Here is a 243793-nt window from a genome sequence, read left to right on the forward strand (position 1 = left end):
CCCAACATAGAAAAAGACCACATGCTTGGTAAGTTTAAAACAGTTTGTAAGTAAAAACAGTTTACTTACCAACTCTCCAATGGTCAGATTTATGTGCTTTTCCATATAGCATTCAGGAAAAGGTGCAGAGGCAGTAAAACTTGGTTTAGTTACAGTGGTGAAAGTTCCTAAATAATTATCAGTATAGGAATTGAGGAGTGGTTTGTAAGAGCCATGAGGTCTGAGCTTGGAGCAAGCCGCTCAGATCTCTTTACATGCTGAGCGTCTCAGGTAGACTGAGGGTGAACAATAGGCTTGATTACCTTTTCCCCAAGGTGAGGGGGAGTGACCTAGCTAAGCCTGGCAAGACAGCTTACTCTATGGCATTAACCCCTTCATGCATTAATTAGGATAAGCATGTTTGTTATATGAAGCTGGTTATCCTACATTAAAGGTAAAGGTACCCCTGCCTGTACGGGCCAGTCGTGTCCGACTCTAGGGTTGTGCGCCCATCTCATTTAAGAGGCCGGGGGCCAGCGCTGTCCGGAGACACTTCCGGGTCACGTGGCCAGCGTGACGAAGCTGCTCTGGCGAGCCAGCACCAGCGCAGCACACGGAAACGCCATTTACCTTCCCGCTATAAAGTGGTACCTATTTATCTACTTGCACTTAAGAGTGCTTTCGAACTGCTAGGTGGGCAGAAGCTGGGACCGAATGACAGGAGCTCACCCCGCCGTGGGGATTCGAACCGCCGACCATACGATCGGCAAGTCCTAGGCACTGAGGTTTTACCCACAGCGCCACCCGCGTCCGTATCCTACATTACTAGTGTTCAAATGAGCTTTGGGTGGCGTATTTCCCTAAGGAGAGGAATCTGCCTCTGTTGCTCCCACAAAGTGGGATTTTTCCTCCCTCTCTCATCATGCTAGGACTTTGGGATCAGCCAGTGAAATTGATGGGCAGGAGATTTGGGCAAGACCATGGAAATCCTTCCCACACAACATTAATTTTTGGAACTGCAAGATAAGAGGGATTGTCAATAGCTGAAGTAGCTATATAATGGGGACTTGGGAAAAGAGAAGGGGGAGTCCTTAGGTCAGTTAGTCTTAGTCATCATGATGGTGAGATGGAGCCTCCATGTGCAGAGGCAGTTCCTGGGTACAAGCAGGGGAGAGCCTTGGCTTCTGGGCTTCCCTGGGGCATCTGGCTGGCAGTTGCAGGAAGCAGGATGTTGCCTTTTGGCCTGATTCTCTTGCAGGGCTTTCCTTGTGGGTAAAACAGCAGCACTAGCATCCCCACCACCACACAAATAGGCAGCACAAAACTAAGAAGTGGATCCTCCCAAATGCATGTTTGGGCTGAAGGTGGTTCTCTGTTTTGAAAAGTCTGAATCACAGAATCATAGAATGGTAGAGTTGGAAGGGACCCCAGGGTCCTCTAGTCCAACCCCCTGCAAGGCAGGAATCTCATCTAAAGCATCCATGACAGACGACCATCCAACCTCTGATTAAAAACTCCCAAGGAAGGAGAGTCCACAGCCTTCCAAAGCTCTCTGTTCTGCAGTCGGACAGTTCTTACCCTCAGAAAGTTCTTCCTGAAGACCGCAGCCTCCCATAACTGCACTGGATCCCTATGATCCGTGTTGCTTTGGGATGATTTTTTAACCACTGGCTTTTATGAAAGCCAGGCCGCCCTACCTTGGCTGCCCTGTGGCTTTGGCTTTGGGCAGCTGAGCCCTGGGCGAGAGATAGCTGGGCACCTTCTCCTCCCTGTGTTTACTGATGCCAGCCTTCTCTTTGTTCCCCCCACAGCTGGGTGGGCTACCAGTACCCTGGCTATCGGGGTTACCAGTATCTCTTTGAGAGAGGAGACTTTGCACACTGGAATGAGTGGGCCGCCTCCCAGCCGCAGATCCAGTCCATCCGGCGCATCCGTGACATGCTGTGGGCCCCCCAAGGCTGCTTCCTTCCAGCCAGGAGCCCCTCAAACTGAGTGAGCCCCTCGGGCAGCCGGCAGAGAACCTGAGAAGTTTGGTGGAGCAGGTGGAGGAGAAGCCGCTGCCTCCCCCCGAGGGACCTGCTACAAGCAAGAGCAGCGCTCCCCTTTTGTGTTCACCGAACCTTCCCCTTGTACATTGCACTTTGGTGGACAAAATTTGTGTAGTTATCCAAACTAAAATATAGTCAAGAAGAGGATTAAAAATTGTGTGTGTGTGTTTCTACCATGTCCCATTCGGATTTAGCTCTGGGATTGTGATGGTTCCCCACAGGGGCGAATCTTCTATGAAACGAATGAAGCTTCAGCTTCAGAGCCCCCATCCTGGAGGGGACCCAAAAGACTGGAGTTCACTTTGCTTTAAAAATTGCTTTAAAAAGTGCATCACGCATGTACAATGGTACCTCAGGTTACATATGCTTCAGGTTATATACGCTTCAGGTTACAGACTCCGCTAACCCAGAAATAGTACCTCGGGTTAAGAACTTTGCTTCAGAACAGAAATCACGCGGTGGCGGCACGGCAGCAGCAGGAGGCCCCATTAGCTAAAGTGGTGCTTCAGGTTAAGAACAGTTTCAGGTTAAGAACGGACCTCCGGAACAAATTAAGTACGTAACCAGAGGCACCACTGTATATAACATTTCCCTGATTTTCACCCCCTATATTATTTATTTAATTTATTTATTTATTTATATATCATACCATTTTAATCAAAATCTGTAATGCAGTAGTAGTTTTGTGTGTGTGTGTGTGTGTGTGTGTGTGTGTGTGTGTAATGTCAGGAGCCCAGGTTGCCATCTTGGTAACACAGCACACAAGTCATAATTAGCTTGAATATTTATTGCAAAACAAACAATCAGCCTCAGATGCTGTATCGGAGCTTCCGTACCCTACAATTCAGTTGACTCTTCTGAGGAGTTCTTCCTGCTTCTACAGAATATCCTGAACCTATGGCTCTTACGTTTCTGGGTTTGTTTCCTGTCAAATACCTTTCCCATATGTCTGCTCCTTGGGCTCATAGGATTAATCGCCTCCTCTTCCGGTGAGGAAATGCTCCCCCGCCTTTCTGAGCCTGCCTGTGCTTCTTCAGCGAGTTGGCTTCTCGCCATCCCGCCCTCTGCTAGCCTCTTATCTGCATTCCTTTCAGTGTCAGGGAGAGTAGACAGCTGACTGCTCCCCGGTGTCTGAGAGGAAGGCAAGCTTTCCTGCTGCTGGCTGCTTCCTAACTCAAGCTGTGCCTCTCTACTTGGGGCAGATGTGTTCATGACAATATATACCGTATTAAAAAGTGCTGATCTGTCGTAGAACAACCCCCTTGAAGATGATGACAGGGGTTACCCAGACCTTGCTGGTTGTGAAGGGGCTCCCATGACAATTCAAGCTTCAGGGCCTCCACCATGTAGGTCCACCACTGGTTCCATGAGATTCCTGTGGGTGGGTGTTTATGGGGGTGCGTGGAGACGGGTAGGTTTTTTTGATGGAGAAATACCATAACTTTATCTGTGCACTTACTTTGTGTGCGTGTGTGGCTTGCAATAAAAATACAATAGCAATTAAAATTGCAAACAAATTCAATAACCAATACCATAGAATCATAGAATCATAGAGTTGGAAGAGACCACAAGGGCCATCGAGTCCAACCCCCTGCCAAGCAGGAAACACCATCAGAGCACTCCTGACATATGGTTGTCAAGCCTCTGCTTAAAGACCTCCAAAGAAGGAGAATCCACCACACTCCTTGGCAGCAAATTCCACTGTCGAACAGCTCTTACTGTCAGGAAGTTCTTCCTAATGTTTAGGTGGAATCTTCTTTCTTGTAGTTTGGATCCATTGCTCCGTGTCCGCTTCTCTGGAGCAGCAGAAAACAACCTTTCTCCCTCCTCTATGTGACATCCTTTTATATATTTGAACATGGCTATCATATCGCCCCTTAACCTCCTCTTCTCCAGGCTAAACATGCCCAGCTCCCTTAGCCGTTCCTCATAAGGCATCGTTTCCAGGCCTTTGACCATTTTGATTGCCCTCCTCTGGACACGTTCCAGTTTGTCAGTGTCCTTCTTGAACTGTGGTGCCCAGAACTGGACACAGTACTCCAGGTGAGGTCTGACCAGAGCAGAATACAGTGGCACTATTACTTCCCTTGATCTAGATGCTATACTCCTATTGATGCAGCTCCTATTGATGCATACCTAACAAATGAGTTACAAGAAGATAAAAACACAACTGTATATCACAAATGAAACCAAGTAGTCTACAGAATTAAAATTAAAAATCAAAGTGTCGTGAATCTAGGAGCACATAAGTTCTTAAGAGCCGTGTCTGTCTCCTCCTTGTGAATGGCCAGAGGGAGGAGGGCATCCCAGTGGGGGGGTGTGCTGTCTTGGAGAAGGCCTGCTTTCGTCACAATTGTGGAAGCCCCAGCTAAGTCTCCCGGGTCTCTTTGGAAGATCTAGTGGGGTCTCTGCACCAGGGGAGGTGGTCTGCTGGGCATTACCCTGCTCTCACCTGCAGGCACTGGAGTCCAAGCAAAGGGCCAGGTGAGAGGCAGGATTAGAGGAGTCCCTGGTCAGGCATGGCTGAGAGAGGCCATCCAAGGCATGCAGAGTGCAGAGCTGCAACAGAGACCTTGTTCCAGCAGCTTTTCTTTTTTTCTCTCCTTCCCCCCCCTTTTTTTTTAAAAAGCCAGACAGCGCCCGCAGAGTATCAAACTGCTGTTAAGCAATTAGTGATTCTGCAAATGTAAAGTCGAAGTAACCGCTAGGCTAGGCTGGCCCATTCCAGCAGCTTTTCCAGGCCAGAACTGCAGGTGCCTGAGCTGGAGCCCAAGAAGACCTTGATTCCTGAGGAGTCCTTGCTTGAGGAGTCAAGCATTTCTCTATGTGGGCCAGGTTTGCATCAGGTGTTTAAGGTGCTGCCTGTCCAACCTCAGTGTCAGAAACCCTGGGAACTTTTAGCAGGGGAGTGCAGTGATCGTAAAGCCTTGACTAAAGACTCTCCTTCTGTCTGGAATGGTTGTCCTCTTCCATCGAACAACACACAGCTTCAGGAGGGATGCACATGGAGCAGGGAGGGGACACCCGCCTAGCCAACCAGCCCAGCCCAATCAACCCTGGCAATCTATGGGGTGACAGATGTCACAGCCAGATCGCTCTCACCTCCCAATTCACCCTGGGTGCAAAGTGGCTCCTCCTTGGGTTCATCGCAAGGTGCTGGCTCTACGCGTCAGAGGGATGAGCCTCTGATGATGATTCCGCGGCTGAGCCATGGCAGAGATCTGGGTCTCCAGTTGTTTAGGGATTTAAATGTCCACAAACAAAGCTTGAATTTGGCTCAGGAGCTAAAAGGAAGTTTATTTATTATTTCTTCTTCTTCTTCTTCTTCTTCTTCTTCTTCTTCTTCTTCTTCTTCTTCTTCTTCTTCCCATGCAATTTCTCAATTTAAAACAATACAGAAAAGCACAGAGTGGAAAGCTGCCTACAACTTGTTTGCTTTATCCCTGCCCCTTTGTTTGTGTGCGAAGGAAAGCAAGAGGGAGCACAGGAAAACGTGGAAAACAGAGTGAAACCCTGGCAAACCTCACCCAGGAGACTGGGAAGAAGACAAGGAGAACAGGCTCTGGCATGTTTTGGGGTGAAAAAGCCTCCATCTCTAGGAGCTTGAAAGATTAGTAGTATGCCCTCAGTTATTCTTTGCAGATGTTCCACATAGATGTGGAGAAATATTTCTTCGTTGTTGTTGTTGCTCTGCTGCTTTTTCAAGCTGTTTCTTTACCTGGAATGAGGCCTTTTTGACTTTTAAGCACTCTCAAGAGTTCTTGCATCTGTGGGTGTCGCCAGCGCCTGCTCTCCTCTGGCTCTTGTTCATTGCAGGGGCCTCTTGAAAAGCCCGGGGACCATAACTGATAGGGCTGAGTGTGGAAGCAGATGCAACTTTACTAGTAAATCACTGAAATAAGTTGAAAATATATAAATGGAAGTTTATTTAAGATTTTTTAATTACATCTACTACTTCCTTACATTTTAAGGCCCTCCACCACTGCGGCGAAGTATGGTGGCACCCTCTGCCGCCATGGGGAGGCGTGACAAGGTCCTCCTCCGCTGCAGATATATATCGGGATATTTAGCGGTGATATATCGCAATGTTGAAAACCAGGTATCGCCCCGCCCTAATCCCGCTGAGCTCCTGGGAGGAAGGCGGGTTGCCATCTTTCCAAGAGCGAAAAAGAGGAGCCCTTTGCCGACTCCTCCTTTCGGCAAGAAGAGGCCCGGGGGCCCCACGCGGCAGGCTTCCTGCTCCCGGTTGCGCGTGACGTGGTCTCGGGGCGGGCAGCGGGAGGAGCGAAGGAGGCGCCGCCGAAGCCGCCGGTCGCCGCCGCCCGCGCTCCTCTCTCTGCTGCCCGGCGGCGCCCCATCCAGGCGGTGAGTGCTCGGGGGTCCCGCAGAAGGGAGATGGGGAGGGGTCGCCCCCCCGCCCCGCGGCTTCGGGCTCCGCAGGATCGGAACATGGCGGGGGGGGTGGCGGTGAAACAGGACTCCCCCGTCCCGCGAGCTCCGTCTGTTTCGCCAGGCACATGGCGGCCCTGATGGGGGAACTGTCCAGCCTTGTGCGCGGAGAGATGCGCTGCCCTTTGGAAAAAGCTGCGGGAGAAGTTGAGTCGAGAGCAGAGGCCTTTTGCTGCTCAGGCCGGCCAAAGCGGCGCCCCCCCCCTTAGGCCGTTTGGCATCTCCGACCTGGGGCGCAGGGGGGGGGGCAGACACGACTGGGCTGCGCTTGAGCTGCTCTTACCCTCCAGGCTGTTGGTTTCTGCACTGGTGGGGATGCGGGCGGGGGGGGGGGGGAGAACCCTGGTACCTGGTACTCAGCCACCCACAGGTGTGGCTCCAGGCCCCCCTCCCCACCCCACGGGTGCCCCCAGCCTGGACACCTTCCCTCTCTCCTGTCTGGCCTTTGGCTTCCTGCTGAGCCCGCCAGCCTTGAGGAGAGTGGCTTGTGGGGCCAGGGGGGTGGCTTGGGCAGCTTTCAGGCCCTGCTCTCATCCTGGGGAGCCTTTTCTGGGCCTTGTCAATAAAGGATTGTCCAGCTTGAAGAAAAGGGTTTTTCTCGGGCTACACAAGTTGTGGGCTAGGAACTTGTGTGGCCTTATGTAGGCGACTTCCTCTCTCTTCCCCTGCAGTTGGGCAGGAACAGGGTGTGCTGCTGTGCAGCCTGAATGGGACATCCGCCTTCCTGTGTGAGAGCAAGAGGCTCAAGTCCCTTGTGGTGTGACAGCTGAAGGTGGTCACCAGTGCGCCGAGGGAGCGAAGGTTGCTTGTGGGCATGACCCCGAGGCCACTGCATGCTCCTGTCTCCCCGCTAACTGATCAGCAGAGGGTGAGGAAAGTCACAGGACAATGGCCTGGGGCTAAAGGAGGAGCTGTGGCTGGAGCAAAGGTTCCTGTAACCCACCATGGCCAGCCAGGTGCCCCAGAGAGAAGCCCACCAAGAGGGCTGCCCCACCTGCTGGTCCCCCAGCACCTGCTCTTCCCAGGTAGGCTGCTTCTGACCCCTGAGGTTCCATGCAACCATTGTGGGTGGCAGGTGTGGATAGACCTCTCCTTTTCAGAAGCCACCCAAGGCAAGAGCCACCAACACATCAAGTGACAGGGAGGCTCTGTTAGGTAATTCTGTGTAGGGGCGCATGTTTCAAGGGCTAGGATACATTTTTAAGCAGGGTGCTGAGAGTTGTGAGGAGACCCCCATTCCCCTCCCAGAGCTACAATTTGCAGAGTACTGTATTTTTTTGCTCTATAAGACTCACTTTTTCCCTCCTAAAAAGTAAGGGGAAATGTGTGTGTGTCTTATGGAACGAATGCAGGCTGCACAGCTATCCCTGAAGCCAGAACAGCAAGAGGGGTTGCTGCTTTCACTGCACAGCGATCCCTCTTGCTGTTCTGGCTTCTGAGATTCAGAATATTTTTTTTCTTGTTTTCCTCCTCCAAAAACTAGGTGCGTCTTGTGGTCTGGTGCGTCTTATAGAGCGAAAAATACGGTAGTTTAACAGCCTCTCCCTCTTCATAGGGAATTTTAGATGGCAACATAGTGCTTTAAGTAGCGTTTTTGTAGTGGTATCCTAGTGCTTCAAATGAATGGCATGAAAGTGGCTCTCCTCTGTCTTGAATTTGCCATTCGTTTCTTAGGATGACTCCTCTCTCTCTCTCTCCATAGCTGCACTACAGGCAACACCATCTTTTTCTTTGCTAAGAAGCCACAAATTCTTTTGCTTTCCCTTGAAGGCAAGGAACTCTTTCAATGTTTCTTCCACCTTTGCAACATCCTCTGTTAGACTCTGGGATTCTCTCTCTCTCTCTCCCCCCCCCCTCTGTTTCTTAAAACTATTTTCCATAACATACTGTATATGGGAGGATCTGATTTCATAGCCAGTATGCTTACAATTAACAATGTGCACTATGAGAATTTGAAGGAGAAAAACATTTTCCTTTTTATTCCGTATCTCCAAATGATTTTCATTGTTTGGGACAATCCCATTAAACAAGAGCAGGTTGAATCTTACTTCCCTCCAATGATTATTATTTTTTCAACTTAAGAGTCATGATCCTAGTCCTCATGGGTTCAGGGCTACCCAAGTGGCTGTGGTGGTGAAAATAAGTGCCTGACAGGCTGCTGTTGGTGAGGTGAGGGTGCTGGTGGGAGAAAATGGGGTACAGTATAGATAAGTGGAGAGGAAGCAAATCCTGTGCCAGGATTGTACTTTCCTGATGAAAGATGCCTGGGACCTTCTCCTCTCCTCCTGTCTTCACATCACGTGCTCCCCCTCCCACTTTGCCGTGATGCTGCTCCCCAATTCTGTGGCTGCCTTGTTCCAGGCCATGCTCTTGGCCTAGCCAGCCAATACAACTTACAGGGTCTCGGGTATCAGCCATTTCTGATGGAAACACTGTTTGCCCTGGTAGCTCCCAAAGCCTTCTGCTCCTTTTGTCTTTCAAAGAAGATGAGACTGTGACCTCAGCCCTACAGCGTGCAGGACACCCATCACTTTCGTTTTAATTGCTGCTCTGAAACTTGCATCCTTTGGGAACAGCCCTGTGCAACCCAGAAGCTTCCTCGCAGGATTTTGACTGCTTGCCGTGCAAAAAGGGGTAGTGATGGGGGAGGAGCTGACGCTTTAGCTTCATGATGCTGCACTTCCTCTGCCTTGCGGATATGCTGTTTGGGCTTGGCTGGCCTCCAGAGGAAGCCTCTCTGAAGCTGAGTGTGCAGCGGCTGCCTTGCTGCTCTTCTGCAGGAGGCCATTTAGCAAAAGCGGTGTCTTGGATGGAGTGAGCTCCATGAAGCCAGGGGGCTTGTGGAGAGTGAGTGAGCAGCTGGCTGCCAGGGGGCTGTGGTGGGGCAAGCCACTTACACAGCAGACGTGCCCGGGGCCTCCCTGGCATCATCTCAAGCTGTTCCACCTTGTCACTTGTGTGCCCAGGTGAGCAGTCAGGTGATGCATTGCTGGGCTGGCACACTTGATAACAGCAGTTCAGCTTGCAACATTTCTCTTGCTCTTTTGTGAGGCCAGGCGTCATGGAAATTCCAATAGCAAACTCAACACAACCATTTCCAACTGATGTAGATTTATATTGCCCCAACTCTCTTGATAATGGGGGATTTAAATTCAATTGAGCCTCTGTTTGCATTTCTGCAATTTGCTCTAGTGATTTCAAAGCCTGATTTTTGTTTGTTTACCCCAGTCATAGATGGATACGGGCCTGAGGAGGTGGGGTGTCTTTGTATGCTCTGCTGCATTTTCCCAAACCTTCATAATCAGCAGTTGCACCAAATCCGAACTGCACCATCAATGAAACACTGTGAGCTTTGGAAAGCAACTCTTAGTTCACAAGGGATTTGGAATAACCACTGTACTGTGGGTGGATTAAATGCTGCTGCATCAGCAGGTTATCTCCTGAGCTTGTGTGATTTTTGGTCATTTTGCAGTGGAAGAGACACGGGTTCCAGCGGAGACTCTTGGCTGCTGGACAGGAAGACTTCTTTGCCAAACAATAAGAAAACAGGGAATGATCTGCACACAGCAAGCAGGACTTTCAGATTGTGTATTTATTTTTTAAATAATGTAGCTTATTTGCAGGTGGATATTTTGAAACATGGGCACACACTCATGAACACTTTCTGATGTCTCTGATGGGAAGTCACTGATAGCCATGCGCCAGTGTTTTAATTGCCTGGGATAGTGATGGCCAATCTTGGTATTGTTCACCTGACCTGTTTTGTTGGGGGTTGGGACGCCTCCATAATGAAATCAGAGCAATCCATCAGTGAATGCTTCGTAAATATGGAGCATGTGTATTTGAGTTTGGATTTGATATCCCGCCTTTCACTCCCCTTCAGGAGTCTCAAAGCGGCTAACATTCTCCTTTCCCTTCCTCCCCCACAACAAACACTCTGTGAGGTGAGTGGGGCTGAGAGACTTCACAGAAGTGTGACTGGCCCAAGGTCACCCAGCAGCTGCATGTGGAGGAGCGGAGACGCGAACCCGGTTCACCAGATTACGAGACTACCGCTCTTAACCACTACATCACACTGGCTTGCAGATGTGCATCAACTTATGGCAAACCCAGACCAAGAGAGAGCTGCAATACTTGCAAGCGTGGACTCTCTCACACAGACTTAGAAACAAAACCTGAAAATATTTTTGAGGAGGCCAGCAGGTGCCACATAAAATTGCTCTGGGGGCCAAACCCAGCCCCTTTCCTGGTCCACGTCTCCTGTTTGTATGTCAGATTGGGTTCATGCCCATCCTCTGGCCAACTCCATCACTAGCAAAGTGCCACGATAGCTGGTTGTCCCAGTTCCACTGCAGCTGTGTTGGCATCCCTTCGCCCTCATGCTTCCTCCTGGTGTTCCCTAATTTAAAGTCAAGGAGGGAAGCAGCAGGTATTGCTGCACTCTCTGTCTCTGTCTGGCAGTAGCAGGGATGGAGGCATCAAATAAAGGGCTGCTCAACAGGTCACGGCGTAGCCTGCCCCATCCAAGGGTTGCAGCCCTGAAAATTAGCAGATACTGAGGGCTTCTCCACACTTACCTTTCCTCCACACTTTCCAGGCACAGCCCACGCTTTGAGGCTCCAGGTCTGAGTGTTCTTTTTTTGCCCCAGAGCTTTCCACATGAAAAACACAGAAATGGAGGAAATGGCAATCTTTGGAAAACTTGAATTGCTCTTTGTTGTGCTTCAGCTTCAGACAGTAGGTTTTTGAGGGGAAGGCTCCAAGGCAAAAGCGAGAGAGCACTGGGACACAAAACTTCAAAGTGCGGACCATGCAGGAAATGGTGAACTGAATGAGGAGCTCACCAGGTAGCCCAGAGATGGAGAAGACGTTGGCCCTCCATATGCTGTGAGACTTTTAACTCCCATCAGCCCCAGTCCACAGGGCCAGGGTAGAGGATGATGAGTGTTGTAGCCCCTCAAGATCTGGAGAGCCACAATTGCTCAGCCCATCTGTAGGCCAATTCCCATGGGGGTGTCCACAATGGGAGTTCATTGCCACCTGTTTTTTCCCTACCCTCTTTGGGGGTAGGTAACTCTCACTGTTTGGTTTCTGCTCTGTGAAGGAGGACACTTGGAATATGCGGGGGGGGGGCTCTGGTGGGCTTGGATTAGACTCTTTAACTGTCCTCTCACTTTGTAAGCCTTGCCTGCATCGTGGATGGTTCTCCTGTGAACAGAGAGCAATTTCTCATCAGCAGATGATCTGGGTTGCTGCCCACCTTCTACTGCTGTCAGTAGTTTGGACTTCCTTGCATGTTGTTGGATGGAGGGTGCTGCCTTGAAGCAGAAGGTTACAAAGGCAGGGCAGCCTGGAACTCGGAGGGAAAGCTGTGCCCACAAAAAGTTCCAATCTTGATCTCCAGGCAGGGCTGGAAACGTCTCCCGTCTGAAACACTGGAGCCCCGGCCTCTGTCCTTGTAGACAATATGGAGCTAGGCAACTCCAGGGCACAATTGGTTATAAGGCAGTGGGGGCCTTTGGCCCTTTCCTGCTTGTGGGATCTCTGCCTTCCCTCAGCAATCCCAGAGTGCCTGGCCTCGTCTCATGGGTGGCAGAGCAAGTGGCATATTCCACCTTGGCAGGCTTGGTGGTGTGCAGAACACCTGCAATCGAAGACAAGCTTCCTGCTGTCGTTTCCCTCCCCACCATCTCACTCGCTCCTTCTGGAACAGGAGACTTTTTATTAAAGGGAAAAAGCCTTGCACCAATTTATTACTTCCAAAATGCCCTGGAGTTTAAGCTGGATAATGAAATGCCCTTCCGATCACAAAAACTCCCCAAGGCAGTCCACAACTGAGTGCATGTGCACTCAGCAGCATCTGTTGAATCATTGCTGATTTTATTTAAACCTTGCTGAAGAAGAAGCTGGCGTTTGTTCTGCCATCCCTGGTGAGGCGCTTTGTAGGAGTGCATGGAGAACGTCCAAAGGGTCCTCTCCTATGAATATCTCTCTTGGCAGTGAGCTGCACGGCTCAGAATTTCCTTAGCAACAAGCACATGTGATGGTTCTAGAGTATCTCCATCCATTTGAACTACTTTTTGAAAAGTCTGTAAGGCCACAAGAACACGTGGCCACAAGAACATAACCCTTTACTACCTTGTTTGCAAGTAGGACACCAGGGTTTAAGCAGATAGATTTGGAGACTTGCTGGACTGCACAGTCAGCCCTTCTCCTCCTCCAGCTCTTGGTAAAGGAGCCTAGTTTACAAGTTGGGACGGATCTTGCGTTAATGTTCTCTCTTTCTGGGGGGGGGGGTGCGATTGCAGGAGAGATTCAGCAAGAGCGAGCTTATGCTTTTCCGCTTTCCCTAGTCTGCATCTTCTCCCAAGGAACATGCCCACCTGCCATTCTCCCCAGCCAAGCTCCGTGATCAGAACCAAGGCCTGCTTGCAGGGCATGAGGGACTCAGAAACAGCAATTATGGGGGAGAATTGGTGGCAGGATGTAAGGTGACACACCTCTCCCTTTCTACCCTCTGAGTCTCCGCTGAGTTGGGAACATAGCTCAGGGGCAAAAGTTCCCAGGTTCATTTGGTTAGTAGCTTTAAGACTGCAGCCTCAGTTTATTTTTGTTTCTCTCTGTGTGTAACCAAGAAAGTGAAGTTGAATCACTCATGAGTGTGCATCAACTAAACACGTGAACTATCCCCTTAGAAAAGCATTGTGATCTGAGTTTCTGGGAGGAAATGAAATGCATAGTAAATAAATTGACATGTCTTCTGCTTTTTAACTTTTCTTAAGTTTCTTCCGGTGGTGGTGCAGTGCTGAACACTGCTCCCTGTGTAGCATTTGATCAGTGATGGCTGTTGCAAATACACAAGTCCTGTTTGATATTGCGGCCATATATGTATATGTGTGTTTAGGTGTAAGTGAGTGCATGAACTCACCCCAAATAATGCCTTAGGTCCAAACTAGGTTCCGTGTCAAATGTTTCTTTGCAGAATGTAGGTTTAAATCGCTCCCCTGACACTGCTGTTTGTATTGGGAAGAAAGCTCCCATGGGCACCAATTTTGTGTTTTTATATTTTAAACCACCCTGTGATCCTCGGATGAAGGGCAGTATAGAAATACAACAACAACAACAACAACAACAACAACAACAACAACAACAACAACAACACCCCAGTCGCATCTCCAGTTAAAGGGAGGAGCAAGGAAGCAGCAAGTGATGGGGAACTGGGAGTAGGGGATAGAGGGGGACACGACAGAAGGTGTGCAAAGATGTGTTTATGAAACCTTTGGGCAACTCCCCCCCCCCCGATCTTCCGGGTGGCTCCCACCACTTTCCACCTGTGCCCTTTGTGCTGTTCTATGCGTTGTGGTTCTTGCCATCTTTGTCTGCGGAGCCTGTGCAGGTACCTTGTGAGCGAGGCTGTTAGCCAAAGCTTCCCTCCTTCTGAGCTAAACACATGCTCAGTTGCTGTAACATTGGGACGACCTCCTGTGCTTCAGAGAGAGTTTGTTATCATCAAGATGCTGATGCTGCCTTGATGACTGCCAGACAGGCCATCAGGGTGCGAGTCTGGCCTTCGCCAAAATGGTGCCCTCCAGACACTTACTAGTTGGTTCAATGTACCTTTAGGAAATTAATATTAAACCTCTGTTGAGCATTCCGCTTTTGATTATTTTATTTTTATTTATTAAATTTGTGTACACCCCATACCCTTAGATCTCAGGGTGATTCACAACATAAAATGACAATAAAAAACCCACTTTTGATGATATTCCACATGTATTCCCAACATTTAGCAAAACAAACAACACCGAATGTAGCTGCTTTGTGCTATTCTAAACACAATGGCTAAGTGGATGAGAGCAGATTTCTCTGAGATTGCAAAGAGGAAGTTTCTTCTTTGAACTGCTGACAGGCCTTTCCTCCCTTAAGTCATATTATACATATTTGTGCGTGTGCGAATCTATAAATAAGAGGAGGGAAGGCTGCTCATGGCTGAAGCCCTTTAAGGGATGTTTATGTCCCCTGCTTTGCTTCACTTTGTATAACATGGCTGCCCCAGGTTGCCATGGTGACAGGCTTATTCTGTGGGCTGCGCATTTGAAGGGTCCCTTTTTTAAGATGGGGACAAGTCAGTGCCTGCCGACACCACACTTTAACCTGGGGTAGCTTCCACCAAAAACATTTAGATTGCCTTGGGCCATTTGGAGTGAATCTGTAGTTGTAAAGAAGCCCCAATGATGAGCCATTTAGACAATAGTTATTTGCCTCCCATTCTAACTCAAGTGCAAATTTTATGTGTTTTTTAAAAAATTGCCTCTTGTAGGATAAATACACTTTTTGCTACATTTTCCACACATTGCTTTTTTTTATAAGATATTTATTAAGATTTTTTAGAGTATTACAAAGAAGTAAAAAAGAAGAAAAAACAGATAAATAACAAAAATACGAAATAAAAATAATTAAAAACACATAAATTTTCAATTGCTTATTTTCCTTTAACTTATTTCCCGGACCTCCTCGTACCTTCCTTTTTTGTATTCCACCACAAATTGTTGGTTCAGCAAATCCTTACCATTATATTATTACCTATTTATAATCCTTTTTTTTCATATTCTCTTAAAGCATTACAGCTGGAAACCACTTAATTTCAATCCAACATCATTCTAACATTCATTGATTTTACAATATTTCTGTAGATAGTCTTTAAACTTCTTCCAATCTTCTTCCACCGACTCTTCTCCCTGGTCTCGGATTCTGCCAGTCATTTCTGCCAATCCCATATAGTCCATCACCTTCATCTGCCATTCTTCCAAAGTGGGTAGATCTTGTGTCTTCCAATACTTTGCAATAAGTATTCTTGCTGCTGTTGTAGCGTACATAAAAAAAGTTCTGTCCTTCTTTGGCACCAATTGGCCGACAATGCCCAGAAGAAAGGCCTCTGGTTTCTTCAGGAAGGTATATTTAAATACCTTTTTCATTTCATTATAGATCATCTCCCAGAAAGCCTTAATTCTTGGGCACGTCCACCAAAGGTGAAAGAATGTACCTTCGGTTTCTTTGCATTTCCAACATTTATTATCGGGCAAATGATATATTTTTGCAAGCTTGACTGGGGTCATGTACCACCTGTATATCATTTTCATAATATTCTCTCTTAAGGCATTGCATGCCGTAAATTTCATACCTGTGGTCCACAACTGTTCCCAGTCAGCAAACATAATGTTATATCCAACGTCTTGTGCCCATTTAATCATAGCAGATTTCACCGTTTCATCCTGAGTATTCCATTTCAACAGCAAGTTATACATCTTTGACAAAATCTTAGTTTTGGGTTCTAACAGTTCTGTTTCTGATTTTGATTTTTCCACCTGGAAGCCAATTTTCTTGTCCAAATTATATGCCTCCATTATCTGATAATAATGAAGCCAATCTCGCACTTTATTTTTTAGTTTCTCAAAGCTCTGCAGTTTTAGTCTATCTCCCTCTTGTTCCAAAATTTCCCAATATTTCGGCCATTTGGCCTCCATATTGAGCTTTTTCTGGGCTTTTGCTTCCATTGGTGACAGCCACCTTGGGGTTTTATTTTCCAATAAATCCTTATATCTTATCCAAACATTGAACAAAGCTTTCCTGACAATATGGTTCTTAAATGCTTTATGTGCTTTAACCTTGTCGTACCACACACATTGCTACTCCTTGGCTGGCTGTCTAGCATGTGGTAACATTGCTAAGCGACCGAGGGCATCATGGAAAATCTGGCCTTCAGAATGACCTCTAGCGAGATGAGGGCTCTTATCATGTGTCCTTCTTCCAGCTTGGGATGGAAATGATCACATAAACAGCAGCAGGGTATTTATGTCTGTTCAACTGGATGCATAATTTTGTGGAACTGGGATGTGGAACCTCTGTAGTTGGGAGCTGCAGTCCTGCAGTCCTCCATCCCTGAATTACAGTGTTAAGCTATGTATAAATGGTTCAACAACACGGCTGCTTGTTTGCACACCCAGCGCTCGGTTTCGTGTTGCAGATGCAACCCGCTTTTGTGTGGGCTTGTGTCATAACTGCGTGTCTTGGGGTGGGTGGAGGAGGAGCCCAGCTGACCGCTGCTGAGAAACAGCACCCATGCTGCCGAGAAGGGGAATCTCTTGCTCCTTGTGGCTCCAAGGCCCCCCCCCCGCCTCCCTGCTCAGCATCTGACTGACCTTGTCCTTCTTTCCTCCCTCCCTCTCCACCACAGAGAATCTCTCTCCCGCCTGGGTGTTTTTGGAGAGCAAGGAGCAGCTAGCAAGCCAGCCAGCCAGCCAGCCACAAAATGAACTTCTCAGACCGAGGTGAGCACCTGGCTGCCGTAATGGATGTGCTGCCATGTGCTGGCAGTGGGCGCATGAATCTTTGATGGCTCTGCCGGCGTGTTCCCCCTGTTCTACCCCCCCATTTTGTGCGATTAATATTTGATCACGCTCAAAAGCTACCAGAAGCCATTTGGAGCCGGCTTGGTTTTTGGCACGGAGGCCCAGCGGAGCATTGAGAGGGAGGCTGCTGTGCCGGGGGGCGGGGGACTGTGAGCCATAGGGTCTGGCTGGGCAGAGGTATTTGAGTGGGGGTCCCACTTTCTCACGGAGGAGGCTCTAGTCTTGGCTCAGACGGGGGCTCCAGGAGTGGTTCCCTCCAAGAGTTCAAGGGGTCTATCGGCAGTCAGTCTTGGGGGAGTGTTAGAACTGGATGAAGAGAGGGTCCAGAAGGTTCAAAGTGGTTGAGCACCTGCTTTGCATGCAAAACGTCCCAGGTTCAATTCTGGCATCTTCTGGTAGTACTGGAGGAAAATGCTCTTCTGAAAATTTGGATGGCCATTGCCAGTCAGTGTAGACAAAACTAAAGTAGATGGACCGCTACTAAGCAGTTTGGCTCCCTTGTTCTCCCCATAAAGGAATAGAATGCAATGAAAATATTAAGCTAAATGCCCAAAGAACAAGTATCCATCCCTGTCTTGAATGGTTGGCTTCTGTCCTTTCCAGGGAGTCTGTGGCTTGGTCTTCCATCCTCCGAATGCTGAAAGTGGGGAGAGCACCTCCGGATCCTGGGCCCATGTGGATGGGGAGAGGATGCGGGTGACCATGAGGCGGGTTCTTATGGGGGTGGGCTTTGCCATTGCCCTGATGGTCTCTGCCCACCTGGGCCAACAGATGCTGCAATGCCAGCACATACTGGGCCAAGGCGCCAACCGGGGACTGATGCGCCCGGAGAACGAGGAGCTGGTGATGTTGGACTCCAACCGGGTGGAATACCGTTACAGCAAGGAGATGCCTCTGATCTTCATCGGTGGCGTCCCCCGGAGCGGGACTACACTGATGCGTGCCATGCTAGATGCTCACCCGGAAGTACGCTGTGGGGAGGAGACGCGCATCATCCCACGTGTGCTAGCCATGCGCCAAGCATGGTCCAAATCTGGCCGGGAGAAGATGCGCTTGGACGAGGCTGGGGTGACTGACCAAGTCTTGGATGCCGCCATGCAGGCCTTCATCCTGGAGGTGATTGCCAAGCACGGAGAGCCAGCCAGGTACCTCTGCAACAAAGACCCCTTCACGCTCAAGTCCTCCCTGTACCTCTCCCGCATCTTCCCAAACTCCAAGTTTCTCCTGATGGTGCGTGACGGCCGGGCTTCCGTCCACTCCATGATCACCAGGAAAGTCACCATTGCCGGCTTTGACCTCCGCAGCTACCGGGACTGCTTGATCAAGTGGAACAAAGCCATTGAGGTGATGCACTCCCAGTGCTTGGAGATTGGGCTCTCGCGATGCCTCCCCATCTACTATGAGCAGCTTGTCCTGCACCCCCAAAAAACGATGCAGGCCATCATGGAATTCCTGGACATCGCCTGGAGCGATGCCGTCCTGCACCATGAGGAGCTGATTGGGAAGCCAGGCGGAGTCTCCCTTTCCAAGTGAGTGTCTGTGCTGCAGCCTCGCTGCAGTGCTTGAGATGTGTGCATTCCTAGCACACTGGCCGTCATCTCTGGAATTGTCACGCCTTAGTTCACACACAATATGGGATAGGGTGCAGCTGAGTCTTAAGAGCATCTCCTTGGGTGCAGAAGATCCTAGGTTCTGTCTCTGCTGATGGCATCTCCAGAGAGGGCAGAGAAAGTCCCCCATGTGGAACCCTGGAGAGCCACCGCCAGCCAGCAGAGACAGCACTGAGTTAGATTTTGCAAGGGATCACTAAAACGTGATTGGAGGGGTCTCCTGTCCATTGAGAATCTGGCATGGGAGGGACGAAGAGCTCCATCTGTCTTCCAGGTAGGGCCCAGGGAAGCTGCTTTGCTACAGCTGCAGGAGGGGGCTGCAAATTTAGCTCTGGAGACTAGCAAGGAAAGTCATAGGGGAAACTCATTTCTTAAAACTCGCACACAAGGAGCTGTGGGAGGCAAAGTCCCCCTCAAAGCCTCCCTGTATTGACTTGCTTAATTTATATCCTACTTTTCCTCCAGCCCTGCTGCTTTTCTAGCTTCATAGCTGTTTCCCCTCCCTCCAGGCTCAGTGTGGAGTTTCTGATCTGACCTCCTCGTCTGTTGCTAAACTCACACAAGTGCTTAATTCACCTGGCCATTGTTAGTGTTTTCCTGGGTGCTTCCCTGCCTGGGTTTGTAGAGCTCTTGCTTTGTAGGGTTAGGGTTTGTAGAGCTGGGCTTCCTTGCAAACTACCTTTAAACTTATATAGCCGTGGGGATTGAGAGCCTTGTTGCAACAAGGGCACGTGGTTCAGCTGTGGACCAGAGACAGTGGTGATGACAGGAGGGTTCGGATAGTTAAGCACCTCCTATGAATGCAAGCTTGTTAAAATTAGGTAAAGGTAAAGGGACCCCTGACCGTTAGGTCCAATCGCGTACGACTCTGGGGTTGCGGCGCTCATTTCGCTTTATTGGCCGAGGGAGCTGGCGTACAGCTTCCGGGTCATGTGGCCAGCATGACTAAGCCGCTTCTGGTGAACCAGAGCAGTGCACGGAAACGCCGTTTACCTTCCCGCCGGAGCGGTACCTATTTATCTACTTGCACTTTGACGTGCTTTCGAACTGCTAGGTTGGCAGGAGCTGGGACAGAGCAACGGGAGCTCACCCTGTCGCGGGGATTCGAACCACCAACCTTCTGATCGGCAAGCCCTAGGCTCTGTCCCACAGTGCCACCCTCGTCCTGGTTTGTTAAAATTAGCTCTTGCCTAAACCTATGCTAAAAACTTTTAAATTGAAGCGATGAACTGCATTTAAAGCTTGAACTGAGCACTAGGCTTATACTTCTGTTTGTACACTGAATTTTGTCCTGGCTCAATTGCTGTGGCCTTCTACGGTCATTTAGCAATGGCTACAGTAAAGAGATGCCAATTAAGGGCCTCACAGCGAAAACTAGGGACTGTGGAAGGTTGAAGAAATCAAGAGAGAACGTGAGCAGGTGCCACCCCTTGCCTCTCTGCTCTAGCCGGTTCTTACTGTTTTCTTGCTATTGTGCAGGATTGAGCGATCCACAGACCAGGTGATCAAGCCAGTGAACACAGAGGCCTTGACGAAGTGGCTGGGGCACATCCCAGCAGATGTGCTGCAGGACATGGCTCAGATTGCTCCCATGCTGGCCAGGCTGGGCTATGACCCCTATGCAAATCCACCCAACTATGGGAATCCAGACCCTCTGGTGATCAACAACACACACAGGGTGAGTGCCACTAAGCCTGTCATCCTTCAGGTGACGGTAGCTGGGTTGTGTGGTTTCCACCAGATCTATGCCATGTGATAAAAGATCCTGTAGCAGATCAACTTGTCTGGCTTTTAGCATTACTAAAGTTTGTGTTTATGGTGCAGCAGTTCAGTGACAATGCATTCTGCTCGAGAATGTGATTTTTTTTAAAAAAAATAGCACGAAGCCTTCATTGTTCAAGGAAAGGGAAACAACTAGTACAATATCAAGAAAGGCAGCAAAAGTTCTTACTCTCCTCAGGGCTGTAAGATAATGTACTGGTGAAGATTTGTGATCAGATCTCCTGTTTAAATAAATAAGTAATTATGCAGTTGCTGCGGCAGGGAATTATGCAGTTGCTACGCTGATCTGATTCATACCCCAGAAGGATCCAAAGAGCCCCTGCAGTGGTAAAAACGCATGCCAGTACTTTCAGAGACAGTCTAGATCAGGGAAAGGGTTAATCCCCATGGCTACCAAGAATGGAGCACTCCCCCCCCCCATGAAAGTACATTAAAGAGTTGTGGGGTGTGGGGTTTAAGCTCCCTGCAATACAAGCTGATCTGGTAGCCTTGATATTTTAAACATTCCAGTTGTGTTAAGTTGGGCTAGAAGATACACATATTGTTCTCTATCTGAGCTCTTCTGTGTTCCTCTGAGCAGCCAAATGTGTCTTCCTAGAGGTCAAGAAGAGCCTCTTCCCACTTTCCCCATTTCTCCAGTTCACTTCCTTTCCATTCTGTGATTTGCAGCCTTTATTGTCCTAATTGCAGTCAGTCATTGCATTGCATAATATTGACTAGAATCCAGAATGGGCCAGCATTATTGAGGATAGCCAGCTTCCCAACTGCGCAGAGATATTCTGCAGGAGTAATCACTCATGCCGTGGCCAAAGAGCAGCATTCAGAGTGGAGGTGGACTCCGTGAGAGTTGAATGTGAAATCAGAGGTGTGGAAATATTAGGCGGGCAGGGGCCTCACCTGACCTTTTGCTCTTTGCACAGGTTCTTAATGGGGATTTTAAAACGCCTGCCAATCTGAAAGGACACCTCCAGGTGAGTTCCCCTTTCCCAGTCACCTTTCTTCTTCTCTTCCGCTCTATTCTCTGTTGCCTCTATGCTTGTCCCCCCCCCCAAGACCCAGGAATGTTTTGGACCCTCCCTCCCAGGCCAGCTACTGAAGAGAAACTGCAAATGTCCTCTTTCCCCCTTGCCTTGATCTCGAGGTTCTGCACTTTGGAACTGAATTGCAGCCATGTTTAGGAGATCATCTGGGACTCTGAAATGTTCTTCCCATGGAGATTCCCCCTTCATTCTCTTCTAATTACACATATTTGTAAACAGAAAAGAAAAAAAGCTCCATCATGGTGAAATGTATAATTCTACACATTTTTAGGCAGCTTTGACTTTTTCTAATTGAGATATCAATTCTGCAGCACATGATATATAGAGGGTTGATTTAATATTTTGGCAGACTAACTTTGCTCCTCCTTGGCCAAGTTTAGAAAGGCAGAGTTCCCAGTGTAAAAAGAGCACAAATAATATGCTATTTTTTCTGTCTTGTGTCTTTTTGCAGGGTGCACAAAATACTACTGCTTTTCACTGACAAAGCTAGTGATTTCCACGTACGTATTTGAGAAGGTGAGCAGATCTTCTTGCCAGGGTTGTAGAACTTATTTCTCTCAATTCTCAGCTTCCCTAAGTTTATAAAAATTAGGAGTGGGGGGATATGTCTGAAAGCTTTGCCTCGTAATCCTAAATTTATATATTTTGGGTGGCAGCACTGGCATTAATATAATAAATATCAATAGTTTGGCATTGAGTTCCAGGAGTAACTTTTTTCTGCCTTCCTCTTTGCCTCCTTTAGATGCAAATTGCTTCCCGTTGCTCTGAGGAGGAGAAAATTTGCAACCAGCAACAGTGGAGCTCCCTTATCCAAGCATATTGCTTGCTACTGATATTGCCAAATCAAGTGCTCTCTGTGAAACACTTTTTGTGTGTGTATGTATGTGTGTGTGCATTTATTTGCCAGGTTTGGACAATTCTGACTCCCTTGTTTGAACACTCCCTGTGGTAAAAGGGTGAAATCTGTGGAAATAAAAGAGAACCACAAAGTATATTGGAGATGATTTTATAGTGGTCTACTGGGGACCTTTTAAAAGTGTCTTGTAATTTTTGTTCTCTAATAGACCTCAGATAGCTCCATTAATATAACCTCATTACAGCGCTTTTGTCTTATAGGCAACAATCCCAAATTTGCCTCCTTTTAATTATCTCATTTGTAATTTACAAAAATAAAATAGATTTATTTATTAATTCTTTAATAAATATATGAGGCTGTCTCCTTCACATGTTGCCTTCCTTTATTTCACCTGAGCTAAGAATGGTTCAGATACAGTATTCAAGTGCTGTAACCACAAAGCCACTCTTTACATAGAAGATTGTTCCTGTTGTCATCATATTGAAATTAACCCCCCCCCATGTTTGTAGAAAAGAGAAAATGTGTGACTGTCTCTGTAGGCACAAGTGCGGCACAGAACTGAATGATAGGCAGGGACATTTCCTGCTTGGCAGGGGGTTGGACTCGATGGCCCTTGTGGTCTCTTCCAACTCTATGATTCTATGATATGTCTATAAAGCTATAGCAGGATTTGGTGACTTTCCTGGTTACTTTGAACTCTTCTTACTTGTAGACACAAGGAGAGTGGGGCAGAGAGAGAGGGAGGGAGAGGGCTCCAGACTAGGGTGGTCAGGAGGGCCATTTGTTAGGGGCCCAAAGCAGCCGAGGGCCCCTTGCCCTGAGAGTGCTGCCCTTTCTACTTTTCACAGAAGAAGCTCAGGTGCTGCCAAATATAATGATCCATTTGTATGTCCTGCCTCTTCCAGGTTAAGAGGCCCACTCAAGGTGCTCTGGAGCCAGCATTGCCCAAGAATGTGTGTACACATGGGGAGCACACCCCTATTAAAAAGGGCAAAATAGTGCCACTACATGGGGGTCACCACCACCAAAGGCTGTGCCAGCATGAAAGGTACTCCAATACACTAACGCCATCCTCTCCCTGCACAGCTCTGCTTCTTTGCCACTGAACTAGCGGGGGCGGGGGGATTCCTCTGCAATGAGGGACAAACCCTACCAAGACCCCAAACAAGCTTCTGCTTGCACACCTTTCACGGCCTCTCCATCCCTTCTCATCAAGCAATCCCTCCTCATCTCCTTGCCAGCCCACCTTGCTAAGCATCTCAAAAGTCTCTTCGTGTCCCCGTGTGAGGCACCAAAGCAAGGGCTGCATCTGTTTCATCCTTTAAGGGCCTGTTGGGTCAACGCCAATATTTCCTGGCCTGCAAAGTGATGCCAGATTGAGCAGGAAATGTAGCACCAAGGCAGAGAGACAACAACTTGGTATCACATAAGCGGAGCTCTTATCTTCCATTCACCTAAAAGTCTGCAGCTTTTCTCACCTTCTGGGTGACAACCAAGTTATCAAAACTGGCAGGGGAGAGGATGAGAAAAATAAAACTGCAGCAGCAAAAAAAAGCTAATGTAATTCTAGGCTGCAGCAACAGAAGTCCAGACCCAGGGAACTAATGGTGACACCAATTCTGCCTTGGTCAGACCTGGAGTCCTGTGCTCAGTTCCGGGCAACACAGTTAAAAGAAGGCTCATGGCAAGCTGGAAGGGTGCGCAGAGGAGGGTAGCCAGGCTCCTTAGGTGGAACGGTTCAGGGAGTTGGGGATGCTTAGTCTGGAGGAGAAAAGGGCGAGAGGGGAGAGGAAAGCCACCTGCAAATATCTGAGGGGCTGCCATTTGTTTTCCATTGCTCTGGAGGATAGCACCCAAACCAATGGATCCAAAGTACAAGTAAAGAGAACTTTCTGAAGGTGCTGGACTAGATGACCCTCTGGACCCTTCCGATCCTACATTTCTATGAACTTGTCCCATTTTGGTCTGTTGCTAAACCAACAGTTGCTGCATTTGCTTTAAATCACTCTCATTTGCAGACATTTATCTAATCCTGGGACAGGTAATCTGTGACCCACCAGATAGGACAACTTCCATTACCCCTGACCAACAGCCACCCGGGGGGTGCGGATGGGATGGAGAGTGAGAGCTGCAGTCCTGCAACCTTTAACGTCCTCCATCCCTGAATTACAGTGTTAAGCTATGTATAAATGGTTCAACAACATGGCTGCTTGTTTGCACACCCAGCGCTCGGTTTGGTGTTGCAGATGCAACCCACTTTTGTGTGGGCTTGTGTCATAACTGCGTGTCTTGGGGTGGGTGGAGGAGGAGCGCAGCTGACCGCTGCTGAGAAACAGCACCCATGCTGCCGAGAAGGGGAATCTCTTGCTCCTTGTGGCTCCAAGGCCCCCCCCCGCCTCCCTGCTCAGCATCTGACTGACCTTGTCCTTCTTCCCTCCCTCCCTCCCCACCACAGAGAATCTCTCTCCCGCCTGGGTGTTTTTGGAGAGCAAGGAGCAGCTAGCAAGCCAGCCAGCCACAAAATGAACTTCCCAGACCGAGGTGGGCGCCTGGCTGCCGTAATGGATAGAATAGAATCATAGAATCATAGAATCATAGAGTTGGAAGAGACCACAAGGGCCATCGAGTCCAACCCCCTGCCTGTTATGAAAAAGGAGCAATGCAGCAGCGAGCTCCAGATGGCTGGAAAGCCAAACAGGATGTTGATGCTTGGGACTGTACCGTGGGAACAAAGGAACAGTCTATTCACTGTACTGAGCACCGGATGTTAGCTCAGAGTGTCATCTGACCTGTACTGGAAGTACAGGGGTGAGTTTTCTCTCTCTGCTGTTGGTGTTAAGAGAGTGCAGACACGTTTCTCTGTACTGCTGGAAAGACAGAAATAAAGGCATGTAAATACATTTCTGTCTGTCTCTTTCCCCTCCCTGGGGATGGCAGGAAGAGGGGAGGAGTGGTGTGTTCTTCTCACGTTAGAGGAGGATCGCCGATTGAGATCTCGCCTGATCTTGCCGGGAGTCGCAGACGGGGAGGTCAACAAGGAACTCAAGCCGGGTGCCTGGAGAGTGGCCAATTCCTCTGACTAGGCTTGACTCCTACATCTGGTAGCAGATGCCGATGGTTACTGATCCATGGGAATCAGCATGAGAGGTTGATGGATCGTTAGTCATCCTCTGCACCAAAGGAAATAAGATAACGTCTGCGTGCAGCCAGAAGCTGAACAGATGGCTGGACACCGAGAGGAGGTGTTTTCCAAGCAACGGAGCCCCAAAAGGTATGCTGAATATCGGGCTAAAAGTGTGAACGCAGATTGATTCATTTTCTGGTTCACGGGAGCTGCGTTTGGAAAAACAGCTCTGAAAGCAAAGGCTTGCATACCAGGAATTCTTGTGGTTGATAAGATTTCCTGTTCGAAGAAAGGTATGCACAGTTGCTAGGCAACAACCGTCAGTAAAGTGGAAAGTTACTGACAAAGGGGCTGGCTCAGTAAGAGCCTGGGAAGTGAAAGTTATTTTGGCTATCTTCGCTGCTATGCAAGGACTTTGAGACAGCTTGCAGTTTGCCTGCCAGAGTAGGCAGTAAAAAACCCAGAAAAGACTTTTGGATTTTACAGGCTCGAGAGTGAGAGCTGAGACTTGGATTCAAAATGGATGCCAAGAAGGGGGGAGGTTTACCTTATCCACCTCCCCTGACTAATGACAATTATTAATCTTGGTCTGTAAAGATGAAGGCCCTGGAAGTAAAGGACAGGGGGAGGGAGGAACGGAGTTCTAATTCCCCCACTGATGTTGCTACTGAAGAGAATGCTGTAGCTTTGAACGTTGTCCGATGTTACAATTGTGGACAGGCTGGGCATCTTCAGCGGAACTGTAAGAAGCCACGCCAGCCAAAAGGAGCTAAGGGCCGCTCAGCAAAGCCTGAGGCATCAGGCAAAAGTCATACCAAGTCTACGGTGAAAGCTGCAAAGGCTTTGATGTCGAAAGGAACCACGCCAGATGTTGAGAACGCGTTTGTAATCGACACGGGGTGCACGGTTCATATGTCCCCACACAAAGAACTGTTTTCAATGTTTAAGAAGCAAAGCTTTGCTGTGAAACAGGCCAACGGTCAGGAGCTGGAAGCGACCGGGATAGGGACTGTGTATCTTGAGAGTCTGAACTTGACTATAAACAATGTTTACTTGGTTCCTGAATTGAAGTTCAATCTGCTGAGTGTTTCGCAGATTGCAAAGAAAGGACTGAAACTGTCCTATGATGCTGAGAGCTGCAAGATCTTCAAAGATGGAGAGTTGTATCTTTCTGCCAGAGAGAAAGATGGACTGTATTTGTTGACTTATGAACAAAGTGATTACATGGAATGTAATTCATCTGAGTCTAACCTGATTTCTCTCGCAGGTGTGACCAAAACGGACGCCAAGAAGGTGACCAGGGTCGACAGAGCATTTCAGCGGGTGTATGCTGATGTGATTGGTCCTCTAGCACCATCTAGAGGCAATGCAAGATTTTATCTTGTGTGTGTGGATCATTTCTCTAATTTTGTCTGGATTTATGTGTTAGAGAAACCACAAGAAGCCTTAGAAAGGTTTCAGGAGTTTTGTGACAAGGTTAAAAATATGCATGATGCTAACATTGATTGTCTTTTCACAGATGAGAAGCAGATTTTTCTTTTACAGGATTTTAAGGAGTTCCTGCAGAAGAAAGGGATAAGACACAAGGTTGCTGTTTCAGCGGAAGCATGGAACAGGGGTGTCTGTGTACGGGTGAACAAAGAATTGCAAAAGGGGATGAATGCGCAATTGCTTAGTTCACATCTGCCACATGAGTACTGGGCGGAGTCGCTAATGTCGTATTATTATACGTGGTTGAGAAAGGTTTCAAAAGAGTTGGGAAGTTCTCCTTTTGAGAAACTGTTCCATAGAAAACCTTCTGTTGCCCATTTCAAGGTTTTTGGGTCTCATGTGAGAACAGAAGCTCCAGGTGGAGTAAAGAATGCCAGAGGCATTTTTGTGGGATATGAAAAGGGTCTCTACAGAGTAATTTTGTCTGAATCTGGTCAGGTGATTCTCACAAAATTTCTAGAGAGTGCTCCTGAACAGGAGAGAGTGATAGTACACACATTTCCCACAGAGGACAATTCAGATGATGATGATGATTTTACTGGTATTGAGAGTGATGACAGTGATAGCTCAAAGAGCTCAGTTGACACAGTCATTGAGAGGAAATCTTACACAATGGATAGACCTTCACAGGTGAAGGATGAACCACTGTTTACCATTGGTACTGGTTCTCAACAGAGTCCAGAGGCTAAACCAGTGAGCAGAGAAGATCAGCACCTCATACGAAGGTCTGAGAGAGTTACAAAGGGTGTACCACCCAAGAGGTACTCAAAAGAGTTTGCTAACTTAGCTGTTGCATGTGTTGCTGTTGTACACAACCGAGGACAGGTTGGAGCTGTGTCTAAGTCAGAGACAAAGACACAACAGAGAGTTGCTAGCCAAGGTAATGCAGATGCACTCATTCCTTGGAAACCAGACAACCAGAGAGGTACACTGGGGAAACCAGTGGCGAGGAGTTCCAAGGGTGGAACTGTAACAACAGGGGAGTGTTATGTGTATAACAACTGTTTGTTTTCTTCTCTGGATCACGCTTTGCTCGCCGCAACACGCATTGATTCTTTTGGGGGAGGATGTTACGAAAAAGGAGCAATGCAGCAGCGAGCTCCAGATGGCTGGAAAGCCAAACAGGATGTTGATGCTTGGGACTGTACCGTGGGAACAAAGGAACAGTCTATTCACTGTACTGAGCACCGGATGTTAGCTCAGAGTGTCATCTGACCTGTACTGGAAGTACAGGGGAGGAGTTTTCTCTCTCTGCTGTTGGTGTTAAGAGAGTGCAGACACGTTTCTCTGTACTGCTGGAAAGACAGAAATAAAGGCATGTAAATACATTTCTGTCTGTCTCTTTCCCCTCCCTGGGGATGGCAGGAAGAGGGGAGGAGTGGTGTGTTCTTCTCACGTTAGAGGAGGATCGCCGATTGAGATCTCGCCTGATCTTGCCGGGAGTCGCAGACGGGGAGGTCAACAAGGAACTCAAGCCGGGTGCCTGGAGAGTGGCAATTCCTCTGACTAGGCTTGATTCCTACACTGCCAAGCAGGAAACACCATCAGAGCACTCCTGACATATGGTTGTCAAGCCTCTGCTTAAAGACCTCCAAAGAAGGAGACTCCACCACACTCCTTGGCAGCAAATTCCACTGTCGAACAGCCCTTACTGTCAGGAAGTTCTTCCTAATGTTTAGGTGGAATCTTCTTTCTTGTAGTTTGGATCCATTGCTCCGTGTCCGCTTCTCTGGAGCAGCAGAAAACAACCTTTCTCCCTCCTCTATGTGACATCCTTTTATATATTTGAACATGGCTATCATATAACCCCTTAACCTCCTCTTCTCCAGGCTAAACATGCCCAGCTCCCTTAGCCGTTCCTCATAAGGCATCGTTTCCAGGCCTTTGACCATTTTGGTTGCCCTCCTCTGGACACGTTCCAGTTTGTCAGTGTCCTTCTTGAACTGTGGTGCCCAGAACTGGACACAGTACTCCAGGTGAGGTCTGACCAGAGGAGAATACAGTGGCACTATTACTTCCCTTGATCTAGATGCTATACTCCTATTGATGCAGCCCAGAATTGCATTGGCTTTTTTAGCTGCCGCGTCACACTGTTGGCTCATGTCAAGTTTGTGGTCAACCAAGACTCCTAGATCCTTTTCACATGTAGTGCTCTCAACCCAGGTGTCACCCATCTTGTATTTGTGCCTCTCATTTTTTTTGCCCAAGTGCAATACTTTACATTTCTCCCTGTTAAAATTCATCTTGTTTGTTTTGGCCCAGTTCTCTAATCTGTCAAGGTCGTTTTGAAGTGTGATCCTGTCCATGATGTGCTGCCATGTGCTGGCAGTGGGCGCATGAATCCTTGATGGCTCTGCCGGCGTGTTCCCCCTGTTCTCCCCCCCCTCCATTTTGTGAGATTAATATTTGATCATGCTCAAAAGCTACCAGAAGCCATTTGGAGCCGGCTTGGTTATTGGCACGGAGGCCCAGCGGAGCATTGAGAGGGAGGCTGCTGTGCAGGGGGGGGGACTGTGAGCCATAGGGTCTGGCTGGGCAGAGGTATTTGAGTGGGGGTCCCACTTTCTCACGGAGGAGGCTCTAGTCTTGGCTCAGACGGGGGCTCCAGGAGTGGTTCCCTCCAAGGGGGTCATCAGCAACTCTTCATTTTGGGTAGGGCTGGGGAAATGTTGTCCCTCTTGTTATAAGAAAATTTCTGCTCCTTTATCCCTTATGGGGTATCCAAGTGCCCATACAGAGAGAGTCCTTATGTAGGTTCTCTATTGGTACGAGAATATTGAGAAGCAAAGCAGCTAGTGAGCATGACCTTTATTAAACTGTTGCAACAGGGTCCTCCATCCCCTCCCACCCAGCGAGGAAGGAGAGGAACCCAGAACAATGGTGCACAAGCTCTTATATTGTTATTGTTTAGTCGTTTAGTCGTGTCCGACTCTTCGTGACCCCATGGACCAGAGCACGCCAGGCACTTCTGTCTTCCACTGCCTCCTGCAGTTTGGTCAAACTCATGCTGGTAGCTTCGAGAACACTGTCCAGCCATCTCGTCCTCCGTCGTCCCCTTCTCCTTGCGCCCTTCATCTTTCCCAACATCAGGGTCTTTTCCAGGGAGTCTTCTCTTCTCATGAGGTGGCCAAAGTATTGGAGCCTCAGCTTCACAATCTGTCCTTCCAGTGAGCACTCAGGGCTGATTTCCTGAAGAATGGATACGTTTGATCTTCTTGCAGTCCATGGGACTCTCAAGAGTCTCCTCCAGCACCATAATTCAAAAGCATCAATTCTTCAACGATCAGCCTTCTTTATGGTCCAGCTCTCACTTCCATACATCACTACTGGGAAAACCATAGCTTTTACTATACGGACCTTTGTTGGCAAGGTGATGTCTCTACTTTTTAAGATGCTGTCTAGGTTTGTCATTGCTTTTCTCCCCAGAAGCAGGCGTCTTTTAATTTCGTGGCTGCTGTCACCATCTGCCGTGATCATGGAGCCCAAGAAAGTAAAATCTCTCACTGCCTCCATTTCTTCCCCTTCTACCGTATTTTTCGCCCTATAGGACGCACTTTCCCCCCTCCAAAAATGAAGGGGAAATGTGTGTGCGTCCTATGGCGCGAATGCAGGCTTTCACTGAAGCCTGGAGAGCGAGAGGGGTCGGTGCGCACCAACCCCTCTCGCTCTCCAGGCTTCAGGAGAGCCGCAGCGCCAGCCCCACAAGGTCGGGGGACATCGGGAAGGCGGAACACCGCCATCCCGCTGTCTCCCAATGTGGTTTGGAGGCTGACGGGGAGACGCGTGCTTCTCCCCGCCGCCAGCCCCGCAAGCTCCGGGGACAGCGGGGAGGCGCAGCGCGTCTTCCCGCTGTCCCCGGACCTGGTCTGCAGGAGGGCGGTGGGGAGAAGAGCGCTTCTCCCCGCTGCCTGCCCCGCAATCTCCGGGGACAGCTGGGAGGCGCAGCGCATCTTCCCGCTGTCCCCGGACCTGGTCTGGAGGCGGGCGGCGGGGAGAAGAGCGCTTCTCCCCGCCGCCAGCCCTGCAAGCTCCGGGGACAGCTGGGAGGCGCAGCGTGTCTTCCCGCTGTCCCCGGACCTGGTCTGCAGGCGGGCGGCGGGGAGAAGAGCGCTTCTCCCCGCTGCCGGCCCCACATGCACCTAGGGGGGAAATAATTTTTTTTCTTTATTTCCCCCCCAAAAAAGTTGGTGTGTCCTATGGGGCTTCTCCCCGCTGCCTGCCCCGCAAGCTCTGGGGACAGCTGGGAGGCGCAGTGCGTCTTCCCGCTGTCCCCGGACCTGGTCTGCAGGCAGGCGGCGGGGAGAAGAGCGCTTCTCCCCGCTGCTGGCCCCACAAGCACCGGGGGGGGGGAATAATTTTTTTTCTTTATTTCCCCCCCAAAAAACTTGGTGCGTCCTATGGGGCGGTGCGTCCTATGGGGCGAAAAATACGGTATTTGCGAGGAGGTGATGGGCCCAGTGGCCATGACCTTCGTTTTTTGATGTTGAGCTTCAGACCATATTTTGTGCTCGCCTCTTTCACCCTCAATAAAAGGTTCTTTAATTCCTCCTCACTTTCTGCCATCAAGGTTGTGTCATCTGCATATCTGAGGTTGTTGCTATTTCTTCCGGCATATAAGTTAAATAAGCAGGGAGACAATATACAGCCTTGTTGTACTCTTTTCCCAATTTTGAACCAATCAGTTGTTCCATATCCAGTTCTAACTGTAGCTTCTTGTCCCACATAGAGATTTCTCAGGAGACAGATGAGGTGATCAGGCACTCCCATTTCTTTAAGAACTTGCCATAGTTTTCTGTGGTTGACACTGTCAAAGGCTTTTGCATAGTCAATGAAGCAGAAGTAGATGTCTTTCTGGAACTCTCTAGCTTTCTCCATAATCCAGCGCATGTTTGCAATTTGGTCTCTGGTTCCTCTGCCCCTTCGAAATCCAGCTTGCACTTCTGGGAGTTCTCAGTCCACATACTGCTTAAGCCTTCCTTGTAGAATTTTAAGCATAACCTTGCTAGCATGTGAAATGAGTGCAATTGTGCGGTAGTTGGTGCATTCTTTGGAACTGCCCTTCTTTGGGATTGGGATGTAGACTGATCTTCTCCAATCCTCTGGCCACTGCTGAGTTTTCCAAACTTGCTGGCATATTGAGTGTAGCACCTTAACAGCATCATCATTTAAAATTTTAAATAGTTCAGCTGGAATACCATCACTTCCACTGGCCTTGTTATTAGCAGTGCTTTCTAAGGCCCATTTGATTTCACTCTCCAGGATGTCTGGCTCAAGGTCAGCTCTTATATAGACTTTTGCAATTGCCTACCCTGTAGGGGTGGCGCTGTGGGTAAAACCTCAGTGCCTAGGACTTGCCGATCGTATGGTCGGCGGTTCGAATCCCCGTGGCGGGGTGCGCTCCCGTCTTTCGGTCCCAGCTCCTGCCCACCTAGCAGTTCGAAAGCACCCCTAAGTGCAAGTAGATAAATAGGGACCGCTTTATAGCGGGAAGGTAAACGGCGTTTCCGTGTGCTGCACTGGTGCTGGCTCGCCAGAGCAGCTTCGTCACGCTGGCCACGTGACCCGGAAGTGTCTTCGGACAGCGCTGGCTCCCGGCCTCTTAAGTGAGATGAGCGCACAACCCTAGAGTCGGACACGACTGGCCCGTACGGGCAGGGGTACCTTTACCATTTTACCCTGTAGCTCAAGACCCCCCCCCAACATCATACGTACATCACAGAAAGGGCGGTCTACAGCAGAAATCCTGTCTAGCAGGATACTGATAATGGTCACTTGATTGGTTTACCTGGGCAGCCTGGCCATTCCTTTTGAGATGCTAAATACTTAGTTCCTGAATCCATGCCACAGGCTCACCCTATTCATGCACAATACACCCTATTCATGCACAATACACCCTTAAGACAGGATTTGTGAGCAAAGAGACAATGGGAAGATTTTTCCCATTTCCTTCCTCACTGCAGAGAATATTTGAGGTCACTGGAAGAGTCAAAATGGCTTCAGGATTGCTCTCCTGTAGTATTTCAGAAACATGGTTTATATACTTACATATCCGTTTGCCTTGTACATTTATGAACATTTCATTTATATATATGTGAGACCTTAGAATTCCTATAACAATCCCCCTCCTGGGGGTATAATTTGTACTAAAAAAATTTGCCCCACAAATAATAACCATGTTTTGTAAATGGATGCTTTTGTGTTAACCTGAAGAAACTTGCATGTCAGACCTCCTAAGGCTATTCACAAGTGAAGCAGTGCGCATAGGTGGACATGGGATATCACATTAAAAACACAAAACACATTGCGTTCTTTTACTCAATTACTTGGGTGAAACATTTTCTCAGTAGTGTTCTTTTTCACTCAGCAGGAAGGTCCAAAAATGATTGGCAAATGCAGTTTGTTTTGTTGCTGCCTTTTTTGTGTTCTCAGATGTCAAAGTTAGCCTCCTGGCCCTTGTACGTTCAGCATACTCACAGCAACAACCCGTCATAATGCATCCCTGGTTAGGGCTTGCAGTGATGGACCTTAAGGAGTATCTCACGTAGCAAGGTGGCAACATTCCCTGGAGAGAAATGCCCCATCTGGACCATCCATGGGGTTATACTTTGGCTTTGGTCCTGGGCTCAAGTAGTGTGTTGCACAATTGCTATTAAAGGAACCAAAGAAAGCTAATTGCACTTGGGATACACTTGTCCAATTAGAACTGAGCCCAGTTAGAATTTATATAGCCCCATGGTTCTTTTTTTTTTAAATAATAATTTTTATTAAGTTTTCCATTTTAACAATCCAATCAAATCACATTAAATATTCCAAATTATGCAAATACAAATCATAAAGTCCAAATATTTTGCTAATTTATAAATTTTTGTTGGGGCTTTCCATGCTTCAAGTTCAGCGGGGTCCAATCATCTTACGTTTCTACTGCTTTGAGTGTCCAATAGTTCCTTTTTTAATGTTCCTGCTGTTATCCTTCTTTCTTTCATAGCCTCTGAGTTGTTTCCACAGGCGAGCTGAAATGAGCAATAATATGCTTCTGTGTGAACTCTGTGTGACTCTCCTTTTTTCCCCTTCAGCTGGTAAGTCTTTTATTTGCAGTATGTCCTCACATGCTGGTGTTTATGTCGAATCAATCCAAAAGTCCTTCTCTGGTGGCAGACGCCATCTTTTCTCAATTCCGATGAAATAAAATCTAGGCGTTTGCTCATTAATTTTCTCAGACAGGTTGCACCAAACATTAGTCTTTCCAGAGGAGGTTTGCCAAATCGGACTTGAAATACAGATATAATAACAAAGTAAGAGCTTGCCTCCCCCTATGACTATTAATCTCTGCAACTCAGTCTGTCTCATAATGGCGGATCCTGGTTAAAGGTGCATCACAGGAGAGTGTTTTATCTTCTTCCAAGTATTTCAAAGAACAAAGGCTTTAGTTAATATTATTATTTCCACACAGTTTATATTTTCCGATCTCACTTGCTATAAGTAAATGTAGACGGTTCTTCGGGGGGAGGGGCTTGTTAGGTATTATCATAGTAGAAAAAGAAAAAGTTTTACCCCCCCCTTTCCGTTCCGTTGCAACATACCGGTTTAGATGTTATTCTTTGATGTTATCTTTCTTCCTCCCATCATTCTTGACACCTCAGTGGCTGTAGTTGGCAGATTAACTACCTTTTCTTCGCCCAAAGCATGTCCAAAATTCTTAAATCCAATCTTTATCTTAAGAAATGAAACTTGAAGCGCTCACAGAGACAGCGTCCAGGAGATCCGAACTCCCTCGAGGGCTTTCCATCCAGTGTCCCCACCCCCTCCTTCTTTACGAGCTTGGGGGTGGTTTGTGGGCAGCTGCGGATGAGACTGCATCTTCCCTTTCACCGGGAAGAATTTGGGAGGCTGATTACTCCCATCTCAGCCTCTAAATTACCTTGTGGGAGCTGGAGAGATGGTATTGTTGGCCATCTTCCGTGGCACCCCTAGCGGAGCCCCCTAGCCCCATGGTTCTCAACCCCTCAAACCAACCTGTTAAAAACCATTCTAAAAAGGGCAGTTGTCTAAATTAGTCAATTTAACTCTATATGGGATCATTCCTGCTAAATCAAAACATATACCCTTCCTGTTATCTGGTCTTTCCTGGATCCTGAAGCTTCTCCATGGTAAAACAAATTAAAACAATTTAAAAATGGGTAGAGGAGGTTTGCACACTGAAGAGGTGGGATGAGGAAATGTGGTCATAAATTGATCTAATCTAAATTTTGAACTACACAATAGCCTGATCTATTAGAAAGCATGAAGTGCATGAGAATCCTCCATGCCATTGGGGTGTAAGCCAAACCCTTCTACTGTTCATAAAAAGGCAAAGCTAAAGGACCCCTGACCGTTAGGTCCAGTCGCGGATGACTCTGGGGTTGCGCGCTCATCTCTATAGGCCGAGGGAGCTGACGTTTGTCCACAGACAGTTTTTCCGGGTCATGTAGCCAGCATGACAAAGCCGCTTCTGGTGAACCAGAGGAACGCACAGAAACGCCATTAACCTTCCCGCCGGAGCGGTACCTATTTTCCCGCCGGAGCGGTACCGGAGGAACTGGCATGCTTTCAAACTGCTAGGTTGGCAGCAGCTGGGACAGAGCAATGGGAGCTCACTCCATCATGGGGATTCGAACCGCCGACCTTCCAATCGGCAAGCCCAAGAGGCTCGGTGGTTGAGACCACAGCGCCACCAACGTCCCACTTCTACTGTTCATAGGTATGCACTATACATTAAACATAATAACAATTATACACAAAATTGGGTCCCCCCTCTGTGGGAGTAATACATAATTAGCAGACATAGTTATTCAACATTCCTACGTAATAACACAAAATACATAGACGATACTATTTACTAGTCCTATATTAGTTGGATATCTTGAGGCAATCATGTAATTTTGAGACTATTCTTGCTGCTTTTACACATATCTTTAACCTTTAAGCACAAGGGCTGGAGGTCAAAAAGAGAGAAAATGTCCTTACAATACAACTTCCCCGTTTGTCAGCCCCCCCATTAGTCCATGTCCTTTATGGAAAGAAATGGTGGTGGCCACTCTGATGTCTTTTGGCCGGCAATGCTCTTGAAGCAATGCAGGCTGTTTGTTTTCCCCCACCAGTTTCCAGTAACACATCCACTGAGAAGTGGAAATCTATTGGAGACAATTTGTCAAATCACTGCCCTGCCTGCCTGCCTCTCTCGTTTTCCATAGTGTGGATTCCCAAAGACAATATCCCTGTGTGAAGATCGCACAATAGAAGAAAAATGTGTGTGCAACCTAGAACCTGTCTAGATCTTCAGGAAGAGCAGGTGCTCTTCCTGAGTACATAGTCAAGCTGGAAGGGGTGGACTCTCCCTCAAGGAACATTTTTAGGCAGAGGCTGGAGGGTCATCTGTCAGGGACTCTCTTAACTATGCAAGGGGATGGACTAAATGACCCTTGGGAACACTTCCAACTCTACAATTATATAATTCTATGAACACATTTGGCAGCAATTATTAGCTAGGAAACTTTCTGGTGTTTATTTCATAAAATTTATATACCTCTTGATTGTAAAAAGAAAAATCTACAAAGTGTTGTTGAAAGCAGGATTATAAACCTGGCCAAATAAACCAAAATCTACTGGCTCATTTATAAATTATTCTAAACCCACAAGCCGGGCAAGTAAGAAGCATCAAAAGCCCACAAGGGGCTCCGTGGAGGGGTCGGGGGCCGCTTGCCTGCTCCTCCAGCTGGAGCCGTGGCTGCTTTGGCAAAGGCTTCCCTCCCGGACACGCCTCTGGAACCCGCGTGTTGCCCACGCCACGTGTGAATGCGGGCTGCAAAAGTCTCGCCGCCAAGAGCCAAACAAAAGTGGGCTCCGAATTGGGGAGCGGGCGGGGCACACACAGTCTGGAAGGAAGGGCACTCTGCCCATGGTCAGGGGATCCTCTCCCCCCACCTTCCTTCCTTCCGAGAGGGCTCCGTCCTCCGGCAGGACCACCGAGTCCGAGGGAAGGAGGGGCCTTTTCCCTCCCGGCGCCCTTCCTTCCGCCTCTATGGTTCCTGGTTCCGGCGGAAGCGGCCGGTTGCGCATGCGCGTCTCCTTTGCCTCGGGCGACGGGCGGGCGAGGCGGTGAGTGAGGCGGGGGGGGGGGCCGGAGCGGGAGGGGCCCAGCAGGCGCGGCGCCTCCCGAGGAGTATCCCGGGCAGACTGCCGCTGGGCCTGGAGGCTCCGCGAGGAGCGCCGCCCCGGTGGTGCTGCGGAGGGAGGCTCAGCTGCGGCCCCGGCTCCGGGAGGCAGCCGGATGAGGCCCCTCGAGCCCGGCCAGAGCCGCTCTGCCTGGTCGCCATCCCCTTTTATTGATTTTCAGTTTTATACACTTCAATAATTTTGCAATCATTTTAACATTTCGAAACTCGACTTCCTTCCCCCTCTTGATTTTCCTTAAATTTATTTTTAATGTTTTCTGCATATTCCAAATTAATTTACTCATTTATTCATCTACTTTAAATACATACTCTCTTAAAACTGCGGGTTATTACAGTAATCCTGCCAATGTTCTTATCTGTTTAGTTTGTTTGTAAATATTTAATAAATATTCAATAAACCATTTCTATTATTTTATAAAAAGTTTGTTATTTTGATTTATTTTTCTGGTAAGTTTCTCTATTTCTGCATAACCCATAAGTTTTTGTATCCATTCTTCTTTTGCTGGGACTTTCCATTTTTGGGCAAGCGACATTCTTGCCGCTGTAGTCTCATACATGAATAAACTTCTATACAGTTTGGGTTTGGGTAGTTCAGTCCCTATAATTCCCAAAAGGAAGGCTTCTGGGATTTTTTTACAAGTTTGTCATTTTAAACATCTTTTTCAGTTCATTATATATTGTATCCCAGTAAGCTTCAACCTTACTACAAGACAGCACATATGATAAAAAGAACCTGCCTGGTCGCCATCGCTAGCCTTACCACCCTCTGTGAGTTTGCCCAGTCCCCTCCGGAGGCCCTGCGAGTTAATAGCCACCGCTGCTTCCTGCGGGAGGGAGTTCCGTCACTTAACAATGTGCTTCCTTGGGTCTGTCCTGAATCTTCCAACGCGCACCTCACTTGTCATTATTATTATATTTCTTTGTTGCATTTAGGCACCACCTTTTCTTTCAAGAGCTCAAGCTGATTCTCCCCCTCCTGGGTGCCCACAACAGCCCTGTGAGGTAAGCTGAGGCAGTTACTCCCCCAAGGTCACCTAGTGAGCTTTATGGCTAGTTGAGAAATTCAAACCCTGATCTCCCAGGCCCTCATCTGACACTCTTAACACCAATGTCATGTGCTATGAGAGGGAGAAGAGCCTCTATTCACTTACTCCTATCTTGTCATACCTCTTGCTCACCTTTTCTCTTAATTAAAAAGTCCCAAAATCGGGGAGGCACACATACCCTTAATCATTTTATATTGGGGTAATTGTAGGAATAACCAGGAGGGAGAGTGGGCAGCAGCAAAGGTTAAGATTGTAGAGGAACCTGGGGCCAGGTTTAGGAGTAGAGGCAAGGTGGCTTGTGTGTGTGCCAGAAGACAGTATTTTGGGAGATGAGGGGCAGGCAGGGGATCACATATAGACACGGAGTGGGGAAAGGAATGGTCAGAAGGAGAGAGCTAGGTCAGGGAGCAGGTTGAGGGGTTGGGGAGTGTGCACAGGGAGCTTCCTGGGTTATTTCTTCATCTTCTGCTTCCTCTCCCCATACCTATGCCAGTTTCTTACTCCAACAAGGCATCATGTCGCTGTCCCATTTGTACGGCAAAAATGACGCTGCTGCTGATGACGATGTGGAGATGGAGAAATTTGAGATCACCGACTGGGACCTTCAGAATGAGTTCAATCCCAACCGGCAGCGCCACTGGCAGACCAAGGAGGAGGCCACGTATGGCATGTGGGCTGAGCATGATTCTGATGATGAGAGGCCCAGCTTTGGGGGCAAACGGTACTGGCCCCCCGAGGAAGTGATCGGGAATGTTGTGATTTGTGAGGCTGTTCTTGAAGGTTCTGCACCCCTGTTTCCAAACCCTTGATTAACACCTCCCTTGATTGTATATGTCAGCTTCTGATTTTGCGATATTAACTTGACAAGTAGCATAGATGTCTCTCAACAGTGAATTTAATCAGGAAAAAGCTATCTCATGTCTAAATGCATATCTGTAGACTACAGAAACATCTCTGAATAAATGTATTTTTTCTTAACCCAGGTCTAAAGATTACTCGGCACCTGTTAACTTTATCAGTGCTGGGCTGAAGAAGCCAGCAGCTGATGAGATAACAGATGAAGATTCTGATGAGGATGAGAAGCCTCTGAAGCAGGAAGAAATCCCCAAAGAGTTTGTGCCAAAGAAGTTAAAGACAGTGAGTTCTTAGTTAATTGGGCCATAAATCACTGCATTTTAATTGTGGTTCTGGAGTGTCTTAAAGAACCTCAGGAAGCACTAACCGCAACAGGAAGAACCACACAATCTGGATTTTGTTGGTGTGGAATGTGCACAGTCTCAACTATAAACACCCCAAATAAATGTCTGGACTGAGACACACCAGTGCTTTAGTAATAGAGCTGTCAGTAGAGCCAGGCACTGAATGAACTAGGACAGGGGTCAGCAAACCTTTTCAGCAGGGGGCCGGTCCACTGTCCCTCAGACCTTGTGGGGGGGGCAGATTTTTTTTTTTTGGGGGGGAATATGAATGAATTCCTATGCCCCACAAATAACCCAGAGATGCATTTTAAATAAAAACACACATTCTACTCATGTAAAAACACCAGGCAGGCCCTACAAATAACCCAGAGATGCATTTTAAATAAAAGGACACATTCTACTCATGTAAAAACACGCTGATTCTTGGACTGTCCGCCGGCCGGATTTAGAAGGCGATTGGGCCAGATCCAGCCCCTGGGCCTTAGTTTTCCCTACCCATGAACTATGATATTTAATTCATCTTTTTGTGTGTGTTTTAACAGGGTGGCAATTTCAAACCGAGCCAGAAGGGCTTCATAGGAGGAACCAAATCTTTTATGGACTTTGGTAGCTGGGAGAGGCATACAAAAGGAATTGGGCAGAAACTTCTTCAAAAAATGGGCTATGTGCCTGGAAGGGGCCTTGGAAAGAATGCTCAAGGTATGGCCCAGCACCCCACTTGATTTTTTGTACAGGCTTTTAAGAAGACCCCAGGAAAACAAAAACCAAGTTGGTATCTGCCTTTCTTTCTCCTTCAAGCAGAATCAGCCTATCAGTTAATTTTGATCTGTATGTAAAACTGGCACAGAAATTGTAAATCAGCCTTGGCCAACCTGACTGTCAGCTGTGCTGGCAGAGGCTGATGGGACTTGTAGTTAACACATCTGGAAGGCACCAGGTTGGGGAAGGCGTTAAACAGTGGCTACTTGCAAAGATTCTGGTTAACATGAAATGTCCAGATAGGAAAATTGCACTTCATCCAGGATGAACAGTAGGGGAAGCAGCAGCACTCCTTTCCCAGAGTGCCACAGGGCTAATTAACTGCCTGGCCCTTTAAGACCAAGAGAAGGAACCCCATCAGCTCTTTTTGATGTGGGTGGGGAAATATATGGGGGGCAGGCTTTCTGAAAATAGAAGAGCCAACCAGGGCTCAAGCGCAGGGAATAGTAGAGCTGCTGCTGGGCTATTTTGCCTCCCTTTCCAGGCAGCTCTGATCGTTCTGTGTTCTTATATTCACTTCACTAACAGCTGTGAATTTTCTTAGGTATCATCAACCCTATTGAAGCTAAGCAGAGGAAAGGCAAGGCAGCCATAGGGGCGTATGGCTCTGAGCGAACCACACAGTCCTTGCAGGACTTCCCTGTTGTTGACTCAGACGAAGAGGCAGAGGAGGTATTCCCGCCCCCCCCCTTTCCTTCTCCTCATTTCTCCCCCTCCCCCAACTCTCCTCATTGCCACATTTGGGGACCTGTGTGGAAGAAATGTAGTGATTTCTTACAATGGTGTTTACATCCTAACAAAAACTGCCTTCTGCATTTGACTGTTGTATCTGGCTCTGTGCGTGAGAGCAGCTGTGATCCCTGCACTGCAGAGGGTTGTTCTAGATGATGCTTTGGGTCCCTTCCAACTCTACAATTCTGTGATTCTTTCTTCCCTTGGCAAATGTTTAAACGGGGTACAAAGCAGTTCTTGGAACCTGGGGTGGCAGTTGATTTCTGTACACATAACAACTTATGTTGGCAGCTGGTAGGACTGAGAGAGTTAAAGCCTTGCTTTTTGCTTTCAGGCATGTCCTGTAGAAGACCATATTGTGGACCAGAGCTAGGGTTGGTTGGTGCCTGTTGGCGCAGACCTTTAAAAGAGTGAACCCCCCCCTCTGCTCCCCTGGACATAGTCCACTGGCAATATTCCCTGCTCAGCCCCAGACCAAGGAAAGGGTTTGGTGCTCTGCAGTCCCCAGTGGAGTGTTTCCTCCTCCATCTTGCACTTCTCCCACCTCTTCTTTCATCCCAGGAGTTCCAGAAGGAGCTCAGCCAGTGGCGGAAGGACCCAGGTGGGGGCAAGAAGAAGCCAAAGTACACCTACAAGACTGTGGAGGAACTGAAAGCCAAAGGCCGGGCCGGGAAGCAACTGTCGGCACCTCAGAAGGAGCTGGCACAAGTGAAGGTGAGGCTGATTGTCCAAAGCAAGATGGGGCAGGTTTCAGAAAAACTTAGAAAGAGCCTGCTGGATAAGGCCAAGGGGGCCCCATGTAGTTCATCATCTTCTGACAGTGGCCAACCAGCTGCATGTGGGAAATCCACAAGCAAGGTCCAAGCATGAGAGCCCTCGCTCCTGCGGTTTCCAGAAACTGGTCTTTGGGAGCATTGCTGCCTTCAACAGTGGAGACACAGCAGAGCCGTCCTGGCTAGTAACTACTCAGAGCGCTCTCCTCCTGGCTCGTTCTCTGACCTTTGTCCTCAGCGAGGGGGAGCTTTGACTGGCTTGTAACAGGTCCCTCTGCTGAGGGAAATACAGAAGATGATGACTACCTCCAGGATGAGCCAAGGAAGCTTTTCTCCCAGGTTCAAGAGTTAGCTGTCTTTCTTTTTCCTTAATATTCCTCCATGATTGAGGTTGTAAGCAGATGACTGGCATGACCTATTCCGACCTGTTAGCTCTTGTGCCCTTTCATGCTGGCAAGTACAAACCTGCCTCTGTATGTAATGCTTGAAAAGCAACAGAGAGCTCTGCTGCATTCTGGAACAATTGCCTGGCTTGATTTAAACTGGAAAGGGAAGTCAAGAGCCCACGTGCTCCCTAGAAGCCCAAATCCTTGACATACAGAAGTACAGCTCTTAAAAATGGCCGGTTGGCATTGGGTGTCTGTGGTTAATTTCATTATTGGCTCATGAGCCCTAGGGCTAAGTCCTGCCCTGTCCTCTGAAATAAATGGTAGTCAGCCCTTGGGTTTCCCAGGAGAAGAGGGCAGTGGTGGAGCCAAGGTCACACTGGGGTAAGTGGGAGTGGAGAGACATGCCCTGACCCTTGTGAACCATTCCCTTGGAGCCTGCAGACGGTCCCATCACTGCAAATGGCAAAAAGTGTTGGGCTGTGCTGGGCTCGTTAGAAGATGCAATGTAATTCTGCAGTGTACCAAACTTAGGTTTGCATCTGGAATACGCAAGCTTTGGAATTTGAATTGACTGGACTTTGAAAGGTCGCCTACTACTCCAGCAGCCCAAATTGGCCCTCTGAAAAGTATTGTTTTACCCTCTTTGTATAGATTCTGCTCACCAGGACACCATGAAGCAGTAACTGCTGTTGGTTGAAAGTGGTCTTGTAACTTGTTGGGGGTTTTCTGTTTGTTTGCTTGTTTGGAAGGTGATTGACATGACCGGCCGGGAGCAGAAAGTCTATTACAGCTACAGCCAGATCAGCCAGAAGCACAACATCCCTGACGACAACCCCCAGCTGCCTCCACCGCTGGGCAAGGACTCCAAGGCGCAGGCCTTCAGTCTGCCTGAACTGGAGCACAACCTGCAGCTCCTCATTGACCTGACGGAGCAGGAGATCATCCAGAATGACCGGCAGCTGCAGTACGAGAGGGACATGGTGGTCAACCTGACCCATGAGATCGACAAGATGGCGGAGGTCCTGGAGCGGGAGGAGGCAGACACGCGCAACCTCAGCGAGGTCCTGGAGCTGGTGGAGGAGTGTGAGAGGCGGATGCAGCCTAACTGCAAGGACCCCCTGACCCTGCCTGAGTGCGCCAGGATCTTTGAGACCCTCCAGGACAAATACTACGAAGAGTACCGGATGTCCGACCGCGTGGACCTTGCTGTGGCCATTGTCTTCCCTCTCGTCAAGGACTACTTCAAAAACTGGGACCCTCTGAAGGTGGGTGGGTTCAGAGACCAGGAGCAGCAAAAGGGCCATGCCAATTGGGTGGCCAAACACCCACATTTGCTGGCCAAGCTCAGCTTCCCAAACCCCAATTGTCCTTCTGCCTATAAAGGGTTTCTTAATTACTTTTTTTCTTGCTCTCCCTCCAATGAGTTTAGCAGGGGAGTGCAAACATTTTCATAGAATCATAGAATCATAGAGTTGGAAGAGACCACAAGGGCCATAGAGTCCAACCCCCTGCCAAGCAGGAAACACCATCAGAGCACTGAAGCATTTTATTCTTTTTATCCTCACAACCAGTGGCGGAGGAAGTGGTGTGTGGTGGGTGCGGGCCACCCCGGGTGTCATCACTGAGGTGGTGGTGGGGGACAAAATGACAAAAGTACGAGCTTTTATTTATATATATATATATATATAATAAATAAATTAAAATAGGGCTCACTAAAGCTTTTACTTCAGTCAACAAATGTAAAGAAATGCGGCTGACACTGGGTGCCACACTGCAGGGGCCGGCATTACCACGGGGCCTGCAGCGTGCCTGAGCCACGTGTATTTCCTGGGAGTGAGGTGGTGGCTTGAGCGCCTGTAGGCTTGGCGCTGCCTGAAATGGCCCACTGCCTCTCCCTCAGCCTCCCTACAGCTGAAGGAGAGGCTGCGGAGAGGCTCCACGTAGCATGCCCTGCTCCCATGGGTGGCTCACCCCGCCCCCAGCTGCAGGATGCACGCACCGCACCGGGCACCTATGCCGCTGCTCACAACAACCCTGTGAGGTAGGCCAGGCTGAGAGAGAGAGTGACTGGCGCATGGTCACCCTGTGAACTTTGTAGGTGCATCTCCCTAGCCAAGAGTCCTACACTCTGGCCATCGCACCCCAAAAGCGTCCAGGGTGAGGAAGAACACCTTACCAAATAGAAAGCCTTCCAAATAAACCCAATACGCCATGCCAGCCTTGGGGAAAGAGCTGTCCCCTTTCTCCAAATAGGAGCTCCCTTTTTTTCGTTTGACTCTCAGTTGCCTTGTACACCTAACACACTGCCTCTCCTCTCCTCTCCAGGATCACATGTATGGCACTGATATCCTAGCCAAGTGGAAGAGCTTGCTGGAAAACGACCAGTTGCTGTCGCACGGTGGGCAGGACCTTGCCTCGGATGCTTTTCACAGGTGAACATAGCGTCTGTGCAGGTTTGGCAGGGAAGTTTCTCTCCAAGGGAGGAGCAGCCCTGTGCTGGTCAAACAGGCCTGGCTAATCCAATTTCTTCCTTAATGCTGCGGGGAGGATTTTCTTAATAATAATTATATATTGCACTTATTAGTTGCTTCTTTATAGATACAAAAGTAACTGAAAGTGCTTTACAAAAAAAGGGAGCACATAAATTTAAGCCAACACGCATTCATAATTATAAAAAGGCATTGAAGCAGGCCACATATATCAAAACCCTCCAAATCAAAGGCTGAAGGCCTGATGGGAAAAACGTGTTTTTGCCTGGCACTTAAAAATACTGTAGATACAGGCAACTCCCACTATGTTGTCCAGTGCCAAACCTGGAAGTGACCCAAAAATGTCATAAAAGATGTCACTAACAGGGCGGGGAGAGGGCTGCGGCGGCGGAACAGGGTGTTTCAATTACAGTTTCATGCAAGCACACAATGACCCGGAACACAACCCCCATGCAACCAGGGAGAGAATTCCATAAATGGGGCGCTACCACTGAGAATGGTACCCTTCATGCCTCCCTCAGAGGGAACACATGGAGAAGGGCCTCGGATGACTAACCCAGGTTCCAGGTTGGTTCATGCAGGGGGGGAGGTGGTGCTTGAGTCACGAAAGGTTTCATAGGTCAAAGCCAGCACCTTGAATTGAGCCCAGAAGTGAATTGCAAGCCAGTTGTGCCAGAAGTGGTATTATGTTGTTCAGACTACCCCTGCATTGGTCAATAAAATTTTATTTCTCAATTTTTCAGATTTTATAAGCATCAGATAAAAAGAAAAGCAAAACAATAAACTTATCCCCTTGGACTTCCCTTCCCCCCCTTTTGTGGACCCTTATATTATAGTTTCTCCCCCTGCATCTCCTTAATAATTCCAATTTTTACTAAATCTTTACTGCGCTGGTCAATAAGCTGGCTGTTGACTTCTGCACCAGCTGCAGTTTCCAAATTGTCTTCAGAGGCAGCTCCACACATCATGCATTGCAGCAATCTAACCTGAAGGTGACCATAGCATAGGCAACAACCTGCTTCATCCCTGACGTCAGCCTTGCAGGCTGGGTCTGATGGGAGCTGGGAGTCCAGCAAAAGCTTTGGAGCAGCCCATGCACCTCCTTTCTCTGGCTATATTGTAGTAACACGTAGGCTTGAAATGCAAAAGCTGATGACGTGGAAAAGCATTTTGTTGCCTATATACCCTTGAGTCCATCAAACTTGCTCAGGCATGTGTACCTCACAAGAGAGAGATTTCAGACTTGCCCTAAGCCCAAGAGAGAAGCTGGGAAAGGAGGTTTTGAAGACACAGTAGCTGCATTTGCATTGTCCATCAGAAGGAAATCTCTTAAAGCACCCCTAGTTCCTATTGAAGAAGCAAAGCGTGGTTTGGATCTGCCCCTGGCCCCACTCAATTGAGATTTTTAATCCTTCAGGTTGATGTGGGAGACTTGGATGCCGTACGTGCGGAACGTGGTAGCACAGTGGCAGCCCCGGAACTGCATCCCGATGGTGGACTTCCTTGACAGCTGGGGGCACATCATTCCTGTTTGGATACTAGACAACATTCTGGACCAGCTGATCTGCCCCAAGTTGCAGAAAGAGGTAGATGAGGGGCTCTTGGGGCTCCTCTCAGGCACACTGGGCGTTGAAGTTTCAGCAGGGCTTGTTGCGTGGGGCAGGAGGCTTAACCAGAAAGCCCTTGTTGCGAAGGCAGCATGGTGTAGAGGTTAGAGCAGGGGTCAGCAACCTTTTTCAGCCATGGGCTGTCCCTCAGACCATGTGGTGGGCCGGACTATATTTTGGGGAAAAAAATATGAACGAATTCCTATGCCCCACAAATAACCCAGAGATGCATTTTAAATAAAAGGACACATTCTACTCATGTAAAAACACACTGATTCTTGGACCGTCCGCCGGCCGGATTTAGAAGGCGATTGGGCCACATCCGGCCCCCGGGCCTTAGGTTGCCTACCCTTGGGTTAGAGGAACAGACTAGAGCCTGGGAGACCCGGGTTCCAATCCCTATATGGCTGCAAAGCTCACTGGGTGACCTTGTACCAGTCACTGCCTCTCAGTCTGCCTACCTCACAGGATTGGTGTGAGGGATTAAATGAGGGAGGAAAGAACTACATATGCCACCTTGAGCTCCTTGGAGAAAAAGGTGGGATAGAAAAGCAGTAAGTTAATGCCTCTGGGTGTCCCATAAGGCTTACTGCTGCTCTTGCTTCAAGGTGGAAAGCTGGAATCCCCTGACGGACACGGTCCCCATCCACTCGTGGATCCACCCCTGGCTGCCCTTAATGCACACCCGGCTTGAACCACTCTACTCGCCCATCCGCAACAAGCTGTCCAACGCCCTCCAGAAATGGCACCCCAGTGACTCCTCGGCCAAGCTGATCCTGCAGCCCTGGAAGGAGGTCTTCACCCCGGGGTCCTGGGAGGCCTTCATGATCAAGAACATTGTGCCCAAGCTGGGTGAGTTGGTCCCCCCAGGGCTGCCTTTGCAGCAGACCAGGAGGCGGGTGACTGGGGTTGGAGGCCTTGCGGGAAGCAGCCTTCTTCTAAAACAGACCACAGGTCCATTTAGCTCCGCATTGCCTACACACAGTGACCGGCTCTCCGGGATTTCTGGCAAGGCACGCTCCCTGTCCTGCGTGGAGACAGTGACATGGGTTGAACCTGGACCTTCTTGCATGCAGAATGGGTGCCCTGCCTCTCAAGAAACCCTTCTGGGGTTAAGGAAGCAGGACTGTCCCACAGAAGCACATGCAAGAGGGGCAGAGACCAAAGCGTGGGCATGCAGAATTTGCATGTGCCTTAAACTCACTTTAATTCTTGCTGATCCAATGATTTGGGTTGGTTTGTTTGGTAGGTAGGTAGGGTGTCGGTTTGAGGCAGGGTGGATAGTGGGGTCAGGCAGGTAGCAGCCTCTGGAGCTGATTTTGGCTCTGGAACACTTTTCCTATTGGCTTGCTGTCTTGCTGAGTTACAAATTTAAAAAATTCCTTCCAGTAGCACCTTAGAGACCAACTAAGTTTGTTCTTGGTATGAGCTTTCGTGTGCATGCACACTTCTTCAGATACACTGAAACAGAAGTCACCAGACCCTTATATATAGTGAGAGGGTGGGGAGGGGTATTACTCAGAAGGGTGGTGGGAATGGGTGAACCCTCCCCACCCTCTCACTATATATAAGGGTCTGGTGACTTCTGTTTCAGTGTATCTGAAGAAGCGTGCATGCACACGAAAGCTCATAGCAATAACAAACTTAGTTGGTCTCTAAGGTGCTACTGGAAGGAATTTTTTTAATTTCTTTCTATTGCTGAGTTACGTGAAACTGATATGGGGTAGGAAGTACAGGGTTGATGCTTTGCAGCTGCCAGCTATACTCCATCCCATTCTCCCTATTTGGGCTGCTCTTGGGGGCAGAAAATGTTTGGGGTTGGAGTCAGCGCAATGTTTTCTCCAGTGTAGGAATCTAGGGCAGCCACCTTCAATCCAAACTTCCCATTGTCCTCAGTCACTACGATTGTACAGTAGTGGGGCAGATTGAAAGTGCTTGGCTGGGGAAGGCTGGTCCAGCTGATGATCCGTGGCAGAGCTCAAGGGGAAGTGTATCCAAGTGAGGAAGGAACAGGGAGTTCAGCAGTTGCTCTCTTACAGCTTGAAAGAGCTTTTGGGATCCTCACTAGAGAAAGTTGTTTCTGAAGTGAAGGACGAGGCAGGAGTTGATAATGCAGGTGAGCTGCGCACAGGTGAGCTGCATGCAAGCTGCTGGCCAGCTCTGTGGAGGCTCCTTTTATTGACACAAATATGCAAACCCAGGCAGATACATTTTGGGCTGTGACCTTTATACTTCTTCCAGTCCCGAGCTTGTGGTGTTATTTTGGCACCTGTTTCCACCACGTCATTTTCCCCTTGCACAGTGTATGATGGAGACAAAGGTCTCAGAGACAAAGGTCACAGACAGGACACCGCAGACTATTGAGATCACAAAAGGTTAGACAGAGGGCATGATGTTCAGACAGCTGTGGCTTTGTCTGTGAGGGGGTGTGCTCCCCAAGGTCACGTGTGCAGGCAGGCTGAGTCTGCCTGCGGGTGGGGAGTGTGCTCCGGACCCAGCGATCATCCCTACAAAGTTTATCTTGGTTGCAGCTTTGCTGGTTTCCCTGAGGGGAAAACATCAACAATTTGGGGGGGGGTGCATGTGCAAAGAAGTCCCTCTGCTCTCTAGGCTGAGCTGGTTTAAGCTTGCTGTCGTCTCCACAGGCTTGTGTCTGAACGAGCTGATGATCAACCCCCACCAGCAGCACATGGACTCCTTCTTCTGGGTGATGGACTGGGAAGGGATGATCTCTGTCTCTAGCCTTGTGGGGATCCTGGAGAAGCACTTCTTCCCCAAGTGGTTGCAGGTGTGTGACTCCAGCAGTGCCCGGCGGGGTTCAGCCACACTTTTCCTTAGGGACATCTGAGGTTGCCACAAACAGCAGTGTTGGGTTTTGTGAACTCACATTCAGTTCAGCTTTTGCTTAAGGGTGGCTCCAGGGAAGAGGCAGTAAGGAATCCCCACCCTGCCCCCGGTACCCCTGCTGAAATGGACTGGAGCCCTGCAGCTTGGCAGGCTCACCTGATTTATCTGTTTGCCACAAAACTTTTATTATGGCTGTTTTTAGAACAACAACATCAACAAAAGTGCAAAGTCCTCTCTCAAAGGCAGATCTTCACCCATGTCTCATACAGAAGGGGGTGCCCCCTCAGCTCTCACCTGGGAGCTTCCCTTTCCTCTCCCAGCCTCCCAGCCTGGGAACTCTTCCTTCCCTTGCCTCTCACACAGGGTCTTTCACCAGCCAGCCATCACCTTCATGTACATACAGTCCAGAGTAGAGGACCAGAGAGATGTGATAACCAAGATTTACAACTCAGTTATCATTAATCACCACATAATTATCTCTGTCGAGGGACAGTTGACAAGAAACGTCTTGTGTGCCATCTTTCCTCCCTTTCCCTTCCTGCTCATCTGATCTCTCTGGACCTGCTTGGTTTTCTGGCTTCTCTGCTAGCAGGGGTGGATTGGTGTTGCTGGAACTTGTTTTTTTCCTTTTGACCAGTGCCCCCCTTTACAGTTCCATGTGAGCTGCCAGACTTCAGCAGGGGCTTTGCTGGCCCTCTCCTTTGGAAGTTGGGTGGCTTCTGGTTTTCCCTTGAAATACTTGTCCCTGGATCAGAAATGCATCAGACGCTGCTTCCTCGTGAGCCTGTCCCGTCCGCAGCCCAAGTAAAGCCTTGAGTCCCTGATCTGTGAGCTCTGCCTTGGGGGGTGGGGTGGGTTGCTTGTGGTCTCCCTGCTGCTGACCCTCCTCCTCCTGCAGGTGTTGTGCTCCTGGCTCAGCAACAACCCCAATTACGAAGAGATCACCAAGTGGTACCTGGGCTGGAAGTCGATGTTCTCCGACCAGGTGCTGGCCCATCCCTCCATCAAGGAAAAATTCAACGAGGCTCTGGACATCATGAACAGAGCGGTCTCTTCCAGTGTCGGTGCGTGAGTGATGGTTGCCAACACAAATGTTGCATTGGCTGGGCAGTGAAGTAATTCAAGGATCATCATTGGAAACAGTCGCTCAAAACAATAGTGTCCCTTTTCATAGAGGAGGAAAATGGAAGAGACTGAGGCTGCAGAGCCCTGTAGAAGGGCCACGATTTTCACCAGCCTCAAGCGGCCATTGGGGAGGGTGGTAGTCCACATTTGGAGATCACCATTTGGGCTACCCTTGCTTTGCACACTTACTCGTGAGTAAATCCCACTGAATCCAAGGGGCCGTCCTTCTGAAGAGACACACATAGAATTGCACTATGAGCTCCCATGTTTCTTATAGTCCTTTCCAGCTCTCCAGAGCAGTTGGTTCTCCTCTTCCTCTTTGCCCCAATTTCAGACGGTCTGCTATTCCATACCTCGTCAAAATCAGCACAGTGGGGACTGCACTGACAGCATATAGTTTATTAAACTATGGAATTTGCTCCCCCAGGAGGCCCCCAACTTGGATGGCTTTCAAGGAGGATTAGGCAGGTTCATGGAGGAGGAAAGGGCTATCAAAGGCTACCAGCCAGGATGTCTGTGCTCAGTTTCACCTGTCAGAATCAGTGATGCTTCTGAATACCAGTTGCTAGAAGCCACAGGAGGGAGAGGGCTCTGCTTGCGGGTTTCCCGCTGGGGCATCTGGTTGGCCACCGAGAACACAGGATGCTGGACCAGATGGGCCCACTTGGGCCTGATCCAGCTGAGGGCTCCTCTTCTGCTTTTTGTCCCCTCGCTCCACCTTTCCAGCTCATTGGGCAGCCTTGCAGGCTGTGTGACCCCCTGTGTCCTCTTCCCTTGGGCTCTGGCTGTGTGCTAGGAGGGCCTGTGCAGAGCACAGGCTGCAAAAATTTGCCAGCTGCCATCTCATCTCTCTCCCTTTGCTCCTCTGCCAGGTGGCTACATGCAGCCTGGGGCCCGCGAGAACATTGCCTACCTCACACACACAGAGCGCCGGAAGGACTTCCAGTATGAGGCGATGCAGGAGCGCCGGGAGGCTGAGAACATGGCGCAGCGTGGGATCGGCATGGCCGCAGGCTCTGTGCCCATGAATTTCAAGGACCTCATCCAGACCAAGGCGGAGGAGCACAACATCGTCTTCATGCCAGTCATTGGAAAACGGCATGAAGGGAAGCAGCTCTACACTTTTGGCCGCATCGTCATCTACATTGACCGGGGTGTGGTCTTTGTGCAGGGGGAGAAGACCTGGGTCCCCACCTCCCTGCAGAGCCTCATCGACATGGCAAAGTGAGGACAAGGCGCTGGGACTCAGGGGGCACAGCACTGCCATGCAGGCTGCCTTGCCTCATTCACTGGGGACCGGGAGGTGCAGGAAGGCAGTCCCTGAGTGGGAGCTGCCCCAGTGCGTGTGGGTTGAGGGCTGTGCTGAAACTCTCCTGCCAGGCTGCAGAAAGACCAGTGCAAACCAAGTGCATCTAATGTTGCAAGGTGTCTAGCCCCCTGTATCTAGGGCTGGGGGCCAAGTACCATAACCACTAAATCTGATTGGAAGCACCTCCACCCTTTGCTCAGCCTTAGTCCACCTGAGCTTCCAATCAGTGCATCTAGAAAATGCTGACGCCCTGAATAAAAATGTCAACTTTTTTTTTTTTGAGCTCTGTCTTGAGATGCAGCAGCTAGAGTGAGACAGTAGTTCCAAGTGTGAGATCACAGCACTGTTGGTGCAGTTTGACCTGGCAGGAGTCAGGGCTTGCTCACAATGTTGAACAGGGGAGGAGGTAACTGGCAATAAGAAATGACCACAAAAGTTCAATGTGTGTTGCTTTTAATTAAAAATTATTAGAAATACAAGGTTTGTGGAGAAATTTGGTTTTCTGAGAAGTTGCTGCCGTAATTGTGAAGCAGCAGCTGGGAGTGTGAATGGCTCTCCCCCTTAATGAGGGAGCCCAGTCCTACTGGGCAGCTTGCCTAGCACCACCAGATCTCTGCCCCTTTTTCCATCCCATGAGGGAACTCTCATAGGAGGTACCAGACCAGAGTTGAACAGAGATGGTGGTGATGCTTGGGTTTGCCCCATTGATCCTCCCAAGCTCTGCCGCTCAGTGAACAAGCGAGAGAGAGACAAGGAGAGCTTTGGCATCTTGTGCATGCTGCGCATGCCTCATTTGTCCCATAGAGATGCCATAGAGCAACACACAAATAGACAGTGTGGCTAGTCATCTGCTTTAGGGTGGGGTGTGTGTGTGACATGAACATGAACTCTTTGCAACACCAGAAGTAACTCAAGCCCCTCTCCAAAGAAGGAAACCCAAACCCAGCCCTGCACCTCCAGTCCATAGCCTCTGGAATTGAATTTCATTTCTTGTTTCTGATGATCTCTGGCTGATCCTCATCTGGGTAAACTGGCTCCTCCTGAAGCTTCCAGATCTCTGGGGGAAGGTCCCTCAGTTTCTCCAGAGGAAAGCAGTGGACAGAGGTGTCGTTAAATATGTCCAAGTATTGAGGGTGAGAAGGAAGGGCTTCTTCATCTGTTGCTATTAAAACCTAGAAATGGTCAAGCACAGCAAAGAGGCAGTTAATGGGGGCGACTTGGCTGCTGAACTGGCCCTTGAGAAAGGAGGAGAGCAACAGGCTCAGATCCACAGCTAGCCACGTGCCACATTTATGAAAGCCCCTGCAGCAGATATTTTGACTCCTCAGAATTCATCCCCTATGGCTGGGGAACCTGTGGTCCTCTGTTGTCATCACCTGACATATCCCTCCAGGATGGAAATTGGAAATCCAGTCTGAGGGGTGACAGGTCCTTAGCTTTTCCATTACCTATCTTAACCACTGATCTCAGTATTTGTGTGGCATGCTTTCAAGTTTTACAGTGCTCAATAAGACTAAAATGGATGTGCAGATTCCAAAGCCAGCTCACATCAAAGGATACCCAAGCAATCCAGCAGGTTCCGTGTCTGCTGGGTGCAGAGCAGCTCCACTCTTGTGTAAGAGCTCTGCTGCGCCCTGACCCACCAGATGCCTGTTTTCCACTGAGTGGGGCTTGATAGAAGGGCAGCCTCAGTCAGCTTGTTTTATGAGGGAGTTAGAGAGTTGCCTTTGAAGCTGGGTGCTCAGCTCTTGGAAGACTTTTATAAGCCCAGCAAAAGCAAAGCTGCTTAGAACACAGCCAAGTGGGAATAAGGGAGAAGAGTTGGTAAGCGTGGATCCCACCCCCCCGTTAGGAGCTGACGCATTAAGGGCTTCTGCTGGATGGTGAACAGTTGCTGTTATTCAAGCAACAAAGCCGTACCTTTGCAATGTAACTGTAGTCCTTTTGGAATATCCTGTTCAGCACCCTAGGAGCAAAGGGCATTAGAAATCATTGGCAGTTGCAACAAAGGCAACACCACGGCCTACTAAGCAGAGGGTGCTGCTAAGCTAAGAACATCCAAAGGGTTTGTGGGTCTGGCCAACAGCTCATCTAATCCAGCATCCTGTTCCCACAGGGACCAGCTACATGTCTGTGGGAAACTTGCAAGCCAGTTGAGCATAAGAGCGCTCTCCCTCTTGTGGGGAGAAGCAGCCCTCCCTCCAACTGCGGAGGCAGAGCAAAGCCTTCCCCATTCTGTGTGTGGTTAAATGCCTTCAGAGACTACCATACTTGCAAAAATTCTTAGGAAATCACTGCAAAAAGGAGTTGAATTTTCAAAACCCAGATTTTTGTGGGAAGACAAGTGGAAAATGCCAATTCTGTTCTTGTATAGACACTGGGCAGCAGCAGCAGCCAAGAGGCCCAGCCCTGCCTGCTCTTGGGCTGGGTGATGCAGAAGGGCTCCCTACCTGTCTTCAATGCCCTTGAAGCTGTTCCCTATGATGACTGTTTTGGAAAGTGCCTCTATAGACCAGTTGCTCCAGAGCAGGTTGTTATAGAGAGCTTTTCCGCAGTGGACCATGTAGAAGATGGTAGGATTGTGGATGCAGCGTTTTCCCTCCTGGATGCAAGGAAGAGGGGTGTTATCCTGCAAGAACTGCAACCAACCCTCACCCCAGAAGAGCTAAAGGAGTTAAACAGCTGTGAACTTTTGGTATCAATCATTTTGAGAAAGGCCACAGTCCTCAGCTGTGTGTTTTGATCCCTGGGCACGTTTCTCCCTGAGTTCGTGCTCCTCTCTTCCTGGAGCTCACCTCATTCTCCAGGAGCACCGTGAGCCCAAGATGGGCAAGGACTTTGATTTCCAGCGTGGAAAAGACAGGGTCAAATATGTAACACAGATCTTCAGGAATCTGCAAGGGGAGAGAAGGAATGTTGCCTGTGTGCTTCTGGCGAGCTTTGCTCCCAAGTCCGCCACAACTGTGACCCTCACCTTCAGCTCCTCAAGCAGCAGCAGGAGGAAGGCCAGCTGGTATCGCGCTTGAACGCAAGAGGAGAAGTTCCCAATGCCATAACACACACACTGCAAGTCCTGGGCTCTGCTGCGGCTGGGCTCCTCCTGCAGCTGGGAGCTGGGCTGAAGAACTGACTCAGCTGGTGGTGTGAGCTGCAGCTTCTCAAAGGCAGAGAGGGCTTTCTCCACGGAAGGTCTGGTTGCCCCCTTCCCTGCTGCTGAGTGTTTGGGGAGGGATTTTAAGATGGTTCCTGAGCAATGAAAGAGGGTGCAATATAGACCAATGCCACTTCAGCCATGACTGCATCTTGCCTCCCCACCACCTTCACCCCTGGATAGATTTGCTTACAAACAGGCACAAATCCAAGGCTGTAGCTACAAAATAAAAATCCAAGGTCTCTCTTGAGATGCAAGACTTACCGAGGCTTGAATCCCAGAATTCTGAGCTCTGCAGTTCTGAACTGTCACAGAAAGGCAGGGAGAAGAGGAAGAAGAAGTTATGTTACAGAAGGTGGGATTTAGGGCTGGAAGGATCTTGTGGGATCAGCAGGCTGGACTAGCTGGACCCTTGGTCTGATCCAGTAAGCCTCTTTATGATGGTTTTGAGGATACTAGCAGAGACTTATCAGGATTTAATCCCAGAACCTGATTTAAATGCAAGTGGATATGTGAAGTAATAAGGGGGCAGCATCCTTGAGCATACACAGAGTTCCCTGTTGGCCAACTGCTGCCAAATTGCCAACCCACACGTAACTTAATATATATATATATTTCTACTGCAAATTAGAACCGTTTACAGACCAGTTCTGCAGCTAGTTTGGACTACAGTTCCCATCAGCTGCAGCTATCACAGCTGCGATGCTGCGGGTGATGGAAAGACAATAATGCTGGCTGAGGATAATGTGAATTGCAGTCCAAAACATCTGAGGGAACCAGCTCCACGAAGACCGACAGACCAAGGCGTCATTTCCAACAGCAGCCAGTCAGATACTTCAAGGAGGCCCCTTCACAGCTATGAGTCTTTGGGAAGCTTAGAAGCAGAGCAGGAATGCGGCCCACTTTCCTTGGGATTTGCCCTGCAGCAGCTGGGCATTCAGAGGTAGTCTGCCCTGCCCAGGGGGAACCTCAGGCCCGCCTTGAAGCTGCATGTGGCCCTCTTGGCAAGCCGGGGCCGCCCCCTCCCCCGCGGGCGAAAATGCCCCGATTGCCCTCCTGCTGGGCTCTCCGACTCTGGCTGGAGTGCCGTCTCGGAAGTCCCAAGTCACGCCCACTGGCCCCGCCCGCTCCTGGCATGTGGCCCCCGAAAGCTCGCCCACGACGCAGCGCGCCCCCCTGCTCCCCCGAGAAGGGTTTCCCCCGGAAGCCTCCCGGCGGCCCGCGCGTGATTTGCCTCCCGCAGCTGCCCCTCGGGGTAGACTGCCCCTGCCCAAGGAGGATCCACCGCCCCTCACCACGCCTCCCGCAGCCGCCGCCTCTGCCTTTCTCCCGCGTCCTCGGGGCTCTCGGCCTCTCCGCCGCCCCGCTCCTCTCTCCGCCGCCGGCGACGACGCCTCCTGCTCCCTCCCGGGGCGTCCCAGCCTTCGCCCGCTCGGCAGCGCTCCATGCAAAGCTAGGGGCGAGCGCGATTCCACCAGGAGAGTCCCTCCGCGGCACCCGTAGAGACCATAGAGGAAAGGCGCGTGGCAGACACACCACTTCCGTCACCCTAACCCACTCGGCAGCCGCCATATGCGGGGCAGTAGCGACGCTACGGCCGTGACTCCGCAACAAACGGTGCACAATATTGGGCTGAGAGGGCTCAGAGTTGGAGCCCGGGCAGAGGCAGCCCTTGGAGTGTCTCCGAGGGCGCTTCTCTTTGGCCCGTTCATTCCCTTTCTCCTCCGATCCGGTTCGATCGCAAACCGGATGTGTTTATTGCGCATTTCGCCCTAGGCGTCACGTGCGAGTCGGGCCGGTCATGTGACCGTTGAGCGCGTGGCGGTGGAACCCGGAAGAGGCCGGGGCCCCTTGGCTGCTTCTCTCTGTCGGTCAGGTTCGGAAAGGGGGCAGGCCTGGCCTCTGAGCATGGACAGAGCGCCTCTTTCCCCGCGGGGTGGGGGGGCTTCTGCGTTCTGCCGCCTCACACGCCGCCCTCTCCTCGCCGGACTTTAGCCCGAGGGGTCGGCCCGGAGAGGGAGCCCAAGAGCAGAGGGGCCTCGCTCTCTCCCCCACGGCCTGGGGAGCCTCGTTCCTGTCCTTTTCCCCACCTCGGGTCAGGCTGCAGAGGCGCCTCGCCGAGAGAGCCCGAGCCCCGGTGGAGAGTTGGGCTCCCTGGGCTCACCAGTGGAATTGGGGCGCGGCCACTACACGCAAGCAGTTTCTTGGCTGGGTTTCTTCTCGTTTCCTTTTCAAAATCTTGCCCTTCCTTCAAGACACAGTGCCGTGTTCAAGGGGCAGGACCTCACAACAAACCTGCGAGGTAGGCTATCCTCGTCGGATCTTTAAGTCACCCTTGCCTAAGTCCTACTCTGACCCCCTTCAGCACTGCACCATCCTGGCTCTCTTGTTAAAATTGGATGCTGGGCACTTATCAGCTGCTGTGGGTCACATGACTTGGGCAGCAGACTTCATACGTTAATCCAGTTCTTAATTTTAGAGTGAAGGAAGCCACGCCTGGAGCAGGAATCACAAGACATCCCCCCCCCCACACACAGAGAGCTTCAAAGAATCTTGGTTTGGAAGCTTCAGCTAAAACGTTCTTCAGTCCCCAAACTGGCATCCAAATGGCTGCTGAGATGCTAAATAAGGTCTCTGTTGTTTCTCTTGTCCTGTCTGACTGAGCATCCATATTTGGTGAATGTGCTTGGCATGAAAATGAGGCTGAGGGGGACCTGTTGGCATCAGTATCTGTAAGAAAGCCCCCCCAGCCACCCATTGGGGGGATTTGGCCATCCCTATTCAGAACCCACTCAGGACCTAAGTATGTGATGGGTTCTTGGAGCAATCAACCACTGTCTGGAATATGAATCTAGTCCTCTTCTACCTTTTTCTGATGAGAAGCTCTTTGTGAAGATAATGAGATGTGGTGAAGAGAATCTGAGTTAAATGGCGGACTGTGTGCAGTCTGATCCAACCTCCAGGGCCTGGTAAGTACCATTACAGCATCCTAGGGGCTGCTTCCTACAATCTTTCTCTTTAAAAAACAAACAAACAAACAAACAATTGAAACTCCAACGTTGAGCAAATGAGAGTGAGAGTTTCAAGAAGGACACAATTCCTGTGTTTCTTTACACAGTGCATACTTAAACTGTGGAGTGTGCTACCACAAGATGTGATGGCCTCCAATACCAAATTCATGGAGGAGAAGGCTATTTGCAGCTACTTGCTGCAGTGATTCTTTGTTATCTCTGACAGCAGAGGGAACATACCCCTGAATACATGTCGGCAGGGAATGGCAGCAGGAGATGACTCTACTGCTCTCCTGTCCTTCTTGTGGGTTTCCCAGGGGCATTTGGCCAGCCACTGTAAGAAACAGGATGCTGGACTGCATGGCTCTTGGGTTATGTTCTTCTTATTTAAATAAGGGTGGGCTGGTTGGTTTCATTTGCTTCGTACTGGGGCAGTGCCCTTCCTTAGTTTCTGTGGCAGCTTCTTTTAGCCTTCTTCAGCCCCTGTGTGTTCCTTTGAGATGCAAGGAGCAGGGAAGTGAAGAGTCTCTGACACACTTGAAACCTTTCTCTTAAGAAGCGTCAAGGTCACCTGGAAAGTCAGTAGCTGTACTTTGAATCTCTTCCCTTCTAAACATGCCTTCAAGAATTACGGAGTACAGTGGTACCTCGGGTTACATATGCTTCTGGTTATGCTTCAGGTTACAGACTCCGCTAACCCAGAAATAGTGCTTCAGGTTAAGAACTTTGCTTCAGGATGAGAACAGAAATTGTGTTCCGGCAGCGCGGCGGCAGCAGGAGGCCCCATTAGCTAAGGTGGTGCTTCAGGTTAAGAACAGTTTCAGGTTAAGAACGGACCTCCGGAACAAATTAAGTACTTAACCCAAGGTACCACTGTATAGCTTCCCCACATCACCATATATGGATCCCCCTTGCCTGGGGAAAAACTGGGTTGCCCTCTGGAGAATATTGACTGCTCCCATGAGGTGATGCATCCTGAACGCCATGGCACTGATGTTTTCCAGGTGGAACTGCTTTTTCCTCTATGATGGCTCAAAGGTGAAGGAAGAAGGAGATCCTACGCAGGCTGGGATCTGCTATTTCAACCCCCGTCAGGTAGGGCTAGCTTATTTCCCCACAAAATCTGCATGCGGAGAATTTTATTTGTTCTCAGTTGGCCCCGTAGCCCTCTCCTCCATCCCTCTGTGCTGGCAAACATTGTACTATTTGCTCCTTGGGGCAGGGACCTAGTAATATCGGGGGTAGAGCTCTGTTCCGATGCAATCTTCTGTCACTCTGTGGTGGTTTTGGCCGTTCATGCTCCAAGCTCGGCAGATCTCCATAGCCTGGGATGTGACAAGGCTAATCCATAGCATAACCATTTTGTGGCTCTTCATTCCTCACATCTCTCAGACTCCTCTGGACCATCAAGAGCTTCTGTGTGGGCAGATAGCTGGCGTGGTTCGCTGCATGGAGGAGATTTCGGGCTCTCCACCTGGCCTCATACGGTTGAGGAAGCTAAAGCTCTCTGTGAAAGTGGATGGAAGCTACATCTGGGTGAGTCAGTGCAAGGCGACACAGGTTGTTGTTGCTCTTCTGGGCACGGGAATAAAGCCCGAGGAAGGAATAAAGCTGGTGTTGGTGAAATCTTCAAAGATGGGTGTGGGTGTGCAGGCAGGCTGCATGATGGCAACCGTTTATATGGGAAGAAGCTGCTAGCCATGCTAGCTGAATGGAACAGAGGCAGCCTACCTTGGAGTGCCAGTTGCCAGGAGCAGACATGGGAGAGGGCACTGGCCTGCCATCCCTGCTTCTGGGCTTCTTGGAGCTTCTGGGATGTAAGCAACATGTTCATCCAGGTGATTCTCCAGCTCTGTTCTTGTGCTCCTCTATATAACATTGGGAGAACTTTGCTCTGACAGCTGAATGGAAGGCCCATGTTCAGAGGCAGCCTTCCTCCTGAGGGCCACTGATTGCCCTCCCACCTTGATTGTGGGCTTCTCAGAGGGATGTTCTTGGCTGTCATGGGGGATCTGAGTGCCCTGATTAGATAGGCCTGGCTTGGCTTGGTTCCATGGGACTCACCAAGAGTCTCCCTCCCTCCTCTCTGCTGCAGGTGCTGGGCTGCACTACTGACCTCCCTGACATCAGCTGCATGCGGTTCCTGGAGCAGCTGATGGGACTCTTCTGCTTCTACAATGGGCCTGTTCGCCAGGCTTACATGGTGATTGCTGGTCCAAGGGGGGGCGGGGCCTTGCTGAGCAGATGCTGCCTTGACTCCTAGCCATTTCCCTCCTGTTTCCTGTTGTGTTCTGACCCTCACATCAGCCTTGAGCCACACCTCTTAGTCTTGCCTTGGCTGACCTTCAGGCTGGCCTGCTCTCTGCAGCCTCCTTGCCCTGCAGATGGGCTTCTGCAGCCTGCTGCACCCTTCCCTCACAGGTGGGCTTCTCTAAGCAAAGGCTTTTGTGTGACTTGAAAGTTATGTGGGTCTCTCAAGGCAATCCAGACCCACCTCTCCTTCCTACCCCCCAAATCCAAGATGCTCAGAGGCTGGCCGTGGGGGGAAAGCCCTTTGCAAGGGCCTGGGCACATTTCCACCTTGACTGCTCCTTTTATTTGTCCTCCAGAACGGAGTCCTGATGTGCAGATCTGCTTCCCGGACTGAAATCTTGAGTCCTCTGGAATCTTAGGGACCTCTTCTCTTCCGTTTTGCTGCCCTGGCTTCTGTTGGACAGTTTCCCAAGCAGCCTGTAACTCGCCCACCAGGGATAAACTCTCCGCTGACATGGCCTCTTGTGTCCTTTCCCAGGAACGTGCCCAGGAGGAGCTGGACCAGGCATGGGATCGCTACGTGGAGCACCTGCAGCAAAACACCACTGACCTACACCGGATCTTCAACTCCCTCTGGGCCTTGGACAAAACCAAAGTAACTCCCTGCAGACCTTGCTGCTTCTTTGGGGCTTCTCCCCTCCCCTCCCCTCCCCACAGGGTGTCAGGAAGCCCTGACAGCCTCCTTTGTGCTCCTCTCTCCAGGTGGAGCCTTTGCTCCTGCTGAAAGCGGCTCTCATCCTGCAGACCTGCCAGCGCACCCTCCATGTCCGGGCGGGATGCATTTCTTACCAGGGGCTGTGAGTATCATGACTTGTTGTGTGGACTCTCCTGCACTCTCCCCATTGGAGAAAGGCTGGTGTAGCTCAGTGCTGGAGCACCTGCTCTGCATGTAGAAGGTCCCCAGTTCAGTCCCTATTGGCATCTCCAAGGTGGGCTGGAAAAGACAGTGCACAGCTGAATGGACTACGGACCTGACTTGCTCCAGGTTAAATGAGCCCTTTCAGAAAGCTGAGGACTGGAAGCTTGGCTTTTAAGAGAAGGACTGTAGCTCAGTGCTGGAGCACCTGCTTTGCATCCCCAATAGCACCTGCTGGGAGAGAGACCCCCCTTGCCTAGAACCCTTGAGAGCCACTGCCAGCCAGTGTAGGCAGTACTGAGGAAGGTGAACACAAATAGTCTGACTTTGTCTAAGGCAGCCTCCTGCACTCCAGAGCAAGTGTGTTTGGTGCACATGTCGTTCAGCCCTGCTACTTGCTCTGTACTGTCCTCACATTTGTCCACAGAGGCCATAATCCACATTTTCACCCTCTATTTCCTATGTCTGCTTCTATAGACTCACCCCTTGGGCCTCCCAGATGGTGAGATTGACAGGGTGACCAAAGGACTTGCCCTGCATGCAGGGATCTGTCTTGTGGCTGGACCCGGGGAAGGATTGGGCCACACAGCGCACTCCGGGTAAATCAAGCCACGACTGTCTGAATGTTTCTGAGCAGCATTTGCAGCTCTCCCTAGGTTACCGTGCTCAGCTGAGAGCCAGGAGGGAACACAGCATCCAACCTCAGGAAACCAGTGGGACATTCGTGTTAATACTTGCCATCTCTCCTTTCCCCATCCCCGCCCAGGGTTGTCAGCACTCAGCTGCCGCCAGACCTCACTGCCCGAGTTCTGCTGCAGGAGGTGGACGTAGCCTCAGAGGTGAGCTTCAGCTCAGCCAAGGGAGGGAGAAGGGTGGTTCGGTGCTGGTGCAGCACCTGAGAAAAACATGTTGCATGGGTTCCTTACTGTACAAGGGTGGAATCTGAAAGCTAATGTTAAAAGTCAGGTTTCTGGTTCTCATGATTGCTGAAGAAAGTCTAAAAAGGCTTCACTAGATCTTTCTAACCTCTCATGGCCACTCCTTACCCACCACCTGCCTCAAATGTCCAGGTTTTCTCTCGAGGCAACCACAGCTCCAAACTCTTCCTGGAAGCAGAAGACACTTTCTAAGTAAAAATCTTACAAAAGGAATTGAGAATAAAACTGCCAGTGTAATGCCATCACCCCAATCTATGGGGCAGCCACATTTGAAGGACTGTGCGGTTTTGATCGCCTCCCCTCAAAAATGATATTGTGGAGTTGGAGGAGGTTCAGAAAAGGGTGGCGAAGGAACCCCCACTGAGGAAAGGTTGCCACGTTTGGGACTTTTTCGTTTAGAGAAAAGGCGAGGAAGAGGTGACCTGACAGAAGTTTATAAAATGATGCCTAGTATGGAGAAAGTGGATGAAGTCAACTCCTCTTTCTCTCATAGCACTAGAACTTGTGGACGTTCAGTGAAGCTGAATGTTGGAAGATACAGGACTGTGGAATTTGCTCCATCAGGAGGCAGGAATGGCCACCAACTGGGATGGCTTTAAAAGAGAATCAGACAAGTTCATGGAGGAGGAGGAAGAGGAGGAGGAAAGGGCTATCAATGGCTCCCAGCCACAGTGCTCAGCCTGCACAGTTGGAGGTGAATTCCATTTGCTGGAAGCCGCAGGAGGGTAGAGTTGCTCTTGTGCTCAGGTCCTTCTTCCTGGTTTGTGGCTTGCCACAGGCATCTGGCTGGCCACTCTGAGAACTAGACGGGCCTCCTTTGGCCTGATCCAGCAGGCTTTTCTTCTGTCCTTATCTCCAGTCTGGAACCCTTGCCGGCATCTGCCTTGGCTGTTTTATTATCAAGCTCACCCAGTGCCACTCTCTACCTTCCCTTTCAGGGCGAGGCGGGAAATGGGGCTGTGCTGCAGACTCAGGGTAAGTGTCGGGAGGGAGGGGAGAGGCGTGCTGGGCTGGCAGAGGAGGAGACTGCCTTGGTGGGTGGGTGGGTCTGCCAGGGACTGCTTGCATGAGAGATGCACGGAGCCCTCTTGCGTCTCTGGGTGCTGGGCCTTCATGCCCTTTCCTCTGCCCTGCCGCCTGTGTAGGAGTGTAGAAGCTGGAGGTACAACACAGCAAGGGGGAAATGGGCCCCACATATGCTCAGAGGCTGAGCTCTGATGCCTACAACCCATTTCTGGCCTACATCCAGAGGGTGCTGAGGTGGGGGGGTTTGGAAAGGGCTGCATCTTTAGGCAGCAGGCATTGCGCCTCCTCCCATCTTGCAGATTCCTTGGCGCTACTCAGAGAGCTTCCCTCATCCCAGTTCTTCCCAGTCCTGGAGACCTTTGCATTCTCACCCCTCCGCTTCCATGGAGCTCTTGACACATGGCTGGCTCCTAGACCTCCATGTTGCTCACCCTCCCCTCTCCCCAGAGTTTGTGGTTCACAAGGCCCTGCCTTGTTCACACAGTCTGGAGGCTGTTTAACGTAGGGTAGTGATCCCAAGAAAGGAATTTCAGGTGAGCTCAACTCCATTCCCTGGCAGGCTGTTTTGCATTATGCGGGTAAATGATCCTATGGAACAGCAAGGAAACATTGCTCTCCAGCCCCTGAGAGAACAGCTTGCTACTCTTTGTGGGATCTTCTTAAAAAAGAAAGCATCTCATCTGCAGGAGCATTGTTGATTGTTCCCCCAGTTGGCAAGGCTCACTGGATCACAACCAGAAACGGATCCTTTAGTGCCATTGGCCCAGACTCTCTGCCACTAGAATTTCAGCAGGCACCTTTGGTGCCACTTTTAAACACCTGCTGAAAACTTTTCTATTCTGGTAAGCTTATGCCAACTATTAACACATATTTCCACAATGGCTACTTGATGTCCATTTTTAACTTTTTGTATGCTTTTACAGTGTTATTTTATGAAATAGTCTATAAATATGTATATAAATAAATACTAATAAAGTGACTCAACAAGATAAAATACCATGCATAAAACAATTAAATTCATAAAATTTAAAACAATAAATGCGAAAATGCATTAAATGTGCACCCAGTAACATATTAATTGGGTTACCATCTACCCAGCTCTGCTAAAAGATGAGCAGTGCCTCACGGGGCGACTGAATTACCGAAGGCCTGCGTAAAAAAAATGGTCTCATCTTAGCCTGGCACCTAAAGCCTGATGGTGATGATGGCGCCAAGCAGGTTTCCCTGGGAAGAGCATTTCATAAATGGGGCCACCACTGAAAAGGCCCTGGTCACCCTTCACTTGCCTGGTGAGGCTTCTCTGATGAAGAGGAGTGCAGGGTCTGGGCTGGTTCATATTGGAGACAGACAAAATGATCACTTTGTAGAACAGAATAACTTTTATTGCAGTAATCTTTGGACCATAGCAGCACAGAGGAATGTGACAAAATTTAAGCCAGAAAACAAAATTTAAATAAACTTATATTGAAAAAGAAAGAAAATAGTGCTCACTACTTAAAATTAGTAATTAGTAAAATTAGTGATTAGGAGTAATAAATTTGAAACAGATTCATAGTAAAGCATAAAATGTATTAAAAACATTTGTCTCATAATACACTTTACTCTTTTAATATGCGTCTCTCATGTTTTCCGCTCTCCAGGGCAGTTTGCGGCAGTGGCGGCTACATGCCTTCCTGCTATGCAGAGCAGCCTTTCCTACCAAGGAGACAACAGTGGCCTGAGCAGGAAACCCAGCTTCCTTTTAGCACCCCAAATTTCATTTTCTTTAAAAGAGGATCAAAATAACAGCCCCTAATATTGTTGTATAACCTGCATTCAAGGATATAATTCCCTAGAACTGCTTTCCCATAAACCCGCCCTCTCTTTTGACCCGCCTTACCATAGAATCTGCCTGATTTCATCATTGAATCCATTTTTTCAGTATGTAATTGTGTGCAAGCCCTTCGATGCTCCAACGTCATGGTTATCAGAAGGTACCCTTTGCACTGGGGCTGCGCTTTATAGGTCCAAACAGTCTACCCAAGACTCGTTCTTCCTTTCCCTAAGAAGCGCTCTGACCCCTTTTGCAGAGCCCCCTTTACCTCCAGGGGTCCGGATCACTCCCGTTTACCTTTTGGATGATGAAGCAGCTGCCCTCCGGGACTTCCCTGTGGAGTGGATGATCAGGTAAGACAGGAGCAGCAGCCCCGCCAAGGGCCTCTCGCCAGCCCTGGCTTTGGTTCCCCCTTTCAGACTCTGCATATGTTCCTCCTTTGCACCCTGGATCTGCTATGTGTGATCTGTCAGACAGGGAAGCCGACAGGGAAGCATTGGTGTTTAACACACTTCCATCTTTTTTTGCAAATCCCCTGAACCCCAACAGTATCCATCACTGGGGCTGTGAGTAAAGGCAGGGTATTTTTTGCAAGTTAAGTTTTCCTTGCTAAACTAGGGCTGCCCTGCAGGTCCTAACTTATTTATTTAAGAAAATGTTTATACTGCTTGATTGTAAGTAAACCTCTAAATAGCACAAAGCAAACACACACATCCTCAGCTCCCTTGGAGGGCTTCCCTATTGAAAAGAGATTCAGAGGAGGAAGACCCTGTCTCTCTGATGAAGCCCTGAGTGGGGCTGTTCCACATCCATTCCTTTACAAAAGGAGCATGTAGGTGACTCTGGAATCACTCTGGAGTCCTTGGATCTGGTGAAGGAGCAGAGGGAGTAGAAGGGGGCTTTCCCTGTCCATAAGTGTGAAGAAGGGCTTCCTTTGGTCTGTCCCCAAATCTTCTGCAAGCCACTTTTACTGGGGGATCCTTAGTTGGAGAATTACAGGAGAGAGAGAAGTCTCCCTCTTTCTCTTTCTCTCAGGTCCCAGGGAGGCCCAGGCAGCTGCAAAGATGGCCTGATTTCTGCTGGAGCAACTGGTGGGTCAGGTGGCACCACTTCGGTAAGGATGGTCTTGTATGTCCACCATGTTCGAGGCTTGGTGCTCTCCCTCCTGGCTGAAGAGCACTTTGCACACACCAAAACCTCTGTTGAGGATGTGGTAAGAGACTCCTTTGTTCATCTTACTGCCAAAGGACCCCCGTCCCCGCCTTGAGTGGCTCGGCCTCTGGGGAGTGGCAGCCTGCACCATGGCCTTCCTGCCAGCAGGGGTCCCTTGTCTCTTGCAGGATCCCTGGGGAGGAAGAGGTGGAGAAGCCAAGGGATTGCAAGTCCCATTTTCCATGGCTCTCTGGCAGGGCTGATGGGAGGAGCCTGCACCAAACTAGTGTGGAGCTGGAGAGGGAGGAAACAGGGGACCTGCCTTGCACCTAGTCAGACCACTGGACCATCTAGCTCAGTATCAACTGCTCTGTCAGCTGCTTGCCAGGATTTCAGGCCAGGACATTCCCAGCCGTGCCCCAGAAGTGCTGCCAGGGATTGACCCTGGGAGCTTTTGCTTGCCAGGGGGATGTTCTGAGCTGCAGTCCTTAGCCAGAGTAGGAGCCTCCCTTCCCCCTGAAATGGCTTTCTTATCGCTGTGCTCAAATGGAAAGAGCATGGTCAGAAGAGGTGCTTTCACTACCCCTGCGATGCTGTAGAGTGGCCAGAAGGGATGGAGCCCAGGGACTTTCTGTCACTGAGCGTTGGCCCCCAGATGCCCAAGTGCAGTCGGGTGCGCTCTGCTCTGGGATTCCCAGGTCAGCCTTCTTAGGAGGGCTCTGCAGGGTCCTGGCAGCCACAAGCTGTGCCTTGATCCCAAGGGTGTGCAGGAGGATGTTTTGGGGAGACGAGGCCAATGGGCACGTGGCTGGGGAACCGTGTGGCCCTGCCACGGCTCAGCAAGCACTGTCCTGTGTGAGCTGGCCCTGGCCTGGTGTGGGACTGTTGTGCGCAGGGCAGGTGCCTTCTTCAGGCATAGTGAGCTAATTTTCTCCCTTGGCCTGCAGTATCACAGCAGCCTGGCCTCCCTGAACGGCCTGGAGGTCCACCTGAAGGAGACCCTCCCAAAGGACAGCCTCTCTGCAGCCAAGGTCACCTACGGCTTTGCGCACTATGACGCCGTGCAGAAGGTTCTGGCCAGTAAGTGCTGAGGGGGCAGGGGGGTCTCAGATCCTGCTCTGTGGGAGTCAACGGCCAGGAGCCGTCGAGCTGCTCTTAGGGACTCTTAGGTCCTTCTTGGCTTCCAGCTATCGTGGCAGTATGGAAGGGACAGGGGCAGCAGACCTCTGAATGCTGGAAGCTGTTATTCAGCCCATTTCTGGTCTACATTGCATCGTGGTCCACCTAGCCCTATGCGGCCTAGGACCCACGTACCTACGGGACCACCTCTCCTAGTATGCCGCGTGGAGGCCCTTAAGGTCCACAAATGACAACATTTTGGAGGTCCAAAAATGGTCTCAACTAGGGCCAGGGCCTTTTCAGTACTGGCCCCGACTTGGTGGAAGGCTCTGTCACAAGAGACTAGGGCCCTGCGGGACTTGACATCTTTCCTCAGGGCCTGCAAGACAGAGCTGTTCCGCTTGGCCTTTGGTGTCAGGGAAGAGTTAGAGTTAGAAGATTCCAGTTTCCCAGAGGGAGAAAGCATTCCCCAAGGGGGGGAGGAGAGCAGTGAATTGAAGAGAAGAGAGCAAGAGGAACAACAGGGAGGGACCGGCTGTTCCCAGGAAAGGCAAGGGTTCAGTTCTAGCTCAGATTCGGAGGAGGGGAGATACAAGCCAGCTCTAGCCAGGAGGTTAGAAAATAGAGCGGGAAAGCGAAGGGAAGGGCGCCTTCGCCATTTTGAGGGTGGCTGGTCATGGAGAAGCAGAGCTCAGAAGGTATCTGAAAGAAGTGACTCTGAGGAATAATATTTAAGAACCGTTTATAAGAAGGTTTTGTTAATACGCAATAAAAAGTTTTATAAAAGATCAAGAAGCATTTGTGTGGTGATCTGAAGAGGACAACGACCAGGCCTGACAGAATACCTTCTTTTCTGCGCCTCTTCACTGTAAGTAAAGAAGGAGAAGCCAAAATGGATGGAGCTGTGGCGCCAGTTGGGCAAGGAGAAACCCCAGCGCTCCAGCTAACATTACAGGACTTATGGCAACAGAACTTACAGTTGAAAAGTCAAGTCGACATACTATCAGCAGCATTGGGAGAACATAGAGCCATGTTGCAAGCGACGCAGGGAGATAGAGTGAGTAAAACATTTACTGTACGTCCACGTAGCTTCAAGGGAGAAACCTGAATACATGGCTTTCAAGACAGAAATTTCTTACATAATTGAGATAAAGGATAAAGAATTTCAATCTGAGCAAGAGAAGGTTGCTTATGTGATTAATTTCTTGGAAGGGAGGGCTAAGGACTGTGTTATACCCCTAATATCTAGGAGGGATGCCGCCCTAGGAAATCTACACATTTTTCTGCAGTATCTAGACACGATTTTCTTAGACCCAGCACATGAAACTACCACAGCTAGGCAGCTGTTGAGAATGAGACAAGGAAAGGACACTGTGGGAGTTTATTGGTCCAACTTTAGTTTGCTGGTGCAGAAATTAAAATGGGATCTGAATTCCCCAACAGTTGCAGCCCTTTTTAGGGAAGGACTGAATAATGAGATTTTAGACCAATTGGCCCAAATGCCAGAACCTAGTTCCTTGGACTCTCTGGTCCGAACGTGCCTGCAATTGAGCCTACGCGTGGAACGCAGGGCTAGTGAAAAGAAGGAACAATGGCGAGCACGGTGGCGGGAAAACAATATTATTGAAAGTACAGAGAGCAGAGCGGGCAACATGACAGGACGAGAGTGGCCAGAGTCCATGGAATTAGGAGCAGCCAGACCCCTCCCAGTGACTACCACTTCCATAGTAAGAGGAAATGCAGGGAGAGGAAGAGACACAAGACGTTGCTTTGTCTGTGGAAAACCAGGGCATCTAGCACGACAATGTCGCAATCGTAAAGGATGGGAGTCTCTATCTGGAGCAGACATGAGAGAAGAAAATTGCTCGAAGGAACTGCATCAGGGAAACGAATGTCCCCGGTTTGGAAATGGGAGCTTGCAGCCGGGTGGAGAAGCAATAGAAGGCTCTCACGCGGAACCACCTATCCCAGGACTAACGGTGAAGGTGCAACTACAACTACCCAATGGACGTAGGGTCCAGGTAGAGGCACTGTTAGACTCAGGAGCGTCAGCAGATTTCATAGACCAGAAATTGGTACAGGAACACAAAATCGCTTTGTTACCTTTGAATTTCCCACTGCGAGTGAAAACAATTGACGGCAGACCGCTACTGTCAGGAGAAGTGACTTACGAGACTCCACCAATGAGAATGGATATGGGTCATCACTCAGAGACCAGGGCATTTCATGTGACCAAACTAGCTGGGCACCCAATGGTGCTGGGCATGAGTTGGCTCAATCGTCACAATCCGGTGATTGCCTGGCATCAAAGGTCTTTGGTTTTTGGTTCAATCTATTGTATGACACATTGTTTGGGGGAAAAGGGAAAAATCTCAGTGGAAGTAATGGGAACAGAGGTGGAAGGGAAGTTGATGGGGAATGAAAGTGAGATTCCGTCACAATATATTGCTTATCGGGATGTTTTTTGTGAAAAAGAAGCGGATAAACTTCCGCCACATAGGCCCTATGATTGCAAGATAGATCTGGTCCCTGGGGCACAGTTGCCACCAAGCAAGATATATGCCATGTCGGAAGTAGAATCTGCAGCATTGAGGGAGTTCCTGCAAAAGAATTTGCAGAGAGGTTTTATTAGAGAGTCCACGGCCTCTGGGGGTGCTCCCGTCTTTTTTGTCAAAAAGAAAGGGGAGGAAGGGGCACCGAGATTAGTATGTGACTTCAGAATCCTTAACAGCCAAATGAAGCCTCGCGTGTGCCCACTGCCACGTATAGATGACCTCTTAGAAAGAGTAAGGTCAGCCAAAGTCTTTACCAAGCTTGATCTACAAGGAGCATATAATCTGATAAGGGTCAGAGAAGGGGATGAGTGGAAAACCAGTTTTTGTACTAAGTATGGTGCATTTGAATTCTTGGTAATGCCTTTTGGCTTACAAAATGGCTCAGGGGTATTTCAAACCTTCATCAATCACGTCTTAGCAGGTATACTGGATCAGTTCTGTGTCTCTTATTTAGATGACCTCTTAATATATGGTGAAAGTATGGAGGAACACGTAAAACATGTCACGCAGGTGTTAGAGAGATTGAGGACCAACAGGTTATATGTGAAGTTAGAGAAGTGTAAGTTCCACACACAAAAGGTAGAGTTCCTGGGATATTGCATTTCCCACAAAGGGGTGCACATGGACCCCAGTAAAGTTCAGGCAGTGGTGGAATGGGAGGCACCTAAAACTAAGAAAGATCTACAGAGGTTTTTAGGATTTGCTAATTTCTATCGTAAATTCATAGGTAATTACTCCAAAATCACAACGCCACTGACTGATTGTCTAAGAGGGAAGGGCCCATTCAGATGGTCTGAGGAAGCACAGAAGGCCTTTGATAAATTAAAGGCGGTGTTTGCTTCAGAAAAATATCTTATGCACCTAGATCCAAGTAAACGTATGAAGGTAGAAACTGATGCCTCTGATAGGGCTATTGGGGCCATTCTGCTGCAACAGGACAAGGAAGGGGACTGGAGACCCTGTGCATTCTACTCTAGAAAATTAAATCAATCAGAACAAAGCTACACCATATTTGATAAGGAACTTTTAGCTGTGCATGCTGCCTTTAAAGTGTGGAGACATTTTTTGGAAGGGGCATCACATCAGGTGGTGGTACAAACAGATCATAAGAATTTAGAGTATTGGAGAACTGCTAGACAGCTAAACCAAAGGCAAATTAGGTGGGCGGAGTTTTTTGCTGGGTTTAATTTTAGGATTGAGTACATACCTGGTCATCAAAACGTTCGTGCAGACGCGCTATCGCGCAAACCTGAGTATATGGAAGGGGAAGCACCTCCCAAGTTGCGAGAAATGCTGAGATCGGATCGGTGGGGGTGTGCAGCCGTAGTAGTGGACGGCAGGGAATTCCAGCAGTTGACAGTAACAGATGAGTTTGCACAAAAGAAAATGGAGGAACTGAGAAAAGGTAGAGGGGAAGAGGAAGGTTTCAAGGAAAAAGGTGGATTGTTGTACAGGAGAGGGATGCTGTATGTACCTGCAGGTGAATTAAGAGGTAAAGTGTTGAGGCAACATCATGATAACCCGACTGCAGGACATTTTGGTAGAGAAAAAACCCTGTATCAGATAACACGGCAGTTCTGGTGGCCAAAGTTGAGGGAGGAGGTAACGCAATATGTAAGAGGTTGTGAAGTATGTCAACGCGCTAAGGCACCTAGAGCAGCTCCCGCAGGTTTGTTGCAACCTATGCCCACGCCGGGAAGGCCTTGGGATGTGGTGTATATGGATTTTATAACAGATCTACCATCATCGCATAGGCAAACAGTGATCTTTGTGGTGGTTGACATGCTAACCAAGATGGCGCATTTCATACCATGTGCCAAAATTCCGACCGCGCAGGAAACTGCAAAGATGTTTTTAGATAATATTTTTAGGTTGCATGGTATGCCATCACAAATCATTTCAGATAGAGGGGCCCAATTTACATCACAATTTTGGAGAAGGTTAATGCAGTTACTAGATGTGGAGCTAAGCCTCACGTCGGCGAGACACCCGCAAACCAATGGGGAAGCTGAAAGAACGAATGCAACACTACAACAATATCTGAGGTGTTATGCTGGTTATCAGCAAAGCAGGTGGTTAGAGAAGTTGAGTCTAGCAGAGTTTGCGTATAATAATGTACTGCATGTGTCTACGGGCAGAGCCCCATTTGTGGCAAACTATGGCTTGCACCCAAGGGCATTCCCAGGTCAAGAGGAGCAGTTAGCAGTACCAGCAGCAGAACAAATGATAGAGGAGTTGAGGTGCATTCATGAGATATTGAAAGAGGATTTGGAAGAAGCTAAAGAGGCTTACAAGAAAGCTGCAGACAGGCACCGGCGAGTTGGGGAAGAAATCCAAGTAGGGAGCTGGGTATGGCTGTCTACCAAGGGACTACCAATACGAGGGAGGTGTAAAAAGCTAGAACCAAGGAGATTGGGACCTTTCCAAGTAAAGGCTCAAATTAACCCAGTTGCTTTCAAGCTTCATTTACCTGAAAATATGAGAATACACCCTGTATTTCATAGATCTTTATTGTCAGTGTTTGTACCAGCGCATAAGTATCAAATTTCAAGGGAACCACCTCCTTTCCTCACCATGATGGGGGAAGAGGAGGCTGAAGTGGAAGAGATATTAGACTCGAGAATAAGTAGGAGGAAATTACAGTATTTGGTTGCATGGAAAGGGTTAGATGAGTCTGAGAACTCATGGGAACCAACAGAAAAAATTAACGTTCCGGAATTGCAGAGAGAATTTCATAGAAAATATCCCCACAAGCCAAAACCCCATAACTGGCATCTTCAAGAAATTTTTGAAGAGACAGATAGCGAGGAAGAAGAGTTCATAGGGTTCGGTCCTTCAGAAACAGAGGAGAGTGAGGAGGAGGAAGGGGGGCTTAGGGGAGGGGGTGATGTCAGGGAAGAGTTAGAGTTAGAAGATTCCAGTTTCCCAGAGGGAGAAAGCATTCCCCAAGGGGGGGAGGAGAGCAGTGAATTGAAGAGAAGAGAGCAAGAGGAACAACAGGGAGGGACCGGCTGTTCCCAGGAAAGGCAAGGGTTCAGTTCTAGCTCAGATTCGGAGGAGGGGAGATACAAGCCAGCTCTAGCCAGGAGGTTAGAAAATAGAGCGGGAAAGCGAAGGGAAGGGCGCCTTCGCCATTTTGAGGGTGGCTGGTCATGGAGAAGCAGAGCTCAGAAGGTATCTGAAAGAAGTGACTCTGAGGAATAATATTTAAGAACCGTTTATAAGAAGGTTTTGTTAATACGCAATAAAAAGTTTTATAAAAGAACAAGAAGCATTTGTGTGGTGATCTGAAGAGGACAACGACCAGGCCTGACATTTGGTTTGGACTCAAGTCTGACGCTTATGTTTCCCTCCCCTTATGGTTTTTATCTATGGGCTACTTTCAAAACGCGGCTGCATTTTAAATTGCATTTTAACCTGTATTTTAAATTGATTCCCAATTATGTTTTTACTGTAATTTTACTGGTGTTAGCCGCCCTGAGCCCGGCTCTGGCCGGGGAGGGCGGGGTATAAATAAAAATTATTATTATTATTGCCGAGGGTTGAATTTCCAGCTCTGCCGTCCTGAGATTCTAACCCCTGGCTCCTCCTTCCTTCATGTTGCAGCCAACTTCCTGCCTGCTAATAGCCCCGCAGACCGTTCCTTCCTGAGGGCAGCCAGCCTGATCCATGCCAATTTCCACCAGCTGCCCACGACTTCAGAAATAATGGTCAGGTAAGGTGGGGAGGCCCCTGTGCGCGTGCAGATGACAGACAGTGCTCCCTTTGAAAAAGCTCCCACCTGGCTTTTCCTCCTGCCTGCGAGCCTCATAAGCACGCAGGGCAGGAATAAGCCCGGGGTGCAGGTGGGCATGCAGAGGGAGCCAGAATGGGATCTGGGCCTCAGAGTAAGGAGCAGCCCTTGGAAGGTTTAGAAGCAGCATCTTTCTCTGGCGGCTGCTCAGGGGCTGTGAGAGCCGCTGGTTGGCTGAGCGCCAGCAGGGCTTATAATTGGCCAGGGAGGAAGGAGGTTTTGCTGTTGGGCCCTGATCACTCAGGCGGAAGCAAGCCGTGACGCTGGCAAGCAGATGGTGGCGTTCCAGCAGGCAGAGCGAGGCAGCTTCCCTCCTGGCTCGAGGGGCCAAGGCTGCATTGGCCGCTTATTTCCATTCCTCATCACCTGCTGCTCTGCACATGTGCTCACCCCCCCTTTCCTCTCAGCTGAAGGCATGATAACAGCACACCAAAGCCACACCCTGGTCTAACTAGGACAAAGACATTTATGCTGAAAGGAAAGACTGCAAGCTTTGAAAGATTAGCCATGCCCATTAACCAGCCGAATCCCTGCTTGTTCGTCACTTGCGTTGACCAAGCAAGTTGCTCGCTTTTTTCAGTTCTCCTTGAGGCTCCAGTTCATTATGTTTGTGTATTTTCAGCAAAAAGTGGGGTTTTCATTTGCTTGTTGAAGAGGACCCCCCTGCCCCTCCTCCTCTTGCATTCAGCACAGCTGTTAATGTGGCCAAGCCATGGCCAGGCTTGCCTCTGCCACTCCCGACACCCTGCGTTGGCTTTCAAGAAGGCCAGCTGAGGCTCTCCTGGAAATCGCCAGAGAAATTCATGAGACTTAGAGGCCTTTTGCCTTCCGGCTGTTGTGGGGCTCCCCCTGACCATTGGCCATGCTGGCATCCCCTGCAGAACACCAGGTTGGGAAAGGCTGATGCCGGCTGCCTGTCCTTGGATTGAGCTTCCACCTTGCAGGGGGGATCCCTAGAAAACCGCCATTTACTGAGCAGTCTCCATATGCAGGCGCATGTCTATCTCTGCAGAGTTACTTCACACAATCTGCATAAAAGTGCTTCTATGGGGATCCCAAGTGAAGCAGACAAGGTGTAACTTCCTTGCCTGAAAGAATGCTGACCAAAAAACAGCTGTTCTCTTTTGTGTTTCCCCTGAAAATCTGCTTATAATTGAATAGTGTCCTTTAAGTGTGTTCCAGAAAATAGAGATGACCTTGTTGGCTTCCAGTTTCCTCCTTGCCTTTTCTCTACACCAGATGTGATCTCATGAACCTACATCTCCTCTCTCTTCCCACCACCTGTAAACTAGCAGATTTGGGCTTTCCTCACAGAGAAGTTTCTCTCGTGGAGGGAAGGGCAGCCTATGGCTCCTCGCCACTGTGGCTCTGCTCTGCCTCCCAGTTGGAAGGAGGAATGCTTCTGCCTCCCAGTTGCTGGGGAAGAGGGCTCTGGGCTTGAATCCTTGTTGCAAGAAAGAGGCATCTGGCTGGCTGCTATGGGGATGCTGGGCTGGGGGGGCGGGCATTGGCCTGATCCAGCAGGCTCTTCTCTAGACTTGATCCCTGTTCGCAGCAGCAGAAGCACCGGCACGGGGTCAAGCTTGCGTCTCTCCTGCCTTCTGGTCACACCTGTGAAACATGGCTTTCTCACCCCACAGGAACGCCTCTACTGCTGTGTACGCGTGTCGGAGTGCTGTCCAGGAGACCTACTTCCAGCAGGTGGCCTCCCCTCTGCGCAACTCAGGAATGCCCAACCCTCACGACAGCGCCTTTGGCCTGGCCAGCAAGGCGAAGCAGAAGCTGCTCAAGCACGGAGTGAACCTTCTCTAAGACCCAGGAGGCTCCTCCTTGCATGGGCTGCGATCCTCCGGGACTTCTTACAGTGTTACCAGAGTCTTTGTTGTTTCGGTTCCATGAAATGGGTTGAGGGCTGTCAGGACTTCAGAGCCCCACCGTATGGCTGGAAGAAGCCCCCCCTTGGCTCAGTTCCAGCTGGGAGAGCACATGGATGCCCACCCCCAGCTAACCACTCCAAGGGGCAAGATAATAGCTCCCCTGCTTCCCCGGAGAGCTCCTCTGAGGGAAGACGTCCCTCCCAAAAGCGCATCATTGGACACTCGTCTATGGACTTTTGCCTGCCTTTGGAGAGCTAGCTTCCCTAGAAAGATCTTTTGCTCCTTGCCCTGCTCATTTTTCCTGTGGAGCTTAGTGGGGTGTAGCTTCAAAACCCTTTTTATTGGAGGGCTTTTTCTAAACCAGGCCACCATCCCCTCTCCAAATTTGATGCCCTCCAGATGTTTCTGTCTTTGCTTTCTATTGAATGCTGTTTGATGCTTTAGATGAGCTCTGAAACCGTGGGGGGAGGCCTGGAGCTTCTCCCCCGGCAACTGACCAGACATTTTTGTTGCTCTGCAGCTAAGCCTCCTGCCATGTGCACCCCCCCACCTGCCGGATGCTCAGTGGCTGCCTTTCAGCCTCCTCCCTGGGGCCTGCCTGGCTCTTGCGCACGGGCACATCGACTCCTCCGCCAAAGATGGCCTGCTGCCAATGGCCGCGCACACTCCCCTCGTGATGCTGGCCCACCCTCGTCAGGCTGACAGGGCTTGAGGAGACAGGGACATGGTGCTGATGGGGACCGGCGGGCCCATGCATTCCTCTCCCCCTGCCTTCTGAGGTGGTGGCACCTTTGTACTCCTTCAGGGCAAGTGGGAACAGGTGCACAGCTCTCAGCCAGTTCCGCTTTGCATCAAGTGCCTGGATTGTGTCGCAGATGTTTGTGAAGGAAAAGCGACTGGCTGCCTTCCTTGAGGGGGCGTGTTGAGAAGGTCGGAGCTCCTACCCTCTGCTCTGTAAGTCCCCCAGCACAGCAATAAAGTTGCCGCCCAGAAAAGCCCCTCTTGTTCCTGCCCCACTGGCACCCCAGCCCCCCTCGCCTGCCAGAAGGCGAGTTGCGAGAGCGCAGGCCCTGGGAAGGCAGCAGGGCTGTGGGTGGCTTGGTCTTGCGCCAGGAAGGGGTGTTTGCAAGAGCAACAAAGGCAGGGAACCAAAACAGCTTCTGCGCTGCTGCCTGCAGAGAAGGGCCACTTGCTGCCATCTGTGAGTGCCGTATGCTGGCAGCGGGTGGGGAAGGCTGCCCACACACACCGAGAGAGAGAGACTGGAAGGAGCACTTTGCAGAGGGAGCCTTGGGTCATGCTCCACCCTGGACCCACATGTTCACCCTACGCTTGCTCAAATGCACCACTTCTGAGACTGAATTCACAGTCCTGCCCTCCCCCCTGACAGTAAGTTCTTATGGGGGTAAAGCGTTGGAAGGAATCCCAAGGGCCTGCAATGCAAGAACCCAGCTATTAGCTGCAGTCCAACACATCTGGCAAAGGCAGACCAAGGGCACAGACGAGCTTGGGGGGGGGGCTGTAAACTCCCTGCCTCCCTCTGAAGGGGCACACGTGTCCCCCCAACCGCTTTTTGGAGGTGTTTGATGCTGCTGCCATTCAGATCCCCTCCTTCCCGGGGTTCCTGCAACTACAAAAGAGAGTCGTGCCAGGCACAGCCCAGCCCCCAGGAGCAAGAGAGGTGGAGACCGTAAGGCAGCCTACCCTCTGTGCCCACTCCAGCTAGGAGGGGCTCCACAGCCTCCTCCCACAAACCAACTGCATCTTTAAGCAAAACTTCTTTTTATTGGATAGCCTTTGTGGTTTTTGCCGGCACAAATATCCCCAGCTGTAACACACTGCGCTTTAAGTCTCCCTCCAGCCACTCTGATTGGGAGGGGAGCATCAAATAAATCCTCTTCTGCCCCCACTCTGCACCTCCCAGATACATGACAGGCTGCTCAGCCTCCCCTTGGCAGCTGGGGGGGGGGGAGTTACCAGGAGGTCAACCTACCCCCCTCGACCTCTGCATCCGCCTCTTCCTTGCAGGAATGTGCAGCAAGTGCTCAAGGCCAGGACAGAAAGCAGCAGGGGCCAAAAGGAAGGAGAAGGCACAAAGCAAGCTGATGCAAAGCTTGAGAGAGAGGGGGGCTGGGGGTCCCACACCACTGCTCTATGCTAGGGGGAGGACAGAGTTTGTCCCTCCTACCTCTGCTCTCACCTGTTGCACATAGAGATGTTGGAGGGGGCCTGTTTTCTTACAGGTAGGGGGAAGAATGGACCCCAGGCCATCCAAGCCCCCATGAAAAGCTACAGCAAGAAGAGCCCCCTTTCCCCCCCACCTCTGAGTTAGACCAATGGGGGGTGCTTTTGTCTTTAAAGATGACAAGGTGACACTGACATGGCTACATTCATCAATAACATCAGGGTTGTTAGCTTCTAAAGTCAGGACACTGCAAAACACAGCAACGTTAACACACTACAGTGGCACGGTGCCCAACCACAGAGTAGAAAGGTGGGCAGGTGGGGAGTGGGAAGGAGGACTTGGGGAGCCCCTCCTCCACCCCCCCAAGCAAAGAATAGGAAAGAAAACTGCAAGGTGGAATTTTCCACGACCAAAAACCTGGTGCAAAGGAGCTACACATGGAGTTTGTTTGTGTGTGTGAGACCCTCGCACAGGCAGGCCAACTGGGGAGGGGGCTCCAGGCTCCAGGCCACCCCGCATGGCACCCTCTGCCTGCCCTCCAGCCTGCTGTGCCCAAGGAAGCTGCGTCATCGTCCAGGAGCAAAGATGAAATCAAGGGCTTGGCGCTCGGCAGCAGCGACATTTGGGTGCCAGAGGTCCACCATGAATACGGCCCGGGGTCCTTCCTCAGGGGCACCTGGAGGAAGAAAAGGAAGAGCAAGCAGTTCAGTGGGTGAGTTTGGTCTCCAGGTCTCTCTTACTACCATACCTTTAGGGTACTACGATGCCACCATAAACGGTTCTGGCAGGGCCTCTTGACAACTCTCAGCCCCTTCACAAACTACAGTTCCCAGCCGTGGCAGTTTAATGAGGTCTCCTATGGCTGTGAATGTATGATTGAATGCCCCCGCTGTATCTCAGTGGAGGGGCAGGAGCAGCAGCCCCACTAAGGCTGGCTGGAACCATGATGTGTTTTCTGGGTCTTGCAGGACAAAGCCCCTCCCCAGCTCTGGTCAGAACACTGTTAGGAGCTCTGCTGAAAAGAGTCCCCAGTATTCTGTGCACCCCATGGTTAATCAGCATGCAAGAGGGAAGAGGACTAGGGAGCGCTTCACAGGACCATGCACTCGGGCCTGGTGCTATCTTTATTCTTTTTAAAAATCTAGCTGCTAGCCCTCAAGGCGGTGGGAAGAAACACTTGAAAGTGTCTCTCCCTGCCCTCCTCCATATTTCTCCCATGCTCATGCACACAAGTACCTTTTCCAACAACCTGAAATGTCATTTAGAGCTGCGGAAGCTGACTGCAAGGGTCAGAAGTTGCATGGGACATACTGAGGCAGCTTTGCAAGGAGTCGGGCAGAGAGAGGGTTTTTCCTTCTCAGCGCTTGGGAATCACGTGGAGCTAGGGGGACACACACCCTTGTTTCCAGCAAAGCCCTCCCCTCCCCCACCAGCCCCTTGGGAAAACACCTCAGGGCACACTCCAGCCTCTGGGTGTGTCAGGGCTTCAGACTTACCACCATGGAATGCCGTGTGCAGGAAAGAGTCGTCAAAGAGCAGGCAGCGCCCTTCCGCCCAGCACTGGGGCTCCCCTCCCACAACAAGTTCACAATTGCTGGGGGTCTTCAGTCCTGCAGGAAGAAAGAAGATGCATGATGGGCAGAACCAAGGAGGAACGGCAATGGGAGCAGCCCAACACCAGCCAGCAAGGAACCTGCGTTTCCTTGTTCCCTGAAGGCAGGTGGATTTTACAATCTTGCCCTCTACCTTTTGCAGTCCTGGGCTTGCTGCAGAGGGGCTGCTTTGCCAGGCTGGATCCAGAGCCCACCAGGTCCAGCGTACTCTTTCCGCTAGGAAGAGGTCTTGAGGGGCACCAAGGAGATGATCATCCCCCTTATGCTATTATTATTATTATTATTATTATTATTATTATTATTATTAGCCACCTTTTTTCTTCCAAGGAGCTCATGTGGCCTATATGGCGCTCTCCAGCTCATTTAATCCCCACAACAAACCAGTGAGGAAGGCTAGACTGGCCTAAGGTCACCCAGTGAGTTTCGTGGCTGACGGGGGTTTCAAACCCTGGTGTCTCTCCAACCACTACACCGCTCTGCCTCTCTGGCACCTGGGATGGCATCGGGACAGGGAGGCTTTGAATAGGCTGGCACAGCAACAGCCCTAGAGCTGTCCTTCACAAACATGTCCAATCCTTTTTTCAAAAGAGCTCATGACCCAAATACTTTGCAGTCGCCAGGCCAAGCTCCCTGTGAGACTGACCCCGCTTAACGCCAGCCCTACCTGGCTGAACAAGACCAGCCGTTGTGGCACTTTTAATGGGAGGCAGGGAGGCATCCGCCAGGCTTCAGTCTCAGATTGGCCGGCTGGCAGGCTGGAAGCACGCAAGACCGCCTCAGGGGTTGCTATGGCAGCAGCCCAGCCTGGCAGCACGAGTTGCACCCAGCAAACAATGAGAGCTGCGTTTGCTATCTACTTGAAAGCAAGGCAGGAAATGCAGTCGGGTGCAGACTTTTGCATGGAAAAAAGGAAAGGAAAGCACAGAATCCTGACATTGTAGAGATGTAGTAGACTCCAAGGGGCATCTGGTCCAATGAAAGAATCGCAGCTAAAGACTCCTTGGCAGATGGCCACCCACAACATCTCTGCCACCTTCTCCAGCGCAGGAGACTCCAGCACCTTCGGAGGGAGCCCATTCCCAAGACTACTGTGGATTTTTGGCCCCCTTTGCATTCCCAGCGTTTCCTCATTTCATAATCCGCTGTTCTAACTCTTAGGGGGCTGTCCATCAATTGCTTGGGAAACAGAGGACTTGAAAAGGAACTCTGCACCCTGAACAATTTGCAGAGGGCCATGACGTCTGAAAGAAACCCACGTCAGTTTTAAAGGACCTATAGAATTTCTGCCTCCTTTAAGGAACAGATACATGGACCACACCACCCTACAAAGTATGGAGTGGGGTGGGTGTGCTCTTTGCACCTGTAAGGTGTAGGGCTCACACACCTCAAGGGAAAATTTCCCCCGGAGGAGTAGCAAAGCTTCCTTTTCAGGCCTCAACTTCTGCAAAGTCCACAGCAAGGCAGGGATGGGGTAGCTGTGGGGCCTCTCCAGATGCAGACCCCAACTCCTGCCCTCCCTGACCATTGGGCAGGCTGGCCGCTGGGAGCTGGAGTCCAGCAACAGATGGAGGGCCACAGGTCAGCCTCGCTTTCATGATGCTCCCCAGAGCTGCCCACCAGAATCTTTGCCACCCAGCAGGTAAGGGGGCTGAGCTGCCCTCCAAGCTGCTGTGCAGGACAGTTGCTCCGTCTGCCCAGAGCCCCTGACTGCTAAAGGCACAGTCAAGGGAGGCTCTCCTGAAAGGGAGGAGGCCAGAACTGAAGGTAAACCGAAGGTGCCTACCCAGGTGGCAGCGGATGCGGATGTTGGTTGGTCCGTAGTGCTCCGCGATAACGGCACCCGGCGTCAGGACAGAGATGCAGGCATTCCCAAAAACGTTGTTGCCAATGCAGGTGCGCAGGCTGCCCAGCAGGCGATAGGTCCGGGGGCACTTGCGGCAGTTCCGGGGCACGCAGGTGCCCTGGTTGACCAGGTAGAAGGTCAGCCACTCGCCACTGGGTGTGCTGTTGGCCTTCCAGCCCTGGGGCAAGCTGCAGTTGGAGAAGGCTTTGTACAGGGCCTCAAACTCGCAGGCGATGGTCTGGAAGTTGCGCTCCAGCAGCTCCACGTCGTGCTTCTGGGCATCGCGGGGGAAGTAGGGCATGGTGGGCAGGTCGGGCAGGAAGAAGACCTCTGGCTTCTGGATGGAGGGACGGCTGCTGAGGTAGCGGCCCTGCTCGCGGATGCCCTTGCGGATGCGGCCCATCCCAGACCACGAGTAGCGCTTGGCGTACTCCTGCAGGTTGTGGTAGAGTTTCTGGTTCAGGCCGTCGCTGTGGGCACAGCGGACACACTCCGGGGAGTGGCAGTGGGTGTAGCCATTCTGCAGGCCATTGGTGTCCACCCCCTGCAGGAGAGAGTTCCCCAGGGCGTACGTCCGGGGCTGCTCCCGCCCAACGTGGTAGCAGTACCACACAAACATGGCCAGCAGGAAGGCCACGGTGCCCAGGGCGGTGGTGTCGCAGTCCCGCACAGACTGGATCCCACTGGCGATCAAGTCCCTCAGCCGGTCCAGAGACCCGCTCCATCCTGCCAGCCATTCCAGAGACATCTTGGGGCTGCGGAACGGGTGCCGGGTTCTAGCGCATGCAAGGGAGAGTCAGTTCTCGAGATCTCCACAGGCACCCGCACCACGCAGGCTGACAGGGGCAAGTGGGGAGAGGCCAGTCATGGGCAAGCAGTGCCAGGGGGTCCCGGAGGGGGACAGGCTGCATCTGTGGCAGCTCGCCAGCTCCTGCGTCAGGGCCGTAGACCTGGGAAAGCTTCAGGGGCAGCCATCCTGAAAGGCAGGTTCCAGAATTCAAGCAGCCAGGGGCACAGTGGAGAAGCTGCTCAGCTCAGGCGCTGCCTTTCCACAGATGCTCCCACATCGCTTCCGAGCCAATGAGCGTCATGGAGCCCCATGAGATCCGGGATCTGTGGAACAACTTCACTCCTGCAAAGCTGCTGTCACCCGCAACAGAGTCCTCTGGTCTCTGGGGCCTCCTTCATTTGTTGCCCAGGTTAAACGGATGCATAAGGGGCGCATGCTCCCTCCACAAGCACCCGGTCCAGGTCCCAGTTTCTGTTCCCATTGAAGGATCTGCAAGAAAACAGGAAGGAGCCTTGAGAAAACGGGTCCCTCTTGCACCTGAGCCCCGTTGCCTGTCCAGCCTGTTTTCCACTTGTGTGTGGAGGTTGTAGAGGACTCCCAAAAGCAGGGAGGATGGCTGTCCGGGGCTCTGCAGACCCTGTGAGGCTCCAACTTCCAGCAGCTGGCATGGCCAGTGACTCTGGGGAAAGATGGCAGTTGGAGGGCAGGAAAGTCAGGACGGCCCCTGGAGGCTTCCCACCTTAGCCCTTGTGCATAATTGTGACCCCCCCCCCCTCAAGTGGGACGCAGGCCAGAGTCTTCAAGGGAGGCCAACTGCACTGCATGGACACACCTTTCTTCTGATCTGCCATCACCTTCTGGCACGTAGACAAAGCTGAGATGAGCTCCCATGTGGTGCCAGAAGCAGCAATACCCCTCTTCCCCATCACTCGGTTAAAATAACAACAACCCACCCTCACATCTCCCATGTCATTTTGCCACCAGGGTTGGGCTACTGCTGATTTATTTATTTTTTTTAAATTTACTGCATCCCACCTTTCTCTCCATGGAGCTCCAGGTGGTGCACAGGGTTCTACTCCTCCGCACAACTACCCTGTGGGCTGGGCTAGGCTGAGCGAGAGCGGCTCAAGGTCACCCAGTGAGCTTCATGGCCAAGTGGGGATTTGAACACTGGTCTCCCAGGCCCTAGCCTGACACTCTAACCACTAGACCACGCTGGCTCTCTAGGTGAGCAGAGTGCTCTAGCTGCACTGCTCCCAATCACTGGATGCCTCAAGCTGGTCCAGGAGCGGGGCGGGGGTGGTGGTGGAACAGGACAGGGCAGACCTGCAGGCTGGCTTTCCTCCCCCTCCCTCCCTCCCTCCCTCCCTCCCTCCCTCCCTCTGTGCAGCTCCCAGAGATGGTTCTGGCGTCCAGCAGCCCTGCCAGCTTCGCTTGCCTGCCCTGTGCTCCATCTCTCTAGATTTGAATCAGCAGCGCCAGACTCAGCCCTCCCACCCTCTCAGCAGGGGCAGGAGGCACCTTCCCCACTCCCCCCCACGCACGCACATGTCAATCACCCTTGACAATGCGTCCCACCCACTCACCACAAACGTGGCAATTGGCACCTGAGTCACCCGCCTGCCAGCTGGCAGGTAGTGCCCCTTCTGGAGTGCTGCTGCAAACAGCATCACCTCCCAGAGTGGTTCCATTTACTCTGCTCTGCGAGGAAGGCCTGCTCCCCTGGTGGAACTACCTTGCTGGGTCCGACTGAGGACCCATCCAGCCTGTACAGGTGCCAGGGAAACGTCAGCAGAAGGAGGCTGCCTTGCGCAGCAGAGCTTTCCTTACCCAAAGCCAGACTCCCCTCAAAGAGCATTCAGGCTCAGGGCCACCAGATTCGCAAGGCGGCTCCTGCTTACCTGGGATGGCAGAAAGATCCCTAGTGTTTTGTGCTGCAAACAAGCAGAGACAGACTTTGGGAGAGAACTTCTCAATTCCAAACCAGCCAGGACCAGAGGCAATGTCCAGTGGTCCCTTAGTCCCCAGAAAGGGGGTTGGGCCAGGACTCCCCCAACCCAGGACCCTGTCCTGAGCAGAGGGCACAGCTGGCAGAGACTACCTTATGGAGAGACCCGGCCCTTGTTCTGCTGCTACCCTTCCACTGCCCCATTTAAACAGGGGGCTTTCGGAGCAGCCTCAATGAGAGCAAAACGCAGGACGTGAGAGCCCACCGCCACAGCATTTCTTCAACTCAAGCCCCAAACGATGGTCCTCAGACTTGGGAGAACCCCCAAAGACTACTTGCCTGACTGTGTTCTGGACACCCAGGCTCCAGCCACTTGGTGAAGTTCCAGAATGAGCCCCACAAGCACCCCATGGGCGCTGCAAAAAGAACCCCAAGGAAATAAGGTAACTCACCCAATCCAACCAAGCAGGCAATAAAAAGCTTCCTCGTTGCTGGGAGACACCCGCCCCCCAAATTTAATTAACTTGGTCTCCATCTCCATGCTGATGCCCCAAAGGAAAGTGGGCCAGAGCTGGGCTCACCTTCTGCTCAGGCTGAGATCTCTGCAGCCTCCTGAGTGTTGGGTCCTCTGGCAAGACCCAGAGCCCTTTCCTTCCTGCCTCCGGCTGGCCCACCTTGGAACCCAGGCCTGGTACTGGTGCTGAAAGGTTCTGGGAGACGTGGACACCAACCAGGGGCCAGCACTGCCACATGGCAAATGGAAGTGGATTGGTGGGCAGGCAGCAAATACTGTGACACAGCAGCAAACCAGTTTATGATGGCATTTCTCACGCAGGAAGCAAACGCCGCTTGGATTTCCTTCCTCCGGTCTGGATGTGCCCAGGACCTGCTCAGGCTGCTTCCAGCGTGTTTGCATGAACAGCCTTGTCATTTTGGAATTGGGGGCAACAGGAAAGGGTGGGGAGAGAGGAGGGGAGAGGATCCATTTACAAACTGCACTTGTACTGCACACTCCAAAGTGGCAAGTGGAGAAACTCCTAGGCAGGAAAAGCTGTTATGTAAGGACTGAGGTGCAGAAGCAGCACAGGAGGTGTAAGGGTGTGTGTGTGTGTGTGTGTGTGTGTGTGTGCCAACACTGTTCTGAAGCAAGAATACTGGGGGCTGGGGAGAGCCCTCCCCTGCTCTCAAGGAATCTCCTGGCAGGCAAGGAGGGAAACCTCCCAGGATGATAAGCCGGGGTGAAGCAGATGGTTCCTAGAGCATTGGAGAGCAGCCAAAGCCATTGCCTGGGGGAGCACCCAAGCCAAAGCAATTGCCCGAGGATCCCAGTCAGGGGGCCTGGGCTGCCTGGAGCACTTGGGGGCAGGCGATGGGGCGCCTGGAGGTCCGTCCTCCTCCCCACTTCTCTTGTCCTGTGGAGCCTTGGAATGCCAGGAAGTACTCCTGAGCATGAGCAGAGGGGTTTGAGAGCAGCAACTCCGAGCACCTCCCCCAGTCCCTGTTCATATTCTCTGGAAGTCCAGGTTCAGTTGCAACGGCTGACCAGCCCAGAACACGTTTAAAGAGGGCCTCCAGAGCATGTGCAGAGTACTTTCCTGCCCTGCCGGTGTAGTCCTGAAGGAGAGGTGCTCCGGAGGGGCTCGGCTGTGAGTCGCACGGCCGAGCCAGACGCCCCCGCAGCCTCCCCGGCGGCGCACCCGGCGTCCCAGCTCCTTCGGGCGCCAAGGGCTCGGCCCGGGAGTCCTCCTCGCACTGGCTCTGCGGGGCTCTCTGGCTTGCAGAGCCGCCGGGTCGGCCGCTCGCCTGCCGAGGCCCAGCCAGCCCGAGATGGCGCGAAAGGGGCCGCCTTCGAGCATGTGCAGAGCGCCGCCCTCGCGTCCCCCGGCGGGCGGGATCGGGGCCACGCGCTCTTCGCGGAGGCGGCAGGCGACGCACTTGCTGGCTGCGCCCGCCGCCCGGACCGAGCGCCCGGCTCCGGCGCGGCCGAGGCGGCCACGGAGGGAGACGCGCCTGCTCTCCGGCGCCCACCTGCCCAGCGGCCCACCTACCTGCTGCTGCCGCTGCCGCTGCTGCTGCTGCCCGCGCTTCCCGCCGACGCTCCCGGCCGCCCTCGGCGCTCCCGGCACGGCGAGGCTCTCCGGCGGCGGCGGCGGCTCGGCAGCGCGGACCACAACTCCCAGCAGCCCGACGTCGGCGCCGCGCGGGAGGGGCCGCCGAGCCAGCGCCCGCCCCGGCGGGAGGACCGCGCCGCTCTCCGCCCGCCGCCGCGCGGGGCCCGGGGCATGTGCAGAGGGCCGCCTGCTGCGGGCGGAGAGCGGCGCGGCTAAAAGCACCGCAAGCGGGGCGGCTTCCTTTGCTTTGCGAAAGGATCATCTTCACCATCATGTCATCCTACTTTTATGATTTGTACCCCAGCCATCTGTATGGGTTGCCCCAGCCGCTCTGCGCGGCTTCCAGCATCTACAAAAAGAGGATTAAACGTTCAAAGCTTCCCGCAACAGGGCTGCCTTCTTCAGAAGCCTGTGCAAAGTCATTGCACAGGGCGGGGCCATCACGGAGAAGGCCCTGTGCCTGGTTCCCTGCAGTCTCACTCCTCCCAGGACACAGCCACCATAAGACCCTCCAGGTGGACCTCAGTGTCCGGCCAGCGTGAGCGGGTCATAGGAGCCAACTCTAATTTGCTTAGAACAATTTCGTACAATCAAGTCACACTCAGGACTAATCAATGAAGTCAGTGGGCTCAGAATAGGTCCTGGGGATCACAGGCCTACTGTTTGACAGCGGAATGGACTCTCTCAGAAGGTGATTGACTCTTCCTTACGGGAGATTTTTAAGCAAGATGTCACATAGCCACCTCTCATGGATTCTTCTGGTGTGGTTTCTGCATTGCTTGGGGTTGGACCAGATGACCCTTGGGTCCCTTCCAACTCTACAATTCTCAGGTAAAGCGGACAAACATTTCCAGGAGAGCAGACTGAACTCCATCCCCACTGGCACGAGCCACCTTCGGTCTCTTCCAAGACTCTACAAAGTATGAAGATGGAGTTACTCTTTCATGGGATGCTCTGAGCTGCTTCCAAGGTACAGTAGCTGCCAACTTCATGCTTCTGGCATGCTTGCCCTGTAATGGGGAACCCCACTGTAAGCCTGGCTCCTCCTTCTGCATGTTTCCAGGGCTGCCTGCTCTCCTGGGGTCAGCCACCTTGGCATCCCAAAGGCTTTTGGCTCCAGTCTGGTGAGCAATGAGTTAAGCCCTCTAGGAGATTAAACTTCCTGCTGCTTTTGTTTTATTTGCAGCCAAAGTGGGTCAGGCAGCTGAAATGCAGCAGGAATAAGATCCTTCTTGGCTACTGTTAGCTCTGCTAGTTGTGAGCTCTCCTCCTTGCAAGTTGAGTCAGGCCTCCCCAAAGATACCTGATTCCTCCCAAATGTGTGCGTGAGATCAGCTCTGCCCCCATCTCCCTTTCCTAATATTTATTAAAAGGACTTTGGCTTTGAGCTGCTACCTGCCTTCCCTGGAAAGGACTACCATGCCTTGCTAAATGCTGCTTAATGTCATATGCAAGAGGTACTAGGGGAAAGTGTGGTGTAGTGGTTACAGTGTTGGACTAGGACCCAGGAGACCAGGGTTCAAATCCCCAGTCGGCCATGAACCTTGAATGCCAGTCACTGCCTCTCAACACAGGGTTATTGTGGGGAGGGGAAGAACCGTGTTCGCCACCTTGAGCTCTTCGGAGAAGAAGGTGGGATAGAAATCCAATAAATGATGGAATGAATGAACAGAAGCTGCAATATGTAACACTGGGTGTTATGAGTCACAGGACCTTGCTCTTTGTGGTAAGACCAGGGCCACAGGCAACAGAATAGACATTTTGCAGGGGATACAAGAACGCAGAGGAATAAAGTAGTGTGGCATGATTTTGAGAGAGACTATTGTTGTGAAGGCCTGCTATTTCCTGAGATTCTCAGTTTTAGCAGATGAAACAGTGAGTATTTCTGTCATATAACAACTGTCTCTAGGTGCAAGATTCATGGAAGTAAGTGATGGGAATGTGGAATACCCTTCTGCACACAAAGAGTTGCTTGGGTTTGTTTCCATCTCAGGCCAAACTGTAGCACACTTTTACCTGCTTGTTCTGATTTTGGACCAGATCTCAATAATGTTAGTTGGATAGGCATAGGATGGTTGTTTAACTATGGCCAGAAAATCATAGAAATCAGAGAACTGTAGAGTTGGAAGGGTAAAGGAGGGTAAAGGAGAGTCTAACACCTTCCGAAGAAGACTGTTCCACTGTCAAGCAGCTTCCTGCACCCTGCAGAGGAAAAAGGTGGCATAGAAATGCAATAAAATGAATAAACTATGAACTCCCAAGTTATGAGGTCTTAAGAGGCCACTGCAGCTCCTGGGAAATGCACTGGAACCGAGGTCTATGCAAGCACCAATTGCACATGATCATCAAGAGACACATGCAGCGGTTGCCCTTCAATAGCTCTAGAAGGAGGGTTATCTTGTGGCATGATCCAGCTTCCTGGCATTGTTTTAGCGGCGGGGGAAGAGATGTATGTGTGGGAGTTCAGGGAGAGGAAACAGCAGCTGCCCTTTGGAGGAGCAGGTCTATCTCCGGGGATTGAGAAATGGGGCTTATGAGGAAGCAACCAGCCATAGGATGACTGGCATGGCTGTGAAAGACCCTCTTCTGCGAAGCAAATCAAAAAGTGCTTGTGTTAAGTTGTGGGTGAACATATCAGACGACACAGCGATTCTTCAAACAGCTCTTGTTTATTCAGAGGCCAGAAAAGAACTGAACTGAAGGGTTCAGCCAGCCTGCTTATATAGAGCTCCAGTACAATGTAACTGTAACAACTTTCTGTAACTATCCAATCACTGAACGTCACTTTCGATCCCTTATTTGCATATGTGGACCTGAACTATCTACAGTATCCCCCTGCTGGCCCAGGGTGAGAACTTCAGTACATAACAGCTTAGAAACCCCATCTAGCCCAAAGAGCTGCGGCTGTGGACTGGGGCTGGTTTTAGGAGCAGATGACTCCCTTGGCTGCTGGTCTGTTTCCAGGCACAATTCAGAGGGCTGGTTATGACTTATAAAGCCCTCGGTCCAGGCCGTCTGAAAGACCGTGTTCCCCCGTACAAAGCTGCCTGGGCTCTGAGATCTGTGGGGGAGACACGGGCAGGCTTGGGGGGGACGACAAAGGAGAGGGCCTTTTCAGTGGTGGCGGCTGCCATGCAGCTTTGGAACTCCCTCCTGAGAGAAGCTGGACTGGCTTCTTCCTTCAGTGCTCCAAGGCTTTTGGAACTGATTGCTTTGAACGAAAGGGCTGGGGCAATGCTGGTTTTTTTTGGGTTTTTTAAGCTGATCTTTATTGGTTTTTTATAATTACATACTATACATACACATATTATATTACATTTTACATTTATTCTTGCTCTCAAGAGCTGACTTCCCTCCTTCCTTCTTCTGGCTTTTTTGTGTCGTCTTTTTGCATTGTCTTTATCCATTTTGTATATACAGTGGTACCTCGCAAGACGAAATTAATTCGTTGTGCGAGTTTTTTCGTCTTGCGAATTTTTCGTCTTGCGAAGCACGGATTCCCTGGGTATTAACGGTTTTAAGAAAAAGGAAACAAACTTGCAAGACATTTTCGTCTTGCGAAGCAAGCCCATAGGGAAATTCGTCTTGCGAAGCAACTCAATAAACAAAAAACTCTTTTGTCTTGCGAGTTTTTCGTCTTACGAGGCATTCGTCTTGCGAGGTACCACTGTACGGTAGTTGTTCTTCTTCAATTTTTGTCCATGAAATGTCCATAAACAAATAAATCTTTCTATATATACAGTTCTTGTTGTCTGTCTATATTCATTTACAAATACTGTTCAACCTTGGTCATAGTATACATTTTTAATTCATTTTGATATTATTGTCCAATAAATTTCTTTGTATTTTCCCATTATGAGGTTTATTTCAGTTCTATTTCACATCATCTTCTCTATATATAACATAAATTTTCCCCATTCTTTTTGATATGTTTCATCACCCTGATGTTGAATTTTGCTGTTAGTTTGGCTATTTCTGCATACTCCTTATAATGCCACTTTTCTACTGTTGGCATTTGTTGCTGTTTCCACACCTGGGCCAGCAAAAGCCTCACCACTGTTGTTGCGTATAAAAACAGTTTCTGGTTATTCTTATCGATATCCTTTCCCACCATTCCCAACAGGAATGACTGTTTTTTTCAAAAACGTATACCTAAAGATCTTCTTTAGTTCATTATACATGTTTTCTCAATAAGTTAAGGGAAGCTTTTGATGTTTGATGTATTATAGTATTTTAATTTTTTTTGGAAGCCGCCCAGAGTGGCTGGGGAAGCCCAGCCAGATGGGCGGGTTATAAATAATAAATTATTATTGTTATACGTTTTCACTTTGTCACATGTCCACCACGTGTGAAAGATGTCATGTGACAAAGACACATGAGAGCAGAAGCAGCAAAGCAGGCTGGGAAGTGCTGGGACTGCACAATCATTTGGGGCCTACTAAAGTTATCCAGGCCTAACTGCTAACTGCTGAGTCATTCTGACATGTGACTTAGTAGCCAGTTTTCTCTTTTGTGTTCTCTGTAAGATGTCAGTGAGAGTCAGTCTGTTTCAGCTGTGAACAGAATCAGTATGTAATCTCAGTCAAACTGTTTGGAACCATGTTGTTTATGAAGAAGTTTATTTTAACTCAGTAAAGCTTTTATTCTTTAAAACTCTGCATTATTAATTTATGCTGCGCGTCAAAAGAAACTGCCTTCTTTCACCCCACACTTCCAACAATTCTTATTTCCTGTTTTATACATTTTTGACAATTTAATTGGCGTGAGGTACCATCTGCACATCATTTTAAACAAATTTTCTTTTAACAATGTACATGCTGTGAACTTTAGCTCAGTGTTCCATAATTTTATCTACTTTTCATACTCAATTTCCCATTTAATCGTGACACTTTTGATTTCTTCAACTTTTGTGTGCCGTTCTAGTAAACACTCATAGACATTGGACAGTATTTTTTGTTATTTTGTAGTACCGCAGTTTCTATTATTGATTTTGTTTGTTCAAACCCTCTTACTTTTTTATCCTTTGAAAAGATGTCATTCATTTGATGGTATTCCATCCAACTTAATAAAATAATTACATTAATTACATTATTCTCTTCTGACAACATGTCTCTGTAAGACAACCATTTTCCTTTCATGTTTAATCTTTTCAATGAAGAAGAGAGAAGAGTTTTGCATTTGATTTCCCGTTTATCACTACCCAAAGGAGTCTCAAAGCGGCTAACATTCTCCTTTCCCTTCCTCCCCCACAACAAACCCTCTGTGAGGTGAGTGAGGCTGAGAGACTTCAAAGAAGTGTGACTGGCCCAAGGTCACCCAGCAGCTGCAGGTGGAGGAGCGGAGACGCGAACCCGGTTCCCCAGATTATGAGTCTACCATAATCTGAAAATGCCTCTTGGGGTGACAGCCACCACGGAGTCTTCCTTTCAAACCACTCTTTATATCTTATCCAAACTACATAAAGTGGTCTTTTTATGACGTGATTTTAAAAGTCCTTATGTACTCCAACCTTCTCATACCAAAGGTATGCATGCCACCCGTATCTATTTCTGAACCCTTCCAGATCTAATATATCCGTATTTTCCAAGCTGAACCATTCTTTTAACCATGTTATACATGCAGCTTCATAATATATCTTAAGATCCGTTAGTGATAAGCCTCCTCTTTCCTTTTTATCCGTCAAAAGTTTGAATTTTATTCTAGGCATCTAGCTCTGCCATACAAACCTTAAAATCATTTTTTGCCACTTGTTGAATTGGCCGTGTCCAGTTACAATTGGGATAGGTAAAGGTAAAGGGACCCCTCAGCATTAGGTCCAGTCGTGACCGACTCTGGGGTTGCGGCGCTCATCTCACTTTATTGGCCAAGGGAGCCGGCGTACAGCTTCCGGGTCATGTGGCCAGCATGACTAAGCTGCTTCTGGTGAACCAGAGCAGCATACAGAAACGCCGTTTACCTTCCTGCCGTATTTTTCGCTCTATAAGACACACCTTTCCCCTCCTAAAAAGTAAGGGGAAATGTGCGTGCGTCTTATGGAGCGAATGCAGGCGGGAGGCTCTGCTCAGCACTCCCTTTAAAGAGCCGTGTGGAGCATGTGTGTGGCTCTTGGGGGCCCCAAGAGCTGCACACACGCTCCACGCACTCTTTAAAGGGAGTGCAGCTCTTGGGGGAGCCTTAGCCGTGCGCAGTCTCTCCTGGGCAGGGGGAGAATTCATGCCGCTGCCAGGGAGAGGCTGTATGCGGCTATCCAATAAGCCAGGACAGCAAGCAGGATCGCTGCGCTGTGATCCCGCTTGCTGTCCTGGCTTCTTGCTTAGCCACGTCCAGCCTCTCCTGGGCAAGGGGAGCCTTCATCCCGCTGCCCGGGAGTGGCTGCGCACGGCTATCCCATAAGCTAGGACAGCAAGCGGGATGGTTGAGCTGTGATCCCTCTTGCTGTCCTGGCTTCTGGAATTCAGAATATTTTTTTTCTTGTTTTCCTCCTCCAAAAACTAGGTGCGTCTTATGGTTTGGTGTGTCTTATAGAGCGAAAAATACGGTATTTATCTACTTGCACTTTTGACGTGCTTTTGAACTGCTAGGTTGGCAGGAGCAGGGACCGAGCAACGGGAGCTCACCCCGTCGCGGGCATCCGAACTGCCGACCTTCTGATCGGCAAGTCCTAGGCTCTGTGGTTTAACCACTGTAATTCGCTCTACGCGGGGCTGCCCTTGAAGCTGTCCCAGAAACTCCAGCGGGTGCAGAATGCTGCAGCGAGGCTCCTCACGGGGTCTCTGCCATGGGAGCATATTCACCCAGTGCTTTTCCAGCTGCACTGGCTCCCGGTAAAGTACAGGGTCAGATTTAAGGTGCTGCTTTTGACCTTTAAAGCCCTTCACGGCCTAGGACCCTCGTACCTACGGGACCGCCTCTCCCGGTATGCTCCACGGAGAGCCTCAAGGTCCATAAATAGCAACACCCCAGTGGTCCCGGGCCCTAAGGGAGTTAGATTAGCTTCAACCAGAGCCAGGGCCTTTTCAACTCTGGCTCCGGCCTGGTGGAACGCTCTGCCTCATGAGACCAGGGCCCTGCGGGATCTGATTTCTTTCCGCAGGGCCTGTAAGATAGAGTTGTTCCGCCTGGCCTTTAGCTTGGAGCCAATTTGATTCCCTCCCTCCCTCTCTTTCTTTTTTCTTTTCCTTTCTCCTCCTGCGATGAGGCTACATTTTAATATTTTAATGTTTCAATATTTTAATGTTGTATTTTAATTTTGTTTTTAAGTTATAATCATTCAACTTGTTTTTATTATTGCTTGTTAGCCGCCCTGAGCCCGGCCTTGGCTGGGGAGGACGGGGTATAAATAAAATTTATTATAAGTTTCACATTCTGGTCTTTATAAATTACATCTATACTTCTTAAAAACTTTGTCCCCAGACCCATCATTTCTAAATTATTTTTCATAAAAAATCAGGACACCTTATCAAACGCCTTTTCCGTGTCTATAAAGATAAATACAGCTTGTTTATTTATTTTTGTTTCTAAATATTCAATTATATTTACTATGTTTTGTATGTTATCTTTTAACTGGTTTCTCTTCAGATCGTAGAAATCTTTCGCTTTTTGCTGTTTTTATTATAAATATTGGTATGGTTTTAACAGATTTTATATGTGTATATTGTTTTAATCTTATCAATGTTTAATTGCTTTTTAATTATTGTTCTTTCTGTGTTTTTAGCTGTAAGCTGTCTGGAGTCCCATCAGGGGAAAAAGTGGGGTACTGACTGACTGACTGACTAACAGAATGAATGAAGTGGGGGACTCCACTTTGTGGGGTTCCTGAGTCAGGAACCCCCCCCCCCTTTGGTAAGGCTCTACAGGGTTTGTCCTGGAGTTGGCATTAAGCTCTGAATTGCCATTGATCACCTAAGCTTTGGTGAATTGCTGGGTTTCTGGAGCTGGGCTCTTTGCAGGATGCGGTTCTCCCTTAGCAAAGGGTCTGGATCTGGCTTCCCTTGTTGGGCAAGTCACGCATTTGCCTTCTTCCTCCAGGGAGCCTTCCTTCTGCCCCAGGAATACTGGAGAAGCAGCCTTATCTACTGCAAGCTCCTGTTCAGAATGCCCCCCCCCCAAGTGCTGAGCTGAAAGCAGAGGAAGCCTTGGGTAAGGGGGCAGTGGGTAGGAAAGGGGCTGAGGCCTTAGTCAGACCAGCATTTGTCAGTATTGCCTACACTGACTGGTAGCAATGGCTCTTTGGGATTTCTGGCCGGAGTCTCTCTCCCCCAGCCCTCCCCGGAGATGCTGCCAGGGATTGGCACCTTCTGCAGGCCAAGCGGATGCTCTTCCCCTGAGCTGCAGCTCTTCCCCAACTCCAGTCCAGGAGAACTTCCCAGTGGAAGCCCCACTTCAGGACCACGGGGTTGCCATATGTGCCTGGATGTGTTCCTGTGTGTGTGCCAGGGAAGAAAAGCAAGGGGCTCCTGTGATGCCGCCATCAAATTCACTGCCATTGTTTATTTTGCTGAAACTGTTATAAGAATTCTAAGGTCCCAAATATAAAATAAATGTTCATAAATGTACAAGGCAAACACATACATAAGTATATATACCATGTGTCTAAAACAGTACAGGAGAACAATCCTGAAGCCATTTTGACTTCCCTAGTGACCTCAGTTATTCCTCTGCAGTAAGGGAGGCAAATGGGTGAAACCTCCCCATTGTCTCTTTGCTCACAAACCCTGTCTTAAGGGGTTATTTGTGTATGAATAGGGTGAGTCTATGACCTGGACTCAGGAACTGAGTATTTACCATCACAAAAGAATGGTCAGGCTGCCCAGGTAGAACAATCAGTGGCCATTATAAGGTATCCTGACAAACAGGATTTCTGCGGGGGACCACCTCTTTCTGTGATGTATGTATGATGTTTTGGGAGGTGGTCTTGAGCTGCAGGGTGGGCAATTTCAAAATTCTATATAAGGGCTTGCACACCATTGTTTGGGGTTTCTCTCCTCCCTCCCTGTGTGGGGGGAGTGGGGGACCCTTTTGCAACAGAGTTGGCCTCTGTTATTTTCTCCTACGGATAGGGAATCTACTTAAGGACTCTATACGGGCTCTTGGATACCCCATAAGGAAAAATGAAACTGTTTGGGGGCTGCCACAGCAAATCACAGCACAACCAAGCACAATCAAACAAAACCATCGTCAAAGGAAAAGAAGAGGCAGCCAAAGCCACAGAACGTAAACTGACCAGCACAAACAGTTTAAAATGCCTGGTGCCCTGAAGATGCCCAGGAAGGGTCCAGTGGTTACAGCTAAAGAGGGGTCCACTTCCACCTCCTTGCCAGCAGAGCATGGGAGCTTCTACTGAATGCCTGAAGGAGCAAGAGATGCTCCTTCTTCAGGTCTTTGGGTCACCAGCTGTTGAGGCCTATAAGCTGAGGCCTCATGCCCTCAGGTGGCTTCTGGAAAGAGGGGAGACAAATCCATAGCTGAGAGATCTTGCTGTAGCTAAATGAGAGCCCTCTCCCAACCCAGGTGGCCTCCAGATCTTTTGCACTACAACCCAGCACAGACCCGCATCCCAGCGGGGGAAGGCTGGGACACGGGGTTCCAGATGTAGGAGACACAGCACTGCATCAGCCACCTGCCTTTGGGCTTTGCTTGCCAGCCCCTCACAGCAGCGTCCAGCGGACTGTGAGCCGTTTTCTGTGGCCCAGAAGGCAGATCCAATAATCTGATGAATTCAGGGTATGACCACAGGCCACAGAGAAATAGCCACAGAGAAAATGCTGGGCCCAACATGCAGGGGCAAGATGCCTTTGAGCCCCAGATTTCTTGTGGGTCTGGGCAGGGGTGGGACAAACAGCGGGTAATGGCTGCTGCCTCTGGTGTCCTGCTGGGGGTCTCCACAGAGACACAGGGGGATTCGAAAGACTGGACCCAATGGAGCCTCAGCCTAAATCACTTGAGTTCTGAGACACTTGTCATTAAGAACATGAGAAGAGTGGCCCATCTAGTCCAGCCTCCTGCTCTCACAGTGGCCAACCAGGTGATCATTGTGCCTTCTCCCGCCCAGCACTTTCCAGCAACTGGGATTCAGAAGCATCATTGCCTCTGACTGCAGAGGCAAAGCATGGCCCTCGTGGCCAAGAGCTACAATCATAGATTTCCCCAGTCCTCTTTTAAAGCCATCCCAGTTGGTGGGCATCGCTGCCTCCTCAGTGCGTTTCCTGATTTGACTCTGCACCGCATGAAGAGGGACTTTGCTTTCCGTGTCCGAATCTTCCAGCAGTCTGCTTCCTTGGATGCCCACGTCATGGGCAGCAGAGGGGGTGTGCATGCACTCAAGACAGCAAGAGAGAGAGATTTCAACCTGCCAGGCACAGCTCCCTATGCTTCTGGGTGGTGGGGGCAGGGAAAGAGAGAGACTGAGAGAGGAAAAATGCAATTTATTTCCTCTTATCCCCTGGGAGGTAGGAAGAGGATTAAGAGTAATTAGAAAAGGGACTTGTTTGGGAAGGCCTTTTTCTTTCCCTCCGGCAACATTGAATCCCGGCAAAAAGCCACACAGCCTCCAGATGCCTTTGCCTTCCCCAAGGTGGGGAAGCTTCTAGTGGGGGAGATGGGTGTGGGGCCTGAAGCCCACTGGGGAGTGGTGTCATCTGCCACATTTCCTGCTCCTAGGTCTGTAGAGGTTGTATATAGTTATTCAGTGGTAGGTGGGAAGGGTCTTTCTGCACATGCTAAGAGAAGCTCTCTCCGGGACTATTGGTGTACTTCTCCTATTCAGGCAGCCCTGACTGTTGGCAACTGTGCGACAGGCAGAAATTCATTAGGTGTAGCAAATCTCCCCCCCCCAGCAAAATCAGAGGAGTCTGATGCTAGGGAAAGAAGGGAAGCAACAGCTTCCACCAGTCGGGATTCCCTACCCAGCAAGAAGATGCCCTGGCTGAAGATGAGACAAGTTGGTGTCCAGAGAAAAGGGATCTTCTAAATTTTCTCCACAGCTCCTGATAAGAGTCCTCCACTCACACTCAAAGGGTCAAGTGGATTAATTGTGGCATGCTGACAACCTGTAGCCTGTGCTGTCTTAGTTTATCACAACTGGGGCAAGAGCTCTGACTATGTCCACTTCCGGGGGGTGGGGGTGGGGGTGTGCTGGGCTGCGGTGACAGCATGGGGATTGGGACCCCCCTCAGGCTGCAATTGACATGCTCCAAAACCAAGTGCCTGATGCCATCTGGTGGATGTGGAGGGGTGCAGCCACCAAGAATATCTCACCCCTTACAATCTAGATTTGGGGGTAAAGGAGTGAAATATCATTTGATATTTAAAATAACAACAACAACAACAACATCATTATTATACCTGCCATCATAGGAGCAGCCTCTGAATAGCAGTTGCTGGAAAACGCAGGCGGGGAGAAGGCTCTTAGGCCCTGATCCTGCTTGCAGGCTTCCCATGGAGGCATCTGGCTGGCCAGGCTGAGGATTCAGGACCAGATGGGGCCACTGGCCTGAGCCTGCAAGCTTGCCTTACCTTTTCATGACTGAGGGAGGGTATTCACAGGATGAATACTCACTAAATCCCCCTGGTGGCATCAGTGGGGGGGGGGGAGTCATAAACATTTATTTGAAATTGCCAGGGAGGAAACTTGGTTGAATGGAACTTACTTGTGCGTAGACATTATAGAAGGATCTTGGCCATGGGGAAGGATGTCTCTAGGTAACACAGCCATACAGAACCTCTGCTTCCATGCTAGCTGGGCTAAAGGGATGTGTAGCAATTGAGAAAGGAGCCTTTTAGCCTGTGAATGTGGTACAGCCTTGGAGGTTTATGGCCTCTTTGGCTGAGTTTGATGGCAAGGCAGCATCTAGCCCCCCCGCCTCCCCAGCACATCAGGCACAACTGCACCAGTGGAGACGTGCTCCAGTACACAACCCCTGGTCCATGGGGGTTGCTCTCCATGGCAGGGAGGTGATGGCCCAAGCAATGGGGTGGTCAGCAGCCCCCAGATTTCAGGCCAAAAAGAAGATGAGTCAAACAAATTTCAGTACCGCAGCCAGTGATCCTCCCTGCAGAGTCCTGCAGGAAGTGACAGATAATAGAAGCCCAGAATTGTAGAGCTAGAAGGGACCACAAGTCATCTAGACCAACCTCCTGCAATGCAGGAATCTCAGCTAAGGCATCCATGGCAGCTGACCACCCAACCTCAGTTTAAAAATCACCAGGGAAGGAAAGTCCATGATCAAATGAATTCTGAATTAATTAGGTCTAACTAAGTGAAAAACTGTGGTTTATTTGAGTAAACAGGGGTTATTATTTTCCTAGACACAGAATTTGGATTCTGAAAAAGATGACATATGATTCTATGTTCCGGCACAGAGCAACTGAAGGGCAGGGAGCTGCTGCCACAGAGATGGCAAGACTTGCAACGTTTCAGCAGCTCCTGGAGTTCCCAGAGGTATCTCCTCTGCCCTAAGGGCAGTGGCAACAGACTGCAGCTCCAGGGATTCTTTTTTTAAGAGCAGGAGCAAATATGTCCTCTGCCAGAGCACCAGCCAGGGCAGCTGATGGCTCCTCCTTGTTCTGGCATATAAAAGAGGTGGAAAAGAGTGTTTATTCTTATTAATAATAGTACTTCTTTTGCTAGGTTGTTTACTTAAAAGCTGAATTTTGCATTTTGGTTGGCTGAAGGCTGCCTTTTGCAATAGCTCAGGGTGTTTTTCTGCAGCCAAAGGTCAGGTCAGCATCACTGAGTTTGACGGAGCTCTCTGGTCACTGTGCACAGGAGGAAGGCAGTCATGTGTTCAGTCTCTTCTGCGGGTGTGGTTGATGTGTGTGCCATGATGAGATCCTGCACTTCCAAATCTACTATTACACCTCAGGCCATAAGCTGACCACCAGTGGTCTGCAAGCTTTATTCAGGTGGTCAGGTGTACCTGTAAAACTGCCATTAAAAACCATGCAGCACCTAGCACAGTGCACTGCCGTTGCTATGATGTGACTGTGCGTGCACAAGCGGAAAAAGAAAAACCATCCTATTTGTGGGGCGTTTTGGGTGCAGACAAAGTGTGTGAGGCAAGTCATAAGAAAACTGAAGTGGATTGCAGTGAAATGAACTAACTTCCCTGCCAGGATGGGCAAAGCTCAGAGAAGTCTAGCAGGATTTCAGAGGATTGGATAGGCACATTTTGGGGAAAACACAAACAATTTGTCAAAGAGATGAAATAGTTTTGAATCCTCTCTTGAGAGGGATCCAGAAGTCTGATTTGAGCCCAATGACCTGAAATACAGCAAGTCTGTGACCCCTGGTCTGCAGCCCCATTCCCACTTGCCCCTGGTTCTCCAACTTAAGTTGCACAGGGCATCCCAAGATAAACAACTTGGGAAGAAGCCTTAAATGCCTCCTGTGGCTCTTGCTTGTGGAAACTGACAGCCCACCTCCTCACACCATTTAGAAAGAGGAAAGATTGGTCTACGTGTAGCCATTATGCATGGCAGCTAAGAATGGAGCCTCCCTCTTTAGAGGGAGCCTACTCAGGTGTCAGGGGACACAAACAGGACAGAGAGGCTCTGCTTGTGAATTGTGCTTGCTTGGCTGCTGTTGAAAACTGGGTGAACCTTCTGCTAAGTCAGCAAGGCAGTTCTTATGTCCTTGTGATCCCCAGACAATGCCTTGCATGGAAAGGGGAGAGGGGAGACAGCAGCTATGAGCATCGTCCCATTCTTCATGAGTCACTAGGCCAAGCAAGAAATTATTGCATAGCCTTTTAATAAGTCCCTGCAATGATGGAATGCAGCCTCCTGCGAAGACAGGAACTACCTGCCCTTCAACCTTCCTCAGATGAAAATAGGAACGTTCTCTTCTACATCAGCATCACTGCCAGGGGGACAGGGGCTTTTCTTCATGTGAAGATGTTTATTACTTTTTCTCATGATCTCTTCAGGCCGGGGATCACTTCCTCCAGCTAGATGGATGGCTGGGGGCCGACAGGCTGGAGAGTCACAGCCTCCCCCCCCCCCCACTACTGCTGCCCTCTTCCCCCCACCCTGCCTTCTCTGATTCCCAGGAGCCGAAGCAAAGGAGGAGGAGGAGAAGGAAGCAGCCTGGGTTGACACCCCCCCTGCTTCCCCCAGCGTGAAGCTATTTCCGGTTAGCATACCTCTACAAAGATGGGAATCCAGGACTCTGCATGACAAAATGAGAAGCCTAATGATGCCTTGGGGGTTTTCCTTATGGTCTCGACATTTTCAGGGCAGTTGGAGACTATGGAAACGGGGCCTTTGTCAAAAACTGGGCAGAAATCCAGTCTGGATGTGTGGATGAACTGAGCAGGCAGATTTTTTTCATATTCCCAATGCCAGGTAGCCAACTACACAGAAAGAAGTCCACATAATTTGGATCCCATGCAGTAAGGAACTGCAGTGCTGGGTTAACTATGCCTTAGGTGTGTGTAGGGAGACCTTGGCTGCCGTTGGCATCTGCCAGTCAGAAATCCATCTGGGAGCCCATGGCACTGCCACCCAGGCCATGTGGCAGCAGCATCCACTGTGCTCCTGAAGGGGACAGGTTAGGTTACCCAAAAACCTGTGTAGTCACCCCCCCAACCAGGCCTCAAGACTTTCAAATTACTTTCTCTGAGGATTCAGTAGCTAACAAAGCATTAGCTAGCATTAGCTTTGCTGTAACAAAAAAGGCTGAGAAAAAAATGCTTTTTGTTTCCCAGGCCTTCAGTGGCCTTGCCAGCAGCGCATCCAGCTTGTCTTACCAATTGCAACTTTCTTCCAGGAACAGAGCCAGGAGAGCCAGAGAGAGAAACAATTTTTTTCATCATGAATAGAGATTGTTTCTGCCAACATTGTGTGCAAACTCCTAAGATTGGGAGGGGGAAAGGGGGATCTGGAAGATGGATATAAACTGCTTGTAAAAATGGTTTCAGGTGTGCTTGCTGTGAGTTATCACGCAGGTGCCTTCTGCTACCCCGGATGGCAGAATAAAACTCTTTCTCTGAATTAACCCCTCGGTGTCTGTATTGGTTCCTTGCTCCCTCCCCCCCCCCCCGCACAATGCTCTTCCTCCCCTTGAAAAAGGCCTAGAAAGGCTACACTCCCAAACTCCGACAACTTGTTGCCTTCACCATTAAAAAACAGAGAGTACAATTTCTATTAAGGTAACTTACACTAAGTTCTGCCACCTCCCATGGAAGTTTTAGGTTAAAAATATTTAATCCCAAAAATTTTATAAAAAGAGACCTGTAAGAACGGAAACAGAAATTTGGGTACAATTTTTCTTTTTTGGCACTTTCCCCCTCCCTCCTCTTACCACTGCAAATTACAAATACACATTCTTCTTTTTTCCTGTAATTTTTTTTTTTGGGGGGGAGGAAAAAGTAAATTACTAAATAGCCCCTACGCCTTACTCTTGACAACTGCAGAGACGCACAAACCAGGTTTCTAAACTAAAACAGACATTTAAAAAACATTGCCATGGTTACAATTTCACCATTTTTACAAAGATGCCAATGCCAAGAGGGGCATCAGCTGCCCCTCCAGTTACCCATTAATAACAGGGATGGTTTGAGAGGGGGACAGGCTGGATGGAGGCAGGAAGGGGCGGCAAAAGGGGCAGAGTTTCTGCAGTCCAAATAGTGCTCTTCCTATGGAAAGGCTGCAGGTTTGAGTTTGCTTTCTTTGCACAATCATCCAGGAGCAAAGACAGTCCACACTGCAGGGCCTTCCAGTGTGAAAGCAGGCAGGGAGTTGGTGGGAAGGGGAATCGGGTGCATTTGTCCCATGCCCCAAGGCAAGTGGTGTTTTGCAGACCACTCCTTTCTCCTGATCTAGCTCATCTAAAGCAGTTGTTCCAGGTGGCTTTTTCAAAAAAAAGGCCCAACAGTGCAAAATCCCGATGATTCAGAATTCCAATGTTTCTCACACACAAACATGATGTATTGAACAGGAACCTTGTGTGAATGATGGGGCTTTTGCTATACCCTGCTTTGGGAACTGAAGATGGGGGACCAAACAGTTGCCAGTATGGTCACCTGCCTACTTCCTGTCATATTCCAGACAAAAACGACTGGATGCAGCATTTCCCTCCTCCATGCTCAGAAGCCACTAATCTAATACACACACCTTTCCTTCACATGCTTTTCAGGGAGCCAAAGATCCACAGTTTTCTTATGTTGTTGGCTCCAATGTGTGCAGCAGAAACACTACAACATGAACCAAAGAGCCTGGAACTGCCATTTTTGCCCTGAGGTACAGTAAAAGTTGGCAGACAGCAGACTTAAGCAGCAGCCACAGAATTCTTTGAAGGCAGGTAAGACCAGCTGGGAGTAATTCACCAATCTGCTGTCCAGCTTCCAGAGACATTTTTCTCTGCCTTCCCTAGCCAAACCATCCCCTAGCTGGCCATTTTACACTGGTTTACATCCATGATTCAAGACAAAAATGGGACGAGATTTCAACACACAATTTTCGTCATTTTGTCACTGTTGCTCTTCAGGTAGTCACCAGTGGCTTTCCAAGCTCCTCTACAAGTTGGCCCCACTTTCTCTTCCAGCAGCTCAAACAGAGGAAAACTCAGCACCAAGTTCCGGGGGGGGGGGGAGCACAGTGGCTGCCATGAGAAGAGATCCCTCTGCCCACTGGACCTGGCGTTGCCCAGCTCACTCAGGGACCAGAAGCAGCTTCCTTTTTAAGCGACAGTAAGGAAAACCCCAACTCACAATACACAACGAATGCACCACAGTGTTATTTTTTATGCAGCCATACAGGAGGTTGCCTTGGTGAGCAGGGATTAGCTCCAGAGCCTGCAAATCTTGAGTGCAGCACCCAATCGTGATACTACCGGGAACATAACTGGAGAAGACTTCAAGATGGAGAGGAAGGTGGCAAAAGGAGAAGGAGCAACATGGTCAAGCTCTCAGCCAAACTCCACTGGACATTTATCACTTGAGGAGGTTCTGGGAGAAGAAATCAAGGCTGTGTCTGGAGAGTTCCACGAGGTCAGCTTTATATGGATACTTCATATTCTCGTGTTTCCTGGGGAAAGAAAACAGACTCTGGTCAACGGCTGCCTTTGCTCCAAAAAGGGTGCCAGCTATGTCTTTTCAGCAGGGGAAATTGCTTAGAGCTTCAGACACCTGATCAGAACTATTTTATTTCAGGGGGCCTCTGCACTCTGAATACTTCTCAGGGTTTTTTGTTTTGTTTTTTAAAAACCAATGTTTTGTTGTTGTTGAGATTTTACATTCTTGAGGTTTTAAATTCATGTTAACTTTTAAAAGTTTGGGGCAGGAGGTTAATAATTATTAGCTGCAGAAAATAGAAAATTTCTTTTTTTTCAAGAAGCCCGAAATCGGAAGGGAAGGAGGTCAACAGGGGTGTAGAAGAAAGATCTAAATATTTAAACATATAAAGATTTAAAGAATAAGATAAAGAACTGTAACAGAGATTGATGTTCTTTTTGGTGTTATGTATGGATATTTTTTCTTCTTGTTTTCCCTTTTTTCTGAAACTGTTGTTTCGTCCCCCCCCCCTTTGGCTTTCTTTGCTTTGCTTTTTTTTTTTTACGTTGTAACTGAAACTCAATAAAAAGAATTAAAAAAAAATAAAAATAAAAGTTTGGGGCAGGAGGAAGGAGTCACACAGCTTCACTCTCCATAAAAGGCAACCCCTTTAGGGTATGGCAGCTCCTCCATTGGTTGGCCTGCTCTGATGTCACGGTACATTCACAGACAGGCTAAGCACTGAGAGAAAACTGCCTGCCATCTTTGACAGAATGCTGGCAATCAGGATGAGGGATGGGGACTCCTCACTGAAGGCCGAAAGAGAGGAAGATGGTTGTGGACTGCTGCTGCTGCCACTAGTAGGACCACAGACTGGAAGCATGCAGTGAGGCTGGATGTCATGCCTTGTTCTCAGACTACCAACCGCAAGTCTCTTGAGCAAATAAACCCAGGCTGTAACCTTGGAAAGGGCAGCTCATTTCATCCAGTGACTCTGCTTACCATGTGGCCACTATGGAGAGGCCCAGAAACTACTGTGATGGCACATGGGGCAAGACAAGGGAGCATCATTGTGGTTCTTCGAGGCAGTTGAATGAGGGCAACATTCAGGACTGTCCTGAGACATTTTACTGCCTCTGTCTGCCTCACAATTGCCTCCACAGGGACTTGTGTGTTCCACGTGGAGCCAAATCAAGATGCTGCTTTCAATCCAGGAATCCGTCAACTCACCCCTGTCTCATAAATTGGGTTGTCAAACTCTGTCTCCACTGTGATCTGGCTATATGGGTGAGAGTACATGAGGGGCAGGCGCAGGCTGGAGTAGTAGCGGCACCTGTGAGTTGGGGAGAGAGAGACACCAGAGAGAAGAGTCAAGAGAGCAGAGTCCAAAGGGATCCACTGAGCAACACTTTCCAAGGCCTTCCAGCAGCACCCGTGGTGGGTGCTTTTGAGGGAGATGATGCATTGATAGCCCAGGACTTTGGGATCATTGGAAGGGGGCTGAACGCCAGCTGCCCCAGGGCCCCTCCTCCCACTCCATTAGTTTGCCACAGATTGACATGTACCTCCCAGAGCACAGTGCCACAAAGACAGAGCAAGGGTGCTGAGGAAAGGTCCCTGAGAAGCCAAGAGCTACAGGTGGGCTGGCAGAAGCAGCCAAGCTGGCTCAGAAGCTGAGCCCTCCCTCCAAACGCCCCAAACGCCTCCCGAACCAGAGAGGGCACCTGCCACCACCCTGCCTTCCTACCTGGTGATGTAGACGTATGCTCCCCCCAGCAGCAAAGAGACCACAAGCACTGGGATGAAGATGGCCAGCGCCATGTTCCCCCCTTCCAAGGACGTTTCTGCGGCAGCTTCAGCTACTGAAGAGAGAAGTGCCGGGGTGAGATCCTGGACAGGTAAGCACCCCATGGGATTCTCTCTTACAGGGCACCCAAGACTGACACCCCAAAGCACCTAATGGAAGCTGCAGACTGGAGATTAGCCTTGAAATGGATTTCCCTCCAAGGGCACCGCTAGGTGCTTAAGAGGCTTTGAACAGGCACAGGAAACAAATGGGTGTCCATGTTCAGTGCAAAGTGTCCTTTGGTCCTCCCACACAAGCCCTCTGGGAGCAGCCTCATCCCAGGGGGGAATGCAAGCAAGTTGAGGGGAAAGGCTGCCTCCCAACTCTGCCCTTCTAGGACTGGCAAAGGGCAGCTGCCAAATAGGCACCTGAGCGAGTGTGAGAGTTTCTGCAGCTCCACCCACCCTGGTCTTTCATGGCTTAGGGAGGTGGATGGCTAACACTCAAGACAGATCTTCAGATATCAGAAGACAATCTTTCCCACAATTAGCTCACGCTGAGGAAACACTGACTGTCTGTTAAAGCAACAGAGCTTTCCCCTGCAGAGAAGAGCCCAGCTCTCTTGCCCTCCATTTAGCCAGAGCAAAGTAGGTCTGTACTCCAAGCCAGTTCCTGAATCCACAAGCTCAAGGATACAGTTCTGTCGGGCAGGAAGACGGAGAAAACCCTGGTGGTAATTTCCAAGAGCAAAGATCTTTTTTGCCTGCCCACACGGGTTGCGTGCCATCTCCCTGATTCCTGTTTACTGGGCCGTGGCTGGGAGAATGTCAGCTGTCACCCATCCCAATGTAGGCAGGCTGTGAAGGAATGGGATCTTGTACGCATATTACATGGAATGCATATTTTCTGTGTTTGTTCATTGGGAATTAAATAGTTACTTGGGAAACCTAGCAATTGCCCTGGGTCTGGAATCCACAACTGCTATCCACGGCAGGATATAAGGCATGCATATCTCAGAGGAGAGGCAAATTGAAAGCTCCCTAATTCCTTGCTCCTGGGGCCTCTGCGGGGAGCATTTGATGGACAAGGAGATGCTATAAGAACAGGTGGCTGGCCAGGAGGCCAATGACTGGAGGACAGCAAAGGAGCTTGTGGAAGATTCTGTCTCTAGAACACGTGAAGAGCCTGCTGGATCAGGCCAGTGGCCCATCTAGTCCAGTACCCTGTTCTTACAGTGGCCCGCCAGAGGTAAGCCTACATGCAGGCTCCAAGCACAAGAGCGCTCTCCCCACCTGTTGAGGCAGAGCACAGTCACTGCGGCTGGTAGCCATTGCGAGCCATCTTTAGGGAAGTGGGAATCTTTGGGGAATGGGCTTAGAGAAGGAGCAGAGGACTGCATTTAATCTTTGCTCTCTTGCTCTGTTGGGGAATTGGCTGATTTCCTGTAATTTTTTCTTTGGAATATCTTTTTCTTAAAAGATCTTACTTTTTTTTTTGCATCTTAATAAACTTTTTGTTTCCTAATGGATTTGCCAATAAAGCACACATGACAGAAACTCCAAAGGAAAACTAATCTGGGTCCTGTTGACTCTGGAACTCGGGGAGCCCATGAAAATATTCTGCTCACCTTCTAAGGCATGCTCAAAGCTGTCTTGATTCACTGAAAGAGAAAGGCAGGTAGGTTAGCTTGGGGCTGCTGGATCCAGAGGCTGCCCCAGAGAAGATGAGGGAAAGGAGGCAGGCAGGCAAGCAAGCAAGCAAGCAAGCAAGCGGCTGCATCCTGGCCCCTCTCTCTTTCCAGGGGACAGTACCTTTGCAGACAGGGAGTGGCCCACTCCAGCGGGAGGGCTGCCCCAGAATACACTTGATGGTGACCTCTCCGATGAGCTCAAAACCCTCATAGCACATGAATGTCAGGGACTCCCCGGGCAGGTAAAGGCGCTTGTAGAGGATCTGGTATCCATTTTCTGGTAGGCCTGGGTTCTCACAGGCGAGGGATTCTTCAGCTAGGAGGAAACACACAGAGGAGGAAGCCTTTGAACATTCTTTCCCCCTCCAAATCTGGTCTGCATGAAGCTTCTTTGGTTCAGGGTGCATGGATTTATTTCTTGCACTTAGCTCCCACCTGTGAGGCAGGTTAGGCTGGGAGGGGCAATGGCTGGCCCAAGGCTCATGGCCAAATCCGGGATTTGAACTCTGGTCTCCCAGGTCCTCATGCCACACTGCATGAGACAGAGAGTGTTTTTTCCCAGCGGCTCAAGCAAGACTGGCTCCACATAAGCAGTGCTGCTCTGCCTCTCCTGCCCCACAAATGTGCAACCTTCCCTGTGAAGAACGAGGGTTTTCTCACAGCAAAGGCCACAAATTAACCTGTGGGCTTGGAGCACCTTGTGGCAGCTGTTTGCAGGTGTGAGCCAAGTGCTTCTCCACCTGTCTTTTGGAGGGCTCATCCAACCACTTGCTGGCAACAAATATTGATTTGATGCTATAATTTGGCTCAGTTCCTGGCATATCAAGGGAAAAAAGATTTCTGGCACCATATTTGCAGATCACCATCTTCAAATATATGAAGGGCTGTCACACAGAAGACGGAGCAAGCTTGAGGGTAGGGCCTAAAACCAATGGATTCAAATGACAAAAATGGAAATTTTTACGCAGAGGTCTTATGGCCATCTGTCAGGGATGCTTTAGCTGAGATTCCTGCATTGCTGGGGGTTGGACTAGATGACCCCCAGTCACCTCAAACTCTTCAATTCTACAATTCTAGATGATATGGAAGAGCCCTCTCCATCCGAGGCCTTGAAGGGAGCTCCTGCTGGTTAAAAGAGATCTTTTTGAGCCCAAATCTATCAAGGACCTGGACCTGTTGAAGGCAGCTTCATATGGTATTCTTGTATTTATATTCAAATGCCAACCCACAGGGGTTGCAGTCCCCCACAACTCAACCGTGGCTTCCGTGAGTTCTGCATTCAGAGGGGTAAAGAGCCCAACATACAAACACAGTGGGGCAGCCTTGAGGTCCAGATGGGTGTCCCCGTCTCGCGGCTGTAACAGGTCAGGAGAGAACTTCCTTCAAGAACGAAGCCCGGATTGCAGGTGTACTGGATTGTGGTCCCGACCAAGAGCACGGGGTCAGAAATCAAACGGGCTGAGTGCTCCACCTCCCCAGGGTCTGTGCAGTACATAACTAGAGGAGAGAAAGGAACAGAGTTAGATGAGAACTGGGGGCATCCATGGCAAGAGTTGGTCTCTCTAGCTTGCAGTATTGTAGGATGTGGAGGATTTCCGGTTTGAAATGCTTCTAGTCCTCATGAAAGCTTTGAAATCTGATGCCTTTTCACCCTTCAGTTTGAAAGGTTTCAATATAATTATAATAATAATAAATTATTTATATCCCACCCATCTGGTTGGGCTTCCCCAGCCACTCTGGGCGGCTTTCAACAAAATATTAAACTACAGTAATTCATCAAACATTAAAAGCTTCCCTAAATAAGTCTGCCTTCAGATGTGTTCTAAAAGTCTGGTAGTTGTTATTCTCTTTGACATCTGGTGGGAGGGCGTTCCACAGGGCAGGTGCCACTACCGAGAAGGCCCTCTGCCTGGTTCTTTGTAACCTCGCTTCTTGCAGGGAGGGAACCGCCAGAAGGTCCTCGGCACTGGACCTCAGTGTAGAACGGTGGGGTAGGAGATGCACCTTCAGGCATACTGGACCGAGGCCGTTTAGGGCTTTAAAGGTCAGCACCAACACTTTGAATTGTGCTAGGAAATGTACTGGGAGCCAATGTAGGTCTTTCAAGACTGGTGTTATGTGGTCTTGGCAGCCACTCCCAGTCACCAGTCTAGCTGCTGCATTCTGGATTAGTTGTAGTTTCCGGGTCAACTTCAAAGGTAGCCCCACGTAGAGCGCACTGCAGTAGTCCAAGTGAGAGATAACCAGAGCATGCACCACTCTGGCAAGACAGTCCGCAGGCAGGTAGGGTCTCAGCTTGCGTACCAGATGGAGCTGGTAGACAGCTGCTCTGGACACAGAATTGACCTGCACCTCTATGGACAGCTGTGAGTCCAAAATGATTTCCAGGCTGCGCACCTGGTCCTTCAGGGGCACAGTTACCCCATTCAGGACCAGGGAGTCCTCCACACCTGCCCGCCTCCTGTCACCCAAAACAGTACTTCTGTTTTGTCAGGATTCAACCTCAATCTGTTAGCCGCCATCCATCCTCCAACCACCTCCAGGCACTCACACAGGACCTTCACCGCCTTCACTGGTTCTGATTTGAAAGAGAGATAGAGCTGGCTATCATCCGCATATTGATGGACACCCAGCCCAAACCCCCTGATGATCTCTCCCAGCGGCTTCATGTAGATGTTAAAAAGCATGGGGAGAGCTCAGAACCCTGAAGCACCCCACAAGTGAGGGCCTAGGGGTCTGAACACTCACCCTCCACTTTCTGAACATAGCCCAGGAGGAAGGAGCGGAACCACTGTATAACAGTGGCCCCAGCTCCCAGCTCCTCTAGACGGTCTAGAAGGATGTTATGGTCGATGGTATCAAAGGCCGCTGAGAGATCCAGCAGAACTCGGAAACAGCTCTCACCTTTGTCCCTAGCCTGCCAGAGATCATCAACCAGCGCGACCAAGGCAGTTTCAGTCCCATGATGAGGCCTGAATCCCAACTGGAAGGGATCCAAATGGTCCGCTTCTTCCAGGTGTGCCTCATTTAATGTACTGGGATGTGTAAGAATTGCCATTTATCTGTAGAGCTGTATTTTCAGGTTTTTATTGGTTGGGTTGCTATGCTTGGTTTCAGACAGTGTTTTTGTATGTTTTTCTGGGGGTCACTTTTTGAGGAAAGCAGATCAGAATGACAGTAATAACACTCGTAGCAGAAACCACAGCTGGCTGAGCTGGGGCTTCTAGCTGCCAAATGGCAAGGCATCTTTGTTCAGCTCAACCCCTTCTTGCACCTGCACAGCAATCCAAAGCGGGTCCTGGGAATCCCCAGCAGAGGCTGCTCAGGGCGGTCACATTTTATGCACGTTGAACTGGTGTGATCTCAGCTACATGGGGCTGAAGACCAGCTGCTTGAAATGGCACAAGTTGAATCCAAGCAAGGCGGAGAGCTCAAGACGAGACTGTTGGAGTTCCTGTGAGATCTCCTGTGAAGATCACTAGGCTTCTGGACCTGGTGTGCTAAGAGGCCCTTGATAGTTATTTACTGCACCCCACATTTTCTCTCCAAGGAGTTCCAGGTGGCATACATAGTTCTCCCCACTCCTCATTTAATCCTCACAGCAACTCTGCAAGGTAGGCTAGGCTGAGAGGCAGGGACCAGCACCCAAGGTCAACCAGCGAGTTCCATATGGCTGAGTGGGGATTCAAACCCTGGCCTCCCAGGTCCTATTCTGACACGCTGGCCTTGACCTCCAAGCAAGGCAGAGGCCTTAAAAGCTCCCTTTGTGCTGGTTCCTCTTGAGTTACCTGCTGCAAAAAGAGCTTTTAAGTTCTCCCCCGACTTGCTGGGCAGCTCCAAAGGACTTGGGCATACCTCTGTGTAAGATGGGATCGTACTGTGTAAACTGGGGGAGCCCCCTCAGCTCTGCTCTGCAAGGTGCAAGGCTCTCTCTTACATGGCAGATGCAGGGAGGGTTCCTCAAACCACGAGGAAAGACGTGTTAAGAGTCAGGAGCAGGGCAGACGCGGAGTCAGCACAGGTCATGCCACCCTTGCCTACATTGCGAAGCCCATACTTTTCTCACAGAAGGGCGGGTCGCTGCTCCAGCTGAGGTCCCACTGGCAGGTGAGGGTGTCACTCCCGACAATGTCGTAGCCTGGGTCACACTGGTAGGTGATCTTGGCCTCACGAACAAGTTCTGTGTGAGATGTGGTCTTCCAGCCGTTCTGGATTTCAGGCAAGTCTGAACAGGAGTCATTCCGTGACACTTCTGTACCCGGAAAGAGAACTTGCAGTTAAGAAGCAGCTGGGTACACAGCTGGACCCTGCTCCTCAAGCACCTCAAATACCCTCTTGGCAGCTATTTGACAGCTGCAGGAAACATCAAGTTCTAGAGAAGCTGGAGGTGGAACTCTCAAAATCTGGGCTGCATCAACCTGGGCTTCTCTAACAGAACATTTTGCCTCCTTTAAGGAGCTTGTGCACACAGCTTGGATGGCACCGTCTCCAGAAGAGGTGCCCCGGTGATGGGATGCGCCCTGCTTAGAGCATTCTGTGACATCACAGAGAGCTTGCAGCAGGGATGCCAACTTGAATAAAATATGGGGGGGGCAAGTAGGCCTCACCCCACATAATCCATCACAAGATGCGGCACACACCCACACACCACTTGAATGGCAATGCCCACCAACTCTGGCAGCCCCTGGCCCCCTCAAATATTTTAGGGGGCCCCCCAAAGGGACATTGGCTCTTAGGAGTTGGCTCCTGTGGCTTGCAACACCCTCCCTGGTGAGAGGGAGGGGCAAAGTCAGAGGAGGAAGAAATCAGCGCTGTTGCTCTATGCTGTCAAGGTCTTGAGGCTGCCAAGGCCTTGAGAAGTGGGAAATGCAGATGGGGTGGGGGTGGGGGAAGCAGGCTGACAAAAGCCCATGGGACCAGCCAGGGGAACTCTGGGTCTCAGTTTGCATAGGACCAGAGAGCCTGTGAGGACCATCAAGATGCAGCTGACTTCTGCTCACAGTGGCTTGGGAAGATGCGGGTCAGAGCCCAGAAACAAGAGTCTAGGCAGCCACAGCAGATTCCATGCCCCTGACTGAGTTGGGAGGAGTTCCAGACAGTGAGAGTTCAAAGTCAAGGATTTGGCTGCAGGTCCCTAAATCAGCACTGTGGGTGGCCAGGCAGGATCCCAAGGGCCATGGATCAAGTTTGCACCACCATCCTCAGCGTTTTTGCTCTGGCCTGCCTGCCTATCTCTATCTATCATCTATATCTATCTATCATCTATCTATCTATCTATCTATCTATCTATCTATCTATCTATCTATCATCTATCTATCATCTATCTATCATCTATCTATCTATCCATCTATCTATCATCTATCTATCTATCTATCTATCTATCTATCTATCATCTATCTATCTATCTATCATCTATCATCTATCTATCTATCTATATCTATATCTATCTATCTATCTATCTATCTATCTATCTATCTATCTATCTATCATCTATCATCTATCTATCATCTATCATCTATCTATCTATCTATCTATCTATCTATCTATCTATCTATCTATATCATCTATCATCATTATCTATCTATCATCTATCTATCATCTATCTATCTATCTATCTATCTATCTATCTATCTATCATCTATCTATCTATCTATCTATCTATCTATCTATCTATCATCTATCTATCTATCATCTATCTATCTATCTATCATCTTTCTATCATCTATATCTATCTATCATCTATCTATCTATCTATCTATCTATCTAATCTATCTATCTATCTATCATCTATCTATCTATCATCTATCATCTCTGTCTACTCTGACAGGGTCATCTCAGGACACTTGCACACCACACAGTGAAAGCCCTTTGATAGTCACCTCCCAGAGCTACAGTTCCCATCATGGTTTAACAACCCACCCCTCTTCACAAGGAGCTCTGGGAATTGTAGCTCGGGTGTGTGTGTGTGGGGGGGGGAGTGTTGCCTAACAAACTGCCAGGATTCTTGGGGAGGAAGCCATGGCTGTTTAAAGTGTTATTGTGGCACTTTAAAGGGAGGGTATGAAGGGGTTTCAGTCACAGAGAGGTCCCTTTCCCCATGGGCTCGTCCTGATCCTCTCCCATAGAGATGCAGGCATTCTGTGCTCAGAGAAACTGCTCTGCCACCCCCCCCAACCAGGCACCCCAGGAAGCCTCTCTTTCTCTCTCTCCTCCCCAGTTAAAGGACAAATGGAGGGAGCTGCCCCCAAACACATTTCAAGTCCCTCTTGGCTGGAGCTTGAACAGCTGCAACTGCTAGTTCTTAAAGGTTACAGAGTGGGGAGCAGGGAGCTGTTGCCCTTCCAATGTTGCCGAAATGCAACTCCCAGCTCCCTCTCTGGCTGCTAAGGCTGATGGGAGTTTAACTCCAAGAAAGCCTGGCGGGTCATGGGCTCCTCACCCATCCCCAGTGAGCCTCGGCATCTTGCGCAGTCAGCCCCTCCCCCAGCTTTGCCCTTTCCAGGCCAGGAGGTGGCGAGGCATCTGGGCACCCTTCCAGGCACCCACCAATGTAGTTCATGATAAATCCCTGCCCTTTTCCAAAGATGAGCCCAGCCGGGTCCGAGTGGAACTGGATGGTCAAGTCTGGCGTGGAGGAGTAGAGTTTCTGAGGCCCACTGCTGCCCAGGTAGTGTCCCAAGATGTGGGTGCTGACGTCGTCTCCATCATAGACAGTGAGGATATCGCTGTTGCTCAGGTTCAGACTGTGCCGGGGGATGGGGAATGGGCAGGCAGAGAAAGAGAGGGTCACCGTGAGAGGAGTCCTTCTGGATCATCTGGTCTGGGCTCCAACCTCCTTCCAACAGTGGCCAAGAAGCTTCCTCCAGGCTGCCCACAAAGCAGGACACCAAGCATTTGCCTCTGATAAACCAATATTCAATGGTATATTGCCTCTGAACTTGGAAACTCCATGATCTGCTGCCATAGGAAGGAGCAGGAGGAGTGGCTGCTAGATGTCCCTGCGGCGAATGTGTCTCAGCAACAGCAAGAACACCAAAGGAGCCGTGCAGGATCAGGCTCAAAGCCTCTCTGGCCCAGCATCCTGCTTCCAATGCTTTCAGGAAGTGCGCAGGCTGAGCATGAAGGAAGTAGCTCTCCTTTGCTGTTACTCAGGCCTTCTGGATCAGACCAAAGGCTCATCTAGAGGTATATTTTGGAACATGCCCTATTCTTTTGATCATAATTGGTTTTAACTAGTTTTAATATTGTATTTTTGAGTTGTTGTTACCCACTCAGGGACCTCAAAATGGAGAGGTGGAGAAGAAATCTAATCTTGTTGTCTGTGTGCTTGTTTGATCTGCGTAGCTCAGTTGGTAGAGCATGAGACTCTTATAGTGTTTGATGTTGTAACTGTGTTTTTACTATTTTTTGTTGGGAGCTGCCAAGAGTGGCTGGGGCAACCCTGTCAGGTGGGTGGCTTATAAATAATAGAAATTAATAAAAAGAACCACCACCACCACCATCCCAGGGATGCAGGTTCAAGCCCCAAGCTGGGCAAAGAGATTCCTGTGTTGCAGGGGGTTCGACTAGACGACTCTTGTGGTCCCTTACAACTCTACAGTTCTATGATTTAGACATCTTATGATACTGTAATCAAATTTCAGATGAAGGAGCAGATTTTCTTCTATTTTTTGAAACAATTGAACTCCATTTGGACCCAGGATGGTGGAACAAACTTGTCAGAACAGGGGTTTTCTCTGTCTTGACCTTAGACTGTTTCTGGACTTTGCTTCTTGAGTTGCCCCTGTGTTTTTACTATGGAATTCCTTTTTGGATTGCCCTGAGTGTGGACTTGGGGCAGCTGGGTCCCACAAGCAGTAGTGAAGGCCACCAACTTGGATGGCTTTAAAGGAGGATTAGAGAAATTAATGTGCCTAAGGCTGTCAATGGCTACTAGTCACGATAGCTATGTTCTGCCTTAACGGTTCAGAATGTGCCTCTGAATGTGCAAGTAGCGTGGGGTGGGGGGAGCACTGCTGTTGCTCTGGGGTCCTTCTTGCAGGATTCCTGTGGGGAACTGGTTGGGAAGATGATGATCGAGATGGGCCCTCGGTCTGATCCAACAGGCTCTTCTGTTGCTCTTAGCAGGCTGCTGTTTATGTCTGGATGCCATTTTCAACCAAGGTGGTGGACGGAATATTTTAAAACTGCACTGTTTTTAAAATTTTGGTTTTCTTAGAGTTCCTGGGCAATGCTAGAAACTGCCAGTACTTTGTATGTTGACACTGGAAAGCAGATGTCAAGGTTGAGCCCTGCTGTACATGAAGCCTGGAAATCAATTGCTGCAGTTTCCCAGAACAACTCAAAAGTTTGCCCAGACCTGTTTCGATCAGAGGCAGAAGTGGGATTCACATCCAGATCACTAGGAGAAGTTGCTTTTACGAGCCCCCTTGGCCCCCTGAGCTAGTTTGCCTTAGTGGTAGACAAGCATGGAAGAACCAAGCCAAGTAGGCATGACTTGCAAAGTGATGAAATCCAAAATGCAAAGCAAGACCGTTCCCCAAGGGCATGGGAAAATAAAACTCGGATGTTCCTGTGCCTTTAAAAGAAGTCAAATGCAAATGGATTACAAATATCAAATAAATAAGTATGTATTCTGTTGTTTTATTCTTGTACTATGTTTTAAACTTCATGGATCCACCCCCTTCATGGATCACTGTGATCCATCCCCTTCATGGATCACTGCCTTGCCGTGGCGAAGGGGCTTGAATAGCTCAGAGTAGCTATGAACTATGCCGAGCAGGGCACCCAAGATGAACAGGTCATAGTGGAGAGTTTTGACCAAACGTGATCCACCTGGAGGAGGAACCGGCAAGCCACTCCAGTATCCCTGCCAAGAAAACTCCATGGACAAAGACAACAGGCACCAAAAAGTTATGACGCTGGAAGATGAGCCCCTCAGGTCGGAAGGCGTCCAACATGCTACTGAGGAAGAGCGGAGGACAAGTACAAGTAGATTCAGAGCTGATGAAGCGGCTGGGCCAAAGACGAAAGTACTGTGTCCAGTTCTGGGCACCACAGTTCAAGAAGGACACTGACAAACTGGAACGTGTCCAGAGGAGGGCAACCAAAATGGTCAAAGGCCTGGAAACAATGCCTTATGAGGAACGGCTAAGGGAGCTGGGCATGTTTAGCCTGGAGAAGAGGAGGTTAAGGGGTGATATGATAGCCATGTTCAAATATATAAAAGGATGTCACATAGAGGAGGGAGAAAGGTTGTTTTCTGCTGCTCCAGAGAAGCGGACACGGAGCAATGGATCCAAACTACAAGAAAGAAGATTCCACCTAAACATTAGGAAGAACTTCCTGACAGTAAGAGCTGTTCGACAGTGGAATTTGCTGCCAAGGAGTGTGGTGGAGTCTCCTTCTTTGGAGGTCTTTAAGCAGAGGCTTGACAACCATATGTCAGGAGTGCTCTGATGGTGTTTCCTGCTTGGCAGGGGGTTGCACTCGATGGCCCTTGTGGTCTCTTCCAACTCTATGATTCTATGATTCTATGATTCTATGAAAGGACGCTCAGTTGCGGAAATGCCTGGAAGCGAAAGGAAAGTCCAATGCTGTAAAGAAAAATATTGCATAGGAACCCGGAATGTAAGAACCATGAACCTTGGTAAGTTGGATGTGGTCAAAAATGAAATGGCAAGAATAAATATTGACATCCTGGGCATCAGTGAACTAAAATGGATGGGAATGGGCGAATTCAGTTCGCATGACCATCATATCTACTACTGTGGGCAAGAAACCCATAAAAGAAATGGAGTGGCCTTCATAGTCAACAAAAGAGTGGCAAAAGCTGTACTGGGATGCAGTCTCAAAAATGATAGAATGATCTTGATACAAATCCAAGGCAGACCTTTTAACATCACAGTAATCCAAGTTTATGCACCAACTACTGGTGCTGAAGAAACTGAAATTGAGCAATTCTATGAAGACTTACAACACCTTATAGAAGTGACACCAAAGAAGGATGTTCTTCTCATTATAGGGGATTGGAATGCTAAAGTAGGGAATCAAGAGATAAAAGGAAAAACTGGCAAGTTTGGCCTTGGAGATCAAAACGAAGCAGGGCAAAGGCTAATAGAGTTCTGTCAAGAGAAAAAGCTGGTCATCACAAACACGCTTTTCCAACAACACAAGAGATGACTCTACACATGGACATCACCAGATGGGCAGCATCGAAATCAGATTGATTATATTCTCTGCAGCCAAAGATGGAGAAGCTCTATACAGTCAGCAAAAACAAGACCTGGAGCTGACTGTGGCTCAGATCATCAGCTTCTTATAAGAAAATTCAAGCTTAAACTGAAGAAAGTAGGAAAAACCACTGGGCAGGTAAGATACAATCTAAATCAAATCCCTTATGAATACACAGTGGAAGTGAGGAACAGGTTCAAGGATTTAGATTTGCTGGACAGAGTGCCTGAAGAACTATGGATGGAGGCTCTCAACATTATACAGGAAGCAGCAACGAAAACCATCCCAATGAAAAGGAAATGCAAGAAAGCAAAGTGGCTGTCCAACGAGGCCTTACAAATAGCGGGGGAGAGAAGGCAAGCAAAATGCGAGGGAGATAGTGAAAGATACAGGAAATTGAATGCAGATTTCCAAAAAATAGCAAGGAGAGACAAGAAGGCCTTCTTAAACGAGCAATGCAAAGAAATAGAGGAAAACAGCAGAATGGGAAGAACCAGTGATCTGTTCAAGAAAATTGGAGATATGAAAGGAACATTTTGTACAAAGATTACCATAATAAAGGACAAAAGTGGTAAGGACCTAACAGAAGCAGAAGACATCAAGAAGAGGTGGCAAGAATACACAGAGGAATTATCCTGAGAAATCTCTATGTGGGACAAGAAGCTACAGTTAGAACTGGATATGGAACAACTGATTGGTTCAAAATTGGGAAAGGAGTATGACAAGGCTGTATATTGTCTCCCTGCTTATTTAACTTATATGCAGAATTCATCATGCGAAAGGCTGGGCTGGATGAATCCCTAGCCGGAATTAAGATTGCCGGAAGAAATATCAACAACCTCAGATATGCTGATGACACAATCATGATGGCAGAAAGTGAGGAGGAATTAAAGAAGCTCTTAATGAGGGTGAGAGAGGAGAGCGCAAAATATGGTCTGAAGCTCAACATCAAAAAAACGAAGACCATGGCCACTGGTCCCATCACCTCCTGGCAAATAGAAGGGGAAGAAATGGAGGCAGTGAGAGATTTTACTTTCTTGGGCTTCATGATCACTGCAGATGGTGACAGGAGCCACGAAATTAAAAGACGCCTGCTTCTGGGGAGAAAAGCAATGACAAACCTAGACAGCATCTTAAAAAGTAGAGACATCACCTTGCCAACAAAGGTCCGCATAGTAAAAACCATGGTTTTCCCTGTAGTGATGTATGGAAGTGAGAGCTGGACCATAAAGAAGGCTGATCGCCAAAGAATTGATGCTTTTGAATTATGGTGCTGGAGGAGACTCTTGAGAGTCCCATGGACTGCAAGAAGATCAAACTGATTCATTCTTAAGGAAATCAGCCCTGAGTGCTCACTGGAAGGACAGATTGTGAAGTTGAGGCTCCAATACTTTGGCCACCTCATGAGAAGAGAAGACTCCCTGGAAAAGACCCTGATGTTGGGAAAGATTGAGGGCACAAGGAGAAGGGGACGACGGAGGACGAGATAGTTGGATGGTGTTTGACTAAACTGCGGAAGGCAGTGGAAGACAGAAGTGCCTGGCGTGCTCTGGTCCATGGGGTCACGAAGAGTTGGACATGACTAAACGACTAAACAACAAATGTTTTAAAAACATATATTTAATTTACAGGAAAATCAAGTTGTTACAATGTGGTATGATGAACATATGTCTAAAGAAACCAATAAAAAAGAACAGCAAAAAAGAAGAAGAAAGAACGGGAGCAGCAGGCAAAGCTCATGGTATGAAGATCAGTGAATCTCTGCATGGCAAGCAGACAGGGGACAATATCAGAAACTGGTAACCCCTCACTGGTCTCACTTCTAAATTCAACACAGTAGCAGAGCTTCTATTGGCCAGCAGAGGGTGCTGCTCTTCAGTAAATTCAAACTTTCCCCTTCAACTCAGAGTTGATGGCAAATATTTGGGCGTGGGGGCAGGTGGAGTCAAGGAGAAACACTAGTCCGCCAGCCAGCCAGAAAAGAGCCCTGCCATGTTCTTGTGTCTTTATCCGTAGGAATCAGCAGCAGCCCAAAGCATTCACAGTTATCACCATCTGCTAATGTCTGCACACTAAATTGTGACTTCCAGAACACCACGGGGTTCTCAGTTCTGTTTAATAATTTTAAGGTCCTGATGCTGGTGGCAGGAGATGGGTGAAGGAGAGATGGAGAAGCTGCAATAAAAAGTCCCCTGGAGGGAGCAATGGGAAGGGCTAGCAGAGCACCATCTAAGACATGGGTAGGCAAAGGGGTGCCTCCAGATGTTGCTGGATTACAACTCCCATAATCCCTGGTGCCACTGGGCTGATGAGAATAGGAATCCCAAGAACATTTGGAGAGCACCATGTTGGCTACCCTTGGTCTAAGATGTAAATTGCACCAAACCGTGCTGGTCCACAACAGGAGAGAGAGCACTTGGAAGTCACCTGTTGTGAAGATCTCAAAATATCCCAAGGGCTGCCACATGGAAGATGGAGCAAGCCTGTTTTCTGCTGTTCCAGAAGGGAAAACTGGAACCAATGGATTCATATGATAAGAAAGGAGGTTCTGATGCAACATTAGGAATAACATTCTGGTGGTAAGAGGTGCTTGACTGTGGAACAGGCTCCCTTGGAAGCTTCCTCATTGGGTGGGCATCTGTCAGAGACTCTTTAGCTGTGATTCCTGAATTTCAGGGGGATGAACTAGATGACATTTGGGGTACCTTCCAACTCTACAAGTCTATGATTCTGTCTCCCTTACATGGAATTCTGCCTTGCTCAGATCTGCCCCCACTCCTTGCCTCAGCCCATACAGCTGCTGAGGCTCCCTCCTCATCCTTGGCTGTGCACCAGCTTAGCTGGGAATTTGATTAAAGTTCTTCTTGGAAGCCACTTGGATAATCCCACTGGAAAGCTGACATTTTTTAGTAAATCGTGGCTTCCTGTCAAAAGACTGTTTTCCTGGTGACATTTATGCCTGGTAACACACAGTCCCTTCTTTTCTCCTAAGAGCTGAGGAGAGCACAAATTTAATGGGTTCACACAGAGAGCAAAAACCTTCTGATTCTGAGGACTGCTCCAAATACGACGAAACAGACACTGCAGACTGGAAAAGGACCTACCCTGGATTAGAAGGCTGACCAAAGATTTAGAGAGGGAAGGGTGGGTGGGATCTTCCTTCAAGCTTCCTTCAAGGGTGGATGTAAATTGCCCTCTTCTTATTCTCAAATCACAGGTCAGCCAGAAAGGGTCGTGCTACTGCTACCCACATACCTGCCAACCACTACTGTTTGTGACCTGCAGAGCTGTGAAATCCAAAACCCCAAAGCCAGCAACTGGCATGTCATTGGCCCGAAGTGCAACGCAAGAGGGCACCCTTGCAGGGGTGGGGCGAGGGGACCTGCTGTCCTCTGACTGGAGCTGGCAGCCACCATTTAGATGTGGTTGCCAGGCTGTTGTAGCAATTGCAGACTCTTCAGAAGCAGCAGCTGGTTCAGAGGATGGGCCCTATATTGCATGTTAAATAAGCATAAGGTCTGCAGTCTTGAACTGGGAAGCCCCTTTGTTCCCCTTGAAATCTCCAGGTGCTGCTTCCAGAGGTGGAAAGCCTGCAGCTCACACTTGCAACTTTTCCACAGTGTCCACATGACATCACTGGTATAAAAAGGATAGCCTGTATTCCCTACCCCCAATCCCTTAATCCAGATTTTCCCTATCCATGACAAATCCAATGCATTATTTAAAACAAACAAACAAACAAACAAACAAACAAACAAACAAACAAACAAACAGACAGACAGACAGACAGACAGACAGACAGACAGACAACCCATGCAGTTGCTGGCATCTCTTTTGCAATTATCTATGTGACCTGTTTGTGATGCTAAGCCCCCATCTGGAGTCCTCCCAACTCTGGGGTGCCTTCATCTCCAGCTGCTCTTTGGCCCCTGGCAACTAATTCCCAAGGATAAAATGCAGTTGTCCAATGAATATTCCTAAATGGCGGCTTCGCTCAGAAATACACAAATAAATTGGGTCTCCTGCTACATGTTTAATTTCTTAACATTCGAATCATAGTTAGATCCCACCCTTCCTCTATGAATTTCAGGGCAGTGTCCATAATTGTTTCCCCATTTCTTCCTCCCAATAAGCCTGCAGTGTAGGCCAGACCAAGAGAGAGGGGTTGAGCTTCATGGCTGGGGTTGGGGCCTTTCCTTACCCATTTACCTCTCTGTTGAATGTTAGGAGGGCATAGGAAAATATCTGCTTGTCTGTCTCTGTACCTAGACAGAGGAAGAGGAATGACTGGCCAGGCAGGGCCAGACTCTGGTAATATGGTACCCTGAGCAAGGACAACGTTGGGCACCACCCACTAAATATTTCTTATTTTCACAATAATTCCTTTTGGTGCAGTTGCTTTTTATGGATCTTCTCGGTAGATACTCAGTAGATACTCATATCAATATAAGGATGATGCTTCTCTTCTGCTCAGTGCCCTGGGGGGGGGAGCTACCCGCCATGCCCTGAGTCTGCTTCTGGGCCAGGGAGGCAGCTGTGCCAGCATTGGTCTGCCAGCCTGGTGCAGAGGCTGTCTGTTTGCCTCCATGCTGCAGTCAGACATCTCAGCTTGGTGTTAGATGGGAGGCGTGTGGATTTATTGCAAGACAAAGACCCATCAGGCTTAAATAAATGGAAGACGGGTATTTACAAAGCCTTCAGTGAGCTCAAGTGGTAAATAAAGTTGTGGAACTAGCTCTTGCCTAAACCGCAAAGCGGCTTTTGCCAAGGGAATTTCTCTCTGATCCCTTCAAGCAAGTCGGAGGGAGGAGGGCGACTGATGCTAAAGGAGCTGCTCCGTAGGAATCTATGCTGTCTGCCCTATTATCAGATGTGATTTGCCTGCTGTAGCTACTCGGCAGCATTTTGTGCATGCTCAGAGACATTTGTTTTCTCCATCAGTTTCTAGTGTATAACAAAGCTGTCCACTGCCTCATCTTCCTGTCCCTCCCTTCCCCCTATGCCACCCCCCCACAAAAGATCACGGAAGCATGCATATAATTCCTTTTTTAATCATCATCTGTAGGGAAGTCTATACTGAGAGCCAGAGATTTGCTCAAGGCCTCCCAGTTTCCTGGCTTGAGAGGATATCTACACCTGGATCTTCACTGGCTAATCACAACCATCTCTCTGTTCCCCTGACTTGTTCCCTTGCTTTATTCTCCATTGCCAGACATCTCCCTGTCTCTCCACCCTCAACGTGTGGAGGGAGGCTTTCACATGTGGAGGGGAAGAATCAGATGCCTTAGGGGACTCACTCATTAGTGGGGTCCTGGCAAGAGGGGGCAGGGGAGACACAGCTCTGTCCTGGACATCTTGGCTTGAGCCTGCAGGCTGGTCTCCTGCCCATCAGCTGATCTTATTTAATAGAGAGCCAGTTTGTGTCAGGGACTGGGCAGAGGAGGAGTGGTGGAGGCCGCCTCCCCATCCCGACTCTTTCAGGGGAGAGGAAGAGGAGGACAGTGTAGATTTACAACAGGGGTTTGAAGGAGGTAGAAGCTCAGAGGTAGATGAGGGGAAAAACTGGGAAATCATGGGAGAGACAGAGAAGAAGAAGAAGAAGAAGAAGAAGAAGAAGAAGAAGAAGAAGAAGAAGAAGAAGAAGAAGAAGAAGAAGAAGAAGAAGAGTTTGGATTTGATATCCCGCTTTATCACTACCCTAAGGAGTCTCAAAGCGGCTAACATTCTCCTTTCCCCTCCTCCCCCACAACAAACACTCTGTGAGGTGAGTGGGGCTGAGAGACTTCAAAGAAATGTGACTAGCCCAAGGTCACCCAGCAGCTGCATGTGGAGGAGCAGGGAAGCGAACCCGGTTCATCAGATTACGAGTCTACCGCTCTTAACCACTACACCACACTGGCTCTCTGAGCATGCACATCCTTCTGACACGCTGTCATTAGAAAGCATTCCAGACCCTCCATCACCAAGAACCCTGTGAGCCTTAAAAGTAGGAGAGCAAAGAGCTCAAAGACAGAGGGCACATAGCAGCACCTGTAGAGGAGACGATGACCAATGAGGAAGTGGGAAAGAAGGAGGGGTGGAGATTCACTTGGGACAACGCCATTATCCAAGAGGCTGGGGTCCATAGCCTCTCTGTGTAAAGATTAAAATAAAAAAGGACTGCAAGGAACTTTTCCTTGTCTTTATCATTGACAGCATCCTGACAGTGGCATGTACAGCATGTGAGCATTCAACATTAAATGTGCTTAGATGCTTGAGATGCTTTGAAATGTTTTCAGCTGGTTTTAAATGTTTTTAGCGTCATAGAAATTATAGAAAAAATAGAATTAAAATTTGAAATGTGTGTGAGAAAGGCTGAACAAGTGAAGGTTGGAAAGTGAAGGTTGTGATTGTGGGAGAAGCTTCTGAGAAGGACAGAATGAGACACATGCAGGAGCTGTTGCTATGACTGTTGAGGGCAAAGGAAGGAGGGAAAGATAAGAAAGTTGTGATGCCTTGTGATTAAACCAGTATAAGCTGGAAGATGGAAGTCCTGCCATAGAACTGCCGCTTTGCTTCCCTTTGCTTGTAAGTGTATACATGTTTGTGCCTTTGCTATATTTGTATTGCCACCTCTCAACTCCTTGCTGGCTGAGTTTGTGTTACACTGGCCTTGCAACACCTAAATAAATGTCCTGCTTGACTGACAATTGGACTCTGGCCATCCACAATTCAGGAGCAGCCACTGAAAGGGCTCCCCTGGGTCATTCCCAGCTGTGCCTCTGGTTTGAATGGGACCAAGATGGGACCAGAGAGAGGATCTCAGCATATGGCAAAGCCACCTGTCAGGTAGCCTGGGCCTGAGCATCCCCATCCATTGTGTGGAGGATGCTTTATAGGGTCTGAGCAGCAGGTTTTGCTGCATCACAGAGAATGTCTGCTTAGTTATTAAAAAGTCTTTATCCCTTTCCTTTCCTTGCCTGCTTGCCTTTATCATATAGAACTGTAAGGTCAGAAGGGATCCCGGGGGTTATCTAGTCCAACTGCACTTTCACCAAGGAACTGGCTAGAGATAATTTACTTTATTATTTACTAAACAATATTTATATATTGCTCAACTGTAGGAAAAGCCTCTAAGTGGTTTACAAAAATATAATATAAAATATCAACATGTCAAAAGCAAGTATTTAGAAATATTCAAAAGATAAGGGCAGTGGTTAAAATCAGTGCAGCTTTGAAAGGTCCATTCTGCCATTTTGACTCAAAATGATATCCAGTTATATCCAAACAGACATGCAAGCCTACTCCTTGATCTTGAGAGCCACAAAGCAAAATCTGGTCATGATCTCTTAAGAAGTGTTCAAATGCATAGTGAACAAGCAACTTTTCAAAATATTGTGTGTCTGTGTCAGCCTGTATGATGAGTCCCTTCAATGGAGCAATGCACACAGCCGAGAGAGGCACTCAGTCCAACAAGTAGGAAAACTACTCACAACTGGATGTCCAGGAAAATGCGCTTCTCCTCTCCGACGTGCACCCTCCAGACACAGTCCTCGCCCTCAGCATAGGGCTCCGGCCAGTTGGGGGAAAGGATCACCCCTGCCCCGGTGGAGAGCTCCCCTCCGCACATTGCTGTAACATCAAGAGAGGCCAGCGTTAAATGGCCAGGATGCAGCTCAGAGCCACTTGGGAAGGCCAGATCTGAGCTGCCTCTGCTGTCATTTGCTAAGGAGTTGCACATGGAGTCTGCTCAGCCTCTGCTGAGGATGAGATCTGCTCCTGGGGAACCAAAAGGTAGTGGCAGGCCTTGGCGGGAGGCTACTGTGAGGTGAGTGAAGCAGAGGGTGGCTTGCTCTGGGCAAAGGACAGAAAGGCCATCTGAGAGCAGCACAAGAAGCAGAAGTGGTGCTGGACTGAGACCTGGGAGACCAGAATACTAGTCCCCTCTCAGCCAGTCTCAGCCTTACCTACCTCATAGAGTTGTTATGAGGATAAAATGGGAAGAAGGAAAACCATGGATACATTGGCTAGGGTACAAATAATATCACCAACTCTCCAATCCCTGTAGTTTTGTACATTATTATTATTATGTAAATTGTAAGGAGAAGGGTGAATCTATACATGACACACATATTGCACAGCAGCTGCCCACCCTGGTGGTTGGTCCTTCTGCTCTGGTGGGTGGGAAAGGGGCCCAAGAGTGGCGGCTAGCTGACCCATGTTGGCTGTTCAGTTGACTTTATGCCATTTTTAGTTTATCACATGTTCATTATTGTACCCCACCCTGAGATCTACTGTGATGAAGACTAGGCTATAAATATGCCTAGCAAACATGCAGAAATAACAAAGGCAAGGACCCCCTGTGTGAATGGCCCCCTGCAACCATTGTTATGCCCATTTTCATCCTGGTACAAAACAACAGAAGGAAAGAAAGAAAGAGGACGTGTGTGCACATGCGTTTGTGAAAAAACATCCCCCAAGAACAGGTGAGTTGAAGCCCTGCGGTACAGAGGTCTTCCCGCTCCTTCCTCTCACCTCTGCACAGTGGCTCAGTGTCATTCCAGTAGGGCTCCCTGATGTTGATGCACTCAATGATGGCTGGTCCTTGCTCCAGAGAGTGGCCAGGTTCACAGGTGAACTCCACAATGGTCCCAAGGTTGTAGGTGGGATCAGAGGCGGTGAAGTTCCCATTCTGGATGTACGGCTCATAGCAGTGACCTTTCTCAAAAGCTTGAAGGGGAACAGAAGGACAGCCATTGTTTGCATGCACAACCCCCCCACCTCCTCTCTCTGCCAGACTGGGCCCTCCTCTGATTGGATCAGGCCTTCCCTTCTGTATTCTAGACAGAGAGAAAGAGGAAAAGAGGAATAATGAGAGGCAGAGCGGCAGGAAGCACAACAAAGAAGGACTAGGAACTTGTAAGAACATGAGAAGAGCCTGGTGGATCAGCCCAAGGGCCCACCTAGTCCAGCATCCTGTTCTCACAGGGGCCAACCAGATGCCCTTTATGGGTAGCCCCAAAGCAGGAGCTGGGCACAGCTGCCACTCTCCCCTCATGAAACTTCCATCAACTGGCATTCAGAAGCATCCTCTGAGTTCCAGTGTTATCTGAGAGGGAGAAAAACTTTCCTCAGCCCACCTTCTCCAGGCCAGGCATAATTTTATCGGCTTCTATCCTATCACCTCTTGCGGGGGTGACATGGAGCCAGTGCCTGAGGGTGAAGGAGAGGGGCTTGGCAGGTGGTTCTCAGTTTACCAGAAGAGGTAAGTTTCTGGAGCCTGTCTTCTCCACTGCCCATCCACCTGCTTCTCATTGCTGTTTTGCCCTCTTTGCTCCTTCTTGCCCCTCTGGTTTCTTTCTTTCTGTTTCTCTTTTGAGATCATGTAATGAGCAGCTAGGCTGCATTTTGACATGCCAGATTGAAAGAGCAGAAGTCCTTGCAAGTGTTGGCGGCGGAGGGGGCTGGAGAGAACTGCTTCCCCTTTAAATCTCCCCAGAAAGAGGCTGATCCATCTTTACTTCCCTGGGGAATGAGCTATTTTTTCTGTTCCATCCTAATTAAAATGAAGAGCTGGGATGCTCAGCCAGAGGCCTGCCTGGCCAAGAGTGAGTGCTGGGGCCACAGACAGCATCCATCCCTCAGAGCTACGTCTCCCTTGTTGCTTTCATCAAGGGAGCTGGGTGGGACTGATGCAGAAAACAGAAGAAAGGGTTTGAATTGCAACTGTGCAAAGGATTTAGGTCCCCAGTTAAGGAAGGAAGCCTGTTTCTTCCTCACCTTCTTAGGAAGATCAAGAATTAAAGCTCCAGACCTCCCCCCAAGCAGCCGTAATGTAGAATCTTGAAAGGCCTCCCTGGGGTGCTCTGTCCTTGTGTATGGCATGATGCTTTGCTGTCTCCCCTCTCATACAGATTCTCCAATGTGTACATTTAGTTTTAGAGTAGCACATGCATTCCCCCCTTCTTGGAAAGGCACATCCTAGCAAGAGGGGCAGCTTTGGACTGTTAAAAACTGGAGGAATCTGGTGTCACTTCCTGGTCCCTAGATTTGTAGCTTGCTATCACCCTTCCCTGTATTTCCAATTTCAGTCTTAGAGCGCCATGACTTTTTGCACCATCCATACATGAGAAGGAACTATCAGTGGAATTGGAACCAGCCCCAAGGTTTGCATAGGTAAAAAAAAAAGATTTGATATGTACCAATCTGGAATAAGATCAAATGTGACTTAGATGTATGGGCAAGAATGAGATTATCGTTATGGGGAAGAATTGCAACGATAAAAATGAGTGTGCTACCAAAAATGTTGTTTTTGTTTCAAACAATACCAATAATTAAAGGTGTGACAATATTTAAAGAATGGCAAAGAACAGTGTCAAGATATATCTGGCAGGGCAAAAAGCCAAGAATTAAATTTAAGATATTAACAGATGCAAAAGAAAGAGGAGGCTTTGCCCTGCCAGACTTGAAGTTATATTATGAAGCTTCGTGTCTTTGCTGGTTGAAAGAATGGATAAAATTAGAGAACACAGAATTATTGGATTTGGAAGGATATGACAATAGATTTGGGTGGCATGCGTATTTATGGTGTGATAAGAACAGAATGCATAAAGGTTTTGAAAACCACATTTTTAGAGGAACGTTAATCGAAGTGTGGAATAGGTATAAAAACCTATTAGAGCCTAAAACTCCAATGTGGTTATCGCCACTGGAGATAATGAGTATGAAAAAAGTCAATATGACAGGGAATTGGATTACATATGAAAATCTGATAATCAAAGAAGGAGATAAGTTGAATTTGAAACCATATGAAGAGGTTAAAGAAAAGGTGAATGATTGGCTGCATTACTTCCAGTTGAATGCAATGTTTAAAAAAGAGATGCGAGAAAAAGGTTTTTTAGAAAGAAAATCAAGGTTTCATGAAGAAATTTTGAATAGTGATGTAAAAATATTGTCAAAAATGTATAAATTATTACTTGAATGGCATACAAAAGATGAAGAAGTAAAAACGGTAATGACTCAATGGGCCAAAGATCTTGGTTATAACATACAATTAGAGGAGTGGATAAAATTATGGAAAGAGGGAATGAAATTCACCGCATGTACTACGATAAAAGAAAATGTCATGAAAATGATATATAGATGGTATATAACTCCAGTGAAACTTGGAAAGATGTTTAAAGTTAGTAATAAATGTTGGAAATGTCAAGAGAAAGAAGGAACATTTTATCACATGTGGTGGGAATGTAAGAAAGTGAAATGCTTTTGGGAAATGATTTATAATGAGATGAAAAAAATGTTGAGATATACCTTTGTTAAGAAACCAGAAGCATTGTTACTAGGCATATTAGGGAACGATGTTGAAAAGAAAGATGTGAAGTTATTTAGATATGCAGTTACAGCAGCCAGAATCCTGTTGGCCCAAAAATGGAAACAGGAAGAAATGCCAACGAGGGAAGAATGGAGAATGAAACTGATGGAATATGCAGAAATGGACAAATTAACGGGAAAAATTCGAAACCAACGCGATCAGAGATTCACCGAGGACTGGAATAAATTTACAGAGTATATCAAAACTGTGTGTGATCAGGAAATAACGCTTGTTGGATTTCAGGAAGCTCTGTGAAAAGAATAGATAGGAATGTCACTTAAAAGAGAAGATAAAATAAGGATTGTTAAAGTGCAACATAAATTTAGGAAATGTGAGAAGTTGTGATAAATATGAAAATTGTCAGATAGGCTGATGGAAGTCTAGAAGATGTATAAGTTAAATTGGATGTTAAATTATAATTGGAATGGTTATTGGAAATTTGAATAAAAATTAATTAAAAAAAAAAGATTTGAGAGTAAGACAGCAGATTTGGTGGGGGCGGGGGAGGGTAAGGTTTCAAAACAGCCCAGTGAGGACTGTGCATATTAGTGTCCACAGGAGGCTGATTCAGGGAAGGGGCAGAAAGCCAGAGCAGGGGCGGGGGGCGGGGCGGCGGAGAATCCTGAACATCTGCACTTGCTGCAGGTCCAGGGGCATAACCAGGATTTTTGTTTGGGGACAGGACTTTTGTTAGGGGAGCAGAAACAAGCTTTCTGCAGTATGATTGGTCAGTTAAGTATTTTTATTTATTTACTTGATGGGGGGCAGCTGCCCGCCCCTCCCCCTTTGGCTACACCCATGTGCAGGTCCAGCTTGTTCAAATAACAAAGGATGAAGGTAGACCACCTTTCTGAGAACTCTTCTTTCTGCCAGCTATCTCTGATTGGCATGAAGCAAGGGAATTTGACTGTCACTAAAGGTTTAAAACAATATTTGTCCTTTCATACTTGAGGGATATGTCACATTTCTGGTGCTTGCATGTGAGAATCCATATCATTCTAATTGATTTAGGGCTTTGCTTTGTCAGGATGCCTTTTGTGTGAGCAGGGAGGAATAATGAGAGGACTAAATGCAATCTTAATCATAACTGAACAGGATAGCAAAGAACAAAGCATCATCCTCTACCCAAACAAATGATTTTTTTTAAAAAGATGACTTAAATCTGCTCTACTGGTCAGTTTCTATATCTCACTTGTTCCCTGTTTCTGAGCGAAGCCTCCTTCCTTGCAGCTCCAGAACATTTTCTCCCTTCTAAAGCATTTGCATCCAGCAGTGTTTGATCTGTCTTGAGTATTTCAGCTCCAGGTTGCAAAATACCTGCTGGAGAACAAGCGGTAACATCACACGCTGTGTTGGCAAGCGGTGTATTAATAAGGACTGAGCTGGGATGATATGGAGATTGTGCAAAGACAGTGGAGTGTAGCAAGACAGATCCGCAAATGCAGAAGAACACATTTTCATGCCACGGGCTGCGGATTGCCTGACAAAGATGCAAAGAGAGTCGTGACTGCAACCCTGAGTCTTTTTTCTTTAAAAATTCCCTCCTGACGCAAAGCCAGCACAGATTCCCCATCCCCCGAAAGTTCCTTGTACACTGCCCAGAAACACCGTCCTGCCTCAGGTCTTGTTGTGGGCTTCTCCAGGGGCACCTGTTTGGCCACTGCTGGGACCATGGCTTTGGGCTGATCCAGCAGCCAGATCTCCATCTGCTCTTCATTCCCTGGTGAGGAGCTGGAATCAAGGAGATTTCTCTGCCTGGAAGGCCATTTCAAAATAATCCCTGACACCACCAATGTGACTGGAGACAAAGAGATACAGCAGCCTATGTAGCTGCTTTAGATAATGCACTTGTCTTTTATAATCTTATTTGGCTTTTCAAGTTTGCAACGGGATCCACTCTTTGCATTCAGTTTTGCACACAGAATACCTGGGGGGGGGGGGGCGGGAGAGAGAACTGTTGTTCCCTACATTCTAGATTAGGAGCTGCCACTACGAGAGTGGATGATGCCCCCCTCTTCCTGACTCACACCACATTTCATGGCACTCTCCTGAGGTTTCCATGTCCAACTTGTGTCTCTGCACCCCTGCATCTACCCAGCTGTATTTATATTGCATATGCATTCTGGGTTGATGTTGCAGGAATGAGAGGGTTGATGGTCCAAAATGCTCAACACTTCAACAGAAAAGTGGGACATTGGGGGTTATCTGGCCCACCTCTCTGGCTCAATGTAGGATCTGCAACTACAGCTCTCCCCGACAGACAGCCGCCTTAGCCTCTAAGAACGTAAGAAGAGCCTGTTGGATCAGGCCAATGGCCCATCTAGTCCAGCATCCTAGTCACCCATGGGATGCCCCAAAGCAGAACCCAGGGACAAGAGCCCCTCCCCTCCTGTGGTTTTCAGCAATCATGATGCAGAAGCATTTCTGCCTGACTGTGGAGGCAGAGCAAAGCCCTCCTGGCTAGCAGTCCCTGATCACCGTCTCCATTCAGCAGTATAATTCTCTTTTAAAGCCATCCAAGCTGGAAGCCATCCCTGCCTCCTGGGGGAGCGAGTTCCAGAGCATCACTATGTGCCTCCCCCTTCAACACACACATACCTTCACTTGCCACCACCTCCCACCCCAAGTGCTCTCGTGCAGGCATGGAGTACAGCTGGCCTTCCAGATGTGGTTGGACTCCAACTCCTCTGGCTTGTGCCTGCCGGCCATGTTGGTTCGGGCTGCAGGGAGTTGTCATCCAATCCCACCTGGAGAGCACAGATGTCCATTCCTCCTCTTTCCTGGTAGGGAAAGTGCCTCTGCCCTCTGGTCCTGCTGGTTGCCCTCTTCCACCCAGCCCAATAGCATCCTTGTTGAGCTAGGATCACTGGAACTGCCCACGAGAGAGCTTTGGGGTGGTGGGCTGTTGTTGTTTCAGCCAGATTTTGTGGGGGCCCAGGCTTCACCCCTGCAGGGCCTTCCTTACTGCCAGACCAACTGAGCCTTGTCCCCTTTATAACTAGACAGGCGAACCAGCAGTTTCCCCGGCGCCTGGCAAGTGTTGCAGTGAAAATTGCTGATGCCGAATGAGGCCAACTCTCTCTGCTCTTGCCTGGGACATTACAATCAATGCCTGGATTAATTGCCTTAATCTATCGTGATCAGCAGGACTGCAAAGGGACTCCCTGCTGCATTTCCATCATCATCAGAACCGCAAGTGGGGAGGGAATCACCTTCGAAGCGGATGTTGAACGTAGGGATGGCGCTGGGGTCCTCCGAGGCAAAGTCGATGCGTAAGGTGGTGCCCTCGCTGATCACCCCCTCAAAGGGGACGCTGTCGCTCTGGTGGGAGTTGTAGAGCACGGCCGACTGGTTGCTGTCTCCGTTGTAGACCAGTATGCTGCGGGTGTGGGGGATGGGACGGGACAGGCACAGGGTCAGGAAGGCCAGACGGAAGGTCCAAGGGCTCCCTCCCAGAATCCTCTGCTGCCACCTGTCCCAGCTTGCCTAAGGCAATTGCTTGCTTTCTGGGAATTGTCCCTCTTTTGCCTTTGGGAAGAAGGAGTCTCCTAGGTGCAACTCTAAGAATATTTCCTAGACTCGCCTTTAAAAATCTCCCCTCCCCCCAGCGCCATGTGCCCTCAATAATAACATTATGATGAAAGGAAAGATCAAAGTGCTGGGACAGCAGACATGAAAGCAATGAGATCCAGCAGAGCTATAGCATCCCTGCACAGACACATCAAAGAGGAGGCAGGGATGTCTTCAACCAGTACACATTACCTGTTTGGTTTCCCTGGCCCTGCACCCCCAACCCCCTCCTATTAATGAAGCAATCATCTGAGCATGTGCAACAGCTGTCTCAAATGGAAACACCTCGTTGAACTGTGAAGTTTTCCATTTGGATGGGAGCTGATTTGAAGGGAAACCCATCAAACAGCTGCATTTTTCAAGAAACTACAGGATAGATATGGATTGTGGTTAACCTTGTGTGTGTATATCTTCAAAAACCAGTGGAGGGAGTCTGGGGGTTGCAGAGTAAGCAGCAATGTGTGCTCTTGTCGTGTGTGGGGAAGCGTCATAGCTCAGTGGCAGAGTGTCTGCCTTGCAAGCAGAGGGTCCCCAGGTCAATCCCTGGCCATCTCCAGGAGCGGTTGTGCGAGAGCCCTTCCCGAAACCCTGGGGTGCTGCTGCCTGCCACTGTTGACAATTTTGGGCTTGTGGGCCTGATAGACGGGCTTGGTATACAGCAGCCTCCTCTGTTCAGTCCAATGCTCTCTCTGTTTCTCTAGTTCACATTTGGTTCAGCTCCCACCTCCACACCTCCATTTTTTAAAAAAACAACAACTAAGAGCAGGGGATTACCATTAACAACTCTCTGTGAGCCCTTTTGCGACTCTCTCCATCCCATAACTTTCCTCTTGGTGAATTGTCCCACCCTGCTCATTCCTCTTGCCCCTGCTCCTGCATGAAGCCATTATTTTAGAAGGATTATACAAGCTGAAACTCTCTCTCCACCTATGCGTTTACTGCAGTCATAAACAGATGTTTTACTCTTGGATTTCACTACAGCTCATAAAGTTGCTTTATTGCCCATTACCAGACTGCATTTTCTAATGCTCCTTTAAACACAAGCGTCAGTTCCTTAAACAGCCTTGTGTGTTGCAGGAGGCCTTCTGTCGACTGGTGCTGCTCCTTGAGGCTTAGGGGTTCCAGCAGGATTGTTCTGGGGTTGGGAGGAGAACTGGGCTCTGGACATGCGGCTTCCAGGCTACCAGGACTGGCAGTCATAGAATCATAGAGTTGGAAGAGACCACAAGGGCCATCGAGTGCAACCCCCTGCCAAGCAGGAAACACCATCAGAGCACTCCTGACATATGGTTGTCAAGCCTCTGCTTAAAGACCTCCAAAGAAGGAGACTCCACCACACTCCTTGGCAGCAAATTCCACTGTCGAACAGCTCTTACTGTCAGGAAGTTCTTCCTAATGTTTAGGTGGAATCTTCTTTCTTGTAGTTTGGATCCATTGCTCCGTGTCCGCTTCTCTGGAGCAGCAGAAAACAACCTTTCTCCCTCCTCTATGTGACATCCTTTTATATATTTGAACATGGCTATCATATCACCCCTTAACCTCCTCTTCTCCAGGCTAAACATGCCAGCTCCCTTAGCCGTTCCTCATAAGGCATCGTTTCCAGGCCTTTGACCATTTTGGTTGCCCTCCTCTCGACACGTTCCAGTTTGTCAGTGTCCTTCCTGAACTGTGGTGCCAAGAACTGGACACAGTACTCCAGGTGAGGTCTGACCAGAGCAGAATACAGTGGCACTATTACTTCCCTTGATCTAGATGCTATACTCCTATTGATGCAGCCCAGAATTGCATTGGCTTTTTTAGCTGCCGTGTCACACTGTTGGCTCATGTCAAGTTTGTGGTCAACCAAGACTCCTAGATCCTTTTCACATGTAGTGCTCTCAAGCCAGGTGTCACCCATCTTGTATTTGTGCCTCTCATTTTTTTTGCCCAAGTGCAATACTTTACATTTCTCCCTGTTAAAATTCATCTTGTTTGTTTTGGCCCAGTTCTCTAATCTGTCAAGGTCATTTTGAAGTGTGATCCTGTCCTCTGGGGTGTTAGCCACCCCTCCCAGTTTGGTGTCATCTGCAAATTTGATCAGGATGCCCTTGAGTCCATCATCCAAGTCGTTGATAAAGATGTTGAATAAGACCGGGCCCAAGACAGAACCCTGTGGCACCCCACTAGTCACTCTTCTCCAGGATGAAGAGGAACCATTGATGAGCACCCTTTGGGTTCGGTCAGTCAGCCAGTTACAAATCCACTGAGTGGTAGCATAGTCAAGACCGCATTTTACCAGCTTCTTTACAAGAATATCATGGGGCACCTTGTCAAATGCCTTGCTGAAATCAAGGTAGGCTACATCCACTGCGTTCCCTTCATCTACCAGGCTTGTAATTCTGTCAAAAAACGAGATCAGGTTAGTCTGACATGACTTATTTTTCAGAAATCCATGCTGACTATTGGTGATCACAGCATTCCTTTCTAGGTGCTCACAGACTGTTTGCTTAATGATCTGCTCCAGAATCTTCCCTGGTATTGATGTCAGACTGACTGGACGGTAATTATTTGGGTCCTCTCTTTTCCCCTTTTTGAAAATAGGGACAATATTTGCCCTCCTCCAGTCTGCCGGGACTTCGCCTGTTCTCCAGGAATTCTCAAAGATGACTGCCAGTGGTTCTGAGATCACATCTGCCAGTTCTTTTAATACTCTTGGATGCAGTTCATCTGGCCCTGGAGACTTGAATACATCTAAACTAGCCAAGTATTCTTGTACTATCTCCTTAGTTATTCTGGGCTGTGTTTCCTCTGCTGAATCATTTGCTCCAAATTCTTCAGGTCGGGCATTGTTTTCTTTATTGGAGAAGACTGAGGCAAAGAAGGCATTGAGGAGTTCAGCCCTTTCTGTGTCCCCTGTTTGCATTTCACCATCTTCTCCTCTGAGTGACCCCACTGTTTCTTTTGCTACGAACATACCCATAAAAGCCTTTTTTGTTGCTTTTAACCTCTCTAGCAAGCCTGAGTTCATTCTGTGCTTTAGCTTTTCTGACTTTGTGTCTACACGTGCTGGCTATTTGTTTGAATTCCTCTTTGGTGGTTTCCCCCCTTTTCCATTTTTTGTACACATCCTTTTTTAATCTTAACTCAGTTAAAAGTTCTTTAGATAGCCACCCTGGCTTCTTTAGGTACCTTCCATGTTTCCATCTCATTGGTATTGCCTGACGTTGTGCTTTTACTATCTCCCTCTTAACAAATTCCCAGCCATCATGAACTCCCTTTCCTTTTAGTATTATTGTCCATGGGATCTCACCCAGCACTTCCCTAAGTTTTATGAAGTCGGCTTTCTTAAAGTCAAGAAATTGAGTCCTAGTATGCTTGGCTGCTCCTTTCCGCTGTATAGTAAACTTCAGAAGAGCATGATCACTCGCGCCTAATGATCCTTCCACTTCTACCCCACTAACCAGGTCCTCAACATTGGTTAGGACCAGATCTAAAATGGCTGTTCCTCTTGTTGCTTCTCCCACTTTCTGGACAATGAAGTTGTCTGCAAGGCCAGTGAGGAATCTGTTTGACCTTATGCTCTTGGGTGAGTTTGACATCCAACAAATATCCGGGTAATTGAAGTCCCCCATTACTACTATCTCCCTTCCTTTTGCGTGCTTGGCCATCTGTTCCAGGAAGGCATCATCTATGTCCTCCGTTTGGCTTGGGGATCTATAGTAAACTCCCACAATGAGGTCACTGTTATTCTTCTCTCCCTTAATTTTGACCCAAATGGTCTCACTTTGGCTTTGAGGTTCTAAATCTTGGATATCTTCACAGGTATACACATCCCTGACATATAACGCCACTCCTCCTCCTTTCTTGTCTGGTCTGTTTCTCTGAAATAGATTGTATCCCTCCATTATTACATTCCAATCGTGGGACTTATCCCACCAGGTTTCAGTGATGCCTATTATGTCATATTTAGTTTGCTGTACCAGGAGCTCAAGCTCATCTTGTTTATTTCCCATGCTTTGCGCATTAGTGTACAGACATTGAAGTTCATTAATTATTCCCCCGTGTCTCTTATTTAAGGATTTTTTCCCTCCCACCACTAGGTCTGCGTGCTGTTTGCTCCATTTGGTCTATGACATTTGGATGATCATCTTCATCAATTGATAGACTCCTACCTTCAGGAGCACTGTCTCCCTCCCCCACATTAGTCAGTTTAAAGCCCTACTGATGAGGTTTCTGAGATTTTTGGCAAAAACATTCCTCCCAACCGTTGTGAGGTGCAGCCCATCGCTTTCCAGAAGTCCATCTTCAAGAAACTGCATTCCATGATCTAAGAATCCAAACCGTTCCTGTTTACACCATTTGCGAAGCCAGCTGTTCACTTCCACTATTTTTCCCTCTCTCCCTGGGCCATGTCGTTCAACTGGGAGGACAGATGAGATGACAATTTGTGCATTTAATTGCTTCAATTTCCTGCCCAGAGCCTCGTAGTCTCTTTTGATCTTCTGGAGGCTATTGCTTGCAGTGTCATTGGTTCCCACATGAACCAAGAGGAAGGGGTATTTGTCAGTGGGCTTTATGATTCCTTGCAGTCATTCAGTTACATCTTGGATCTTAGCCCCGGGGAGACAGCACACTTCCCGAGACATCTTGTCAGGCCCACAGATCACTGCTTCTGTTCCCCTCAGTAGGGAATCCCCTATCACCACTACACGCCTCCTCTTAGGTTTGGTCGGGGTTCTTCTGTGAGCTGTCCGTTCCAAGGTCGCCTGCACATTCCCTGAGGACTGACTTTGCTGCTCGTCTTCATATACCTGATCAACTGTAATGAGGGAGAGATCCTCAAATGGAGTCTGCTCTTCGTCTTCCATGCTAGGGGAGAGGACCTCAAAGTGATTGTGTATTTCTAAACAATCAGAGTGAACCCTGGGCCTCCTACTTCTTTGAGTCACGTTTCTCCATATATCTGGCTCCTGTGTTGGTGAACTAGCCTCCTTCTCAGGGGAGTCCCCTGTCTCCTCCTTGGTGGAGACGGTGTGCTCTGTTGCTTCCAAGAAGAGCTCCAGCTCTCTAATTCTTTGGAGCGTAGCTACATGTTCCTTCAGTTGCTGGACTTTGTCTTCTACGAGGGCAATCAACATGCAATTGCTGCAGGCAAAGCTGCCTGCAACCTTTGGCTAGATGGCAAACATTGCGCAGGAACCGCAGGCGACTGCAGCTCCCTCCCCCTCCATCTTGAGAACGTGTCGTTGGGGGTGGCTACAGCGGTCCTCCATCATAAAAAGCGTGAAGACCGGACAAATAACTCCCCCCCAAAAAAACCTAGGTCTCCTCCAACAAACATAGAATCATAGAATCATAGAATCATAGAATCATAGAGTTGGAAGAGACCACAAGGGCCATCGAGTCCAACCCCCTGCCAAGCAGGAAACACCATCAGAGCACTCCTGACATATGGTTGTCAAGCCTCTGCTTAAAGACCTCCAAAGAAGGAGACTCCACCACACTCCTTGGCAGCAAATTCCACTGTCGAACAGCTCTTACTGTCAGGAAGTTCTTCCTAATGTTTAGGTGGAATCTTCTTTCTTGTAGTTTGGATCCATTGCTCCGTGTCCGCTTCTCTGGAGCAGCAGAAAACAACCTTTCTCCCTCCTCTATGTGACATCCTTTTATATATTTGAACATGGCTATCATATCACCCCTTAACCTCCTCTTCTCCAGGCTAAACATGCCCAGCTCCCTTAGCCGTTCCTCATAAGGCATCGTTTCCAGGCCTTTGACCATTTTGGTTGCCCTCCTCTGGACACGTTCCAGTTTGTCAATGTCCTTCTTGAACTGTGGTGCCCAGAACTGGACACAGTACTCCAGGTGAGGTCTGACCAGAGCAGAATACAGTGGCACTATTACTTCCCTTGATCTAGATGCTATACTCCTATTGATGCAGCCCAGAATTGCATTGGCTTTTTTAGCTGCCGCGTCACACTGTTGGCTCATGTCAAGTTTGTGGTCAACCAAGACTCCTAGATCCTTTTCACATGTAGTGCTCTCAAGCCAGGTGTCACCCATCTTGTATTTGTGCCTCTCATTTTTTTTGCCCAAGTGCAATACTTTACATTTCTCCCTGTTAAAATTCATCTTGTTTGTTTTGGCCCAGTTCTCTAATCTGTCAAGGTCGTTTTGAAGTGTGTTCCTGTCCTCTGGGGTGTTAGCCACCCCTCCCAGTTTGGTGTCATCTGCAAATTTGATCAGGATGCCCTTGAGTCCATCATCCAAGTCGTTGATAAAGATGTTGAATAAGACCGGGCCCAAGACAGAACCCTGTGGCACCCCACTAGTCACTCTTCTCCAGGATGAAGAGGAACCATTGATGAGCACCCTTTGGGTTCGGTCAGTCAGCCAGTTACAAATCCACTGAGTGGTAGCATAGTCAAGACCGCATTTTACCAGCTTCTTTACAAGAATATCATGGGGCACCTTGTCAAATGCCTTGCTGAAATCAAGGTAGGCTACATCCACTGCGTTCCCTTCATCTACCAGGCTTGTAATTCTGTCAAAAAACGAGATCAGGTTAGTCTGACATGACTTATTTTTCAGAAATCCATGCTGACTATTGGTGATCACAGCATTCCTTTCCAGGTGCTCACAGACTGTTTGCTTAATGATCTGCTCCAGAATCTTCCCTGGTATTGATGTCAGACTGACTGGGCGGTAATTATTTGGGTCCTCTCTTTTCCCCTTTTTGAAAATAGGGACAACATTTGCCCTCCTCCAGTCTGCCGGGACTTCGCCTGTTCTCCAGGAATTCTCAAAGATGACTGCCAGTGGTTCTGAAATCACATCTGCCAGTTCTTTTAATACTCTTGGATGCAGTTCATCTGGCCCTGGAGACTTGAATACATCTAGACTAGCCAAGTATTCTTGTACTATCTCCTTAGTTATTCTGGGCTGTGTTTCCTCTGCTGAATCATTTGCTCCAAATTCTTCAGGTCGGGCATTGTTTTCTTTATCGGAGAAGACTGAGGCAAAGAAGGCATTGAGGAGTTCAGCCCTTTCTGTGTCCCCTGTTTGCATTTCACCATCTTCTCCTCTGAGTGACCCCACTGTTTCTTTGTTCTTCCTTTTGCTACGAACATACCCATAAAAGCCTTTTTTGTTGCTTTTAACCTCTCTAGCAAGCCTGAGTTCATTCTGTGCTTTAGCTTTTCTGACTTTGTGTCTACACGTGCTGGCTATTTGTTTGAATTCCTCTTTGGTGGTTTCCCCCCTTTTCCATTTTTTGTACACATCCTTTTTTAATCTTAACTCAGTTAAAAGTTCTTTAGATAGCCACCCTGGCTTCTTTAGGCACCTTCCATGTTTCCGTCTCATTGGTATTGCCTGAAGTTGTGCTTTTACTATCTCCCTCTTAACAAACTCCCAGCCATCATGAACTCCCTTTCCTTTTAGTATTACTGTCCATGGGATCTCACCCAGCACTTCCCTAAGTTTTATGAAGTCGGCTTTCTTAAAGTCAAGAAATTGAGTCCTAGTATGCTTGGCTGCTCCTTTCCGCTGTATAGTAAACTTCAGAAGAGCATGATCACTCGCGCCTAATGATCCTTCCACTTCTACCCCACTAACCAGGTCCTCAACATTGGTTAGGACCAGATCTAAAATGGCTGTTCCTCTTGTTGCTTCTCCCACTTTCTGGACAATGAAGTTGTCTGCAAGGCCAGTGAGGAATCTGTTTGACCTTATGCTCTTGGCTGAGTTTGACATCCAACAAATATCCGGGTAATTGAAGTCCCCCATTACTACTATCTCCCTTCCTTTTGCATGCTTGGCCATCTGTTCCAGGAAGGCATCATCTATGTCCTCCGTTTGGCTTGGGGATCTATAGTAAACTCCCACAATGAGGTCACTGTTATTCTTCTCTCCCTTAATTTTGACCCAAATGGTCTCACTTTGGCTTTGAGGTTCTAAATCTTGGATCTCTTCACAGGTATACACATCCCTGACATATAACGCCACTCCTCCTCCTTTCTTGTCTGGTCTGTTTCTCTGAAATAGATTGTATCCCTCCATTATTACATTCCAATCGTGGGACTTATCCCACCAGGTTTCAGTGATGCCTATTATGTCATATTTAGTTTGCTGTACCAAGAGCTCAAGCTCATCTTGTTTATTTCCCATACTTTGCGCATTAGTGTACAGACATTGAAGTCCATTAATCATTCCCCCGTGTCTCTTATTTAAGGATTTTTTCCTCCCACCACTAGGTCTGCGTGCTGTTTGCTCCATTCGGTCTATGACATTTGGATGATCATCTTCATCAATTGATAGACTCCTACCTTCAGGAGCACTGTCTCCCTCCCCCACATTAGTCAGTTTAAAGCCCTCCTGATGAGGTTTCTGAGATTTTTTGCAAAAACATTCCTACCAACCGTTGTGAGGTGCAGCCCATCGCTTTCCAGAAGTCCATCTTCAAGAAACTGCATTCCGTGATCTAAGAATCCAAACCGTTCCTGTTTACACCATTTGCGAAGCCAGTTGTTCACTTCCACTATTTTTCCCTCTCTCCCTGGGCCACGTCGTTCAACTGGGAGGACAGATGAGATGACAATTTGTGCATTTAATTGCTTCAATTTCCTGCCCAGAGCCTCGTAATCTCTTTTGATCTTCTGGAGGCTATTGCTTGCAGTGTCATTGGTTCCCACATGAACCAAGAGGAAGGGGTATTTGTCAGTGGGTTTTATGATTCCTTGCAGTCGTTCAGTTACATCTTGGTTCTTAGCCCCGGGGAGACAGCACACTTCCCGAGACATCTTGTCAGGCCCACAGATCACTGCTTCTGTTCCCCTCAGTAGGGAATCCCCTATCACCACTACACGCCTCCTCTTAGGTCTGGTCGGGGTTCTTCCGTGAGCTGTCCGTTCCAAGGTCGCCTGCACATTCCCTGAAGACTGCCTTTGCTGCTCGTCTTCATATTCCTGATCGACTGTAATGAGGGAGAGATCCTCAAATGGAGTCTGCTCTTCGTCTTCCATGCTAGGGGAAAGGACCTCAAAGTGATTGCGTATTTCTAAACAATCAGAGCGAACCCTGGGCCTCCTACTTCTTTGAGTCACGTTTCTCCATATATCTGGCTCCTGTGTTGGTGAACTCCTGTGTTGGTGAACGTTTGAGACTAGCTTCCCTAAATCTAAAAGATGGATCAAACTGCCCTGCAAGCTCTGATAAGCTCCTCCCACAGCTAATCACCTGCCTCAACAGAAACCCTGCCCCCTCTGACCTTTGCACAGGGAGAGCAGCTAATCAGCCACAAAGAAACACACACACACACACAAGAAAACCCTTTTTGCTCCTTCTTCAGCTGCTGCCCTGCAAGCTCTGATAAGCTCCTCCCAGAGCTAATCACCTGCCTCAACAGAAACCCCGCCCCCTCTGACCTTTGCACAGGGAGAGCAGCTAATCAGCCACAAAGAAACACACACACACACAAGAAAACCCTTTTTGCTCCTTCTTCAGCTGCTGCCCTGCAAGCTCATGTAAGGAATGTAAGGAAGAGAGTGAACGGCCTTCCCTCCCTTCTGTCACAGGGGCAATTTTGAAGACCATGTTTGTTTGTCAGACATTTTCACCAATACAATCCAACCTACTTTTCTCTTCTCATCCCAGACCTGTGGCGTAATCGTTCAGTGTGTCTGGCTGTTAACCAGAAGGTTGGTGGTTCAATTGCTGATTCTTTGATTTCTTTTCTTTGTTATGTTTGCACCTTTTTTGTTGTCAATAAATAAACAGTTAAGGTAATTTCCTGAATAACTCATCCATCAGAATTATTGGGAGGGGGCAGAATTTTGCAGACAGATCTGGAGTGGGGCCCAGTGGATTTGCACATCTTAGGTGTTTCCCCTCCTTCCCCAGCAGATGCCAGCTGGGCCACAACTCAGAGATCTCTGCACTCACTGAGCTGGAGCAGCAGCTGTAAGGAGACCTCACCTTTGCTTGTCTCCCAGCAGGAGCCTCTCAAAATGCAGGTGGAGCTTCTGGTCCCCCTGGGTGCTGATGGTCCAGGTGCACAGCATGCTCTCAGTGTGATTCCTCCAGTGAGTCGGGGCCAAGATGCGTCCGATGATGGCGTTGTGCACTATTCCTCCACAGGGTGCTACAGATGCAGGTGGGGGGGGGGGAGAGAGACGGGTGTGTGTGTGTGTGATCATCAGACAGTGACATCTTGCATTAGGCGCCCACATCCTTGCACTCCCAGCTCTGTATACCTGAGCAGATGGGCTCTGGGCTGCTCCAGTGCGGCTTGGAAGCATTAATGCAGGTCAGAACTTCTGGACCTTCCAGCTCATAGCCCAGGTGACAGTGGAAGTGCGCTGTGCCACCAGGATGCAGACCCATGACGGTGACTTCCCCAGAATCTGGTCTCCGTGGGAAGCTGCAGCTCAGCATAAATACTGCAATGGAAGTGAACAGATGGGATTACAATCAGGCCCTGGAGGAGCACCTACCATGTCCCTAAGGGATGTAGCATATCTAGGCTGCTGGGTTTTGCAAGACCGTGGTTGTTGAGATCCTGTCTCATGAATATCATCTAGCCAATGGCAAGAGAGAACATAAGAACATAAGCAGAGCCTTCTGGATCAGACCAGCACCCCAATTGGAAGGAATCCAAATGTTCTGTATCCTCCAGGCATGTGGTTCATTGGAGTTGTTCAGCAATCACCCACTCAATTACCTTGCCCAAGAATGGAAGATTTGAGACTGGGCAATAATTGGCCATATTGGCCAGGTCCAAAGATGGTTTTTCTAATAAGCGCTTTAATAACCGCCTCTTTCAGCAGGTCTGCAAAGGCTCCCTCACAGAGAGAAGCATTCACCATCCTATGGAGCCCATTGTCCAGCCCTTCCTAGATCACTTTTATGAGCAAGTTGCATATGATCAGTTTCAACTCCCAGGCCCACAAATATTAGTGCTTGGCCTCCACATGTCTCTCTCCTGTTTCTAAAATCCAGAAGCTGTTCTCTGCTTCTTGAGCCAGGGAGGGAAATAAGAAAGGCAGGTGGATGGAGCTCTGCTCTAAGGGGCCAGAAGCAGCAATAAATTCACTCATTAAAGAGATTTTTGGAGCTGCTGCTATTCAGTGGACGAGATCAAATTAGAGGAACTAGTGGTCTGACTGGTGTAAGCTATCTTCTTAAGTTCCTCCATAAAGAACTTCTGGGATTCCTTGCTTATCAGGTGTTAGGCATTAAAATCCTAATTAAAAGCCCCCCCTTTTCTGAATGCCCTAAATATTTCTGGGGGAATTTGGGGAAAACTGGGGGTTGATATGGGTTATTGGGGAGGGTATTAATGTGGGAGAATAAATCAATTAAAGATTACTTCAATCTGAGATGCTTTGGGGGCTGCTGAAGAAGAGTTGAACTGATTCAGAGAAGGATCTGTTGGTTTCCAGCAGGCTAGCTCTCCGATGGTGAAGACCACGCTTTTCAGAAAGCCATTAGATTAGTTCTGCTGCTCATCATATTATGGGTTACATCATAGTAACTGCAGGTGCCCAGGACTCTGAGCTTTCATTCTTTCCCTCCACTACCTGTTTTTAAAATATGTCTCTACAGTGGCGGGCACACCCCGGGGGGGGGCAGGGGGTGGAGGGAGCCCACTGCTGCTCACTGACTCTCCTCCAATCTGCTCCCAGGTCCAACCTGACCTGGGAACAGAGCTGCAGCTGGGCGCAAGGAAGCTGCCTAGTCCTTGCATGACTCTCCACTCTGCCTCTGGTCAGGTCTGATCCGGGAGTGGAGCTGCAGCCAGGAATAAGGGAGCTGCTAATGCAGCTCTCTCTCTCATGCAGTGCAGCGAAGGAGAGGGGTAGCAGCTCTGCTGCCAACTCTCCACTCCGCCTTGTGGGATGTGAAACACAAGAGCAGTCAAGTACAACATTCCTAGAGTGAACATGTTTACACATGGGGAGGAATGTTTGTCCAGCCAGCAGGTAAACTTCCTGTTTCCTTCTGGTCTGGGACAGACTTCCTCTGCATCTGACTAAGAGGTGGGCATGGCCTTACCTGTGCAGGCAACGACAAAAGCACAGGGCAGGGCAGCCATCTCTCTCTTTTTTTTACTACATGCATCGAAGAAGCAACATCTGCTTTGCCAAAGATGCCCAAAGGGACTGTCTTCTTATGAGATAGTTTCTAGGTATATGTTACTTTTCTAAGCTAAGTCTGCCTTCTGGGATCCTATTGTGAACAGAATGTTGTGTGAGTAAAACTTTTTTATACTTTTATACAAGACTGTGTCGTGTCTTATCTTTTATGAGGGAATAAGGGGAAAATCCCAGAACAGTTATTATAGAGGCTTTAGCGAGCCTGACGAAACGCATCCGCTGCAAGTTTAAAAAGGGGAATGTTACTCTGCTGAAATTGTGGAACTTGTTAACACAAGTTGGAAAAGGATATCAAACAATATACCCTCTCCTGCATCCCTGAACATTCCCACACAACCCCCGGGTCAGACCTGACCTGGGAGCAGTGCTGGTGCTGGGTGCACACTGGAGGCGGGCTCTGATAGGAGCTTGTTGTGGTGTGCCTTGTCGCACCCCCTCCCAAAAATGGGCCTGGGGCAACACACACACACAGCCCTCCACACTATGCCAGTGTTTCTCTAGCCACCATAGTCTCTTTGTGTTTAACGGGGGCTTACTCCCAGGTAAGTAGGCACAGGGTGTTGTTGTTGTTTATTTGTTTATTCGTGTCTGATTCTTCGTGACCCCATGGACCAGAGCACGCCAGGCACGCCTGTCTTTCACTGCCTCCCGCAGTTTGGTCAGACTCATGTTTGTAGCTTCGAGAACACTGTCCAACCATCTCGTCCTCTGTCGTCCGCTTCTCCTTGTGCCCTCAATCTTTCCCAACATCAGGGTCTTTTCCAGGGAGTCTTCTCTTCTCATGAGGTGTCCAAAGTATTGGAGCCTTAGCTTCACGATCTGTCCTTCCAGTGAGCACTCAGGGCTAATTCCCTTAAGAATGGATCAGTTTGATCTTCTTGCAGTCCATGGGACTCTCAAGAGTCTCCTCCAGCACCATAATTCAAAAGCATCAATTCTTTGGCGATCAGCCTTCTTTATGGTCCAGCTCTCACTTCCATACATCACTACCGGGAAAACCATGGCTTTAACTATACGGACCTTTGTTGACAAGGTGATGTTTCTGCTTTTTAAGACACTGTCTAGGTTTGCCATCGCCTTTCTCCCAAGGAGCAGGCGTCTTTTAATTTCGTGACTGCTGTCACCATCTACAGTGATCATGGAGCCCAAGAAAGTAAAATCTCTCACTGCCTCTATTTCTTCCCCTTCTATTTGCCAGGAGGTGATGGGACCAGTGGCCATGATCTTCGTTTTTTTGATGTTGAGCTTCAAACCATATTTTGCGCTCTCCTCTTTCACCCTCATTAAAAGGTTCTTTAATTCCTCCTCACTTTCTGCCATCAGGGTTGTGTCATCTGCATATCTGAGGTTGTTGATATTTCTTCCGGCAATCTTAATTCCGGCTTGGGATTCATCCAGCCCAGCCTTTCGCATGATGAATTCTGCATATAAGTTAAATAAGCAGGGAGACAATATCCAGCCTTGCCGTACTCCTTTCCCAATTTTGAACCAATCAGTTGTTCCATATCCAGCTCTAACTGTAGCTTCTTGTCCCATGTAGAGATTTCTCAGGAGACAGATGAGGTGATCAGGCACTCCCATTTCTTTAAGAACTTGCCATAGTTTGCTGTGGTCGACACAGTCAAAGGCTTTTGCATAGTCAATGAAACAGAAGTAGATGTCTTTCTGGAACTCTCTAGCTTTCTCCATAATCCAGCGCATGTTTGCAATTTGGTATCGGGTTCCTCTGCCCCTTCGAGATCCAGCTTGCACTTCTGGGAGTTCTTGGTCCACATACTGCTTAAGCCTGCCTTGTAGAATTTTAAGCATAACTTTGCTAGCGTGTGAAATGAGTGCAATTGTGCGGTAGTTGGAGCATTCTTTGGCACTGCCCTTCTTTGGGTTTGGGATGTAGACTGATCTTCTCCAATCCTCTGGCCACTGCTGAGTTTTCCAAATTTGCTGGCATATTGAGTGTAGCACCTTAACAGCATCATCGTTTAAAATTTTAAATAGTTCAGCTGGAATATCATCACTTCCACTGGCCTTGTTATTAGCAGTGCTTTCTAAGGCCCATTTGACTTCACTCTCCATGATGTCTGGCTCAAGGTCAGCAGCCACACTACCTGGGGTATAAGAGACATCCATATCTTTCTGGTATAACTCCTCCTTGCCACCTCTTCTTGATGTCTTCTGCTTCTGTTAGGTCCTTTCCACTGTTGTCTTTCATTATCGTAATCTTTGTACGAAATGTTCCTTTCATATCTCTTTACAGCATTGGACTTTCCTTTCGCTTCCAGGCATATCCGCAACTGAGCGTCCTTTCGGCTTTGGCCCAGCCGCTTCATCAGCTCTGAATCTACTTGTACTTGTCCTCCACTCTTCCTCAGCCAGTGTGGTGTAGTGGTTAAGAGCGGTAGTCTCGTAATCTGGGGAACCGGGTTCGCGTCTCCGCTCCTCCACATGCAGCTGCTGGGTGACCTTGGGCCAGTCACACTTCTCTCAGCCCCACTCACCCCACAGAATGTTTGTTGTGGGGGAGGAAGGGAAAGGAGAATGTTAGCCGCTTTGAGACTCCTGAAGGGGAGTGAAAGGCGGGATATCAAATCCAAACTCTTCTTCTTCTTCTTCTTCTTCCTCAGTAGATGTTGGATGCCTTCCGACCTGAGCGGCTCATCTTCCAGTGTCATAACTTTTATATACCTGTTGTCTTTGTCCATGGGGTTTTCTTGGCAGGGATACTGGAGTGGCTTGCCGGTTCCTGCTCCAGGTGGATCACGTTTGGTCAAAACTCTCCACTATGACCTGTTCATCTTGGGTGGCCCTGCATGGCATAGCTCATAGCTTCTCTGAGTTATTCAAGCCCCTTCGCCATGGCAAGGCAGTGATCCATAAAGGGGAGGCACAAGGTGGCAGCCCACAATTTGCTCTAGGGTTGGCATTGGTGAAAACATGGCTCTTCTTGTGTGTTTGACAACTGCATCTCCACAATCGGGATCAGTAGGAGAGATCTGACTTCCCCTTGTAAGCCAAGGGAGGAAAATCAGCAGACTGTGATTTTATGCAACATCCCCCTCATGGCAGCCATTTCGTGACTGGTGCCCTCAGTATCCTCTCAAAATGTGAAATGTGCCCCAATAGTTCAAAAAGGTTGGTGACACCCCCCCCGCCAAATGCACAGTAGCTGCATAATCCAGGGCTTCCTCCTCACCTTGGCAGCCCCCCTGGGACAGGGAAGATGTTCTGCCCCTAACAAAAAGCCCCTGTACCTTGATAATGCAGCTGGAAAGTCCCAATCACGTCATCTTGGAAGGTGCGGAAGAAGACTGAGATGGTATTGGTGGGGCTGCGTATGACTTGGCCCTCCACCAGGAGTGTCTGATTGGCCAGGACTATCAGCTGGTCATCATCCATGCCTCGGATAGACAGCACTTCCCCCTCGGAGAGGTTGACGCTTTTCACCTGTGTCCCAGGGAAGGAGAAAGAGCGCCATGAGATGCCCAGGATTGAGGGAAGGTTCATCCCTTGGGTATCTCCCAACCTGCAGAATGCTCCCCCTCAATCACAACAGGCAGTGACATTGCTCTCATATGGCACCAAGTCAAGATGTCACCAATGTATTTTTTTGTAATTTTGTTCTAATTTTAATTTTCTAATGCACAAAAAGCAGCAACAATAAATAAGAAAGAGAAAGGGAAGAGATCAAAGCAAGAAAGGGAAAAGAATGGAATAGACAGACATGAGGAGAGAGGAGGCAGCAGGAGTACATTATTAAAAAACATTGATGACTTTTAATTCCATACAATTGTCCTTCATAAACATATTCTCTTAGAATGTTTTCCCAAAGGAATCCATGAGGAGACGACAGCTGCCAATCTCATTCCTTTACTATGATGGGTTCACTAAATGGATGCTAAACTTTAGAAAAGTTGTCCTTCATATTTGAATTGTGTAGGGACGCGGGTGGCACTGTGGTCTAAACCACTGAGCCTAGGGCTTGCTGATCGGAAGGTCAGTGGTTCAAATCTCCATGACGGGGTGAGCTCCCGTTGCTCGGTCCCAACTCCTGCCAACCTAGCAGTTCGAAAGCACGTCAAAGTGCAAGTAGATAAATAGGTAGCGCTCTGGTGGGAAGGTAAACAGCGTTTCCGTGCACTGCTTAGTCATGCTGGCCACATGACCTGGAAAAACTGTCTGTGGACAAACGTCGGCTCCCTCGGCCAATAAAGCGAGATGAGCACTGCAACCCCAGAGTCATTTGCGACGGGACTTAACTGTCAGGGGTCCTTTACCTTTACCTTTTTAAGTAATTTAAAAAATGGTTTTAATTGTTTTGAAGCCTTCTGTGCCATCTCTGTTTATATCTTGATGGGTTTGCTGTCTGATTTAGCTGTTTTTACAACATCCACTTTTTAAGTAATGGTATCATTGAATAATAGGCTATAAACCTTTCAAACAAATAGCTTAATAACCGGGGATGGATGAATTTTTTCCTCTCAGTTTCTCCACCTGACAATTCATAGGTATTTGTGTGTGCATTTCCTTTAGTATACACAAGGTATACACAAAGCAATTTTCTTTAATATGAGGTTTCACTAAGGCACATGTTTTAGCCCAGTCCTCCTCCCCATGTGTGCTGGTATCATCAGAACAAATTCATTGTTTTCATTGAATTAATTAAACTAAATAGTTTTAATTGGATTTTGAACAAATGTTCAATTGTTTTGAATGTTATTTTGTTCTGACCTTTCTTAGTGGCTCATGCAAACTTTTGTTCTGAATAGTATTTTTATAGGGCAGGGTGGAGGGCCCTGGGATGGGTTCATGGAACCAAGGGGGTGGTGTTCTGAGAAAGTTTGGGAACCACGGTTATGATGCATTCTGTATGAGGCTGCTGTTGAGAACAGTCCAGAAGCTTCAACTGCTACAAAACCCATTTGCCAGAATTTTAGTAGGATTCCCCAAAGTGTCCCATGTGACTTCTGTTCTAAGGAGCTACAGGGGCTCCTGGTTCACTTCCAAGCACAATTCAAAGTGCTGATGATTACATTTTAAAGTGCTAAACAAGTAACAGCCCAGGGCCCAAATACGTGAATTAACACCCTCTTCCTGAATCAATCTGCCTGTTCACTACAATAGTCATGGCTCCTTCTTTGTGTTTCTCCTTGGGGAAAAGCACATCAGCTGCATAGTTCAGTTGTTTAGAGAATGGTGCTGAGAATGCTGAGGTTGCAGGTTCAATTCCCGTAAAGGGCAGCTCCATATTCCTGCATTGCAGGGGGTTGGACTAGATGATCCTCAGGGTCCCTTCTAGCTCTCTGATTTTATGTACAAAAGAGGGGATCTTTTTTGCAGTGACATTCCCAGCTTTGGGATGGATGCCCTCCAAAGGGACATTGGCAAAGGGTCAATTAGTCCAGCCCCTTCATCAACACGGTGCCTTTCTATTTGCCTGGGCAGTTGTAATTATGGTATTGTTTTAGCTGATTGAATGTGTCTAATTCCTTTTAATTTCATTGTATAGTTGGTTTTTGGAATTTTGAAGTTCATTTGTATACCACCCTGAAAATCTATTTGTGGATGAAGAGCAGTTTATAGGAATTTCTAAAACCTTCTCTATATTTTGGAAAGGGCGTCTTTCCATCTGTCCTCTACAGGCTCAGCTGCCTCGCAAGGATTCCTGAGGTGAGGGTGGCAGTTGTTGCTGATGTTTAGATGCCAACTGCCATTTTGAATCGAGACTGAAACAAGACTTTGCCCTTTTTTGGCAGAGATTTGCCCATCTCTCAAGATACCCTCAACCAACTCAGGACGGGGTTCAGGATGTTTGGATGCCGAGCACCATTCTGATTTGAAATGGCAAGTTGAAACATGACTTTGGCATGATTTCACCTGCTTTTTGGTGTGATGGGACTAAACTCACAAATTACATTATCCATTAAAAGTCACCCTATTTGTTGTTTTCTAAAAAATCCCAAGCAGTATTGGGGACTCCCCACTAGGAAAGAACCAAGCCAAGCATCATGTTAGGAAGAGATGTTCAACAGAAACCTGAAAAGAGGAAAAGAGGGGGAGAGAACCACCAGGACTGGGCGTGCATTGGACATCCTTTATGCTGCTTTGTCACCAGCTTGTCACCAGTGTGTTTGTGCGTGTGTGTGTCTCCTGGTTGCCAGGTGATGAGATGTGACATGAGCAAGGCCAGGAGAAGAGGCTGCCTTGTCAGCCTGCAGCAAATCCAAGGCTTGTGGACAGATCCACAGCGACTGTGAAGTCAGCTCAAAGCCATCCTTCTGCCAGGAAGCAAGCCAGAAACTGACAGCTTTCCCCAGACAATTTGAGAGGTGATGTCAAAGTAGAGCCATTTGTTAGCAGCTGAGCAGCCCTGCAGAAATGCAGGTTGCTCAATCTGGACCTCTCTTCTTAAGCCTCCTGGAAGCTGCAGGGGATTTTTTTTTTTTTTAAGGGAAGGGGCAGCGATGGAGCAGTACAGAAAGAAAACAAAACAGTGACAGTTTGGAGGAAGAGAAGGCAGAATGTCCTTTGTGACACATTGCCTGGCTCCTCCAGCTCTTGGGAAAATAAAACGGAGACTTCCTTTTACAACTGGAACACTCCCATTTTCCCACCTACCCTCACTATCCAAGACCCCCCTCCCACCATTGCCTGTGCTTGAAGCTGCTGAAATGCCTTGCCTGTGCTGACTTCTAAAGCAGGGAAGGGTCTCTATTGAAACAGGACTGGGGATGGACAAGAAGCTTTGCAGTAACCCTTCGGTGACCAAGGGGAACTGCACTGAGCTGCCTCTGAATTCCACTGGAGTCAATAAGCCCCCTAGAGCAGAGGTCAGCAACCTTTTCCAGCCGTGGGCTGGTCCACTGTCCCTAAGGCCATGTGGTGGGCTGGACTGTATTTTGAGGGGGGGGATGAATGAATTCCTATGCCCCACAATTAACCCAGAGATGCATTTTAAATAAAAGGACACATTCTACTCATGTAAAAGCACGCTGATTCCTGGACCATTCGTGGGCTGGATTGAGAAGGCAATTGGGCTGCATCTGGGCCTTAGGTTGCCTAGAGGTTTGCTGAAGGACTGAAACATTCAAAAAGGAGAGAAGGAGAAGAAGAAAATGGAAAGAAATCAGAAGAAGATGAAGAAGAAGAGGACGGGGAAAAGACGGATAGGTTATAAGAAAATAAAACAAATTTATTTTAATTAGGAACCATCATGGCATTAAAGTTATGGAATTGGAATATTAATGGGATGAACAAGAAGAAAAAATGGAATAAAATTGAACAATTTCTAAAAAAGAAAAATTTGGACATATGTTTACAAGAAACACACGTGGCAAGAAAGCATAGAAAAATTTTGATTAACAAAAGATTAGGAAATGAATTCATATCTTCGGATAGAGAGAAGAAAAGAGGGGTTGTTTTGTATATAAAAAATAAAATTGAATCGCAACAAATTTTTAAAGACGAAGAAGGAAGAATTATAGCAGTCCAGATCAAATGGCAAGGGGAAAATCTGATAATCGTCGGGATCTATGCACCTAATGGAAACAAGACTGATTTCTATAAAACTTTGGAAGAAAAACTTTTTGAATACATGGATCAGAAAACCATACTAATGGGAGATATGAATGGGGTAGTTTTGTTGGAAATGGATAGACTAAGAGATGGAACATCTAAAGAAGGAAAACTGCCCCAGTCTTTCTTTTCATTGATTAAGAACTGTAATTTGATTGATATATGGAGACTTAGACATCCATTAGAGAAACAATTTACATTTTTTTCTGAACCAAATCAGTCAATGTCAAAAATAGATCAAATATGGGTTTCGAATGAATTGACCCCAAGAATCCTACAAGTTGAAATTAAGCCTAAAGTAATTTCAGATCATAACCCAATAAAATTGGAATTAAAAGGGTTTGAAGAAAGAACATTTAGATGGAAAATTAAAGATTATCTTTTGGACGATCAGAAAATCATAGAAAAAGCACAAAAGAAATTAACTGAATATTTTGTTGACAATTGTAATAAGGATACAAGGATGAGTGTAGTATGGGACGCAAGCAAGGCAGTGATGCGAGGTTTTTTTATCCAACAGAACTCACTGAAGAATAAAAACAGAGAAAAAGGGAAAAAGGAAATTCTAAAGCAGATAATGGACAAGGAACAAAAATTAATTAAAAAACCAAACAATTTTAAAATAAAACAAGAAATTAAGACTGCAATCAAATGGCTTGCGTGGCAAATCAAAAAAAGAAAGGAGCAGAACACAATCAACAGAATTGTTGTAAAGGGAGAAGAGATAGACAATCCGAAAGAAATCAGAAAAGGATTCTTGGACTTTTATAGACAATTATATAAAAATAAGGAAAGGAATAATATAAGGAAAATAGAGAAAATTTTAAAAGAGAAAAAGGTGCAAAAGATCCCGGCAGACAAAAAAGACCAACTGAATACCCTAATAGAAATAGATGAGATAAAAGAGGTTATAAAGGAACTGAAGAGAGGGAAAGCCCCGGGACCAGATGGATTTACATCAGACTATTATAAAGAGTTAAAAGATGTTTTGATGTTACCCTTAAAGGAAGTCATGAATAACATTCTAAAGGAAAGAGACATCCCGGAAATGTGGAAAGAAGCATTCATCACCTTTATCCCCAAACAGGACTCGGACTTAACTCAAGTTAAAAATTATAGGCCTATCTCATTGCTGAATACAGACTATAAAATTTTTGCAGGGATTTTAGCAAGAAGAATGAAAAAGATATTAATAGAAACTATTCATAAGGCTCAAGCAGGTTTCCTCCCAGACAGACAGATGAAGGATAATGTAAGGAATATAATTGACATTTTGGAATATCTGACTGCCAGGAATGAGAAACAAGCTATACTTATGTTTGTGGACGCAGAAAAGGCTTTTGATAATATAACATGGGACTTTATGTTGAAAAATCTGGAGTGTATGGAAGTGGGAAATGAGTTCTTTAATGGGATAAAGGCAATTTACACAGAACAGAGAGCTAAATTGATGGTGATAACAGAAGATATTATAATATCTAAAGAAACAAGGCAGGGATGTCCGCTTTCACCATTCTTGTTTATAATGGTCCTGGAGGTCTTTCTTAATGCGATTAGACAAAATAAATTAATAAAAGGGATAACAGTTGGTCAGAATGAATATAAAGTTAAAGCCTTTGCTGATGATCTGGTAATAACGATTGAAGAACCAATAGTAAGTGTAAAAGAAGTATTAGAAGGGATCGAACAATTTGGGAAAGTGGCAGGGTTCAAATTAAATAAGAAGAAAACTAAAATAATTGCGAAAAATATGGAGCAAAGTACTATAGAAGCAATGCAACAACAAACAGAGATAGAGGTGGTTAAAAAGGTAAAATATTTAGGAATTTGGTTAACTCCTAAAAACATTGACTTATTTCAGAACAATTATATACCGGTCTGGAACGAGATAAGGAAAGATCTGGAGGTGTGGGGCAGAATGAAACTATCTTTCTGGGGTAGAATTTCTACGATAAAGATGAGCGTCCTTCCAAACATGTTATTTTTATTTCAGACTATCCCCATAATAAAAGGGATAACAATTTTTAGAGAATGGCAAAGAACGATTTCAAAGTATATCTGGCAGGGCAAAAAGCCGAGAATTAAATTTAAGTTGTTAACAGATGTGAAGGAAAGAGGAGGCTTTGCCTTGCCAGATTTGAAGTTATATTATGAAGCAGCATGTCTTTGCTGGTTGAAAGAATGGATAAAATTAGAAAATAAAGAACTATTGGACTTGGAATGTTTTGATAACAGATTTGGATGGCACGCATACTGTGATGGTTCTAGGGGTTGCTCGTGCGTAAGCCGGTGCAAACACCCGGCTGTATTGCCTGAGTGAACCTTTTCTGTCTGGACAGCCACTCACCCGTGGCTGTCTCAATCGCTGGCAGAATCCGTCAGTGGGCGTTTCTTAAACTTCTTCCAGCAAAGAAGCTCTTTGACGCCTAGTCTCCTCCTACTCTCTCTGCGTGAAAGCCTTCTGCGCAAGGAGGGCGTAGGCAGCGGAGGACCTCTACTCTCCCCGCTGGTCCCCGACAAGGAGTCATGGGACCGCCTCACCGCTTCCCCCATCTGCCCCCCTTCTCCACTGGTGCTATGCTGATTCTCTTCCCCAGAAGATGGGCTGCCTCTCCCAATCCCGGGACGCTCTCTGGAATCCCTCTGGATTTTGCTCTCTCCCTCCGGCACTGATGGCAGTTCCCTGACATCCACCTCCTCCTCAAGACCCCCCCCAGCGTGATTTTCCGGTACAACCTCCTCTCTCTCCTCGGTCGACGATGCAGGGAATCCCCTGAAGGAACTGTCATCATCTTCTGAGGATTCAAAACCAGCCTCCCATCCGCTCGGACTTCTCCCCGCTGGTTGAACCTCCCAGTCTGATCCTTCTCCCTTGGACACCTCCCCTTCCTCCTCTTCGGAGGCAGGGAAACCCACAAAGTCCCCTTCGTCGTCTGTGGGTCCAAATTCTTCCTCCCAGAATCTAGCTAATGGTTTGGGCTTCTCCGGGAACAAACCGTGGAATTCTTCCACCAGATACCCGTCAGTGATTGATTCCGCCGGGACCCAAGTGTTTTCAGACCTAGGTTCCCCCTCCCAGGCTACCAAGTACTCTACCTGGCGACCTCGCCACCTTGAATTGAGTATTTCCGTGGCTTCGTTACAGTGTTCTCTCTCCTCTACCCGCGGGTGGGTGGTAACCCCTCCCTCCCATCCCGGGAACTCCCGCCCCTTCCTGTAAGGTGAAAGTAGGGACCTATGGAACACTGGATGTATCTTCATGCTGTCAGGCAACTTGAGTTTAAATGCCATGGGGTTAACCTGCTGTATTACCTCAAACGGCCCCAGCCGCCTAGGCTGCAACTTCTTGCACCCTCCCTTTAGGGGTAACCCTTGGGACGACAACCACACCCTGTCCCCCACCCGTATGGCCTCCCCCCCGACAGTGCCTGTCCGCCTGCCTCTTGTAGACTTCCTTGGCCCGCTCCAAGTTCAGCCTGAGTTGCTGGTGTAAGGCCTCCATTTCCGCCACAAATTGCTCAGCCGCAGGTACACTCCATCCTTCCTCCCCCCACCCCGGGAAGGCCCTGGGGTGACACCCATAATTGGCCATGAAAGAGCTCATTCCCGTGGGCACGTGTTCAGCGTTATTGTATGCAAATTCAGCCAAAGCTAATTTCTCTACCCAATTGTTCCGCCTTTCGCTGACATAGCAGTGTAGGTACTGCTGGAGTATGCCATTCGCCCTTTCGGCTTGTCCGTTGGTTTCTGGATGTCTCCTCTGCCGTTGCTGCATGTGAGCAAGCTATGAAATGGCACATTTTAGTCAGTAGATCAACCACTACCATGACCGCTGTCTTTCCCCTTGACTTGGGCAGATCTGTCATAAAATCAATGGACACCACCTCCCAGGGCCTTTCCGGTGTGGGTAAGGGTTCCAGTAGCCCCGCAGGGGCAGCCCTTTCCCCCTTTGCCCTCTGGCATCGGTCGCACCCTCGTACATATTCCCTTACGTCTTCCCTCACCTTTGGCCACCAGAACTGCCTGGTGACAAGTAGCATGGTCTTGTGCTGTCCAAAGTGCCCAGCTGTTGGGTTGTCATGGATTTGTCTAAGTACCTTCCCCCTCAAAGTCTCCCCTGGTACATACAGTGCCCCCTTATAGTACAGTAGTCCTTCCTTTTCCTCAAACCCTCCATTGACTTCCTTCCCGTCCCTGAGTTCCCTGATTTTTGTCTGAGCAAACTCATCGTCTCTGGTGAGCCCTGCCAGTTCTCGTTTCCCAACCAACGCTCCCCCCCACACCCACCGGTCCTCGGGGATCACGTGCCTGGTCTCTGGTGACCCCTCTCCTTCCATGTCCTCCGGTTTCCGGGAGAGAGCATCTGCCCTTACGTTTTCCTCTCCTGGCACGTATCGGATCTCGAAGAAAAACTTGGCGAACTTCTGAGACCACCTGATCTGTCTCTGGTTGAGCACTCGCGCGGTCCGCCAGTATTCCAAGTTCTTGTGGTCAGTTCGGACCTGGATCTTGTGCCGCGCCCCTATCAATAGATGTCTCCATTGCCGAAATGCCGTATAGATCGCAAGTAGTTCTGGGTCATACACCATGTAGTTTTGCTCCGACTTGCTCAGCTTCCTAGAGAAAAAGGCACACGGCATCCAGTTCTGCTTGGCCCCGGGCTGCAAAAGGACCGCGCCAATCGCGCGGTCGGACGCGTCCGTCTCCAGTCTCATGGGCTTCTCCGGATCCACGTGCAGGAGCTGCTCTTCCGAGGTGAATGCCTTCTTCAGTTTTTCAAAGGATTGCTGTGCATCCTTTGTCCACACGAACTTCTTTTTGCTACTAAGACAATCCGTTATGGGCGCTGTCAAGTGAGCGAAGTTCTTTATGAACTTCCTGTAGAAGTTGCTGAAGCCTAGGAACCTCTGCACATACTTTCTGTTTTGGGGGGCTTTCCATTCCAGCACTGCCTTCACTTTGCGCGGATCCATGGCTAGTCCTTTGTCTGACAACCTGTACCCCAGGAATTCGACCTCCCTGGCGTGGAATTGGCATTTTTCTAGCTTGACCCACAACTGATGCTTCTTCAGTCTCTGTAGCACCTCCCTGACGTCTCTGACGTGTTGCTTTTCGTTGTCCGAATAGATTAAGACGTCATCCAGAAAGGCTACGCAATTCTCGTACAGCAGGGTGCATGAAGGCTTGAAAGCAGGCGGACCCCAATTGTAATCCAAATGGCATAACTAAGTACTCAAAAGCCCCCAGGGGGGTGAACATGGTCGTTTTCCATTCGTCCCCCTCCCTTATCCTAATCAGATTGTATGCTCCCCTGAGGTCCAGCTTGGTAAAAATCTTCCCCTGCCTAACACATGTCAAAGTATCGTCAATCCTGGGCATTGGGAAAGTCACGGGTTCTGAGACCAGGTTTAGGGCCCTGTAATCCACGACTAATCTGGGTTGAGTAGTCTCTTTTTTGTCCACAAAGAACACTGGACTGCCTCCCACCGCCTTTGATTCCCTTATGAAACCTCTCTTCAGGTTCTTGTCAATAAACTGCCGCAACTCCTGCATCTCCCGGTCGGACATGGCATACAGCTTACCCAACGGTAACTGAGTCCCTGGAGGCAGGTTGATTTGGCAGTCAAATGGCCTGTGGGGGGGCAGTCTGTTTGCCTCCCTCTCGCTGAAGACCTCCTTCAAATCAGCATATTGTGGTGGCACCTCCCCTTTTTGCTCCAGGGCCACCCCAGCCACCCTGGTCACAGTCCTTGGTTCCTTCCCTCCCAGACAGTGTTCTAAGCAGTAAGCTGACCCAAAGGTGACCGACCGCTGATGCCATGACACCACTGGATCATGTATTGCCAGCCAGCTCATTCCCAGTATTATCGGGGGTCCTGCCAGCGTGGCCACGTGAAAGGCAATGGTCTCCGTATGTCTGGAGACACTCATTCGCATTGGCGGTGTCTGGTGTGTCACTTCCCCTCCCAGGAGTTCCCTGCCATCGATGGTGGTCACCTGCAAGGGAAAATCTAGTGGCAACAGGTGGAGCTGGTGCTCCAGAGTGAAGTCTCTGCTGAAGAAATTACACGAGCTTCCAGAATCTAGCAGCCCCTCCACTTTGACGGGGTGCCCATTTGGGAGTTCTAGCACTACCTCTATGGCGATAGCTGCCTTGGGGGGGGGTCAGGCGGGGGCACTTCTATTGGTTGCTGGCCTGGCTGCTGCCCCTGCTGGTTGGCAGCCAGGTGTTGTCGTTTCCCTGCACCTGCTCTTCCTCCCCCTTATCGTCGTGGCCTGCAGCCCCCATCATGCCTTGCCAGGCTTTTCGTTGAGGGCAGACCTTTGCAAAATGTCCCGGCCTCTGACAGAGGAAACACTTCTTGGTAGTTTTCCACTCTTTCCCCTCCCTTTTCCGACCTTCCCCGGCGTTGGAAACTTCACGCGCGCGCGCTCCATCAATTTCCATTGGCTCCTCTGCCTGGGAAGGCTCCCTTGGCATCTCCGGAATGCGGTTGTCATGGAAACGTTCCACTCTTATCTCCCGCCTTTCCTGAGCCCGCGCTTCCTGGCGTACACCAATCGCAAGCACAGCCTTTGTGAGTTCATCCACCAACCGTGGGTGGGGCGCTCGGGACAGCTCGTCTTTCACTCCGGGGGCCAGACCCGCTTCAAACAACATTTGTACTGGTTGAGAGTCCAGATCCCACCCGAGCTTGTGGACTAACATCGCAAAACGCGACCAGTAGTTTCTGACGGTCAGGCTCCCCTGCTTGCACCCCATCAGCTCCCTCCGTGTCATGCTTTGCTCAATCTCACTGGAGAACATCGCGTCCATCGCAATGTAGAATTTCTTAAGATCTTTCAAAGCGTCATTCCCCAATGCCATCAAGGGCCTGATCCATTCACGCGCCCCATCCTGCAGATGTCCAATAATGTAAGCCACCCTCTCCCTGTCATCCACAAAGTCCTTTTTCTGCAATTCCAAAGCGTATTGAATTTCCGTCTGGAAGGCATTGTAGTCTTGGGGCGTTCCACCAAACTTGTGTACCAGCCCCGGGACCTTCATCCCTATTGGGGTGGCTCTAACCTGTGCATCCTGAGCCCGTCTTTCCTCTAGCCGTGCAGACAGGGTAGCGACATGTGCCTCCAGGTCTCGGTTCCTCTCGACCAGACCTTGCACCATGGCTTCTTGCTCTGTCTCTCCGGCCGGCCCCATTTGGCTCATCGTGCTGCCTCTCTGGTGCTGCGTACAAGCAACGTCAGGGACTGACTGATTGCTGTGATGGTTCTAGGGGTTGCTCGTGCGTAAGCCGGTGCAAACACCCGGCTGTATTGCCTGAGTGAACCTTTTCTGTCCGGACAGCCACTCACCCGTGGCTGTCTCAATCGCTGGCAGAATCCGTCAGTGGGCGTTTCTTAAACTTCTTCCAGCAAAGAAGCTCTTTGACGCCTAGTCTCCTCCTACTCTCTCTGCGTGAAAGCCTTCTGCGCAAGGAGGGCGTAGGCAGCGGAGGACCTCTACTCTCCCCGCTGGTCCCCGGCAAGGAGTCATGGGACCGCCTCGCCACTTCCCCCATCTGCCCCCCTTCTCCACTGGTGCTACGCTGATTCTCTTCCCCAGAAGATGGGCTGCCTCTCCCAATCCCGGGACGCTCTCTGGAATCCCTCTGGATTTTGCTCTCTCCCTCCAGCACTGATAGCAGTTCCCTGACACGTACCTACGGTGTGAGAAAAAGAAAATTCATAAAGGCTTTGGGAACCACATCCTCCGGAGTGTGCTAATATAAATATGGGATAGGTATAAAAACCTATTAGAACCAAAAGTTCCACACTGGTTATCTCCGTTAGAAGTCATGAGTGTAAAGAAAATTAATATGAGAGGTGAATGGATTACTTACGGTGCATTGATAATTAAAGAAGGAGAGAAATGGAAATTAAAACCATATGAACAAGTTAAAGAATACGTCTATGATTGGTTGCATTCTCTTCAGGTTAATGAAATGTTTAAAAAAGATATTAAAGAAAGTGGCTATGTAGAAAAAGATCCTAAGTTTCAAATGGATATAATAAACAATGATTGTAAAATTCTGTCAAAAATGTATAAGATGTTGTTGGAATGGCATACGAAAGATGAAGAAGTGAAATCGGTAATGATACAATGGGCCAGGGATTTTGGTTATAATATACAATTTGATGATTGGGAGAAATTATGGAAAGAAAATTTAAAATTTACTGCATGCACGGTGTTAAAGGAAAATGTGATGAAAATGTTTTATAGATGGTATATAACACCGGTAAAACTAGCAAAAATGTTTAAGACGTGTAACAAGTGTTGGAAATGTAAAGAAAAGGAAGGAACGTTTTATCATATGTGGTGGGACTGTAAGAAAGTGAAAAGTTTCTGGGAGATGATATATAATGAGCTGAAAAAGATGTTAAAATACACATTTGTAAAAAAAAAACAAAGGCTTTTATTTTAGGGATCACAGGAAACGAGATAAGAAGAAAAGACTGTAAACTTTTCCAATATGCAGTTACAGCGGCAAGGATTTTACTGGCCCAGAAATGGAAACAAGAGGAAATGCCAACGATTGAAGACTGGAGACTGAAACTAACAGACTATGCAGAACTGGACAAATTAACTGGGAAAATAAGATATCTTAAGGACCAAAAATTCATCGAAGACTGGGGGAAATTTGTAGAATATCTGAAAAATACATGTGACGTTCAAACAACATTAGTGGGATTTCAAGAAGCACTGTGAAAGCTGAGATGTATTGTTAAAAAAAATAATAAGAGCAGTGGGAGGGAAGATCAGTGACAATGCTAAGAAAGGAATGCGTAACTAAGAGGTAGAGATGGAAGATTGACAGAGAAGCTGAGGGAAGTCCAAAAAGAGAGAATTTGTTTGTCAAAGATTGGATAAAATTGAATATTTGTGTTGTAAATCAATAAAAATTATTATATATATATATATATATATATATATATATATATATATATATATATAAAAACATTCAAAAAATTCAAACCAGCTATATATTAAGGATCCACACACCAGCATCCTAGATAGCTGGGTAGGCTTGTTGAAACAAACATGTTCATAGCAGGTGCTGGAAAGAACACAGTGAAGGAGCCTGCCTGGTCTCAAGAGGCAGGGAGTTCCCAAGTATGGGTGTTGCCACATTCATAATTGATTCTTGCAGTTGCAGACCAGGTACTATGTGGCCCCTGAAAACCATGCCAGTTCCGCCTATCTGAGAAGTTGAGAGGCTTTTATGAGGCAAGGCAATCTTGCAGGCTGATAAGTTTATGTGTGTGTGTGCCAACCTCTATTTTATTGTTGTAGGTGTTTCTGGGATTCCTTAATCTTCCCAGCAGAGAGGTGGGTTACCCACCCTGCTGGTCTGTCAGTACACTAACATATTTTAAAACCCGGGGATGCGAGTTGCCTCCCGCCTGTCGGCTGAGCGTTTCCCCATGAGAACCTAAGAAAAGCTCTTCTGGATCAAAGGCCCGTCACATCCAGCATCCTGTCCTCGCAGTGGCCAGCCCTTCCTCATAGGGAACTTGCTCCACCCCCTTAATAATTTGGGAGGCCTTTTTCTGAACCATTTCTGAATCCACTTTGCCCTCTCATAGCATAATGTTGCAAAATGTGGATTCCTCCAAGATGCCTTTGGAGGCGAGGTGAGTATACTTCAAATGCTGCTTCCCTGGAGCTTTGCATCGTCTCCTTCTGCTCTCCGTCGCTCTCCTAACTGCCCCTTGGCCTGGAACCCCCTTTTCCACAACTGGGCTGACATCTTTGCTGAACGATCCATTATGAGCATTGTAACAGAGGTGAGCTCCCTGGCATCCCTGAGAGATGGCACTTTCTTGCCCCATCAACACACACAGTTTAATACTGGTGAGAGCCCAGCTCCTCATCCCTCTGAAGGGTCTCTCTGAAGCTCAAAGTGTTTAAAGAAAATTCTGTTTCGGGTTAGTCTGTAACTAAGAAGATAAAAGGCAGAATGTACAGCAATTTTAACTCCCCTGAGGTGGTGGAGCCTCCCTTTTGTAACAGAGAGGTGAGAGGAGGGGTCAGCCAGCCTGCTTGAAATCCCCTTTTGCTTGCAATAATTGGCTGCTCCAGACAGGAAACTCATCTCCAATGAAATAGAGTTATTCAAAAGCATGGAAGTGGCTTACAAAAATGTGCGGCTGATACTTTCCCAGCTCAAATTGTTTTGCAACATGGCCATTTGCAGATAGCATGGGGATTTGGGAGAGGAGGCTGCAAAGCACAGGGCCTTGAAAATGTCTGAGTAATAATACCGAAGAGGGACAGACACAACCCACCAGGAAGGTCTCCTGCACAACTTCCTCCTCCAGTTCTGGGTTCACCACCTGGCTTGCAGAACTATTCAAATCCTACAAATCACAAACTTAGAAGGAACCTCAAAGGTCATCTAGCCCCAAACACCTGCTGCTGATTTACTACAAAGAATCGGAGTAAATAAGTCAGACTGCATTTTCCTGCCCCCCTCCCAACATAATAGTACTCCTCTTTCTCATCTTCTGAAGTCATTTGGACTGGTGTCCATTACTGCCTAGGGAACCATTACTGGTTCCATAATTTAACTGGGTGCTGTGTGAGGAAGTCCTTCCCCCTGAATCTTCCAACATTCCACTTCCCTGGCTTTCCATGAGTTCTGGTGTCAGGAGAGAGAGAGAAAATATTTTCTCTATTCACTTTCTCTGTGCCATGCACAATTTTATAAATGTCTCTCATGTCTGTATCTCCCCTTTTCTCTAAAAGTCCCAAATGCTGCAAGCATTCCTCATAGGGCAGTCACTGAGCACCCTGGATCACTTTGGTCCCCCTTTCTCTTCTGAGCCTTTTCCAACTCTGCAAAATCCCTTTTGAGATTGGCAGCCAGAATCACACCATAGATTTGTATAATGGCATGATTTTATTGGCATTTTATTTTCCATCCCTTTCCTAGTGGTCGGTCTAGCTCAGCCCAAGGGATACTCTTTGTGATGCTGTCACTCACAACGGTGTGAAAGAAATCAAAGAAACCCGGTTTGCATTTTGCAGATGCCTCTTGCCTTGAGTGTTTGCTTCTGCCAAAGCAAGATAGATGTGGGGTCGGGGTCAGGTGGGGGCCCTTTTGAGAGAGCCACGGCTCTGCCTCCCTCTGACAGCGGCCACCTGCCTACCTCATGGAAGCAAATTTATCTTGCCCGCCTCTGCTGGGATCAGCTTAGTGCTTCCCTTCCCTTCCTTTCTTTTTATCCTTTAAGCTGGAGGGATACGATAAGGGTGACCCCTGTAATCGCTGGGAAATTCTCACCACTAAACTCCACCAGATGTTGCTCTGCTCTGGCTATGCAATCCACTGCACCACCCCAGCCTCATTCGCTGGGGCTCCTGTCTCCATCTCCAGCTCTGGTGTCTCTCCCAGAGCAAATGCTGACACAGAGTCCACCCCTGAGGTTGTTGCAGAAGTCCTTCCAGCTGCCTTCCATAGATGCCCTCATCTGCCAGTGCTGAGGGCACCCTGGAAGTTTGTGGAATTGATACGTGGATGTCATGACCTGGGACCCAGGTGGATGTCATGGCCTACGACATGCACACCAATGTTCACACCTCTGTCCCAGAGTACATTCCTGATACACGATTGACCTCTGCCTGCTAAGTGCTGAGTCTGCATAAACACGTTCTCACAGCCACAGCCACAAGGTATCTGTATTTTGCTGGCATTGCACCCATTGTAGGCCTTTCTTATCAGCTTCCAAAGCAGAGAAGAGCAAGCTAACCTTGAGGAGAAGAAATACTGGGAAATCTTCAATGATGAGAAACAGTAGATTCTCCTCACCCAGACAAGTCTTCATATAGCAGATAGCAGAAAAGCAATATTTTGTATAAAATTTGCTTAAAGATACCTGTAGCCATAGTCATTGGGGCAGGCTGTTCTGACCAATGAAATTTGTTTTAGGGGTCCACAAGCTGTCCATGCATTCTGTTATCCAATCATATTGCTGAAAAGGATTGTGCACAAGGTGATCACACATGTAAATATTATAAAAGTGTCTTGAAATTTGAATTCAAGATCTAGAATTTGGAGAATTCCTCTGGATCAGTTATTTTTGCTGCAGCCTGCAATAAATATGAACTCTGCTGTCTTTATTTGGCTAAAGAGGACTGGTGTATTTCCAGACCCCCTTTGTAGAGTAATGGAATCACAGAACCTCTGTGCTCAGAGATCTGTGCTGGTTGCCCATCTGCTGCCAGGCCAAGTTCAGGGTGTTACCATTACATGTCCTCCAACATTTGTCTGATGAAAATAGGGCTGTCCTAGTCTGTAATTATATATATATATATATATATATATCCCCCATCTGACTGAGAGGCCCCAGCCACTCTGGGCGGCTTCTAACATATATAAAAACATAATAAAACTATACAGGGCTGCCTTCAGATGCCTCCAGGATCAAATCAGAAACTGGGACGGCTTCTGTAAATCTGGGACTGTCCCTGGAAAACAGGGACACTTGGAGAGTCTGCCCTTAATATAAAGGTAAAGGGTCCCCTGAGCATTAGGTCCAGTCGTGACCAACTCTGGGGTTGCGCCCTCATCTCGCTCTATAGGCCGAGGGAGCTGGCGTTTGTCCACAGACAGTTTCTGGGTCATGTGGCCATCATGACTAAGCCGCTTCTGGCGAACCAGAGCAGCACACAGCAACGCCGTTTACCTTCCCGCCAGAGCGGTACCTATTTATCTACCTGCACTTTGACGTGCTTTCGAGCTGCTAGGTTGGCAGGAGCAGGGACCGAGCAACGGGAGCTCACCCCGTCGTGGGGATTCGAACCTCCAACCTTCTGATCGGCAAGCCCTAGGCTCTGTGGTTTAACCCACAGCGCCACCCGCGTCCCTGCCATTAATATACAATGCCCTTAAGAACTTGGGACCAGTTTACCTGCGAGATCACCTCACCCCATATACGATGCCTGTTTGAATGCTTCAAACAGCAGAAGTGGCCCTGTTACAAAGGCTGCATAATCCCCGTTTTACATTTGTAAGAATTTAATATTTTAGTGTGGCAACAACTTTCCTTTGGACATGTCTGATCATTCATGGCACTCTTTCAATGCCTGCTAAGAGCATTTTTGTTTAGACAAACCTACCCACATGTTTAGAACGCTGACACAAGTTTTAATATGTTTTAGTTTATTGTTATTTTAATTTTTCAAAAGTCTTACATTGTTGTTATTAATTCTTCTTAGGGATCATTTAATTACTATCTTTTTAGTAAACTGCTTTTTTAAGCAATCCAGCAGTGTGTAATTTTTATGAAATAAAAATGAAATAAATAAAACAAGTCCAATCCCCAATGGCAGCAGCATCTCCAGAGAACGCTGGGAGACACTCTCTGCCTGACCCTGGAGAGACCCTGTCAGTCCACGAGGACGAGACAGAGCGAGATGCACCGAGGGTCACACTCAGTAGATGGCAGCGTCCTACGTTCCATGTAGCTCAGTATTGCCCACACTGACTAGCAGCTGCTCTCCAGGGTTTCAGTCTGGCAGAACTGCATCCCTACTTGTACCTGAAGATGCTGGGGATTGAATCTGGGACCTTCTGCACTCTAAGCAGGTGCTGTACCACTCGGCTATTCCTCCCTCCCCTCTGCATTTTTTCTGTGCATCTGCTCCAACTGCCCCTACTAACCAGGCACAATGGGTATTTTTTACGACGTATGTACACTGTTTAGATCTATATTACATGTTAGTTTTCCAAATAAAATTAATTTCAATAATGGTGGTGATAAAGGAAAGGCACTCTGCACATGATCAGAGGCACTCTGCTTAAGCATTGCTGCTTTGCATGGTTCAGAGCTTACACAGAAAGCAAGACTTGAGGGCTCCAGCTTAAACTGAGCGCAGACCAGCTTTGACATTTGGGTCCAGGTTAGCCTAGGCAGGTGGGGGCTCGCACACTCACACCCACACCCTGATGTAGGCTAGGGCTGGGCTGCCTCCCTCTTGCATGCCTACCTGCAGTTCCACCCCATATCCAGTGTAAACAGTCACATTGTAGGTGCATTCCAGGAAACGGTTCCACGGCAGAGGTGGGTAGTCGGTTGAGTCTATGTATCCTTCCGGCTCGTAAAAATTCACGCCGCAGAGAACTGGAAGGAAACTCCATGTTAATCATAGACTGACCTACCCCATAAAATCCATAACCAAATGTCCACTAAAGTCTAGGCTATAACCAACCAGGCACTAATTCCCCTTAAAAGATTCATTTGTTTGTTGTCAATTGTTGTCAGGGCTAATGCCCTCCATATAAACTTTACAATGCTTACTAAAAAATTAAGTAAAAGCATAATGTGCTTTGGGGAAAAAATGGGTTGGAGGCCTTGTTATTCCCCTCCCATCTAAGAGCCATACCACTCTACCCAGTTCTGGGAGTGGGTTGGGACAGTTAAATGCCAAAAGTAATGTTTAGTGGTGGGGAGGAGCCCATTTGGGATGGCAGGGCTGAGAAGGAGAAAGAGGCAGTGGTTTGCTTGGGACCCTTCCATGTTGTGGGACAGACTACAGCCCAGGCCAGAACAGAAACCAACATCTGGAGGTCCACAGATTCCCCATCCCTGGCTGATGCTGACTGGCAGTGGCCCTCAAGGGTCTCAGGCAGAGGGTCTTTCCCAGACCTATGCAAAGCTGCTCCCATTTGCTTTCTGCAAGCAAAGCAATTATTCTGCTGATGCTCTGTGGCCTCTGTCAAATGCACATGGTTCCTCTCTTCATGCCTCTACCCTTCTGCCTTTGCCCTCCCCATCTGCTGTCCCAAAGACAAACGACCGTTTAGCAAATGCACTGACCATCTGGCAAGTCAGCTGTCTTCCACTGCCCTGCAAATTTGTGATAAAGCAGCAGCTGTGACCAGCCCAACTCTCAGAAGAGGGGCAGGTAACATGGTGCCCACTAGAGGTTGTTGGCCTCCAAGTTCTATCATCTCTGACCCTTCTTCACTGATGGGATTTGGAGTCCAGCATCCTCTGGAGGGAACCCCGTGTGCGACCCCTGCCTCAGAGTATGGGAAGGCAGAGGAATTTGGTAACGAGGGGAAGTCCCCAGGGGGCACAGGCAGCGCCTGGAATGACTTTCCCTCCCTGCTGACTTCTTGTGTGCAAACCCAGCATTTCTGTCACAATGACATCATTGCAGAAGTAAGATGTCTTACTTGGAGTTTGCTCAGTGGTGATCACAGTGGTGGTGATGATGGTGGGTGTGGTTGTGTCTCGGCCCTCCTTGGAAAAAGGCCCCCTCTTCGTTTCATCCTCTGGGCTCTTGACGGGAATCTGGGCTTCGCCCTCTGGAAAGGCAGCCACAAGCGGCTCTGTGGCTTTGGGGCCGTGAGAGAAGGTCTGTGGGATTGTCGGCTGCATTGTAAATGGTGAGATTTGAAACAGGGAGTGACTGGTCACCTCACGGCTTCCTTTCCTGCTGCCCCATGAGGTCTGCTCTGGCGTTGTGGGCTTCTCCTTGTGAACTGTAGCCATCATGTCATTGTTGTCCCCCCAAGTGTGCAAGTGGTCTCTGGAAAGGGATGCCCTCGATGTTGGCAGGCTGGGCTGGGCAGCAGCTGTGGTGGTTCTGAGTTTCTGATGTTTCCTGGCTGTGTTTCCTTGCTTGGAAGAGGATGGCTTCTTCTTGGAAGGTTGGATGTGTCTCGTGTTGGTGTAAGGGGGAGCTGTCAGTTTTGGGGACTCACCCATCTTATTCATTGGGAAAGCAAAGATGTCCTCTGTTGACAGAATGAGACTCTCAGGGGTAGGGTATCTTGACTCCATGTTCTCTCTTAGCAGTGTGTTGTTGGTGAACTCATCCGAGTGGTGTGGGGATGCCTTCAAAGAGTCCCTCTCCAATCCAGAGTTTATGCCTGTAACAGAAGGTCCAGAGAAAGAGACTTAAAAGCTCTGGCGTGCATTAGGTACATTTGCATTGAAGGGGGTTGGACTAGTTGCCCCTTGGGGTCTTGGCAGAGGCCAGGAACACTTTGCTCATCTCATAGGATCATAGACTAGTAGAGTTGGAAGGGACCCCAAGGGTCAACCAGTCTAGCCCTCTGCAATGCAGGAATAACAGAGTCTTTCCTCCCCAGGTAAAGGTGGCTTTCTTCCAGACCTCTTGGCATCTGTAGCATTCCCAGCTTCAATGTAGCTTTGCCAGCCTGGGGCCCTGCAGCTGTTTTAAGAGCACAACTCTCATCAGCCCTAACATCCTCTGCCTGGGTTGGTTGGGGCTGGTGGCAACTGCAGGCCAAAACATTCGGAGAGAAAAGGCTACTCTAACGCCTCCAAAAGATGGTGGGCAATGGCTTTCACTCAAGATCTGAATGTAGCCCCACATGCTGAACCTACTCAAGTTAAGCAAGACAGTTGACTTGGAAACTACCAGTAAGCTATGTCAAATCTCAGGTGCTTGCATCAAAACCCAGAGCTCTTTAGAAGCTCTTTCTCTGTATACAGATGGTGGGCATTTATTTCAATGTGAAAATAATAATAATTTATGTGCTTGGTAGGAAAGCACAGTATCCTCTTGGGTCAGGAAAACTTTGCCATCCAGCATCAGCACCTGATCAGGAAACTGGCCGTGCAGGACTTGCTGTAGTGATGCAATGATCCTAAACAGGACTAAATGGCCGCAAGGTGTCATTGCCTCTTAGTCAATGGCTGTCTGCTTGGAACTGGTCCCAGGAAAGACATCTGAAGGCAGCCCTGTTTAGGGAAGTTTTTAATGTTTGAAGTTTTATTCTGTTTTAGTCCTCTGTTGGTAGCCACCCAGAGTGTCTGGGGAATAAATAAAATCATCATCATCATCATCTTTGCTCAGTCAGAGATTTTCCATGTCTGGCATACTAATGGGTAATTTATTTGCTCTCTTAAAAAAAGCCCCTTCACCTGTGGTTTCACTTGGGGTTGAGGAGAAGTGCCACCTTCAAAAAGCAAATACAGAACCGCCACATGCACACACCAATCCACAGATATGACAAATCCCCTCCTGCATTTCAAGCCTCTCATTTCACCTCAACCCAAAGCAAAGAAGCCCACTTGCTTTCACAGAAAATCTTAAATTGAGTGAGATTTGGCCAGAGTGGGTTTAGCACTCTTCCCATGTACGTGCCATCAGACCAGAATGGCTAAATGGTTGTTTGTGCTCTTCCTCTACAGTTTTAATGCTTTTGCTTGAGCTGCTATGGCAAATTGTTTTCCATAAAAGAGGCTTTGGAAGTCACCTCTGTGGAGCACAGTGGGTGGGAAGAGAGCCCAGTGCCCCTCTTAGCTGCCCTGCCCTCAGTACAGAGAGGAAGCCAATAATAAAGAGCAGCAGTGACAATGGCAGGCTGATGAGAAAAGTGGCATTCCGCTGCCTTGCTGCCATAGCTCTCTTTCAGCGCTAAGGAAACTCTGGAAGGTCGGGAAAGTGTGCGTGGGTGATGGGGCTGCTGGCATTTTTGCAGTTCTGAATGGGCTCCTGGGTTCCAAGAGCAATCTCCATGCTGGGTGCCTGCACCAACCTACGCACCACGTCAGAAAGCCCACGCTAATGTTGCCAGGGGGTGCATCCAAGTGGAATCCCCCTAACCGAGCAATGCTCTCAAGGGAAAGCGACTGCAGGAACCCACTTGATGAAATAATTTCTGAGCTGGTTAAAATGGAAAAAAACAAGGGAACTTGAATGTGCGCAAATAAAGAAACTTTCCTTTTGAACCCTTTCAGACTCCTGTGCCTCCTTCACCTTATCACGTTCCTTTATCTTTAAAAGGAGGCAGAACAGGGGGGAGATGAATGAGCATGCAAGGCAGGAAAAGGCTGCCTTCAAAATGACACTCCCCACCTTCTGGCTTTGAGCTGTCTGTGCTCCGGTTTGGTGGGAACAAGCATCTTTCTCCACCCCCCCCCGATTTCTTTTTTAAAATATCAACTCCACTAGATATTGGGCTGCAGGCTCTTAATTTCTTAAGTAAATCAGTTGAATTGTTTAATCAAATTAGTTAATGCTCTCTAGGCCTAAACTCAGGACAGCACACTGAAAGGCAAATGTTCTTTCATTGCTGCAGACTTGGTGATTAAACTTTAAGAAAGGATAAAACATACATTGCAGGGTTTGCTGGGTAGTGATGATCAGTTTTGGTGAGGCATGGCACCCCCCACCCCCAGTAAAACACCCCATCCTCTGGAGCTTGTGGAGAAATTTCACTGTCCTGTTCCCCCCCACACACACACTTTGGCCAAATGGATTTTATGGTAAGGAGATGACATTAAATAAATGTCAGTCTCTTGTCAGGCCCTCAAACAAGAACCAAGCAGATGCTGCTGCTCCTCCTCTTCTAACTTGCCTTCAGAGCTGTGTTATGGCAAGGGCGAGGGCCATTTGGGCTGGTGGTCACCGGCTGGAGTAAGTAGAGTGTCTGTGCCAGAACCACCTTTGGCTTCTCCTTGCCATCCTTGGCCAGCAATCAATGGATTTGGGAAGTTTCCTGAATGTAATAAGTTATTGAAACCCACGTTGGAAACCTGTGAAATCCATACATTGTGTCAGTTCATTGATTGGTGCTTTTTTGTTTGATGTTTTGAATAGAATTTATTCTCACTGTAAAATAATTGATGGCCAGAGAACATTTGGTGTTGCCCTGAGAAAGCAGCAAGGAATTGTTGAGTACCCAGGATGCAGGGGACTCGAGCATCAGATCTTGCTGGGTGTTGGTGTCACTGGCAGGCAGCAGAAGCATTTCTTGGCTGAGTATGAAAACCTCAGCGCCTGTGTGGTCTGGACCTTTTCCAAAGCTGCAGGTGCTCAAGCTCTCCCCGCTGGAAACAGAAGGAAGAGGTTGCCATTTCTTTGATAAAAGCGGCGTTATCTCATTAGTCTTAAGAACTAAATCATAATCTTGTTGCAATTAATTACATAAACACCAGGCAAGGATGGGAGTGATAATCAGGAAGGCAGGAAATGCTGATGGAATTGGCAGATTCCCTGCAAGGCAGTAAGCTGAAGGATTTGTGGTGCATTAACGAACAGAGAATTGCCAAAATCTGGTGGAAGGGGGATACATTATCTCTCTGAAATTTGCAAGATGGAGACATTTCTGTGGCCAGCAGAAGTGACTAGGAGCTTTGCAATTGCTAATCCTGCTCATTCTAGCATACCCACAATTTGAGGTGGGGGATAAATTCATTTGACAAATTTGTACTTCCCGAATAAATAGGTAAACAGAAATGCCTGTTTCTGTTGTGGGTCTCCAAACCGCCCAAATGCCTTGTCGATCCAAAGGATGCAGACAAATATGCCTGTGTAAGAGGAAAGTGTTCTGGTGAAAATAATGCACAGAAATGAATTGCATTAAGGAAAACTGAAATGTCTATATACACAAAATGTGTCCAGATGCTTACGTGAACTCTTCTTCTTTGAAAAAAATTGCTTGAATTAGGCCAATGGCTCATCCTGTTTTCACAGCGGTCACCCAGATGCTTGTAGGAATCCCACAAGCAGGACCTGGGCACAAGAGTCATCTTTCCTCCTGAGGTTTCCAACAGCTGGCATTCAGAGGCATTGCTGAGATCAGCTGTGGTGGTATAGAACATGGTGCCCGTGCAATTTCCAACCTGATAGGCAGAATTTCAGTGGCAAGAACAGAGAAATGCCCACTGGTGTGTGTGTCATTCCTAATGACTGGGTAATGGGTAAGGAGCCCATCACAGTGAGGGATGGAGAGGCAGTCTTTTGCTGCTGTTGAACCTCTTGGATTTTCTAGATGGCTCTGCTCCACTCAGGAGCACTGTGAGGAATGAGCTCTGGAAACCCATTACCCTGAAATTGAGCTATTTCCTCCTGGAGGGTTTGTTAAATATGATTAGAAGGGACCGTCTGATTAAAGGTATTCAGGTTGGAGCCAAACAATACAAATTGAAGGCTTTTGCAGATGACCTAGTTTTGACGTTACAGGAGCCAGAATCTAGTACGAAAAGAGTATTAGAACTGATTCAAGAATTTGGTCATGTGGCAGGATTTAAACTGAACAAGTCAAAAACTAAAGTTCTTGAGAAAAACTTAACACCGATTGAGAAAGAGAGGTTTCAGAAAGAGACAGGTTTAACATTAGCTAAGAAAGTAAAATATTTGGGGGTTAATAGGACTGCTAAGAACTTAAACTTATTTAAAGATAACTATGAGAAATGCTGGACAGAAGTGAAAAAAGACTTAGAAATATGGTCAAATTTGAAGCTTTCCTTGTTGGGTCGAATTGCAGCTATAAAGATGAATGTATTGCCAAAAATGTTATTTTTATTTCAATCATTGCAAATTTTGGACAAGATGGACTGTTTCAAGAAGTGGCAGAGAGATATTTCTAGATTTGTCTGGCAGGGCAAGAAGCCCAGAATAAAATTCAAAATATTAACTGATGCAAAGGAAAGAGGCGGATTTGCCCTGCCAGACCTTAAACTTTACTATGAATCAGCAGCATTCTGCTGGTTGAAAGACTGGCTGCTTCTTGAGAACACGGACATTTTGGACCTAGAAGGTTTTAACAATGTTTTTGGGTGGCATGCATATTTGTGGTACGACAAGGTCAAAGCACATAAAGCATTTAAAAACCATATTGTCAGGAAAGCATTGTTCAATGTCTGGATAAGATACAAAGACTTACTGGAAAATAAAACCCCAAGGTGGTTGTCACCAATGGAAGCGAAGGCTCAGAAAAAGCTCAATATGGAGGCCAAATAGCTGAAATATTGGGAAATACTGGAACAAGAAGGAGATAAATTGAAATTGCAGAGTTTTGAGAAATTAAAAGATAAAGTGCGAGACTGGCTTCATTATTATCAAATAAGAGAGGCCTATAATTTGGACAAAAAAATTGGCTTCCAGGTGGAAAAATCAAAATTGGAAACAGAATTGTTAGATCCCAAAACTAAGATACTTTCAAGAATGTATAACTTGCTGTTGAAATGGAATACGCAGGATGAAACGGTTAAATCTGCAATGATTAAATGGGCACAAGATATTGGTCATAACACTATGTTTGCGGACTGGGAACAGTTGTGGACCACCGGTATGAAATTTACGGCATGTAATGCCTTAAGAGAGAATATTATGAAAATGATATACAGGTGGTACATGACACCAGTCAAGCTTGCAAAAATATATCATTTGCCCGCTAACAAATGTTGGAAATGTAAAGAAAATGAAGGTACATTCTTTCACCTTTGGTGGACGTGCGCAAAGATTAAGGCTTTCTGGGAGATGATCTATAATGAAATGAAAAAGGTATTTAAATATACCTTCCTGAAGAAACCAGAGGCCTTTCTCCCGGGCATAGTCGGCCAATTGGTGCCAAAGAAGGATAGAACTTTCTTCATGTATGCAACAACAGCAGCAAGAATACTCATTGCAAAGTATTGGAAGACACAAGATTTACCCACCCTGGAAGAGTGGCAGATGAAGGTGATGGACTATATGGAATTAGCGGAAATGACTGGCAGAATCCGAGACCTGGGAGAAGAGTTGGTGGAAGAAGATTGGAAGAAATTTAAAGACTATCTTCAGAAACACTGTAAAATTAATGAATGTTAAAAATGATGTTGGATTGAAAATAAGAGGCACTAGCAACAAAGTTAATGAGAATATGCAAAAATGAGTTGATAATGGATGAAAATATAGAGCTATAATATGTTAAGATATAGAGTTAAGATAAACGAAAGAGGGTAAGGATTTGCTGATTTGATTATTTAAATGGGAATACAAAAAGGGGAGGTGTGAGGAAGTCAAGGAAACAAGCTAATGAGATTAAAGTTACAAAAAATGGGTTTGTTTTTAACTCTTTTGTATCTATTTGTTTTTTGTATTTTGTATTTTTATTTCTCTTTTTTCTTTTTTATGTATTTTTGTATGTTTTTTCCCTTTTTTGTATTTTGTAAATCTATGTTTTTGTAAAATTTCAATAAATATTTTATAATAAAAAAAAAGAGAAATTGAGCTATTTCCTAGGAATGCAAGAAGCTGTTAAGGGAAATAAATGGCTCCTTTCACTAGTTTTCTTTCAGTAAATGGCTCAGCCAAAGAAATAGGCAGCTCCTGCTGCATTCGACCAAAACTGATGATGGGAGATGGCAGCTCTGGGTCTAGCAGGAGGGGAAGCTAGAGGGAGCTGGGAGAAGCCACCTCCTCACCCCATGCCAAAAAAGTCCTCCCTACTACTTTCCAGATGGACCGGATTCCCTCCTCTTGGGGTACAATGGCTGGATCAGGCCAAAGGGGGCCTATCTAGTCCACAATTATGTTCTCACAGTAGCCAATGATGCAAAGCTTGTCACCAACATCACGAGCAAAAGGCTGACGCCACTAGTCCTGGTCTTCCTCAGAGCAGACCCATTGAAAGGAATGGGCACCTTTGGTCCATTTATTTCAATGGCTCAGCCTCTGGGTCAAAGTAGCATTGGATACCACCCAATACAGAGTCATCATGACTGATAGGAACTGATAGCCTCCTCCTCAGATTGGCCTAATCACATTTTAAAGCCATCTGTGTTGGGGGCCATCCTTACATCATGCGCCACAGTAACTCAGAAGTGCAGGTGCAGTGCTGAGAGCAAAGAAACCTTGATTCTGTGTCCATCTCCCACCTCTGCACAGGGTCTGTCACGGAGGAATCTTGCAAGGACAGAGCCAAATCCAGCAGAGGGGAGTCCTTCGCTTCCTCTGGTCCTGAGGCAGCCAAACAGTCCTTACCCTTAGGATGTTTCTCTGAATCTTTCATCAGAATTGCTTTGCCGCCATTTCTGCCAAGTTGGCCTAGTCCTGCTCTCTGGAGTGACCAAGAAGTCTGCTCCATCTTCTGTCTGACAGTCTGCAGGGACGCCTTGCTTTTGAGGTGAGCGTGGTCATGCTGGGGCTATCCAAAGTATCTGTAGGGCACCAGGTTTGCAAAGGCTGCATTAAATAACCACCTCAATATTTAGAGTTAACATGCAACTTGGAAGCTTAGCTGTAATGGCTTTAGGGGTTGCTTGTACGTAAGTTACCGCCGCTCTGGGCTAGGTTGGCTGGTTAAACCGTTTCTCGCTGGACAGCCATCCACTCCATGGCTGTTCAGTCGCTGGCAGAATCCGTCAGTGGGCGTTTCTTAAACCTCTTCCAGCAAAGAAGTTCTTTGACGCCAAGTCGCCGCCTACTTTCCCTGCGCGGAAGTCTTCTGCGCAGGGTGGGTGTGGGCAGCGGAGGACCTGTGCTCTCCTCGCTGGTCTCCTGCGAAGAGTCCTGGAGCCCCCTCTCTGCTTCCCCCATCGGCCCCCCTCTATCCCTGGTGTTGCGCTGATTTTCTTCCCCAGCCGGAGACCTGCCTCTCTCCCTGCTTGGCCCCTCTCCAGCATCGCTGTGGAGCCTCGCCTCCTCCGCTAGTTCCGATGGCAGTTCCCTGACATTAGCCAAGTCAGGTTATTCATGAGCCAGGTCCAGGGTTCCGGTATTAATTTACAAAGCCCTGAACAACCTAGGTCCCAGGTACCTCAGGGATCACCTGAACCCTTGCATGCATCCCAGCTTGATCACTAAGATCAGCCGCAGGAGCATTGCTGGTTGTTCCCTGAGTTGGTGAGGCTCACTCGATAACTATCAGAAACTGAGCCTGAAGTGTCATTGGCCCAGTCCTATGGAACTCTTTCCCACTGGAGATTCAGTGTGCACCTTCTATGTCAACTTTTAAATGTCTGCTGAAAACTTTTCTATTCCCCCAGGCCTACACAGGAAATTAAGAGCACATCCTTCCACAATGGTTAACTGGTGTCATGTTTTTATTGCTATAACCCCTTTCCCCCATATAGACACAGTGGTGTAAAAATATTGAAATAAATAAATAGGGCACTGGTGGAGGAGCACACTGTACCCAGGATGTAATTACACCAAGACTCTGAGCTTGGAAAACAATAAAGCTAAGTTTGTTAAAGGAAATACCGTACATGCTTGATAGGAAAGATCTTATTACAGTCCAACTACGGTAGAGCCTAGGCCTGCTCTTTATTCTCAGCAGGAGAGACACAGAAAGGCATCGCCTCTCCTGGATCTCTTAGGGTGGGAGGTTGGGGGAAGAGGGGGAAGTTCCCAGGGGAGGGCTGGGAGGGTGGAACAAGGGTTAAGATACAATTTTGATAGAGGGCTTTGTATTTTCTTTCACTTTTTTTCCTTTTGATTTTCTCTTTTCTTTTTAGTTTTGCTCTTTTTAAATTTAGATTAGGTTTGCTTTTATTAAATTTTATTATTTAATTTTTTTAATAAATAAATGATTTTTTTAATTTTTTAATAAAATTGATCGAACATTGGGGGGGGGGGGCAAATATGTCTTCTCTCCCAAGGAGAGCAAGGAGGAGGAAGGCGAGGAAATGAGGTCAGCAGCAGTTCCTCTCTCTAGCTATACCCATCCATGCAGACACATCAAGCTACAGGGCAAACCGAGTTGCATCCCAACACAACCACTGTTTCTGTACCTACTGCCATTCACTCTGAGCGCATTAACACTAATTGTGCAGCACTGAAGTGCACCAAAGTGTTGGAAGGAGATAGAATAACACAATATGTATTATTATGTAGTTTTCAATTTCATTGTTCCGCAAGGGACAATGACAATAAAGATATCGTATATATATAAAGAAAGAAAACTTTTTCTCCCCCTTTGCTTACCTCAGCCTGCGAGGTTTGTTTGCTATGTGCATTAAAGTCATTTTCAAAATCCTTTAATGAACTAATTTATGAGAAAAGAAGGGGGATTAAAATTTATTTCTGAAAAGCAGTGTGTTCCCCCCACCTACCCACTCAGTGGAGGTAAAAATGCTTCCTGAAGGGGAGTGAAAGGCGGGATATCAAATCTAAACTCTTCTTCTTCTTCTTCCCAAGATTGTTATTTAAAATGGTTGTTGCCATTTAAAATAATATGACTAATTTCTCATTAGATCCTTTGCTAGAAAGCACTGGAATGAGCCGCCTCTTCAACAAGGCATGAAATGAAAAATGTAGCACCACGAGCCCATAATGAGATCCATTCAAACCACTTAATTTCCTAAAGACACTCTTGTTGGTTGACTCTGCGGGATGAAGTTGGTTCATATTGAAGCCAGAAAGAGTGGCTCCCCCATTTGCCACCCCCCCACCTCAACTCCATGAGGATCCAAGCAGGGGCCTCGGCGTTTTGCTGCCTGAGGTGGGGCAGCCAAGAAGGACTCCCCCATCTCCCTAGCCCCCCCAGGCCACGAGGCCAGCCCACAGGCCCAGCTTGCTTAGCATTCCCTTCCCCCAGGCTGGTTGCCTCCTACCTCGCTAGCCTTCCCCAGCCGGAGACCCCCCACAAGCCCACCGGCAGGGCATGAAAGCGACAGCCCTCAATCTCTCCCTGTAACCCTTAAGAAGTCCTGCTGGGTCCAAGGCACAGCTAGCCCAGCAGCTGATGGGAAGCTCCCAAGCAGGACAGGAACTTGTGGCAGGGAGCTGCTGGGAGCCTTATTTGCTGTGACAATTGCTACATCCCTTTAAGAAACCACCTGCCTCCTGGCAAACTTTCTGAGATTGGCAGAGGAGGCCTTCTTGGTAGTTCCACCACCCTCAGAAGCTTGGGGGCTGGGGGCTCAAGGGAATAAGAGGGCCTTGTGGTGGCCCCAAGCTTGGGAAATCCTTTCCTAGAAAGTTACATCTGGAAGTCTCATTGTACAGGGAATGCTGAAAGTGCACCTCTTTCCCTCAACCCTCTCAAGATGTGTGTTTTCAAGACCCGCCTTATTTCTGAGATTATTTCAAACTGCTTTTAATATTGGGCTTTGTGTTGCTACCTGCCCTGGGACCTTACAGTGAAGAGTGAACAACAACAACAACAACAACCGTTGTCTTATGGGAGTGAATGCCACAATTTAACTCTGTGCTATGTGTCAAAGTCCTTCGTTTTGTCTCCTGAATTTTCCAACAACATTCTTTGGCTACAGAGGGTAGGACCCAAATCAATGGATTCCAATGGCAAGAAAGGTGATTCTGACTAAACCCTGGAAAGAATTTTCTGAGGGCAACAGTCATTGGGCAGTGGAACAGACTCTCTCTGAAGGTGGGGGACTCTCCTTCACTAGAGAACAAAAATGTATCCATACAGGACGGAATAAATAAAAAAATTTGTCCAGTAGTGTCAGGGAACTGCCATCGGAGCCTAGAGTGGAGGTAAGGCTCCCTAACGATGCAGGAGAAGGGACCAGCAGGGAGAGAGAGCAAACTTCCTTCGAGGAAGGAAATAGGAGGGACACCAGGAAGCAAGGGGGGACTGCGGAGAGAGGGCTCCAAGACTCTTCCACAGAGACCAGCGGGGAGAGCCCAGGACCTCCGTTGGGCATGCCCACTCTGCGCAGGAGACTTCCGCGCAGGGAGGCTAGGAGGAGACTTGGGGTCAAAGAGTTTCTAGGTTGGAAGAAGTTCAGAAAACACCCACTGACGGATTCTGCCAGCGACTGACACAGCCATGGAGAAAGGGCTGTCCAGCCAAGGAAAGGTTTAGCCAGGCAACGTTGCCTAGAGCTGCAGCACCCTTTACGCACAAGCAACCCCCAATTCCCTTTACAAGTAGCACCTTAGAGACCAACTAAGTTTGTTCTGGGTATAAGCTTTCATGTGCATGCACACATGTTTATGCACATGAAAGCTTATACCCAAAACAAACTTAGTTGGTCTCTAAGGTGCTACTGCACATTTTTATTTATTTATTTTGACTACGTCAGACCAACACGGCTACCTACCTGAATCTAGAGGACAGGACGGTGCATTTTACATTGAAATATGGGACAATCCTGTATTATACAGGACAGGTGGCAAACCCCAAAACTTTTCTAAGGGAGTCCCTGTGTTGTATTCATTACACAAGAACCCGGGGGTGCATGCCGTAACCAATTCCATTGTGTACTTGCCAGGCTTGAGGGAGGCTGAAATAGCACAAGTCTGTCGGTAGTTCATTTTCAGTAAGAAACCCTTTTCAGTAATCCGGAGCTGCTTCAGAACAAGCTTATCTGATCTATACCCTGAACAGGGCCTTTAAAACAACGTTTAAATAAAGAAAACAACTTGCAAGGTTAAACCCAACAGGCTCTGTAAACACACCAGAGGCACACAAAGGACTCATTAGATTTTAATATGTGTGTCAAGGTAGAAGGCTTTGAGAGACACATCACATCTTTTCAGCTAGTCTGGAAAGATGGTGTTGGAAATCACGAGTGTGTGAAGCTGATTAGGATTTTTTTTTTAAGGGGGGGTCACCGTGCGGGATGAGGTACACAAAGTGAATATGTTTGCAGATGACATCCTCTTATTTTTACAAAATCCAATAACAGTCCTCGAGCCACCTAAGCAGCAGTTAGAAATGTATCACAGGGTAGCAGGATTGCAAATCAGCTATTCTAAATCCGTGCTTCTTCCTTTCAATTTAGATGACACTACAAGAGACTGGTTACTAGTTAACTCTCCATGTGCCATAGCACATGGAAGATTTAAGTACTTAGGTATTAACCTCACTGCAGACACAAAGCAACTGAGACGCAGAACATAGATATGTGGACCACATGTTTGGAGCAGCACAGGAACACCGTCCTAAAACCATTTTGACTCCCAAGCTGACCAAGTGTTTCTCTGCAAGGAGGGAGGGGGTGAGGGAACCTTCCTATTGTCTCAGGAATTGGGTAATCACCATCTCAAAGGAATGGCCAGACTACCAGGAAAGGCAATCAGATAAGGCATTATCAGATAACTTGACAGACAGGAAAAACAACATTCAAATTTCTGTTGTAGACTGCCTTTTCTCCTATCATACACCCTTCCACCTCCTATCATACACCCTCCCCCAGCGGCAACTCCATGGGCTCATTGGATCCCCTCCAACTTCTTCCTGCTCGGCGGAGAAGTTGGCTCTGGGCTAGGCTCCTCTTTTCTGGTAGTTAATCCTATCTCTTCCTGACTACTTCCTTCACTGGAAGCTGGCTGGGCTGGCTCATTCATGACAGGAGGCTTCCGAGGCCAAGGAGGAGGGGGCTTCAAAAGAGTGGGGAAAGGCTATAGTAGAGCCCCACAGACATGAAGGTGTCTTCATCTGCCAGGGAAAGGAAGATGCACTGGTCACACATAACATGGAGCCTTGGTGAGTCTGTTTACAGAGAGAAGAGGGTTTCTGAGGACAATGGAAAACTGAAGGTGGAATGCTGCACCTGGAAGCCCTTCTGTTCGAAGCTGGTTTGTGCACAGACAGCTTTCCGGGTCATTGGCCAGCATGACTAAACTGCTTCTGCCGCACAGGACATCTGAGTACCAGGGTGCACAGAAACACCATTTACCTTCCTGCCACAGCAGTACCTATTTCTCTACTTGCACTGGCATGCTTTCGAACTGCTAGATCGGCAGGAGCTGGGAAAGAGCAAGGGGTGCTCACCCTCTTGCATGGATTCGAACTGCCAATAATCTGATCAGCAATCCCAAGAGGCTCAGTGGTTTAGATCACAGTGCCAACCACATCCCTACAATTAGCAATAGCTCAACAGTGGAAGAACCAGACTGAAATACCCCATAACATGTGGGAAAATAATTTCTGGGATACAGCAATATCTGAGCATCTCACCAGACACAGGAGGGCAATTAAAAGCGTAACAAATAGAGATACCTTCCAGGAAATGTGGACCCCTTTTGTTAACTATGTTAATGACAAAAATCATGACCTTGTTAAACCAACCATTCAATATTCTCTGTGGAAAGGTTACATTAAGTAATATGTTTGAACACTGAATGTGTAAGTTTATGTCTAGAGTCAATAGATAGAATAAACACTATTAGATGTACTGCTGGATAAGTGTTTAACAGTTCTTATATTTGTATTTGTTTAAAAACTAATAAAAATTAGTTTTAGTTTTTTAAATGTGCTGCTTGAAAAAGTGCTTTCTTTTCTCTGTCCTTCAGCTTCCTTGGATGTCCACATGTTCCAACATTAGAATGATGCAGCTGTTCTTCAGTCCTGCCACAGGGCTTGCAGTGCTCCTCCATCAGGCTGCCTTGCCTAAATTTGGCGCGTCCTCCTCCGACTCCTTCCTTCTATCTGTCCCCAAGCAACACACTTGTTTCTCTTCCTCTTAATTCAGCCTTCCCCACCTCAATTTGTATTCAACTTGCACAGTTGCCTGCAGAGATCCACATTAGGAGGCAAAAAGGCTTGCATCTCTAATGTGCTGGGAGACTCTCTCTCCGTGTGTCTGACTGCAATTCAGGTGAAGGGGTGATCTTAAGCTGAGGTGGGGCAAGATTTATAAGCAGAGGAAGTTCAGTGAATGTGTGCATACAGAGGAAGGGCAAACCATGGGCAGGGAGTGAGGTAAAGGAGTTAGTCAATAAATACACCATGAAGAAATGGAAGAAATGGAGCAGGAAGACTACTGTAGCCCACCCAGGAGGGACATACATAAGTGAGGCACAAAAATAGACTCAGGTGGTGAGGGGGCATGGAAGTGTGCAAATATTTGTGGGCTGCAAATTCTTCCCCTATTCCTATTCCTCATTCCACAGCCTATTCACCATGTTATATAGTTATAGAACAGCAAGCATGTGGCTAAGCTTTAGTTTTGCTACCTCGGGGTTTGAGAAGGCCCAAGGCAAGACCCCCTCTATGAGGGCATACCAGCTAGGGTTGCCAGACCTCCAGGCCTGACTGGAAGTCTCCAGGTTTGCCTGGACCCCTTCAGGTGGCAGCGGAAGGGCTTGAATCTCTAGGTGGGCGAGATTGCCTTTAAGAAGAGGAGGAGGAGGAGATGACTGTGTGCAGCTTGCAGGCTTCAGCCTGGCAGGAGCTGGCTGCAAATTGTTGCATGTACAACTGGAGAGGTTTTCCCCCTCTGTTTCCTCCTCCCATCTCCCAATTAACCTCCATCTCCAGGGCTCAGTGATGGGAGGGAGCACAGAGGAAGAATCACTGGGGCCTACCACTCTGTCTCAGGTTTGGATGCTGAAATCTCAGGGTCTGGGATAGTCGTGACCCGGCAACCCTACTACCAGCTCTCTGCCATTATCTCCTCCTCCACCTCATGGCTGCCATCTGCCTGCTTACCAGACAAAGAGACAAAAGTGGGCAAGCACAATGGATGCTTTAACTGAGATTCCTGCACTGCAGGGGGTTGGAATAGATGACCTTCCAACTGTACAATTCTATGATTTTATGATCCGGAGGCTGTGAGAATCACTGGCCCCATCTCCCTTCTTCCTCATCCAAGTGCATCTTCTTGCTTGACATACTTCTGTTGCCCTTTCCCCAAGCCAAGTAGAAAGAGATCCTTCCATGTTTTGCTCATCCCCCATTCCTAGCTTGCATGTTCCTGGCACCTTCTTCTTTCCTCTTCTGGGGCCCCCGAGGTGGCAGGGGCTGTGTATTCGTGGCCCAGGCTGGTCTTCCTTGCCGTGGCAGGCCACTTTGCACTGCATTAAAATTCAGAAAGAAATGAGAGCACCCTGTCCACTGCATTAAATGTGATGAGAGCTGGCAGCTCCTTGCCACACACCTGCAACTATGATAATGCAACTCATGACAAATAGGTGATTTATGGTCCATCATGCACACTTAAATTAGAAACACAAGAAATTTGGCAGGAGGGGGCTGGCACCATCCAAGCTATTTATTCTCCCATCCTCTCAAAGGCCTCCTCCCCCTTGCAGCAGGGGATCTGAATCTGGGCTGCTCTAAGACATGGGTAGGCAAACTAAGGCCCAGGGCCTGGATCCGGCCCAATCGCCTTCTCAATCTGGCCCACAGACGGTCCAGGAATCAGCGTGTTTTGCATGAGTAGAATGTGTTCTTTTATTTAAAATGCATCTCTGGGTTATTTGTGGGGCCTGCCTGGTGTTTTTACATGAGTAGAATGTGTTCTTTTATTTAAAATGCATCTCTGGGTTATTTGTGGGGCATAGGAATTAGTTCATTTCCCCCCAAAAAATATAGCTTGGCCCCGCACAAGGTCTGAGGGACAGTGGACCGGCCCCCTGCTGAAAAAGTTTGCTGATCCCTGCTCTAAGAGGTAAAGAACCATGAAATCCATGAGCATCTACAATATGCTGGGCTGGAAGCAGACTTTGCACTTATAATGATGCATAGAGGCAGTGTGGCATAGTAGTTAGTGCCGGGTTCATCAACCTTTTTGGAGCAGTCAGCACATTGTTGAGTGTGTGTGTTGGGAGTACCCATGACAAAATTGCTGCTGTGGGGAAGGGCTTGCCATGACATAAAAGGGCTTCCATGGGAAGGATAGCATCTTAGAGAGACAGCCACCCTTGGCAGCCTTATGCTTACCATGGGAAGTCAGCTAAGAACATGAGAAGAGCTTGCTGGATCAGCCAATGGCCTAAGGTTACCAGATTTTTTTCAATGAATCCGGGGACACTTTTCAACTTCAATGGATTTTGTATGGGGACTGATTTGTAAATCTGGGCACTGTCCCCGGGAAGCAGGGACGTGTGGTAACCTTACAATAGCCCCTCTAGTCCAGCATCCGGTTCTCCCAGGAGCTAGCCAGGTGCCCCCAAGGGAAGCCCACAAGCAGGTAGAAGGCCCCAGGTTCAATCCCCACAGGTGAAACCATGGAAAGTCACTGCCAGCAAACTTTGAGAAAAGACGAAAAAAATAAAGGGAGTCAGGATAGGAGAAAAACCATACAAAGTTAGAGCACATGCAGATGATTTGATAGTAACAACTGAAAACGCCAAACAAAGTATTCCAGCAGCTATAGAAATAATTAACAAATTCGGTAGACTGGCAGAATTTAAAATAAATTACAAAAAACCTAACTTATTAGTTAAAAATATGAGACCTGAGGAGAAAATGATTTACAAGAAACTACGGGTTTGTAGATTAAGAATAAAGTAAAACATTGGAATTTGGATATCCACAAAATGTATTAATCTGTATCAGGATAACTATATAAAAACATGGAACGAGATAAAGAAGAACATGGAAATTTGGAATAGACTCCATCTCTCCCTCTGGGGCAGGATCTCAGTAGTTAAAATGAATATTTTACCAAAAATGATATTCCTGTTTCAAACCATTCCAATTCTAGGAGGAATGAAATGCTTTAAAAATTGGAGGAAAGACATCGCCAGATTCATTTGGAATGGAAGAAAGCCAAGAATTAAACATCAAATACTTATAGACCAAAGGGAGAGGGGAGGTTTTGCCCTACCTGAATTAGAACTCTACCATGTGGCCACTGGGCTGATATGGACCAAAGACTGGATTACTTTAAGAGATGACAGATCTGCTGAACCTTGAGGGTTTTAATAACTGCTACGGCTGGCATGCATATCTAATTTACGAAAAGGTGAGGGTACACAAGGTATTTTTAAATCATATCTGACAGACTGGTTGCAATATTTTCAGATAAATGAAAGACTAAGTTTGGACAGAAAGGAAGGTCTTGCAAAGGAAGCATCTAAATTCGAAAAAGAATTAATTCAGCATAAAGAAAAATACATCTCAAGAATGTATAACCTCCTCTTAGAATGGGTGGTGAAAGAGAAATTAGTAAAAGGGGCAATGATGAGATGTGCACAAGAACTAGGTTATAATATATACATGGACCAATGGGAGAAATTATGGAGGGAGGATATTAAGTTTACGGTGTGCTACAATCTTAGAGAGAATATCATGAAAATGCAATACAGGTGGCACCACACTCCAGCCAAACTTGTGAAGATGTATAAAAACAGATCACCAATCTTCTGGAGGTGTAAAGGTGGTATAGGGTCATACTTGCACATGTGGTGGGAATGCACAGCCATTAAAGAATTCTGAGAAAACATCTACAATGAATTAAAAAAGCTATTTAGGTTTTCATTCAAGAAAAAAACCTGAAGCCTTCCTCCTAGGCATAATGCTGCCAGAAATCAAAAAAGATGTTAGACCATTATATGCCAGTAGCAGCCAGGATTTTAATCGCAAGAAAACTCCTACGATAAATGAGTGGCAGGTCCAAATGATAGAATATTTGCAACTGGCTATGATGACAGGGAGAGTTAGAGGGTAACCCAATACAGAAGGTACAGAAAAAATTGATTATTTTTTTGGGGGAAAATAAATTTTATTTAACATTCGACAATAACAATAAATCAACAATAACGAATACATCAATTCATTACATTTGACTATCTTTAACAATAGTTAACAAACTACAAAACATCACTTTAGGAGACAAAAAGAAGAAAGTGTCATCACGGCCAACTGCAGATATTCTGTCATTTGGACCTGCCACTCATTTATCGTAGGTTTTTTTATATATTGTGGGTTTTATATATCATAGGTTTTATTAATTTTTTAACATATCAATTCCAACAGTCATACAACATAACTTCTCATCTTATACAATATTTTAGACTTCCGTCAACACTTCTGATGATTTTCCGTTGTCTATCACAGTATTTTTCGTTCTATAGGACGCAATCTCGCCACCGATCCTGGACCTGTTCTGGGGGCTGGGGTCGGGGGAAGCTCGGGCTTCCCCCGTCCCCAGCCCCGCAAGCTCCAGGAGCAGCGGTGAGGTTGCGCGCAATCTCACTGCCGCTCCTGAACCTGTTCTTGGGGCTGGGGTTGGGGGAAGCCCGTCCCCAGCCCTGCAAAGCTCTGGGAGCGGTGGCGAGGTTGCGCGCAGAATTTTGCTGAATAGCCCCTGATCAATGCCTTACATGTATCCCAGATCACATTTCTGTTTATGCCTTAATCTGTACTGAATTCAAAAAATTCATCTATCATTCTTTTTGCTCCTTTTATTATATTTTTGTCATTTAATAAGGATTCATTTAATCTCCATCTTCTTCCAATTTTCCCGTTTGCTTTTAAACTTAGAAGTAGTGGATTGTGGTCCGATATAGTTTTTGGTAAAATCCCTATCTTATCTGTTCTCCCAAGTAGCTCCTTAGATAGGCAAATAGCAACTATTCTACTGGCAGATTTATTTGGTTCTGAAAAATAAGTATAGTCCCTTTCTGTTAGATGCTTAAATTCCACGCATCTCTTAAATCCATATTTTCTACCATTTCAGAAAAAACTGTGGCAATTTCCCTTCTTTCCCCCCTCTTTTTCCTGGTGTTCTATACAACTCTGGATTTATTACCCCATTTAAATCTCCCATGAGGATTATTTTTTCTTCCATGTATTCCAGCAATTTTTTTTTCTAATTCCTTAAAAAATTCTACCTTTTTCTTGTTGGGGGCATATACTCCAACTAAGATGATTACTTCCCCTTGACTTTTAATTCTGATTATTATTATTCTTCCACTGGAGTCTTTATGTAACAATTCCAGTTCAAGGCTTGGTTTAACGTAAGTCATTATTCCTCTCTTTTTTTACTTGATCTGAGGAGATAAATGCAGATCCTAACTTTGGGTTTATCAGAACTCTTCTATGGTTTCTGTTGACATGCGTTTCTTGTAAACATATGATATCAAGCTTTTTTCACCAATACATGTTCTATATTGTTTCTCTTTTTCTTTTGATTTAATCCATTTACATTCCATGACAGTAATGTTAAATTTGTATTTTATTCGTTAAAACAAACAAAAATAATTACAGTAAGAAAATTTTAATAATAGTGTGAAGTAGATTTTGTTGGAGTTTCTAGTCACTTTCAGAATTTCGCTCCGGAACCACAGGTTTAGGACTGGAGTCACCATCTTTTCTGTGTCTTTCTCCTCCTAACTCCTTCCAATATTTCCTCCAGAAAATATTGGCCTCCTCAATTGTTTCTAGTTTTCTCCTTTTCCATTTAAAATTGAAGGAAATTTCTTCCAGGAATTCCCACTTATAAAATATTGATTTTGCTTTAAGAGCTTTGGTCAGAACCTGGAATTTATTTCTTTTTTTAGTAGATGGGGTGGTATTTCTTTCAGAATTATAATTTCATTTCCCTCGATTTTAAATTTTCTTTGGTCTCTTGTTTGTAAAATTTGGTTTTTTAATTTGTTCGAAGTGAATGTAATTAGACAATCTCCCAGCCATTTATTTGCCCTGGCTTCTTTTTAAAATTTACTCTAAATACAATCTTGGTGTTTTTTATTATTTCCTATTCTTCCAAGTCTAACCAAGTGGCCAGTACCTTTAATAATTATTGTTTGTATATTTTCCTCTGGGGTTTCTGGGACCCCCAATAGTCAGAGTTTTTCCTCTAGTCTGCATCTGTAGAATAGCCATTGCGTCCCATGTTGCTTCTTGCATTATTTTAAATGCTTCATTTTCCTCTTTAGTCCTTTCCCATTTTTTCTTGTTTTCTCTAAATTCTATTGAGGATTTTTTGGATGTTTCTTCCATATTTTGTGTTTTATTTTGTAGTTCATGCACTGTTTTTGTTAGTTCATTATTTTTTCCTGTAAGGTCATTTATGTTTTTTTTCAGTTCTACAATTGATTTTGTGTTTTCGTCAATTTTCCTACCCATTTTATCTAATATATCATTGATTCCTGTAACCTTCTCACTCAACTCTGTTTTTAATTAACTAAAGTCTTTTTTCATGTCTCCTGTATCACTTTTCAAAGTCCAAATTAATTATTTTAAATCCATGTCAGAATCAAATCCAGAATTCCTCCTTCCGTGCTGGTTGTGCATAGAAGATGTGGGTTTTTTTGATGGCAGCATATTTATCTAGATCAAGGGAAGTAATAGTGCCACTGTATTCTGCTCTGGTCAGACCTCACCTGGAGTACTGTGTCCAGTTCTGGGCGCCACAGTTCAAGAAGGACACTGACAAACTGGAACGTGTCCAGAGGAGGGCAACCAAAATGGTCAAAGGCCTGGAAATGATGCCTTATGAGGAACGGCTAAGGGAGCTGGGCATGTTTAGCCTGGAGAAGAGGAGGTTAAGGGGTGATATGATAGCCATGTTCAAATATATAAAAGGATGTCACATAGAGGAGGGAGAAAGGTTGTTTTCTGCTGCTCCAGAGAAGCGGACACGGAGCAATGGATCCAAACTGCAGGAAAGAAGATTCCACCTAAACATTAGGAAGAACTTCCTGACAGTAAGAGCTGTTCGACAGTGGAATTTGCTGCCAAGGAGTGTGGTGGAGTCTCCTTCTTTGGAGGTCTTTAAGCAGAGGCTTGACAACCATATGTCAGGAGTGCTCTGATGGTGTTTCCTGCTTGGCAGGGGGTTGGACCCGATGGCCCTTGTGGTCTCTTCCAACTCTATGATTCTATGATTCTATTCTATGATTCTACCCTTATATCTTCCATTTTTTAAATTTCAGTATTTTGTTATTTCAGCATTTCAGTATTTTTGGGGGGAGGGGGACTGAGTATTTCTTAATTCAGAATTTCCTTTTTGAATTAAATCCCTTAATTTCAAAAATACTCCACAGTTCGTTATTACCTTATTGTCACCTTCTGAGTCCCTTTTAACACCATTAAATTTGAGGCTGAACTATTTCTCTTGACACTTCTTGATGCTTCTTATACCCTTGTTACAGTCCACCCAGTCTCATTTCAAATTAACAGTTGAAAAATAAACAGTGAGAATTAAAATTATAAACAATTAATTGTATTTCCTCCTACAATAAATTATATAATTCACTTTAATATTCCCAGTTCCCAAATTTGACCTCTTCTGCTAATAAAGTGGTACCTCGGGTTACAGACGCTTCAGGTTACAGACTCCACTAACCCAGAAATAGTACCTCAGGTTAAGAACTTTGCTTCAGGATGAGAACAGAAATCGTGCTGTGGTGGCGTGGCGGCAGTGGGAAGCCCCATTAGCTAAAGTGTTACCTCAGGTTAAGAACGGACCTCCAGAATGAATTAAGTTCTTAACCCGAGGTACCACTGTATATTATAAATTCATTACTTTTTAAATCTTTTATCTATTGCCTTCTAAATTCTTTTCCAAAAATTCCAAAAATTCTTTATAGACAATTGTCACCTATCTTACAATCAACTTGTATTATTGTCACTTTATGTTATTACCACTTAATTCATTAATTGGTTTTCTTATTATCCTCCATCAACGGCTATTCTCGTTCGCTTCTTCTTATTCTTATATTATTGCTGTCTCAGTCCCATTTGAAGTCTGTCTCTCCCTCTCTCTCTTTTTGGTTGCAATTATATTTTCTTCTTCCAGTTCAACCAGAAGCTCTTTTCTTTCCTGTTTTCTCTGGGTTGCCTCTTTTATTCAACCTCCTCCTGTGGTTTCCATCATCGCCAAGGGTGCAGGTCCAAAAAGCCAACATTTAACCATTTATACAAAGCAATACAAAGTGAGAGCTGGACCATAAAGAAGAGTGATCGTCGAAAAATTGATGCTTTTGAATTATGGTGCTGGAGGAGACTCTTGAGAGTCCCATGGACTGCAAGAAGATCAAACCTATCCATTCTGAAGGAAATCAGCCCTGAGTGCTCACTGAAAGGACAGATCGTGAAGCTGAGGCTCCAATACTTTGGCCACCTCATGAGAAGAGAAGACTACCTGGAAAAGGCCCTGATGTTGGGAAAGATTGAGGGCACAAGGAGAAGGGGACAACAGAGGATGAGATGGTTGGACAGTGTTCTCGAAGCTACCAACATGAGTTTGACCAAACTGCGGGAGGCAGTGGAAGACAGGAATGCCTGGCGTGCTCTGGTCCAGGGGGTCACGAAGAGTCAGACACAACTAAACAACTAAACAATACCACAAAGCAATAAAAAGGAATACAAATGAACTGGTGGGTTTATTTTTCCCCTCTTTTGTCCCTTTTGTGGCTTACTGCTGGTTTCCTCTTGGTATTTAAATCCCTTCAGCCAGTTCTTTTAGTCAGTATGCCGCTCTTTCTCTTTGCTTTACTCTCTCCTTTTTGAGGTAAAGTCAATTATGGCAGATTTTCTAAAGTTTCACTCCGCTTTTTTACTGAGCCTTGCATTAAGTAGCTGTGCTAAAGTTCAAATACAATGAGAATAAACTCTGTTTATATTTCCTGTTGGGTTTGTTTTTTGTTGTTTTGCTGTTTACATAAGTTGTCTAATTGGCTTTGCATTCAGCTCTTGTTAAGACTTCTCTGTTTTAGGTTGTTCACATTGAATATCGTACTCCCCTTTATGCACTTTACTCTTTTTTAGCCATTTGTTTCCTTCTACCTCGGGGAGTTATTTTCAATCGCCAATTAGTTACAGTTGTAAAGTAGAGTCTGGAATTTTTTACCACACTCTGTGCCATTTTGGGTCTGAGGCCTCTTGTTGTGGGGGAGGTCCTCTCCTTGTATCTGGGCTTCCTCCTCTATCACTTAACAACAGAGAAAGGGAAATCCTTTTGACGCTGCTGGAACTGCTTCAACTCAGAGTCACCCCCTGAGCTTTTTTTTGGGTCGCGTAGCCTCCGTGTCGCCCCCAAACCCCCTTCAACAACCGCTCCTTCTCTGGAGAGCCCATGGAGCATGCCCGTCCTGGTCACGGTAAAAACCGGAAGTCCAAAATCAAGAATGGAAAATTTTTAAGGAGTATTTGAAAAATTATTGTAACAACAAAAATCTTCTGGCAGAACTCAAATGATTCTTGTAAAATAAATAGTACAGATAACAACTCTTTTCTTGATAAGAACAAAGAAAATAACATGTGTCAGAGGCTCAGGAGCAGAAGAGCAGGGGAGAGAGCAAATAGAGAGCGGAGGAGAGGAATCAGAGGGGAGCGTAGGGGAATATGACAGTGGACCGAGAGATTCCATGAGCTTCTCCAGCGAATCAGAAGATTCCCAGGAGGGGGCGCCTATGGTAAGGGCGAGGCGAGTCCCAGGGGGACGATCCATAAACAAGGAACCAGAGGGGAGTCCCAAAGGAGTAGCGGAGGAGTAGGGCCAGTTCCCCCACCAGAGCACAGTGGGGGGGAAGAGTCACGTGAGTCAGGACCAGCTTCTCCTCCATCGGGGAGTGGGGAGACGGAGGGAAGGCCAGGTCCAGCTAGCCTCCCCGAAAGGGGGAGCAGTGACACAAGTGTAACGGTCAGAAGGAAAGTGGGAGGCTGCGCGCGCGCGCCAAGTTCAAATGTGGAGGAGCGCGGGACAGCAGAAAACCTGGATTGGGAGCCAGGTCCTAAAGCCAGAAGGAGGGGGGGAGAAGAGTCAGCAGAATCAGCGTCAGAGGAATCTAGGAGGGCTGAGACTCCGACTAGCAGAAGGACCCAGAGAAAGAAGGAACAGAGGAAGAGGTGGAGTAAGGCTAGAATCTTAAGCTGGTGTCAGGGGGGAGGAGATTCAGATGGGACTGCTACGGTCTGATGGATAGACGTAGCGTTGCGCGCTGCGCGTCTGGAAATGAAACTGAACTTCAATAAAGACTTTTTAACTTGAGCAAGAAGCAGCGTTGGTCTTGTGTGAGCTGGGACCTTGGGCAGCGCTGACAACATGGTAATTTGAAACTGTGCATAAAACAATAATAGGAACAACAGCACAATGAGTCTAATTGGAAGTCAAATTTATTTTTCTCTCGATTCCCCCCTTCTTTTCTATTTTCTTTCTTTCTTCTTATTTTTCTTTTTTCTTTTCTTTGTTATGCAACCAGATACAGATAAAAAAAATGGAATGTTGATCTAGTCGATGTAACATTTTGTAATACTATGCATTGTTAAGGATGGTTAACTGTAGTGAATGGTGAATTTTTGTGTTAGTTATTGTTGATTGTTATAGTAATTGTTGAATGTCAAATAAAGGTTTAATTATTTTTTAAAAAGGAAAGTCACTGCCAGTTGGTGTACATGGCACCAATGGTCTCACTCAGTATAAGGCAGATTATATTTTCATGTTTTACAGAGGGCTAATTCTGCAGGGTAGTGTGGCAAATGCTCATTAAGGCGGTTCAGCTCTTGCATTAACATCCTGAAATCTTCCAGAGTCTTATTTTGTCTTTCTTTACTCATTTGGGGCTTGTGTTGTTGTTGTCTTTTAACAGTGACACCAATATCGCAACTGCTCGACTCCTTGGTTCCTCAAGGGCATTTTGTGATGAAAAACTTCCTCACTGTCTCTTGGCAGCCGCAGAGTGATTTTTAAAGCACCTAATGATTCCCCAAGGTGACCCTGCTTTCCCAGTCATTAGCGCACATAATGCGCTGTCTCTAGGTTGGGACTGTTGCGGACTGCAGATACCGTATTTTTCGCACCATAGGACGCACTTTTTCCCCTCCAAAAATGAAGGGGAAATGTGTGTGCGTCCTATGGTGCGAATGCAGGCTTTCGCTGAAGCCTGGAGAGCGAGAGGCATCGGTGCACACCGACCCCTCTCGCTCTCCAGGCTTCAGGAAGCTATCTGCAAGCCTTGCAAGCCCGGCGGGAGTTCCCGCGGGCTCACAAGGCTTGCGGGCAGCAGCCTGCAGCCCCGGCAAGTGTCCGCAAGCCTTGCGTGCCGGCGGGAGGTCCCGCCGAGCGCGTGAGGCTTGGGGCGGCAGCCTGTCGCCCGAAGCACGGGGAGCCCTCCGGAGGGCTCTCCGTGCTTCGGGCGAGTGTCTGCAAGCCTTGCGCGCCCGGCGGGAGGTCCCGACGGGCGCGCGAGGCTTGGGGCGGCAGCCTGTCACCCGAAGCACGGGGAGCCCCCCGAGGGCTCTCCGTGCTTCGGGCGAGTGTCTGCAAGCCTTGCGCGCCCGGCGGGAGGTCCCGACGGGCGCGCGAGGCTTGGGGCGGCAGCCTGTCGCCCGAAGCACGGGGAGGCCTCCGGAGGGCTCTCCGTGCTTGGGGCGACAGGCTGCAAGCCTTGCGCGCCCGGCGGGAGGTCCCGACGGGCGCGCGAGGCTTGGGGTGGCAGCCTGTCACCCGAAGCACGGGGAGCCCCCCGAGGGCTCTCCGTGCTTCGGGCGAGTGTCTGCAAGCCTTGCGTGCCCGGCGGGAGGTCCCGACGGGCACGCGAGGCTTGGGGCGGCAGCCTGTCACCCGAAGCACGGGGAGCCCCCCGAGGGCTCTCCGTGCTTCGGGCGAGTGTCTGCAAGCCTTGCGCGCCCGGCGGGAGCTCCCGCCGGGCGCGCAAGACTTGGGGCGGCAGCCTGCACCCCGAAGCATGTGGAGCCCTCCGGAGGGCGCCCCGTGCTTCGGGCAGGTGTGCGCAAGGCTTGGGGCGGCAGCCGCGGCTGGGGGGGGAATAAATTTTTTTTATTCATTTCCCCCCCCCAAAAAAACGAGGTGCGTCCTATGGGCCGGTGCGCCCTATAGAACGAAAAATACGGTAGATCTCCCCCAGCTTCAGATTTTGCCCCTGGGTGTGATTATCTCTGCAGGTTGCACTGTTGATTCAGCTGTCTGACTTACCTGACTTATCTCCTGATGGGAGGAAAGAGAGCACTTTGCATTGGTGTAAATCTGGGATAAATATTTGTGTGTCTGTGGCAGGGTGGGCCTTGAGATGTCATTGTTTCCTGTTAGGATGTGGAACAGGCACACAGAGCTCAGGCTTTGCTGCAGATGTTCCTGGGCTCCATTTTTTGCATCCCAAGCAGTATGGGAAATTCTGAAGTTCAGGCACTCTCCATGACAACCCCCTGTAGCCTCACCCCTTTGAAGATTACACCGCAGGGAGGCACTTTTGGCCAATACAGACATATGACTTCAGCTTCAATCTAGATGTTTAACATCCAGCCTGATGAAGAATTCTGGTGCACTCAAATGTTTGCTCCCCATCACATGACTTTCTGGTAGAGATTTCGGCATTTCCCCAAAATAAAAGTGGCAGCTCAGGCCTGAGCCGGCAGTGGAACCTTTAATCTTCTCGGCTTGTTTGGGGCATTTCCCTCTAGGGAAAGCTTCTTCATCTGGCATGCCAAGGACTGGCGAAGAGCACCCTGGCAGAACAGGGTTGCCCCGCTATGAAATAAGACGTGGTGCTTCACCCCTGCTCCACAATGCCACCAAGTGAAAAAGGAAAACTGGAAAGCAGGATTGGGAAAGGCCCTGCTCTGCCTGGGAACCTGGAGAGCCACTGCCATAGGTTATACTGAGCACCAACAACCTGAGCTGGCATAAAATGGCTTCTGGGGAAGGAGAAAGAAACATCAGCACCAGACTCATCAACTCCACCACCAACATCCTTGGTGGGCAAAACAGAAGACCTGACCCTGTTTCTTCTTTCCTTCGGAGGCCATATCTTCCTCGTGTTCTTCAGTGAATGGTCTTCAGAGTGATAAAGCCACTGAATGGTCAGCAGTGATCAGCAGACATCTTCTCCATGTATTTGTTTCATCCCACCTGCCTCATATGGTCACAGCAGCCACCCAGCTGGGTCCCTTCCATGGAGCGGGGAAAGGCTGTCCTCTCAGGATGCAAAATGTCTTGGACTGGCTGCAGGGCTACTGCTGAGAACTTGTAAACACCCCTCAAATTCTAGCTACTGCCTCTGATCAGTTTTCTTCCACTGTTTCCCCTGACAAAACACTGTACATTTAACATGCACTGAGATAATTATGCTGGACCCTGCTTGTGGTTGTAGCAACATCGAATATTGGCTTTAACCTTGTCAGTTATCTCTTGAAAGCAACTCTATGGCTTCAGTCTTGTATCTTTTGGAGATTAAATAAGGGAGGCTTCTTTCTCTGCTGGCAAGACTGAGACTCCAAGCCTCGAGAGGAAAGACATGGTCAGAAAATATGTTATAGTTATGTTATCTTCCCACTGCATTCAGACCAGTTTGTAAGCACCACAGCAGAGTTTGGCTTTGTACCCCTCATAGGTTTCAAGGGACCCACTAAAGCACAAGTCTTCATGGAGATTAAATTCAGGGAAGACTGACCTCAGTCTCTGGGATTTCTACATTTGGATTCTGGGCATAGAATTTCACTTCCTGGGAATCTAAGTTTCTAGCACTCAAAGACAACACAGAGATCATTTGGAAGCAAGTAGTTGGAAGCAAGTGGACATTTCCAGGTGAAAACCAAAGTGCCTGTCCCCTACTACTTTTAACTATGGATCACTAGGACGACTCTACCTATGAAAAAGAGAATATGTGGCAACCTTAGTTAGGGTGAGGATAAAATTGAGAAAGAGGGAAGGACCAGGTTAAGGAAGGATAAACAAAAACTAGAACTGCCTTAAAATCATAGAATTGTAGAGGTGGAAGGGATCATCTAGTCCAACCCTCTGCAATGCAGGAATCTTTTAGCCCAATGTGGATTGAACCCGCAGCCCTGCAATTAGGAATCTAATAGTAGAGTATTATCCTTGTTGGATCATACCTAGACTAGCCCTGAGTTTTCAACTGGAGCCAGTCAAATGCCTCTTAAAATAAATATGAAAGAAAGAGAGAGAACCTCCCTCCCACTGCTACTGCTTTGTCCCAGCAGATGCCACTTGAAGATATACTACTTCTGAGCATGGATGTTCCATTTAGCTGTTGACAGAGCCTTGAAGAGGACATCTATCTCCCATCCAGGCACTAATGAGACCCCAGCTAAGATCAGATCATCCTCTGGGCTCACAGTCTTCAAAATGCACCTGCTGCTTTCTCCCTGGGTTTCTTGTTTACATTGTCTATTTAACAAACACACAGAAGTTGAAATGCAGAATGAAGACTTAGATGGACAACAATGAACAGCAATTCTAAAAGCAGCAAGGAAAGCAGACAACAGCAGCCAAATTAATAGCAGAGCAGATTAGCAGACATTCAATTTAAAACAAAGAAGTCTTTAAGATATCTTGTTGACTGGGGATTTTTGTTTTGTTTTACAAACTAACAGTTTCTGAAAAGTGCTCTTCTCTCTCTCTCTCTCTCTCTCTCTCTCTCTCTCTCTCTCTCTCATTTCCCCTGCCCAGCCTTCCCCATCTTGGTGCCCTCCAGGATGAGGTTGAACTGCAATCAAGGATAAATTAAGAACTTTAGAGGTTCTAAGCACTGAAAAGATGGTGGTGTCCTCCCCATATGTGATTCAACATGAAAACAACTTTAAAAAACCCAAATAACACACTATTTTTTGTGTATACATACATACATACATACATACATACATACATACATACATACGGTGTTCAGGGCGTTAGGGGAGAGGCAATACTTGGGGGGGGGGAGTTAAGTTGTGGATGAACATAACAGACGACACAGTGATTCATCAAACAGCTCTTGTTTATTCACAGGCCAGAACAGAACTGAAATGAAGGGTTCAGCCAGCCTGCTTATATAGAGTGTCACCCTCTGTCCCCGACCAGAGAGAAACGAGCACAGCCATTGAAGGACTGTGCCCTGGATCCCCACGTCGGCAAGGCGGTGATCCAGGAGTTCGTGATCGACCATGACGAAGGCTGCTGACAGGTCTAGAAGAATCAGCAGCCCCGACCCGCCTCGATCCAGCTGCCTATGGAGATAATCTGTTAGGGCGACCAGAGCCGTCTCGGTCCCATGACCAGCGCGGAAGCCGGACTGGAATGGATCCAGAGCCCACAGTCCGCGACTGGTGGAGGATGGAGAAACCCGGGGGCGCCATCTCTCGTAAGGTAACAGTTTCCCCTTCGCTCACCCAGGTCTCCGTCACACAAGCCAGGTCGACCCCTCTGCGAGGTGAAGAAATCTCGCAGGGTGGCGGTTTTGTTGCTCACCCTACCCTCGTCTCTCGGGATTGGAAGGGGTACGAGCATATCCGTATCTCGATCCCCTTCGCCTATGACATCTGCCCCCACCGCCATCCCTCCCTCGCCCCCCCACGGTAGGAATCCCAAGCCTCATACTAGCCTCCATTTACAAAATATAAAAGCAAAACAAACAAAAAATAATTATACCAAAACAAAACCAATCCCCACCCCACTCAACAACCATCCCACCCCAACCCAAAATAAAACAAAACAAAATAAAAATACGTGAATAAAAACCACCGTTTATGGTGGTACAACAAAGTAAAAAGTAAAAACACTTTTAAAACACTTTAAATTATATAAAAACATTTTTAACATTTGCTGCAGCAGCACCAGTGTCCTTAAAGTTGTGGCGGTGGTGAGTGTGGGCCCCGCCCCCTGGGCCTGGTGGAGTGGGCTTGCAGGGGGAACAGTCCTCCCCACAAACTCATGGCAAAGCGGCAGCAGCAATGTCCCGAGGCCTCCTTGGAGCCTTATATGCTGTGGTGGAGTATGGGGCCCCCCCCCTGGCCCAAGGTGGAAAATGGGCTTCCAGGGGGAGCAGTCCTCCCCACAAACTCACGGCAAAGCGGCAGCAGCAGTATCCTAAGGAATCCTTGGTTCTATATACTAATAGTTTAATTTCTTACCAATGTGGAACAAGTATTATGTGGCACCTGTAACAGAGCCACTTCCTCAAATCACAAGCGGTTGAGAGGGTGTGTTTGGGGTCAGGGAATCTTGCAATTAAATGTATCTCATCATGTATGGATGAGTTGTGCAGGGGCCCAGGGTGCCCACAGTTTCCTGCACAGGAGTGATGTTGTGGGTGTCAGAAGTTTCTCTTGCATAAAGCAGCCTTAGCAGATCCAAGAACTCCCTGTTCTCTGTGTTTCCGCTCAGCTGGCTTTTCGTTCTGAGCTCCTGGCTTGTTTTTTTCTCTGCCTCTATCAAAAATCTCAGCATGTGCTTTGATGCAAGAAATTTAATATTTTGGCGGGATCTTTGGAGACAGCCAGGACATTTTACTGCTTAAATGGTCTTTTGGAGCAGCCCTCTAGATTGGACCTTTAGCTTCTGGAATAGAATATATTTAGCTACATTACTTTTAAACATATATATCCCTTTAGCTTCTACGTGACAAGACTACAATGATAAATTCCCCGTGTGCAGGATGAATTTCAGTTGGTAAAGCTTGGATCAGTCAGGGCAATCCTTCCTCCCTCCCCCACCATCCCACTACTATCACCATCCACCTTTAAAACAAAACTTTTCTCCATTTCATTGCTATTGCTATTGCTATTGATACCTTTCCCTTCCTCCCCCCTTTCCCCCCTTCTCTCTTTCTTCATCCCCTCCTTCTCTCCTTCCCCCCTCTCCTTTTTTCCCCTTTCTTATTCTCTAAAGAGAACACATACATACACACTGTTATAATAATTTTAAGGTCTTATATATATAAAGTAAATGTTCATAAATGTACCAAGCAAACACATACATAAATGTATAGACCACATGTCTGAAACCCACAGAAAAAGTCCTGAAACCATTTGTCTGTTCCAAATTGACCTCAAATATTTCTCTGCAAGGTTGAAGGAAATGGGGAGCCTCTCCATTTTCTCTTTGCTCACAAATCCTGTCTCAAGGGCACAGTTAAGATACGAATAGGGTGAGCCTGTGACCTGTGACCTGAATTCAATAATAAAATGAAAACTATACAACAGAACTACTGAAAGTGTACAATGACCTGACCTCCAAAGTGGAAACTCTAAAGAACAAGAACCAAATACAAGAAAAAATAATAGAGCAGTACCGAAAAGAAAACACATGTGTGAATAATAAATTGGCTGAACTGGAAAGCCACCTGGAAAGAATAGAAACAGAAAAAAACAGAAAGGAAAATCAAACAAGCAGACCTTGAAGATCGAAGTAGATGCTGCAACATTCATTTCTACAACTTTCCTGAAAAAGTGGAGGAGAAAAGCCTAGCAGACCTAATTGTACGCTGGCTGAAAAATACAATCCCAAACCTGACACTCAAGGTAGACAACCTGGAGAGGGCTCATAGAGCCCTAAAACCCATGCCGAAACCCAGCACCCCCCTCCCAAGAGACATCACCATGTGCTTCACTCGCTACAAAAAGAAAGAAGAGGTATGGAACAACCTCCAAAACTCAACCAGCCTTCGATACGGAGACAACCCCATATTGGCCTTACAGAATCTATCTCACGACCCCCTAAATTGGAGGGAAAGCCTATGTCCATGCATCCAGCGTCTCCAACAAGCAGGGATCAAGTACCGATGGGGCTTCCCCTTCTGCCTCATTGTAACAACCAATACAACACAACACAACACAACACAACACAACACATGGCTACCAACATACCTGAAGCCCTGCAACTACTGAAGAACCTCAAACTCGACCCTCCACCGGAATGGCAACAGACAGACCCACCAAATGACAGCCATGACCACGAAGAAACAACAAGAAGAGACTGGACAAGAGTAAAGAGGAAAAAGAAATCACAGAAGCTACCTGACAATGCAAAGCAGCACAGTCAAGCACCGCACACAGAATAGTCACACCAAACACATCCCACGAGACACCAGACTTGTGCCTTGATGTCCTTATGTCCTCAACCGGATCCACCAATCCAACATATCATGGATGGACAACCCGGTAACAACAACCACAACTGAACAAAGCAACCGGAAAAGACCTCAAACTGATGGACTGGTGACCCCCCCCCTTTTCTCTCCTGCTAGGCCATAAATATAGCTAACACCACCAATATCCCCCCCAGCCCCACACCTCCACAGAGATCCCCAGCCCAGCACCAGTCCAGACAATTTCAAATCACATTCACCATCACCCAACAACCCACAACCCACACTTTCAGTATCCCTCTACTCCATACTAAGTAAAATAACTCCTCCAACCTCAATAAAACAACCCACAAACAGGCTAAAATCTGACACCCACATCCCCACCCCAACATGCCAATGATGTTGCTAATAACCTTGGCAACATTACTTATGAACCCTATACCCAACATTGGTGTCACAAAGACGCTTAACACTGTCTCACTGAACACCCCCTATTGCAAATGACATAGAGGAAAGCCTGTCCCTGAACAAGGCCATCCACACCAGCTGAGACCTAGGACCAACCAGCTAAACGCCAGATGGCCCAAGATACCCCAAACAAACACCTACATGACTACATATAAGATACTTTCTACAATCTATCCCCACTCTTTAACCCAAATCTAATTCTAACCCCCCTACTCCCCCACCCACCACCAACCCCTGACTTAATGTATGTGTGGGGTTTTGTGCTAGCGACGCTTGTGCAGGTTCTCTCTTCTATTTGCTTGTGTTCCTTTGGTGGTAAGAGAAGTTGGGGTTGGCCTAGGGTAGGGGTCGGCAAACTTTTTCAGGAGGGGGCCGGTCCACTGTCCCTCAGACCTTGTGGGGGGCTGGACTATATTTTTTTGAGGGGGTGGACTACAATGCCCAAAATTGCCCGTGGAGCTAAGAGACATTTAAGGATGAACAACATGCACAGGTGGCCCAGACCAAAGCCCTTTAAAGTCTCACCTGCCCAAAAGTCCTTAAAGAGAATTTAAGTCCTCAGTTTGAGGGTCCAGGGACCCAGCGGTTGCAGGCAGCAGCCGACAGCAGCATTAAAGCCGCTTTGGAGTTACCAAGAATCCGAGTTACCAGAAATCTGAAGTTGTGAAGGACGAAGCGAAGCAAAAGGGAGGGAGGCGGTCTGGGTGGGTAGAAGTGTATACAGATGATGGGGAACGGGAGGATGAAAAGCAAAATGTGGCGCTCGAAGCCAAATGACTGTCGAGGGAATAGTTGAGTAAGAAACTGCCTTTGCACAAGGAAGACGAGGGAAAGGAAACCGGGGAAAGAAAGGGAAGCGAGAGGAGCAGCTTTTCGGTTGAAACTGCCAGGAAGCAAAGGGGGGAGGGCGGGAAGAGCCAAGTGAACCAGGGAAAAGAGGCCGCTTAGCGAGGCGGTGGGAAGAAAGGAGTGTGAAGTGAGAGAAAACCTCGAGGTTCCGTCCATAACAGCCTCGCTGCTCCTGGGGCTCCTTTGTACCTCGTCAAGCTAGAGCAGTTACAACCAACGGCGCCCTGGGCGCACGGGGAGCAGGCACCGGGGAAGCCGGCGGCCGATCAGGCAAGAGGCACATGGGAGAGCTTGGGTCATCGCTGCCTCCTCTGGCCTCGCACCGCCGCCAGGGCCCCCAGGCCAGGCACGGCTCCCTGGCGAGATGAGCCTTCTGCCTCAGGGACCGGCTCGGAGCTGCCTGCATGCGCCGGACTTTATTTGTGGGACAGCGCTCGCGAGCAAGGGAGTGCGGCAGCAGCGTTGGAGGAGGGAAGGAGGAGGAAAGAAAGCTACTGGCCCCAATGAGAGGGAAGCAATGCTGCTGGCGCCAATCAAAGCCAGGGCGGGGAGAAGCCAGGAGCAGGGAGGGAGGGAGGAGGTGTTGCCGGGGTGTGTGTGAGGGAGGGGGCTCAGCCTGAACGATCAGAATCAGATCCACGCCGATCCATGTGGCGATTCCCGGACAGTCTGTGGGCTGGATCCAGAAGGCAATTGGGCCTGATCCGGCCCATGGGCCTTAGTTTGCTGACCCATGGTTTAAAGTAACACATCAAGGAAAATTCAAGGGAAGGAAATGTGTTTGCTTCCCGCCAAATTACAGGGTTTCCAAATACCCAGGCTGAGGAGGTAAATAGCCAGAAAGTCCAAAGCCTTCCACTCTGATTTCTTATGGAAAGTGGCATGCTTTTTGGATGCCAAATTAGGCAGTGGCCATTTCAGAGAGCTGGAAGAGCCAATTTTTGCTCAACTGGAGGACAGTGATGGCAATTCTCTGATCCATCCTCAGTTGTGCTTTGCTCTGCCCTATTCCCTGAGTGGAGAAGAGCGGAGGACAAGTACAAGTAGATCCAGAGCTGATGAAGCGGCTGGGTGAAAGCTGAAAGGACACTCAGTTGCGGATATGCATGGAAGTGAAAGGAAAGTCCAATGCTGTAAAGAAAAATATTGCATAGGAACCTGGAATGTAAGAACCATGAACCTGGGTAAGTTGGATGTGGTCAAAAATGAGATGGCAAGAATAAATATTGACATCCTGGGTATCAGTGAACTAAAATGGACGGGAATTGGCGAATTCAGTTCGGATGACTATCATATCTACTACTGTGGGCAAGAAACCCGTAAAAGAAATGGAGTGGCCCTCATAGTCAACAAAAGAGTGGCGAAAACTATACTGGGATGCAATCTCAAAAATGATAGAATGAGCTTGTTACGAATCCAAGGCAGATCTTTTAACATCACAGTAATCCAAGTTTATGCACCAACTACTGGTGCTGAAGAAACTGAAATTGAGCAATTCTGTGAAGACTTACAAGACCTTATAGAAGTGACACCAAAGAAGGATGTTCTTCTCATTATAGGGGATTGGAATGCTAAAGTAGGGAATCAAGAGATAAAAGGAACAACTGGCAAGTTTGGCCTTGGAGATCAAAACGAAGCAGGGCAAAGGCTAATAGAGTTCTGTCAAGAAAACAAGCTGGTCATCACAAACACGCTTTTCCAACAACACAAGAGACGACTCTACATATGGACATCACCAGATGGGCAACATCAAAATCAGATTGATTATATTCTCTGCAGCCAAAGATGGAGAAGCTCTATGCAGTCAGCAAAAACAAGACCTGGAGCTGACTGTGGCTCAGATCATCAGCTTCTTATAGCAAAATTCAAGCTTAAACTGAAGAAAGTAGGAAAAACCACTGGGCCAGTAAGATACAATCTAAACCAAATCCCTTATGAATATATACAATGGCAGTGAGGAACAGGTTTAAGGATTTTGATTTGCTGGACAGAGTGCCTGAAGAACTATGGGTGGAGGCTCGCAACATTATACAGGAGGCAGTAACTAAAACCATCCCAATGAAAAAGAAATGCAAGAAAGCAAAGTGGCTGTCCAACAAGGCCTTACAAATAGCGGGGGAGAGAAGGCAAGCAAAATACGAGGGAGATAGTGAAATACAGGAAATTGAATGCAGATTTCCAAAGAATAGCAAGGAGAGACAAGGCCTTCTTAAATGAGCAATGCAAAGAAATAGAGGAAAACAACAGAATGGGAAGAACCAGAGATCTGTTCAAGAAAATCGGAAATATGAAAGGAACATTTTGTACAAAGATTATCATAATAAAGGACAAAAGTGGTAAGGACCTAATAGAAGCAGAAGACACTTTTAACTGAGTTAAGATTAAAAAAGGATGTGTACAAAAAAATGGAAAAGGGGGGAAACCACCAAAGAGGAATTCAAGCAAATAGCCAGCACGTGTAGACACAAAGTCTACACTATTGGTGATCACAGCATTCCTTTCTAGGTGCTCACAGACTGTTTGCTTAATGATCTGCTCCAGAATCTTCCCTGGTATTGATTTCAGACTGACTGGGCGGTAATTATTTGGGTCCTCTCTTTTCCCCTTTTTGAAAATAGGGACAACATTTGCCCTCCTCCAGTCTGCCGGGACTTCGCCTGTTCTCCAGGAATTCTCAAAGATGACTGCCAGTGGTTCTGAGATCACATCTGCCAGTTCTTTTAATACTCTTGGATGCAGTTCATCTGGCCCTGGAGACTTGAATACATCTAGACTAGCCAAGTATTCTTGTACTATCTCCTTAGTTATTCTGGGCCGTGTTTCCTCTGCTGAATCATTTGCTCCAAATTCTTCAGGTCGGGCATTGTTTTCTTTATTGGAGAAGACTGAGGCAAAGAAGGCATTGAGGAGTTCAGCCCTTTCTGTGTCCCCTGTTTGCATTTCACCATCTTCTCCTCTGAGTGACCCCACTGTTTCTTTGTTCTTCCTTTTGCTACGAACATACCCATAAAAGCCTTTTTTGTTGCTTTTAACCTCTCTAGCAAGCCTGAGTTCATTCTGTGCTTTAGCTTTTCTGACTTTGTGTCTACACGTGCTGGCTATTTGTTTGAATTCCTCTTTGGTGGTTTCCCCCCTTTTCCATTTTTTGTACACATCCTTTTTTAATCTTAACTCAGTTAAAAGTTCTTTAGATAGCCACCCTGGCTTCTTTAGGCACCTTCCATGTTTCCGTCTCATTGGTATTGCCTGAAGTTGTGCTTTTACTATCTCCCTCTTAACAAACTCCCAGCCATCATGAACTCCCTTTCCTTTTAGTATTACTGTCCATGGGATCTCACCCAGCACTTCCCTAAGTTTTATGAAGTCGGCTTTCTTAAAGTCAAGAAATTGAGTCCTAGTATGCTTGGCTGCTCCTTTCCGCTGTATAGTAAACTTCAGAAGAGCATGATCACTCGCGCCTAATGATCCTTCCACTTCTACCCCACTAACCAGGTCATCAACATTAGTTAGGACCAGATCTAAAATGGCTATTCCTCTTGTTGCTTCTCTCACTTTCTGGACAATGAAGTTGTCTGCAAGGCCAGTGAGGAATCTGTTTGACCTTATGCTCTTGGGTGAGTTTGACATCCAACAAATATCCGGGTAACTGAAGTCCCCCATTACTACTATCTCCCTTCCTTTTGCATGCTTGGCCATCTGTTCCAGGAAGGCATCATCTATGTCCTCCGTTTGGCTTGGGGATCTATAGTAAACTCCCACAATGAGGTCACTGTTATTCTTCTCTCCCTTAGTTTTGACCCAAATGCTCTCACTTTGGCTTTGAGGTTCTAAATCTTGGATCTGAGTTTGATCAAACTGCGGGAGGCAGTGGAGGACAGAAGTGCCTGTCGTGCTCTGGTCTATGGGGTCTCGAAGAGTCGGACATGACTAAACGACTAAACAACAACAACAAATTCCCTGAGTGAATGAAGCAAGAGCTGGTGGGTCACACTTTCCCCCTTAGATACACAAGAGCCTGCTGGTTCAGGCTCATGGCCCATCCTGTGCTCACAGAGGCCAACCAGATGCCTTTGGGAAACTCACAAACAGGGCCTGAGCACAAGAGCGTGAGGGCCTGCAGGGCCAGGCTAGTGGCCCACCTAGTCCAGCTCAGTCTTTCAGTTCTTTTTGCGTCTGGGCTGGGTGAGCTGGCTTTATGCCCTGTGTAAACTGCTGGAAGATGCAGCGTGCCTTGTTCCTAAGTTCTCAGGCTGCTTAGCATTTCCTTGGGCAACTCAGACTTTTTCCCATCTGGGAGAGGTCTGTGAGTTCAGAGGGAAGTGGTGGCAGCTGTTATCAGATAGTTAAGATGCACCAATACTGTAACTGGCCTACTCTGGAAGGCAGTTGTGCAAAGAATGGTGTGAGACACTCTCCAAAGTACTTCCCTTCTGTCTCCCTCACTTCTTGCCAAAGCTACCCACTCCCTCCCTTTATAGCTCACAAAAGCCACCTCCTCTCCTTATTCCTCACCAAAGCCATTACCTCCTTTTACATCTCCATCTCCATCACCAAAGCCACCCCTTCCCCTCAGAGCTCACCAAAACCACCCCTTCCTCTCCTCTTACACCTCAGCAAACCTTCACTCACTGGCCTGGGCCACCTGCCCGCTTTCTTGCCAGCCTCAGCTACCCACTCATTCATTAGCCTTAGCTGCCAGTCTGCCCCAAGTTCCAGTTCCCTCCTATGCCTCTTTCAATGCCACTTCAATGGCACAGAAGTTCTGAGAGTTTAGTTTGTCATCACACTGTAGTTTTGAGCCCCACCTGTCAGTGGCCTTGTGAATTTCAGCCTGACTACATCCTTAGGAAAATATGTATTGGGAGAAATCTATACAGAGCAAAGTTGTTTCCTGAAAAGGTTTGTCCCATTTATTTATTTGTTTTACTTTAAATTATTTATATACATTGCTTTTCACCAAGAAAAGACTACAAGGCATTTCTGAGTTGCAACCTTTCCCATGGCAGAAACTGATAACTTTAAGCTCTGAATGGGAGCCCCATGCAAGAGTTTTATGTAAAAAGATATTTTCTCTCTCTCAATCTCTTCATTAAGATTTCGGAAGCTGATAACATTATGAGGCATGCAAAGTAATTTCTGAAAGTTAAAACAATTAAGATGGCTTCACATTCTTCCTTTTGATAAATGCAGCCCACTGTATTTCCCTGGGGGAGATGATCGCCTCCACGACCTCCTCTTTATTATTCAATTCAATTGGTCTTAATTATATTAGAAAGGATAACGATAGGCCTTTAGAAGGGGAATGAAGACATTTGGAATGGAATGGAATGGAAATGGCAGGTGCACTGCTCTAAGAACTGCAAATAGAACAGCGAGAGCCTGGGTGGCCCCATGGCAGCAGCTGAACCAGTGGTGAGATGCCAGGCACAGTCCAGCATCCTGTTTCACACAGTGACCAACAAGTTGTCTCTAAGAAGCCCAGAACCAGGTTATGAGGGCAGACCCAGGCGTTGTACAGATCAAGGGAAGTCATCCGCTCTATTCCACCTTGGTCAGACCACACCTGGAGCCCTGTGCCCTGTTCTGGGACCACAGTTTAAGGAGTTTAAAAGAGTTTAAGGTTGTTTTCTGCTGTTTTCTGCTTAAAAGAGTTTAAGGTTGTTTTCTGCTGCTCCAGAGAAGCGGACACGGAGCAATGGATCCAAACTACAAGAAAGAAGATTCCACCTAAACATTAGGAAGAACTTCCTGACAGTAAGAGCTGTTCGACAGTGGAATTTGCTGCCAAGGAGTGTGGTGGAGTCTCCTTCTTTGGAGGTCTTTAAGCAGAGGCTTGACAACCATATGTCAGGAGTGCTCTGATGGTGTTTCCTGCTTGGCAGGGGGTTGGACTTGATGGCCCTTGTGGTCTCTTCCAACTCTATGATTCTATGATTCTATGATTCTAGGATATTGATATGCTAGCCATCTGTCAGGAATTCTTGAGCTGTAATTCTTGCATGACAGGGATTTGGACTAGATGACCCTTGGGGCCTCTTCTTCATCTACAATTCTATTATTTTATGATTCTTGTTTTTGAAGGCCAGAAACCAGTATGCTAAGGCATGCCCCTGCTAATCTTGGAGACAGCCCATAGCCATCATGACTAGCAGTGACTGACAGCCTTATATTCCTTGACTTCACTTAAGCCCTTTTAAGATTATCCAAGTAGCTTGCCATCACAACATCTTGTGGTAGCAAAGTTACCTGAATTACATGGAGGTTAGTGTTGTGGATAAAGTCCACCTGCTCTCTCCCCTGGTTATCCCTGCCTTAGATTACTCTTGACTTAAATCCTGCTAATGGAGGGGCATGAATCAGGAATTGGTCTTAATTATATTAGAAAGGATAATGATAGGCCTTTATGTCAGCAGCTTGCTCCACCTTTGCTGTAGCAAACATTTGTGATCTCTCCTGCTGCCTTTCCTCTCTACTGCTTAGCTCCATTTAGCCTCCCCTGCATGAATCCACATAACCTTGCCCCCCCCCATTCCAATTATTTCACCTTGTTATCTTCGAGGAGACCTTTGGCTCATGATCATTAATATCAGGCCTGGCACGTCTAGGTCATTGCTTGATTAGATTTAATATTTTCCTGTCCCAGAATATCCAGCTCCATTTCCTGATTTGGCTCCCTCCTCAAAGCAGCCGACTCATGTAAGCACATGAGTTTTTTCTTGTAAAATGACCACAGAACAAATGGGGGATAACTTTCTCCTCAACAGTAAAAGATTGGGACAAGAATTTATTTCATCTGACAAAGTCAAAAAAAGAGGAGTTGTGATATATGCAAAGGAAAAATTGCTACCGAAATTAATTTTTAAAGACGAACAAGGAAGATTCCTGGCAATTGAAATTCAAGTCCAAGGAGAGAAATTTTTGATTGTAGGAATTTATGCACCGAATGAGGGGAAATCTGAATTCTTTAAGAAGTTGCATGAGACTTTGTTGGACTATCTGGACTATAATTTAATTTTGATGGGAGACATGAATGGAGTTGTATCTACAAATATGGACAAAGCACAAAGACAGGTACTTACTAAGGATGGAAGACTACCAAAAACATTTTTTGAAATGATTGACAATATGGACTTGATTGACATTTGGAGAACAAAGAATCCTCTTGAAAGAGAGGGAACTTTCTTTTCTGAAGCCAAAATGACATGGACCAGAATCGACCAAATTTGGGTTACTAGAGGAATGGCATCAAAGATAAAGAAAGTGGAAATCTGCCCAAAAACTTGCTCCGACCACAACACAGTAAGAATGGAGATGAAGCAAATAACAACTGGCTCCTTCAGATGGAGGATGAATGACACCTTATTTAGAGATGAAGAAGTGTATAAAAAGGCCCAAAAAACATTGAGAGACTATTTTGAAATAAACATGAATACCAATGTTGAAAAAAGAGTAATCTGGGACGCAAGTAAAGCTGTTATGTGAGGATTTCTGATACAACAAAACGCAATAAAAAAGAGAAGCCAAAATGAGAAAAAAAGATAAGATTTTGGAGAAGATAAAAGAAGGGGAAAGGAAACTAAGATCAAAACCAAAGTCTAAAGAGATTTTGAGAGAAATCAAATTATACCAAACACAATATATGGAACTGATGAATCAAGAAATAGAATGGAAAATTAAACAAATGAGACAAAAGACATTTGGATCAGCAGACAAATGTGGTAAACTATTGGCTTGGCAAATGAGGAAAAGACAAAAATTAAATACGGTTACAAATTTAGAAGTGGAAGGAAAGAACATATATAAGCCAAATGAGATCAGAAATTGCTTCCAGAGATATTTTAAACAATTATACACACAAGGGCCGCATGGAATGGAATTTTGAAATTTAAAAGTGGATTTTTCTTTTTTCTTCTTTTTTTCTTTGCTAAGTGTGTATTTTTTTGTTTTTCTGTTTTCTGTTTTGTTATATGTGATTGTTTGATTTATGTGATTTGATGATTTCTATGTTTTGTAAAATCCTAATAAACATTTATTTTTTTTAAAAAAGAAAGTAAAATAGTTTTGAATCAGAAAATAACTGAGCAGGAAATAGAAGGTGCCATTCAAAACATGCAATTGGGCAAGTCCCCGGGACCGGACGGGCTCACTTCCAGATATTATAAAATGTTGAAGGAGTGGCTATTACAACCTATGAAGGAAGTCTGCAATGAAATTTTGGAGGGGAAAAGGGCACCAGAAACGTGGAAAGAAGCTTATATCACACTTATACCGAAGACTGAGACTGAAAAGACTCAACTGAAGAACTACCGCCCTATTTCGTTACTAAATGTGGATTACAAAATCTTTGCTGACATTTTGGCTAAGAGATTGAAAAAAGTTTTGATGGAGGAGATTCATAGGGACCAAGCGGGCTTTCTCCCGAGAAGACATATGTCAGATAATGTAAGGAATATAATAGACATTTTGGAAAAGTTAGAAGTGAATATAAATACTAAAGCAGTTTTGATATTTGTGGACGCGGAGAAAGCCTTTGACAACATTTCTTGGAGTTTTATGAAGAAGAATCTCCAGGGGATGGGGGTAGGCCAAGGATTTGAAAACGGTATAGGTGCAATATATTCAGAGCAGAAAGCAAAGTTAATTGTAAATAATGTGGTTACGGAAGAGTTTAAGATAGAAAAAGGGACACGTCAGGGGTGCCCAATCTCCCCATTACTTTTTATATCGGTCCTGGAGGTTTTGTTAAATATGATCAGAAGGGATCAGCTGGTTAAAGGAGTACAGGTCAGAGCTAAACAATACAAATTGAGAGCATTTGCAGATGATTTGGTACTTACGTTACAAGAGCCAGAATCTAGTACCAAAAGGGTTTTAGAACTAATTCAAGAGTTTGGCCAAGTAGCAGGATTTAAACTGAACAAATCTAAAACTAAGGTATTGGAGAAAAATTTAACACCTATGGAAAAGGAGAGGTTTCAGAATGAGACAGGTTTAACTGTGGTTAAGAAAGTGAAATACTTGGGGATTAATATGACAGCTAAAAATGTGAATTTATTTAAAGATAATTATGAAAAATGCTGGACAGAAGTAAAAAAAGATTTAGAAATTTGGTCAAAATTGAAGCTTTCCTTGTTGGGTCGAATTGCAGTTATAAAGATGAATGTATTGCCTAGAATGTTATTTTTGTTCCAAACATTACAAATTGTTGATAAGATGGACTGTTTCAAGAAGTGGCAGAAAGATATTTCTAAATTTGTCTGGCAGGGCAAGAAGCCCAGGATAAAATTCAAGATATTAACTGATGTAAAAGAAAGGGGGGGATTTGCCCTGCCAGATTTTAAACTTTATTATGAATCAGCAGCTTTCTGCTGGTTGAAAGACTGGCTACTTCTGGAGAATACAGATATTTTGGACCTAGAAGGGTTTAATAATACTTTTGGGTGGCATGCATATTTGTGGTACGACAAGGTTAAAGCTCATAAAGCTTTTAAAAACCATATTGTCAGGAAAGCATTGTATAATGTCTGGATCAGGTATAAAGATTTGCTGGAAAACAAAACTCCTAGGTGGTTGTCCCCAATGGAGGCAAAGGCTGTGAAAAAACTTAATATGGAGTCTAAATGGCCGAAATATTGGGAAATTTTGGAACAAGAAGGGGATATACTGAAATTGCAGAGTTATGAGAAATTGAAAGATAAAGTGCGAGACTGGCTTCATTATTATCAAATAATGGAGGTTTTTAAGTTAGACAGGAAAATTGGTTTCCAGGTGGAAAAATCAAAATTGGAGACAGAATTGTTAGAATCAAAAACTAAGAACTTGTCAAAAATGTATAACTTGCTGTTGGAATGGAATACACAGGATGAAACAGTTAAATCAGCTATGATCAAGTGGGCACAAAATATTGGTCATAACATTATGTTTGAGGACTGGGAACGGTTGTGGACCACTGGTATAAAATTTACGGCATGTAATGCCTTAAAAGAAAATATTATGAAAATGATTTATAGGTGGTACATGACCCCAGTCAAGCTCGCAAAAATTTACCACTTGCCTGATAATAAGTGTTGGAAATGTAAAGAGACTGAAGGTACATTCTTTCACCTTTGGTGGACATGCCCAAGGATTAAGGCTTTCTGGGAAGTGATTTATAATGAAATGAAAAAGGTATTTAAATATACCTTTTTGAAGAAACCAGAGGCCTTTCTCCTGGGTATGGTCGGCCAATTGGTGTCAAAGAAGGACAGAACATTTTTTATGTATGCTACAACAGCAGCAAGAATACTCATCGCAAAGTATTGGAAGACAGAAGATCTACCCACCGTGGAAGAATGGCAGATGAAGGTAATAGATTATATGGGACTGGCAGAAATGACCGGCAGAATCCGAGACCAGGGAAAAGAGACGGCGGAAGAAGATTGGAAGAAATTTAAGGACTATCTTAAGAAACATTGTAAAATTATTGAATGTTAGAACGATGTAGATTTTGAAATTAAGTGGTTTTTAGCTGTAATGATTATGTAATTAAGAAAAGAAAGGTCAAAAATTATATAGAAATTAGGGGAAGGATTTGCTGAATTGAACAAATTAGAGATTGGAATACAGAAAGGGGAGGTATGAGGAGGTCGGGAAAGTAAGTTTTATGAATTTAGGGGATTGAAATTATACTTGTTGTTTTATGTGTTTTGCATGTATTTTTGTTGTTTCTGTTTGTTCTTTTGTTTTTTCTATTCTATATAAATCTTTAAAACTTTAATAAATATCTTATAAAAAAAAAACTTTCTCCTCAACAGGACTAGGACATGTTCCTTGCTGCTCAGATTGGACATGCTCACAGGACTGCTATAGTTCTACTCAAGACATCCCTCATTTCGCTTTATAGAAAGGCATTAGAAATAAATACCCAACACAATCTTCATATCAGATTAGAGATTATTGGCCAACCCATCATAAAACTGGATGTAGTAGTTGCTTTGCTATCTTTATTCCTATATCTGCACCATGAAGCCTGGCTACTGTATGTGCCTGATCCTCAACCATAAAGATCCTATTAGGCATCTTTATCTGTCTCCTCCCCTCCCTGTGATGCTACATTATCTTCAAGGGGAGGGGACAATTCACAAGGGGAATGGTTCTGCACACTTTTCCAGAAAGCCACTTCCCCATCTTCAAAGCAGACCCAGGGAACCCTAACAAGCAACACAACATATTCAGGGAACCCTAATTAAGTCATGTCATGTCTAATTTGACTCTCAATCTTAACTGACATCTGAGAACTGTGTTTGATGGACCCAAGTTCAAACCTTCCACCTCAGTTCTCAGTTTTTCAGTCTTTTAGGGGCCAACTTTGCAGGTTTTTGCAAAGTTAAATGGGATGATTCACTTTAAATGTTTCAAATGTTTCAAAAAGTGATGTGCAAAAATAATGCTGGGGTCAAATAGCCTGTGAAACTATTTCCCTTGGATTCTATTAGTTCTTAGCTCAAGGCTGCCATCCTATGCAGTGTTACCCAGAGAAAGCCTAACTCAGTGGTTTTCAACCAGTGTGTCATGGCACCCTGGGGTGCCTTGAGGGATAGTCAGGGATGCCGTGAGCAACATTGGCCTCTGTTCCTCTTCCCTTCCTCCTCTGATGCCCTTTCACGTCTCTGCCTCCCAAAGGGTTGCATAGCTGTTTCTTGCAGCAGCTCTGGCTACAAGCCCCCCAAGCAAATAGTGCCTCTGGGGCTGGCTAGGGGGTGCTTCCCAGGCCCCTCTCTTTTGAGGCAGGGGGTGGCAGCTCAGACACCACGGATGGCATCAGCAGCTGCCCAAAGGACTCCCAAAAAGAGGAGAGCAGAGAAGGGGCTGGGGGAACACTCCACAAGGGAGGGTGTTCAAAAAGGGGTGAGGGGCTGCCAGCTCTGCAAACAAGGGGTGACCTAACTGGGCTCCTGAGCCCCACAGGGGTGCCGCAGAAAGAATGCGGTTGGTCAAGGGAGCCGTGGACCCAAAAAGGTTGAAAACCTCCAGCCTAACTGAATAATATGTTGGGGCTGAAAAGCAAGCAGACACAGTAAATCAACTTAGATGGAAGTAGATTTGCAAGTCCGTGTTGCAACCCAAAATGCCACTGACTCCCTATAAATAGCAAGTTTGTGGTGTCCATTTTTTTTAAAATGTTGCATCTTGTCCTTCTGCAACATCTTGCAGTGGGTCTTTAACGCTAGCTTGGCATAATCAATACAGTATTTCATTTTATTATTATTGGTATCCATAATCACTCTCGTCACAAGGGAGTAAGACTAAGCATCCTGATCCATCTGCATGTCCTTTTTCTCTCTAAGGGAGAGCTCCCTCCCTCCCACACTTGGCTTGCACACTTCCTGCTCCCTTCAGCAGCCCAGGTTTTACCAGTCTGCAATTTCCAGCAGAGCTGGCTTACAGAGAGATAGGAAGGAGGAGCATTGCTTTCCAAGTGTCTCAGCAGGTAACAAGCCAGTGAATTAGAAAGACTTGTGGGGGGTCCCAGCTGGGCCCCTCCAGAACTGCAACGGTTTGTGCTCTGTGGCAGCAAAGAGACGTTCTTCATCACTGCTGCTGCAGGTAACTTTGGAGAGCTGATTTTTCTCTGAAACTATTCCTCTTTCACAGCAGTTCTTTAAATCAATGTTAATTACAGTTGTCACATTAAAATTATAATCAGCATGTGAAAAGACTGAACAGAGCATGGGAGGGGGGTGTCTTCTGCCTCTCTTATAATCCTAGGCCTAGAGGGTTGCCCAATGAAATGGACAGATGGTGGCTGAAATGCTTTGTGGACCAAAACCCCTTTAGCATGTGACACTCACTGCCACAAGAGTTTTTTTTTAAAGGACTGTAATTCATAGAAGAGAGGTGTGTCTACAAAAGACTATTAATTAGTGATGTTTAGCAAATCCATTCCTTACAAATCCCAAGATGAACTGACCTGGGATTTATTTGAATTTTGCTATGCAGTTCTTGTCCCAAGAAATAAATACCAAAGTGCATGTTAAAAAGATGCACTTTAGGATAAAATATGTTTAAGAAATTTGAGAGCAAACACCTTAAACATATGTTTATATTCAAAGTTTTGTGTAGATTGCAGATTACTAAAGAAACAGGGCAGGCTTCTACGAACATGTGTGAAACTGCTCCATCCCAGTTATTTGCTGTTTGGACCCTTATGCTCTCAAAATTTCCCCCTTGGACTGGGCTCAGGCATCCTCTGAAGGCCCACAGCTTCCCTAGTCATACCCAGTCATATGGGTACAAAACAGCAGTGGAGGAGTCTGTTCATTCCTGGCCACAACGTGTCTAAAATTCTCCTTAAAATTTTAGAACCCACCAAACGTAACTGTTGCAAACTGCTTCATATTAATAAAACAAAAACAACTTCGGATTGTTAGCCCCCAGCTCTAGTGTAGCAGAAGTAATGAACAGCACATTCATCATTTTACAAGCACACCCAGAGAAAACTGCCGGCATCCCTCTCTCTTTGCCAACATGCCTTGTCCAAAAAAAACCCCCTCTGTTGCTGAATGCATTTTGACATGGGAGTCTTTCTTGGCAGCATAAAATTAGAAATAATATGCAGAGTGAAATCAAGCGGAGCTGATCATCCGTCACTCAAGGGGTAGATGGGAAGCTCACTGGGTATGAGAATGTCTCAGTACTTTATCTTCCCAGACAGCCTTTATCCTCAAAGAAAGATGACAATGAAGAGATCCTTCTCCGTTCTTTCCCAAGGATCCCAGTCTCTAGCCTCCTACCTCCCTTGCTTGGGATTTCACAGATTCACACAAATCGCAAAGTCCATCTAGTTCAACCCCCAGAAATGCAGGAATCACAGCTAAACAACCCCTGGCTGGTGGCCATCAACCTCTGCTTAAAAACCTCCAAGGAAGGGATAATCCACCACCTTCCTGATTCTATTATTCGGAGGGAGCCCCCTTCTACTGTCAAACAGCTCTTACCCTCAAAAAGTTATTCCTAATGTTTAGTTGGAATCTCTGTTTTTGTCATTTGAATCCTCTGGAGAGGCAGAAAGCAAGCTTACTCCATCTTCAATTTCACAACCCCTTCAGGTATCTGAAGATGGTTATCATGTCTCCTCTCGGTTGATTTTTCCTAACACAAGTTTCCTAACACAAGTTTCTTCCAACAAGCCAAAAAAACAGGGCACCCTGTAGTCAAGATGTTTTTTTTTCTGGCAGGAAGGCATGGCTGGGGCCGGGCCAAGGCATTTATGCACCTGAGGTACTGTATTTTTCGCTCTATAAGACGCACCAGACCATAAGACGCACCTAGTTTTTGGAGGAGGAAAACAAGAAAAAAAAATATTCTGAATCCCTCTTGCTGTTCTGGCTTCTGGGATAGCAGTGCAGCCTGCATTCGCTCCATAAGACGCACACACATTTCCCCTTACTTTTTAAGAGGGAAAAAGTGAGTCTTATAGAGCAAAAAATACGGTATGTCCCCACCAGAGAAGAAGGGGTGAGTGAAGATCTGCATCAGGAACAAGGGTGGAAGGAGATCAACAGGCACCTCCTATTCACCAGGAAGCTCTGTGGAAGCAGCATTGGGAAGGGGCTGCGGAGGAGGCGGCAGAGACAGCTCCCAAGGAGCATGCTGCGGCAGGTGATGCATTCCATGGAGGCCACATCTGCTGCCCCTGTGGATCCTGCCACCAGAGGCAGCTGCCTCACTTTACCTCATGAGTGGGCTGGCATTGGCTGGTGCTCTCCTGGAAGGTGCTGGGAAGCAGCAGCACTGCTGCTCTCCTCTGGAACCCCACAGCCAGGAAGGAAACACGGGAAGACCCTTCAGCTGAATCAGGCCAATGGGACGCATGGTCCAGTGTTTTTGTGGTGGCCAACCAGCACCCTGTTCCCACTCTAGCCTGCTGACCTGAGGTGTGACTGCAGCAGGGAGGTAAGCTGTGGAACTCCCTCCCACAGGAGGAAGTGATGTTTACCAACCTATATGGCTTTAAAAGAGGATTAGACAAATTTGTGGCGCAGGAGAGGGTGACCAACGGCTACCAGCCATGCTGGCTATGCTCTGCCTCCATGGTTCTAAGTAGCAATGCTTCTGTATCCCAGTTTCTGGAAACTATGTAGATGCAGGGGCTGGTCTTATGATTGGTCCTTTTTGATGGCTTTCCAAAAGAGGCATCTGATGGGTCACTGAGAGAACAGGATGCTGGCTGTCAGGAGCTGGCCGGCTTGAGAAAACAGCACTCAAGAGGTAATTACAGAAGATTTATTGCAGACAAGCAATTAGCCTCTGACCGCTCTCTCTGAGCGACCATCTATCACAATCAAGTTGACTATTCTGAAGAACACATCCGGCTACTGCAGAATATCCTGAACCTCCTCGCCTTACATTTCTGGCTTCGTCGTCTGTCTTGGACTTTCTCCATTCACCTAGTTCTGGGACTGATGGGGTCAGCTATTTCCTCTTCCAGTGACGAAATTCCCTCCCTCCCTTGTGCCGTGAGGGACTATAACTCCTCAGAGAGCTGGCTCCCATCCAGCCCGCCTTCCCTATGTTGATAAGCCACATTTCTGCCAGCTTCAGAGTGGGGAGGAGGTGTCAGCTCCCCATTTCCAGCTGTCTGAGAACTCTGCAATACTCTCTGATCTGCTGCTGCCTGCCTGCTTTCTAGCTGAGGCTGCCCTTCTTGGTTTTGGGCTGTCGTGTCCATGACACTGGCCTAGATGGGTCACTGGCTTGACTCAGCTGAGGGCTCTTCTGAGGTTCTTTTGTCTGTCCCATTGGCAGTGCATGTCGGTCCAGTTGTCCTCTCCATGGAGAATTGTGGGGGGTGAGGCTATTTTGTCCTTCCAGGCCTGGTGTGTGTGTGTGTGTGTCTTTTAATATAGTTATGAAACCCATTAGCTGGAGTCAGCAGACACAGGTGTTTGACCACATCCACACTATAAAGCACATTTAAAGCTAATGGCTTCTCCCCTCCAAATCCTTGGGAACTGCAGTCTGTTAAGGGTGCTGGGAACTATAGCTCCATTGGGGTGGGGAACTGAGTTCCCACTTTTGACACAGGCCATTTTTATAGATGCTTTTGGAAATGTTTTCATTTCACCCTGGGTAGCCCTGATCAAAGAGATTCTGAAAATGATTCTGAATCCCACAGTTGTAAATCGACTGGAAAGAGCTAAATAAAGGATCTTGCCTCAGGGGGAACAAGGCCTGTCATAAAAAAACAATATATTAAATGGTTGCAGTGTCTCCAGGGTTTCTGGCTGGATTGCCGGGGTTTTGCTCCTGCTCTCCAGAATGGTGAGATGTAACATTGCATTTCTGTTTGAATTGTGGCAATTGCTTCTCAATTTGCACCTATACATATTAATGAGCATATGCAGATTTCATGCAAATCTGTGTCTTGGTTTTTTGGGGACACCTTCCCTCTTTTCTGAGCAATGTGCCAGTGGCTCTTGCCTCCTTCAGTCCCAGCCTCTCTCTTGTGTTCAGAGTGATCCTTCTGCACTTTATTTCCTACCTCCCAGTGACCCACAATGCCCCCTTGCCTTCCGGACATCTTCTGAAATCTTCTGACAACTGCCCACACCTTCCCACCAGCACCCCTGTCAGACCCACTCCATCTTTCCCATAAATATATGAGGCTGGATTTTCCACTAAAGGTAGTTCTTACGGTTCTCTCTGCCCTGGCAATCATATAACCCTAGGCTTGTAGAGTTGGAAGGGACCTCAAGGGTCATCTAGTCCAACCTCTTGCAATGCAGGAATCATAGAATTGTAGAGTTGGCCTAGAATCCCAACCCTCAGCAATGCAGGAGTCCTTTGCCCAACGTGGGACTCAGACCCACAGCCCTGATGTAATGAACACATCTGCCCCAAGTATAGAAACACAGCATGAGTTTGGAAGCAGTCAGACAGCTTCAAGCAGTCCCCCTCTCCCTCCTCCTGCACCAGAATGGAAGGTAGAAATGGTGTCAGCAGAGAGGGAGAGGGAGAGAAGTCAGCTCGCTCAAGAAGCACAGACAGCCTTGGGAAGCAGGTGGGGTACCTGTTCCTCACCGGAAGAGAAGGCAATAAATCCCCTGAGCCCAAAGAGTAGACGTATGGGAAAGGTCTTAGACAGAAAACAAACCCGGAAGCGTAAGGGTCATAGGTTCAGGATATTCTGCAGAACCTGGAAACATTCCCCAGAAGGGTCAACTGACTCATAAGGCCCAGATGATCCGAGGCTGTTTGTATTGCAATAAATCTTCAAGCTAATTACGACTTGTGTGTTACCAAGACCTGGGCTCCTGACAGCTGAGATGAACAGTCTCATGGTCTCCAAAGGGCAGCCCTGACAGAGGGCCACACAACCTCTGCTTAAAAAACCTCCAAGGAAGAAGAGCTCACCACCTTCCAAAAGAGACTGTCAGAAAGTTCTTCCTTAGAATCGCCTTTCTTGTCATTTGAATCCCTTGCTATTTTGGACTACCCTCCATGCATCCATCTTGTGAATGGTACATGGCACATGCTCTGACATGCTCCACTCTTAATTATTCCTTCCACGGCTCAGCTCTAGAGTTGAAAGTTTCAGGTGAAAACTGGGCTTTAATGATTTGTTCAGAATTTTAAAACAGAATATTATTTTGCTGCACTCAGATGTTCTCAGCTGGACTGTTGTGTTGTCTGCATTGTAAGAAGAAAGTAGATAGATTGCAATGGGTTCAAGGGAGGACAGGAAAGATGGTCAGGGATATGGACAAGGATGAAGGATGAATCAGTTATGTGTAGTTTGGATACTACTCACTTCAGATGCCTGAAGGGCCGTCAAATGAACTTTAGTTACAAGAGGGTATAGATTTTGGCTGAACATTTGGAGAAGCATCTTGACTATAAAAGCTGCTTAAGAATGGAAGCAGTTGCCTAGAGGATTGATGGTCTTTCTCTCCAACCCCCCCCCCCAGTCCAATAAAGTCCTTCCTCATGCAAGCACATAAACTATAGAACTCCCTGCCACTGGAGGCAGGGATGGCCACCAACGTGGGTAGCTTTAAAAGAGGATTGGGCAAACTTAGGGAGGATCAGTCTCTTAATGGCTATGAGCCACAATGGCTCTGGTCTCCCACCTTGGTCTGAGGCAGCAATGCTTCTGAATCCCAGTTGCTGGGAGCCACAGGGCGGCTGAGGGCTCTTGTGCCTGGCTCCTGCTTCCTGCTTTCCCACAACCCATGGTGAAAACAGGATATTGGACTAGATGAACCATTACTCCATTCCAGCAGTTTCTGTTGAGTGATTTATTGCATCTGCAGCCTGCTCTTTTCCCCAAGGGGCTCAAAGAAGGCAATGACTGGCCTCAGGTCACCTAGGGAGTTTCATGGCTAAGTGGGGATTTAAATCCTGACCTCTCCCAGATCCTGCTCTAACCCTCACACCCCATGCTGGTTCCCTTTTGGACAACTCCCCTATGTCCCAGCCAGCATGGTTCTATGCCATCAGGGCTGATGGGAGTTGTAGTCTGAAGCACCTGAAGGTCATCAGGTGGAGGGAAGTTGTGCTACATCACACTAGCAGGGGGACGCCAGGTGACCAAAGTCCTTCAGTTAACTACTTTCCCATGCCACCCAAAGCTGCTGCCACATCAGATTTTGCTGCCATTGATTTGGCATTGCAAAGTGTTAGTGGGGAGTGGGAATGCCCAGGAGCGAACCCTTCCAAACTGCTGATTTGCATTTTGACAGGTCTATAAAAGAATAAATTGTGCTTGAGCGATTCATACTCCTACTGCATTTAATCAAAACCCTCTTCCCACAATCTAGAACGTACTGATTAGAACGTACTGGGCTTTCAGTCCTCTAGCCATTTAAAAAGTGGGTGATAAATAGCCTGGGAGGAGGATGAGAAGAAAGGAAAGTGGATGGACAGATCTGAACAAATCTGGCAGGGGAATGCATGTGCAGGTTTGCATTTGGCAGAGTTTCCCTCATCTAGGCCTAGGGGACACTTTGAGAGGAACGCCAAATCCTCATTCCATGTCAGTCTTCCTTTTTGAATTTGTACATAGAGCTCCCGGGTTTGTTCTTCGCTGAAAGGCAACACTGTCTGCTCTCTAATTCAGCAAGAGGGATGACTCAAGGTTAGATGTTCCCGGGGCTGCCATAAATGGAAGGAGGCAGAGCATTTCCAGCTTGGTTTGGGGATTCTGTTCTTTGCTGCTTGTTCTACAAACACAGGCAAGTCTGCAGTGAAGGAAGGAAAGCCAAAAGAAAGGGAAGGCTGGTGATGGTGGGGTGCAAAAGCTCTTCCTCAAGGAACTGAAAGAGCCAAAATGCCCACTTTATTCCCCATACTGTGAGCTTTGTGGGACTGGAAACCACCAAAGAGGGAAGGAGCAGCAAAGAGACAAAGGCATCCTGAAGCAAATTAGTGCCAGGTCCCCAAACTAAGGGGCCACTTAGAATAATTGACTTGTAGAGCTGGAAGGGACCCAAGGGACATCTAGTCAATCCCACGTAATGCAGGAACCATAGCTAATCACTTAATTCAGATCTCCATAAGAGAGAGGGTTATTATCACATTTGTATACGAGTGATGCAATTGAGTTCTCTGGGCAGCTTTCAGACCATTAAAAACCTAAATAGCATTAAAATGATTAAAGAAAAGCTTTTGGGCATGGGTGAGAAAGACCCTCCAGCTGTTGTCCAGCTCCCACCCCCTGTGCCAGGGTGAGCAGTTGCCAGAGATGATGGGATCTGGAGTCTAGCACCACCCAAGAGGCCACCAGCTCTCGGATACAAGATGCTTCTGGACAGGACCTTAATTTGCAAGTGGGTCATCTGAGATATCGTAAATGAGCTATTGGCAAGAGGTGTTTTTATTATTATTGGATTTTCCATAGAAAGGGTAACTCTAGATTTAAAAGGCAAATACGGGTTATAAAAATATTTTTTTGATGCCACTGGTGTCACATGAATGCTCCCCTCCCCCCAAAAAAATCTGTATCCATGGGATCTAATACCACAAGACGGCCTTGTCTAGGTTCATCTATCATCAAGATCAAATGGCAACAAGGGCCTCTGAGAGCATCTCTTCATCTGCCAATGCGTTTGCTGCCCTCAGCTTCTTAAGGAGGAAGGGAGGAATATACATTTAATAACTAAATAATAAACTACATATGTCATTTAATTCCATTTATAAGGTTTGCAGGACAATACCCAGCTGAACTGAATTTTTTAAAAATTAATATATGCATTCAAATAAAACCTGCATTCAAATAAAACAAAAGAATAAACTGATAAATATAATAACATTGCAATCCAGCGGCGGCAGCAGCAGCAGAGAGCAGTTCTTTTGCTCAGGCTTCATCAAATGCTTGAAGGAAAAGACTTGAGGTCACACAATCAATTAGCATGCGAAAGAGTTGTTGGTTCCTGGAATTAGCCAGACAAATCACTCCGCCTGCTGAGAACAGCTATGTCTTCCAGGACAATTTCCATGCTGAGGCTGGACAAGGTTTTCCCCATGTTGTTGTAGGGTTGTCATATTCCCTCTTTTCATGGATAGAATCATCATAGCGAACCATAGTGAAAAGTAAAAAAGGTAAAGGTAAAAGACCCCTGACAGTTAAGTCCAGTCACAAACCACTCTGGGGTTGGGGCGCTCATCTCGCTTTACTTGCCGAGGGAGCCGGTGTTTGTCCACAGACAGTTTTTCCGGGTCATGTGGCCAGCATGACTAAGTCTCTTCTGGCGAAACCAGAGCAGTGCATGGAAACGCCGTTTACCTTCCCGTCGGAGTGGTACCTACCGTATTTTTCGCCCTATAGGACGCACTTTTCCCCCTCCAAAAATGAAGGGGAAATGTGTGTGCGTCCTATGGGGCGAATGCAGGCTTTCGCTGAAGCCTGGAGTGCGAGAGGCGTCGGTGCGCACCAACCCCTCTCGCTCTCCAGGCTTCAGGAGAGCCCCACCGCCAGCCCCACAAGCTCGGGGGACAGCGGGGAGGCGGAACGCCGCCATCCCGAAATCTCCCGACGTGGTTTGGAGGCTGCCGGCGGGGAGAAGCCCCCTTCTCCCCGCCGCCAGCCCTGCAAGCTTGGGGACAGCGGGGAGGCGCAGTGCGCCATCCCGCTGTCTCCCGACCTGGTTTGGAGGCTGGCGGCGGGCTTCCCCCTCCCCCAGCTCCGCAAGCTGCCAGAGTGATGCCGAAGCTGCGTGCAGCTTCAGCATCGCTCTGGGACCCGTTCTGGGGGCTGGGGGAGGGGAAGCTCGGGCTTCCCCTGACCCCAGCCACACAAGTTGCCAGAGCGATGCCGAAGCTGCGCGCAGCTTCTGCATCGCTCTGGGACCCGTTCTGGGGGAAGGGGAAGCTCGGGCTCCCCCCCCAGCCCCGCAAGCTGGCAGAGCTCTGGGACCCGTTCTGGAGGCTGAGGGAGGGGGAAGCTCGGGCTTCCCCCGACCCCAGCCCCGCAAGCTCCCAGAGCTGCCTGTTCAGGGGGCTGGGGTCGGCGGAAGCATTGGGTGCCCATGGGCAGAGAGATGCTTTTTCTGTGCTGCTGAGTCCCCCCCCCCCAATTCTAAGAGGGCCCCTCCCCCCAAATCTAGGTGCGTCCTATGGGCCGGTGCGTCCTATAGGGCGAAAAATACGGTATTTATCTACTTGCACTTTGATGTGCTAGGACCGAACAACGGGCGCTCACCCCATCGCGGGGATTTGAACCGTTGATCTTCCGATCAGCAAGCCCAAGGCTCAGTGGTTTACACCACAGCACCACCTGCCTTAAAAGTAGAAGTTGGCAAATGTGTCCTCTTTTTTGCTCTTCAAAATATGGCAACCCTATCAGAACATAAGAAGAACTTGCTGAACTAAGCCTGTGGCCCATCTTGTCCAACCTCCTGTTCTCCCAAGGGGAAACTCACAAGCATGACCTGAGCACAAGAGCAGCACTCGTCCTCCTGTGGTTTCCAGCAACTGGGATTCAGAAGCATTTACTGCCTCCAGTCATATAGGCAGAGCAGAACCAGCATGATGAGTAGCCGTTGATTGCCTGTTCCTTCATAAATTTGTTCAGTCCTCTTTGAAAGCCACCCAAGTTGGAGGCCAGTACTGCCTCCTGAGGGAGCAGGTTCCATAGTTTGACCATGATCTGTGTGAAGAATGACTTTCTTTTATATTATGTTTATTTCTAGAATGCTCTTTATACTAAAGCATCCCAAGGCAGGATGCAAAGCAACCCTCTTCCCTTAAAAAAAATGGAATACAAATATTAAAAATAACGTGATGCAGTTTATTAATGTTTGGGCCATTCACAATATTTAAAATAATTAAAAGCCATACACGAACCAACACATTTCCAACATGGTGCAGCCGTGCTCCATGATCATTCATGGGCTCCATCATTTCCACAAATCCCTAAAGAGCTGAAGGCCTCTGTTGCTCTGCTCATGCAACTCTGCTTCATTAAGGTGGTGGTTTTAAATGCTAACTAACACCTAACAGGTTGGGAAGATGGGCATGTGGTGCATTCTGACTAGAGGCAGTCTACCTGCCTGACCTGGCAATGACTCACTGCAGGGAAGACTGTGGCTTTCTGGAAAGATCTGCCTTTTCTGCAAGAGGACACCTGCTGAGCTGCTGCCAGTCAGAGTAGACTAGACTGAGTTAGATGGCCCAAGGATTTAATGCAGCTTAAAGCAACTTCCTCTTCCATCAACTTAGACAAGGCTATAAATGGCTATGATCAGAAGCAGTAATGCTTATAAGTACCAGTTGCGGGGAAACCAGGAGGGAAGAGTGCTCTTGGGGTTGGATCCTGCTTGTGGATTTCCCATGGGGGTATCTGGGGTGAACAGTGTGAAAACAGGGTGCTGGACCAGATGGGCCATTGGTCTGATCCAGCAAGTTTCCTTGTTATAGAAGACCTTTTAGCTGGGAATTGAATCTTGGACCCTACGCAGGCACATCTCTCTCCTTTGCCAGGCCCTCTTAGAATTGGGGGGGGGGGGACGGGGACTCAGCAGCAGAGAAAAAGCATCTCTCTGCCCATGGGCACCCAATGCTCTTTGGCCAAAGCCTCAAGGTTCTATGCTTGCCTTACCATGAGGCTTGGTGGTGGTGGTTTTAAAAATGGAATGTCTCCTTGTTAAGAGGCTTATTTCATCCATTAGATCTAATTTAGCCTGTCTGGATTTGCAATTTGTTCAGCCGCCTTCCCGTAGACCTGATTAGGCAAGAGAGCAGCTCTGGCAGAAAGCCAAGGCAGCTGGTGGCAAGAAGCCATCTTCACCTTCAAAGGTCCTGGAGACCTACCCAGAGTAAAATGGGGACAAGAGAGAGTTGTCTGGGACTGCTTGCTAGTTAGGGGATTCTCTGCTTGCATTGCCTAGTGGTTAGAGTGTTGGACTAGGGCCAGAGAGACATGGGTTTAAGCTAGGTAACAAACCTTTTCTGTTTGCAATCACCTGCTGCCTCCTCCCCTATTGAGGGGGCTTCTGTGATCTCACAGAGATGCCACAAGCATTCTAATTACTTTGAGAGATTGGCGGGGGCGGGAATGGAGCATAGGATGTCAAAAGTTGGTGCCACTGCTGTAAGAAAAGTGAATCAAGTATTTTGGCTATGGGAGACCTTCTCTGGGACAGAGGCAGGAGGAGCTGCATGGGTGAGTGGAAGGTAGGAGGAAGGCAATGGAAACTATTTCACAGGGTCTGAGGATGGGAGAGAACTTCTGTGCTGCAGAAGAGTGGGGTGGGAGGACGGAGCAATGCAAGAGCCAGCAGGGAAGGGGCACATCTGAGTGGTAGGGCATCTGCTCTGCATGTAGAATGTGCCAGGTTCAATGTCTGCCATCTCCACATAGCTCTGAAAGAGACTCTACATGAAACCCTGGAAAGCCGCTGCCACTCAGTGTAGAGACAATACTGAGCTAGATGGGCAAATGAGGTAGCCTCTTAAGTTCCGATTTCTATCAGCCCTTCCTTCAGAAACAAGGAGTGGAATCTGACTTTGTTTTGAAGGGAAGGGCTGCATCTCAGTGATATAGAATCTGCTTTGCATGCTGAAGGTCCCCTCTCTGAAACCCTGGAGAGCCGCGACCAGGCAGTGCAAATAACCCTGAGCTAGATGGCCCATTGGCCTGACTCTGCATAAGGCAACTTCCCATGTTCCTCCTCTGGAAGTTCCAAAGGCCAAGCCAGGGGGGCTGGTGTGCCTGATGGGAAGAAAGAGGCATGGAGGGACAAGGAAGGGCAAGTTCTGTATTAGTCTGTTTAAAAGCAACTTCCTAGATCTAAGCCAGCATTTACCAACTAGGAGTTTTGGACTACAAATCCCATCATCCCCAGATAGCATGATTCTGTTACCTGGAGCTGATGGAGTTTGTATTTCAAACTATCTAGAGGGCAACTAGGATGGTGTGAGAAATACAGAATCATATAAAGTTTGGACAGTTAAAGAAACATTACATAATTTAACATAATTTTATTTTTTTCAGCACTGTTTCAAGGTGTCACCATGCTCTGAGGCTTTGAGAGAGCAACCAGCCTGGCAGAGAGGCAAGGCTCCTCTCTTTGGTCCCCTGCTTGCAGCCTAACAATTATACCTCATCCAGCTATTAAATCCTGGTGATGGTGGAGGAGGAGGAGGAGGAGGAGGAGGAAAATCAGAAGCACATGGCATTGCATGGGGCTGCAAGAGGGAACTTTTCTGTTTTTGTCTTTTTGTTTTTTGCACAGCAGCTTTGGAACAGGAGAAGTCTATCTGAAATGCCAAGATCTTGGACTTTCAAGAGCTTTTTTTTTGCAAAAGGGCTCAGCCGCTCTTGATTCTCCCTGGCAGCTGCGGATAGGAGGCGGTGATAAAACTCTCAAAGACATAGAGAAATGCTGAGATGCAGCACTTGCAACAGCAAGAAGCTAGTGCTTCATAATCTCTGGGGCCAAGACCTCCATGACTGACTTTCAGAAGAGTCACTCTTGGGACATGCAAAATCTTCATCTTAAAGCTAAAGGGACCCCTGACCGTTAGGTCCAATCGCGGACAACTCTGGGGTTGCGGCGCTCATCTTGCTTTATTGGCCCTTTCTTCCTTTCTTTAACAGCAGCTTAACCCCGATCGAACACGAGAAGCAATGCAGCTTCCAGGGCACGCCACACACCCCTCCCCTTCCCAGGCAGCACTAGGAGCCCTTGGAAACAAGGTTCATTAACCCACAAGGCAAAAACCATCTGGATTCAATTCTGAGCGCGTTTTCTATTTCTCCTCTCATCTTCCTGCTTATTAACTGCAGAGTGAGATTCTCTGTGGGCCTCTGTCTTGAGCGCTTGCTTTAATAGACTCCGTGGCATTTGCTCTTGCATAGGCTGCCCCATAATGGGGAGGAGGCCAGGCAGATGTATTGGAGAGCAAAACTCATCCCTCGCCTCACTGACTGCATGTCAGGGGCACTGCCAATTCCCTCTTGGCCACGCAGAGACCTCTTTGTGTTAATTGCTTCAGATGCTTCAAAGCTCCATGTCAGATCTCTCTTGGAGGCAGAGCGCTGGGTTTCAGTGGGTCAAATGACACTCCAGAGTCCAGCTCCTGTAGATGAGCAAGCAGTGAAAGAAAGGTCTTTCAGACGGACCAGCTAAACCTAAGCCTCACCTCTGCGATCGAGGGTGTTTTCAAAAGACGAGAGCCATGCTCTTACTTTTAAAGAATACTGTATGCATTCATAGCAAAATGCTCGTCACTTAGGAGGGTGTTGTGTGGTGAGACAAGGAAAAGTATAACTTGGAGATCTGTCTGCTTCAGTTACCGTACATTAGCCAATACTGTACTCACAAAAGATAAATGAAAATGATTTAAAAATATGTGCGAGGGTTGGCCTAATACTTTTCCTGTTTCTTCGTCACACTAAGACTGTGAGAGAATGGTGGGATTGTTGGGGGAATTGGATTGCATGGCTGTAGATAGAAATATGCTAGGAGAAGCAGCCATTGTAAGTTTGAATGAATGCTCCTTATTTATTTGGAGAGTGTGGGGGAGGGGTAGCATGGGAGTAGGGCTGCCAGGGTGATGACCCATGGCACATTTAGGGGGGCGCTGGCAGGGCAGCATGAGGAGGATGCAACAGCCACACACCCTTTGACCCCAGCCTCGCAAAGCAGATTGGGCCTGGCTTTGCGTTGGTGGCAAGAGTGTCTTGCTCCTCCCCCTGGCCAGCCCATGCCCACCCCAGGCACCATGGAGACCCACTCCCCCATTGGCCAGGCCACAGCAACTGCCAAGCCCACCTGGGGACCACCCTCTCAGGACTATCCAAGTTCCTGCCCAACATTTTCAATTTGCATTTCTTTCAGAAAAGTCATATTATCATAGAGCTGGAAGGGACCCTGAGTGACATCTAGACCAATCCTCTGCAATGCAGGAATCACAGCTCTAGTCCTCCTTATTTATTTGGGCAAACAGATTTATTTCTGGCACTCAGAAAGGGGGCAGGGGTAAAACTGGTAGGTTCTGGAAAGATTAATTAATTGACAAACCTGGCAGATTCTGACTGGTTTTGAGAAAACCAATTACTCCCCCCCCCGCCCCCAGAACAAGCTTTTACTGTCTTTTGCACATTGATGGAAGAGGTAAAGTTCCTGGGGATGACTGAGCACTGGACACTTTATTTTAATGCCTTATCTACTTTAAACTTTTATCTTATTGTGATAATGTAATTACTGTAAGTTTTTGGAATTTCATGCTGATTAAACAAAGCTACCTCCAGCGTACCCCTGGCACCTGTGTCTGCCACATCTTTCCCAGCTTCACACCTGTGAACAGGTGAGGTTCTATGGCTCTTCTGCTTTATTTCACAAAAGGTCTGCCTTTAGGTGTAACCTGCTTCTTAGGACCAGCTACCCCACAGTAAAGTCAGCACAGCTTTAGACAGGCTGTCAAAACTTTTTCTATTCTGCAATTAATCCTAGTCTCCTTTGATAAAAAAAATACTTGTTCTTGTTCTTAATCTTTTTTTATTATGTTCTAATTTTTTAAGTTAAATTCTGTGCTTTTTAATTTATCAAATTTTGCTTTGGAAATCATTTCTAGCAGATTTGAAATAATAATAGGAGTAATAATAATAATAATAATAATAATAATAATAATAATATATTATTTATACCCCACTTATCTAGCTGGGTTTCCCCACCCATGCTGGGCGGCTTTCAACAGAACATTAAAAACAGAATAAAACCTTAAACATTAAAAACTTCCCTAAACAGATGTCTTCTAAAAGTCGGGTAGTTGTTTATTTCTTTGACATCTGATGGGAGGGTGTTCTACACGGCAGGTGCCACTGTAGAACACTTCTTGGCCCTCTGCCTGGTTCCCTGTAACTTCGCTTCTCGCAGGGAGGGAACCGCCAGAAGGCCCTCAGAGCTGGACCTCAGTGTCCGGGCAGAACGATGGGGGTGGAGACACTCCAGGTATACCGGACTGAGGCCGTTTAGGGCTTTAAAGGTCAGCACCGACACTTTGAATTGTGCTCGGAAACGTACTGGGAGCCAATGTAGGTCTTTCAAGACCGGTGTTATGTGGTCTCGGCAGCCACTCCCAGTCACCAGTCTAGCTGCTGCATTCTGGATTAGTTGTAGTTTCCAGGTCACCTTCAAAGGTAGCCCCACGTAGAGCGCATTGCAGTAGTCCAAGTGGGAGATAACCAGAGCATGCACCACTCTGGTGAGACAGCCTGCGGGCAGGTAGGGTCTCAGCCTGTGTACCAGATGGAGCTGGTAGACAGCTGCCCCAGACACAAAATTGACCTGTGCCTCTATGGACAGCTGTGAGTCCAAAATGACTTCCAGGCTGCGCACCTGGTCTTCAGGGGTGCAGTTACCCCATTCAGGACCATGGAGTCCTCCACAGCTACCCGCCTCCTGCCCCCCAAAACAGTACTTCTGTCTTGTCAGGATTCAACCTCAATCTGTTAGCCGCCATCCATCCTCCAACCACCTCCAGACACTCACACAGGACATTCACCGCCTTCACTGGTTCTGATTTAAAAAATAGGTAGAGCTGGTTATCATCTGCATATTGATGAACATCAAGTGATCTCTCCCAGTGGGTTCATATATATGTTAAAATGCATGGGGTGGGGAGGACAGAACCCTGAGGCACCCTACAAGTGAGAGCCCAGGGGTCTGAACACTCATCCCCAACACCACTTTCTGAACACTTTCTGGAAAGCAAGATGAACTGACCTGTACAAACAGGCCATAAACAAAAGGAAATAACTGCTTCTGATTTAAAGGCATTGCTGGAAATCTCAGGGAGAAAGAAGAGGCTTATGATGATCACATCGCAACCTGTAGTGGGCAGGTGAGATGATGCTGAAATCTAAACTGCCCCAGCCATGCTCATAGCAAGAACTTTCTACAAACCACCCAGACAAACAAAGGATTCAGTGCCCAGAGGCAAGCTAAACCAGAGGGCTAATTCCTTCACTGATACACCATCGTCACAGGTTGAGCTGTGGAATACACCAGTTTTGGGGGGATGCAGAAGGATTATTATTATTATTATTCCTTATTGAGAATGCCTGCCAGAAGGAGAAAACGAGGTGCAAAGAGCCAGAAGACCATTATTGAGACTCACAATTTCTCTAAAACAAAGACTCGGCAGAGAGCCAACGCCATCTGCCCTGGCTCAGAAACAGAGCGGGTTGAGGAAACCGAGAAAACGGAGCAAATAGAACAAACAGTGAGTAACAATGTTGGGGGGACCTCACCCCCCCTTAAGGAGGAGGTCAATGACCCGACCCCCCTCCTCCCAGAAAAAGCTAATCCGTCCAAGAGGGCAAGAGCAGGAGCAGGAGGGATTCCTCCCACTCCTAACGCTGACCCACCCATGCCTCTAGAACAAGATATCAGAGGAGCCTGCTTTCAACCAATTCGGGATACGCACCCCTACCAAGAGATTTGCATGTTGTCTGCAGAAACTATGGTACTGGTTCTCCAAAGACGGGATGAAATCCTCTTCATCCTGGAGAAGAGTGACTCTGGGGTGCCACAGGGTTCTGTCTTGGGCCCGGTCTTATTCAACATCTTTATCAACGACTTGGATGATGGACTCAAGGGCATCCTGATCAAATTTGCAGATGACACCAAACTGGGAGGGGTGGCTAACACCCCAGAGGACAGGATCACACTTCAAAACGACCTTGACAGATTAGAGAACTGGGCCAAAACAAACAAGATGAATTTTAACAGGGAGAAATGTAAAGTATTGCACTTGGGCAAAAAAATGAGAGGCACAAATACAAGATGGGTGACACCTGGCTTGAGAGCACTACATGTGAAAAGGATCTAGGAGTCTTGGTTGACCACAAACTAGACATGAGCCAACAGTGTGACGCGGCAGCTAAAAAAGCCAATGCAATTCTGGGCTGCATCAATAGGAGTATAGCATCTAGATCAAGGGAAGTAATAGTGCCACTGTATTCTGCTCTGGTCAGACCTCACCTGGAGTACTGTGTCCAGTTTTGGGCACCACAGTTCAAGAAGGACACTGACAAACTGGAACGTGTCCAGAGGAGGGCAACCAAAATGGTCAAAGGCCTGGAAACGATGCCTTATGAGGAACGGCTAAGGGAGCTGGGCATGTTTAGCCTGGAGAAGAGGAGGTTAAGGGGTGATATGATAGCCATGTTCAAATATATAAAAGGATGTCACATAGAGGAGGGAGAAAGGTTGTTTTCTGCTGCTCCAGAGAAGCGGACACGGAGCAATGGATCCAAACTACAAGAAAGAAGATTCCACCTAAACATTAGGAAGAACTTCCTGACAGTAAGAGCTGTTCGACAGTGGAATTTGCTGGCAAGGAGTGTGGTGGAGTCTCCTTCTTTGGAGGTCTTTAAGCAGAGGCTTGACAACCATATGTCAGGAGTGCTCTGATGGTGTTTCCTGCTTGGCAGGGGGTTGGACTCGCTGGCCCTTGTGGTCTCTTCCAACTCTATGATTCTATGATTCTATGATTCTAAATCCTCACTAGAATAGTTAACATTGAGAAACAATTGGATACTAGTTCCTCCCCTTTAAATGCCCAAGGGCTTAAAAGGATGATAAGAAATGACTCTGTTAACAACTCACCAACTCAAACTATGGATGAAGTGAGGTCCTGTCAAGTCTTGCAAACGAACCAGATAATGCTTGAGATTCACCGATACACTCACAGGTGGCTGAACCGCAGACAAATTACTATGTCCTTGTCTCAGCTCCTGAATTACCATTACCGAAATGTAGATCTAGAAAATTTCCACTTCCTGCCTACCTTGAGAAACACCATGCGCCTATTTATGACCTTTAGGTAATCAACCCTCCCATCTCGACTCATGGAGATAAAGGATACCCTATGGTGGTTCCATTCTCTCCGCCCAGTGAGGGTATTTAAGGACGAAACTAGGAGGCAATTGGTCCCTTGCACAGAGTCAAAGCTAATGCGGATAAAGGAAACCAAGCTCAACACTAGAAATACTAATTGCCCGAAGGAAGAAAAGAACTTTGTAAGCCTAGAATTACAAGACCTGAAGAAGAGGCTAATGATTATAAAGACTGAGATTTCTACCCAAAATATAAGGACAGTAGAGCCTAGAGCACAATATTTAAAGACGTCCAACAGCTCTTTATCCCATAGAAAGACATCAGTGCAACTCCCTGTTCCCTTTTCAAACAACACCAAATTAGATGAGGAATTTGGCGCCTCTGACATTTCTATGGCAACAACACCTAAAGAACTCTATGTTGCTGACAATCTGGAGATATCCAGCACCAAATCTACATCTGGACCTTTGCCTAATGTTCCAAAAATTTATCAGAATGATCAGCCTTCTCTACTGTACTCCTGGCAAGACAGGATGGACAGATCTTCCGAATTTGAATCTGGCTCTTTGTTGGCCAGTGATCCACATTTTATAACACATACCTCATTAATACTTCCATAGCCACAGATAGAACCAACAATCCTCCAAATAACCCAGGAGGGAGAGGGGGATTGACAGTTAATGAAACACCATGGGACTGTCCCCCCCACTTGGGGTGCAGTTGGTTGGGTTTTATCTTCTAGGGATACTTACCCTATCAGACCTCCACCTCTTCCCCATACCATTTTGACCCAGGAGTCCTGGCCCAAGGATGACTTGTTATTGAGGGGATGTTACCCATCTATTGGGGAGGCTAGTATGGGATCTGGGATTTCCACAATTGAAGGGCTAGGGAGGAATGGCGGTGGGGCTAGATATCTCTATCGGAGAAGGGTTTCGAGATGCAGTGATCCTCGAACCCCTTCCAATCTACGCCCCATCCCAAGGGATGAGGGTAGGGAGAGCAAGGATTACACACCTCCGTCATTGGTGCTGTGCAATGCCAGGTCCATAGGCAACAAAACCGCCACCATGCGTGACTTTTTTGTCTCGCAGGGGATTGACCTGGCTTGCATGACGGAGACCTGGGTACGGGAAGGCGAAGTAGTCTCCCTACATGAGATAACACCCCCAGGTTTCTCTGTCCTCCATCAATCGCGGACTGTGGGTCGGGGGGAGGAGTTGTTATTCCGGGAGGATTGCTCTTTCAGAGCTCTGCCATCACCGGCAATCTCTGGCATTGAATGTGTTGGTCTCGTGTGGGGCATCAAGGAGAGCTTGGCTGTCTGGCTGGTGTACCGACCACCCAGCACACCTGCAGCCACCCTGTCAGACCTGCTGGAGGTGGTGGCGGGCTGGGCCTTGGAGTTCCCAAACCTACTGGTTTTGGGAGACTTCAACGTCCATGCCGATGCCGCTCCCTCCTCACAGGCTCTGGACCTAGTGACTTCCATGGCAACACTAGGGCTCTCCCAGTTTGTTTTGGGCCCCACTCATCAAGCAGGCCACACGCTGGATCTGATCTTTGGGGCTGGCATAGATGTGATCATGCTCCCCGCTGTGGAAGTGCCATGGTCTGATCACTGCGCTCTGAAAGCCAAGATTGACTCCCCGCTCCTCCCCGGCTCGGGTGGCGAACCTATTTGGGCTCGTCCGCGAAAACTGATGGATCCTGATAGATTCCGACAAGCCTTGCGGAAACCTGCTCCTCCTGGCGACTCATTAGATGACCTTGTTGAGGACTGGAATAAACGGCTCTTGGCAGCCATTGATGAGTGTGACGCGGCAGCTAAAAAAGCCAATGCAATTCTGGGCTGCATCAATAGGAGTATAGCATCTAGATCAAGGGAAGTAATAGTGCCACTGTATTCTGCTCTGGTCAGACCTCACCTGGAGTACTGTGTCCAGTTCTGGGCACCACAGTTCAAGAAGGACACTGACAAACTGGAACGTGTCCAGAGGAGGGCAACCAAAATGGTCAAAGGCCTGGAAACGATGCCTTATGAGGAACGGTCATAACATTTTGTTTGCTGATTGGGAAAAGTTGTGGACCACCGGGATGAAATTTACGGCATGTAATGCCTTAAGAGAAAATATTATGAAAATGATCTATAGGTGGTACATAACCCCAGTCAAGCTTGCAAAGATTTACCATTTGCCTGATAATAAATGTTGGAAATGTAAAGAAAAGGAAGGTACATTCTTTCACCTTTGGTGGACGTGCCCGAAGATTAAGGCATTCTGGGAAATGATCTATAATGAACTTAAAAAGGTATTTAAATATACCTTTCCTAAGAAACCAGAGGCCTTTCTCTTGGGCATCGTCGGCCAAGGGGTGTTAAAGACGGATATAACTTTCTTTATGTATGCTACAACAGCAGCTAGAATACTCATTGCGAAGTACTGGAAGACACAAGATCTACCCACATTGGAAGAATGGCAGATGAAGGTGATCGACTACATGGGTTTGGCAGAAATGACGAGCAGAATCCGAAACCAGGGAAGAGAAGCAGCGGAAGAAGAATGGAAAAAGTTTAAGGACTATTTAAAGAAATATTACAAAATTAATGAAAGTTAGAATGATGTTGGACTGGAAAGTAAAGGGTTACTATTAGGAATGGTTAAGACAAGGAGAATAAGAAAGATTAGCTTAAAGTTAAATTAAAATAAGGGAAGATTTGCTGAGTAATTGATTAGAATTTGGAATACAGAAAAGGGAGGCATGAGGAAGTCGGGGAAGAAAGGTATAAGAAATTAAGATATGAAATGGTACTTGTTTTTTGTTTGGTTTTTGTTTTTGTTTGTTTATGTATCTGTTGTGTTTTTTGTATTGTTATGTTATGTTTTTGTGATTATAAAAAACTCTTTAATAAAAATATTTTAAAAAAAAAAGGAACGGCTAAGGGAGCTGGGCATCTACCTCTCTTTTAAATCAGAACCAGTGAAGGCGGTGAAGGTCCTGTGTGAGTGTCTGGAGGCGGTTGGAGGATGGATGGCGGCTAACAGATTGAGTTTCAACAGTGGAATTTGCTGCCAAGGAATGTGGTGGAGTCTCCTTCTTTGGAGGTCTTTAAGCAGAGGCTTGACAACCATATGTCAGGAGTGCTCTGGTGGTGTTTCCTGCTTGGCAGGGGGTTGGACTCGATGGCCCTTGTGGTCTCTTCCAACTCTATGATTCTATGATTCTATGAGTACGGAGCCTCAAGAATATCTTATAGGACGCTTATGAAAGCCTATGAGATGGCTATGAAAGCTGCTAAGAAATCTTACTTTGCAGCTTCCATTGCATCTGCAAGCTCTCTCCCGGCACAACTTTTTAGAATAATTAGGTCGATAACGTCCTTAGGAGGACAACCAAATTTAAGCACAAATTCGACCCACAGCTGTGAGACATTCGCGAGCTTTTTTGCGGAGAAAGTCCTGTTGCTCCGCCGTGACCTCCCTACCAATTTAGATACAGTGACTGAACTGGAGGCCCCTCGACTGACTTCAGGTCCAGTGTTGGACCATTTTGATCGGATACTCCCTGCTGATGTGGATAGATTCCTCCAAGTTGGTAGGCCCACCACCTGCCTCCTTGATCCGTGCCCGTCTTGGCTGATTAGGGAGTGTCCAGATGTTGTGCAGACCCCCCTGGTTGAAATTATCAATTTGTCCCTTGACATGGGGACATTCCCAGGGGAACTGAAGGAAGCAGTGGTGTGTCCACTCTTAAAGAAAACTTCATTAGATCCCTTAGACCTATCCAATTACCACCCAGTTTCAAATCTTCCATACCTGGGTAAGGTAATTGAGAGAGCGGTTGCTGAACTGCTTGGTAGGTTTCTGGAGGAAACATCAGCATTAGATCCATTTCAGTCCGGTTTCCGTCCTGGTTTTGGGACGGAGACGGCTCTGGTTGCCCTAACAGATGATCTCTGTAAAGAACTGGATCGAGGCGGGTCAGGACTACTGATCCTTTTAGATTTGTCAGCAGCCTTTGACATGGTCGATCATGATCTTCTGGACCACCGCCTCACAGATGTGGGGATACAGGGCATAGCCTGTAACTGGTTGTGCTCTTTTATCTCTGGTTGGGGACAGAGGGTGGCACTAGGGAGGGAAATGTCGTTGCGCCACTCCTTGGTGTGTGGAGTGCCGCAGGGCGCAATTCTCTCCCCGATGCTTTTTAACATCTTTATGCGCCCCCTTGCCCAGATTATCCAGAGCTTTGGGCTGGGCTGTCACCATATGCTGATGACACTCAGCTCTATCTGCTGATGGATGGCCACACCGACTCGGCCCCGAACACACTGACCAGATGCTTGGAAGCTGTGGCTGGATGGTTTCGTGGGAGCCGATTGAAACTAAATCCTTCGAAGACAGAGGTCCTATGGCTAGGTCGGGATGGCATGGGGATGAGGGACCAACTCCCTTCTCTTGCGGGGGCCCAATTAGTGCCATTGCCTTCCGTTAAGAGTTTGGGTGTAATCCTTGATGCCTCCCTTTCCATGGAGGCGCAAGTTACAGCAGCAGCCAAGGTGACATTTTTCCACCTTCGCCGCATCAAGCAGTTGGTCCCTTACCTTTCCTGCCCCGACCTGGCCACAGTGATCCATGCGACGGTCATCTCCAGGCTTGACTACTGTAATTCGCTCTACGTGGGGCTGCCCTTGAAGCTGTCCCAGAAACTCCAGCAGGTACAGAATGCTGCAGCGAGGCTCCTCACGGGGTGTCTGCCATGGGAGCATATTCACCCAGTGCTTTTCAAGCTGCACTGGCTCCCGGTGGAGTACAGGGTCAGATTTAAGGTGCTGCTTTTGACCTTTAAAGCCCTTCATGGCCTAGGACCCTCGTACCTATGGGACCGCCTCTCCTGGTATGCCCCACGGAGAGCCTCAAGGTCCATAAATAACAATACCCTAGTGGTCCCAGGCCCTAAGGAAGTTAGATTGGCTTCAACCAGAGCCAGGGCCTTTTCAACACTGGCTCCGGCCTGGTGGAACGCTCTGCCTCATGAGACCAGGGCCCTGCAGGATCTGATTTCTTTCTGCAGGGCCTGTAAGACAGAGTTGTTTCGCCTGGCCTTTGGCTTGGAGCCAATTTGATTCCCTCCCTCCCTCTCTTTTTTCTTTTCCTTCTCCTCCTGTGATGAGGCTACATTTTAATATTTTAATGTTCCATTATTTTAATGTTGTATTTTATTTTTGTTTTTAAGTTGTAATCATTCATCTTGTTTTTATTATTGCTTGTAAGCCGCTCTGAGCCCGGCCTTGGCTGGGGAGGGCGGGGTATAAATAAAAAATTATTATTATTATTATTATTATTATTATTATTAAGGGAAGCCTGAAGGAGGGGGCAACGCCCCTCACCTTGTAGCTAAGACACTTTTTGTAGAATTTAAATTACAGTGGTACTTCGGGTTACATACGCTTCAGGTTACATACGCTTCAGGTTACAGACTCCGCTAACCCAGAAATAGTACCTCAGGTTAAGAACTTTGCTTCAGGATGAGAACAGAAATCGTGCTCCGGCGGCGCAGCAGCAGCAGGAGGCCCCATTAGCTAAAGTGGTCTTCAGGTTAAGAACAGTTTCAGGTTAAGTATGGACCTCCGGAATGAATTAAGTACTTAATCCAAGGTACAGTGGTTTACTTAAAGTGTTAAGTCCCAAAGAGAATCCAGGTGCAGAAATAAAATGTGAAGCTAGATGGGTGAAATCTCATTGCAGTTTTCCAATCCTAGAGCAGACCAATGGGTCCCCATCAAGTTCAGCATCCTCTTCTCACAGTGGCCAACCAGATATCTGTAGGAAACCAGCAAGCAGCACCTGAGCACAAGAGCAGCCCTCTCCCCTCCTTTAATTTCCAGTAACTGATAGTCAGAAGCATCACTGAGCATGACCATCCTGGCTAGTAGCCATGAATTTATCCAATTCTCTTTCAAAGCCATCTGGGCTGGTGGCCCTCACAGCTTCCTGTGGGAGCAAGTTCCAACTGTGCTGCCTGAATAAATCCTTTCTTTTCTCTGTCCTGAACCTTCCAGCATTCAGCTTCGTGGGATGCCCACAGGTTCTAGTATTACGCGAGAGGGAGGAAAACTTTTCTCTCTCTCTGCATTCTCCATCCCATGCATAATTTTATGGACTTCTAACATGTCACCTCTTTCTCACCTCTTCTCTAAACTAAAAAGGCCTAAACGGAGAAAAGAGGTTCTTGGGGTTTGTTTTGCTCTTGTTTTTAGTATGTATTTTGTGTTTTTATCTTGTATTTTTATGTGGTGAACTGTCCTGAGATCTAAACGGCCTCAGCCCTGTATGCCTGAAGGAGTGTCTCCACCCCCATCATTCAGCCTGGACACTGAGATCAAACACTGAGGGTCTTCTGGCAGTTCTCTCAGTGTGAGAAGTGAGGTTACATGGAACCAGGCAGAGGGTATTCTTGGTAGTTAGTGCACCCTCCCTGTGGAATGCCCTTCCATCAAATGTCAAGGAGATGAGTAACTAAACAACCTTTAGAAGATATCTAAAGGCAGCCCTGTATAGGGAAGCTTTTTAAGGTTTAACATTTTATTATGTTTTTACATATGCTGGAAGTTGCCCAGAGTGGCTGGGGCTACCCAGGGTGGGGTACAAATAAATTACTTCTACTACTACTTCTACTACTGATGAAGAGCAGAGGATGATGATGATGGAGTATCTCTATCCTCTTAATCATTTTAGTTGCCCTTTCTTGAACCTTTTCCAGCGCCACAATATTCTTTTTGAGTATATTGCAAATGAATGTGTCATACCTCAGAATGTCCCATGAAACCCCAAACCCTATTTTGCCATGGTGGAGTGAGAGTGTCCATGGAAGATAGAATGTCAGATGTCCAACAGAAGTGACAGAAGCAACATGCAGAAGCTGAGAGAAAAGCCACAAGAAACATGCTGTGTGTCCACAGCAGCCAGTGACCTATGACAGCAACATCCAGGACAGAAGCACCTCTAATGCCCCTTCCCAAATGGGAGTGTTTTGGCATGCAAAAATGAGATTCAGGTGACCACATAGGGATGTTTGTTGGCTTCCAGTTGGTCACATGATGGGACTCTGAAGAGCTGGGCAGTCAGCAGCCCGGCATCTTGCAATACCAGTGAAAAGTGATGCTGGCTTCCATCTCAAAATAGCCTCTTCCCAAATGAACTTGCAGGCTGTTGCAGCTTGCAAAGGAACAGGGAGATGCCTGCCACAAGCTCACAAGTAAGGGAGCTCACGCCAGCTAGCATAGTTTTTGTGCAAAGAAAATGTGCCCCCTGGTACATCTTATGCAACCCCGCAGCTCCAGTGGTCCTCTTTGCACAAGGGCAGGAGGACTGAGAAAAAGATCCGCTGCCCCAGACTTCTTTGATAATCCAGGGGATCCGCCCAGGGGAAGGTTGCTTTGCCTGGGGACTTAAATATTGGTTGCTTTATACTGAGTCTGAGAAAAAGAGGCTTCCTGGAAGACCTGTGGCATGGAGTGGGGTGGGAGGAATGTGTTCAGGGCATTTGTGGAGCTGTTGATCAATAGGTCCTATTGACAGTCGCCTTGGGATGTTACCAGTATTCCCAAAGTACAATGGCACAGAGATGAGTTGGAAAGGACTCAAACGGTAATCTGGTCCAACCCCTGCAATGTAGGACTCACAGTTACAGAATTCACAGCAAAGTTTCTCCTGGCAGCATTTGTGGGCAGATACTTTCTATCCCTAGTTAAAACTACCTGCAGGTAGAAATGTAGCTGCTGGGATCACTCCAGCCACATCAAAGGCTATTTTGCAGAGACAGTTTACAAGCCTGAATGATCATGGGGGGGAAAGTACCTGGCCTTCTCACATGGGGGGGGGTATTCAAGGCTATTGTGAGGAGGTGCCCCCAGCAATGACCACTCCCAATTTTGACCTCTTCTCTACCCTTCATCCTTCATCTTTCCTTTTTTTTACCAAAAGAAAACAGCAGAGGCTACAGCAGTCTTAGAGTTTTTTGACCAGGAAAATCCAGCACATAAAAGAGGGGTAGATCTGAAGACACAGGTTCAAATTTCACCCATTAAGTATTTTGGAGGAGTTGCCCCTTTCAGCTCAAAGAGAAGGGCAGTGGGGGAGGGAAAATAAATTTGCAACAACAGGAGTAGGCACACTTTCCCACCTTACTGAAACAACTTCATGGTGCCTACCAACACCTTTAAAAAAGCAGCACCTTAAAAAAAGGATGTCCTCTTTCACCATTGTTATTCATAATGGTTCTGGAGATTTTCCTAAATTCAATAAGGAGAAATGAAGCAATAAAAGGTGTGTCAGTAGGCCGTAATGAATATAAAGTAAAAGCCTTTGCTGATGATCTGGTAATAACAGAACCGCCGGAAAGTTCAAAAGTTGTTTTGGAGGAAGTTGAACAATTTGGTCAAGTGGCAGGGTTTATATTGAATAAGAAAAAAACTAAAATGTTAGCAAAAAATATGGATCAAGGTATGATAGAAACAATGCAACAACAAACAGGGATAGAAGTGGTGAAAAAAGTTAAATACCTGGGAATCTGGTTAACCCCCAAGAGTATTGATTTGTTTCAGAATAATTATGTGCCAGTGTGGAAGGGAATAAAGAAAGATCTAGAGGTGTGGGGCTGAATGAAGTTATCCTTTTGGGGGAGAATTTCAACGATTAAGATGAGTGTGCTGCCAAAGATGTTATTCTTATTTCAGACAATTCCAATAATTAAGGGGACAGTGATATTTAAAGAGTGGCAAAGAGCAATTTCAAGATATATCTGGCAGGGTAAGAAGCCAAGAATTATGTATAAGTTACTAACGGATGCGAAAGAAAGAGGCGGCTTCGCCCTGCCAGACTTGAAATTATATTATGAAGCTTCATGTCTCTGCTGGTTGAAAGAATGGATAAAGTTAAAAAATACTGAGTTATTGGACTTAGAAGGTTTTGATAACAGATTTGGCTGGCACGCATATCTATGGTGTGAGAAAAGAAAGATTCATAAAGGTTTCAAAAACCACATCTTTAGAAGATCTATCATAGAAATATGGGAGAGATATAGAAATTTATTAGAATCAAGAACTCCCCACTGGCTATCTCCGTTAGAAGTTATGAGTCTTAAGAAAGTCAATATGAGGGGGAACTGGATTACATATAAAGAATTGATTATAAAGAAAGGAGGAAAATGGAAAATGAAATCCTATGAAGAAGTGAAAGAGTATGTGTATCATTGGTTGCATTATTATCAGGTTAACAAAATGTTTAAAAAGGATGTAAAAGAAAGAGGTTATGAGGAAAAAGAATCGAAATTTCAAATAGAAGTAATAAACAATGAAAATAAAATTTTGTCCAAGATGTATAAAATCTTGCTAGAATAGTATACAAAAAATGAGGAAGTTAAATCGGTTAAGATACACTGGGCCAGAGATTTGGGTTATAATATACAGTTTAATGATTGGATAAAACTGTGGAATGAAAGTATAACATTTACGGCATGTACTGCATTAAAGGAAAATGTTATGAAAATGATTTATAGATGGTACATCACACCTGTGAAACTGGCAAAAATGTATAAAACATGTAATAAGTGTTGGAAATGTAAAGAAAAAGAAGGAACATTTTATCATATGTGGTGGGATTGTAAGAAGGTGAAGGGCTTCTGGGAAATGATATATAATGAGATGAAAAAGATGTTGAAATATACGTTTGTTAAAAAACCAGAGGCTTTTCTTTTAGGAATACAGTGGTGCCTCGCAAGACGAAATTAATTCGTTCCACGAGTCTTTTCGTCTTGCGATGTTTTTCATCTTGCGAAGCACGGTCCGTCGCAACCGCACCTCTTCAAGCAGCTTTAAGAAAAAAGGGAACAAACTCGCAAGACGTTTTCGTCTAGCGAAGCAAGCCCATAGGGAAAATCGTCTTGTGAAGCAACGCAAAAACCGAAAAACCCTTTCGTCTTGCGTGTTTTTCATCTTGCGAGGCATTCGTCTTGCGAGGCACCACTGTAGTAGGAAATGAAATAAATAGAATGGACTGTAAACTTTTCCAATATGCAGTAACAGCAGTGAGAATATTATTGGCCCAAAGATGGAAACAGGAACAACTGCCGACGCTCAAAGAATGGAGAATGAAACTGATGGAGTATGCTGAACTGGACAAACTAACAGGAAAGATCAGATATATACGAGATCAAAAGTTCATTGAAGACTGGGGAAAATTTTCAGACTATCTGAAATGTGTATGTGATGAGCAAATAACGCTAGTGGGATTTCAAGAAGTTCTGTAAATGATAGAGGACTATTGTATTGATTAAAAACTAAGTGTGTGAAGGTTTATAAAATGCAATATAAAATTAGGAAATGCGTATTTAAAAATTTGAATAATGGATGATTGTCAGAGAGGTTGAAGGAAGTCTAAAAGAGAAAATATGTGATAAATTTAGATTGGATACTATAAATGTATGTTGGAAAATTTAATAATTTTTTTTTAAAAAAGCAGCACTAGGAGTAGGAAACCGACTTAATTATTCAATGCCAACTTGAATAAAATATTGGGGGGCCCAAGTAAGCCCTGCCCTGCATAATTGACCACCTGATGCAATGCATGGATACCATTTGAATCACAATGCCCATCAACTTTGGGGGGGGGCTCAAATATTTTATTGGGGGAGTAAAGACCCCTCAGCCCCTAGGAGTTGGCTCCTATGTCAGTGCATTTGAATTGCATTCAGATGGCTGCCACCTCCTCCAACACCCCTCTCTTAAGATTAGCTCCCTGGTTTCTCCATCAGCCACCCCCCTTGTTCACCACCTAGGGACTAGAGTCTAGCCTGAAGAAGAGTTATGGAGGACTAGAAAGTTTGGTGGTTACTCTAACAAAGGTCATTGCCCTATTATGGATTTTGGATTCCCTCACCCCCTTCATGGGCCACCTTTGCTTTTCATCTTGTTAGGAATATCTGCTTCCTCTGTCTTTCTCTATTTGGCCAGAAAATGATGGGGAGAGTGGAAATCATTGTGGTTGACACACTTCAGAGAGCTTGGCAGGACAGAAGACAGTTTTACTTATTTAATTCTGAAATTGGGCTCAGTTAAACCTTTCTAAATGAAAGGAGTGGCACTCTGGAATACTGATGGCATGACCCTATAACTCAGAAGAAAATCCTATTTATTTCTGTAAAGGCTTACTTCCAAGTAAGTGTGCATAGGAAGGTCAGTTTCTAAACATACACACAGTCCTGAACCCCTCTCTCCCCAAAGGGGGCACATGTAGGAAGGAAGAAAAAAATATAACCTTGACATAAGCCCTGCCTTGTGACCCTAGACCAGGGGTCAGCAACCTTTTTCAGCCGTGGGCACTGTCCCTCAGACAATGTGGGGAGCCGGACTATATTTTAGAAAAAAAATGAGCGCATTCCTATGCCCCATAAATAACCCAGAGATGCATTTTAAATTAAAGCACACATTCTACTCGTGTAGAAACACCAGGCAGGCCCCACAAATAACCCAGAGATGCATTTTAAACAAAAGGACACATTCTACTCATGTAAAAACACACTGATTCCTGGACCGTCCGCTGGCCGCATCCAGCACCCGGACCTTAGGTTGCCTACCCTGCCCTAGACCATTGGTCCTTCTCGCTCTGTATTGTCTATACTGACTGGCAGGGCCTCTCCCGCTTTTCAGGCAGGGCTCGCTCTCTCCCAGCCTTACCTGTAGATACTGCCAGGGATTGGACCGAGGACCTCCTGCCTGCAAGGAAGATGCTCCGGCTTGAGGAGCCTCCCCTCCAGCAGCCCAACTGGGACAGCCCCCAGAGAACCTCTCTCAAAAGGCAGGTCGCTCTCCTTTTTTGGAAAACACCCACAAAGACCCAGAAACTAGTCTGATTAAAAAAGCGAAAAAGCAAAAAAAGGGGCTGCCGGGAATTCCGAGTGTACCCAAGAGAAGAGCAGGCCCAGGAGCGAGGCGCCCCCGTCCTCGCCAGCCTTGCGTGGCATGAGACCGACCGACAAGGATGGGCAGCGGACCAAGCGCGGGGGCGCCGGGCGGGAGCGAGCCTGGGATGGAGAGAAGGAAGGAAAGGAAGCCGCCAGGAAGCCTGCCTAGTCGCCGCTGATCTGTTCTCCTTCCTGGCGGCGCCCCGCGTCTCATGGAAGCCCCGAGCGGGTTGTTCCGAGAGGGCATCGAGCGAGCCATTGATCTCCAGCGTGTCAGTGATGGAGGCGGGAGAGCAGAAGAAGCGCCTGGCCGGAGCCTTGAGCTTGGAGGCAACATCTAAGGAAGTTTCCTGGCTGAGGGCGGCTTCGTGCGTTTCTCGTGCGGCGGCGAGCGCGGCCCTCTAAGCATCATGTGGCCTGGAGTCCCGCGGGCGGCAGAGGAGAGAGCGAGAGCCCAGGGCTCGGAGGGGCAGCAAGGAGGCAATCGGCGACTCGGCGGACTCCACTCCGCCGCCTCTCTGCCCACACTTCCGCGGGAGGCAAGCAGCCCCATTGAAATCAAAGTCAACCTGCGTTGGATGGAGCGGAAAGCGGGGGCGAGACTTGGACCCGTCCCCAGAGCTGCTTCTGCTCAGCGGTAGATAGTCCGCCAGACTCCGCCTTGCAAGCAGGTCTGCGTTTCAATCCCCAGCACCTACGGGCTCAGTTGGGAAAGGCTCCTGCCTGAAATCCTGGAGAGCCGCTGCCAAGCAGTGTAGGTAGTACTGAGCTAGATGGACCCACGGTCTGTCTGGGTAAAAGTCAGGTTCCGATGTTCAAACCAGCCCCGTCTCCAGCTGCTTCTGAGGTATAAGGTAGGAAGGGACTTCAGACCAGAGGCATCCCCACTTTTAAGAGCCAAGTGCAGAAGTGATGGAGGGAGGGGGGTTGCTGCGCCCACTGCACGCCTCCCCTCCCCCTCCTCCTGACGGGACCCCCAGCAAAGTTGTTCCCAGAAGCTGCTCAGGCTTCTGTCCTGCCTCTGTCCCGCCGCGGGCAGCGGACACACGTCCGCACACACAGACGCAAACGCGGGCGCAGCGCGAGCACTCCGCCTCTTCCCCCAGTTTATCCTTCGCTTGTCCCAGTTCAAAAGGCAGATAGGGGTGGGGCGCAATAACACCCCCACCCACCCCCATTGCACCGTGTTGGAAGTTTAAGCGCCAGCTTGCAAGGCGGGGGGGGGGGGCGAAGCTCCAGCGGACAGGTAAGCGGCGAGTGACTCCTGAACACCCCTCCCAGCACAGCGCTGCTCCCCAATGGCAACGGCACGTCCCCCTTCCTCGGGGACAAAGACCGAGCAGAGAAACGGGAACCCCCCTCCCTTCCAAGCCGCCCTTCTTCCTGGTTCGCAGGTCCTACCTTGGGGGCGCCTGGCCGCGTGGGTGCCCAGCAGGAGGAAGAGGAGGAGGAGCAGGGCGAGCCCTCGGGGGGCCGGCATGGTGCTGGGTCGCGGTCCCGGTCCGGTTCGAGCTGCTGCCCAGCCCAGCGGACCGCTCCCTCTCTTCCCAGCCTGGCTCGGTAGTGGCGGCGGCAGCGACGAAGTCCCTCCTTTGCAAATCGGCGCTGGAGCTGCGAGGGGAGGGGGGAAGGAGGGAGAGAAGGAAGGAGGGAGGGAAGGAGGGAGGGAGGGGATTATCAGGGCTGTCGATCTGCCCCGCCTTTTGCCACCCCAACAGGAAAATACCTCACCCGCCGCTCGATGAGAGGCTCCAGGATGTAATTCCAACCCACGACCCTCTTTCTCCCAGTGCCAGGGCGCACAGCAGGGGAAGCAGAAGCCGAGGAGCGCCTCTGAGCACGTGCAGAGTGCCTTTCCCTCGTGAATCATGGCAGGAGACTTAAGTCCTCCACGAAGTTTTCTTTTGTCAGTCTGAAGCGTCTCTGAAACCTCGTAAGACCCGCACACCATGTCCACAAATCCCTCCGTCCTATTGATCGCCAGACCATGTCAAGCTCCGTACATCTCAAGAAAGGACGCGTGAGCTCCAAGGACCTTCAGCGGAGACCCTCTCCGGCCACCCGCCACTCAGGGAAATCCAGCCTCGGTCCCACCCAACCCACTCGCTTCCCCGCCGCCATATCCCTGTCCAGAGCATTCAGTCAACATCGAGGCGCTGCTAAAACTCCCGAATGTTCTCTGCGCGGGGACCCGAAGAGCAATCCTCTGACCCCACCTAGCCACCCAAACTTAGCCTAGCCCCCTGTGACCCAGCCTAGCCCCCCTCGCCACCGCCGCAGAGCGCTTACTCTGCAACC

At 47.7% G+C, this 243793-nt stretch overlaps 7 protein-coding genes and 1 long non-coding RNA gene across 24 annotated transcripts in view; 5 read left to right on the forward strand and 3 right to left on the reverse strand.

The window, feature by feature from the left end:
- CRYBB1 (crystallin beta B1) overlaps positions 1-2157 on the forward strand; it is an 8262-nt gene extending 6105 nt beyond the window's left edge. For both annotated transcript variants that reach the window (XM_053369163.1, XM_053369164.1), the window contains exon 6: positions 1791-2157. In XM_053369163.1, the coding sequence (XP_053225138.1) occupies positions 1791-1971 (181 nt within the window). In that variant the 3' untranslated portion in view covers positions 1972-2157. The remainder of the gene's footprint in view (positions 1-1790) is intronic.
- A 4127-nt stretch (positions 2158-6284) lies between these two features.
- TPST2 (tyrosylprotein sulfotransferase 2) lies at positions 6285-22541 on the forward strand. 3 transcript variants are annotated; one of them, XM_053368650.1, is made up of 7 exons: positions 6292-6392; positions 16711-16804; positions 17489-18414; positions 19975-20173; positions 21198-21248; positions 21769-21817; positions 22060-22541. In XM_053368650.1, exons 3-6 carry the CDS (start codon positions 17576-17578, stop codon positions 21796-21798), a joined length of 1119 nt encoding a protein of 372 aa, XP_053224625.1. In that variant the 5' UTR covers positions 6292-6392; positions 16711-16804; positions 17489-17575; the 3' UTR covers positions 21799-21817; positions 22060-22541. The 3 variants fall into 3 exon arrangements, with proteins under 3 accessions (XP_053224627.1, XP_053224625.1, XP_053224626.1); XM_053368652.1 differs by lacking the exon at positions 16711-16804 and having other exon boundaries at positions 6285-6392; XM_053368651.1 differs by lacking the exon at positions 21198-21248.
- A 14293-nt stretch (positions 22542-36834) lies between these two features.
- TFIP11 (tuftelin interacting protein 11) lies at positions 36835-51546 on the forward strand. 2 transcript variants are annotated; one of them, XM_053368466.1, is made up of 14 exons: positions 36835-36922; positions 37933-38001; positions 38539-38766; positions 39029-39182; positions 39787-39943; positions 40548-40675; positions 41297-41449; positions 42647-43162; positions 44223-44329; positions 45804-45972; positions 46602-46845; positions 48639-48781; positions 49739-49904; positions 50838-51546. In XM_053368466.1, exons 1-14 carry the CDS (start codon positions 36846-36848, stop codon positions 51191-51193), a joined length of 2667 nt encoding a protein of 888 aa, XP_053224441.1. In that variant the 5' UTR covers positions 36835-36845; the 3' UTR covers positions 51194-51546. The 2 variants fall into 2 exon arrangements, with proteins under 2 accessions (XP_053224441.1, XP_053224442.1); XM_053368467.1 differs by lacking the exon at positions 36835-36922 and having other exon boundaries at positions 37350-38001; positions 38556-38766.
- Positions 51547-51710: 164 nt separating this feature from the next.
- On the reverse strand, positions 51711-56169 carry SRRD (SRR1 domain containing). Of its 3 annotated transcripts, none has more exons than XM_053368474.1 (7): positions 55721-56169; positions 54690-54725; positions 54249-54520; positions 54070-54168; positions 53725-53876; positions 53195-53240; positions 51711-52446 (listed from the first exon to the last, which is right to left on the reverse strand). In XM_053368474.1, exons 1-7 carry the CDS (start codon positions 55995-55997, stop codon positions 52258-52260), a joined length of 1071 nt encoding a protein of 356 aa, XP_053224449.1. In that variant the 5' UTR covers positions 55998-56169; the 3' UTR covers positions 51711-52257. The 3 variants fall into 3 exon arrangements, with proteins under 3 accessions (XP_053224449.1, XP_053224451.1, XP_053224450.1); XM_053368476.1 differs by having other exon boundaries at positions 54690-54730; positions 55721-55950; XM_053368475.1 differs by lacking the exon at positions 54690-54725 and having other exon boundaries at positions 55721-56168.
- A 72-nt stretch (positions 56170-56241) lies between these two features.
- On the forward strand, positions 56242-75873 carry HPS4 (HPS4 biogenesis of lysosomal organelles complex 3 subunit 2). 5 transcript variants are annotated; one of them, XM_053368468.1, is made up of 14 exons: positions 56643-56727; positions 56905-57394; positions 58441-58531; positions 58829-58972; positions 59532-59639; positions 60228-60344; positions 60452-60546; positions 61372-61444; positions 62482-62518; positions 64639-64735; positions 65418-65595; positions 66482-66614; positions 72815-72923; positions 74642-75873. In XM_053368468.1, exons 2-14 carry the CDS (start codon positions 57354-57356, stop codon positions 74811-74813), a joined length of 1395 nt encoding a protein of 464 aa, XP_053224443.1. In that variant the 5' UTR covers positions 56643-56727; positions 56905-57353; the 3' UTR covers positions 74814-75873. The 5 variants fall into 5 exon arrangements, with proteins under 5 accessions (XP_053224446.1, XP_053224444.1, XP_053224445.1 ...); XM_053368471.1 differs by lacking the exon at positions 56905-57394 and having other exon boundaries at positions 56242-56727; XM_053368469.1 differs by having other exon boundaries at positions 56617-57394; positions 65418-65496.
- A 770-nt stretch (positions 75874-76643) lies between these two features.
- ASPHD2 (aspartate beta-hydroxylase domain containing 2) lies at positions 76644-85416 on the reverse strand. 3 transcript variants are annotated; one of them, XM_053368477.1, is made up of 4 exons: positions 85306-85416; positions 80460-81798; positions 78560-78673; positions 76644-77739 (listed from the first exon to the last, which is right to left on the reverse strand). In XM_053368477.1, exons 2-4 carry the CDS (start codon positions 81265-81267, stop codon positions 77630-77632), a joined length of 1032 nt encoding a protein of 343 aa, XP_053224452.1. In that variant the 5' UTR covers positions 81268-81798; positions 85306-85416; the 3' UTR covers positions 76644-77629. The 3 variants fall into 3 exon arrangements, with proteins under 3 accessions (XP_053224452.1, XP_053224453.1, XP_053224454.1); XM_053368478.1 differs by lacking the exon at positions 85306-85416 and adding an exon at positions 83839-84335; XM_053368479.1 differs by lacking the exon at positions 85306-85416 and adding an exon at positions 83710-83780.
- Positions 85417-100797: 15381 nt separating this feature from the next.
- Positions 100798-243461, reverse strand: SEZ6L (seizure related 6 homolog like). Of its 5 annotated transcripts, none has more exons than XM_053368461.1 (18): positions 243227-243461; positions 242897-243106; positions 165913-166611; positions 164721-164854; positions 146371-146563; positions 141221-141406; positions 140943-141108; positions 130631-130797; positions 124583-124777; positions 123541-123679; positions 112382-112578; positions 109893-110087; positions 107141-107332; positions 105957-106151; positions 105773-105805; positions 104107-104221; positions 103590-103692; positions 100798-102393 (listed from the first exon to the last, which is right to left on the reverse strand). In XM_053368461.1, the coding sequence occupies exons 1-18, from the start codon at positions 243444-243446 to the stop codon at positions 102364-102366; spliced, it is 3369 nt and encodes a 1122-aa protein (XP_053224436.1). In that variant the 5' UTR covers positions 243447-243461; the 3' UTR covers positions 100798-102363. The 5 variants fall into 5 exon arrangements, with proteins under 5 accessions (XP_053224436.1, XP_053224438.1, XP_053224440.1 ...); XM_053368463.1 differs by lacking the exon at positions 243227-243461 and adding an exon at positions 173463-173638 and having other exon boundaries at positions 242897-243005; XM_053368465.1 differs by lacking the exons at positions 242897-243106; positions 243227-243461 and adding an exon at positions 169396-169414.
- On the forward strand, positions 133926-234870 carry LOC128403582 (uncharacterized). The gene is made up of 3 exons (XR_008327977.1): positions 133926-135766; positions 233133-233358; positions 233940-234870. It is a non-coding gene; the product is annotated as an uncharacterized LOC128403582 (long non-coding RNA).
- Positions 243462-243793: the final 332 nt, after the last annotated feature.

This window comes from Podarcis raffonei, chromosome 16, assembly GCF_027172205.1.
Source record: "Podarcis raffonei isolate rPodRaf1 chromosome 16, rPodRaf1.pri, whole genome shotgun sequence".
Classification (NCBI taxonomy): Eukaryota; Metazoa; Chordata; class Lepidosauria; order Squamata; family Lacertidae; genus Podarcis; species Podarcis raffonei.

What these genes read in the sequence shown, in the direction of transcription:
- HPS4 (XM_053368468.1), top strand. Translation starts at nt 57,354, where the DNA reads ATGGCGGACTGTGTGCAGTCTGATCCAACCTCCAGGGCCTG. An exon ending in GGGCCTTGGACAAAACCAAA is followed by an intron (nt 60,345 to 60,451) that starts GTAACTCCCTGC and finishes TCCTCTCTCCAG; the next exon opens with GTGGAGCCTTTGCTCCTGCT. An exon ending in AAACCTCTGTTGAGGATGTG is followed by an intron (nt 65,596 to 66,481) that starts GTAAGAGACTCC and finishes CTTGGCCTGCAG; the next exon opens with TATCACAGCAGCCTGGCCTC.
- TPST2 (XM_053368652.1), top strand. Translation starts at nt 17,576, where the DNA reads ATGCGGGTGACCATGAGGCGGGTTCTTATGGGGGTGGGCTTTGCCATT. An exon ending in GGCGGAGTCTCCCTTTCCAA is followed by an intron (nt 18,415 to 19,974) that starts GTGAGTGTCTGT and finishes GCTATTGTGCAG; the next exon opens with GATTGAGCGATCCACAGACC. An exon ending in ATCTGAAAGGACACCTCCAG is followed by an intron (nt 21,249 to 21,768) that starts GTGAGTTCCCCT and finishes GTCTTTTTGCAG; the next exon opens with GGTGCACAAAATACTACTGC.
- TFIP11 (XM_053368466.1), top strand. Translation starts at nt 36,846, where the DNA reads ATGGTTCCTGGTTCCGGCGGAAGCGGCCGGTTGCGCATGCGCGTCTCC. An exon ending in CCCAGCTTTGGGGGCAAACG is followed by an intron (nt 38,767 to 39,028) that starts GTACTGGCCCCC and finishes TTCTTAACCCAG; the next exon opens with GTCTAAAGATTACTCGGCAC. An exon ending in AAAACTGGGACCCTCTGAAG is followed by an intron (nt 43,163 to 44,222) that starts GTGGGTGGGTTC and finishes TCTCCTCTCCAG; the next exon opens with GATCACATGTATGGCACTGA.
- SEZ6L (XM_053368461.1), bottom strand. Translation starts at nt 243,446, where the DNA reads ATGGTGTGCGGGTCTTACGAGGTTTCAGAGACGCTTCAGACTGACAAA. An exon ending in CGCGGCCAGGCGCCCCCAAG is followed by an intron (nt 166,612 to 242,896) that starts GTAGGACCTGCG and finishes CTTCTGTTACAG; the next exon opens with GCATAAACTCTGGATTGGAG. An exon ending in CCCAGAGCCCATCTGCTCAG is followed by an intron (nt 141,109 to 141,220) that starts GTATACAGAGCT and finishes CTGCATCTGTAG; the next exon opens with CACCCTGTGGAGGAATAGTG.
- ASPHD2 (XM_053368477.1), bottom strand. Translation starts at nt 81,267, where the DNA reads ATGTCTCTGGAATGGCTGGCAGGATGGAGCGGGTCTCTGGACCGGCTG. An exon ending in CCGCATCCGCTGCCACCTGG is followed by an intron (nt 78,674 to 80,459) that starts GTAGGCACCTTC and finishes TTCTTCCTGCAG; the next exon opens with GACTGAAGACCCCCAGCAAT. An exon ending in GCACACGGCATTCCATGGTG is followed by an intron (nt 77,740 to 78,559) that starts GTAAGTCTGAAG and finishes TTCTTCCTCCAG; the next exon opens with GTGCCCCTGAGGAAGGACCC.
- SRRD (XM_053368474.1), bottom strand. Translation starts at nt 55,997, where the DNA reads ATGGCGGCTGCCGAGTGGGTTAGGGTGACGGAAGTGGTGTGTCTGCCA. An exon ending in ATTCTGGGATTCAAGCCTCG is followed by an intron (nt 54,521 to 54,689) that starts GTAAGTCTTGCA and finishes TTCATTGCTCAG; the next exon opens with GAACCATCTTAAAATCCCTC. An exon ending in TGCTGCTTGAGGAGCTGAAG is followed by an intron (nt 54,169 to 54,248) that starts GTGAGGGTCACA and finishes CTCCCCTTGCAG; the next exon opens with ATTCCTGAAGATCTGTGTTA.